We start from the raw sequence: 288,358 nt of genomic DNA on the forward strand, positions 1-288,358 counted from the left end.
ACAGGTTCCTGTTCAGTTTCAAAATTGTATACTTACTCTTTAATTCTATTTTATTGAATGCCATATAGATTAAAAAGGGAGGTTGAAAAACAAGTTTAGACTAAAATGGCAAAGGATGTCTTTGATACACTCACCTCATTTAGCTATTATGAAGCAAGAGAAAAATTGGAAATAAATCAGCTGTGCATAGAAAAGCACAGATTTCAGAGTCTGGGACCTTATTGTGCATTAGTATTACCGTGTTTCTGCAACACCAGGGTACTATGCTAAAAATAGATAGATGATAGATAGATAGATAGAGATATGAACTGAAGAATACAAAGAAGAATATTTCAAATTTCTACCCATTATCCCAAGAATGGAAATTTACTAAACTTTCAAGATACTCTATTAGCCAATTAATTAGCACATTAATTAAGTGTCAAACTACTCTCAGAATAATAGAGTTCCAAAATATATATCCAATCTATAAGTAATGGACCATGCTGTTTTATTACTGTTACATGTCAACTTCATGTGTTACTATGCTATTTCTCACTAAGCTTCAACAAATTACTGTCACCTCTACAGCATTAAGATAATTTCTTATTGATGATAAGTAGCAAGAGCAAAACTTCTTAGCACTTGACTAGTGCTTTACATAGATCAACCCTTCCTTGGCAAGTATTATCTTGTTCTCCTTTAACAATTAGGAAAATGGAAACAAAGAAAGATTAACTCCGGAGAGGAGAATTAGCAGGACTAGCTTAAAGAAGACATTTGCCTGGATAATCATCCCACTTTTGGAAGTACTTCCTAGGCCAAAATTAAATTAAACCATCAAACCAAACCAACCACTGAAATAAATAAACAAACAAAATAACTCATCTTTAATAAGGCTTTACAGATCTTTTTTTAACACTTGACCAAGAAAGACTGGAAAAAATGTTATTTATGAGATGCAGACTATTTTCATTTTCCAAGGAATGGAGCCTTGAACTTCCAGGGAGATGATCTCCTTAGTTGTGGGGAGGGGGTATATGGATAATCCACTACTAGACAGGACAAGTATCCATGCATTATTATTGGGAAGACTTTTCATGTGCAGTGTAGTAACCTTAATACTGATGCTTCAGATTGAGAAATTAAGGTTCTGGTTAGTATATAAACAAGATTAATTTTTTAGCAGATCTTTGTCATTCCAGATTATGTTAGTTTGCTTGATGCTCATATATTTTTCATGAATCCTGGCAGATGTGAAGGCTGTTATTCAAACTGTTGTTCACAGGAGATTAGGATAAGATCTCTAAAAGATTGTCTTGGCCCGGTCTTACATCATACTGGAGAATAGTCTTGATATGAAATTTTATTACTGCTGAATCTTATTGAAAGGATGGAAGTCTTAGAGATGGTGTCATTCAAGATTGAATAACTTAGACTTTGAGGATTACACTGATGCTGAATAAGCATGTGTGAGACATAGATTGATGAAAATTATAATAAATCATAGTTTTGTGTTGGAATCTTTCTTATGGTATCTTGACTTACAGCTATTTGTGTGCAGATCTCTTTACTTCCTCCCTCCCTCCCTTTCTTCCTCTCTCCCTCCCTTTTTTTCCCCTGCCTCCCTTCTTTCCTCTCTTCCTCATTTCCTTTCTTTTCCCCTCAAAACATCCCTTAGGAGCTGTACAAACTGTCTCAGGGTCACCCAGGGTTTGCTCCTCAGATCATTAACTCCTGGCACCTTTGGATCCTGCACAGGTGGGCATTGAGTATGGGAAGTGAGAGGCACACATGGGGGCCTGAAGCAAAGCACTGTCAGCTTGCCCCTGCAGGAAGCTGGTCAAAGTCAGCACAGAACCACTGCAGCAACTGAAATGAGAGATTGGTGAGGCCAAGAGATTTTGAAGTCATGCGCAAGAGACGCTGATACAGATGGTTTTGAAGAGATGAATAGGAGCTACCAAGCAGACAAGTCATGGCAGGTCGGGGGACTCCAAGTAGAGAGACGTACATATGGAAAGAAACCAGCGCGTGAAACAATGGGTTGTATTCAGAGACCTATAAGCAGTTCTCTTTTGACAGAACATAAAATGTAAGAAGGTAATGACAAGAGGGCTATAAGGAAATCCTTATAGCCCTTAACAGTATTGAAAACTAGTCTGTTATTTGTTTAATTTTATGAATACTAGAATTTATTGTTTGTTTAATTTTATGGGGCATTTTATGTCCAGTAAAGGCAAGCCTATGGCTGTCTCCTCCATCATAGTCCAGGGCATGGTAGGCATCTTGAATGAAGAAGGATGCAGGCCATCAAGGGCCTTGTATTCCATTTCAGGAATCTCCCAACCCTCTGTGATACTGGAGGACACGTGTCATATCTGCCTCATTCTCCTCAGTGCCTAGTGCAGAGCTCTTCACTAGTAGATACCTAGAGACTATTTACTGAAAGAATGCTGAATTACTTAATTACTGGATTACATTGATTTAATGGAAAGGTATGGAAAGCATATGTATGCTATGAGAGGCTGCTGTATTGTTAGAGAGATGTCAGGAAGCATGATTTGAACAATTTGAAGAAAAATTGAGGACGATTTTGACATCTAGCTATTTTCCAAACTACCTTGACTAGTCAAATCATTCATAACACTCAAACTAACTCATGCTATCAGATCTAGCCTCAGAGTTTCTTTTCTGGAGTCTAGCATATGAACTTCCCAAGATATCAGAAAAAAACACTTGCTAATTTTTTCTTTTGTGTGTTTTTTTCTTTTATTTTATTTTTTCCTGTAGTATAGTTGACTTACGATATTATTTTAGTTTCAGGTGTTCAATATAGTGATTCAATATTGAATAGTGATTCAATATTTTTATAGATTATATTCTATATAAAGTTATAAAATACTGGCTCTATTTCCTGTGCCGTACATTAGAGGTGAAGGGGATTCAGAGGTACAAATACTTGCTATTATTTTACATATATATTTAAAAACCAACAGTTATCAAAGTGATAAGATGTTATGTAGCTTTTGAATGTAATTGCATTTAAAGACATTAACTGGTCATTGACATCTGCTTTTAGGTATAGTATTGTCAATATAAGCATAGAAGTGAATGTGTCTGAGTTCCAACAAACTAATGATTCTTGCGTCAAAACCACAGGCCTTCTCCAGGTGCGTACCTATAGCTGTGACATCTCTGACAAAGAGTCAAAGAAAATGTGAGGCCTAAATAATGTAAAGGATACCATTTCATGTGTTTTATTTTTTCTTTTCAAAGTGTTAACATTCAGAATGAATGGATCTAGCCCAGAAAAAACACAAAAGCAAAGGAAACCATAAACAAGGCAAAAAGACAACCCTCAGAATGGGAGAAAATATTTGTAAACAAAGCAACTGACAAAGAATTAATCTCCAAAATATATAAGCAGCTCATGCAGCTCAATATCAAAACAAAACAAACAACCCAATCAAAAAATGGACAGAAGACCTAAATAGACATTTCTGCAAAGAAGATATACAGATTGCCAACAAACACATGAAAGGATGCTCAACCTCACTAATCATTAGAGAAATGCAAATCAAAACTACAATGAGGGGGCTTCCCTGGTGGCGCAGTGGTTGAGAATCTGCCTGCCAATGTAGGGGACACGGGTTCCAGCCCTGGTCTGGGAAGATCCCACATGCCACAGAGCAACTGGGCCCGTGAGTCACAATTACTGAGCCTGCGCATCTGGAGCCTGTGCTCCACAACAAGAGAGGCCGCGATAGTGAGAGGCCCGCGCACCACGATGAAGAGTGGCCCCCGCTTGCCGCAACTAGAGGAAGCCCTCGCAAAGAAATGAAGACCCAACACAGCCATAAATAAATAAATAAATAAAAATTAAAAAAAAAAAAAAAGATTGTGTTAAAAAGAAAAAAAAAAACTACAATGAGGTATCACCTCACACCAGTCAGAATGGCCATCATCAAAAAATCTACAAACAATAAATGCTGGAGAGCGTGTGGAGAAAAGGGAACCCTCCTGCACTGTTGGTGAGAATGTAAATTGATACAGCCACTGTGGAGAACAGTATGGAAGTTCCTTAAAAAACTAGAAATAGAACTTCCATACGACCCAGCAATCCCACTACTGGGCATATACCCTGAGAAAACCATAATTCAAAAAGAGACATGTACCACAATGTTCACTGCAGCACTATTTACAATAGCCAGGACATGGAAGCAACCTAAGTGTCCATCATTGGATGAATGGATAAAGAAGATGTGGCACATATATACAATGGAATATTACTCAGCCATAAAATAAATGAAACTGAGTTATTTGTAGTGAGGTGGATGGACCTAGAGTCTGTCATACAGAGTGAAGTAAGTCAGAAAGAGAAAAGCAAATACCATATGCTAACACATATATGTGGAATCTAAAAAAAAAATGGTTCTAGAGAACCTAGGAGCAGGAGAGGAATAAAGACACAGACGTAGAGAATGGACTTGAGGACACGGGGAGGGGGAAGGGTAAGCTGGGACGAAGTGAGAGAGTGTCATGGACATATATACACTACCAAATGTAAAATAGATAGGTAGTGGGAAGCAGCCGCATAGCACAGGGAGATCAGCTCGGTGCTTTGTCTCCACCTAGAGGGGTGGGATAGGGAGGGTGGGAGGGAGATATAAGAGGGAGGGGATATGAGGATATATGTATACATATAGCTGATTCACTTTGTTATACAGCAGAAACTAACACAACAATGTAAAGCAATTATACTCCAATAAAGATGTTAAAAAAATAGTAAAAAGAAAAAAAAAAAGAGACACAAAATGTTGAGATGAAAATCTGTGAATGACTCCATGGAGGTGCTTGAGATTAGGCAGGGTTTTTTACATGGTTAATTAAGCCTATCAGTTGTTCTCTGGAATATCTTCTCCTCCTCCTCCTCCTCATTCTTCTTCTTCATTAAAGCTTAAAATTTATCATTTACACGAAGGCTTAATAATTTGAGTAAGAGTAAGACAGTCAACATCTGGCAGAAAATATGGGAAAATTCTTGCTAACTAAATTATGTACTAGGCAACAGGATCAAAATCTCTCATTTCTCTAGGAACTGAGACCTATAGAATTAAATCTGACTTACAGATAGGTTTTCTTTGCTCTACACTTGTTTTTTACCCCTCCCCACCAAAATAAAATCTGAAGCCATTTAAAACTAAAGATGTTTCCCACAAATGTCTAGACTTGACACCTCTCTTCTTCGATGACAATACAGGCCTTTATCTCCACGTGGCACCATAACCTGGACCTGCCGTGGGCTTGTCCCTTTAGAGGAGGCTCACTCCTCCCCATCATTTTCCACTGACCTACTTAGAAGCTTTTAGGCTTCTGGCCTGGCCTGGGTAGGCGTTTGATCTTCTGATTCCTGTACTAGGTTAATGCTAAGGGGTATTTTTACTCTTGTATCTCGAATCCCTGGAGTTGAATAATATACGTTGTACTTTTATCTGGCTAACATGGGTAGTTTTTCTTCAGTATGGTATTATCTGACAATATAAATATTATAATTTGTTTAACATGTTACAGCTTTAATTAGGGATTTACTCCAATCTAATGAAATTTGCTTGTAGCAGTTTAATGTTATCTTCTTAGTACATATTGCAAATACCAAATTCTTTTAAAATATCTTTTCTTTTAACGTCAACTTTAACATGTGAGCAATGAACCAGGAAAAGCCCCATTCAACAATAATATATATATATAGTCTCACATTAGTTTTTATTCTGAGTGGTTTTCAAATTATAATACCGACTCGAATTAGGATTAATTTTTGAAAGGTAAAATAGTTGACAGTGAATCCTCTGTTATGTAATTGGAAATCTGATGCTCACTCATGATAAATGATTTGGCCTACTTTACTGAATATTTGTTTAGCAAATGCTTATCATATTTCAAAGTCTCTGCACAAAGGGCAATTAGGGAATATAAAGGTGAATGAGACATGGTCTCTGCCCTCCAAAGAACTTACGTTCTGGTCAGGAATACAATAAATAAATAGTTCAAGGCAGCTGGGCAAGGGGCATGCTAAAGGGCCCCCAGCGGAATAGCAGACTCAAGGTCAGAACTGGGGTAAAGGTGGGGGGAAGAGGGAAAGAAGCCAAGGTGCTGCTCCAGTCTTGTAACCCAGTGACCTGATGGGTGTTAGAGAGTCTGCCCAGGTTTGGGACAGGATTCCAGATCAAATGGATGCTGAATGCTACCCCAAAAGGCCCTGGTTTCAGGCTCCGATCTTATCAGTAAGATTTTTTTCTATCAGCTTAAATAGCTTCATAAAAATGCAACTTGAAAATGTTAAACGTTGGCCTCAAAAAAAATTAAAATACTAGGAAGAGAGATGAACTATAGTCTGCCTTTCCGCTTGGAGCTGCTTTGACTTGTTTTTTTCATAAGGATTGGTGTGGGCAATCCAGGCAGGTGTGGGTTTGGTGATGGCTGCAATATTTGCTAAGACGAAAGACAATAATCCTCTTAAACCAGGTCTTCACAGCAATGAAAAAACTGCCTGTTCTATAATGAGTTTACTCTGGAGGTAAAATCAGCCAGATTTACTGTTTGGTATCATAAATAAAAATAAAAAACAGTAACTGTTGTGCTAAAAATTTCCCTTTTCAACTTTTGCAGATTCTTCTATCTGTATAATCTGGTGACATTAGGAAATCTCACTTTAAATGATTGAGACTCATTTCGTATCTCAGAGGAAGGAGATAGGAATTCAAAGAAGTAGGGAGTGTCACTGATAAATGTGGTAGAATATAAGCTTTAAATTACAGAGCTACTGTAAAATGTCATTTCTGATTATACATTATTAGTGTGTTCTCAGTAGAACCAGCTGGCCAAACACGGACAGGAGAAAAGTGGACAACATTATCTCACAGTGATAACTTATAATTGTCTTGTACTTTTGTTTAGTACATCTTTTTCCATCTGCTTACGTGCCTCTATTGGGCCTAGGTACTTGATTATTTGTCTTTTGCCCACAGAGCTTAGGTCAACTCTTTCTTTTTTTCTTTTTTCTTTTTTTTTTAAATTTATTTACTTTATTTATTTATTTTTGGCTGCATTGGGTTTTCATTGCTGCCTCTGGCTTTCTCTAGTTGCGGCGAGCAGGGCTGCTCTTCTTTGCGGTGGGCGGGCTTCTCATTGTGGTGGCTTCTCTTGCTGCAGAGCATGGGCTCTAGGACAGTGGGTTTCAGTAGTTGTGACACATGGGCTCAATAGTTACGGCTTGAGGGCTCTAGAGCACAGGCTCAGGAGTTGTGGCGCACGGGCTTAGTTGCTCCGCAGTACGTGGGATCTTCCCGGACCAGGGATCAAACCTGTGCCCCCTGCGTTGGCAGGCAGATTCTTAACCACTGTGCCGCCAGAGAAGTCCCTCTATTTTTCTTTCTTCCTTTTTTTTCCTTTTTTTGTCATTTTTGGTCTTTTCTTAACACAATCAGTGAACTATCCCATCCATATTTATTTAGCATAATTAAGGCAAAGCACTAGAATAGATATACAGGACACAGTGACAGCAACACTCAGTCCCTGCCTGCAATATGTCTATAGTGTGGGAAGGAAAGGAGAGAGGAGGAAGGAGGAAAAGTAATTCTTGCCGAACCTGTAACTTCCAAGCACTGTTATCTTAAGTAAACCTCACAGAAGTCGTTAAACTTACCTGCATTATTTATAAATGCATTCACAGAGAGGTCAGGTTAGAAAATGATACGACCCCTCCCAAAGAGCCCTTAATCTAGTAGCTTTGTTTATCCCTTTCTTATTGCACTGGTAGATTTCTGCCTTCTAATATATTTAATTGTGTACATCTGTCACAGAGACTATGAAATACATGTTCATAACTACAGTTCCTGGCCTAGGGTCTGGCTCATGCTTGGTGAAATATTTATTGAATTAGTTGAATTCAGAAGCTCTGATTTAACGTCTGCTCACCACAGGGTTGGAGCACTTCCACAGAGGACACAAAACACCTTGCCATTAATCACTGAGCAATTTCCCAGGTCATCAGTTTTCCCCAAGAAAATACAAAAAGTGCAGGTTACTCTAGCTTCAGTTGCTGGTGGATGCTCTGAGTGTACGAGTGTACCTCCCTTTAGGAAAAGCTAATGTGGTAATGACTGAATGGAAAAGGCTTTTTAAAAATAGAAATTTTCCGAGTTGGATTTCTAGTGCATTATGAGTTGTCCACTAATTGTCCTGGCCATATGCATTGTGTTAGGCGTGCGGGACAGCAGGATAAGACAGAGGAGGTTGATGTGTGAACCCGTGTGCACTATGGCTACTTTCCTGGACACACAGCCTGGTCCCCGAGTATCAGCATCGGCATTCTGACTTCCCCATGTCACCTAAGCTCAGGATTTGACATACTCTGTTGACTAAGCACATCCTTACCACCATAAACTTAGGTGAAGTTGGCGTTGCCTCTCTGAAATCATGTGAAAAATGTATGTGTGCTTACGCTTTGTTTGGGAATCATGTTGAACTCAGCGTCCACATAACCTCCTCCTGCTGTCTTTCCGAAAATCTCCAGGCTCCTCTCTGCTCCTTTTCTTCTTCTGGACCCTTCAGTTCGTGATGTCCCAGCCCGCCCTGCAAAAAGGAGAAATGGTGCAGAAATGAAGCGGTTAAGATCGAGGTTATGTATCAGTTTTTGTGCTAACCAAGACATTCTCTCTTTCTCTGTATGTAAGTGTGTGTGTGTGTTTTCCCTCTTGGTAGTCTCTCTCTTTCTTCATTTTCAAGGCTACCAAAGTAAGACAGGCCTAGGATTACTCCCATTTCAGTGTTCCCTGTCCTACTGAGACTCTGGAGCTTCTACTAGGTCTGCCTAAGCAGCTTACCAAGGGCGGAGGTGAGAGTGAGCTGCCCCAGGTCCAGACAATAAGGTGTGAATCATCTGTAGTGATAAAAGTAATAATAAGAACAACTTTAAACCTGTTTATTATCACCACACTCCAGCAATTCTAAACAATGTCTATAATCAAATATTCCTCCTGAGCTGGTAGGGGCAGACTGACTGTTCCCTGAGCCCAGCCCCTGATATACCTCTGGTCAGCCCGGCTCTGGAACTTAGAGAGAAATTCCCTTCCTTGGCTTGCTTTTCTCACTTTTCCTCCTCATGGAGGAATGGTAAGCAGAGCGGATGTAAGGCAGCACAAAATGTGATCCTTTGACCACTGGTGGTCTCTAGTTATTTAGACCTATCAAGCTGGCAGTTTCAAAGGAAAAAGAGATGAAACAATATACTTTTCATATATTTGAAATAATTAGTTTTCCCAGGAATCATGTTACATCCTTCAAATTCCATTCCTAACCTCTACACAATGTGCTCTAAGAGCAAAGCTGGTTGTTCCTCTCAATCAACAGTGTGCAGTGTTTTTAAAAAAACCTATTTCCCCTTGTTTGCATGTTATTGATTTTGATAAAATTAATGGTGTTAATTATTTCTATTTCTTTGAAAACGGCTCAAAAGTGAGTCATTATAGCATTAAAACAGTCATTTAAAAGGGAATGTAAATACACCTGTAGTGAACCTGAAGGTGTGATGATTTTACACGAGTATCCGGAAAAAGGAAAATCCACACAGGAAGTAAAGAGGGAATATTTGAAAATCAAATATAACTGGAGAAGTGGTCCATTTGCTCCCTGTCCTGTTTTGTTGTCTATGAAACTGTCATTTAGTGGCTTGAAGCGATGAGATTTCACATCATTCTAAAACGGAACAACAGCCTCTCTAGTATACCAATCACAGTTTCTTGGAATGAGCACAAAATAATGGTTTGGAATAACAAGCCAATTGACTGATTTTGTTACTAAAATTGGATATGAGATAATATTACTCATGCATCTAAACTACTCAGGCATCAAAATAAGTAATTTTCATTACATATAGCAAAAAATAGGTATAAGTCACTCTATTTCCAAGAAGTATGTAAAACCAGAGGCAAAGTCATCAACAATATTTTATTTGGAGAGAAAACAGAATGAGTTCTTGGCAAGCTGATCAAATAGTACTTTTTAGACATTATACATTGTCAATGGCATATGATGTGATGGAGCAATCAGCATCCCATGGGCGTGCTAGGAGATGCCAGGCTTTACAGTGAGATGAAAACATTTTTTTTGAGGAGAGTGTAGATCAGCTTTTGGTATATGTACTTTAAATAAGAGAAGTACCCAATAGCTTCTTATTCTGATTATCCCTAAAAACACACTCTGCGGAAGAGAGATTTCTTATTTAGATAACACCTGATTTGTGAGCCATGCGGTAGACTGGAAATGGCACAATGGGATCAGAACTGAAGAGGCACCAGCTGTGTAGCAGCAAAGAAGGGCTTGACCATAAGGATAAAAGAGAGTGCTCCTGGGTGCCAATCCAAACACTAGTTTATTCACAGAGAACAGGTGGCTGTCAGTAACATACCTCCTGATCTTGATTTCATGTTGAAAGAAATAATGAAACCTATGACTGCAATTCAGCTGTACACCTTGATTTTATGTGTCTTCAACCTGCTATTTAAAGAAATAGGCAGCAAGTATGAGACTCTCTCCATATATAAGTTTGCCAATTGTTGAGGGGAAAGGTGCCTACAGTGAGTGGTTGACTAAGGTATAAAACATTTTTTTCATGGCATTGTTAAAATTAGCAAAGACTATCTCTGCAATTTTAAGTGACTTGCTTGAAACATTATATACAATAGCCTAATACCTTGAATCTATTATCCTAGAGATAAAATATAATTTTTAATGTTTAGGAAAATATATCACATTTATTAAAAAGACTGAATTATGATGAAGCCAGCTTTGCCATCGGGGATTTGGGTCTTTCTCAGAATTGACGGTTTTTTCCTCCCAGCAAAAAAAAAATTAATAATATATAATTGAGCATCTTTTAAAAACACATCCAAATGCCATAGCAGAAGACTATAAATACATTAAGAATTAAAGCAAGTAATAATTAACACTGCTGTATATTATATATGTAAATTGTTGAGAGTCAATCCTAAGAGTTCTCATCACAAGGAAAAAACTTTTTTCTCTTTCTTGAATGTCATATTTATATGAGATGATGGATGCTTACTAAATATACTGTGGTAGTTGTTTCATGATGTATGTAAGCTAAATCATTATGCTGTACACTTTAAACTTATACAGCATTGTATGTCAATTAAATCTCAATAAAACTGTAAGAAAGAATAGAATTAAAGCAACTGGAGAATGGATCATTAAGTTACTTCCTGCCATCGCCCAAGTTAAAACATCCAGCCTTCCAGTTTGGGACATAATATTCCAAGTTAGTACATGACAGAATGTTGAAAGTAACCTTCAATGAAATATCTCCCCATCTTGCTGGCTCTTCACTGATTTCAATACCCATAATTATCTGATAGAGTCACCAAACACTTGCTCCCATTTCTAATGACCTATAATTGTAAATTAGGACTTCTTATTTTCATTTTGTAAAAAAATTAAGAATACAAACCAAGTAGATGTGAAATGTGACCAGCAGCTCAAGGTATATTTATCATAGAGCCAGGTGTCCATGTACTCATACTTTGGTGAAGGATAGGAAACTATATTGCCCATTATACTGATATGAAACAATTATTATGAACTTTTAGTTATTATACTTTATGTACTATTTACCTTATTGAAAAGAAGCTTATAGAATGCTATGTATGCACCGATATCCATTAAAAGTTTGTTGATGCTAAGATGAAAAAGACACAGCTTCATTCTGCTTCAACTCTGGATAAACAAAATCACAAGGAATTACACTGAGGTTTGGAATAAAACAGTCCTGGTAATAAAACAGGTAACTTTGACCTCTGCCTGCAGATCCCTGGGGAACCTCTACAGAGAATGGGAAAGATGGGGGTGGGGCTATAAGAGGTTAGGGTTCAAGGATCCTGGGTTTCTGGCCGTTTCCCCTCCTCCATCATAATTTATTAGGATAATTTTAAATTTTGTTCATAAATATCAGTATTTTTTGAAAAAATTGTTATCTAAGGGAAGCTGTTGTAGCATTTATGCTAACTAAAAGTCTTTTTTACTCTCGTGTTTTAATATCTAATGTTATTGCTTATTGCAATTTAAATCATGACAATGCTTCTTACTCTCATTGTCCATTGAAAGTTGGAATTTCATAATCATGCAGTTAAATTCTCACAATGATAATAATTGTTATGCAACTGTATATTTCTGGGCAGAACATTCTTATTGCATATGTCTTCATTCCAGTAATGCAAGGGTAAGCATTTGCTTCCAATAGAGTTGCAAGCTGTTCTTAATGTAAACATCAGTATTCCATCAACCTTACAAATCCACAAGCAATAGCACTTCAGTAAGCATGAGCATTCTTATCTCTATTCCTCCAGGGAATACATTTTCTCTCTGGTAATTTTGCATGTATTTTTAGGATTAATCGTATGCTTCTCTCACATTGGAGTGAGGAGGGGCATGCTCATTTATCATTAAGCACGCAGTCTGTCTTCTAACATTTAAAAAAAAGAGAGGAGAAAAGGGGAAAAAAAAAAGAAAAAGAAAAAGAAAAGACCCTGCTGTCCAACTTCACTTCTTACAAGAAGTTTTCTAGCATTTTGGACCAACCCATGAGGAACAATTTCATCTCTGTCCATGGTAGCACATTCCAGACTGTCCTCTTTTAGGTGACAGAATGAAGAGTAGAGAAGAAAGATATTATTTCTCCTGTCAAGTGACCAATCTAGTCCTTGGTCCTGCCACTACTTTAGTATCTATAGTCCGCGTTAAGGTGTTAATTTCTAGAATAGGATGGGAATCAAAGGGATTGGCCAGGGAAGGTAGCAGCAGGTGTTAGAACAGAGCCACTTGCTTTCTTTTATTTTGTCTCTGTTTTAAACATTTGAGCCCAATGCTCTTGGGCTCTTTTGTGTGTGTGTGTGAGCCCAAGAGCTCAGCAAACCATGTTACTAACACTACCACTCCCTAATAGTAATTAATAATAATAAATATAATTTAATAAGAGCATACCATATGCAAACAGCTGTGCTAATTACTTCCATATATTACTTCATCTAAAACAGTGATAACCCCTATGAAGTAGGTGTTACTTCCTCTAATGTTCTGATAAGGTCATCAAGGATAGAGTTAAATAGCTTGCCTGAGACATACAGCAACTAAGTGTGGAACTGTCATCCCAATATGGGTCTTTGAGATTCAAAACCTTTAAGAAATGTAATGTGATAGACCAGTTTCCTAAGCCTTTATATTATTTGTTACACACACACACACACACACACACACACAATTTGTGAGTCCTTCAAGAAGAAAAGCTATATAATTTCCTTCAATCAACATTAACTAGATAAGTTATTTTATTAAGCTCTCTAGGGCATGCATATGTTAAGACATGGATCTGTTCCTCAAGCAACACAGGATCTAGATGTAGAGATTATACAGATGCAAAAGTAATCATAACCCAGCAAAAAGTAGTAAGTATCACAAAAGAAGTGCAGATGAGGCTTGTTTGGTAGAGAATTAACTTGCAGCTAGGGAGATGAGAGAATTTTTATAATATCGACCAGATATAGCCTGATATAGAAATGTAAAAGTGGAGTTACATATTGACAGGCAAACATGGATACCCCACACAACTGCACAGTTTAGAAGGTTCCCCCAGCCTCCATCATACACAGGGCTGGCAGATGCTGTGTGTCTTTGAAGAAATTATATTCTCTCTTTGATCTTTGTCCTTACCTATAAATTGAAGGGAATGGTCCATAGGACCAACACAAGGCCACATGCTATGGCTCTATATTCAGATGCTGAGTGGATTGGTTGCCAAAGGGAGAAGCAATCCAGGGGAGGGAGGAGAGATCTGTTATGTATTCTTGAACAACTATTGCAAAGGGAGGGCAAGGTGGACTTTGTAGAGCTGAGAGACTATGGACGCTCTCCAACAAGCCCAAAGAAAGGCCTGGTTCTGGGAAGAACCTGCCAATAGTCACAAAAGGATAATGTTTGATGTTCGTCTTGTCCCCACCCTTTGGGGAACTGTATTCTTGCCTTTCCTTTCACTTACATGGTTTACATGATAAAAGAAGTTACAGGGTAGCCTTTGAACTCAGGCTACTTCTTGGAGCTGGTTGGTTGGCTGCTTGGACTCAGATGACCTCCACCATTTCGATTTCTAGGGGGGATTGGGATGATACTAAAATTCAAGGAATATAAATGAAGCACCAAGCACAACACTGGTATGTAGTAGGTATCCAATGAATATCTACTGGAAATCAAGAAAGATGTGCTTGAAACAAGAGAAGGGCATTTTCCAAATGATCTATCACCTCTTTTTCTGGTGATAACAATTCAGAGATTTGAGACTTTCTCTCCCATCAGTCACCATTCTTTTCACATATTATTGGCAAAATTTACTCTATAATTTCCAAAGGGAACTATGCCATAAAAATAGACATTGAATCAATGGACAATTAAGCATCCATTAATAAAAATATGCAGACAATGTTCTTAGAAAAGTGCAAATGAAATAACATTAAGTGGAAAAGTCAAATAAAAGTTATTCTATACCCTCTATAATTACTATAATGGTTACACGTGGAAAGATTTAAAATAGGCCAAGGAATAATGTAAATGGTTAAGTAAAAAGAATTAAGATAGAATTCCTTATGAAACTGACAATATTAAATTCTTTTTCTAATGAAAATATTATTGTACTTTTTTTCTCATTGCTAAAAACCCGAACCATGCAGAGAATGTAAAAATCCCTGAATAATCTCACCCCCCAAAGGGGTAACCACTTTTAGCAGACAGCTGGAATGTGTTCAGATTTTTAATGCATATATAAGCTACTTAAACGTATTTCTCCATGAAGGGAACCATATTCTGCATTCTGTTTTATATGTTTTTTATTTTTAATATCAGTAGATTTTACGGTAGTAAAACAATATAAGCTTATAACGTCTTCAAACAATAAAAGGGAAATAATCAATTTTGATATAAATAATTCTAGAAGTGCAAACACAAATAACGAGGTGTAGTCTTTTCCTTAATTGGCATCAAGATTCCAATCAGGTGGAGCCCACAGTTCCTAAAGGCAGCAGCCTAGTAATAAGACTGTGTCCTCCAAGGTCAGGAGAGAGGGCAATAGAGGAATTCTGCCGGGGTGGGGAAAGGGGAGTGAGACTTTAGCCCCATCTGTCATTTTGTGTCTGACCTGTCAAGACAAGGTTCCACGGACTTCTCCACAATGAGGAAGGAAGGAGAAGTTGCCTCTTTTGTTAATTAAATAGATGTGGAGCCCAGGGAGTTCATAAGTGAACCGCAAAGAGGTAACTGGTGAAAAGCTGCCACATACGTGCCAGTGGAACCCACAGGTTCAGTTTTGATTTTCTGAGTTTACCCCTACTTTCCAAGGAGACCTGCAATCCATATGCTCCGGGTCTCGAGTCTGTGTGCCTTCTCTCCCGAGGGGTGTTTCTCAGCTAACAAAGGTTATTATTCATTATCCTCACGTCGTTCTCGCTAATAGGACTGAGGTTTTCCTGAGGTCACATGGCAGAGCTGCTCCATCTTTGAACCAGCAGGCTGGAAAAATGCCTTCTCCTTCTGTTCTGTAACTACGAGAGTAATGAAGTAACTTGAACTTATGCAGCTCAGCATACGACATTTCCTTGGAGAGCAGATTGCGGGAACAGAGGCCTAGGAAGTTAGTCTTTAGGTAAGACAACCTCACTGAAGCCTCCATGACACACTAGAACTGCTATTTTTAACACAGGCCTTGTGGGTTTGGGGACCTATGAATGCTCACTAGTGTAAGCATTTGCATTTTTTTTTTGAGGCAATAGTCTAATGCATGCATCAGACTCTTACAGTGATTTGTGATGCCCTAAAATGTACAACTCCAGCCCTTTTTTTAATAAATCCTAGACCTGCCATGCCAGACACTGTTGGTGCTCTGGCCACATTCCCTTGGATTCCTTCTACTGTTTCAGCACACTCTTCGCCTCAGTTCCATTGTGCTTTTGCTTCTAAAGAGTCCCACCTGTGACTCTTTTCAGACATACCTTGCTTACTCATGCAGAAAGCTGAATATCTATAGTTTACATCCCCCTGGGATGGCCCTTGGCCAATGCCAGGCTGGGGAAGAAGTATGAAAGCCAGCTCCCCTGCCCTCAGTGGGACAATCTGATATGTGTTACCCTCCAGTGTGCCTATGGAATCAGGCTGGGGTTGGACGTGGCCAGAAATTGCTTCGCTTCTTCAGCTTCCACGTCTGAATTCCCTCGCTACCTTGCTAGGTTCTCCTGGGATCACTGTCTTAGTAACTCATTTACACACACTCCCGGTCTCAGGGTCTCCTTCTGGGGAACCCACCCTAAGACAGCTGCATACAGAATGCCAGCAGATGGGGGTCAACAGTCTCTTTGCCCCTGAATCTCTTAAAAATCACAGCCTGGAAGTGAGATAAGGTGTCACTGACAAGTTACAGCCATAGTAAGAGGCAAAGAAAGACTATGGATAATCATAGCAATCACCTAGGGAACTTATTTAAACCAGACCAACCTCCTGAATCAGAATCTTTGAGAACTGGGCCCAAGAATCCTAATATTAACAAATGCTCAAGGGATCTTATGAAGCCAGCCTGGACCTGGTGCAGGTAGAAGCATTTGGGAACCAATGGAAGAGATGATCTCTGTGGTCTGCTCCAGCTCTCAAAATGTGATTTAAGAATTTAGTTTGGTGATTCCTATGTTAGTAATAATACAAATAGTCATATAAATAAAATCTTTATGTCAGAATATGCCAGCCCAGATTTTAAAGGGGGCAGTGGGTCAGGGTATCACTAACAATGTAAAGATTGTTTCTCTAACTCTACCCCTTTCTGCTATTGCAGATGCTCCATCCCCCTCTTTCCTGGTATTTTGGGGGTTCGCTGAGGCATACACTCATAAACATCCCATTTCAGTTGCAGTGTTTTTCTGCTCTGCTTCTCAGGTTCTAGCTCCCATGTGCGCTCCTCTTCCCTGGAGTGACGCATGTGTCATCTCTGAAACCCAAGGATTCCTCTAAGAACTATCACGGAGCTACTGTTCCCACTACAGCCTGCTGATGGCAATTATACTACGCTGTGCCAGAAGTGCTACCCTGAGTCAAAGCCACTAAGCCTGCTGTGAGTGCTGCTGAAAAGGACCAGAGACATCACTAAATTCCAAGTAGGTCAAATGGCCTTCCTTTCATCTGCTAATTCAGATCGATTGCGGTTGATAATTCTGAGGCTGCACCAGAGTTGGGGGAAATGCCATGACCAATCAATGATGTCTGTTACGGGTACAAGAAGGAAAAATGATGGTCTGCCATGGATTTACCATCCAGTCCAAATCCCCTCTTTTATTTTTGACTGTTTGTTTTGTTTTACAGATGAGAACCCTGAAGCCCAGAGAAAGACTTACCCAAATTTCTACAAGTACGACAGAGATTCTGATTCTCCCAGGCAGAATTTTGATTGGAGGCAGCTGGCCAGTGTCCAGAACTTGAGGCTTGTGGTATCCTTCTGTGTGTGTGTGTATGTGTGTGTGTGTGTGTCCCTTTAGGAACCCAGGCAATAATCCACATTACAATGCAATGCCTCAGTGCATAGTCTGTGTGGACTTTCCAGATATTTATCTATCCTTTCAAAGTTAAAAAAAAATCTCTATAAGGATTTATCCAGCAGCATAATCCCAGAACAACTACTTACTGCATTTACTAACAGTTGCTATTTCCCCTTTGATAAGGGGGCAGCTATAAAATAACACTTCCTTTGCAGAAAGTCTGTGCTGCTAGACAGATTAGGTAACTCAGGGGATTTGCAGCAGACGGTAGAGCCTTTAACCCCTGGATCACTCTTTCATCTCTCACGCGGATTAGGCCTGACAGCTGTTCAGGAGCCTCTTTGGAAGGGAATGCCCAGCTGCTTGTCTTCAGACAATCAGCCCCAAGTAATGGAACTTTTTTGAAAGTCTTAAAATACATTTTGTCATTTCTTTTACTCCATTTGTCTGTCGTTCCACAAATCAACAGAGATCTACAATGTCTGGATGAAGTTCAGTGGGCACAGAGCAAGGAGGCCCTGACCGCTAAAGCAGGTACTCATGTCTGGCCCCAAAGCTCTGTCCACGGACCACATGCAAAAAAGTTCACCACATATAATCCTGGGTCCATAGTAGGTGTTAGAAAAGCATCACTTCTTGAATTGAAGAAGAGGTTCCAAGAGAGAGCCTTCTTCCCCACTTCCCTGAGTGATGCCCAGTGCAGTTAGCTGCTCTACAACATGTGGGTTCAAGTTGTTCAATGTCTTGATTGAGTTTGACTCACTCAGAAATACGACAAAGAATTCACTTCAGAAAATATCAGTTTACATGGTGATTACTGTGATTGTTGACTTTATCATAGGAATGGAGACTTAAGTGGAAAAGAATATATCATAAATGGGATTTTTTTAATATTATGGACCTAGAGCAATAATTCACATCTTTTTATATTAAAGGACACTTCATATTCAGAAACCCCTCCACCCAGAGCTGTGGTCATGCTTTAGTATTCATGGAATAGCAAGATCTTTATATACTTACAGATCTCTGGAATCCGTGTCATAACCCTCAGTCTCCCCAGTTCTCCATCCACCTCCTCCAGACTTCTCACAGAGCAGGAGGCTCTGAGCAGGAGGATTTGCACATGTGCGCGTTTCTACAGGTTACAGTCTCTGTTCAATAGCTGGTGGAGTCTCTGTTCCTACAATTATGCTTTATTTTCATAAATGTACAGCAATCCTAAGAGTAGGGTGTAGAAAAAAAACAAATCAGTGACAATTTTGCAACCCATAACTGTTCATTTATATTTATGTACAACCCAAATCTTTCCACAGGAGACTTAAGACAGCTCAAATAATCCCCGTGAAATACTTGCTCTCTGATATTGCTGCTGCTGCTGTTGTTATTATTATTATTCCTTCTACTTTTATAAGTATCATTAATAAATTGTTGGGGATAATCATAGACTCTTAGACTCTTCTTTATTGAAGGAAGTATTTTGGAGAATTGTGGTATAATCGAGCAATCATTGGATTAATAGTAGAAGATCCATTCAGATTATTAGGCTGAGTATTTGGCCATGTGACTTAACCTCTCTAAGCCTCAATTCTGTCAACTATAAATTGAAAAATGTAATTCCTGTTGCTACCTCACAGTATAGTGGCAGAGCTCAAATATAATATATTAATGTACGTGAATGAACCTGCAAGCTATTCAAGTTTTTCTGTGTTGCTTATAATACATCTTTCGGATTATAAAAATAATGGTAGTTTATTATGGAAAATCTCAAAGCTGTAATAATGTATGAAGTAAATTAATGCAACTCATAGTCTCACAATTCAGAAACATTGCCTGTTAAAATTTTGACATGTAAACGTTCACATTATTTTTTCTCTGCATACATGTTTGTGTGTTTTAAAAATTGAAGTCATATTATAAACATGGTTTTATGATGTACTTTTTTCGCTTAAGATATTTTGGGTGTTATGGACTGAGATACGTTCCCTCAAAATTCAGATGTTGAAGCCCTAACCCACAACGTGACTATGCTTAGAGAAAGACCCTTTAAAGAGGTGATTAAGGTTAAATGAGGTCATAAGGGTGGAGCTCTAATGCATGCATGATGGTATCTTTTATAAAAAGAGGAAGAGACACCAGGGATGCACACACTGAGAAAAGGCCACATGAGGACCCAGGGGGAAGGCAGTTATATGCAAGCCAAGGCCAGAACTGTGAGAAATAAATATCTGTTGTTTTAGCCACTCAGTCTGTGGCATTCTGTATGGCAGCCCTAGCAAACTAATACACTGGGCATTTCCCGGTAAATATTCTTAAAGAATTTGATTTTTAATGGCTACAGATTCATTATTTTGATAACATTGTGTAATAACTTTTCTATTTTGTAATATTTAAATTTGATAACAATTTTTTTGTGATCATAAAGAAATCTTCTGATATCTGTGTACTTTGGCAAATCATTTTTTAGATGCAAAATACCCTCCAAAATGCTGTAGTATAAATTAATGGGAATAAACTATGGGAATTCTTTGTACTATTTTTACAACTTTTCTGAGTTAAAAGTTATTTTTAAATAAAAGTTAAGAAAAGAGAGAGGGGGAGACAGAGAGAGAGAGGGAGAGCACATAACAAGGCTAGAATAGCTCTAAATATTTATACAAGTATTATTCTGCAGCCAATATTATTTAGGTACAAGACCAGACAAGCTTTCTTGGAGATCAATATTCTGATTGCAAATGCATCAATCAAACAGTGATCCTAACATAAATACTTTCTGTTAGCAGGAATTTGACAATTTGGTACAGAAGTAGGGGTGGGGGAGGGGAGAAGGATGCTCTACAAGAAAAATCTCTCTAAACAGTATCGCTCCTGCACAGAGAAGAGCAAATATAGGAGTGGAGGTAAGGTCCCTGTCTTCGGTGATCTCTTCTTTGATTTTATAAGCAATGACATAGGCACCTGTCTCCCTATGTCCCCCATATTATGAAAAGATTTACCCTGTCTCTATAATCAGGGTGGTGTTTCCTGAGGTTTTCTGGAGTTGTGAAAATTCAATTAAAGTCAAATATTTACTAAGCACCTAACGTATGCAAAGTTTTGTTGGAAGTTACAGAAATTAATAAGGATGAGTTCCTACCCTCTAGGTGGACAAACTAGTGAGACAGAATAACAGAAAGGAAAACAAAGAGCTATCACAAAAACTGAAGGAAATAAGCCCACTGGTGGCTGGGAAAGTACTGAATAAACATTAAAGAGATCAGAGGATCAATTTTTCAACATCACTAATTTTTAGAGAAATGCAAATCGAAACAACATTCACACTGATTAGGATGGCTATCACCAAAAGTCTACAAAAAACAAATGTTGGAGATGGTGTGGAGAAAAGGGAACCCTCTTACACTGTGGGTAGGAATGTAGATTGGTGCAGACACTATGGAAAACAGTATGGAGATTCCTCAGAAAACTAAAAATAGACCTACCATATGATCCAGCAATCCCACTCTTGGGTATATATCCAGAAAAATACGAAAACACTATTTCAAAAAGATACATGCACCCCAATGTTCATAGCAGCATTATTTACAATAGCCAAGACACTGAAGCAACCAAAGTGCCCATCAGCAGATGATTGGATTAAGAAGACGTTGTATATATATACAATGGAATATTACTCAACCACAAAAAGAATGAAATTCTGCCATTTGCAGCAACATGGATGGATTTAGAGAATATTATGCTTAGTGAAATAGGTCAGACCCAGAAAGACAAATACTGTATATCACTTACATGTGCAGTCTATAAAATAATACAAATGAATGTGTATGTGAAACAGAAACAGACTCACAGATATAGGAAACAAACGTGTGGTTACCAAAGGGGAGAGGGAAGGGGAGGAGGGACAAATTAGGAGTATGGGATTAACAGCTACAAACTGCTATGTGTAAAATAGGTAAGCAACAGTGATATATTGTATAGCATAGGGAACTGTAGCCATTATCTTGTAATAACCTATAATGGAATATAATCTGAAAGAATACTGAATCACTCTACTGTATACCTAAAACTAATAAAATATTTTAAATAAATTATAATTCAATTTTTAAATTTTCAAAAAAGACATCAGAGCATCATTAATGGAGGAGGTGTCATTGAAGGATACATAGGGTATTTTGCTAAGCTGAGTCAGGAAAATTTGCTAAAAATACCTAACATCTGAAAAGGAATGTCCAGGGTCAGATGAGATAGGGTGCATGGGGTGCGTTGTGGGAGATGAACCCTGGTGTGGGAATCATATGGATTTGGGATTACTAGGAAGCCACCAAAAGTTTTTTATTCAGTTTGTATTTAAAGATTGCTGAAAAAACTGTAAGGGATAAAAAGAGTAGAAGAAAATATATCTTGCCTTGTTCAAGTGTGATAGAGGAGAAGGATTTGGTCCCTACTTCACTCCACCAAAACCCAGTTCAGGAGGATACTGTTGTACTGGGCAGAGCCAGAAAGTGAGAGTTATGTGCCCATCACATATTATAAGGCTGTGATATGAGATGATTAGACAAAAGAATCCACACGTTTCTGCTGAATGCTTGGCAGCTATGATTAATGTTTGTCAAGGCATGGAATAATAGTTCACTCTTCAATTGTGTTAATGTATAATGCATCTTCACTTGTTAGGTTTAATTCCTGCATCTGCCAAACACTCTGTGACTTTTTGAAAGTTACATACCCTCTCTGAACCTCGATTTTTTTTTCCCTGTCTAATATGGGTAATGGTACCTACCTCATAAAGATCTTGTAAGCATTAAATGAGTTAATGCATGTGAAAGTGTTTAACTGTAAAGCTAATACTATTGTTGTTGTAATAATTCTTCCTTTCTTTGTTCTTTTAGTGGAAAGAACAGAAAAAATATTCTGTACTATTTTACCAGAAGGTGGCAGTATGTTGTTTGCTAGGTATATCTTAACCCTAGGGGGGTATGTTTTTAGACACTTCTTCAGACGACCGTGAAAAACTCATGGGGAGGTATATGAGTTTGAGCCTTCCTTTTTGTCTTATTTTGGTTTGTTTTAGACTTATAGTCTAAATATATAATATATAGAATATATATAGAACTAATATATAGAAAAATCACAAGAAGCAAATTCTTCTTAGATGCTCAATTAAGGAGAAAGCATTTGTTCCCTGGACCCACCCCTGCAGGGTATGTGACATTCCAGGCCTCACATTTGTTTGTGGCTTTTTTGAATGCCATCGTCACTGCCTGGTATTGGAAGCATGGACTTGTCCTTTGGTTTTATGGATCTGATTAACACTTTTATCTGATTGCCTTGTTTCCTAACTGCTAATCCACATCAACATACGCAAACATGCGTCAACTGAACACTTTCTGGCTGCAGAAGTGATCTGCAGAGCATTGCAGAAGTGATCTGCAGAACCTTTCGAAAGTGATCGTATCCTTCAAGATCTTACAGTCAGTCTTGTTGGGAAGACCAAGTATAAAAGGTCTCGAAAACAGTTACAAAATAGCATAGCAACGTGAAGAAAGGAAGGTGCTACCTGCTGAATATTAGAGGCCTTGCAAATGCAGAAATGGTCAGAGTGAGAAAGGTGACGAGGCTTCTGGAAGAAACGTGGTCTACATATGATTTCAAATCAAAATTTCTTTGCGATGGTTCACAACCTATCCCACCCCACACATACCCCAAACAAACCCAACACACCCTGCACACCACCATTCCCCAAAATGCTCTATTTATGTACATGATGTATATTCTTAGAATAATGTTTTCTTTTGATGTTGTTAAAAAATATTATTTCTCATAATAATATAAGACAACTGTATGGATATATTGAAAAACTAAGGCTTCAGAGAACAGAGAACATCTGTCCAAATATCTCTGTAGTATGTCTAATAAAACAAAATAGCTTGGTGGCAAGTAGTTTTGTTGATAATGTAGAGATTTAATATATGTCAAACCTAGGAACAGCTTTAACCATCTTTTAAAAAAATTGCTTTCCAATTCTCAACTTGGATAACCAGTGTTCCCTAGCCTTAGATGTGCTTTCCATCCTGACAACAATGATAGTACAATATTGCTGGTGCTATAAAGAAATCCAAATTGACTATGTAGTATAATTTGATTGATGCTTTTTTTATTAATCAAACGTTGGAACAGTGAAAGATTTTTTTAATTTTAGGAATTATTTACCATGTGGCATGCAGCACATAGTCTTGTGCCTATGAGTCTAAAGTTGACAGTACATTAGATTTGGTTTCATCAGGGAAAGACATAGACCTCATTCATAGTTCAATCTAGGAAATATCCAAGTGTATAAAATTTTTCCTGCAGTACATGAAATGTGTCATTACCAGTGCCACTATTTTCATTTCCAAATTTGTTTAAAAATGTATCTGCTTTTTGCCTAAGATCCAGTTTAAGTGGCCTGATATTGCAAAATAAGGAGCAAAGATTTATTTAGCCAGGCATTTCTCTTGATTGTGAGATTAAACAAATAAGTAAACCATATTGAAAGAGCTAGTTCTAGACCACCTGAGACATTTGCTAATGCACAAATTGACTTGTAAAAGTAATTTCTTTTTCCTGAATCTCATTTTATCCATCTGTACATAAAGGAGATGGCATAGACTATCTCTGAGGTTCCTGCCAGCTCTGACCTTCTGTGATTTTGGGAGAAGTCAAGTTCTGGTACTTGACCTGGTTTCGGTATCGAGCCCCTGCAAGGAGCAATGAGAGCCTTTTCCATGCAATCCTTTTTGCTGTATGTATTTATATCAGCACCTGAATTAAGCTAGTTGACTGTTCATATTATCTGCAAATAATGACACTTAGTGTTCACTTTCCTTTTCCATAGTTAATACATTGGCTTGGCCCTTTATTTTGTCTTATGCCACTGGGTAAGATCTCTAGCACGGTGCTGAATAAGAGTGGACTGTGGTGTGTGTCTGGAACTTGTTTTGTATTTAACTGGGAATGTTTCTAATGTTATTATAACATTTATCTTTGTTTCCTGGCATATGGTCTTTTTCTAGCTTGGGAAGTTTTCTGGAAGTTTTTTGAAGTATTTTCCGATGGATTTTAATCAGGAATAGCTGTTGAATTTTATCATTATTTTTTTCTCTGAACTAGGTTATTGTCTGTTGAGATTTTCTTATGCTTTAACTTCTTTTCTGTTAATGCAGTGAATTACATGCATGTTGTCTCTGCTTATGCCATTTTGTACTCCTTCTATAGACTTATCAGTTGTAACCTTTTTTATGTTACTTTTTTTGCATGCCTGCCACACTCTTGTTCCCCCCAAACAACCTGAAGTGTCCTTGAAAACCATATCACTTTCTCATTGTGGATTCTCAATTAATGTTGAATTTTATAAATATCACCTTTATCATCATCTTTATACCAGAATAAATCATCTTTATAAAAAAAATCACATCTCTTTTGCCACCTAAGTGAGGAACACTGGAGCCAGTGCAGTTAGGTGTTATTCTTAAATTTTAAATATGTGTAAACCGAAGCTCAGGTTCAAGAACTAACACCAAGTTAGGACCAGAGCTAGGTCTCAAATTGAAGCTCTATCACTCTAGGGCAAATTTTTTTTTGCTGACCCATGGGTGATAGTTGCCCTAGCTTGGTGACATCTGTCATCAGAGGCAGCATTCTTTTTTTGTTTGTTTTTTTTTAATACTCATTACTTTTTCTTTTTTTTTTAAATTTTTAACATGTATTTTTATGTACACGAATACAAGTAAATGCCTAGCAAAAACTAATGTGGTTACCTCAGGGAAAGAGGCATAGGAAGGGATTCAGCTTTTTCTATTCCTAGAATTTTTTTTTAGCAATGTATATTTCTGTGTCACTTGCGAGAGGTATTAATACCAATGAGGAAAATAAGGGAAAAATGAGGGAGAGGAATTTCTTAGAGCAGCTCTTTGAAAGATGAGGAGGAAGTTTTCAACAGGTGGAGACAAGTGGCAAAGCGTTCCAGAACGGAGGAAAAGCCACGAGGAAAGGTGTGGGAGCACACACACAAAACAGCCAGAAGTTTTGCCAATTCCCAATTCATACTGCGCACATTTACAGTTTACAAAGCACATTTCACCCAGCGTCTCTTGTGAGTGGCACTCTAATGTAGAAAAACATCAGTTCTGCTATATTCAGTATCCTATGATAAACCATAATGAAAAAGAATATATATATGTATAAAGGAGTCACTTTGCTGCACAGCAGAAATTAACACAACGTTGTAAATCAACTATACTTCAATGAAATTTAAAAAAATAAGAAAAACATCTGTTCTGGATTTGGACCCCAACTCTGCCACTAGCTAGGTGTATGACCATGGGCAAGTTACCCAACCCCACTGAGTTTAAATTTTCTCATCTTTAAAGTTGGGCTAATAAATGTACCTGACTTATAGTGACATCCTAACTAGAAAGCCAAAACAGAGAGGAAAACTTGAAGCATAGCTGTGTCTTTTAGGGCATTCTACCTCTTTTAGGGCATTCTAACATTTTCTAGTCTTCTCCGAAATTTTGGATAATTTCTTCATCCATATGAAAACATCATATTTTCCAATTTTCTATTGTGGAAATCATTATTGTTTTTAATATGAATAATATCTTTACTGGCCTCTTTCCTTTAGATGCCATGTGATGAAATGGCAATGGACTAGCTGTGTTTTAGAATCTGCACTAGACAAACACACACTGCACTGAGCAGGGCTGTTCCTCTAATGAAGAGGAAACTGGTCACAGAAAATACTATACAGAAGATTCCACAGCATTTCTTTTCTCTCTGACTGTTATAGATCGAGACCGTTCTCTCCTCCATGAAAGAAATGGTGAAAAGGATACATGAGAATTTGTAAGGCAAGTCAGCTTCCAAAGAAAAAAAATCATTCCCAGATATGAAGGTAGACCTCCCCCAGCACAGCTGCAGGTGAGACAGAAGTCAGTCACCATGTTTAATATTTTAACAAGGACACAAGCATAAATAACATTATGACAAAATGTGATTCCATAAACCAGAGAGGCTGTACCTGTGAGTTTTTGCATGATTAGGCTTTGGGACAATGATGAAGAAAGGAGATAGAAATGCAGTCACAATTTGATTTTTATCATCTCAGAATTACAGGAAAGAAATGGAGAGCCAGTAGAGCATAAGAATTAGTGTTCAGTCTCCCAAAGGAATTCTTTATGTTTGGAAAAAAACCATACAGATTGTATACAATTAAGAAAGTACCTTCCATGAATTATGCATGTTGTAACTGAATCTTCCAAAAGCCAAATGGGAGATTCACTGATCTATAAGAACACAGGTTAAGTTCTGAGTCAGCATCAGTTTACTTTTCCCATTGCTGTTCTTATATATTCTGCCACATCCACTCCTAGGTTCAGGAAAAACTTCAGTGTTCTCTACAGCTCCTTTTTAACTTTAAAATCTCCTCAAGGGCCTATCTAGCCATTATATAGATAAGTTGATTAATTTTCAAAGATGTTAGCTAAGAATATTAAATGAGGAGCTGAACGAGTTTACTTTTCTGCTCAAAATCCCCCAAATACATACATCAGGTTGTTCTCTTTGACACTAAACCTTATTGTTAAAAATTTCATATCAAGCTCTTATGAAAAAAATAGCATATTATGCACTAGAGTAACAAAAGATCTGTATCTAATACTCTTAGTCAGTCCTTTCACACTTGTCCTGAAACTTTTTCTCTTTATTCCACTGCCTCTGCTTTCACAAGCCCGGGAGGTTCTCCAATAGCCTCGAGTTGCTCAGAGGGTACCAACCAGGTTCCAGGAGAGGCTGGAGAACTCTTTCAGCCTGTGTCTCATTAGCATCCCTGACTCCTGGCTTCATCCTGTCACAAGGCCCTCTGTGAGAATGCCAGGGCCAAAGCATGAAAGTCCCCCAGAGGCAACGGTTACATTATACATTACACTTAGTGACAAGCTAGTCATGCCATCATCATCAAAAGCATTTTTGAGAAGCTTTTGCCAGAGGCAGTATGTGATACAGAGTGCTTGCTATATTGACCTGTATATCAATGGCTGGCTTGGGAAATTTTTCTGGAGCAGTAGAGTCCTTAAAGGAGTTGTAGAGTTAGTAGATTGTCACAGGTCTGGGTATCACCAAGTTGACTGGTGTGATCAATTCTGAGTCCAGCCATAATGTGGAGTGGCTGATGTTCGATCTGTCCAAATCTAGAACTAATACGATAGTCAGGTTTGATCTTGTTGGAATCAGAGAAAAGTTCTACATAGACTCAGCCGTGCACAGTAACACTGGGTCCAGCTTGTCATTTACAGATGCCTCTTCTCGCTCACGATGGGGATAACTGAGAGTGTACGAGTGGCTTCGTGGAGTCTCCCGTCACTCCTGAAGACAGAAGCAAACAAACTCACAGCACGCACTCTACCAATAATAAGAAAGGAATACCGGGCTTGGAGAGAAAAAACATGCGCTTGAGTTTAGGTTTCATACTGACCTGCATATATCAGGGGCAAAACTATTAACCACAATGAATTTCAATTGCTTCAACTGTAAGATGAGAATAATGATAACTACCTACTTCACAAGGTTATCGGAAAGCTCAAGCTAGGTAATCATTGTGAAAATGCTTCTCATCAGATATAAAAAATTATACACGAATATTTGGAATTATTTGTGTTATATTAACATCTTTATTACTGGTGCTGATCAGCACACTTAATGTGTCTAAGAACCACCTGGAAAGCTTGTTAAAAAGCAGATTCTAATTCAGCAGGTCTGAAATGGGACCCAAGAGTCTGTATTTCTTTTTTTTTTTTAATATATATTTATTTATTTATTTTTTGGGTCTTCGTTGCTCCATGCGGGCTTTCTCCAGTTGCGGCGAGCGGGGGCTACTCTTTGTTGCTGTGTGTGGGCTTCTCATTTCGGTGGCTTCTCTTGTTGTGGATCACGGGCTCCAGGCATGTGGGCTTCAGGAGTTGTGGTTGTGGCTCGTCGGCTCTAGAGCGCAGGCTCAGCAGTTGTGGCACACGGGCTTAGTTGCTCCGCGGCATGTGGGATCTTCCCGGAGCAGGAATCGAACCCGTGTACCCTGCATTGGCAGGTGGATTCTTAACCACTGCACCACCAGGGAAGTCCTGTATTTTCAATAAGCTCCCGGGTGATGCCAATACTGCTGGTCTGGGGACCATACTTGACATTGCAAGGACTCAGGACAACTTAGGACCCTTAAAAATGATGCAAGTCTAAAAAGCTTCCACATACGACTCTAGGAATAAGGATCTGAACATCTTAGGTTATTTATTCTGTTTTGAACATAAAGGCAGTGTTTACTTGCACAGATTGCATGTGCTGAAGGTGCAGGAGTCTGACACATAACCTCAGTTGTGGACTGTTGGCTTGTATTACTATAACCATTAATGCAATAAACGGAATATTGATGAACAACTTCTATACATTTTTTTCCCGTTAGAGATTTTGCTTGGCCTAAATACTCAGCTACCCTTTAGAGAAAATTCAATTTGGCAACTCGCTCTTGGCAGTCCCAAGAAATTATTTCCAGTAGAGAAGAGCTATGACTGGATGGCCTGAGATGGACCTTTCCATTACACGCGTCCACCAGGCCCAGCAGCCTCTCAGCAGCTGTGCTCACTGTGAAATTCATCTTTGTCACAAATAGCAAATCACATGCCATGGAATATCACAATCTCATTATGGGATGTCATCTCACAGCACAAATACATTATTTTCACCAGATTTACAGACAGTGCGACCCATGTCACCGCCAGCCTGTGATGCATGGGCTTTCTCTGGACGTATCTGGATGCATGATTTACACATGGCAGGACCCTGACGGACGTGGACTGCAGCCAGCCCCAGAAGTGCTCTGGAGAAGGTTCCTCCTTCACGGTCTCTTAAAAACAAAACCTAGTGGTTGGAAAATGTTGTGGCACTGACGTTAAAGGAAAGAAATAGGGAGCACCTCAAAAGTCGTGCTGTAACACTTTCCTTTGCTTCTCATGTATTAGAATTTAGACCTCACAACAAGGGGACTTGGTGGAATTCACATGAGACCCCACTGGATGGGCCAGCAAAGAAACATCTGGTACTAAATTCCATTCTATAGGAAAACTGTTATTTAACAAGGCATCGCGTCTTACACGAGAAGAAGCCTGTGCTATAGCATTTTGGAATTTCTAAAGTGAGCAAGGAATCTTACCAAAGAAAAGACTTAAAGAATTACGTGTAATCTTTTACTTGTGGCTACTTTACCTATTTGGAAAGAGAGGACCAAATCTCGAAGATAAATGGAACAGTGTAAATCTCATGATGGAGAATTTCAGTAATAAATGCATCTAACACCCCTCGTATCTTCTATTCAGAGCTTTAATCTCTTCCCCACGTTATAGTTGGCTGAACTCTGCTTGAATACCTGGGGTCCTGGGCAGATCATCATCTCCAAAAATTTTTCTTTTTATTTCTGAAATACTTGGACTGTTAGAAAGTTCTTACACATTGTGAGTCTGTGTCTCCAATTCCCACCCGCCGGTCCTGGTACCAAGTCTGGGTGGCTCACAGAATAGGTTTACCTCATCATCTTCCCAGCCCTCACCTCTCAAGAGTCTGCCTTCCACCAATGAGAGCTCTAACAACTAATATCTCTAATGCTGTGTTGGTCCCTATGAAAAATTAATTTTATGAAGGAGTAGCATCATGTTCACATTGAATTTTAATTTTTTTTCAAAGTCAGTTGCATGTGCTTATCAGAAAGAGAGACAGAGACAGTGACAGAGACCGCAACAGAGAGAGCAAAACAGAATACCAAGCAAAAAGGATTTACCATCCTAAATAAAGCTAGTGATTGTCTGCCGTTTGCCCCAGTGAGTGCACACCCCGGGATAATTTGAGAATCAATTTTCTCTGTTGGCTCAGTTCCCAGGTATCTCCTGCAGCAGAGGCAGCTTACCACAGTGAGCATGCTTTAATTATTTAAGATGACTTGTTTTGGTATAACATGGCAGCTAAACATGAGCCAACTACTTCATCTGGCAAACTACTAATATTTGGCAGGCAAATAATAATTTTAAACTAAGTGTAATAGTTTTCTATTGCTGCTATAACAAATTACCATAAGTGTAATGACTTAACACAAATCTATTATTTTATAGTTCTAGAGGATCAGGAGTCTGAATATGGGTCTTATGAGCTAAAATCCATGTGTCAGCCGGACTTCGTTCATTCTGGAGGCTGTAGGGGGGGAATCATTCCTTGCTTTTTCCAGCTTCTAGCGGCCGTCTGCACTGCTTGGCTCACAGCTTCCTTTCAACAATGGTATCATTTCAGCCTCCACCTCCATGGTCACATCTCCTTCTCTGACTCTGCCTGTCCAGCCTCCCTCTTTTAAGGACTTCTGTGCTCACATTGGGCCTGACTGGAACATTCTAGACTCATCTCCTCATCTCAAAGTCCTTAACTTAATCACATCTGCAAGGTCCCTTTCATCATGTAAAATAACATATTCACAGGTTTTGAGGATTAGGATGTAGGCTTCTTTTGGGAGGCGAGGGACATTATTCAGCCTACTACACTAAGTTAAAGCAGAGGCAATTCTGCACTTTGTAATATGTGTGCATTTCCTGACCTATAAAGATGGTGGGGTGAGGAAATCACAGGTGCCCCAGATTCTGATCTTAACATCTCTCCTCCCACTGCCTAACTGTGTGCATGGGGGTAACTCACTTTCAGAGCCAGGAGTAGAGTGAGATGAGGTACCTAGGGAGCACAACGTTAGATGGGATTCACACCCAGGTGCCAACCTGTACTTGCACAACCCTGAGAATAAGGGTCTCCTTCAAGCTCTCGGTGCCTTGTTTGACTCATCATAGGCCCTGCAACCCTTTGTCTACCTATGGGGCCTACAACCCTTTATCTATCTATGCCTTGGTTTCCTCACCTGTAAAATTAGAGTATAAAGTTAACAGTCATTACTCTTTTCTATCTCGCTTTCTTTGTTTTGCTTTGTCTCTTAAGAAACAATTGAACTAGTGGGCATGAAAGCACTTTGTCAACAGTAAAATGCTATGCATATACTTGTGACAGCTAAGGTTTTTTGAAAGCACAAGGGTAGAATAAGTGATACTTCTTACTTTTCACCCAATTAATGTAAAAGTTAACTCATGCAAGCAAAAAGAATTAACACATATGTTTACAAAGATAAATCAGGAATGTCCAAAAGGAACTACATCAATTTAGAACAATGGTTCTTCAACCTTGGCTGCACACTGGAATCACCCAGGGAGCTTTACAAAGTGCTGATGCCTGGGTCTCATCCCCAGAGACTCCCATTTAACTTGTGTGGGGTGCAGCCCAGGCACTAGGATTTTTAAAGCTCCGCAGCTGACTCTAATGGGCAGCCAAGGCTGAGAGGCTCTGGTTAATGACTTCTTTAGAAGCCTCAGAAATGTGTTTTGAATTGATTTAAATTTTATGGAGAATAGAGAACATACTTTTTCTGTTTGCAGAATGTATTCCATAGAATCAACGTGACAAGCAAAATTCACAAAATCATATTCTGATTCATACACAAAATTTTTCTGTTAATATATAGGAGGCATCTAAACATCAAAATGTGAGCAAATGCTTATTTTTAACAAGAAAAAGTATTGTGGATAAGTTAAAAAACAAACAAACAAACAAAAAAAAAACCCAGCCTTCCACAGTGTCTCCTTTAGAGATTAAATCCTGTCTAATAATCAGTTCTTGATCTTGGCCCAGGCAGTAGTTCTAGATTTTGGTGGCACTTTAGAACCAACTAAGGAGGTTTTAAAACCTTAATGCCCTAGCTGCTCATTGGATCAGTTAAGTTAGAATCTCTGAGAGTGAGACCCAGGCATCAGATTTCTTCAAAAAATTTCTTCACATGACTCCCATATGCCAACAAAGCGAGAACTCCTAACCTAATTCACTTAAAATCAGAATCAGTATGACTAGCATTTATTGAGAACAGGCCATTTATTTATCAGGAACTGCACAGAGCTTGCTCCCTACCCTCAAGAGGCACCCAGTCTACTGAAGGAGAAAAACATGGCAACACATGGTCATTAAAGGTAAGAACAGATGCAGTGAGAGCATTGAGGAAGGCAAGTATGCCATTGTTTCTTTGACAAGACAGGGGAAAGAGGAATCAAACAGACCACTATGAGGTTCAGCAACGGATTTTGTGAAGGTGAAATCTGAACTGGGGCCAAGGTGAGAAGGGCACTTCTAGGAGATGATGTGGCCTGTGCAGAGGATCAGAAACCCTAAGGAAAGTAATTGACCATATCATATAGGATTCCTAATTTTCTCAGAGTTAGCAAAGAATTATCTAAACAATGTCTTCTTCTTGAATAGAGAGCATTTTAGCACTCATCAAATTATTTAAACACAATTCTTGAAATACTTCTCAGCAATAAAAAGGACACAACTACTGATAAACACACAGAAGGATAGATCTCAAGGGAATTATGTCAAGTGGAAAAAGTCAGTCTCAAAACACTCTATACCGTATGATACCATTTATATAACATGCTTGAAATGACAGAATTATAGAAATAGAGAACAGATTAGCAGTTTCCAGAGGTTAAAGATGGGCAGGAGGAGGGGGGGGGGTGGAGAGGAGAAAGGGGTGTGAATATAAAGGAGTAGAAAGATGGAGATCATTGTGGTGATGGATTAGTTCTGAATCTTGATTGCAGAAGTTATATATCAATCTCAAATGTGATAAAACAGCATAGAACTACACACTCACACAGTACCAATGTCGATGTTCTGGTTCTGATATTGTACTATAGTTATAAGATGGAACCATGGAGGAAACTGGTAAAGGATGCACTGAACATCTTCACACTATCTTTGCAACTTCTGGTGAATCTATAATTATTTCAAAATAAAAAGGTTTTTTTAAATGAACTAAGAAACCAAAATAGATTGTTGCAAAAGAAACCCCATAATTCTAATGTTACTATGATTCAGAAAGCAGTGTAGAGCCTTGAAAAGAGAAACAAAACATGTCTTGGTTTTCCTTTTATTCCTTTACTCTATTTCTCTGTCCCTCTTCTTTGTTTTCCTTTTTTTCTTCCTTCTGTTCTAATACTTTCTTTTCTTTTTTCCTCCTGTCCTAATCTCTTTCCCAAAATTACATCTTGAAAACTACATTCTAAGATTATTTCAAACAATAGAAAGAAGAGAAACAATAACAAAGGGCTTAAATGATAGAGAAAAGTTAGTGATGTTCCAATAAGTCTCAGTTGTTACTGGGCTACAAACCCATCCTGAAATTTTAGTTTATAGTTTACACAGCAGGACACTCATATGCTGCTTTATTAATATGCTAACTTTGGGCTAAAATAAGAACCAAATAACATCTCAGTTACAGTCACTTCAGCTTCTTTAATCTAATGGTGACCTATTAACAGCAAAGAACAAACTTTAGGGATGAGAATGAAAAATGCAGCTTAAATTGTAGAGTTTAGAATATTTATATATTTATAAAGGTAATTATAGATTGATATTTAGAACTATGTTTTGCTTAAAATTTGTTCATATAACAAAAATAAAATGGTTTTTTATGGCAAGAATTCCTATACTAACCCCACTAATATATCGAATAAAGATAGGCACCTCTGTTGCGGGTAAGTGCTCTTGAGAAACTACCTATAAAGCAAAGCACATTTTTCTTTTGATTTCCACATTAACAACAAAATATGTTTTTCTAGCAGTTCTTGCCAGTGGGAAGTGGGGTGATTAGAAGTTCCCCCGAGGATTGGAAGCGGGCTCAGGCCTCAGTCTGAACCCAAGCTCCAAGGTAAGGAGGCCCTGCTATTGACCTTAGACAGATGGTGAAACTCAGAAGTTTCGGCACCTTCTCCGTGAGATACCAGTGCTATCAGTAAATCATTCCTTGATCTTTAAATGTCATAGTTTATAGTTCTAAGTAAATAAGAAACATACACCTAAAATAATTCAAAGGGATAAGTGGCTCTTGTTCAAATAACAAAAAGGAAACAGAGCTTTTTCTTTTACAAAGGAAATCACATACTCCAGAAAGCCTACAAATATGTTTTAACTGAAATGCATCTGAATATTCCTTAAGGAAAAAGAAGTAGCTAATTATACTAAGAAATTTAATGAGATTATCACATACCTTAATGGTTCTGGAGTCACTGTAGACTTTTTTTTTAATTGTTAGAGAAATCCGTAACTTTGCTGACTTAAAGAAAATGGATAATGGCCCACTGGATTATTGGAAACCATTTTATTAAGTTCTTCCAACTCAAAGCGATCAAATGAAGTCAAGTCATGACAAATCTAGAAAAACAAGTTGTGAATTTAAAGAGGTACTGAGCCTTTCTGAAAGTGACATATAAAGCAGATGTGCCAAGAGCTACGTTCAAAAAATGAAACCGTGGACCAAGTTTCAAATGCTAGGATGCATGGGCAGCCCTTCGTGCCTGAGTCTCTTGCTGACAGCAGTTTAATGTGATGTGAGGGGGAGAGCCAACCTCAGAAGACCCAGAGGATCAATTCTATCACTGGAGATCTTCTGTAACCTGGCGGGGACTTTCCTTCCAGCCTTTTTCTTGTTATCTCCTGCCCAGCTCTCCTCACTCAATTACCCTGGATTCTCTCTGGTCCAGATCTCACCCAACGCTCCCTGTTTTCTGTGCCTTTCCCATAGCAGGTAATACCTCTGCTGGAAAGGCTTCCTCACTCCCTCAGCATCCATTTGTTGAGTATCTGCTATGTGCCCAAAGCAGAGAAAAAGATAGATAGGGTCCTTGCCTTGGTAGAGTTTAACTGTAAGTGGGGTATACAGGTAATAAACAAGTAAACAAAAAAACAAGATAATTTTGGATTCTGATAAGAGCTGTGAAGGAAATCAACAGAGCAATGTAATAGAGAGTAGCTGGTGCAGAGAGGCAGGGTTTCAGGGAAGGCATCTCTGAAAAGATGACACTAAACCGAGAATTGAAGAATTAAAAGGAGCTTGCAGTGCAAAGAACAGAAATAGAGCTTCCAGGCAGGAGGAGAGAAAATGTGATGGCTCTGTGGTGGGAGTGGAATTGGTAAATTTTGACAATTGAATTGAAACAAAATGGCCAAAATATAATAAGTGATTCCAAGTGAGGTCGAAGAAGTGGGATTGCATAGGGTCATGTGGGATCTACAAGGCCGTGAGAAGGAGGTTATGTTTTATTTTTAGTAAGATGAAAAGTGATTAAAGAATTTTAAACATAGGAATAATATGATCAAATTTATATGTTAAAAATATTATTTTGGCTGCAATATAGAGAAAACATTTGAATTGGGGGGGAAAAAATAAAAGCAGGAAGATGTTAGGAAATTAGTGCCATAGACCAGGGATCTGTTAGGAAATTAGTGCCATAGACCAGGTAAGAGATAATGTTGCCTTGCACCAAGGTGGTAATGGTGAAGATTGAAGAAAGTGAATGGATTCTAATAATAGTTTGAAGGCAGAACCAACAACACAGAGCATTTGGTCATGAAAGACAAGAAAAAATAAGCAATACAGGATGCCTTTTGGTTTAGAGACTTAAAAACTGAGATGATGGTGGCACCATCTAATGAAGTGGGGAAGACTGGGAAAGAGAAAGGGTTGGGGAGGAAAATGGAATCATATTTTGGGGATTGAAATACCTGTGGAACACCCACATGTAAATGTCAAGAAGCAGTTTTGATGACTATGAATCACAAAGCAGAGAGTGAGTTCCAGTCACCACTGGTGAAATCCCACCCATTCTGTTTTCTATCTACATTTAAATATTTGTACACTTGGAGCAAAATTTCCACTTCTGGGTGTCTCTCCTCCAGGAAATACTTACATAAATGTATAAAGAGGTATGTACTAAGATATTTATTGTAGCATTGTTTGTGATAGCAAAAACTGAGATCAACATAAATATTCACAAAAAAAAGGGAGTGCCTGATAAGCTACAGTATATCCATAACATAAAGTCTCTGACAGTAGTTGATAGAGAGTTCTAGTGTTGTGAAATGAGATCACAGTACTATACTTTCTAGTATAAAAAGAAGTCAAGGAACTTCCCTGGCAGTCCAGTGGTTAAGACTTCACCTTCCAACGTAGGGGGTGCGGGTTCGATCCCTGGTCAGGGAGCTAAGATCCCATATGCCTCGCAGCCAAAAAACCAAAACATACAACAAAAGCAATATTGTAACAAATTCAATAAAGACGTTAAAAATGGTCCACATCCAAAAAAATCTTTAATAAAACAGAAGTCAAGCTATAGAATTACATATAATATAATCTCATTTATGGGAAACAGTGGTATAGTACAAAGATGAATACATATGTAAACAAATCTATAAAAATAAACTTACATCTGGAGTGGAGAAGAGGGTGTGGGTGAGGAACAGGACTTGGGCTCTTTATTCTTCTCAAATATTGTTTGAATTTTTACCAAAAAATGTATAATGCATAATTTTAATATTTTAAATAATACTCAAGCCAGTAAGTCCTACCCACTGACTTCAAAAATAACAGAATCATACTCCTTTATTTTATAGAAGAGAGAAACAAGGACCAGAGAAGCTGAAGTATTTTATCAAAATTGCACAGCTGGTTGAGACTGAACTCAGGTTTCCTGATAGACTAGACTAGACTGCTTGGCTCTTACAGACGTTAACTGTGTCTCAGTCAGCTCAGGCTGTCAGGCTGCTATAACAGAATACCATAGAATAGGTGGCTTATAAACAACAAACATTTATTTCTCACAGTTCTGGAGTCTGGAAGTCCAATAGCAGGCTGCCAGCAATGTCAGTTTCTGTGGAAGCACATCTTCCCAGATGCAGACTGCCAATTTCTCATTCTATCCTCACACAGAGGAAAGAGGGTTAGGGAGTTCCCTGGGGTCTCTTTTATAAGGGCACTGATCCCATTCATGAAGGCTCTACTCTCATGACCTAATCAGCTCCCAAACACCCCACCTCATAATAACATCACATTGGGGGTTAGGACTTCAACGTATGAATTTGAGGGGGACAAACGTTCATCCATCACAACATGTTAGTATATTTTGTTAGCACATGTGCAGGTTTCGTTTCATTTATTAAGCATATATCTAGCTGTAAGCTGTGGATTTTGAGGATAAGATGTATGCAGGTATTCTATATACAAAGAATAGATGTGTATTGCTCTCTAGCTATAGGAGTAAGAAAGGAGGGATCCAAGGAATTTAAAGTGAGCCAGAGAGTTCTTGAATAAGTAGGAATTCCACTAAGAACAGGAAGGGCTGATCAGAACCTGGGATGACACATAACACCAGGTAGAAAGAGAATCTAACAGTTTGGGGTAAACTGATGGACTAGCCTCATACCCTAAGGAAATAATTGACTCTAAAGACCCACTTCCCTCTCCATCACGTCCTGAGAGATGATGCCTCGCATGATAACTGCTCATTAAATGAGGACTTGAAGGTATAATGAAGCAAATAGTAAACGGAGGCAGAATTTTCTTGGGACCTTGCTGGGGCATAACCACCTGTCTACCAAGAAGTGTTCCAAATCAGAAGAAAATCAGCATATGTTTTAGGGTTTATTGAACAAATGTCACTATAGAAATAAACATTCTGTTATTAGAAATTTGTATGCACTTAATGTAATTAAAATATTTTTATTGCAGTGAAAATAAATCTTACTGCCTGGATGGTTTTAAGTCTCAGAAATATATCAGCTCAACCACTGAGTCTTCCTTGCTGTCACCAGCAAGATATGCTTCCTCCTGCCTCAATTCCTAAAATGCATCCTTTGTATCGCTCAAGCCACTTGCCACAAACAGCCGTCTACGGCAGCAGCTGTGAATACGTCCTCTCTCCCATTTCTGGTGTTGTTAGCTTCTGCAGCCCAGGAACCTTATCTTATTCACGGCTGTGTGCTTCGCAGCATCTATTATAGAGACTCGAAATTTATAGATAGCAAGGAAATGCAATTTTAAAATGTTTAAAAGCAAGCAGGTCGTAAACCGAAAGGCTTAGAGCTGATGGCAAATCATACCATATACTTATCCTCTCCATAACCATTTAAGTACATATTTAAAAATCAATGGACAGCAAGGACAGTCTTGAAAAGGAGAAATTTCTAAAAAGCAGCCTTGGGCAGTTGAGAAAGGGAGAAAGAGGGAGGGACAGTGCGTCTTCATCCTATGTTATTTCATGTTTTTCACTATTTCTTAACCTTAATAACCCATATTTCTCCGTCTCTTACATCTACAAGCGTGATATAGAAACCCACACCCCCTACCAAGTCCTCCCCTCCCCATCACCATTCCCAAAAGGGTATCTCACGTGAACCCATAAACATTCCTATCAACGTAGTCCCCTGCCCACAAAGCTCCTTGATTGTCACGTGGTACCTCCCTCTGCCACAGCTGCCTTAGTCCTCGGCCAAGGCTCCTAAGCCCTTTCTCTTAGGACTCCCAAAGCTGCATTTTCAAGCTACCAGATGCATAAAGAGATAATGGGGTCCTCATAGACGCTGAGGAATCTGCCTCATTTCTCCACTACATTACTTGGATTCAAAGAAGGGATGCTTATATCCATTGGTCTCCTGCAGAACTTCAGAAAAGCGGTTCCTTCAGCTTCTACCTGGAGGCCTAACATTTCTCCTCATCCCTCCACCTGCTAGATGCCTGTGCAAACCTCTTCCTCATTTTCTTTCATAAGAAAGAATAATCCCTTATGAAAATTCATGCTTGGAGGACATGCTCTTACCTCAGCTATGCCCAAAAGCTCTTAAGACCTCTCCCTACATCAGCCATTCAGTGCTTCAGGCCTTGCCTTATCCTACCCTGATTGGCTAAAGAAGAAGCGCAGAGCCTCAAAATCCTCCGAGAAGTCATCCCAAATTAATCATACACTTCCTCCAGCTCTGACCCTAGGGGCTGAGAAACTTGCCCCTTCCGGTCCCTTCTCAGTGCTCATGTAGGCAATTCATCCAGCTCCATCCACAGTTCAGGCTCAGCCATGTGGAGTGGGACTTGAGGGGTGTGAGAGTATTGAGAGAACCCTGCATGGCTGCAAACTCCACGGTCCCTCGTTCTTGTTTCAATTGTGCTGGGAAAGTAAATAACTCCCTAGTAATGCTCCATGTTCCTTGACAGGCTTTCTGACAGGTCTAGGAGTAATTTTTTTCCCCTAGGCCATATCTTAAACGGCCAAACTCAGCCTTTTCATAGGAGTTCAGGAATTCAAGAAATATCATGGGTTGCCCACGTTCATCTTCTTTCCCCAGCACAATTATTCACACTTTCTTAAAACTTCTCTACGTATCATCCTACTTAGGGGAACACATTTCAGTGGAGGGAACTCATGACTTCTTCAGTCAATCCCTTTTGTTTTTGGATAGCTTCAATAGTCAGAAAGTTCTTAAGAAGCATGAGTCCAAGGGACTTCCCTGGTGATCCCCTGGTTAAGACTCCGTGCTTCCACTGAAGGGGCACGGGTTCAATCCCTGGTCGGGGAAATAAGACACCATGTGCTGCACGGCACAGTCAAAAAATAAAAATGAAAAAAATAAGCATGAGTCCAAAATCTGTCTTCCTACCTAGGTTCCGAAAGTTTACCTTAACTTCTAAACTCTTAGCCTACTTTGTCACATAGTGAATACTAGATAAATAGTAAGTCTGACATGGGTATCATTCTGAAGTAGTTCACTAAAGTATATTAAGATCATGGATGTTGAAGGCAGGAAGACCTGAGGTGAAGTGTAACCTGGGGTAAAGTATTCCCTATACCTCAATTTCTTCATCCATAAAATGTGGAAAATAATAGCTCTTACCTTACAGTGTTGAGAGGATTAAATGATATCGTGCAAGCCATGCACTTAGTACAGCGGCCAACAGTAAGCTCTCACAATATTTTGTTATTATTAATATTACCATCAATAATTTTTTTCTGGCAATCCTCTCTTTGATTGAAAAACTATCAGGCATATCCACTAAAACGAGATGGACAGAAATAATCCGTTGTGAGAATTAACAATAGAAAACCTCCAATTGTTGGCAGGGACTCTATCTTAGTCCAGCTCTTGATCTCTTGTGCATAACATAGTGCTTTTCTACATCCTTTGGGATCTTGGGCCTATTTCACTATTGCTTATGTAGATGGATATCACAATCTATCATTTCTACCAGTTAATGGTCATAGAGTTGGAAAGGTCTTGGTGACTAAGTCTCTCCTCTATAATTTACATAGATTGAAGCTAAGACTTATAGAGAGGGAATAATATGACCAAGGCCATCTGGGTTTTTATTAGAACTAGAACCAAAAAATAACTTCTGACTCCCAAGTTAGGATTCCTTAAGTATCAAGAAATATATAAATATTCAACATCTTTGGATTTCTGAGCTCTGTTCTGTGAGGGTGACTAAATGTGTAGCCTCCCTTTATTTCTGCTAGAGGCAATTAGAGAGATATTGGCTAACCTTTCCTCCCCCTTCCCCACCCCCCCGCAAGTTATTGCCATAGATTTTCTACTGATCACCCTCTTAAATCATATTACTTAACTGAATTGGGCCTCTTTAAATGCAGGTGAAAGAAAACCAATGCAAACTAATGAAGGCAAAGGAAAATTATTAGGAAGATTGGTAAAAGACTTCCAGAACTGAAGGAAGTGTTGACTTTGAATTTATTTATTTATTTATTTATTTATTTATTTATTTATTTATTTATTTATTTATGGTTGCATTGGGTCTTCGTTGCTGTGCATGGGCTTTCTCTAGCTGCGGCAAGCGGGGGCTGCTCTTCGTTGCGGTGCGCGGGCTTCTCACTGCGGTGGCTTCTCTTGTTGCAGAGCATGGGCTCTAGGTGAGCAGGCTTCGGTAGTTGTGGCATGTGGGCTCAGTAGTTGTGACTCGCGGGCTCTAGAGCACAAGCTCTGTAGTTGTGGCACACGAGCTTAGCTGCTCCGTGGCATGTGGGATCTTCCTGGACAAGGGCTCAAACCCGTGTCCCCTGCATTGGCAGGCAGATTCTTAACCACTGCGCCACCAGGGAAGTCCCAGGGAGTGTTGACTTTGGAAAGGAAAGAAACTTCTGGGGTTCATCGACCTTTTGCCCAGAGTACTGCCATTAATGCAATGTGATTCCAACGACAGCCAGCCTCTGTCTCTTTTGTTCTTAGCTTTAAATGAGACATTGAAAAAGAGACATACAGACAGAGAGGGAATAGATGGGTCCAGCTTGGATCCAGTGTCTACCCATGGACCACTTTGCTATTGTGAGAGTTGGAAGGTTACCCACATTGTGTAACTCCACTAGAGACCTCCTTCCCCTGGGCATGAGGGGCTCTAAATAAAAAGTATAGAATCATTGTGAGCAAAGCAGCTGCCCCAAGAAGTGTGTACTACATTCCACTATGTGTTTCCCCAAGCAGATTGTGAGTTTCTATTTGTCAGGGACTCTGTCAATTTCACCTTTATTCAGTATTTTCAAACACCTTCCTAGCCTGTGTGTAATAAGTATTCAATGAACATTCATGGAATTGAATGTATTAGATCTGCAGTTTTTCTTGATCCGGACATACCAGCCCAAGCTGAGAACACTATGGTCTCCAACTAACAAAAAAGAGGCTTCTGCGTGTTTTTGGTCCCTTGGAAAACATACATCATACCCAAGTACCCAACTAACGCCACCTGGCTCATACATAAGTAATACGTGCATCTTGGCTCTAAGGAAAACTGTCCTGATTGTGCTTCTCTCTCCAGCTTCCTGGAAGGATAGGGCACTTCTTCCTCAGACTACTTACCTCCTGGAAACGTCTCTTCCTGACAGCCTGGCACTTGCCCACAGTTCTGTCTTCTGTGGTGGAAATGGAGCCCTGCTGTGCTCGGGTCATTAGGATTCTCATCTTCCCTCCTCATATGACAGACATCGGAGGCCATGTTCTCTTCTCCTGAGAAAAAGTCCCAATTAAATATGCTCATTAAAGCCCTGTGAGTCTAGGCTTTCTTCAAATGCATAACAAAAATGAATCAATTTCTGCTGACCTGAAGCCTGGCCAGGGAGTGCTTGGCCCTGGCCGAGGTGTGGGCTGACTGCCAGAACCTTGTGGGATGTACTAGGCAGTTTTCACTGTCATATGCCAGACCTTCACTGCTGCCCCTCCAGCTGGTTATTAGATGCTGGCAGGCAACTGCATAAAGAACCCTGAACAGAATATCACAGTTTACCCAGAATCAAAAGATTGATAACAAATTAAGGTGAAATTGAGTGCAAATCTGCCCCTTCTAGCCCCTCACTGGCCACATCTACCATGCCTGGCAGTCTAAGTATAGGCTGTGATGCAGTGTGGTAGGGAGGAGACATAAGACAGGAGGTCAGGGCCCCCAGCTGGCCCACAAACCCCGTCACTAACAAGTTGTATAATCTTTCAGCTTCAGGTACCTCGTGTGAAAAGAAGATGTCGCTAAGACCTTGCAGTTCACAGGCTTCAACTTAAGGTATGGTCCCAACTGACTTTACTGCCATTGACACCACCACTAGTAGCTAATATATACAAAATATTTACTCTGTGTCAGACACTCTGTACTTAATTACTATGCATAAATTCATTTAATCCTTATAACAACCCTTTGAAGGAATTTAGTAATATTACTGTTCCTATTTTACAGATGAAGAAACTGAGATTTAGAGAGTGAAATAACTTGGCCAAAGTTACATCAGCTAGTCAATGACAGAGCTCCAGAACTCATGTTCTTCATACCTAGGGTACCTCAATAACGTCTCAGGTACCAAAACCACCATGGTCATGCTTAGCTTCCTTTTGGCGTCCTCTGCCTCAAACACTTGGTTTCTCGTCCTAAGTACATGATTTCATCTCCTGCAAATTGGTTCACTATTTTTGGACTCACTGACCATTTCTGGGGACTTTATTCCATTTAAAAATCAGCCCATCTTTGCCTTCTAAAAACCACCAAGGTATAGCTAGTCTGTATTTGCTCTGATCTCTATAAATTCACCCATGTATAATTCTCATTGGCAGTGAATGTGTTGCCTCATTAAGTCATTACTTTTATTATTATCATTTATCTCTTGGTCATCTTTTGCCATTTATGTCGTATCTTACCAATCAGATTGAATATCTTGAAGATGAGGACATGGATCATACTTCTTTGATCTACTCTTAGCCCCTGGCACAATGCCTTGTGCCAATCTTTAAATGTTAATTGGGTTTGCTGCAGCTTCTCTTCCAGCTTCAACTATACTCCTCATTAGGCAGTATCTGTATGGTTGTAGGAGCCCTCTTTGGAAACTATGGTAATAGAATTGTCAGCCAGAATCCTGGTGACTTTCATTGTGCAGGCAAGACTGGGAAAGGGCACCCTGACCTATGCTTATGCCAGCTGAGGTGTGTTACTTGTGCCAGAGCCTCACTATGTCCATATACCTCCGTGTGTCTGATGGGATCAGAGCAAGCATTTCTGGTGATGCCAGCCAAGAAAAAACAGCTGGCAAATGTAGAAAAGCTGGTACCAGGCACCTGGCCCACTTAGATCAGCTTTATGTGCCAGCTTCACATTTTGTATCAAGGCCTAAGTTGAGAGTAGGGAGTGACTATATCTTCTCTCCTCGCCAAAAGCTGATCTGTGGATGCCAGGTTCATAACGGTCATCTGTTGGGCTGTCTGTCCACAGCACCTGCAGCTAAAACAACCAAATCCAGAGGTTGCCAAGATCTTGGCACTCCCAGGGTATAATAACAATGCCAAGAGTTGAAGGGGTAATGAATGTCCAAATTATCTTGTCCCCTCCTCTTGGAGTTTCCAACACCCTAGTGCTGAAGGAAAGCTGAAAGTTTTTCCAGGTGCATTGTATTTTACAAACGTCATGTATTTCAGCAAACAGAAGATATACAAAATGATTTGGCAAATTGTGAAGAGCTCAATAATTATCAGGAGGGATGAAGTCCTTTTACTCCTTCTACAATACTGAGTTATAAACAACTCCCAATGTACTTTGAATAGTCAGCTGTTCCCCAGTTTCATTGACAAGGCAGGATAAGTCAACTCTGGCAACAGCAAGAAGAGAAAATTCTAGCCAAAGTTTTTAAATTCCACTCCTTCTAAGACTGCTTTAAGGAGGTGGTGAGAAGGGAGGGCTCTGAACAGGGGAAATGATAACACAAGGAGTTAATATAAAAACATTTCTATTACTATTTAAGCCTCTGTAAAGATAATTGACATTTTAAAACAAAAATAATAACAATAAACTGTGTGACCTATAACATATGTAGAAATTAAATGTATGACAACAATAGCACAAAGGCCAAGAGGGGAGAAATGGAAGTGTACTCTTAAAAGTTTCGAATACCTGATGTGAAATAGTATAATATCATTTGAAGATAGACTGGAAGAAGTTTAAGATAAATACCATAAACCCTAAAGAAGCCACTAAAATAAAACAAGAGTTATAGCCAATTTGGCAAAAAACATAAAATAAAATGGAATCTTAAAAATAAAATACTCGGGCTTCCCTGGTGGCGCAGTGTTTGAGAATCTGCCTGCCAATGCAGGGGACACGGGTTCGAGCCCTGGTCTGGGAGGATCCCACATGCCGCGGAGCAACTAGGCCCGTGAGCCACAGCTACTGAGCCTGCGCGTCTGGAGCCTGTGCTCCACAACAAAGGAGGCCACGATAGTGAGAGGCCCGCGCACCGCGATGAAGAGTGGCTCCCGCATGCCGCAACTAGAGGAAGCCCTCGCACAGAAACGAAGACCCAGCACAGCCAAAAATAAAAATTAAAAAATAATAAAAAAAAATAAAATAAAATAAAATAAAATACTCATGTAACCCAAAAGAAGGCAGAAAAAGAAGAAAAGAGGAATAAAGAACAGATGGGAACAAATAGAAGTGAAATAGCAAGGTAGATTTAAGGTAGCAAGGTAGATTTAAACCCAATCATGTCAATAATCATATTAAATGTAAATGGCCTAAACACCCTAATTAAAAGGCAGAAATTGTCATACTGGATTTAAAAAGCAAGACCCAATCATATGCTGCCTACAAGGAACAAGTGTAAATATAAATACATTAAAAGTAAAATCATGGAAAAGATAAACCACGCTAACATTAAATGCAAAAAAAAAAAAAAAAAAAAAAGATGGAGTGGCTTGATTAATAGCACACCAGGAAGATTTCAAAGCAAAGAATATTACCAGGGATAAAGAGGATCATTTCCCAATGATAAAGAGACCAACCTTTAGAAGAGCTAAAAAACTGTAGAACTGAAAGAAGAAATGGACAAGCCCATAATTATAGTTTAATCATGGAAAGTGTGTTCTTTGCCCACACTGTAATTAAATTAAAAATCAATAACATAAAATTCTGGAAAGTCTCTAAGTATTAGGAAACTAAATAACATGCACCAAGTTCTTTCTTGCCTTAGTGCCCTTGAACGTATAGTTTCCTCTGTCTCAGATAATTTACCTTTCACATAACTGACCTTTTCTTCTGTTTCAGGTCACCTCCTCAGAGAAGGCTTCCTAGACCCTTATAAAAAAGGTCACGTCCCCACTTCATCCTACTGCACCTCCGGTTACTGTCTATTACATACCTTGATTTTTCCTTTCCTAAAAGTTCATCAGAATCTGTAATTATCATTTTTTATTTGCTTATTTGCCTACTGTCTGTCTTTCTACAGCATATAAACTTTTTAAAAGTATATGAATATTAGATCAAAAATTTTTTTTAATTGTGGTAAAATATACGCAATACAAAAGTTACCACTTAACAGCATATAAACTTTTTGAGGGCAGGAACCTTATCAGATTTTTCTGTACCCCAGTGCCAAGTATAGTATGCGGCAGGTCCTAAGAACTCAAAATCTATTTGTTGAATTAATGAATAGAACATTAAAAGGAGGATAATTCCTACACCGCCTACTTCACAGAACTCTTATAAGAGACAAAAACGACTCTGAAACACTACCCGCTTAAAAATAGAAAGGCATTGATGTTTTTATTATTTTCAGTGGGTTGCAGCTCAGAGTTCAATGCTGATTAGATAACGAGCACTGTTGAAATTGGGCTGGACGAATCAGGACAGCTTCCTCATAGGGGCAGAGTCTAAATCGCTGCAAGGAATTGTACCTTGCCTGCCTGCACATGTCTGGATCTAACTTTGAGCTCTTTCCCCTCGTGGCTTCACAGGTAATAATTTCACTGCTATCTCTTATTAAGGATGTTCTTTCCCTTCCCCTCAGAAGAGCAGGCGGGGCTGGCATTTCTGACAGAGCAGCCAAGGAGCATAACTCTAGGCACACTGAGAGAATTCTAATGACTTTGTGTCTTTCCTCAAAGGGCTGGCAGTTTTCAGATCTTCTGTGCATTTAAGTAATAACAGCATTCAGTTATACATACATACATATTCTTTTTCAGATTCTTTTCCCTTATAGGTTATTACAAAATATTGAGTAGAGTTCTCTGTGCTATACAGTGGGTCCTTGTTGGTTATCTATTTTATATAGTAGTGTGTATCTGTTAAACCCAAACTCCTAATTTATCCCTCCCCCGCCCCTTTCCCCTTTGGTAAACATAAGTTTGTTTTCTATGTCTGTGGGTCTATTTCTGTACACCTAAAACTAACACAACATTGTAAATTAACTATACTTCAATTAAAAAATTAATTAAATTTTAAATTTAAAAAATTTTTTAAATTAAAAAAAATAAATAATGACAGTATTGAGGCCAAACTAGCAATGATCCTGTGGAAGGAGGAGCCCTCAGTGTTGCTGAGAATAAGGGATCTCGCTCACCGCCTTGCGTCCTTGAGGCTTGCCAGAGAAAACTGGCTTTCTCTTGAAACCTGAAGGCGAAACACCTTACCTAGGCAAATGCAACTTACGGAGATAGGAATATTGGGGGTGGGGTAGGAGGTTAAGTAAGAACCCTGGATTCGTAGGTGCAAAAGGCAGACTCAAACTGAAAAAAAAAAAAAGTAAACAAAATGATGTGCTAACCAACGCACAGTTTGAATGGTAAGAAAAATCCTGAAAAGGGTGTCAGAGAGACATGGGTCCCACCTCTGGACCTCACTGTGTGATTCTATACAAGTTATTTCCCATTATAACTGGGTTTGGCCTTCTGAAAAAATGAGAACTTTTTTTGGATGAAACTTGGATGAAATCATCTCTCAGTTCCTCTCTGGTTCTGCTATTCTTATGAAACCCATATTCTCCCTGTGAAAATCACAGAGCAAGAGTCATAGAGATCCTTTGACCACATTTGTTTAATCACCTTAACCACCTTGAGAACTTAAGACTTAGGACTCTTCCTGACCTTGTTTAATCCAGCTTTTCAATCAGAGTTCTTATTTGCAGAATTGGGGGTGGGGCATCACGTGACAGATTAAGTTAAAAAGGAGCTCATCGAAAAGCTAGTGAGCACAGAATCACGGGAAGCCTGAAGAAGCTGGAGGGGACGCCAGGCCTGGGGCCAGCCAGGGCTGCAGCCATCATGTAACCCATCTGGTGCCCTGAGGACCCTACACTCCTGCCATGAGCACTGGATGCCAAGTGGGCACCACTGTACCCTTCATGTTTGACATGGGAGATCACAGTGTCAGCCCTGGAAGCTCCAGCAGCTGCTGCCACCACCTGCTTCTGGATTGGACTCTTGGCCGCACCTGAACCAAGCCAAGTCACAAGCTCCCAACTGGGTCTTGGTGGCTGGGACAAATGGCCTTCGCTTCCATCATGTAACCTAGTTCTAGGCCCAGGAGAAATGGGAAAGTGAATATTTGGATTTTTCAACGTCTGCAGCGGAAGACAAGTTCCATCTCTCACCAAGATTTATGAGGTGGAAAATTCCACCACAGATGCGGAGGTTCAGATATGTTGCAGTCACAAAAAAAGATAAATATTTAAAACATCTGAAGTATTTATCAGTAGGAGAAGAATATGTCTCCATATAGTGCCCCATACCATTTAGAACTCCAACTTCTAAAATCTAGACCTGGAAAATAGACTACAAACCACTTCATCCAGCTCCTTTTGTTTTCCAGATGAGAAAGCAGGGCTTTAGACAGGGATGGTAACCAGCCCAAGTTCACAGCTGGACCAGAACTCAGGTTTCCTATTTGGGGGCCAATTGTCTTTCCAGTAGATCAGGCTGCCTTCCAAGACAAAAACCGGAATCCCTTCTTTGTCAGATTAGATTCAATGCCAAATGTTCACAAAACATATTTATTTTTGCACCTTAGCTTGATTTGACTTACTGCAAAGATTTTGAGATTAAACAGATGTAGCCATGATTCCTCCCCCTCAAGTTTCAGATTCAAGTCGTATTTATTAACCACCTATCACAAGGGCAGACATTGAGCTGGTGTTTTCCTTAATGTTGCAGGAAGTTCAGGGATCTGTTTGGGCCTGAGGAACACCTGGTGATGGGAACTAGAGCACTGCAGAGCTTCTCTTGCAATCTGTCACCTCTGCTTCTCTCTAATCATCATTTTATTCTTTTCGATAGATACCTCTGCATCTGGTCCTGTTGGCTGAAAACAAGATCTGCAACAGCTGTGAAGAGTTATGTTACAGCCATAAAAAGGAACGAAATTGAGTCATTTGTTGAGACGTGGATGGATCTAGAGACTGTCATACAGAGTGAAGTAAGTCAGAAAGAGAAAAACAAATACCGTATATTAACGCACGTATGTGGAACCTAGAAAAATGGTACAGATGAACCGGTTTGCAGGGCAGAAGTTGAGACACAGGTGTAGAGAACAAACGTATGGACACCAAGGGGGGAAAACCGTGGTGGGGTGGGGATGGTGGTGTGCTGAATTGGGCGATTGGGATTGACATGTATACACTGACGTGTATAAAATTGATGACTGATTAAAAAAAAAAAGTTGTATTGGTGTCTAAGGGCTTAGAATGCTCTGGAGACAGGTGAAGGGAAGTTAAATCCTGGATATTTGGTAATTTGAATACAGGATTCCCAGAAAAAAAAAAAAAGAGTTATGTTAAAGTGTCAGTAAATGGCCTGGTTCCCTTGGTCCCAGTACCATATTACCAAGGAAGAGACAATCGGCCCAGGTTGTCCATCCCTAGACCATCAACTGTAGCCAGGGGGTCAGAACCACATTGTACAACACAGCTGCTCCCAGAGTAACTAAAGGGACGTGGAGGACACTCCAGGAAAACCTGGGAAATGCTCAGACAAAATATTGACTTCGGGACATACATATGAATTAATTTAACACTCACACTAGCCCCATTCATTCACTTATTCATTAAATATTTACTGAATGCTGCTGCTTTCTAGGTCCTATTTTAGATAAGAGGGGTACAGCAGTGAGCAAAAGAAGCAAAGAAGACAGAAAAAAAGGATAAACAAGGAAATATACTGTACATCAGACAGGGGTAAGTGCCACATAAAAAATAAAACAGGGTAAGGAATAAAGATGGAGGTGGATGTATGTGCACACATACACTATTTTAAGAAGCATGGACAGAAAAGGCCTCATTTAGAAGAGGATATTTGAGGTGAATTTTGAAGGAAGAGAGAGAGCAAGTCATGAGGCTATGGGGTAAAATCATTCCTGGCAGAAAAACAAGTGCAAAACCCTCAGGCTGAAACGTGCCTTGTGTGGTCGAGAAATAGCCAAGAGGTTGAACTGGCTCTATCAGAGAGTGAGAGAAAGAGTGTCAGGAGATGACGTCCATGAGGTGAGAGGGACCAGATGATGCCTGGCCTTGGGCACTTTAAGGACTTTGGCTTTTATTCTGAGTGAAATGGAAAGTCATTCAAAGGTTTGAAGACTAGAAGTAACAGAATCTTGCATATGTCTATTGTGCTGAGAGGGTGCTAGCAAAACAGCATGGTAGTGAGAAGGCAGTCAGATTTTGGATTTATTTTGAAGGTGGAACTGACAAGATGTGCTAATTGACTGGATATGAGAGATGAGAAAAAGAGGAGATTTAACGATGAGCAACTAGAAAGGGAGAGTTGCCATGTACTATGATGGACAAGACTAGAGGAGAAGCAGGTCAGTGAGGTGAAGGAAACTAAGAGTCCAGCTGGGGGCATGTTAAGCCTGAGATGCTGCTTAGACATCCAGGTGGACCTTGAGGGGGCAGTTGGCTGAATGAATATTGAGTTCATGTGGGAGGTTCTGCTAGAGATACAGATTTTGGAATTGTCAGTACAGAGATGGTACTTAAAGCCTTGAAACAGAATGATATCGCCTTGAAAGTGAATATCAGTAGAGAAGAAATGAGGGCAGAGGAGTGATCCCCAGAGCAGTCCCCAGAGTAGGTCAAATCAGAGAGTGAAATGTGTATGAGATATTGAAATCAAGAGTTATGATTAGGAATAGGCATAAGTTAAATAAATTACCTCCGATCTGGTGAGTGGAGAAGCCAGTTTCCATTCCAGTCTATCTGATTGCAATGACTTGGCCATCATCCACCTTCTCCTGGTTGATGATGTTCATATCTTCTCTGCCTTCTGGCCTTCATTTTTCCTCCCATTACCGCTTTTCTCCTAACTTCCTCATCATAGAACACTTCCTACATTCATAACAGGAAGCTGAGGCTCAGAGAGGCTAAGAGACATCGTCTAACATCAGAAAACAGCTAGAAAGTGGAATCGTTTGCTACACAAGAGGTAGGATGAGAAACATGCCAAAGAGCCGAATGCCCGAATCAAGACGAAAATGCCTCCTGTGAAGGAAATAATAGCGGTGAAGGATTCAGACAGGCGAGAGCAAGGTTTTACGGCAGCCCAGATGTCTCCGAGCCCCTTTTGGTTTCCTCTCATTTATTCACTGAATATTGTGTGATGAGGGGTCGGCAAGGGTGGGAACCTTGAAAGATTTAATAACAGTTTTTTTAAAGGTCATTACAAAGTGCTTTACAATTGTTCATCTTTATCTTTTAATTCCTGATTTTGAGAAACAGGAAGAAAAATAAACAGGAAAAGTACATGAAAATCCCCGACAGGATCCCATTGAATAAAAATAGTGCTGACAGGAAACAAACATCTTAAAACTTTAAAGGGGACAGAGGACGATATGGATTGAGAAATCCTACAGGACTGATTACTTTTCACTGCTATAAAAGTAATCAGTTACTGTTAAATGGAACCGTGACTAACATTTCGGCAACCACTTATCACCTATTTGCACCCCTTTCTGCCATGTTAGACATTTCTCCCCAAACTGCTATCTGCCGATACCTGTAAAGGAAAGAGACTCAGACTTGGCAGGGCCTCTGTTCTGGTGGCCAAGTTATACCACCATATCTTGGCCTAGTAAGCAAGTGTCTAAAAATAATAGCTAACATTTATTGAGAGTTGCTGTGTGTGCTAGGCTATGGATTTTACATGTAAGATTTGAAAGGGGTTAGAAAAATTGCCATACCTGCAAAGTTTCTGCTTCATTCAAATTATTTCTACTTTATCAATTCTAAGCCTCGATGAGCTTTTAGTGCCTCAAATGTAAATTAATTAGATTACCCATAATTTATATGAACTTTTATAGGATGCTACTGTATACGGAGTGTCCAGATTATCACTGTGAACGCAGAGATGGGCAAGACAGAGCCCCCCAGGAACTGATAATCTGGTTAAATATTGCAGTTAGGATTTGTCAGACCTGTACTATATTGCTGTCTATCATGTGTTTCTTACTAAAAAGGACACTTGAATGGGAATCAGGAGACTGTATTCCTACTCCCTCTGCCATCGACTTAATCAACTGTGAAGACTACAGGTGAATTACTTCCCCTCTTTGGAACACAACTGCATCTCTTAAAAGGAATGCTTTGGCCCCTTGTCCCTATATTCTCCTCCAAAGCTGACAATTTGTGAGTCTAATGCTATTTTAGTTTTATTCATTCAACAAACATATATTTAGCACATGTGCCAGGCACTTCACAAGTATTAACCTACTTATTCCTCACAGCAATCCTATTATGTAGGTACTATTATTATCCCTAATCATATAGTTATATTAACCCTATAATAAAACTATTATCCCCTTTTACAGATGATGAAACTGAGGCATGGAGTCATTTTAAAATACTTAAGATATATTTTACTCTTAAGACACTTAGAATTTTTTACTTTTGCTTTGCTGAGGGATTTAAAAGAAATCTTTGAAATTTCATTCCAGGTACAATTAGGTTATCATTTCTGTTTCCTACTTGTAGAACAACTGCAGTTATCCAGCAGAGACCATGGAGCAATTAGGAGTCTGTGTCACAGACACAAACACACGGGAGCAACCAGTGGGGAGCCCCTTTTTGTCCTTTCTGTCCTCTAGCACCTACACTCTCTCCTTCCCTCTCTGGAATGAAAGAAAGAATGTGGAAGTGCCTAACAGAAACCAGCTCATTTTACACTAAAAAAAAAAACAAAACACCCTTGCCTCTTTCCTTTTCTCTCTCCTTCCCTCCCTCCCTCCATCTTTCCTTCCTCTCTCCTGCTCAGCCTTTCAATCCCACCACTTCTATAGTGATGTTCTTTTCTGCCTTTCTAACCATTTCCTACGCAAAAGTGATCGCTAATTTCCACCCTCAAACTATATACCTGAACCACGTGATTCTAACTTCCTCTCTGCTTCTCCTCCCACCTACTTTCAAAGTCTGTTTATCTACAGTACTACTGCTGTGATCACCCTGCCACTGGATCCTCCACCACAGCCCTGAAATCTGATTTCCAGGGGTCCCCTTTCCTGCTACCTTAGGCTCCCTCTCCCCACCTCCCTGTCCCAGCCATTCCATCTCTCTATGTTGCTTCTGTGCTTTGAAATTTTTACGTAAAAGGACCCTGTAAGTACCAGGCTTGATCTGATCTAAACCTTCTCAACCAATTTGACAGCACAGAGTAGAATTTTATCATTGTGGGTTCATTGATATATTATCAAATGGTGGTCAAAAGACAGCAGTTTTAGACACAGCAGCATGTGCAAAGCAACAGTTTTTTACAAGTCACTTGATACTAATAATATTTAAAGTACTGACATTTGCAACTTTTCAAAAATCAAAGAGGAGGCAAGATGATACTTACATGATTGTGACTCTCACTTGCATTATGACATCGTTCTTGAGCGGTAGGGATAGATGACGCTGTACCGCTCTCTCCAGCATTGTAGACAACCTGGCTATGCCCAAGGGAGAGCCTCATTCAGGTGAACATCGTCTATCAAACGTGTCAAGGTGGGTTTCAGACTACTGAGGAAGGGGAAGGAGCGTGGACTTCAAGTCAGAAGACTTGGGATTAGACCCAAGTCTAATCTTTTCATGTACGTATAGTTTAACTTTGGGCAACTCACTGCTTCCATTTAAATCTTGGTTTTTTCATCTGTAAAATGAAGATTATGGTATGTTAATCCCTGAGGTCCCTAATGCGTTGAAGTTCTAAGATTGCATGATTCTAAGTGTATTGTGAAAAATATCCAAGTATCCAATTTTGTCAAATTGTGTGTAACAGCAACAATTTCTAAACTCCCTACTAAGGGGCCCTCAGTGATGAGCGTCACTGCACTAGGTAGAGTCTGAGGATATGAAGAGAAATATAAAACATGGGTCCTGCCCTCCAGGTGTTTTGATCTGTGTGTGGAGAGAAAGATTGATAAGGATAACTAGCATGAATAAGTGGGAAATAAAAGTATTCTAACTGTAGTTAGACCTAATATTCAGAATCATAGTTGAGAACTGGAGTGATCATGATATTGGCTCTAAGCTGAACTTTACAGAGTGGGCAAATTTTCACTGGAGGACAAAAGAAAAGACTTGGGTGGAAGGAAAGCAAATAATGCATGTTTGAAAGGATGCATGGAAAATATGTTTGGATAGCAAGAGTTGGACTGTATTAAGAAGGGTTTAGAGAAAGCTAGGCCAAAAATTTCAGATTTGTTTCCATGAATGATTGGATGCCATTAAAGACTTTTTTGGGGCAGATAAGTAATATAATAAATGTACAAACCAAATAACAAGTAAAAATGACGAAAAATACACCTATCCTGGAAGTCTTAAATTTAGCAGTTTCCAGCTGCAAGGGCTTGTTAGAAAATTTTAAATATAATAAAAGAAAGAAAGAAAAGAAGGAGTGAAAACCTCCTGCCTCTCATTTTCTGGTGCTCTGATCTGAGATCCATAAGCTGGAGCATGGGGAGGGAAGTGATTGCTAAGGTGACCAGGTCCCAAGCCATATGGGGCATTGCATAGTCATTCCAACTCCTTGAGCTACCCTTAGAAATAAACAGACAGCCCTGTTAGGCTGGTCAATCCACAGCCGAGCATCTCCTCCCAACGTTCACCCAAAGGAAGGCAGGACCTTCATGTGTGCCAGCCGACACTTCTGGGTGGTTTTAAAAGAGAAGTTTGATGCTGAAATCTCATCAGGAGATGTGAAAAGATAAATGTGTCTCACTGAGCCTCAATCTCTTTGCTAAAACAAAATTAAGTTAAAATTTCAAACTAGGGCATCCGCGAAATTTTTCAGCAGAAATTTGTAGCCACAAGTGTTAGACCTGGAATTGCTCTTAGATGCCAACACTTTCATTTGTCAGATGGGGAAATCAGTCAAGTGGAGAAAGAAATTTTTCAAGGTCAAATTTTAATTAATGACCCACCTGGGATTAGACCCCAGTTTTCCCAGCTCCCAAGCAAAGTGTCTTTCCAGTTCATCAGATGGCCTGTCACATTGTTGCTTGTTGAATTAAAGAAGAAATTCCAGACAATCTTCGAGATCAGTGTGGCAGTTAGTAATAATGAAGGTGGGAGTGGGAGTGGAGCCTCTGGTTCCTCGAAGTTCCCATAACTGTAAGGTACTGTTTGTGAAAAAGACTCTCCAATTCTGCCAGTTCATTACCTATTACTACGAGGTTGAGGAAGACCTTAGTTTTGCTGATTATTCCTTGACAAATCAACCTCTAGACCTCTGGATATTGTGATAAAACCATCCTATTTAAAATCCAATTTTCAAGTTATCCCTCCTTGCTCTCTATCCTCCTTTTACACTGCTTCTTTTCCCCATAGGACTTAGGACTTTATAACTTACTGTGTGACTTTGTATTAAGGTTTTTGCATATTGCCTGACTCCTCACACTAGAATATAAGGATCCCCCAAGGATCTTTGTCTGCTTGGTTCACAATGTATCCCAAGGACCTGGAGTGCTCAATAAATATTTTGAACGAGTGACTGAATAACAACTGGATCTACCACTTACTTTGAATAATTAGCATACTGTTAAGTAGTGGTTTCTTATCTGTAAAATGGACAGAATAATTCCCACCTAACCAGGGTGTTATGAGGATCAGTAGGAGAAATATCTTGCACAGTACTAGACCCAAGGCCTAACTCTTTGACTGCTGGTTCTCTTCCACGAGATGTTTGAAATCACGGTCACCCATCTCTCAGCCATCTTACTCCCTCACCAAATCAAACCACACCAGGTACTGTACATCTTCCTGCTAGATGCCTTTACATTCTTCCTGTGGCTTTAGACAGCAGTATGGGGCTTGGTGGCATACTGGGTAGAGGCAGTACCGATACTGTGGGACCAAGGAGGAAGCACTGGCTTTAGAAACAGATCCAGTGTTGAGTCTTGCCTCTGCCACTTTTTAGCTATATGACTTGGAAAGTGATCTCACTTTTCTGAGCCCCAGTTTCCTCCTATGAAGAATGGGGATAATACTTCACAGCGTCAATGAGAATAGCAGAGCATATAATGTTTGTAAATTACCTCTATAATCATAGATGCTTCTGAAAAAAAAATAAATGCACCTATTAGTCCTGGAAAATAGATTGATTTATTAAAAAGTTATCTTTCAGAAAGATGATATAAATCAGCATATCTGAATTCCTCTGTAATTGTGTGTTGACATATATCTCATCAGGGATTATGTATTAAGGAATTATAGAATTTTACAGCCAGGTTTTCTACTTACATTTCTCATTTTGCAAATAATGAAACATTGCAGAGAATGCTCATTTGAAAAACTCTATTTACTGAGGATTTTTTTTTTAATTGAAGCAATTCATAGATGTGAAAATCCTTATAGTTTTCAAGGCACTTTGTAGTTTACAAAACACTTTCATATCCATTGTCTCAACCAATCATCTTTGCAACCCTGTACATAAGTTAGAACTCTGATTTTATGCCTTCTGCACCATCCTCCCTATTTTACTCACTATATGTCCTTATACTCCAAACATACTGGACTTCGCCCCGTTCTCAGATCATGATTTATACTTGGACTCTTTCTTGTTCCATACCTTTGCTCAAGCTGTTCCCTCTGATTGGAATGCCCTCTTTTTTCTAGTCCCCCAAATCTCTTCTTTAAAGTCCTATCCATTTATCAAGGCCTAACTTGAGCCCTTTCCCTTCCAAAATCCTCCCCAGTTCCTTTTAGCAAATGTCTACAGAGGACAGCTGTAGCTTTTGCCCTTCTTTCTTTCTTTCTTTCTTTCTTTCTTTCCTTCTTTCTTTCTTTCTTTCTTTGTTTCTTTCTTTCCTTTCTTTCTTTCTTCTTATGGTATCAATAAACCTTTGCAGAATGGTTTTAGTGGGAAAATAAAATGCAATGCCCACTTTTCCCTCTCTATGCCCTCCTAAGCTCTACATCACCACTACACACAAGCACCAAATTTGGACATGTGGTCCAAGCCAAGCAAAAAGGCTCTCTGCTGAGAATGTGAATTTGAATCATAGGGCAGAGAGCTGTTCAGTTGTGAGCTCTTGAGTCTCCTGTTATTCCAGTAGTAGAATCTTAAAGATATTCTATTTCTGTCTTTCCAAGACCTTGTCATTATCAACTCTTCCTTCCGTTCTGAGAACCATCCAGTTTCCCTCAATAAATTTTCCATCTTATTGATTAAAGTTTCTGTTGTAAGTTACCAAGGAAATGGAACTGGTATATTTTCTCAAATATTTCTAGAGTTCTTTCTTGGTCACCCTATTCTAACCCTCCCTTTTCTGCTGTAGATATAAGTTGTTGAGACATGCTCCTGCCTCTCCCATTGAATTATATGCTCCTCACTAGGGTCTGTATCTCCTTCAGTTCTTACTACTGTCACTTACACACTTGAGTCCTCAAAAAGTGTCAATTGAATTGAAGTTGAGAAAACGTATATTTTCTTTAGATTGGAAACTGATTCAAATCCTCCTATATTACTTAGTTCCAAAAGAGAAAATTTCTCAAATGCTTGTGTTAATTGAATCTTAGGACTGGGAGAGACCAGTAAGTTTGGTAGTTGTGATTTGATTATTTTAGTTTTTTTATTTTTAATAAAGTTTGCATTTCTTACTTTCTTTGACAAATATTTTATCATCATAGATAAGCAAGAAAAGTTTATGGAAAATTATATAGTACTTTACAGTATACAAAATGCTTTCATATACATTATTATATGTAATACATCTAACTTCTTACCATGTCAGATGATGGAAGGTCTTATGGGCATTATTTCACAGGTGTGAAAACTGATTATTCATAAAAGTTCACATACAAGGTCACATAGCCATTATGTTGTTAGGATCTGTCCTATAACTCGGGTCTTACAAATCCAAAGCCAGTGCTTTTTCCAGAAGGACCATGTCCTTCTTCCCCTCCAGCTATCATGCATCACAATAATTACCATGCTTATTGTTTTAACAACTAATCACATCTTTTACAGATGTACAGTCTTCTTGGTTTGTTTCACAAGTAGCATAACTATCTTCTCCCTACTTAAAAAATTAAAAGGAAAAAGACCTATGATTACAGCAGTAAGCAGAAAATTATTCAGGTAAGAATACTCATTAAATTAAACTGACTCTTTTTTCCAAGTAAGTTGCTCAAGATTTAAGCCTTTGGGGAAGTGTAAAGTTAAGTTTTTCCAAGAACTGTGAGGTATATTTCATACCTCACCTATTAGAATATTTTGAATATTACATCTTTCCCATTAATGTAGCAATATTAAAGAACTTAAGGGCTTCCCTGGTGGCGCAGTGGTTGAGAGTCTGCCTGCTAATTCAGGGGACACGGGTTCGAGCCCTGGTCTGGGAAGATCCCACGTGCCGCGGAGCAGCTGGGCCCGTGAGCCACAATTACTGAGCCTGCGCGTCTGGAGCCTGTGCTCCGCAACAGGAGAGGCCGCGATAGTGAGAGGCCCGCGCACCGCGATGAAGAGTGGCCCCCACTTACCGCAACTAGAGAAAGCCCTCGCACAGAAACGAAGACCCAACACAGCCATAAATAAATAAATAAACAAATACTTAAAAAAAAAAAAAAAGGCAGCTGTTGTACAACCCCAGCTAAAAAAGAAAAAAAAAAAAAGAACTTAAGAATCCATACTTTTTAATGTTTTAAGAAACCAATAATTCAGTATATTATAAACTATACCCACAAATAGTTTTATAGAAATCTTATTATTTTATATTGTTCTGGATGAACTACCTTGGCTTTCACTAAGAAATATTTCCTCAAACACAGTCCTTAATGGAAAACTAACCAAGTTGATTAAGTTTCTCATATATTGCTGGAGTCTAATATACATAGCTACGATTTGATTTTTATGTCCTTATCACCTCATCCATGTGAGGAATGAAGTACAAATAGATACCATTGGAATCATAATGGGCAAAGTGACAGTCATCCCACTCTGGGAGAATTACTCTTTCCCTCCTCCAGTGATCAAGGGCCAGACCAGAGGCAGGATTGGTATAGACAGGAGCAGGGAAGGAATAGAAGTTTTCAGTCCCTGGAAGAAGCAGGATAGACCAGAGAAAGTTGTGGAACTGGTAAAGGCACTACCAAGATTTTAACTTGCTTATAGGGTTTTCACTCTCACATACATTTAAAGATTGTTAAAATACATCTCAGCTGTGTGTGAGGGAAAATAAAGAGCAGGGCTAACAGCTTCAGATGGAGCCAAGAGTCTGGAGAACTGGATTCCCCAGAGAGGTCTCTACTCTTAATGGAGCCTGTCCAGCCTTTGCACCGGGGTAGAAAGCAGGTTGCATTTAATGTTTTAATGGGATTTCTCTGTCTTTTCTGCTTTTCTTTTCAACTTTATTTCATTTCAAGCTTCAATTATCATCAGATGGCATTTCTTTGTATTTTTCTTGGGTTCTCTGTTCTCTTGATATATAAAACCCCAGATGTAGCCAATATACATTTTTCAAACATTGCATTAAAACTTCATTATAACAGAAATAGATCCACAGACATAGAAAACAAACTTATGGTTACCAAAGGGGAAGCGGGGGGAGGGATAAATTAGGAGTTTGGGGTTAACATATACACACAACTATATATAAAATAGATAACCAACAAGGACCTACTATATAGCACAGGGAACTATATTCAATATTTTGTGATAACCTATATGGGAAAAGAATCTGAAAAAGAATATATATATATATATACATATATATATATATATATATGTCTGAATCACTTTGCTGTATACCTGAAACTAACACAACATTGTAAATCAACTATACTTCAATAAAAAAAGATAACATTTGACAACTAAAAAAAAAAATTATTAAATTTCATAAACTATGTCTCTCAATCTAATAAGTAAATCAATTTGTTAATTGGACTTGAAAATAATCCTTTATATGTAAAATAGATTAAGATATAAAGTGCATTTAATATTTTTAAAATAGGGGTATGCTGTTTTCTAATATATAAAATAGTAAATTTATCCTAAAGCATATCTGACATATGAAATGTAGGAAGGTAGAAAGGAAAGAAAGACAAGTGAAAAAAATCATATTTATTTAGTTTCTGATGTATGTGGTACATCTTTATTTTACAAATGGGGAACTGACCTGCTTTTTATAGGGTGGTTGAATGAAGCCAGCTAACATATGCTCTCTTACCCAATCATTTTTTTTTTTTTTTTTTGATGTGGACCATTTTTAAAGTCTTTATTGAATTTGTTACAATATTGCTTCTGCTTTATGTTTTGGTTTTTTGGCCCTGAGGCATGTGGGATCTTAGCTCCCCGACCAGGGATTGAACCTGCACCCCCTGCATTGGAAGGCGAAGTCTTAACCACTGGACCACTAGGGAAGTCCCCCAGTCACATTTTAATTGTTTGTTTGTTTGTTTATCAGAAAAATGCTCATGATCAGCCATGAAACAAGGGAGGGAAACTAACTCCAGGGCATTAATTCAGGAAATGACAACCAAAGGAAAGAAGCAAGTTTCTGGCACAGAATGGTGCAGCTTCTCACTCTGTCCCATTCCCACAAACCAAAAAAGACTGAGGAAGGATGCCAAGCCACAAATCCCTTCTGATTTGGAAGAAGCAGACTAAGAGGACGAGGATTCAGTCCTGGGAAAATTCATGGAAACATCTTGTAGAGTGCTCCATATACCTCCCATCGCCAGGGGCTCAATCTCTGCACAGGATGGGCTACTGAGGCTCGCAGCCAATCAGAAAGCCCAACATGTGCTGAGTTCCGGTTGTGAGGTGCGGGTTCACAGGGTAGGGCATGCCCCTGACTGGGTGGAGGGGACCCCACACCCCAATTAGGAAGAAATGAGGTCAGGAAGGAGAGACTTTCTTCTTTTTGCCACTGCCTGTAGGTATCCAAAACAATGAATAGAACCTCTAATTTTATTAATAAATTAATAGAACCTATGAGTTCATTAATAAATTATCATGTGGAATCATTTACAAAAGAAGGATCCAAATGGGGTTTCTTGTGTGTTTGATCAACAAGAGTTGATCAACAAGGGCAGTTTGTCTCTGCCCCCCAAGCCAAACTGCCCTTGTGTGAATGGATTGAGAAAGAAATTACCCACGGGTGTAGCTGAAGACCAGATGCAGGCAGAGGGGAGGCTGATCAGGACACCATAAATCTGTCTGGTGCACTGCCCATACACCCACAGTTAATCTACCAAATGCTAACAATTCAATCAAAAGTATGGGAATGTCTACTGCCCTTCATCACCCAACTAATACAATGTATTATCAAAAGTTTTGATCTTTGCCTTTTTCGTAGGTGAAATTTTATATATCATTGTGCTTTTAAACTGTATATCCTTATATAAGTACTAGGAAAAAACATGGTGAACTTATAGAAAAAATAATTTTGAGATGGGAAAGTTCTATTTTTTTTAAATTTTTATTTATTTATTTGTTTGTTTGTTTATTTATGGCTGTGTTGGGTCTTCGTTTCTGTGCGAGGGCTTTCTCTAGTTGCGGCGAGCGGGGGCCACTCTTCATCGCGGTGCGCGGGCCTCTCACTGTAGCGGCCTCTCTTGTTGAGGAGCACAGGCTCCAGACGCGCAGACTCAGCAATTGTGGCTCACGGGCCTAGTCGCTCCGTGGCATGTGGGATCCTCCCAGACCAGGGCTCGAACCCGTGTCCCCTGCATTGGCAGGCAGATTCTCAATCACTGCACCACCAGGGAAGCCCGGGAAAGTTCTTTTGAAGCATGAAATGAAACCCAGAATTATAAAAGAGTGACAAATTTAAGTACGTAAAAATTAAAATTTCTGATTGTGGAAAAATAGCATTAAGAAGGTCAAAAACAAATGACAAAGGAAAAATATTAGCAAAACACATAAAATACAAAAGACTAATTTTATTAATTTAAAGAAAGACTACATAGAAAAATGGGGAGAAGGGAATAAAAATATCTCTGAGTGCGAACTCTGTTTCTCCTCCTTTAACAGTCAAATAATTTCACACCATTCTTGGAATGAAAGTCAGAATCTTTGTGTGGCTTACCATCCCATGCGTGATCTGGCTCCCCTCCAGCTCTCTAATTTCATTTCTTATCATTCTTCCAGTCACTTCCCTGTTCCAGATAGACTGGCCTTCTTCCAGTTTCTTGATTTCTTCAAGCATTCTCTCCCCTTGGGACACACCCTCCTCCTTAAAAAGTAAAAATAAAATAAAATCTTTACCTTCACAGACATTCAAATCTTACCTTAAATGACACTTCCTTAAAGAAGGCTTTTCTGAACATTGCAACCCCCCCATCTCAAACTGGATGAAGTTCCCTGTTATTTGGTCTCACATTTCCCTACCCTTTCCCTTCATTGTACCTATTGTCCACTATCATATATCTGTGCTGATTCGTGTATATCTCCTCCACTAGATGGTAAGTTCTCCAAGGAGTTGATCACTCTATGCCCAGGACTTAGCATACTGCCTGGCACAAAAAGCAGTTAAACAAATACTTGTTAAATTAATGCTTGTTTTAATGTTCTTACTCCTCAGATCAGATTGTTAAACATTCTCTACACAGTTCCTTTCTGTATTATTGCATTATCTCCCACAGTGATCGTCAAAGTATGGTGAATCAGCAGCATCAGCATTACCTGGGAACTTGTTAGAAATGCACATTCTTGGACCTCTACTTAGACCTACTGAATCAGAAACTTTGGACTGGGGCCCAACAATCTGTGTCTTAATAAGCCCTCAGGTGATTCCAATATACCCCCAAGTCTGAGAATCACTGCTCTAGGGTGTCACCAGCTTCAGCAACCAACAAACTGAAATACCAAATGGCTTAATCTTTCTAAAAATTTATTTCTCACTTGTGTCACAGTCTAACGTGGGTGGTCCACAAAGTCATTCAGGGACCTAGGCCAACAGAGCTCTGCCAGATTCAACATGTGGCTTCCAGGATTGCCCAGGACATTGTCTCCAATGGAGGCAGAAAGAAAGAGAGCATGGAGATGGTGCACCAGCTTCTTAAGCACCACGGCCTGGAGGAGGTGAGGTTACCCTTCCATTTACACTCCACTGGCCACAACCAGTCACGTGGCCCCATTTCAAGGTAAGGGGGGCTGGGAAATGTAGTCCTCTACTGGGCAGCTGCTTTCAGCAACAGCTCTATACCATGGAGGAGAATACAAATGTCTGAAGGACAGTGGGCCATCTCCACCACAGTTATAGTATAAAGATGTCACTTTTAAAACTTACTTTTATATGACTAGAATTTTTGAAAGGCATATCAGTAACTCCCTGTCTCAGTGAAATCCTTGGAGGGCAGGCTCTAAGTCTCTCATTCTGGTTCTCATGGTGTGACTCACACATGCTAGTAAGAGCCAGGTCAGCCATTTCACCCATATGGTGGTATTTGCTCCATCTCACACAGGGTCCTGGCTATAGTTTCGGTTCCTGATGCACTTCTTGTCATCTGGCAACCTGGATTTTCCATAGCCACTCCCCCATTACATTATAGCCACCATCATGGCATAAAAGTAGGCTCCTCCAAGCCTCCAAATGTTCCCTTCCCCCAGGCGGAGGAAGAAAATGGCTCATGCTCGTCAAGAAGGAGCAACAAGCAGGACACAGATTTCCTTCCTCTTCGCTCTTCTCATCCAACTCTCCAATCATAGGCCACCAAACAGAGATGCATTTGATATTTAGGTTTATTGTTTTGAATTTTTGTTTATTTATTTATTGTTTTGTTAAGTAATTTCCAAAGTTCTGACATACATGCCCAAAACACTAGTTTGAAAGATAATCTCAATGACCCACCCTTCTTACTTTTAACTGTTTTCCTCTTATCAAGCTAGTGTAACTGTCCTCTCAGAACAGACTTGTTCCCTCTCAGGTGTCTTATCAGCAGCTGGCAGGGATGGGGAGGAGGGCAAGGGAAGGCCTGTTACCTACCTACCAGTGAGAACCAGACTTTGGTTCTGACCTGCTCAGTCTCTATCCCCATAAAGCTCATTAATCCCTCATTTAAAATTCTCCCATGGCATATATATGTACACAAAACCAAATCCCTGTGGTGAGATAGCCACATGCAAAAGAATAAAGTTGGAACCCCTACCTCACACCAACTACAAAAATTAACTAAAAATGGATTGACAACCTACATATAAGAGCTAAACCCATAAAACTCCTAGAAGAAAACATAGGAGAAGATCTTCAGGACCCTGGATTTGGCAATGGATTCTTAGATATGACACCAAAAGCAGCAAAAGAAAAAATTTTTAAACTGTAGTTCTTAAATTAAAAACTTTTTTGCATCAAAGGACATTGTCAAGACAATGAAGAGACACAGGACAGGATAAGATATTTACAAATCGGGGCTTCCCTGGTGGCGCAGTGGTTGAGAATCTGCCTGCTAATGCAGGGGACACGGGTTCGAGCCCTGGTCTGGGAAGATCCCACATGCCGCGGAGCGGCTGGGCCCGTGAGCCACAACTGCCGAGCCTGCGCGTCTGGAGCCTGTGCCCCGCAACGGGAGGGGCCGCGATAGTGAAAGGCCCGCGCACCGCGATGAGGAGCGGTCCCCGCACCGCGATGAAGAGTGGCCCCCACTTGCCGTAACTAGAGAAAGCCCTCGCACGAACCGAAGACCCAACACAGCGAAGAATAAATAAATAAATAAATAAAGTAGCTATAAAACTTTAAAAAAAAAAAAAAAGATATTTACAAATCATATATCTGATAAGGGTCTAGTATCCAGAATACATAAAGAATTCTTACAACTCAACAACAACAAGACAACCCAACAAAAAGATGGGCAAAGGATTTAAAAAGACATTTCTCAAAAGAAGATATACAAACAGTCAATAAGCACATGAAAAGGTTTGTAACATTATTAGTCAAATGAATTGCAAATCAAAACCACAATGAGATGCCATTTCATACCCACTAAGATGACTATAATTTACAAAAACGACAACAACAACAACAGAAAATAACAAGTGTTGGTGAAGATGCAAAGAAATTGAAACCCTCATACACTGCAGGTGGGAATGTAAAATGGTGTAGCTGCTATAGCAAACAGTTTGACAGTTCCTCAAAAAGTAAATATAGAATTGCCTTATGATCCAGCAATTCCATTCCTAGGTATATATCCAAAAGAACTGAAAACAGATGCTCAAACAAATACATGCATATTCATAGCAGTACTATTTACAATAGCTAAAAGGTGTAAACAACCCAAATGTCTAGCAACAGATAAATAGATAAACAGATTGTGGTATATACACCAATGGAATATTATTTAGCCATAAAAAGAAATGAAGCACACTGGAACATGCTACAATGTGAATGAACCTAAAAAACATTATGCTAAGTGGAAGAAGCAAGACACAAATGGTTACGTATTGTATGATTCTATTTATATGAAATATCCAGGGTAGGTAAATCCATAGAGACAAGAAACATATTGGTGGTTGCCAGGAGTTGGGACGAGGAGAGGATGGGGAGTAAGACCTCAGTGTGTACACAGTTTCATTTTGGGGTGATGGTCACACAACAATGTGAATGTACTAAATGCCAACGAATTGTTCCCTTTAAAATGGTTAATTTTATATTATATAAATTTCATCTCAATTAAAAATATATCTGGGGCCCTCATTCTTAAATCTCAACTACATTTTTATGAGGCCCTATTTAATCATTGGTTTATAAAAACTAACATTCAAACAAAAAAGCATGCCTCTTTTTAAACAAAATTGCTTGTTAGCTGGTGCTATGATCTGAGCTGTTGGAAATAAAAATTCTGGCCCTAAAGAGCTGTAAGAAATATTTTCAAACAAAAATAAATAAAAGTATATTAATAAATTTGGATTTTTTAAATCGCAGGTTAAAAAGTTTCCTTTCTTGGGACTTCCCTGGTGGCTTAGTGGTTAAGAATCCGGCTGCCAATGCAGGGGACATGGGTTCGAGCCCTGGTCCAGGAAGATCCCACGTGCTGAGGGGCAACTAAGCCCACGTGCCACAACTACTGAAGCCCGCGCGCCTAGAGCCTGTGCTCTGCAACAAGAGAAGACACCGTGATGAGAAGGCTGTGCAATGCAACGAAGAGTAGCCCCCGCTCGACGCGACTAGAGAAAGCCCATGCGCAGCAACAAAGATCCAACGCAGCCAAAAATTTTTAAAAATTAAAGTTTCCTTTCTTCTTAATACATGCTGTAAAAATGTTTTAAAATAAACTTACAACTTACTACAAGATACTGAGATAAGCTGAGACCTTATCTTAACCGTAAGAGATAAATTATTACAAAACTATGAAAAACCAAGAAAAATCTATGACGACAGTTGGTGCAGGGCTGTGTTTGGGTATCAGAGGTCTACTATGAGCACAGTGAGAGATCTGAATTAATAGAGGCCTTTTGGATGTCCTGGAAGTGTGTCTGAAGTATATCAAAATCAAAGTCTGTGTTACTGGGAGCAGTTCTGCAATGACTGGGCCCCTGAGCAAAATAACTGACAAATCTGATGCTTACATTGTGGTAGGTAACAGCTAGTCCTCAGCTACACCTGGACTTGTGATTGATCAGACATAATGATACCCACTGACTTGAACTTGAAAGGATGAAATTTACTGAAGATTGATATTTTTCCTCAAATCCTCACTGACTCTGTGGGGACGCAGTGTACTCGGCTTCATCAGAAGTGCTGATATATTATAACATTATCAGCAGCCGTTCTGCAGGACATCCTCGTATCCTCCATTTATTTCTGAGCTTAGACGGACAGAATCTTTTTCACGACCTTCATCCCTTGCCACTTTCTTCTTCCCCTTTCTCCTTCTTCTCCCTCTAGTTCAACAGATAGTTTTGTTGCCAAGGGTTGAAGAAGGATGTGTTCTAGTTGGTATCCATTGTTCACAAAATCAGACCCGAGCAGGGAGTCAGGACAGATCTTAAAACAATATGGGAATTTTTTTTTTCCCACCAAGTTTAAGCTAACTTTTATCCATCTATGATAATTGATGAAGATAATCTATGACAATGGGTAAAAGAAAACCCAAAAGTTACTACTAGAATTTATCTTGGGTTCTCATTTTGATGCACTCTTTCCCAAATATTAAAAGGGATGAATTTTAGAGTTTTCCTCCTTGCAGCATCTGAGAAATATAAATGAGGTGTGAAATGAAAAGGGAGAAAGGTGAGAGAAAAAAAAATAGCTTTGGTCTAACCACAGGTAGAATAATCAACTTCTGAAAGATTCAGCATGAATATTTTTGAGCTCCTATCTTAAGCCAAGCAGTGACCTAGACCCCTGGAATGGGTGGGAGAGGGGATGCTAAAATGAATAAAGATAAAGAAATCATGGTCACTACCTTCTAAGAGAATTTGAGCTGGGACTTAAAGTGCATGATTTTTGACAGTTGGCAAGGTAAAGCGTGGTACAGAAAAACAGTAGTAAGCATACAATACCTGGCATAATAGACTCTTAAAAATTTAAGTTTGACTCTGGCTCATTTAGAGGCTGAGTACCTAGTCTGTTTATAGTCTTTAGTCATCTTAGAATTTAAGCTTTTCTTTCACTGGGACAGATTTTCACCATTCCAGCTTTGCACATATTTTGGAAATTTTGTACGGTCTTAAGTACTTTGCTGATTACAGCTGAAACTGATTCTTCCAGGCAGAGTAATTCATTCCCTCTTCTGAGTTCCCACAGTGCTCTGTTCACACCTTTATGGAGCAGGGATTACACTGTATATTAATTATCTGTCTCCTTCACAAGAGTGAGAGCTCCTCATGGACTGTATTATATCTTGTTGAGACAGGGAAACATAGCAGTTAGGCATTTGGGTGCTAAGCTCGTTCTGCCCAAATTCAAATCTCTGCGCCTTTTCCTACCTTGCTGTATAACCTTGGACAAGGTATTAGTTAACCTCTTTAGGTTTCAATTTCTTGCTGCAAATCAAAATGAACCTACCTCATGAGGATGTGTTGTGAGCATTAGATTAGATACATAAGGTACTTTCTACAGTGCTTGGCACACAGGGGGGCAATCAATAAATACAGGCTCTTATCCTGTAACCCACAGTTTCCTGCATGCAGTAAGTACTGAATAAAGTTCGTAGAAATTTGAAATGAATAAATTATTTTCCAAGAGCTGCCTAGATTGGGAAATAGTTTTTAGCCTATTTTTCCTGCCCAATTTCCTTCAGGTGAAAAGAGAAATCTCCTTTCAGACTCCATGTTGCTGGGGTGAATCACTCATTTCCCTTTGGTTTGGTAGGGAAGTGTCAGTCTCTGTTTCTTCCTCATCCTGCCCAGAAACTGCTGGACTCAGCTGAGAACTGAAGAAGAGAGCAATGTCAGATGTACAGCTGAAATAAAAAACAAAAACAAAAGCGAAAACATCCGTGGCCTTTCAGTTCTCTGAGGGCTGCTTCTGATCATTCTCATGGAAGAACATAGTGTGGTCTGGTAAAGAGGTTCCGGATCTCTGCAAGAAGTTTCGCCCACAAGAAAAGTTGTTTCTATACATCTCGATTTTGTGAATAAATGTAGGTCACCACCTGCTCCCGAGATGAGTTAATGCTCCTCTTCTGTGCTCCCTTAATACCTAAAGCACGGCCATTACTAACCTCGATTGAGCCCATACTACATGCTAAGTGCTGTTCTAAACACTTCACATGTATTAACTCATTAAATCCACACACAAATCTATGAGGTTGGCATTACCCCCATTTTACAGGTGAGGAGACTATGATACAGCAAGGTGAAGTAACTTGCTCCAAATGACACAGCAATAAATGGCAGAGCTGGGACGTGAACTGAGGCTGCCAGAGTTTGATGCACACGAACAGTATATGAAACTGCCTCTGCACCTGCTCTGTCACTTATTCCCCTGTTGTGTAGAAATCCTTCAATGGCAGGTTTCCTTATCTGCCTCTATAACCCATGTGAGCCTCTTGAGGGCACAGCCCATATCCCCACTGATTCCCCGGCTCCCGTCACAGTGCGTGATGCACAGTAGGTGTTCAATACACACTGAGTAAATGAATGAACGATTAAGCACATTGAGGCAGCGTTTTAGGCAGAAGATAATTTGTTGGATTTGAGTAAAGGTTGGGAAGCAGAGGAATCATGCCTGCCTTGGGCTCCTGTAATATCCCTTCAGAAGAAGGTTGATATCCCTTCAGAAGAAGCCTTAACCCTTCCAGATCCAATGGCTCTGAGACGGTGAAACTGGAGCCCTCCTTTTCATACCCTCAGCAAAACATTTCATACAAATCAGTAGATAGGAATTATTTAACTGACCTTTCGCCACATTGGTTTCAGATCTCCATACGGAGCCTTCACTACAGTCTCTGAACGGTCCCTTGGCCTGTTCAGTGCCTCCTGGTTGGTTCCATTTCTCCATCTGCCATAGTAACTGAGATGCCAAACATCTGCCAAACTCTTTCAAGGGAAATAGTCCTCAGTGGCTGGAGATACAGTATGTCCAAGAATTTGGCTTCTGACAGTCTCTGAAGAAGGCTTCCTGCACAAGTCTACCTTCCTTCTTTTTATCCCAAGAATTGAGCTCCTTTTCCTGCCTTTGGTGGCTTCTCTCCACAGATGTCTAAGGGCAGAACTGGGCCCTTCTACTAAGCTACCCAGCTGGCTACAAATTTCATTAAGAATTTGATGAGGATTCAAGATCCCAAGGTATTTTGCTGAAGAATAAATCTTGACTTGTTGCCAGGAATCCAAGGATTTATAGCAGGCTTTTCGCGAACTGAAACCACATTTTCTCAACAACCTTCCTCATTTCCCTCTGGGAGATGGTGCCCCGCTCGGGTTGAAGTTTCATTTCTTTCCAAATTCCTATGACCATACAACTGTTAAACAGAACTCCTTTCCTCCAAACAACACACACACACACACACACACACACACACACACACACCATCATCTGTTCCAAAAACAGCTGCATCCCGGCCTGACTCAAGTGATTTTGATACACATGTAAGTAAAGTGAAGAAGCCTGGCACAACAAGCATCTTTGAGTAGCCATGGGAAACATTTCTAACATTAACCTGCATAAAATTGAGTTCATTTAATGCAACATTCTCAGAAATATCTCAGTGTTATTTAATTTGTAAAGAAAAAAGACAAATTACCAATTCACCTAAAAAAATTTTTTTTACCCTTCTCCTCCATGGTTTACTGACAGTAAAAAATGAAAATGACCCTTTCCGTTCACCTGGTATCATCAACCTTCTTTTGCTCATCAAATATTTACTGACCCTCAATATGCAAAGCACAGGATACTATAGTGGTTCTTACCCATTGTTCTGAATAGCCAACTTAGAGATAAAACTAAAGATGAGTTCATATTAATAATGGAAGATAACTAAAGTTCAGTGGAGAGGTGGTACCCTATCAGGAAAATTTAGAGAAACTCATGAGACCATCTATACCGGTGGTTTTTCTAAAATTTTCTTTAGCTCCAAAAACTCCTTACATAAAATTCTGTTTGGCAGTCTGCTACATCAAATAAAAGTCATTTCCTAATTGAGACAGCTGATGTCCAGAGAGGATTCAAGATTGGCCAGCACCTCCAGACAAGTTCATAGCATTCCATTAGGTCTAGTCCTCTTATCTGTAGTCATGAAAGGTTGTGCTTTCCTGTTGAATTGCAGGCTCCATTATTGCAATACGCTGAGTCTTACAATGCTGTTAATAGACTCTGGAGACTTTAAACTTGCATCCTGACTCCTGGATCTTGGCCTCAGTTGCCAATAAAATATCTAATTAGGTTGAGCACTATTCTTCTCAGAATTTAGCAAATGTATCTATGGTTCAGGAAATCTTCCGGATTTAGTGGAAAATATTTAGATCCTAAAGCATTTCAAATGAGACTGGAGTGGAATGGAGGTGAAAGAATGGATTGCTTAGATGGCAGTAGGAAAACTGGAATAGTAGTATTATATGAAGAAATATAAAACTGTAGCCCTACCTTATACCATATTCAAACACGGGCTTCAGGTAGATTAAGGACCTAAATGCTAAAGATAAAACTATAAAGCTGCCAAAAGAATATGTAGGATATTTTTGTGAAAGGTAAAGAAAATCTTCCAAAGGGACATCCCAAAGTACAAACCATAAAGCTAAAAGTTGATGAATTTGACTCCATCAAAATTAAGAATTTCAGCTCAGTAAAAGACACAATAGACTGAGGACAGACTGGAAGAATGTATTTGTGACATCTGTTAACAGTCAAGGGATGAATATCTAGACTATGTAAGGAACTCCTACAAATCAACAAAAAAAGAAACAGAAAAACAAATAGAAAAGTACTCAGAGGATATGAAACAGTAATTGGTAAAAACGAAAGACCTTAAGTAGGTCATTTAAGAATGAAAGGAAAAGATGTTAATAATCAGAAGAATGCAAACTATAGCAATGCAATTCCACTTTACACCCACCAAAATGGCAAAATAAGAAGGGAAGATACTAGCAAATGTTGACAAGGATTTGAGGAGATGGGAAAAATCAGGAATTGCTGGTTTTAGTGTAAAATGTATGGCCTTGTGGAAAGGAATCTGGCAATGCTTAGTCAAATTAAGAATGATGTATCCTATGACCCTATAATCCCACTAATGGGTGTACCCAGAGAATTTCTCCCATGAGTTCACTAAGGGATACATAAGAGGAGGTTAATTGTTGCATTGCTTGCAGTATCGAAAATAGAAGTTACCTACAATCCACAGAGGAGAATAGATAATTAAAATGTAGTTAATACTCTGGAATACTAGGCTATGGTCAGAGTTATTTAACCAAATAAATATATAGCCACATAGCCCAAAAGCATAATGTTGAATGAAGATTTATAGCTCAAAATAATTAAGTAAAATACATACATAATACAGTATTTGCGTAGCTAAGAAAATAACAAATACAGTAGAATGAGCATCTAAGGGAGAGAAAGGACTAGAAATGACAGCTGTGAATTGAAGGAGAAAATGTAAAAAAAAAGAGAGAGCCTTTGCATGGACTAATGATGATAGATAGTATTCTATGAACCAGTGACTATAAATTAAGTAAATTCTGCAAAACTAGGTTTAAAGAATAGAAAAGAAAACAGGGAGGGCTGTTGTTGGAGAGTTGATGATAGAGCCCACTAGTCCATCCTGTGGGCAGGACACCTGTGTTCCCATCCTGACTCAGCCTGTCACTTGTAGGTCACACGTGCCCACGATGCTCTTCTCTAGAGTTCCGTTTTCCCCATGGATGGAATAAAGATACTAGGCTAGAATTTCTAAGATCTTTTCCAGCTTCGTGCTTCAAGTACTCTGTTCTTCCCTTCCCATCAGTAACCTCCATAATGTCATAAGCAACAATAAAACCATATCACCCATTTCAGAACATTTTTATTAACATTGAAAAATAATCTAACATGAGAAATGTCTTTGGCTGAAGGTGTGTTTTTATACTCCTGGCTGACAGAGTGACTTCATTTCTTTGAATGTGCAGGAGTTATCTCCTTAAAGCAACAGTTTCCCTTTTCATGGATCAATGAACAAAGGAAGAAAGTAAAAAAATAATAATAAAAAAAAGACAAATAATATTCAGGAAGATTGGAGGTGCTATAGAACCAAAGAGTGATTTTTTTAATAACCTGAGCTTGGCGGATGATGTTGATGATACGACAGTGATACCAACAGTAATAATGACTATGAGAGCAACCTAGAAAATCATCAGTCCAGAAGAGTTTCGGCTTGTCTCTGGACACCTAGCCCATAGAGGCCACTAGGCCCCTCTAGCTGACTCTAGGTTCCTTTGGATCCTACTTTACTTTGAAACACACCCATGAGATGAGATTTGGAAAGTATTATAAAATGAAGGTCACTTTATAGAACTGTGGACTCCATTTGCAAAATAAAATAACAAAATGGAAAAATACAAACTATCAGAAAATCTATTCTGCATTGTGCTAGAAAAATCTTTTTGCCCTTTTAAGAGCTCATTAGAATGCAACAGTGTTCATTTCAACCAATTAATATTTTGGCTATGAATAGGAAAATATGTATGAATGGCCAGTCCAGTACAAACTAGAACATTTGCATAACATCAGCTCTTTCTTTGGTTGCATAATTAATCATTGCAGATTATCCATTTGTAAGCATAATTTTTCACTGTCAGGGGACATTATGTTTTACTTATTGAAACACTCTAAATCATAATTACAGCTATCATTTATTGAGCACCAACTAAGTTCCAGGTATTCTACATATATTAATTGTTATGCTTACCTCAATATTATAAAGTGAATATTATTATACTTGTTTTTAGGATTAGGAAGCTGAAGTTCAGAGAGGGTGATTAACTTGTCCAAGATGATAAGTACTTCAGAGCTAAGTCTGACTGTCCACAAAGCTCATGTTCTTTTTACCATGCTGTGCAACATGCTCTAAAGATTTATTTTCTGAAAATTGAGACCCTATATTAACAGCTAATGTTTATTGTGTGCTCACTATAGGGCCACTGCACACACAACTTTATATGCATTGCCTCATTCAGTTCACCAAACACCCCTATGAAACGTGGATACTCATATATGTATTTGAGGTAATGAGAAAACTGGGGTTTAAAGAAAGTACCTGGTCCAATATAGCACACCCAGAAAGCAATGGAATCTGGATTCAAGGTCTCAGTATCAGTTCACATTTTTCTTAATTTAATTTTTTTAACTAACATATAATGAAACTGACCTTCTTGGTGCACAGTTTCATGAATTCCAACACATGCATAGATTCATATAACCACTACCACAGTCAATCAGTATACAGAACAGTTCCATTGCCCTGAAAAACTCCCTCATGTTCGCAGCCGTACCCTCTTCCCACGCAGACCTCTGCACTTACTGATTTGGTCTCTGTCACTATAGGCTTATCTTTTTGAGAATGTGATATAAATGGAATCATGCATCCTAGAAACTTTCAAATGGGCATCTTTCACTCAGTATAATGCTTTTGAGCTTTATCCATGTTGTTGCTTCCCTGTCTGTTTCTTTTTACTGCTGAGTAGTTTTCCATTGTATGGATATATTGCATTTGTTTATCCATTCTTCTGTTGCAAGAAATTTAGATTATGTTCAGTTTGAGGTGGTTATGAATAGAGTTGTTATAAACATTTATGAACAGGTTTCCGTGTGAACGTAAGTTTTCATCTCCTTAGGGTAAACACCTAGGAGTGGGGTTGTTGAGTTACATGGTAAGCTTAATCTTATAAGAAACAGCCAAACTATTGTCCAGAATGGCTGCCTCATTTTTGCCTTCTCTCCAACAATGCAAGCGAGTTCCAGTTTTTCTACATCGTCATCAAGACTTGGTAGTGTTAGTTGTTTTTGTAAATTTAAAAAAATTTTAGCCATTCTAATAGGTGTGCAATGGTAAGCTCATGGCGATTTCATTTTCATTTTCCTATTGCATCCTTTTATATGCTTATTTGTCATCCATATTTCCTCTCTAGCAAAGTGTTCAAGTTTTTTGCCCATTTTTAAAATTAAGTTGTTTTCTTACATTTGAGTTTTAAGAGTTCTTTACTAGTCTACATAAAAGTATTTTGTCAGGGATAAGATTTACAAATATTTTCGTTCATTCACTTGTCTTTCATTATCTTAATAGTGTCTTTCACAAAGTATGAGTTTTTTATTTTGATGAAGTCCAATTTATTTATGTATTGATTTTTTTTATGGATCATGCGTTTGGTGTCATGTTGACAAATGAACTCTCTGACTGAAGGGGCAGGGGCAGAGAGAAAGAGAGAGATTGGAAGATGCTACAGTGCTGGCTTTGAGGATGGAGTAAGGGGGTCACAAGCCAAGGAATCTTCTAGAAGCTGTAAAAGGCATGGAAACAGTTTCTTCCCTAGAGCTTCCAGAAGCACTGCAACCCTGCTGACACCTTGATTTCAGCCCAGTGAAACCCAGATTTCGACCTCCAGAAACGTAAGATAACACATTTGTGTTATTTTTAACCACAATAAAAAGGACTCTACCTAACTCCAGGTCAAAAAAAATATCCTGACTTCTTCTAACGGTTTTATAGTTACGTGTTTTATATTTAGCTCTACGATTCATTTTGAGTTTTCTTTTGTATAAGGTATGAGGTTTAGGTCAAAGTTCATGTTTCTGCTTATGGATGTGCAATTCTTCCATCATCGTTTGTGGAAAAGACCATTCTTTCTTCACTGAATTGCCTTTGGAACTTTGTCAAAATCAATTGGCCATATTTGTATGGGTGTTTCTGGGCTCTCTGTTCTGTTCCATTGATGAATGTGCCTGTCCTATCACCAGTCTATACCACACTGTCTGAATCCCTATAGTTTTATAGTAAGTCTTTCTTTAAATCTGGAGCTGTGTGTGATTCTTCAGCCAGTTCCTATTCTGAGCCAACAAACTGCAAGGCACAGGTGGATCAGCCTTGGTGCCCTCCTTTTCTTTGCCGCCTGGAAGGTGTTAATAACATATTTTTTGGTGTACAAAGGGGTAGAAAAGCAATGTACCTGGCCTACTTTCCAGCTCAAGAGAGAGAAGAAAGGCTGTCATCTGCAGCTTTTCCTCTGCCTGAACCACCTGGAAATTCCTGCCAAACACACTTACTACGTATCATACATTCAGGCCATATATTTATCAAGTGTGCTGTGTTGGGCACCACTATAGGCTCTGAGGAAGAACAGGAGAACAGGACACACATGGTTCTCCCTCCTGTGAGGTTTATGCCAAATGGTAAATGAATAACAACACGAGAACAACACTGGATGGCTATTCTCCAAAGAACTGCAATTGGGCCATGTGTAAAAGAGTGACTCAGGTATCTTAGACCACATGGCAGGGGAATGCTTCTCTTGAGAGATCTGAATGACAAGAGGAAATCGAATGGGTGAACATCGAGGCAAAGAGTATTCTGGGCTCTTAGTCTGAAGAGCCTTAGGTGAAGACAAGCTTGATGCATTTAAGAAACAAAAAAATGACTGGTAGAGCTAGGAGGGGGTGAGCCAGGGAGAGAGGTGTAAAATAAGGACGGAGAGGTAACAGGAGCAGGTTGAGGAAAGGCTTTGTAACTGAGACAAGAAGTTGGGTTTAACTCTAAGTGCCTTGGGAAACCATTAGAGAGTTTAAACCAAGATGGGTCATGTGACCAAAGACAGACCTGGGCTCCCAGACAAACAAATGGGGAAAGGGAGTAGAATGAGTGTCCCCAGTCCCCATCCCCACAGAAACATGTTCCCTGCTCACATTAACCTGTTCTCTGTGCAATGGTGATGTGCATGAGATTCTAAAGAAGCCAAGTTCAGGGCTTCAATCCTCATAATTTGCATATCACCATTTCCTAGCCTAGACTGCAAGGGGACTGAGAGGGGAGAAGTCAGTCTCTCGTTGAACTGATGACTTGCCGAGGAACCTACTACCAAGGAGACTGGTCCCTGAGCTGGGGACAGGAGCCTGCTGTGTCACAGCCCTATGAAAAGTAGAAACAGAGACCCCTGTTCGCGGGTAGTTGTTTCATCACAGCAACTGCCTCATGGTTTCCAGTCTTCAGAAACAGTGAATTATAGGAAATTGGCTTAAAACTGCAGTATAAAAAAGAAAAGACCTGCATGGAAGGGTTTTCCAGCTATGAGGAGTTATAAGCACTGGATTGAATTTCTGAGCAGAGGTGTGTGCAGAGTCTCCAAGAGACTGTGTCCATTCTCTTTATTTAAACTCCACTTTGGATAAATAACCACCTCTGGGGAAACATAAACATAGCACCTCTTCCACATTATAGAGTCACAATTCCAACTCCATGTCATCCCTTCTACCATCAGGGGGTATATATAAATTTTTATAGAGTTATAATCCATGTGATGCTTTCTTCCTAGTGCGGTTTTTTGCTTACCATTGTTTCACATACATTTTTCCATATAGCGGCACCATCTAAATATGTGCCATTTTACAGAGCTACACAGTGATGCAGTAGATAGAAACAGCTCACACATACAAAGCAATTACTATAATGTCAGGCAGGGTTCTAAGCACTTTATCTATTTTTACTCATTTAATGTTTCCTCCTTTTAACCCTCCAAGGTGGGTACCATCTATCTTAGCCTGGCTTCAAAAGAAAGTAGAGCCTGAAGCCAAGGGTTCCATAGACTACTTTATTCAGGGTGCAATCCCAAGGAAGCAGGGGTGAGGGAAAAGCGAAATGAGGTAAGGAAGCGGGGAGAGTCCATTTGAAGGTGCGTTATCAAGCTGGTTACCATCGAGTGTGATCAATTGCTCCATCTAACAAGACAGTCTTCCCATAAGACCCTACTGCAAAAAGCTGCACAAATTGCATCTGAGATGGTCATACAGGGGGAGGAAGGAGGAACTGTTTATCCACCAGTTCCCATCTGTCCCATGAGACTTTTTATTGCCACACACTTTGGGGTTGGCACATGTCACACTTGAGTATCAGCAGGGAAGCCTTGGGGTAGGTGACAAGAGCCAGGCTTAATGCCTCTTGAGGCATTAAGGGCTTAAGGCTAGGTACTCTGAGGGCTTAAGGCTAGGTACTCTGTAGTTTGCCTGCACAGTCACGGAGTCAGTCAGAGCCTGCATAAACCTGGTGGGGCAGCAATGGTGGAATATATAAGGGATTCTCTTATTGCACTGGTTTGGCTGATGGAACACAGAGATTAAGTACCTGCCCTAAACCACTTAGCCAGTAACTGGTAGAGCCACGATTTGAACCCAGAAAGCCAGGCTCTTAACAATATGTTAAACTAGCTCTTTGATTTGGGGAGATCTGGGTTGTATTTAGCTTTTCACTGAAATGCCTCAGAGCATAACAGAAGGATTCTTGGACAGAAATCTTAGATTCCAACCCTGGCTCAGAACCTTGGATAATCATTTCTCTATGGGTCTCCATTTGCTCACATGTTTTTGAAAGATCTCAGACAGCATGATCTTAGAGGTCTCGAATTCTGAATCACACTTCTAAAAATCTTTGAACAAATAATGTTCATCTTTTAAAATTTACAAATCTTTAGGATGTAAGGATTACACTACTGGGTCACAGGTTAGGACCATTTTTATGACTCATGGTTTAAATTAGCAGATTGCCTTTGAAAAGAATCTTATCAATTTAACACATTTACTATATCTTCAGTGGATGAATGTGCCTCTTTCCTTGCCTGATCATCGAGATAAAATAAAATTATATATAAAATATTGAATTTTTGGTGACTCGATACATGTGAAGTAGTGTCACTAGATTGCTTTGCTTTCTATTTCTTTAGTGACTAATTAAGCCGAACATGTCTCCAAGTGTTTTTCAGGTCATTTCCTCTTGTGTTAATTTACTTTTAGCCAGTCATTTCCCCTCTTTGGGGGATCAGCTTTAACATCTCTCAAATGAAAAGGTCGACTGAGATCTTTAAGGTTGCTTTGAGAATTAAGTGAGACAACACCTACCAAAGTCCTACTTCAGTTCTCCAAATACATAAGGGAAGGCTTTTCCATCTTCAGTATTTGTACAAGTGTAGAAACCAGTAAGCATGTCCTTTGACCAGACTCTAAGACATGTCTTGGTCAACCAGATCTCTTCTTTCTGGGATGGTTCATATGTTAGTCCTTCCTAAAAGAAGGACAGATGAACTTAAATGACCAGCATGGTGTTTTTTTCCCCCAAATCCGAACAGTTTGTAATATTACTGTATGATGAGAACACATATCATATGCCTTTCCCAAGGTAGTGGTTATCTCCATTGGCTAGGACTTCTAGTTTTTCTCTAAGCCTAAAGCTTCTGAAACACTTGACACATTTGTTATGAACTTGTGGTGACCTACTTATTCTAAGTTTCATTCTTTCAGCAGCTGAGATTAAAATGGTCAAAGCAATGAAGTCATTGTCATTCTTTGGAGATTTAAAAGAAATAGGACAACACTCTCAGACACTAGGGGAGTTTGGGGCCTGGGGATTGGGAATCTGCGAGCAGATGACCATGTTTCTATTTTGGGACAGAATTAAAAGAAAAAAAAAAAAGCAGGGGCTGATTCTTGAAGAGCTCCAGCCTCCTTTTTCTAAGCCTCTTCCTCCACTCTGCCATGCTCCTCCTCTTCGCTTTTCTCTCCCGTGAAAATCTGTCTTCAGAACTAAATTAGGAGGCAGGAGAGATGGGTTCAAGCCCATTACTGCCACTTGATAGCACTGTGGATTTTAGTATATCCGTTCTCTCCACTGAGGGTCAGTTTCTTCATCTGTTCCCATGATTACAGTCTCTTTTTATTGATTATTCACGATCTCCCATCAATTAGTATGTAAGATTCTTGAGTTAGATGCAATACCTTGTTTATCTCTGTGCTACTGACAAAGGCCCACTATGGAATTTGTCATAGAAAGGTGCTCTCTCCTTGTTAGTACATTGAGTTTTTATAAATCTCTCCTTGACCCTGATGGTGATCACCATCATTCGCTCTAAGGTTTACCAGGTGGATTAGTTTCCTAGAGCTGCTGTAACAAATTACCACACAGTTGATGGCTTAAAACAACAGAAATTTATTCTCTCATGGTTCTAGGGGCTAGAAGTCCAAACTCAAGGTGTCCACAGAGCATAGCTCTCTGAAAGCTCTAGGGAAGGATCATTCCTTGCCTCTTCCTAGCTATTGATGGTTGCCAATAATCCTTGGTGTTCCTTGGCATGAAACAACATCACTTTAATCTCTACCTCCATTGTTACATGGCCTTCTTCCCTCTGTGTATCTGTCTTTTCATGTCTCCAAATCTCTCTTGTCCTTGTAAGGGCAACAGTCATTGGATTTAGGACCCCACCTAATCCAATATGACCTCATCTTAACTTAATTAGATCTGCAAAGGCCTTATTCCAAATAAGGTCACAATCATGGGTGCCAGGTGGATGTGAATTTTGGAGGAACACTATTCAACCCAGCACCTCAGGACATCTCTGTATCCTTACTCCTCCCATCCCATAGCTTTGGACCTTGTCTCCTGCCCTCATCATGAAGAATCCTTCCCCCAGAATGACCCCTCTTACTGGAGTCATGATGAGCATATTCGTTGTTCTCCTTGACAATCGGCTCTCCCTCCTTCGATCCGTTTCCACCGGAGCCTGCTGTCAGACTAACCTCATGAAAAGGACAGTTTGGTTGTCTTTGATTCCCAGCTCAAAACCTTTTTGATGGCCTCCATTACCTATAGCATAGAAGCTGCACTTCCTCGGAAAGACATTCACAGACTTTACCACCTGATGCCAACTCTCCTGTCCAGTCATAACATCACAACTCTCCCCCATGCACAACTCAGATTATCCTTTCGCTCTACCATCTGCCCTTTTCCTCCTCCATCATCATGTCTTTCTCTCCATCTAAAAGCCACTCTCTTGATCACAGGATGTATTATTCCCTTCACTCTTGACAATCTACCTCTTTTCCAAAGTCTACCAAGATCCCCACCCCCCACCCCCAGGCAGAATATCACTTCTGCTCCAAACCCCCATAATATTTTGTACGTCAATTGACACTTTTCATCCTTACATTATCTGTGATCATGCTATTTCTCTTTTGATTAAAACATGAGCTCTTCAGAGCAGAGTTCCTTTCTCATTCCCCAAGTTTCTGGTTCTTAGGAGAAGATTGTACATTTTGAAGAGAAGAAGGAAAGATTCTAAAGTAATAATTTTCAGAAGGTGCTTTAGGGGGTGTGCAAATATTTAGTATTTCATTAATAGTCAAGCTGATAAAAAATGAAAATGCCATCTTTACTCCTAATTTCAAATTTTCATATTTATAAAAACAGCTCATTTCTTTATACTAAGCAAATGCTACACATTTGGATTTACCATATAAATATACATTAACACAATGTGTTTCTACTTTATAAGTCGGTTCTGGATAAGGTTATTTTTGCACTTAAAAAATTATGAAAACCACTGTAGCCTTGGGGTCCTGTATTTCCCTTGGAAATTAAGCATTTGCATTTCCTCTTAGATGCTCTTAATCCCCAGAGCCATAATGATGCTTGAGATTTTTTAATCCTACATGTGAGATTAAAGAAGAAGGATGCTCTAAGGCCAGAGAAGAAACGTCATGGACTTTGGAGTCACAAAGACCGTGACAACTTTGCCATTTAGTAACTGTGTGATTTGTGGGAAATTACTTAACATCCCCAAACCTGGTTTTTTCCTGTTCACACAGAAATGAGCTCTGACTCATAGGGTTGTTGAGAGGATTAAATAATATACCTAAAATGAATAACATATGAGACACTCAATAAATGACATCTACCTTAATGACAAAGATTAGTTCTGGCGAGAGTTGTCTTTTGTTTGCTTGTTTGTTTTTTTGTTTTCTTTGCCTGGTGAAATGCTGCCGTAATTCTAACATCAGCTAAGAGAGTGGATGAGATGGGCCTCAACCTCTAAATTGCCCTAAGGGAGAGTTAGCTAATGAAAAGCCACAGGAGTGAATTATCTGCTGATTACACCCTTTTGCTGAGGTAAAAAATTACTTTTGTAGAGATATCCAGTTTGCTAATTATCTTTTAAAATCAAATGAGAGCTCTTTCTAAAGTCCTGGTAGTGACCAAGAAAATGTATTAAAGGAAAAGTATCGAATTTTACCCAAGAATCAAGAAGAACTCATTCTGAAATAAAATAAGGACTTGAATACTTAATGTTTGGACTGGCTCTGGAATAGATAAAATATTTTCTTGATGTGGTCCCCTCCTTTAAGATTTGGTTGGAAAAATTTGACAGATGACTCTGGGAAATAGAAAAACCCACTTCCTGAATTAATTTGGATCTTTAAGAGGAAATCAGTGACTGATTTCTTCTCTTACTAGCTGGGTTTCAGATCGTCTTTTTCTCCTTTCATGAGGCTGCCCTTCTCTATTCTTTTGTGGACATTGGTACCTGTGGATGTTGGAGCCAAGAGTCTGTGTAAGCATATGCTCTGCTCTTTCCTGTAAAGGTCTGTCTTCTTAGTCTCAGAGGCTCTTACCCACACAGCCAGCAACATCCATGTGCTTATGGATGTACTTTCACTTTTATGACCAGAGTATCTGGGAGAAGTATTCATGCCCTTATAGGGTTTTTCAGGAACCCTCCCCCTGCTACATGTTTTTTTCTCACAGTAAGTCCTCAGACCCAGGATCTTTTTCATCTTCATTGCCTTAGACCTCAAAGAACTACTGTCTCTCCCTTTCTAAAGGTTCCCACCACTTCCCACTCTATCCCTTGGACAAGCCACCAGAGCTCTGATTTTAAATGTTTCACTACCAAAAAAGAATAGGGAACAGATATTAGCTAAGAAAAATTATTCAGGAAAGATGGAAAGTTTCTGGCATCTTGCAAAGTACGTAGAGCTAGTGTCCAGAGTTAGTGTTGATTTCTAACACTTTGCTTTCTATCCTTTGCTTTCATTATTCCAATAAATCATGATCCAATTTCCACCCGCGGAAATTACCCTGCCACACTTACATTCACACACACACACACACACACACAGAAGCAATCAGACAAAATAGATGTTCCTGACTGCTATGAGTATACCTTTTGTGTCCGAAAACTCCAGATGGGGTGTCTCTAAATTTTCCTAGGATTGGTTGACACAGGGCACTCAGTGCTATGGAGGTGACAAGACTAAAATAACTAGGGGATCAGATTATTTAGAGGGACTTTATTCTGCTCATTCTTATACCCAGATCTCTTACCATCCTGCAAACCCCACCATCAAGTTTGATTTTGAATCAAGCCAGCCCCTCCCTGGTGGTTCTTAAGTTGCCTAGCTTGGTGTCTCTGAGAAGTTTGCTGCTTTTTTCCCACCTTCAAACTGCCAGAGGGTACTCAAATCACCAGCTGAACACGACATACCTTCCTGGTCCACAAATTCTACTCAAAGATAAGGAACTTAAAATTCTATCTTTAGATGAAAATAAACACATGTATGTTGTAAATAGAAAGTAAAATTCTTATATTGGACTTTATGCAATTGCCAATATTCAACCATTTTTGACCTATAAAAATGGCAACTGCATATGGTTTAACCTAACACATTTTAAAGGTAACAAATGTTTTCTTTGGGCTTTATCCTCAGGTCCAGGGATAAAACTTCTCTTTCCATTGATATTAGGGATATTTCAAATAAAAGTTTGAAAAGCAGCATTTTGCACAGCATAATTTATTCAATGATTTTTGGAATATTTAGGGATGGTTGGAATAATTGGCTCTAACTCAGAAATGGCTAACTGTCAAACTAATCAGCACTGGATTCTGAGAGCAAACGGGAAGTGATAGGTTTCACTTTTTGAATTCTCTGAGAAGCATCAGCTTCTTTAGAGTGCTTCCATCTCTCACCCCACACCAACATTTTCCCCTTTTCTCTTTCATGGGCCTTGTTCGTACAGATCTGTTCAGCTTCTCTCATTTTTTCCCCATTACCCAGAGCCTAAGAATTGATGAAACAAACAAATCCACATCACATCCGATGTGTCTCCAGGTGAATCTCTCTCTACACTTTCTCCTGGGAGTGAGGCAAACATAGTATTTTCTTAAAGGACTGAGAGGAGAAGCTATGTTGGAGAAAATAAAATGTCTTTATGAAATGTTGGTGGGGCAGACTGGAGGGTGTGCAGAAAACCTTCACTTATGATTCAACTCTGCTTCTCATTTGCATTAAAGTTTTAGTCATGTGATCAGGAATCTCTTTCTCCCCTCTCAACTGCTCTCTTTTTTGTGTGTGTAGAATGTAAGTATTTAACTGAATGAGATAACCCTTCTAGGTTTGGCATTCCAAGACTCTACAACCTAAGAGCATTCACACCTGTTAGTAAAGCCAAGAACAGTGTAAAAATATATCAGGTGGGCTCACCATCAACAGAGGACATCAGTTGTTGTCTTTGGGGTGGGGTCAACACATTCTTTTTCATATTCTACTGCATATTTGCTTTATGTGCCTAGGTTTCAAGCTGTTTTGCAAAGATTATTAATCCATAATATTCACTAAATGCAAAGGCAAGGAAGGTATTGAAAGTGCTAATAAGAAGAGGCACATGATAATTATGTAAATGAGGTAGAGTATATTTAAAATTTTTAAGTGGCATAATTCACGAGACTGCAGAACATTTTCTGAAGACAAAGAGCTATTCACAAAGCAGGTGCAAGGATCTGTGTCTACCTGGGCAATCAGCAAGCATCATTAAGAGCAACAGAAAGTGACTGATGAACAAAATACCACTTGAGCGTAGGACTCTAGTTTCAGTGGCAATGTGTTTATTCAGAACAGAGAAGGCCATGAGTTCGTAAAAGAATTTAAAGGGGAAGCAGGGTAAACTTGCTGATGAGATCTGTTACAAGCTATGAATAGTGTGTGGATGAAGGATCTCAGTGAAGAGGGAGGGAGTGTAGGCACAATAACTGCTGAAAGATTCCCCATACTTAGAGGGATTATCAAGGAAGGAGGTGGCCTGACTCAACAGATTTCCTTCATATGAGATAAATTGGTTATTTCTGGAAACAATGTTGGAGGAAAGGTAAGAAGAAGTGAATACTTGGCTTTAAATTTTGAAGATCACACTCATGATTGTATGTGGTAGAAATGAGGATGTGGACGATAAGTTTAAACCTCTTCTGTATTTGTTAAGGTGAGTTGCTAATTCCTGTTGGTTTAACACAATAAAGGTATATTTCTCACTCATGTAAGAATTCAATGTGGGTGATGCTTGTGGGATGACATTTCAGGTGCAGAGAGCCAGAAACTCTGTTTCTCATGACTAAGCTCTCCTTTAGATCCTAGAAGCCTCTCCATTCACTTAACAGATACAGACAGGGGCTCTGGAAAAGGCACGCCCGCCTCTTAACCATCCCACCCAGAAGAGACACACATCACTTCCTCACGCTTCCCATTGGCAAGAACTAACCAGATGCCTTCCACTCCAGACGCACAGGAGAAGGAGCAAGAAATATAATCCCAGGCTGGGCATCACTTCCTAGTGACAAACTTACACTATGAAGGAGTCTTTGGGGGTCAGTTATCTAGCTTTGCTACACCTACTGATTCAGTTATGAACAAAAGTATTTACAACTAACTTTCAGAACCCAACCTATCTATGTATAGAGAAATAGGAAACTTCTGTGGTAGGTACTCAAAAATAGGAGCTATGACTCACAGCATTGAATACCTATAAAATGAATGAATAAAAGTAATTTTTAAAGGAACAAACTACAGTTTAAAGAAAAGAGAGGTGCTCTATTTTAGACTGTAAATGTCTTCAAGTCAAGCTTGGGTGATACCCGTGTGTGTGTGTGTGTGCGTGTATGTGGGCACAGTATCTCTTCCTTTGAGAAACTACTCCACCCTCATTCTGTAAATATCTTACTCACTTCTTGCAGTTAAAGGAGGTGGGGGAAGGACTGACCAGAGTCACTTCCTTACCTCTGGTCTTTCATGTGACCCAGTCCTGGCCAATCAAGCAGCTTCATCCCTCTGGTCACAGTGAGTTTTTGGAGATAAGCATGTGACCTAAGCTGGACCAATCAGAGCTCACTTTGGTGCCTTTTCTGCAGAGGCTCTTTCTCTAGGGCCATAATCTCTAAAATCCATGTAAGCCTGGCAGACATTCTAATATTACATGGAGATAGACTAAGAATGAAGCCAATCGAGAGAGCTGATGACATTATTTGAATGCCTGGACAACCAAGACCAAAGTCCATTACTTGAACTTCCTGTTATATGAGCCAATAAATTTCTCTACTTATACTTTTTCTTACTTTGCTTAATTTGATTTGAGTTATTTCTGATAGTAAAGCCTTCAAAATTAAAAATGTCCTAACTATGACACTTGGTTGGGATTTTTCATATCTTTTCATCATATTACTATTCTAAACCTTTAATGGCCTCATTAATTGCCCACAAAGCCAAATTATATCTCCTCTGCTTCATTTTCAGAACCTTCCATAAAAAGTGTTCACCTTCCTAATCCAAGAACATAAACCTTAGAATGCCCAAGCACGTCTTTCTCATATTGATATCTGGTTTTGGTCAGGTGTTTTAACCTGTTTCAACCTCTAAAATTCCACTTGTTAGCACAGCTCCTGTGGAAATTATTACTGCTCTGACGTCAGGGACCAGGTCTCACAGACAATGGTAGTCAACATTGCCATCTACACCCTTACCGCTCGCAACAGTTCAATTCTTAGTGTGGTACAGAACCCATAAAACACTCAGCAAATACTTGTTGAACTACTTTTCCACAGTGATATTTATTTGGGATGCAGACATTAAAAGTTTGAACAGTCTACATTTTTTTTTTCTTTCTGAGAGGGAAATAACTATCTAAGTAGACAATTTGGGGAGTAAATTTACAGCTTGAAAAAGGTGCTGAATTGACTGAAGCCTTCTTGGAGGTTAGCATTAGGGTGACCTTTTTCTTTATTTCATTTTGAACACTGTTATAGCTCAGCAATTCAGAGAGGATTTCCCAGTAACTTATCTAAGCGGTCTTTTAAACATGAAAAAAGAAATCAAGTTCTTCACAGATCAGCTATCCTGAAGCTGTTAAATGCCTGTTCTTCATTATTCTTGTTGTGCCATATAGTATAGCGTATAGTATTTGTTGAATGAATAAATGATATCCTCCTTCCATTGGGTTTTTCCCCCCAAACCCAGATCTCATTAATTCCTGAAAAATATTAGAAAAGTGTAAAATTAAGCTGTAACAACAGTTCCTTACATCTTTAAGTATTTTTATAGTTTTGATTCACATCCTATCATTTTTACATGCCCTCTATAAAAACTTTGTAGCTAAGAGGGAAGAATAATATGCATTTTGCAGAGGAGGTAACTGAGGCTCAGAGGTCCTAAAGGTCATACAGCTGGCAAACAACAGACCCAAGGTGTCAGGCCTCCCGAGGCAGCTGTATCACTTCCCACCCAGTACCCTATCCACTAGGTCATCACATGTTTTGGGAGGCAACCAGGAAGGCAGCCCAGTGTGGTGGTCAAGACCATAGAGTTTTACTGAAGTAGATACAGGTGAAAGTCCAGGTGTGCTGCTTACACAATGTGGCCTTGGATGAGTTACATGATCAATTCAAACCTCAGTTTTCTACCCTGACAAATGGGAATAATCCAATAACCTTTTATGGAGATCGTGAGGCTTGAATGACATGCTGTCTGAGACTCAACAAGAGCTTGGAAATCACTAGCTATTAAGGACAAAGTTGTTGGGGAAATGAAGAGTCACGCAGGTACAGAGAGTGGTTACCACAGGTCTGAAAACTGGACTTCAATCTCCATTTGGATGAAATCAACTAGTTATTGTGTCTATTTAAGGCACTGTAAAGGACTGGACCGCTACTGTGGGAAATGCTCCCTCCTGGAGAACATCAAGAAGAAGTTGCTGGCATTCACCCTCCCCCTTCCATGACTTTATCATTGAATATTATCCCTCGGTGAATATGCAAGGGAACCCACCTGAACAAACTCAGAGTAAAGTCTCCCAAGGAGGGCAATGGCAGGATTAGAATCCTGGGGTGGAGGGGCTGCATCTCCGCTAACCCCATGCCACCTGAAACTCCTAAAGGAATTGCTTGCTAAAGCACTTGTTGCACTCTCCCCACGTGACAGCACTTCCTCCTTTAATGATCAGCTACATGGGCAGCTTTTCCCACCCAGCTTTGTGGTGTTCTCAAGTCCTGGAAGAAACAGATGCCTCCCCCAGCTGCCACACCCCTGCCCACTCCACAGATGGGAGCCTGACCCATCCGGAAGTGACTTTTGACTTTTCATACTCTTCTAGTTCCAATATCAAGCAAGTGAGGCTTCTTATTTTCTACCTACCTCAGCCCTGCCTTTTGTACTTTTCTGAGGCCCTCTACCCTGATGATTGTCTTTGAGAATGTACACTCTTTTCAGGGGATATTCTTCTCTCTATCTGAAGGGATGTGACCTTATCCTGAGACCAGAGTGAAAAACAATAAGCTAAACCTTGTTACAGTAGATTAATACCCACTCTTGAAGGAGAAATTTTATTTAACAAAGACCGTCAGTTAGTTCGTGTGATTACCATTTATCTTCACCAAGATGCTCCATGTCTATCTCTCCACACCAGCCCTTCTGAAATACACACAGGTACCTTCCTAGACACACAGCTAACCAGGTTGTTCACGTGCTGTGGAGGGTTGAACTCTGCCCTCCAAAATGTAATCCAATGGTCTGTGAGGCTATGGTGTGCCTGTCCTACAGGATTGCTGTGGAGATTAGCAATAATATGATATCGTACACAATAAATCTAAAGCATTGTGTAAATTTAAAGTAATGGGATTCTGAATCTTTAGACACTTTCTGATTCTCCCCACCCTTGGAAATAATAGGACCTCGTCACAAGACAAATGTCCAGCTATCCACTGAGGAAGTTGAACTTTGATCCCCCTTGAGCGGTCCACACATCTGTGAATATCCACTCCTTGGTGATGTCCATTTATCTAATACCTTTGATTAATAACCTCATTTCTCCCCAGCCTCCCTTTTACTAGCCTCTTTGATAGATTTAATTAAAGTAATGCACTTTATGGAGATATGAAACCAGACACTTGATGATGTCACTTCCTGATTTGGGTCCTCAGCTTCCCTTTCATAAAGAGGAAAGTAGGGGGGGCACAGGGGGAAGATAGGTCTACTTTGCTTCTGCTCAATTCACCGTGATATGAAACTGAGTAAAGACTTGCTTGGCAAATGTCTGGAATCCTCTAATTCCTATAATTCTCTTAATTTTTTAAAATGTTATACTAGTCTCAAAACCAGGCACATTGTTTTGAGTGCCATAAAACCATCAGTTTGGGGAGCAAACCCATGGCTGGTGAGGTCATTAGTAGAAAACATGAATTCCTAGGTTAACAAAAAGATGACTGACTTTAATGCAGGGATGGGGGAGGCTGGTAGAGGAGTAAGGCACAGGCAATATCTATTTCATAGTGACTTGCTAGACCAACAGCTATTCCTTGAAATAAGGGACGGGCTTGGGGCATGGAAACGTGATGGCTGAAAGGAACTGTAACAAGTGGAACATAAAAAGCACACCACTGTGAAATAACTGGAGTCCTGGGTGTCCCTCTCTGTAGAATATTAGAAAAGAATATTAATTAATTAGTTAATATTAATATTAGAATATTAATATTAGAATATTAATTAATTAATATTAGAATATTAATATTCTATTCTACTTGACTTTCTGGTGAACACGGTGGCTCCTATACGTATTTGCTTTCTGCATGCCGTTCCCCTGACCATGGCAATTTAATTATAGCACAAACCAAGAAATAACCTCGATTGAGTGCTAAAAGCAATAAGTTTTAATTTTATGATATATAAATCCCTGACCATCTTGTTCGGGCATCGATCCCTATATGCTCATTGAAAGCTAGGACCTAATAAATTTCTTCCACTTATCAAAGAATAACATGACTTTTTCAAAGATAAGTAAATTGAAATAACAAAGATAAAGCATAGTCTCCTTTCTTAGGGATGGTAAAAATCATTTTTGAAGAGTCAACTGTAGCTTCTGAAAGAAAATGGCACTGACTTGTATGTGAAAGTTTTCTGTGTGACTTTGGAGGAGCCTCTTGATCTCTCTGTTTCATCTGCAAATGTTTTAATATCTTTGGAATAAGTACTTGAACAAGTACTGGGTAATCACTAGCTAAATAAAAGAGGTTTTGATGAATGCTCTATATTTCCAGCCCAACTGAACCACTCCATGTTTCTATATACATCACATATTTTCCTGACTCTACACTTTTGCTTTTGCCATTTCTTTCACTAGGAAGTCACCCTCCTGTTTTCCTTGTTCTAATTTTACCCATTCTCTAAGGACAAGGTCAACTGTCTTTTGTGTTTTCAGCTTTTCCCAACTTCTTTAACTAAAAGTACTGTTTCTTTTTGCAGACCCTCAAAGTTAGCACTTGTCCTTTACCTCTCTTATAGATGTATAGAGCTTCATATTTTTATGTAAATGGTTTATGCCCTTCCTTCAGAGGGCAGGGACTGTGCATGATGTATGTCAGAGCTTGGAATGTGATCAGCACTTAATAGCTTTATAGGGTAGGTGTGTGATGGTTAGTGTTATGTGTCAGGTTGGCTGGGCCATAGTACCGAATTCTTTTATCAAACACTAATCTAGCTGTTGCTGAGAAAGTATTTTGTAGAAGTGGTTAATATCTATAATCAGTTGACTTTAAGTAAAGATTACCCTCAATAATGTGGATGGGCCTTATAGAATTAGTTGAAAGGTCTTAAGGACAAAAATGAGGTTTTCTAGAAGAAATTCTGCCTCAAGACTGCAGGATCAACTTTTGCTTGAGCTTCCAACCTGCCAGGCTGCCCTACAGATTTAGGACTTGCCTGCTGTACAGATTTTGAATTTGTTAGTCCTCACAATTGCATAAGCCAATTCCTTGAAATAAATCTCTTTATGTACATATACACTATTAGCTCCATTTCTCTAGAGAGCCCTGACTGATATAGATAAAGAGGTTACTTGCAGCACAATATATCCAGTTTATCATTTAAATTAAGTGACTTACAAAAAAATCTCATCTAGATCCGTATAGACCGTTATTCTCCAAGTAACGTTTTCTACTCAACCAGGAAAAAAAATTTAAGTGACTTCCATGAACTGTAAGCTCCAAGGGGACATGAATTTTTGCTTTGTCCAATGCTGTATTCCCAGTGCCTAGAACAGTGCCTGACACATAATAGAAGTTCAAGAAAAACTTGCTGAAAGAATGAAGGAATAAAAAAGACAGCTTTATGGAAAATACCACTTTTGGCTATGTAGTAGGTTTCAACTTGCCCTTACATACTTTGGCTCTTGTGCTGACATATATGGCAGACAAAATCTCAGTCCTGCCATTCGGTGTGTTCCTATAGGCAAGTCACATGCATTCTTTGTATCAATGCATCATCTTTTTTATCTGAATGATTCGGATCTTGATCTGGTAGAATTCTGAACTCCCTCTTACCCTTCTTTAATACCTGTGATTTGCATGCCTGGCTATAGTATCATTAATTTTGCATCTATTTTTGTTATCATACACATTTGAATATTATTTATTATGTGATGATTGCTATTTCTTTCATGGCTCATCATGCTATCATCAATTACTACCTGAGATTTAGAAATGTGCTCTTCTCCAAAGTACCTAAAGAAAACTTCAGCCTACATTTCTGGAACCAGACTTCTTTTATATCTTGGTTGTAAAGAAATAAAAAGGCTCCTTAAGGCTTTTTGCCAAAACCACAATTCCTTGTCTTCAAGCGCTTTATAAACCGGCTATAAAGGCCCATATATACATTCATCCTGCACCTGAGCTTCAGAACATCAAACCTTTGCTTCTAATTTTAGGGTCAGAAAATTATTTTATAACTGTTTTGCAGCCTCTTGTAAATACTTCCTGGGGTACTTTCTTTGGGTACCTTTATTTCCTCTCATCTTGAAGGGAAAATTTCTAGAGTCTGAACATACCTGCTGAGCCCTGGCTGGTCCCTCAGAGCCCAGAGGCCATCTCTCTGTGCCCCAGGGCCAAGCTGCCGAGTGAGTTTCCACAGCAGGCTTTGCTCTATCCCGCCCCCCAGCAGAGAATAAGAGGCTATTAGCCAAGACATGCCAAGGAGCGGTTCTCCATGCACTTACAAATTCTCCTCTCTTGATTTCAGGTTAATTCTTTTAAAGCTAGGAACCTCAACAAAATTCTTAGGACGTCCAACTATGGAGTGTCCAACTGTGCAGGGAAAGACTGGGGAAACATAAACAAACAAAATGTGCTAGAAATTGTACTGAGCACAAGATTGCTTTGCTTGTCTTTTCCTGTCAGAGTCACAGTCTCAGAACGTCACACCTGGATGACACCTTATTCTATTCATTTGCACTTGAGGAAAAGGAGTTTCAGAGAAGAGGAGAGGATTTTCCTCTGATAATGGAACTAACGGCAAAATCCAGATTCACATCTGTCTCCTGACTTCTGGCGCTTTGCTTTTATCTGAATGTATTTATCCATAATGTGTATCTATATGGCTCCACCACCCCCCGCAAAAATTCCGAGGCACAATAAGGTGCGCATAACTCACATTCACAGGGTAGTTTAAATAGACATGATTCATCAGAAATTAAATAGAGAAAGGGGGCTGTGGGGTTTTTTCTGTTCTTTTTTATATTTCTTTCCTTTTTTTCCCTGTTTTCTTTTGTTTTTCCACTAGATGATGTAGAAGCACTGGATAATCATTTAAGAGGTTTGAGGGGTTTTTTGGGGTTTTTTTTTTTTTTTTCTTCTGCTTAGAAACGACTAACAGGGAAATTAGAATGAGAAGACATGGTCCAGGAAGTGTATTTATGGTTGTGTGTGATAATGTTGTCAGAGCTGAAGGAGTGTCAGCATTTTCCTTAAATGCCCTCTCTCCAGGTTTTGCAACTTGGAATTTAAAATGAGCTTTGGACCACAGCTAAACATGCTGGGTCTCGGACAAGGGGAAACAACTCCTTCTGTTCATGTCCTGTGCTGGGCATAGTTGAAGGAAAAAAAAGCCAAGGTTTTCAAATAAACTTGTTACAGTGTAGGGCTTAGAGAATCATTTTCTGACAAGCTTTAGAAAACAAAACAGGCATCATTACCATTCCCTGCTCAATTTTACAGGTCCCCTCAGAGAGCCAGCTTCTATCATTATACAAAGTGTGTAAATAAATGTGTTCAAGGAAATCCCTTTCTTTTCTTTTTTACTGAGAGCTTCTCTGAATGTGAATTTGGGTGTGGAATTTGTGTTTGATGTGTGGGACAGGTGTCTATACCAACAGAATTGATTTGTAGGCAGTGGAATGAAATTGTCTGCTAGATTGGACAGTAGGAAAGCCAGACACAACAAAATCCACGGATATTTTAAGCCGAGAAAAAGAAGGACACAATCCTTTATTTGGGAACTTATGTGAAAACTGATATAAAACACCTTGTGTTCAGAGGGCAGAATATAGTTCTGTTTTGAGGTGGATCCTTACAGGAAACTAGTTCTCAGCTATTGCATTAACTGAAAAAGTATCACAGTCTTAGGTTCTCAGAGCTGAAAGGCACCTCAGGGGTCAAAGCCTATGCTCCTTACCAAGTCGGTAAACTCTTCTGGTGTAACCCTGACAGATGGGTACAGGGCTCTCTGAACACCACCCATGATGGGGAGTTTACTAATTCAGAAGGCAGCATATTCTGTGCAGAGTGGCTCACATGGATAGAAAATGCTTCTGTATCCTGAGCTGGAGCCTGCATTTCTGTAACTGCCACCCATCTCTCCTGGTTCCATCCTCTGTAGCCACCCAGATATAATATAAATTAATTTCCCCTGTGACACGCTTCATTTAATTGCTCACAGCAAGCCAAACCGAACATCTCCAGTCTTCACTGATAAGGTATTGTGCACCCTCCCCCCACCATCAGTACCTGACCCAGCACCCAAGGTACATACAAGACAGGATATGGATTGGCGTAGAGGACCCAGAGCCTGGCCTTTTGGCAAGTTCAAGGGCTAGATGGGGATGGTGCAGTGTCCAGGGGTTGCCAAGAGGGGTCCCACAGTTTCCCCAGAGCAGTGGATGAGGTTAAGTCATTTGTAAAGAAATAGGATTTCTAGGGCAATTATTCCATTTGCTTTTTCTTGCCTGATGTGTGGAGGTCAAGGAGGCTTAAGTTTCCCCAAAAGAAGGACATATTGAATATTTAGACTTAATTTTTTGTAAGTTATTTTGTCATAAAAGTTATTCAACAAAGGGTCTTCGCTCGGATTTTAAAAGACAGAGGAGAAAAGGTTTTGCTTGCCAGGATGGAACTTGAGCTTTGGGAGCCGATTGTGTATGTGAAATGCTAGATAAAGTGTAAAGCTCTCAAAAGCGTAAGAGATGGTTGATGTTTTTCTGGAGGCTCGGTGGTTGCTGATAACAGAGCCAGGGAGGTTTGATGGAAAGAACCTGGGTCGTAAATCAAAGACCTGAGTTTGGGGCCTGAGCCAGCCACATGGTTCATTCATTTACTTTCTCCTTTATCAAACTTGTATTGAACACTTACTGTGTGCCAGACACATTGGTGATCAAGAGAGACACAGTCTCTGCCCACATAGAACGTACACTTTTGTGAGGGAGACAGACAAGTTTTGAGGCAGCTACAACGAAGTGATAGAGTCAAAGGCAATGAGTCTATAAGGAGCCTCCAGGACCTACACGGGTGTGGGGAGGGGGTGGAAGAGGTTCAGGAAAAGCCCTTTGCAGGAGATGATGTCTAAATAGAGAGCTGACAGACAACAATTAGTCAGATGACTCCACAAACATCACCATCTCTCTGAGCCTCAGTTTCTTATCTCTAAAATTGGAATAATAATCACAATCCTGACCAACCTGCTTTATTCAGCAGGAGGTTGTGAGGATAAACAGGTTTATGTGATAAGTGTTTTGAACCGAAAAGTGTTCCATCATTGGAAGGAAGACAATTGTTAATAATTGTTATCAGATATTGTTATCTCCCATTCTAGAGTCCATTTTCTTCTTTCCACAGGTACACATTTGGCTTCCTGGGGCACAGCAGGAGCAGAGAATAGAAGGACAGATCTGGGTGATTTATATGCAGTTTCTGCACAGCTAGACCACCCAGGCCCCGGGGGGCTATTAGGGCACAGGGTTCAAGGAGAGGGTGAAACGAGCCCCCATGAACCATGTGAGTGTCAGAGGGGTGGGGCTTCACTCTGGGGTCACCTTGTTAGAACTGAAGAGACTAAGTCATGACTTATCCACCCTGCTCTGGGGACCTCACTAACAATTCACTGGCCTAATCTCACAAGAGGTAAAATTAGCAACTTGCCCCAGACGGGGTCATGTGCACCTGAACGACTTTGTGAGATACCCAGGAAATTCAGCTCTAGTCCTGATTACTACCTATTAGTGGCAAAAAGCTGTAGCTAAGTAATTCCAAACGTCAGCAATTCCTGATATATCGAAATTTAAACTTTCAAGATCAATGAGTCCATTTTGCCCAAGGGCCACTCTCCTCTTGTTTTTATTACGATTCTGGTCCAATTTCCTAGCATTTTCCACACCCCCTCTGGTGGTCTGGAAACACAAGAAATAGTTACTAAATTTGAAGTTAGTATGAGAAATAGAACAGCACTGCCTCTACCATGTAGGCAAGCCTCCTCTCCTTTTCTGTGTCCCAGTTCTCCTATCTCAGAGTGAAGGCGGTGGATGGAATTTATCCCCCAAGTCCCTTTTGCTGTCAACATTCCACGTGTCTGTGTTGTTTGCCTCTCTTTTTCCTGACTACATTTTCAAATCATAAGAAGCTCGGGCTACCTCCCCTGGTTAGACTTTTATTGAAAATGGAACTGCCCAAGGAGGCCAGATCTTGTAGCCTGGGCTGCTCTCAGAGCAGAGAATCTTTGTTTAGAATTAAATTTTGTTAATCCATCATGTGGGTGTGGAGCTTGCTATTTTTAATGCATGGGCTGCACAGCCCAGTTATTCATGGCTGAGAGTTTGCCACAGAACTTGAGAGCCATATTTAAAAACAAACAGCCCCAGAGAAGCAAGCAGTAGGCTTCTCTCACAAGCTCATACAATTTGGGTGCGGGAAAGTAAGGGGCCAAGTTCTGCCTCAAAGTGGGACAGCAGCTTGGAAAGGCAGTGAGTTTCTTTGGTCTGTTTGATGCCACACAAGCAAGTAAAGGAACGACCTACCTTAGTGCTTATTTAGATGGTACGCTCCATTGACCTTTCCTGAGTCATCTGTCAGAACTCTAGAAACCTGCACTTTTATTACAAGTCCGAGACACTCTTTAGCATCTTCTAATAATTTTCTCTTTCTCTTTCTCTTCACCTTCCTCTCCATTTCCCTTCCTTCTCTTAGGCCATATAACATACACAAGGAAAAATAAAAGGCACACAAATAGAAACATTTCATTCAACTTAAGCAGAAATACCTACATTTATAAGAACTCAAATGATGGTCGGGAAACCATAGATAGCTTGCATTGAGATATTTAATTGTAGCAAAAATCAACTAAATGTTGACTTCCTGGACTTTGAGAGATGGTATTAATTTGTTCATTCATTCATTCATTCAAACACATTAATTAAGGTCATACGATGAGCCAGGAAATGTATTAAATGTGGTGTTTACAGAGGTGAAGAGACAGCACTCCCCCTTGAGGAGTTCACAGTCTACTAAGACTCGGAGGTTAAAAAGTCTCCCAAAAGGGGAGTCTCACTATGAGAACCGTCCTGTGACTGGTCATCGGCCCTGTTACTACATTAATTTGGAAGGATGTTGGATGGAAGCTGGCCATGTAAAGTGGTCCGGACCTTCTGAGAGCTTTCATTCTGCTATACAGCCTAATGAGGGGAGGCTACCCAGTCAGTGATGGGTTTTTCTTACGGCTTAAGTAATTCCAATTTGGTGGATGAACCGGTCTTTGGCAAAACAAGATACTTCAAAAGAGATCTTTTCTTTTGGTTCTGTGGATTGTGAAGGACATCCCAATCTTTTAAAACTAATTATTTTAAATTAGAAGAGTAATACAAACACATGTAAAGAATTGTAGAAAGGGAGTAATACAAAATAACCAGTCACTCATAGGTGATCACTGTTGAAAGTTTCTCTCTTTAACTCTTATTGTAGTTACCATTACAACTTCTACCTATTGATTTATCAACTTTGGGTAACATCTATTGACTCCTCACTATGGGATATGAAGTATTAAGTGCAATTGCAATATCCTTCATGTCCCATCTTCCACAACATTCTCAGTTTTTGTTAGTTATATTTAATTATTACAAAGAATATCTTTGTAATTTTAATACCTCTACTTCTTGATTTACTGAAATTAGACTTCTATTTATTTCCTGCTATGTTTTGTTTTCCTGTTTCCTGTTTTGTTTTATGATTATGATGTTTTCAGTATTTAGTTTGTAATTTGATTTAAAAAATTTTAAAACCAAAAAAAAAAAAAGTCTCCCAAAAGACCAATTCAGGAAATTCCGGTCTGATCCTCTTTCCCTATTTTGCTAATTGGACAAGGGATAGTTATATCATCTTATCAGAGTTGTATAAGAGCATATAAAAGGTATTTAGTTTACTATTTAGGACATTCTCCAAATATATAGACTCACTGAAGGTCAATGATTCATAGAATTCGGATCTGGCTGATGGAAAGTAAACAGAAAATGTAGAAGAACAGAGAGACCATTTGTTGACTCCCTCATTCAAAACATCCAAAACCCAGGGCTGAGGCACAATAAGGCACAATTCCTGCTAACTACTTGTTTTATCTCTATGAATATAAGTATCACAAGGGAGAAGCATTGCCTCATTCACACTTTTGGAAATTAACAAAGAAAAAGTGTCTTGACTTTTTTGCCTGAATTCTTTCAAACTGTATTAGGTTGGAGGTTGTTGCTGGCATGGGTGAACTAGGATCATTCTGATCCATGAAATGACTGTGCCTCAGCCAGCTGTCTCACAGATGCCTACCATTGATCATGAGAGAAGCACTGACAGATGGGAGTGGATGGATTTGTGTTGGAGTTCCGACCACTTGCATAGCTTATCCCACTGCCCAGTTAATGGTAATACCCTCTCAGATGAGAAGTCAGGGCAGCACAGCAGACCTGCAAAAGCCAGAGTTTTAAGTAGCTCCCTCATCAGTGCACCAGCGTTCATGTGGACATGTATCCTCCCTCTTTAATATTGAGTAGGTAAGAAAGCTTGTTTCAAAGAGAAGGAAACCAAAAGCGAAAGAAATTAACTGGTTATGCCAAAGTTCTTCACTCATCACTTGGTTAAATAAACATTGAGTGCCTTCCTGCAGGGACAAATCTGAAGATGAGTAAGATGTAGTTCTTATCCTAGGGAAGCTCATAGTTTGAAACTTGCATTAACAATGATAAAGTAGGGCCAAAATTCATCAGAGGCATATGAAAGTTTCTGAAAGGGTGCAGTGGAGGTTCTAAGGAAGAAAATGTTGCCATCAGCTTGGGAGAGGGTCTTAGGGAAGGCTTTCGAAAAAGGCATGTTATGGAATTGGCTTTGGTATAAAGTTGGGAAGGGAGTAAAGAGGAGAAAAATCCAGGAGGATGTCAATACCCAGATCTGTGTTGTGTAAAAATCACCATGGCAACAATGTGGATAGGTTGGAAAGAGGAAAGAGTTAAGTTTATAACAACAACAATAGTAGCAGCTAACATTTAATTAAATGTTTATTATGTCAGGTATTGCACTTAGTGCTTGACCCACTTTATTTCATGTAATCCTTGAAACAACATATGAGACAGGAATTATCATCTCCATTTTATAGGGAAAGGCACCACAGAGCCTGGACGAACAAAAGAGAACCATGAGACTTGAGAACCCAGGTAAGAAAAAGCTTTTATCTCATATCAGGGACTGTGGGATACAGATGAGTTGGATTTTGGAGAATTAGGGAGGAAGATAACCTTTTTTTCTAAGAACAAATAGGCCTCCTTAGTGTCTGAGTCAAAAACCTCATAAACACTGAAAACAGCTCTGAGATCCTATTCTGTCTAAAGGACCATGACTTAGTAGAATCTGCCTTGTCAAGTGAGTATGACTCCAGCTCAGGAACCATGTCCTTTGGCTTATCCCTGTCCCCTGAGATTCTGGCACTCCGCCTGGCAAACAGTGGGTGCTCAAATTGTATTTGCTGTATGAGAGAATTTTCACCTGTCATTCAACATTCATTGGAACCTGGGGCAATTCATTGTTCTTCCCCCTCCCCCACACCTACCCTTGAGTTTTCCTATTTTTATATTGGAGGGGGCTGAACCGCATTAAGTCATTGTATGTTAAGTTTAATAGGCTGTTATCCATGAAAAATTAATTACCTCGGGCAAAGGTTGGGATACTTTATTGGCTAATGGGCGTGTCTCTACGGGACGGGGTGGGTACTGTCTCTTTCTTTTTTTGATATGCTTAATCATATCATATTTGGCAATCTGTGCAGAAACGGCAGAAGATTGGTTTATATTCCTTAAGGCAGGTTCCTTCACCACCTAAAGGCTTTGGAGTTCTAGAGATGGAAACGCTCCCATAGGGATGCCCTCGCCCAGGACACCGCCCTTAAAATCAGACAGAGGAAGGCTCCCTTCATGAACGCGCTTGGCAAGCCCTGCCCCCAAAAGGGGTGGAGGTAGAGAAAGAATACGTCTACACCTCTCTCGTCTGCCCGAGTACAGATTGGCAAGTGGCATAGGCGCGCAGACCTCTGTCATTTATTTATTTTTCTTTCCTCTGGGTGCGCTGTCCCTTTAAATGGGGGACGCTGGTGCTGGCTCCGTAACACCGGAGCCGGCAGCTTGTTGATTTCAGAGCTGGTGAATTTCACATTGTTTCCACTTCACTTTCCTCGCCCGGGGGAGGCTCGGGTTGGCTCTACAACCGCTACCGCAGTTGCCAGCTAGGTCCAGGGGAGGGCAGAGACCTGCAGCATCTGGGCCGGCGTGGGGCCGCAGGGAAGGGTGTCGGGGCCACACACGCACTCTCGCTGCAGTCCAGATCCTTCTGAAGCCCGGACGCCCGGAGCGCACCGAGCCGGAACCGCCCGCCTAGACGCCCGCCCGCCAGCCCGCCCACGGGCCGGGGTCACAGCCAGGGAGCCGGCGAGGGGAGGAGGCCCAGGGGGGCTGGGTGGGGGGGCGGGGGTGGGTGCTGCCGCCGCCGCGGAGCTGCTACTCGGCGCGTTTTGTATGAAGATGGCGGCTCCCACCGCCAGCAAGGCAGCCTCCCTGGGCTGTAACAACAAGCCTGCGTTCCCGGAGCTGGATTTCAGGTCGGGAGCTCGGGTGGAGGAATTGAACAAACTCATCCAAGAATTCACGAAGCACGACCAGCGGGAATATGACGACCAGAGAGCACTGGAGATTCACACAGCCAAGGATTTCATCTTTTCCATGCTGGGTAAGGAGGAAAAAGAGGGAGGGATGTGTGTGTGTGTGTGTATGTGTGTGTGTGAGATGGGAAGCGGGGTGAAGAACCCATTCCCCCTTCTCGCGCGCTCTTTCCTTCTTGATTTTCTTCCCGGAGCCGGGTGCCTGGGGTATAACCCATCTCTGTTCCGCCTCTTCCCTTCTTTCTCCGCGGCAACCTGAGCTGCCTTCCTTCCCCTCCCTACTATACTTTGTGCCGGGTCCCTTTTCCACCCGAGTTCGCTGGCTCTTTTGTTAATTTCTCACCGACGGGGGGCTGGAGCGCAGGTGAAGTGTTCGTGGTGAAACGTCTCACTGTTTGGGGGAAGCCCCTGGAAGCCGCGCGGTCCAGGTGAGAACCGGCTGCGCCTTTCAATTAAGGGATTTGTCTCCAGAGACACGGACCTGCTCCTTCCCAACGCCGAGTCTCGGGTCATCGCCAGAGCTCGGGGCGCGGAGACAGCCTGGGGCTCTGGCTCGGCGCCCGAGCGACAAGTTGCTCTCTAGTCTCGCTTGCGGCGCGGCGCTGTCAAGCCGGGCCCCCGGTGGCCAAACTTGTTGGGTGTTCCCTGGTAACCCGCTCAAGTAGGCTGGGCGCAGGGAGTTCCTGCAACTTTGATTTGCAAATAGATTTCCCATTGAAGCGGTCGGAAGCATTTCCGGTGCTTCTCCGGGCTTCTCGCTGAGCTCATAATTCCTAATTCCCAGCTCGAAGACGACCACGCTCAGAGCTCTGACCCCGAGGAGCGCCAGCCCCTTCCTCTTTGTGTGCTGTCTATGCACCGGCCGAGAGAGGTGTCCTGGGCTTCGAAACCCTGCGACGTCCGGGTTTAGAATAATGCCGCCCCTCCCACCCCCCAGCCTGGCACCTACAGGTCCTTAACAGATTGTTGAATGCTGTGTAAAGGAAAACAATTGAGTCAGGCCGGGGAGACCGAACCCCTCCCCAGGTGTCCTGTCGTTCGGATTAGTGCTGTGAGTGTCCGCTGCTGGGAGCCTCCCGCGTAGCTTGCGCTCCACCGGTGCAACTCTAGCTGCATGCAGTACGTGGCCTGGCGGTGAACACTCCGCAGAACTGAGACTCCAGTGTAACGCTGCCCTACCGCGTGTCTCTGTGCGCTCGACAAATACATTCTTAGGCAATTTTCCAGGTAGTGGGAAATTTAATTGAAAAAGGTCTTGGACCACAGAGGAAGACTGAGCTTTTGCCTTCCTCCTGCCGTCTACTTGGATTTCAGCCGGCTGTCTACTGTCCTTGCTGGTTCTATCATCGGGTATTACCTCTCGGTTGGCTTCCTCCCCACAGCCCAGGTTGGGGGTAATACAAATTGAACGTGTGCCGGCGGTGGGTAGTAACGCTTTGGGAAGTTGGATGAAGCATGTTAAAACTTGGGGCTGGATTTTACTTTTTGCTCCACACTCCCCAAGTGTATCCTAGGTTGTGTATGGGGTTGAAAAGCTCTCCGTTGAGAGATTCGACCATTCAGCTAATATTCAGATGAAGTGTGTGTGTGTGTGTGTGTGTGTGTGTTTAAATAACTCCCTAACCTTGCGGTGGGAAGCTTACAAAGCTTTCACATCTGAAAACCAGCACAGTGATTGTCAGAAGGATGGGGCTACACAGAGAAGGCTCAGGGCAGTTATTTAAGTTGCTTAATCATGGCCTTTCTCTTTGACGTATATAATGGAAGTCTGCCATTGTGTTGTTATAGCACCGGCCTCAATTCCGATGTCTCCTGCCCTAGGTCGTTCACTAGGAAAAGGTGCTGGGTCACCATCAGTCGGGATAGTCATGGAACAGAAAATGGGAGGCTGTGGGGAGGGGTAAGTTTAAGTGCCCAGCTCATGAGGAAATCCTGTGCTAACCCCACGGCTGATACACTGATTTCGCAAAGCCTTTACGAAGGGTGAATTATTGCAGGGTGCTTAATTTATTTTGTGTTTAATATCATGAGTGGCATGGTGTTGACAGGTAAACGAAATTCCCTTTTATTCCTTTTTACCCAGTTGATCTTGCAAGAGAAGTCTTTCTTGCCCCCTGGGAATTTGATGTTTCCACCTGCGGGAGAGAAAAGTCAGGAGCATGTCGTTTAAGCCTCTTGCCCCTCTGGACACTGGAAGGCAGATGGCGAAATGAGCTTGCCTGTCTGTGTGTGGTGCTGCATTCATTTGTGAGTTGCCTGCTTTCCTTTAATGAGGTGCTGGCGGCTCTAGACAAGTGAAGGTTTGGCGACAGCAAGGGTCCCTGTGTGGATTTACTTTTCCTAAAGCGGATTTTCGCTTGGCTTGAAAAAACAAAATCTCTTTTTGTGCACTTTGTTTCACTTGCCGCAGTCCACAGTCTTTCATGAATATGCGAATGATGTGTCTTAATGACCCTCAGCTTGTTAAGGTGTTCACAGGGGTGGCGCCAGGCCCTTATTTCTGGGAGTTTTTGGGGGGTGGGTGTGAGTCCTCTTGGCTTTGCTCTGCTTCTGTATGAGCGGCACCTGAGGATTGTCAGCAGCCTAAAAACATTATCCCCTCACACAGAACGAAATGGCAGAGGAGTTTGGTGCAAACCTCTTTAAGGGAGCTGTGGATAACGCTACCTCTGTTTTTAGGCAGCTGGCAGGGGCAACCACTTCTGTATGAGATTGTTAGCCTGGACTAAACGCCCCGCCCACCGGCTTCCCAGGTCCTTTTTGTTTTATCGAGATTGGAGGCAACTTTACGCAGAAGGGCAAAGTTGTGGTAGGCTATTGTCATAAACAATGACCTGTCGGCACCGGGAAACTCCACTGTCCTATCAAAGCAGGGGTCTGCATAGGCTGTGTAGTTGATCTGAGCCTGCTACCGGTCACCCAGCTGTCCATGGTCTGTCCTGACCTCCTCTGCTTGTCCGGAGATTCTGATTCCTTCAGAGGCAGGTATTTGCGGGAGTCATCTAGACTCACTGTTTATTTCTCTGCACCTTGGTCTTTTAGGAGAATGATTGCTGTTATTATCTAGTTAATATGTGAGAGCCCAGATTGTGGGAGAGACTGGCAGTGCATAATAAACACCATTTATCAAAATTCAGGGAAATTGCCAGAGTTCATTAATATTTTAATAATAATTGGTATTTGCATAATGTCTCTGCCAGCTCTTTTGTTATCTTCATTCCCTGGTGAGGTCAAATGAAGACTGGTTGTGTCCCCATTGAACAGATGCAGAACAGGGGTTATGAAGAAGCTAGAAGAGCCAGGAAGAAATAAGAAGTCGCTTCCCCTTCAGTCCAAATGGTTGGTACCATGGTGTGGTCATTATAGAGTAGTTATCACTTACTGACTGCCTTCTCCGTGCCAGGAACTTCACACAACCTTAGGAGTGGTATTGCTTTCCCATTACCCAGATGAGGATATTGAATTTTACTAGGGTTAAGAATCATCCAGGGTCCCATGGCTAATAAATGGAAGAGATGTTGCTAAAACTCTCTTGGCCCGATTCTAAGTCTTTTGCTATCAAGAATTGATGTATTAAGTCCAGAGGAGGGGCTTTGTTTAAAAAAAAAATATTGTCTCTTCTTTCAGAAATTTGTTTCTGATTTCAGCTGTATTAGGGTAATCCAGTCAGCATTTGACATGAGTTCTGGAGCAGTCTGAGTTGGAGTATTTTATTCCATAGATCATTTGTTTGAATTTCAGGTTAAGAAACTGATGGTCATTAGAATAAAATGTTAAAATCTATAGTTCCTGTCTCAGTCTGCCTCTTGCTGGCTAGGTGGTCTTAGTTTTTTCATCCAGTAAACACAGATAATAGTATTTTCATCTATTAAACATGGAATAATAGTAATGCACTGTTTCAGAATTATGTGTGTGAATATGAAGTTACTTTGTAAACTGAAAAGGAATGTATACATGATTTTATTATTTATTTAAAGAAATGGGCATTGTTAGAAAATCTAGTGAACTTACACTGGAATTTATTTCTGCAGCTTCCTATCAGAAAGACTATAGAGTATAATTAGAGGTGACCTAGGAGAATATAGGCTCTGGCTGGAGAGGGCATGATTAATTCCAACCCACATTGCCATTTGTTAAGTTCATACTGTATGCTGGCCCTTGTGCTAGCTACTTCGCATAAATATATTCATGTAATTTTCTTCCAGAAACTTTGTAAGGATAAATACCATCATGCCTGTTTTAGAGGTGAAGTAGGTGGTATTAATCCCCCTTTAAAGATGAAACACTGAGGCTCAAAGAGGTCAAGTACTTATGCCAAGATCATATGGAGTTTGAGTTTGAACCCAAGTATTCCTGACTCGAAAGCTCATGTTCCTTCCACTGTATGGGCAATCAGTTTCTATCGCTCTTGGGCCAGACAACCAAAAAGTCCCCACCCCGTGAGGAATGCTATACTTAGTACCCTGCTTAGCCTGCAGGAGCAGAGATGGTCTCTTTTGGCCTGTCTTTCTTACTTTCATGCGTTCAACAAATATTTACTGAATGTTGTACTGTTTGCCAAGCAGTATGCAGGGTCCTAAGGATAAAATAATGAGCAAAAACTTTAATTCATATGGGCCTGTGGAGACCCCCTCCCTCTTCTGCTTTGCCCATCAACTTTAAGAGAATAGTTAGCTGACTCTTGTCTCCTTTCAGGCCCATGGTTGTGGTGTTTCTGAGTGCTGTCGGAACTACCGTATTTTTAGGTACTTTCTAGATCTACAGAGTAGGCCATTTTGAAGCCCTGTCTTTCGAGTGTTTGAATGTCACTTTTCCTTAATGAATCTATCCAGCAATCTTTACTGAGGGAATTTATTGTGAATCTTTGCTTTGTGGGTCTCCAAGTCTTGGTACGTTCTTTACTGTTCTAGTCACTAATGTGCTGTGGTATCTGTATAATGGATGTCATCTCTGAAGTCTGTTCCAGCTCTGAAAACATTATGCATCTGGGGCAGGGAAGTCCCTCTGAACATTTTTTTTTGCTTCTGGTTTGAGTTGGTTTCAATTCTCCCTCCAGAGTTCTGGGCGTTTGCTGCCCTTCATGACAAAAGAGCCCTGGAACCATTGATGATCCCTGGTCTTCCTATGATGCCTTGTTGGGCCACCCATTGGATAATGCATTGCTTGTGATTAGACTGGGTCCCTTTTGTATTCACAGAAATAGTAGAGTCTCTCATGTCAAACTAGGAACTTGTCCTTGATCGTTAGCTCTTTAGATTCTCCTGGAGCTTTTTAACAATTTGGAATCTCTGGTCCCGTTTCAGACCTATTGAATCCGAATCCCTAGAGATCCCCAAACTGGCTGCTGAGCACTCTGACATTCTGTCCCGTGTTAGGCCTGATGTTGTTCACTCCCTGTCCAGTAGAGCTGCTTGTGCGTACAATGAGCTGATCCCAGTTGACTTTTGAGACTAGAACCGGGCTGCTGTGTCTAACGAGCAGATGTGTCTGCTGGCTTCTGGTAAAGCTGGAGTCCTTCCCCCTGGGACGGAGACAGGGAGGCATAGTGATTGAGATGATTATTAGAATGTTTCCTCTGTGTCAGAGGTTGTAATAGGGTTTCACATCATTGGATCATTTCCCAAGGACACCATAACCCTTTGAAGTAAAGAAGTATGGAGAACTCTAGGATTAGAAAAATTCAGGAATTTGTCCAAGTTTACTAGCGAGTAAGTGGTATAGCTGGGACTTAACCAAGGTCAGGCTGATGCAAAACCCTTGCTTTCAACAGTGATACTATTCTGCCTTCTAGAGGGGCAGGAGAACTGGGTTCTAGCCCCAACTCCTCCAGTTAACTTGCCCTGTGATTTTGGGCAAGTCACTTAACAGACTCTGAGTCTCAGAGTCTGAATATGTAAGTTGGGGCAAATAATTATACCTACCTCCTGTGTTCAGATGCATTCAGTTCTGAAGATGAAGGTACAAAAGAAGGACATTTCTGAGTTCTAGTAAAGCTCTGTTTTGTGCTGTGTGGAATGTGTGTTACCCTAAGTCACCTAACCTTTTTTGGGCTTCTTTTTTGCCCACTTTCCAATTGTAGAAAATGCAAAGAAGAAAGTAAAATCACCTCCAAATTCTAATTACTGTTAATATTTGATGTACATTTTTTCTGGACGTCTATGTTTATAAAACACGCTTATACCCACTCATACTTACATGCATACAGTTTTACATACATAATCCTATTGGATATGTGGGGTTTTTTTTTAGTAAATTTATCAATGTGCTGTCATCTACTACACTTTTGGAAAGGAGCTATAACCTGTGTTAAGATGTTTTCTTGCTTCTTTCATTCATCTTTTATTTCAAAAAAAGATACTGTTCTGGAACTTAGAGCACATTCTGTGGTTTAATGATTGGGGAATGAAAAACCTTCTTGTTGGTGACTTCTGAGGGTTTGGCCTGCCTTTCAATGCCATCTCCTATTTGTGTCTTTGCATGTTCTACATGGTCTCATAACATTACCCGAATTTCTCACTTTCTTCTTTTGCTTGGGCTGTTTTGTCTATCAGGATTTCTTAACCTGGGTCCATGGAAACAAAAACTTGGAATCTGTGAACTTGATTGGGGAAAAATTACCTCTTTATTTTTATTGATCGCTAACTGCAATATTGCATTTCCTTTCATTATAAAAGTAGGTAACAAACTATAGTAGTATTAACAGTACCTATGTTTTTTGCTTTTGTTGCCAATAGAAATCACAGATATTTTCACTTCACATTACAGATATTACAGACGTCTCAAAAAGCCATTCACTGCTGCTTTGAAATTATAGTAAATGTTAGACTTGCTGCTAGATTTTATTGACCTCATTAATAAAGAATCACATATGGTACTCTATCACAAATTTGTTTTTTAACTGCATTTTGTGTTTTAATACCAATTTTCTTTGAAGTCCTGTGTAATTTTATCATTCATTTAAATATACTTGTTTTTTTTGCAGAGGTCGCCAGGCTTTTCCAGCCTGTCAAGACATCTGTGTCACAGAAACAGTTAAAGAGTCTCAGCATTCTGACATCTTATCTCTGCTTTGTTTTCTTCTCCCAGCTCAAATGCGGCTTGACTCATGAAGCTTTCCTATATCTCTCCAAGGAGAAAAGAAGTTTCCCTTTCCTCTGTGTTCTCCTAACACCTGGTCCCCTTTCATAGCCCTTACCACATCTTTCCCCACGCTGTAGGCTAAATAATCCCTGCTCACTTACCTTTGCAGTGCCCAGTGGGCTTACGTAAACAGTAGGTGCCAACAGAGTGTTACGTGACTTGATGCATTTTTTTTTTTTTTTAAGGTGCTGTGCAGAGAGGTGGTTTTTATTTATTTATTTATTTTTTTAATGCTATTCTTGTCTGCTTACATTCTTTTTTTTTTTTTTATGTATGTATGTATATATGGCTGTGTTGGGTCTTCGTTTCTGTGCAAGGGCTTTCTCTAGTTGTGGCAAGCGGGGGCCACTCTTCATCGTGGTGCGCGGTCCTCTCACTATCGCGGCCTCTCTTGTTGCGGAGCACAGGCTCCAGACGCGCAGGCTCAGTAGCTGTGGCTCACGGGCCGAGTTGCTCCTCGGCATGTGGGATCTTCCCAGACCAGGGCTCGAACCCGCGTCCCCTGCATTGGCAGGCAGATTCTCAAACCACTGCGCCACCAGGGAAGCCCCACTTGATGCATTTTAAAAGAGCCTTTCCGTACACAGCTTCTTATTTCAGGCTCTATTTAAGGCATGAGCGCTTTCTGACATTGTCTCTTTATGGTTGCTCCCCTCATTAAGCCATATTCCGTCATCTTCTCTGGAGTCAAGAAAATCTTGATCTGATCTCCTCATGTGGTAGGGGAGTTTTTTCCTAGATTCCAATAATAACATCCTTAAGACTTATCATAGGGCAGTTTAAGAAATGTCCCAATTAATTGCTGTAGCTTGTTGACCAAGAGCGGCAAACCATGACTTGTGGGAAATACCCCTTTCTTGTAGACCCTGACTTTTCTTCCCTGGGCATCCGGGGTACTTGGGCGAACCTCCTGCACTCCCACACTTGGGGCTTTAAAGGATGCATAGAAAGCGTAAGTCATCTTTCTCATGAAGGTGTTCCTTACGCTTATCAGTCAACCTCCAGGTGTTTGGATGCCTATTCTGGAATCCTAATTGCAGCAATTATTTATGATTATAAGCTAACTTGCCATCAATACTTTATCTTTGAGCAGTGCTTTATAGATTACAATACATATTAGCATCTGATATGGTGTGGTATTATTCTTTGGACCAGCCTTTGAGAAAGGAACTAGTAACCCCCATTTACAGATGGGAATACTGAGACTCCGGGAGGTGATATGACTTAGTTGGAGGTTATAGAGTAGGTTGTAGAACAGGACTCAACCCAGGTCTCCGGTGTCTTCTGCTCCAGCACATAGCCTGCAAAGAACTTGTGGCTTTTCTACCCAGATATCTTTCATGGTTGCTGGGGTGAGTCTATGTTCCCAGACCAGGCAAGGGTAGCAGCTTTCATACCTCTCTGGCTTTTCTACTCTCCACTGGGCCAAGGGTACACAGTGGGTAAGGCTGGCTGAGGGCGGCATGGCTCAGTACATACCCTGTAGGCATGCATTCTCCATGTCTGTTTGTTAGCCTCGCATATCTGAGGGCCTGTGACAGCATTCACAATGGACTTGGGTGACTACTTGCCAGCTGAGTGATCTCTTTAAGGGCAGTTCATAATTATGCCATTATGTGAGGCCCTGTCTCCAGGAAACAGCTATCTGTTTTTCGTCCACTTAAGTGCCTTTTCATGAATTCCCTCTGCACGAGATAAAGAGATAGATTACTAGGGACAGTGCTGCTATGAATAAAGCTGGCACGGGGAGCTGTTGTTCAGTTTGTTTATTTTTTATATTTTTTTCCCTCAACACGGGAAGACATGATTAATACTTGTGAGTTAAGTCAGTAGTGGGAGTTGGTGTAAGGCTTGTTGAGGTTTTTGTTTCTTCTAATGAGTATTTGAATATCTACAGTGTGCATAGGATTAAGCATTCATTCATTAATTCATAAAATACATTCAACGTATGCTGGAGTGCCTACCATGAACTAGTGTAATTACTATGAAGTTACTGTATTGTAAGAGCACAGAGTGGTGAATTAGAGAAGCAAGGTCACTACCTCCATAGGACTTACGTTCTCTGGGGAATTCAACAAGATTTAAGCACATGAGTAAATAGGGATGTGTGCTTAAAAAAAAAAAAAAAGCACAGACCCTTATGATGGAAGGTCACTGGGTAGGATGGAGTGAAGAGTGATAGAGAAGGCCTCTCTGAAGCAGAGACATTTGAACTGGAAAGATAAGAAGGACCTGGCCACCTGAAGACTGACGGAAGTGTATTCAAGTAGGTAGAACAGCATGTGCAAAGGCCCTAGGGTAGGTCCATTTGAAAGCAGCTTTCAAGGCTGCTTAAATTATAGCAAGTCTGATTTGGTCTCTACAAGGAGGAATGGTCTATGTTTGGATTAGGCCCACGGTGGAGGGAATGGGCTGCCTGCCTTGGAATATAGTGAGTTTCCTGCAGGTGGAGGTTTTCCAAGTGGGGCCACCCTTTGGCTAGGCTCTTGTTGATAGCATTCAGGGACTGGAGGAGAGGGGGACAGTGTAGAAAGGCTGGGTTACAGGTCCTCAAAAGGCCCTTTGTAGCCATGTGATTCTCTGATTTCACCTGTGATAGCCCTAAGCTAACAACAGTGAATTCTGTATTAGATGGTTTATGTGTCAAACTGCAGTTTTCATGGGAAAATGATAAACCTGTATTTTTTCATCTGGACTTCCACAGTCTACAAAATACTTTCATAGGCATAATCTAGTTTTGACTTCTCACAACAACCATATAGAGTAGGTATTATTATTGGCTCTATTTTAACATAGGAAGAAACCCATGGTCAAGAGAAATAACTCACTCAAGGTCACTGAATGGTTGAGGTGGAATCAAATTGAAATCCTTTGAAGTTCACCCCAAATTCTTTGTACTAGGCTGATTCTAGAAACCTCCCTTATCCCACGCCACCTCAGGGTATGGAAGAAGGAGGATTTCTGGTCCAGAGAGAGGCGCTGAGGATCGGTAGGAAGAACCAAGCCAATAGACTGCAGGTCTGCACGTGCCCGTTGTCGGTATGCCAACTTGGAAGCACTTTTCTAGGCTGCTTCAGGATCACCCTTTTAGCAGCTGCAGCTGTTCCTAATAGCAGCTGCTTGTACGGATGGTGCTGTGATTAATAAAGAAATCTCAACTGTCTGTTCTCAACTGTGCCCTTGGTGTGCGCAGCCTGCTTTAACACAGGCTGTGTTTCTGATCTGGAACAACAGAATCCTGCTGGCATATGGTGCCCCAGGGACTCATAGCCCAGTTGTGAGAAGGGGCGGTCCCTCTAGATCCGAACCAGGGAGCCAAAGGCCCACCAGGGACTGGGTAGTAAGGAAAGTGCGTGCGGTGTGCCGCGTGGTAAATGCCAGCTGGTTCTTGGTGTCAGAGTCAGGGATGCTGGGCAGTAGGGGACTGCACTGGTGAAGGAGATCACCTCTCACCTCCCTTGTAGGTCAAACTGTGGCTGCCAGTTTATCACCTCTGATTTGGAATCTGAGGCCCCAGAGAGGGGCCATAGTTCATCCACTACTGTACAGCTAGTTTGGGGCAGAATCATGGTTAGAACCCAGGTTTCCCATCTACCTGCTGTGTGTGTTTGTGCGTATTGGTGTTACTTCTGGCATGCCATTTCCAAATAAATGTTCCCTTTGAATGAAAAACTATCTGTGTAACTGAAAATAATAATAACCACACTCAAATAATGTCTACCATGTTCCAAGAATAGTTCTAAGTGCTTTATACTTTATGTACATTATCTAAATTAATCCTAGCAACAACCCTATGAGGAAGGTATTATTCTTATTTACTGATGAGCAATCCAAAGCACAGAGAAATTAAGCAATTTGCCCAAAGTCACAAAGCTAGTGGTAGACTGGCAATTTGAACCCAGGAAACCGAGCTTCAGGCAGAAAATAGCAAATACCTATGGATCTTTTTTTACCTCATTAAGAAAAAAAACCTTTCCTCCTGCAAAGTGGAAATCATTGATGGAATACTACAATTTTTAAAAAAAATTTATTTATGTATTTATTTTTGGCTGCGTTGGGTCTTTGTTGCTGCACGTGGGCTTTCTCTAGTTGCAGCGAGTGGGGACTACTCTTCGTTGTGGTGTGTGGGCTTCTTATTGCAGTGGCTTCTCTTGTTGTGGAGCACGGGCTCTAGGCGCGCGGGCTTCGGTAGTTGTGGCACGTGGGCTCAGTAGTTGTGGCTCGTGGACTCTAGAGCACAGGCTCAGTAGTTGTGGCACACGGGCTTAGTTGCTCCGTGGCATGTGGGATCTTCCTGGACCAGGGATCGAACCCGTGTCCCCTGCATTGGCAGGCAGATTCTTAACCGCTGTGCCACCAGGGAAGTCCTGGAATACTACAATTTTAATGCTGTTAGGAAACTTGGAAGTTAGGTGGCCTGAGTTCCTCCCTCCTCCATTTTACAGAAGTGGAAACTGAGGCCCAGAAGGGAAAGGGGACTTGATCATCCTGAACACTGATTTTACTTTTGGGCAGAGTGGAGGTGAGTTAAATGTCTGGCAAGTGACTGCTTCCTGAGAAAGGTGTTTGCACCTAAGACTGTCCACTCAGTAGCACGTGCTCCCTGGGGAGCATCTGCCTGGGTTTAAAGTGAAGGGGAATCACCTTGAGAGGGCTGTGCTTCTAGATAGGGAACATTTCCCTGCTACAGAGCTGCCTTGTAGTTTGACGTTTTTTTAAGCTATTAGGTGAAGAATGCTGAATAAATAACCTGGTGGGCACAGTGTATTTCTGGTGTGTCATGTTTGCTTTTTGTCTTTTGATTGTTCCTTGTCTTTCTCTCTGGTTCCCCCTGCCACCCGCCCCGTGACGTGTGTCCTTTTCTCACATCTCTGCTGTCTACATGGCTTTGAGTATCACAATGAATATTTTTGTCTCTGAACAGTGTGTATCTACAGTAAGGAAGGGAGCTGGCTGAGTAGACTGTGGGACGCTGGGTCCAGCCTATGTTTGGGAGGAGTTGAAGCTCCATGGGCTAGTAAGATGCCTGGCAATGGACCTTCCCTCTCTGCTGCTGGTCTGAGAGCTCAGAGACTTAGGAGGATTTAGAGAGTTGTAATAGGATTCAAAGAATGATAGAGGAGTTAAGCTAGTGGGGATCTTCCTGAGATCAGTTCATCCACCCCGTCATGTCGCTGGTGGGGAAATTTAACCCCACAGTGGTGGACGGTAACTTGCTCAAGGTCAAGCTGACGGTGGTGATGACAATGACTGTATTGGGAAACTCTTCCCTGCTGTTTATCAGGCATTGTTCCAAGTGCTTTGTAATCAGTAACCCATTTAATCCTCACAACAATACTGCGATGGGGGTGCTGCTACCATCCCCCTGCTTTACCTGTAAAGCAATTACAGCAGTTAAGTCACTTGCTCAAGCTGGTGAGAGGCTGGATTCAAATCTAGGCAGTTGAGCTCTTAACCCCGTGTACCTTTCCATAACATGAGCGCTGTCACCATGCCAGGCCCTGTGCTCGTTGCTGGCATAAAACATGAGGTGATGCTGAACGTTGAGGGAGTGGATGGAAGTGAGGGAATAGTGGGCAGAGCGGAGAAGAGGTTGGTTTGATTGTCCGGCGAGCCAGTTGCTAATTTGATTCTTCTGGCTCCTGGTCCAGACTCTTTTCATTCTATCATTTGGCCTTTCTTGGCAGCCCTAAGGACAAACATTCTTTTGATGCTTGTGGTTTATGTTTATTGAAAGTCCTTTGTGTGAAATACCATCTTATCCATGCCGTCTCTTCATTTTGAAAGTAAGAAGGTGTGTCTCAGCTAATTGATTGATTTAAGGCTCTATAAAGGTCACCTGGGCCCTTGATGCTAAGTAAATTGGGGCAAGTCTTATGAAGGTACAGGCTCTGCCCCCCTCTTTCTCCCCATGTCATTCCAGATTTAGAACATTTAATTAGGACATAGTTAATGTAGTCTATCATTGTGGGGGGAATGGGAGCTCATCTTTTTTCAGTGAAAGGCAGATGCCAAACGTACTCTTAAGACAGTTACTGTGAAATCAAAATTTATAAATCGAATTGGGTTTTAAGTGAACTAAGGGATCTGACTCTTTAGTGCAGTAAGTGACTACTTTTGAAAAGGGAATAATTCTTTAAGTAAAAACTGGATCTAGTTGCCCTGCTTTGTAAGGGCAGATGTTTGTACGTTGACTTGACTTAAAACACTGAAGCACATTGGCTTCATGCTACAAAATCAGTCGTTGGGATGAAATCACTTCTTGAAAATCTGGTGCTCATGATGCAGAGGATTGGAACTGGAATCCTCAGAGAGGCCTCATCCCCAACCTACTTACTCATTTTTTCCTGGAATAAAATCTCAGGGGAATGGAGCATCCGGGATGGGCGAGCCCATCTGGACAGTGTAGAAACTCATGGGAGAGAATTTTATCATCTCTGGTTCTTGGGGAAGAGGATGGATGGGAAATGATCTTTCTGAGTATCTTTGTGTCATTCAGGACCAACCTACCTCTGTTCCCGTCTCCTGGGTCCCATCCTCTCTACCGGCCCAGCCTTCTTCCCTGGGGATTATTTCTGCCCCTTTTATCTGCAGTTTCTCCGTCATTACTGATTCCTTCTTAAACACTCACACGTGCCTTCTCCATATTCCTTCAACAGAGATCTTTGAGAATTTCTGTGCAACAAGCCCTCTGTGAACAGTAGGAGTACAGTGGGGAACAAACCTTCATATTGTTGGTTACAAGTCTTAGAAGGAGATGGACAGTGAAAAAAAATTGTAGGTTATGATTAATGCCCTGAAGGAAACACCAACCGGAACAGAACATGGTGCTGTGATTTGTCTTTCCTTCTCCAGCTTGACCTTGTTGACCATTCTCTCCTAAACTCTCTTCCCTTGGCTTCCATCCAGCATACTCTTGCTGGTTTTCTCCTTTTTCTCAATCTCCATGTAAGGGACAGATTTGTATTTCTTTGTCCAGCCCTTGGTGATCCTTCTGTCTTTTCTCCCCTCACACTTTCTCTGATCCTCTCGTAGTATCATTTTCCATCTCTCTTGCTGCCTTCCGAGTCTGTGCCCCAGCCCGGACTTGACTGCCTCTTGCACAAGTCTACTTGGTTGACCCAAAGGTGCCACGAATTGAGTGTCCAAAGTGAATCTGTCTGTGCTTCAAGCCTGGATCAGCCACACCACCTTTCACCAGAGTCATAAGACAGGAATTCGGGAATCATCCTGAGCCCCTCTCTCGTCCTCCTACCCCGAAGCTGAAAAGAAACCGAGGCCTGTCCATTCTGCCTCATCCTTTAGGCTCTGTTTTCTTCTCTCCATTCCCACTGTCACCACCTTAGTTAGGGTCACTACTGTCAGTTTCCTGGGTTACTGCGATCATCTCCCTGGGTTTTCTGCTTCCAATCCCTTAAATCCATTCTCCACGCTGAGTCACCTTTTAAATAGGCCTAAGCCCTCAGGGACAACCCATCATTCTTCACAGTAAAGTTAAACTCCTTAGCGTATTTTACAGTCTTTGGAGACCCAGCTCCTGCTCACATCCCTGGCTTCACCTCCTGCCACCCCTTCAGTTTCACTGTATGTTTCTTATACACCTGCTTTGAGATGGGCGCTCTGTGAGGTACTGACACTGCAATCTCTCTTGAAGTAAAAGCCTAAACATTCTGAACAGGATTAGAAGGACTCAGTGCTCTGTTTCCTAAGGCCTTTTCAAGCCCCATCTCAAACCTCAGATGTCCTCACTCTCTTGGTTTCAGCCACACTGGCCTTTCAGTTCTTTGGAAATACCATATCCCCACCACTGAGGCCCTTTGCTGGAATGCCCCATCCCTCCTCCCACACACCCATGCAACCAACGCCTTAACTTCTACTTCCCTAGATGATCTCAGCTCAATCCAAATGTCACTTCTCGAGGAGGCTTTTCAGGCTAGCCCAGGACAGGTCACATTCTCCTAAACCTGCATTCTATCTTCATAGGTGTCTTAGTTGCACTGATCCGTTATGAGTTTGCTGATGTCTGACGTTTCCCATTGTCATGAAGGCTCAATGATAGCTTATCTCGGACCTATTCTTGCTTGTCTTTTTCTACTTGCCTGAACCACAGTTGTTCAATAAACATTGCTAGTGTAGTTGGCTACTTTGCTTTTGTTCTTGAACTTGAACAGTTAGGTAGAACACAGTTCACAACAGGCATTGAGTTAGTCATTGTGTGCTGAGTTTTAAGGACATACCTTGGTGTGTTCAGGGGACTTCTCTTCCTAGACTCCCACCTCTCTGCAGCTTATAGCCATGGAATTATAAAAATGTACACTTCAGAAATTATCTAGTTCAGTCATTTCCAACCTTTTCTAAACATGAGGGTCTTTTTTTTTTCAATTAAAAAATGATGAGGATTCAAATGGTAGTGGTTATATTTTTACTATCAGTTTATTGGAGAAAAATGAGTAGTTATAGAAAGCTACTATGAATTTAGCTAACCATGTGAATTACTTTGAATTTTTTCATAATAGCATCTATATATACTTGAAAAATAGTAGTATGTAGGCTTGAGAGGTAGTGCTTGGTGGGCACGTGGATTTATAGCACCAATAACTCCATGCCCTTGTGGTCCCTTGGTTAGGAACTAGCCACTTGGTCTCGCCCTTTATTATGCAAATTTACATCAGATTTAGAACTGGTTACCTGTGGGTTTGGTTTCCCCTGTATGTGTTTGATTTGACCAACATGGTGTTTTTAAATATTTAGAGCAAACATTTAAAAGTTGGGAGATTTTTCACAAAACCAGATTTCCAGCTTGAAAAATGAGAAGGACTACCTTTATTTCCTGTATGGCCATAATCTCCTGGGACTGAATAGCAGCTGTGTCCTTTAGAGGCACCACACTTTCTCCAGTTTGTCAGAGTCCTCACTCTATCTCTGTCGCTGTATAGCAAGTTCATGGTAGAATGGCGACTAGAAACCCAGTGACTTCACCCGACGTGAGCGAGTGAGGCCATCTCCATCTCCACAGAGGCTTGTGGGCCGAGAGAGCCCTGGGCCCAGAGTCAGGAAACCTGAATCCTTGTCTCCTCGCTGTTACTGACTAGCTTGGTGACCTTGAAAAAGCTACGTAACTTCTCTGAACCTCAGTTTTGTCATTTGTCATTTTGTAGTAAATACCTCTTAAGGCTCACAGAGTTGTTGGATGTCTGGACGGAAAGTTGTTTAGTCTAATGGAACATGTTTGTTATTAACTCCCTCATCTTCTCTTTCCTTGTCTTTTTTTTTCCTCTCACTGTTATAGAGGAATCTACCATTTATTGTTGCACCTCGATGTTCATTTTAGAAATATGAGAAGGGAGCTATTGATTTCTCTCCCCAACCCTTTCTTATCCACATCATGTCTGGAGGCAGCTCTAATCCTTTAATCCCATGCTGTCTGCTCCTTCTGGGGGTCCCATGGCCATAAGCAAGCTCCTGCAGTGACTTCCAAGACACCCCAAAGTTGAACTCCAAGTATCAAAGAATTGGAGCCCACTGATTGCTTGTGGAGAGGCTCAATAACTAGCCAGCTCTGTCATTGCTCACATCTATGAAATACTAACAGGATACCAGGCTAACATGGAGGATTTCGTTTTTAGTGGCAATATCCTTGTAGCCAGATTTGTGGAACAAACAAATTTCATTGTTTCAGAGGAACCATACTGGTTATTTTTGTCCTTCTGGATCTGGAAGGGAGAGTAGGCATCAGTACCACAAAAGAGGAAATAAATAGGAGTGTCAGCCTCGGAGATTACAAGAAGCAGGGTGGATCCTGGAAAACAAAAATGGGGACTTTGGAGTCAGGCAGACCTGAGTCTGTTACTGCATAGCTGTGTGACCTTGACTAGCTTCTGTGACCTTGAGCTAGTCAAGGTCACACAAGCTAGTCAAGGTCAAGCTTTGTGACCTTGACTAGCTTGTGTGACCTTGAGCCAACTAGCCTTTTTGATGCTTTTCTTCATTCATAAAGCAGGGATAAAAGAATGTATTTCATCTTTTAATTTTATACTCAGTTTTAGTTTTTAAGGATGTTGAAGAGAATGCCAACTTCATTGGGTTGTTTTAAGGATGAAATTAGTGCATGTTTAATATGTTAAATGAGCAACACAGTACACGAAACTGCCCTTCTCTTCCAACTTTTGGCTGAAAATCCTTTTTTACTTCCTTTAAATAGGATTAATAGGTCAGCCTGTGAACAGGGAAGCAGAACATAAAGTTGCCTGAATAAAGGTCTAGTGTAATTCTTCGTGCAAACCTTTTGGTTTAACATTTTACGGAGCAGGTAGAGTGGAGCTCCTACTGATTTTTTTTTTTAAGTTTTGTAAATAAAAAGCTAGGTTTTCCAGGAAACTAAAAGAAATTTCTTCTGCCTTTATTAGTTTCCCAGACATTTCCAAAAGTGAGGATGCTTACTGTAGCCACCCTGTGAACCCAGCCCGAGGGGCCTTTGGAAGGGGAACAGAACACCTCTTGCTTGGCTGGATTAAAGTAATTGAAGTAGAGCTGAGCTTTTCAATCTGATGCTTATACGAATAATTTTCACTTAGAAGAGAGGGAGATAGTTTAGGGGAGACCTGACTTGGAGATGGTTGGGGTGTGTATTCAGCTGCGGGAGAATGTGAAACTCTCACTCAAAAGTCTGCATATGGAGTTTAAGGTTACACTAATCCTTTTGAGAATTTAGGGTGGTGCTGGAGATTGCGCACCTGCTGGTGAAATGAAGAAGGTGGGCACTGGACCAGAAGTAAGGTATTAAGAAAAGACATCCCCACCTACACGTCCCTTGAGAAGTGAGGGCCATGGCTAGATTCCCTAGCAGATCCCCCAGTCCCTCACCCCCCCCCCCAGTTCTCTTCATTTCCTGCATCTGTTGGAAATCCCTGTGACCAGCTGGCTGGGTGGAGTGGGTTGATGAAATTGGAGTTGATCATGAGTTGGATACCGAGAAGAATCTGTTTTTTTTTTTTACTTGAAGTATACTTGATTTATGATGTTGTGTCAGTTTCAGGTGTACAGCAAAAGTGATTCAGTTATACATATACATACATATATTTTTTTTTCAGACTCTTCTCCATTATAGGTTATTACAAGATACTGAATATAGTTCCCTGTGCTATACAGTAGATCCTTGTTGTTTATTTTATGTATATTAGTGTGTATCTGTTAATCCCAAACTCCTAATTTATTCCTCCCCGCCCCTTTCCCCTTTGATAACCATAAATTTGTTTTCTATGTCTGTGAGTCTGTTTTGTAAATAAGTTCATTTATATCGTTTTTTTTTTTTTAGATTCTACATATAAGTGATATGATATTGCCTTTCTTCGTCTGACTTACTTCACTTAGTATGATAATCTCTAGGTCCATCCATGTTGCTGCAAGAGGCATTATTTTACTCTTTTTTAAGGCTGAGTAGTATTCCATTGTATGTATATACCACATCTTCTTTATCCATTCATCTGTCGATGGACGCTTAGGCTGCTTCCATGTCTTGGCTATTGTTAGTAGTGCTGCTATGAACATTGGGGTGCATATATCTTTTCAAATTAGGGTTTTCATTTTTTCTGGATATATGCTCAGGAATGGGATTGCTGGGTCACATGGTAAGTCTATTTTTAGTTTTTTAAGGATACCAAGAAGAATCTTGAAGAGACTGAGAAGGGCTTGGGAATGTGCTCCGAGATTTCAGACAAAGAAGAGATTGCTTACCAATCCTTATCTTTCTTATTAGTCTTACCTTTTTGCATTGTGGTTGGATGAGAAGCCTAAGGGAGTCTTCCCCTTGAGGGAGAGCTGCCTCATGAAATGGGGGCATCTCTGGTCAGAATGCTTCCTCCTTTTGCTCAGGTGGGAGATGGAGGGGTGGGGTGCTGGGGGGGAGGAGAAGAGGGCTTCTTAAAGAACGGAGAGGTGGAGCTTCATCTCCAGTTTGAGGAATAGAAGGGGAAACTCTAACAATGTTCTCAGGAAAAAAATTAGACTGTACATTATGGACCATGGGCAACAAGTTTATAAGATTCTGGCAGCTTTTAAATGTTCTTGGGTTTGGTGTTCTATTTACCTGTTGTCTCTCTGTTGTGATGAGAGGTTGAGATCTTCCAGGATGAAAAAGGTCATGTATTTGTCTTCAGGGAAGCCGGGTAGAGGGTTGGTCAGAAAGCTGGGTGGCACTATGCTGTACTCCACAATCAGCTGGGGAGAGAAGATCCTGGGCTGGGCCCTGAGAGATGGTCAGCGAAGCCTGCCTCAACAAGGCTAAGGATTGTTAAGGACGTTTCCCAAGCATTGCAGGGAATGGAGTATGGTTTTATATGACCGGCGTTGGATACCTCATTCTGTTACTGTATGTCTTCATCTTCAGCAAAGCACTTCCTCTCTCCAACCCTGACTTTCCCCAACTGTCAAATGAAGAAATTGGGTTGTCCTAGTCTGTGATGCTAGGATTCCATAAGTAGAATCATCTCTCTCTTAACTGATACCAAAACTTGCATCAAATAGCTCTACTTTTGAATCCTGGGATAGACATGGAGATTTGCTGCAGTGGTTGGTTTGGGGGCAGTTATTTATTTTTCGAGGGAGTGTCTGGAGGGCAGTTTCTGTTCTCATTTGAGGCAGTCCTGGTGTCATGTCACAGGACACACGGGGAAGCCCAGATCCCCTCCTGTGGCTCTCAGAAGAGTCACTCATAGATTCCAGGGGAGTTTGGCCCCTGTCAGGGTTTGTTCACTTGGCCCCTTCTGCTGTCAGTGGTACGAAAGCTCAGGGCTTTCTCCTGAGCAGCCTGTGTCGTTGCTATGGAAGGCCCCAAGGAGGCAGTTTACACTGAAGGTGACAGCCAAATCTTTTTGTGCAAAGTAAGTAGGACACCAAATGGGAAATTCATCTTAATCTTCTTTAAATGCTTCCTGCTCATGTGCCAAGGTTCTAAGTAATACAATTTCAAAGGTTCAGAGGTGTCTAATATAATTTCCCCCCCTCTGTACATAATTCTGTGCCCATTGTGTAGCTCTATTAGAAGCATTAGGGTAATTATAGAGCAACTTTCTGCTTTTCAATTGCTGTAACTTTAGCCCCGAGTCTGCCCGGACTGGCCGTATTAATAAGCAATGACTGAAAATTAAAAAGAATTCAACAGAATTTTCTGAGGCTTTCTCCCTCAGAATGTGCTACTACAGGCAGGCAGTGTGGTCCATGGGGATGCACTTTGGGTGAGGAGTTCAGAGGCTCAGTTTCTAAATCTTCATCTGTAAAATGGAGACAGAAGTCTCTGAACTCCGAGTCACTGGTGGGTGTGAGGACCAGCGAGCCTGTTGGGTGTGAAGGTAGGTACTTTGGAAGCTCATGATGGATCATACACGTGATAAGCAGTGGGGGTTGTCTGAGCAACAAGGAGCTGCCACTTTCTCATGTGCTTCTTATGTGTGTATTTTGTGGAATAGAAATTTTATATTTCATATTTGGGCTAATAATTGTAATATTTGTTTGGCACGGAATAGTGTACAAAGTGCTTTTACCCCCAAACCCTGTGAGGTAAGTGGTTTTGTTTTTTCCCCTCCTACCAACCCAGCAATTAAGGCGTAGATGGGTTAAATAATATGCCTAAAATCAGATTAAACTATTGGAAAGTAATTTGTTAAAACTTCTGCCTTGTGTTCACAGCTTTTGGAGCTTTTCTTTTCTCATGTAGCGCATTTTTACTTTGGGAAGAGCTTCCCATCACCTCTGTAACAATAACAATAGCTGACATTTTCCCCATTTTACAGATGGGGAAGGTGAGGCACAGAGAGGTTAAGTAGCTTGCCAAAGGTGACACAGTTCATGTAGAAGACCAATTCGAGCTTTTTCTATACTATTACTACAACTACTAAAAACATTAACATTGACATTTCTTGTTAACTCCTGTCTTTGCCCCTCTCTCACAGTCAATTTGATTTTCAAAATCCCTCTTTTGCTTTTCTCTTACTGATTTGGAAACAGGAAAAGTCAGTGCTTTTCTGACTCTCCTATTAGATTTGTTATTCTAATCCAGATGTTATACGTCAGCTGTCTGCAGCCTGAATTTTGCTTGTAGACCTATTGTGTTTGGCCCTGATTGTATTAAAAACAAACACGCAGTTGAGTTAGATGACAGCATCTTCAGGCGACTGTTTAAAACAAATCTAGTAGCTAGTGGGAAGCAGCACAGGGAGGAGATCAGGTCGGTGCTTTGTGACCATGTAGAGGGGTGGGATAGGGAGGGTGGGAGGGAGACCCAAGAGAGAGGAGATATGGGGAGATATATGTATACATACAGCTGATTCACTTTGCTATAAAGCAGAAACTAACACACCATTGTAAAGCATTTATACTCCAATAAAGATGTTAAAAAAAAAATAAACAATATAAGGAGAATCCAGAATTCAAAGGTGTAAATTCAAGCATAGAGGTAAAATAAAGGGAGCGAATTGGATAAATTTATTGCTACTGCCTAAATGACCTGCCTTCTATTACCAAAGTCAAAGATTATGTAATAAATCTTTTGTGTAACTAAAAAAATAAATAAAACAAATCTAGATTTCTGGTTTCTCATGTAAAATTGTGGCAATATGGGATCTGCTTATCCACACACTACAAAGGGAGTAGCATCAAACTACTCTCTTTAGCCTGGAAATGATCTTCATTTTCTTCTCCCTATCTCCTTTCTCCATCCCCCACCTAACTACTAGACTGAGATCCCTAGGAGTATATACTTTATGTAAGAGAAAAAATAAGTAAATTTTGGCATAGAGATGAAATTCAGTAAGTGTATGTTGAGTTGAATTAAAGTGGGTGGCTTAAGAAATAGGCCTAGTTTGGTAACAGAACATTTGCTATTTGTGAGGTGACTTGTTCTTATGGTACTTTTTGCGCAGGTGGGCATATAGGGCTTAACCTGTTATGTAAGGGAATAAGGGCTCTATCCCTCTTCTTGAAGGTCTGTGACTCATCAAAAGGTGATATACTCAGACCTGTTTTTAATAAAAGTACTTGATTATACTGCCCAGTATTTTGGAAATATGAGGAAACTTTTCCTAAAAACAAACGGTAGAATTGATGAGTTAAATGAGATAACATATGTGAAAGCCCTTTCTATATTGTTGGGTATGAAGCCAATAAGGTATTGGAGATGTTTGGAGAGCATTATCCCCTTATTACCATTTCAAGCTCAAGATAGCCTTTGAAGTCTGCTCACTGCCACTTTGTCCCTGGCTCAACAAGCCACTTAACCTCTCTGAGCCATTTCCACAAATGTATGTAAATGTGGCTAATGCTATCTCCCTCCTGCCTTTGCCAGTGCCCGGCAAAGAGAAAGTGTTCAGTATAGATGCTGAATAAGTGAATGAATAAATAAATAAATATGGTGATTTTTGAGACCGAGCTAATGCACATAAAGCATCAAGCAGAGTGTCAGCGTATATTAGACAGCTTGCAGTTTTTAGTTTAGGTTGGTTTTTAAGCTCTTCTCCTGCACGCAGGCTTGAAAATGATCTAAATTCTTGGATGAAGGGAGCTGAGGGCTGGCGGGTATGCTGGCAGGCAGGTGACAGGAACCACAGAGCCCCAGCTACGTGAGAGACATTGGATAGAGAGAAGCAAACTCATACCAGTGCCAGAGCTGCCCTTGATGCTCTGATCCGTGTCTTTTCCCATCCAGAGCATGCTGCAGGCAAATAATTAGGCACGGGCAAGATGAGTTCAGACGCATGGAAATCTGGACCTGGAGATGAAGACTATTGGAAATAAAATGTCAGGTCTGGAAGGGCCCTTCACAGTCATCAGGCTGAACACTTTCTTTTTATGAAAGCTGTGTAGAGATGTGGAAAGAACAAAGAGCAAGGACTTTGGAGTTGGACAGTCCTTGGTCTAAATTTCTGTTTTGCCTTTTCCTATCTAAATGTTAGCATGAGTCTTAACTTCCATGACCCTCATGGCAATTCACTGGATGTTTGTGAGGTTGAATTAAGTATAAAACATTCTTAGCCCAACGCCTGATGTGTAGTTGGTACCTAAGAAAAATGGCCACCATCCTTGTTATGGAAAAGAAATGGAAGCCCAGAGAGATAGGACTCATTGGTCAAAGGTACCAGCCATGTGGGGTGGAGCTGGTGCTGACACTTCCTGATGTGGGAGTGTGGTGGGAAAGGACAGGGTGAAGGGGAGGGGGGAGGAGACGTGGACTTACTGTGACCAAGATTGAGTTGCCTCTTTTGGGGAGGGAGCTAAGACAGTAAGTTTAGTACCATCAAGGCAGGACCTTACTCGCCTGTTTGAAATAAAATGGCTCAGCCAATTAATTTGAGCAGGAAGCTTCCAGTGGAACTTTCTATGACTCAGAAGATGATGTGTGTTTTTTAGTCTAAATAAATCTTTTGTTTCATCTTCCCCTGAGTGGTCTTTTTCTTTGAGATAAGCTGTTAAGAAATGATGAGAAAATGACCTCTAAAAGTACAACTTTGAGCATGTCACCATCATTTTTCCTCCACTGAAGACAGTCTTTGAATTTTTATTACTAATATGTTAAAATCTCCATTCTTCCTCTCACCATTGCTCTGCCTGGATCTGATATTTCTGAGAGGCCTGCACATTCTATAACATAACCACCTGCCATGGGAGATGTGAGGGCGGCCGTTACGACTTCACGCCATGTTCTCATGTCATATATCGTTTTTGCTGAAATGCACTTGTTTCAGAGGTTTTTACAAGATAGCACAATCACTGAGCTTCATGGCTTTCAGAATTTATGATCCTATGCCGTCAGGAAGAGGCATGGTTTGCCAACTGTTAACTTTATAGGTAAGGTTTTTTCTTTAATCATTTCTTACAAAACAGACTTTTTCAATACTTAGAAAATTATCTAGCAGGAAGCTCAGGTTGTTTTCCTCCTTCATGTATTATAAGTACCCGTATTTCAAGGCCCAGCCTGAAAACCATCTTAATGGAGACCTCCTTAATCCTCTTGTCAGAAGGATTCCCTCTGCCTCCTCTGAACAGAATTATAGGATGTGAGTGTGTGAGGGGGGAGTGAATAAATTATATTTTAATTTTTCTGCTGGTGACTTTCCACTCGTCTGTTTGTTGAAGGCGGGGACGGTGTGGGTTTCTTCCATACCCTTCCTGTGGCTGGTTCCTTCTCTGCCTGTGTGAATGGTGAGGGAGGGGCGTATTCTGAGTCCTTCCGCTAGACTTTGGATCTCTTGGATCTGGAGTTCAAAGGGCAGAGAGCTAGTGCCTTTTGTGCAACATCATTCCCTGCTGAGAAAAGCAAGAATGAACCTTTTAGGAAAAATATTTGCAAAGAGGCGAGGGATTTAGAAGCTTGTAATTAGATTGCAAAAGACAATGAGTGAAGACAAAGCATTTTAAGTGAAATAATTCATATAAACTGCTCAGTGCTTGCCTGGCACTTAGCAAGCTCTCAGGGAGCTGTGAGATCATATGGTAATGGCTTAATCACATACCATACTGACTAAAGGAGGGAATCCTCCATTATAAATTATAATCCCTGCCCTCTGGGCATGCCTAGTCTAACAGATAATAGAATAGTCTCTGAGGACCAAAGACTTTGTCCTCAAGTTTACCTGATGACCATAAAACATTAGACAAACTAATTGGATTTTGTGGTAGGATTTTTACAGGTAGAAATTCTTTTCTTTTTTTGGTTCTTGAGAGATTGATGGTTGTTTAGGAACACGCACGCTTAAATGGATTTTTGTTTCTTTTATCAGATGGAATTTACTAGAGTTTCTAAGATATTTTGCTCTTTTAACCTCACGGCTTGTTAATGATTCCCAAGTCTTGCCTGGGCCTCTGAGCTTTGACTTCTAGACACGTTTCTTTGGTTTAGTCATTACTTAATAGATTTAAAAGCAGAAACCTATCAGGGCAGGACTTTTTCATTGTTATTTAATGAGTTTAGGTGTACAGGACTGGCCCTGAAAAAAACAAACTTGATTCCTGGGATTCTTCTGTTTTTGTCCTGTCCGTTTTGGTGGTTACCACTGGATGAGTAGTGGTGCCTGGTGCTGGGGTGCAAAGGAGTGGGGAGACCTTTCTCCAGAACAGGGCAGTAGTGTTGGTGCCCTTCTACTCCCCAGAGAAGCAATCTAAACAAAGCTTTGCTGACTTCTCCCCTTGCAAACGCTTGCTGCCTATAAGCCTTGCTACTCCAGGTGTGACCCTTGGACCGGCAGCATCACCTGGGAACTTGTTAGAAATGCAGAATTTCAGGCCCTACCCTGGTCCTGCTGAACAGAAACCACATTTTAACAAGTTCTCAAGGTGAACCACATGCACATGCATTCAACTTTGAGAAGCACTGTCCATTCTAGAACTACAACAGGTGAAAAAGGTCTCAGAACCATTAACATTTGAAAAATATGCTGCTTTTTATTTCTACTTAAAAGCAAAACTGGTTAAGCAAGTTGTGGGGGGGTTGTGGTTGGGCTAAACCCTTATTTAAATTTTCTTATTTTGGAGAACTTCAAAGATATAAAAGCAGGGAGACTAGTAAAATGAATCCCCATTTACCTATCACCTAGCTTCAGTTGTTATCAACTCGGCTGATTTTGTTTCATCAGTAACCCCCATCCTACCCTGGATTATTTTAAAGCAAATCCCAGACATATAATTCTCCCCTAAGGATTTCTTTTTCCTTTTTCAAAATTGGTGGTAAAATATATAGAAAATAAAATTCACTAACTTAACCATTCACAGTTCAGTGGTGTTCAGTACTGCATTCATATTTCTGTGCAACCAATCTCGAGAACTCTTTCCATCTTGCAAAACTGAAACTTTGTAAACATTAAGCAACATCTTTTGCCTTTTTAACATAGCCACAGTACCATCACACCTCAAAAGATGTTCCATTAATTCCTTAATAACATCAAATACCCCAGCAGTGTTCAGATTTCCCAGAGTGTAGTTTAGCTTAAAGAAATCAAAGGCATTCAGTTTGGCATCTTCTCTGCATGAAGCTGGTGGCCTAGTTTGTTCAGTGAAGAATCTCGAGACAATGGTGAGAGTGGAGGTTTTTCTCCTTTCCCAGCCTGAAGCTAGGTAGGATTTTGTGTGAAGACTTTGTAATTTCTAATCTTATTCTATTTTCAGGTATCAAGAATTTTGCAGTAAAAAGAGCATGGGACTTTTGAATAAGAAGAATTAAGTCAGAGTCAATCACTGCTTCGTAGAACTGGGCAAAATATTTACCCTGTTATCATTTCAGGCACAAGATGACTATGAAAGTCGAATTAAATTCTAATACTGTATAGCAATAAGAATGTATGAACTAGAGTCATATTTTCAACATAGGACAATGTCAAAATCATAAAGTTTAGAAGAGAAAGTTGCAGAACGGTTTGTACAACAACACTGTTTATTTAATGTTCAACAAAAAACAATACTATGCATTGTTTATGAGTACACATGGAGTAAAAGCACATGAACACATGCTTGAGAATGACACCTGCACATTTCAGGGTAGGAATCAGCACTCTAAATGGAATGGAATAATCGTATCTGTGTTCTCTATTCAAAAATCTGAAGGAAATGTGTCAAAGTATCAAGATTTGCCTGATGGATACATGGGTATTCATGGTATTACCTCTGTTACGTACGTTTGGAAATATTGTAAAAGAAAGACTTTTAAAAAGCTGGTCAATTTATATACACATATTTTGTAAACTCACGTACTCAAAAATGTTCGTGTGATTTATTGATGCACCCAGCTCATCACAAAAAATTGGATGCTGTGGACAAAAATTAGGAAAATGATTTAACTGGTGGGGTTCAAGACAAAAAAAGTGAAAAGGGACCACTGTGAAGTGTGGGAAATTTGTCTCAAATTTCCGCTGGTCTTCTGTGCCCTGCCCACCTTGTCTACGTAGATTCTGGTGACGTTCCAAAGAGTTATAATGGTGGGCCAGGGCCATTTTGATTTTATTGGAATTTATAGCTCTGCTGCGTCTGAGGAAGCTTTGAGGTGACAAAGTCCCAGCTCTGCCGTGGCCTTGAAAGCATTTTACATGCCCAGAACCTGCACATTGCTCTCACTTTCATCTGTTGCTGTCCCAGCCCTAGATAGCACTACTTCTGAGTCCTCTGAGACAGATGGTGTTTTTAAAGATCACTGAGAAAGGGGGCTTCTCGGAGGACTGTTTCATGTTTAATCACCTCTCCCTTCGGAATGGCCTTCCTCACATCCGGGTTTTCCTGCTGTGCGAGTGGAGACCACTGATCAGTGGTCTCATTATAATAATCCTTGCCCAGAGGATGTGATAAAGGTCACAAACTTGATATTTATTCATGAGCAGAGTATAGAACTGAAACTGATCATAGTGGATCTTCTTTCTGGCAAAAAGGAGGAGGATTTGGGCTTTTAAACCAAAATACGTTTGCTGGGGGTGGGAGCAGACATGTTGTTAATTGAGCCACGTTGACAAAAATGATAGAATATGTCTTCCCAAGAGTGTAAATACTGTGCTATTTCTGAGGTTGTCTAGCGGCAAGATCCCTTCGTTGTGGATGTTTTATTGTTAGTAATTAAATGGAGCTCACAACTGTAGTCACATTGGTATCTGAAGACAGCCCGAAGGTCTGCCTCTGGTCTAATGTAACCCTTGCTACTATGATTTTATTTGCCTCACAGAACCAATTTTTTCCTCTTAATCATATTTATTGCTCTTATCTCAACTCTCAAATATGTCTAATCTTCCAGAAACATATATAATTATCTTTTAAGGGTCTGAATCGTGCCAGACGTAGCAGAAGAATTGCTTCTCGGCTCTCGCGTGTCACTAAATCTTTCTGTACCAGGTTTTACCTCTTTGGAGTAGGAATGATACTCTGTCCTTTCCCATCTCGAAGTGATTCATGGATTTGTCCTCTTATTTAAGTATTCATCAGATGTTTTTTGAGCTCAGAAACGTTCATTTGTTCATTTATTTAATAATTATTGCATGTCAGTTTTGTGCCGAGAAGTAGGGTAGGCGCTAGAGACGTGTAACTGAATGAGGCAGATGATCCTTGCTCTCATGGACCTCAGAGGCTACTCCAATAACATCCTAAAAGGGAGGCAGGGAGTTCTTTTCAGGAATTAGAAGCAATGGGAATGATCTTTGTTGGCTCTCAGTCCCTTGAGGTCTCAGTGCTTACAAGGCTAGGATAAAGGGCAAATATCACAGAGAATGACAACCAGAGCTCAGTACATTTGGGGACAAGAGCAGATAACATTGATGTGACTTCTTTTTGTCCACATCACATTTATACCTTTCTAGTGATAAAATTCCGCAGGATCAAGGTTTTGTCATCTGACTCGGAGGGCTCTCACTGGCCGGTCCTGCCAAGTTTCTCCAGAGGCTTCCCTCTGTTTGCCTCCAGAGGTACAGATATGCTTATTAAGTTAACCAGTTTGTGACATAAACTTCAGCAATTTCTGTAGCAAAGACCTGCTGGAGAGCCTGCTTTTTCCCAGCAGGGTTTTGGTAACTGACAGCTCAGATTTCATGACTGTCAGTACAGTTTTCTTACAGCAAAGATATGCATTTATTTAGGGTATTTGGAGGGTTTGTCAGTTAAATTTAATTTTTCATTTCAAAAAATAGTGGGGTGGGGGAGTGGCTGACGTTTCTCTTAGAACCATAAAACACTGGCCTGAAAGGACCTGTAGAGATCTTCCAGCTTCCCCCTTCCCCAGCTAACAGGTGGGGAAACCAAGGTCCAGAGTGGCTGGAAATTAGCCTTTGTTCTCCTGGTGAGTCACTACTGGATCTAGGACTTTTCTCTAGTCTTGGGTTCCTTCGTCTATTATGGTGGTTCTCACTTGAATTTATGGGTGGGATATAGAAGTCCAGAAAGGATGCTTTTGTTTTGAGTTTGCATCTTTGTATCTGTTTACAAAGACAGATGCTTGCTACAGAAAATTCAATTAATACTGAAAGATATTAAGAAGAAAGCAAAAATCCTCTGAAATCCCAGCACCCAGAGATAATTATACTGAACATTTTGGAGATGTTCATATTGGGGAACATCCTTCCAGGCAATCCTCTATATAATTTTAAACATTTATATCTGTCTTAGTATACAGTTACAGATGTTTATAACTCTTTATAATTTTCAGTAAATGGGAAGAGCAACATTTTCTCGCAATTATTTTTCCTTTAATCTGAAAAATGATTATCAACTTATTTTAAGTACAGATGGAAATATTCTCCTATTGATTTGTATTTTACTCATATTAATATATCCCCAGTAATGTAAATTATATTCTTACTATTCTTAAATTTAATCATAAATATCAAGGCAGGTTATGTCTTTGAAGAGGTGGCTGTGAAGAGATGAGCCACTCAGGTCCCCTTTGAGGGAAGGGGGGGCTGACAGTTGCACAGAGCGTGGTCTGCAGACAGCCTTGTGCTAGCTGTCAGCTCTGTGAGGGTCCCCCTGGCTGGGCTGTGCAGAGAGCTGCTCACCCTAGGACATGTCTTCCTGGGGCCACCTGCATTGGGGTAATATCTGGTGACATCAGGCGATAAGGAAAGGCGTATGAAGGCTCCCGAGAAACCAGAACACCCCCTGATAGACTGAGGCTTTGGATGCTCTTTGCTGCCTCCTCTTCTGCCCAATCCTGCTTCCTCCTCCTCCCCTTACAAGGGTTGACCCCTAATTAACATCTTGAACCCCAAACTCCATCTCAGCTTCTGCTTCTGGAGAATCCAACTTACAACTGTGGATATTGTCCTCGTAGTAATCATTGATGCAGCAGGAATGCCTACTGCAGCCCCTCCTGGGAGCCAGTGGAATCCTAGGGAGCTCAGGAATCTCCTCATCCTTTCCTCCTCTCCGAGTGAGCTCACCCTCTCACCCCTACTCAGAGGTTTGGCATTTGAAGAATTTTGGCCTTGGGCAAGCTCACTGCTCTGTGGGTTTAAGGGAAAGCTTAAAGGCTTTCTTGCCATGAGGTATTCTCTGCAATAAAGATCTATTTTAATTGTTTATGACATTAGTCAGTTAAAGATTCATCTACTTTGGGGACTTCCCTGGCAGCCCAGTAGTTAGCACTCCCCCTTCCAATGCAGGGGGTGCGGGTTTGATCCCTGGTCGGGGAGCTAGGATCCCACATGCCTGGTGGCCAAAAAAAAAAAACACACATAAAACAGAAGCAATATTGTAACAAATTCAATAAAGACTTTTTTTTAAAAAAAAGATTCATCTGCTTTGGGAGAAATTTCTCTAGAACTGTTGAAAGCTCCTGCCTAAGAGTTGATTAAGAAGGGTTTGTTGTTGTTTTGCGGGTTTTTTTGCCTCCAGCAGATACCCCTTTGTTTAGCTCTCCCCCTTCTTCCAACCTGCTGCGCGGTGATCAGCTTCCTGTCTTGAGGTTTCCTATTTGCATAATCTTTCCGATCATTCTTTCATTTCCGGGAGAAATTAATAATCTCACTAAGCAGCTAGAAAGGGATACGGAGATGGAGGAAGCAGTGAATGCCGTTTCGAGGCCCGATGCGGGTCTGTTCCAGTCACTGCCTTTGCTCAAATGCTGTGTCTTCTTGGTTATTGTTGGGAGCATCCGTGGGCCCCGCCTCTCCATCTTCTTGAGGTCCCCTTGGAGACTTTAATTTCCAGGCTGTTTGTGCTGCCAGCCCTTGTGCTGGTGGCATCTGGCTTAAAAAGAGCCACATGTGCTCTGTGGTCCCTTGGAATCTCTCCTTTCTCTTTATTAAATACTCTGGGGGGCAGAGAGAGCCATTCTTGATCTCTCCCCTCCTAACCCCCAAGATGCAGTTTTTTTGGTGCTTTTAATCTTCAGCCTTAGCCAGCAACTGCTGTGTGTATTTTGGAATCTGTGCATTTTAGGGAGATAAGGAATGCTTGCTGAAGGTTTGGTCATTGCTTCTTTACTACCTGTTCTGTCTCTTTTTCCCCCGGGGGTGGGGGGCTGGGGCAGTGTCCTTTCGTATTTTGCTGACACAGTGATCCTGTTCTTCAGCACAAAGTGCCCACCACGTGATCAGCATGCGTGTAGCTTGGGCTGAAGAGTGGAATTGGGATTCTCACAGTAAGGTCTGCAAGACACAGTTCATATAAATGCAGACATTCAAAAGCCTCACTTGCTTAACGGATGTTTTTTAAGGCTATCAAAAAGTTAGTTTTTCATGAAAGGGCAAACTAGACCAGAAGATGCTGCTGAATAAGTCTTTATTCTATAGAAGGTAATAGGCAAAAATCTGGTTTCAAAGAAGTTGTTAAGCTTTTTATTTCTTGTCCAGTTTTCTCTATAGGGGGAGAAAGGTCTATAAAGGCACTCACCTGTGTCCACCTTTTTAATAACTTAGTCCTGCCCCTGAATTAGCCTGGGGGAAGAGAACTTATAAGTAGATGATGCACCATAGCGTCAAAAAGCCTTTTGAAGTCTTTTAGTTCACATTCACCATTTTGGATGTTGAGAGATGGGAAAAAGGGGATGGTAAACATTTGGTTGGGGGATAGACCCTACCTAATTCCAGGTTTTTTTCCTCCACCATCGTGCTGCCTGTCTGCGGTTTTATTCTTTTGCAACAGTTAGGTTTGTGTGAAAAGGACGTTATGATTTACTTGGGAACCCTGAATTCCCAACAACTGGTATCTTTGGTCCTTCCAAGTTCTGACAGCAAAAATGCCCATCAGAATTTTGACATGGAAACCCCTGGAGAGAAAGGTGTGTAAAACCTGTGCATCAGTCTGTAATACTTGCATATGAGTAACTTGGTGTCACTCAGTTGTCACTTACTCTTGTTAATAAAGATGCATTGGCTAGGAGTTTGAGCAAGTATTTGAATAACTACAGATAAATGTTGTAAACTATGTATGTATAGTATGTAACTACAAATAAACAGTGAATATATGAGTAATTTCAGATGAACCGTGTGGACCATCGGAAGATCTCTGTATGAAGCCTTGTGGGAGGACGGTGAGGTAAACTCTACCTTTATTCTCACTGACGTGGATGGTCGGGGAAGCCTTTGCGGATGAGTTGATATTTGAGATGGGCAGAGCTTGGAGTAGAGAACTGGGAATGGCACTGAAGAAAGGTTCAGATACTGAAAAAGTACATAACATCACCTGTTTGGTGGAGGGTACCTAGTTTGAAATGGTTCTGAACACTCAGAATAGTTGTCAGACTTCCTTACTTTGAAAGCTTAATTTCAGATTTAAAAAAAAAAAATTATGACCTAGATAGTTATGAGTGTTACTTTAAAGATGAGCTTGGAATCATCTGGAATGATTTGAGGGTAATACAGCTTGAGCACAAAATAATAGATGTAGTAATCTCTGAGAATTCATTCCATCTCCTAAGTTAGAACTCTGAGAAAATGTTAAGTGTGCAGCCAAGGCTTTTATGGAATCTGTGGGGTCCTGGCTAACATGGTACAGGGTCTTAGAGTTGCCTACAAATCAGTTGCTTTTCATCTCCTACTTCTTTCTTCTTTCTCCCTCTTTCTCTTTCATGCATTCATCCATAATCATTTTTAATTACTGTGGGCAGACATAGTTCTTGATTCTGGAAATAAGTGATGAGAAAGCCTCTGCCCTCGAGTTTCACTCAGAAAACAGCCTATTGTAATTCTGAATAATAAGCATAAGGTGCTACAAGAGCAGCATAGGGAGAGCACCTAACCCAGATTTGGAGCCCTAAGGAAGTTTATGGAGAAAGCTGGAGCCTTAGGGACCAGGAGTAGGAAGTAGCCAGACCAACATGTAGGAAAAATGTGGAAAGGAAGACCGTTCTAACCAGAGGGCGTGTTGTGTTCAGAGGCCATGAGCCCAAGGAAAACGTGGTCCCTGGGGGAGCCGCAAATAGCTTAGAATGACTGACAATGAAGGGACAGGAGGAAGGGGCCGGAAGTGAGGCTGGGAGTCAACAGGGGCTAGATAATGTAAAGCCTGTGAGCCGACCTCGAAATATAGGGCATTATCTTCAAGATATAGGGCAATTGAAGGGTTTTTTTTTAGCAGGGGCGTGAACTGCTCTTTAGGAAGACCACCGTGGCTACCATGTTGATAACAGATTGAATAGACTAACTGAAGAAGACCGGTTAGATGTGTGTTGCAATGGTCCAGGAGAGGGATCACGAGAGCCTGAGCTGGAGTAGGAGCAGCAATTATGGTGAAAACAGGAGAGAGGGTCAAGAGACTGTTAGGGGACTTCCTGGTGGCTCAGTGGTTAAGAATCTGCCTGTCAATGCAGGGGACATGGGTTCGAGCCGTGGTCCAGTAATATCCCACATGCCGCGGAGCAACTAAGCCTGGGCGCCACAACTACTGAGCCCTCGCTTTAGAGCCCGCGAGCCACAACTACTGAGCCTGCGTGCCACAACTACTGAAGTCTGCAAGCCTAGAGCCCGTGCTCCGCAACAAGAGAAGCCACCGCAATGAGAAGCCCGCGCACCACATCAACGAAGACCCCATGCAGCCAAAAATAAATAAGTAAATAAATTTATAAAAAAAAAAAAGGGAAGGTGAAACTGATCAGTTGAGGGGGTTTGATGTGGGTGGTAAAGGAGAGGCAGAAATCTAAGGTGATGGCCAGGTTGCTCTCTTGGGCACAAGAACACATGGTGGAGGCATTCACAGCAAAGAAAGACAGAGAGCAAAGGGGAGCAAGGTTTTGTGTGAGATAGAGAGGTTGGCATTGATCCTATTGAGTTGGCAGTGCCTCGGGAATGTCCTAGTAATTGTATTGACATTCCACCTTTGCCATCAGGTGTCCTAACACTCCAGGTAGTGAGCGTAGAATGTCAGAAGGATAGGGACTTCCAAGTTTGGCATGGATCCTCTGATTTTCCACGTGAGGGAAGTGGAGTCCAGAGTGGTAGAACGACTTGCTGAGGGTCGGTCACACAGCTACTTACTGTTTGATCTGGGCCTAGTGTCTAAGTCTCCAGCATCTGTGTAGAAGTATTTCCACTCTGACTGTAGCATCTGAAAAATGTATAGAAGTAAATAAATGCATATAACCATGTAGTCCCTCGCTTGGGAAGAACTGCTGGCAGTAAAAATGTGGGCCATAAATCCATGTGGGGACTATGCCCTGTTTGCATCTCATTTGCTTCCATCTGCCTTGACTTAACATGATTATGGCAACTTTGTTAGGCAAGTGGTTGCTTAACACAGTGGAAAGTCTTAATTCCTCTTTAATGCTATGTGTGGAGGGAAAGTCAACTTTAATGTTTAATCATTTGGCTGTCTCTTGACAAAGTTTATTTTAGTATCCCATTTGTGTACCCATAAAATATATAAATGCATATTTTTTTACATTTCCCTTCTCATTCCAGATTTCAGTGACACAAAAATATTTTCTTTTTAAAGTATTATTGCTATATAAACACTGCGACTTTAATGAAAAATTAAAAATTAAAAATCCACCCACAGTCTTTCCATAATAACAACAACAAAAAATCAAGCTTTATGTTCTTTTACTTCTTTTCTCTCTACATCCATATGGTAATTCTAATTCATATTCAGTTTTCTGACTTTTTTCTTCCATCAGATATTTTACCATATTGTTCGTTTGTCCATCCATTCATTCATTCATTCATTCATTCATCCATCTCTTTGGCAAGCATCTGAGTATCTTCTAAATGCCGGGTCCTCCGCATGGTATTAGGGGATACAGCAGCAGCAGTCCTCGCGAAGCTGACATTTGGAGAATAGGGGAATGGTTGGTGGGTAACATATTAATAAGTAACAAAATCTAATAGAAAAAAAACTTACAATTGAGTTACTAAACATGGTGCAGGCTGTTGTTTTCATGTTGTAGATGTAACATAACTACTTTCTTGTTGTTCAACATGGTATCAGTCAGTGTCTCAGGAGGAAACGGGTGGCACACCCAAATTAGGGAAAACAGAGGAGCGGTTCCTAGAGGGAAATTTACAAAGGTGTGGTCAGCGTGTAGGAAACCCCCAGGATGGTGCAGTACTCCAGGGCTGGGGACCATAAAGCACATGTTTGCCTGAAGGGGCCATAGGAGGAGACATTTTAAATGTAAACATTTAAAAAGCATCTTCCAGTATTGTGCCCAGTGCTGAAGAGAAGGGAGGAATGTTCTAGGGGAGTCTTCTGCTTCCAGGGAGTGGAGCTCACAGAGCAGGACAGCAGATCAGAGAGCGGTAAGGGAGGGATAACAGGGGAGAGGCACTAAGAGGCTGCTTGGTTTCTTCAGCTGTGAAATTGGTTGAATGGTGGGCGTGGGGGGATGGGAAGAGAAGGGAGGGAAGACTGGGTTGACCTCAGTGGTTCCTTCAGGCAGAGCTTTTCAGATTGGGGCAATGGACGGGTTATAGATGAGGAGGGGGAATGGGCATGGAGGCCTCCTGGGACTGGTGACTTCCGGTCCTGGAAGCCTCTTCCCCTTCACCCTGGTATCATACTCACTCTCTTCTGTGTGCTGTGACATGGTGAAGCTGGGAAATGTCCAGGGGCTCTTTGAGTTATTAAGTACTGTCATTCTAGAAATTCTCCCTGTGGTGTCTGAACTTACACCCTTGAGTGCTCGTAACCATTACTCAACTCTAATGGAATCATATCAATAGTTACTTCCTGTACAGTGGCTTTCCATTGTCAAGGTGGGGGGAGGCAGATGGTGCCAGGGGGAAGGGCTTCATTTTGGAGCAAAGCACATAAGCACTGCCCCCCACTCTTGGTGTATAGGACAGGGGTCGGGGGTTGCTTCCTTGGGGTTTGTGTCTTCTACACTGGTGAATTTCATGCTTGGTGCTTTGCTGAGCATTGCCCGTTTGGGGATCTGCTGGGCTTGGGGAGCTAATCACTTAGGCTGAGCCTCAAGGAAAAGGCAATAGAGGTCAGGATCCAATGGCATGTTTAATAGCTGTGCCCGTGTGTGTGTGTGTGTGTGTGTGTGTGTGTGTGTGTGTGTGTACGTGCACGCGTGTGTGTGTGTGTGTGTACGTGCGCGCGTACCTTTGTGTTTCTGAGAGGGAAACCTTGGCTGTGGCCTCTGTTTTCAAAGACATAGTGTGGGGTCTTTAATGTTATCAAGTTATTTATTCGTCCATTGTTTTGTTCTCTTTGGCTCTTCTGAAGGAGGGAGAGGGGTTTGTCCAGACATGAGCCTGAAAAGAACCTGGAAACTGATTCTGGGTCTTCATTTCAGCCATCCCTTGACCCACGATTCTTTTCTGTCTATTTAAATGTTTGGCCCTAAAGTCAGAGCTTTGCCCTTTTGATCCAGAGGCCTCCAGGGGTGGTGCAGAAGGTTAGCAGTGAGCTCCCCTTTACCTTGGGATACATTTTGGTTTTTTGGGCTCTCTTTATCTTTTTTTATTATTGCCTCAAATCCTTTTTGGAAACAGGTTGAGCAGTAAATGAGTAAATGTTCCTTTATCGAAATCTAAACAGCCAAAAAGCAAGGCAAGCATTATTTCCATACTTCAGTATTATGAGACACAAACTTGGATCATGATTATAAAAAAGTGGGTGAAATGTCTAGGATATGTCACAAGATTAGGTCAGCTCTTTGTTTTTCTTTATATCTCAGTACCTTATGATGTCTCTGTTTAGTACCCAAAGGTATTTCTAGTTAGTAACATGCCTTTTGAACCATCCAATAGAGTCTAACTAATTGCTCTCCCCATAGAGCTTTGCCCCCATCATGTCACTCGTCTACTTGAAACCTTCCATGGCTCCCATTATCATGAAATTGAAAGTCATCCCTGTCATCATGTCTTTAGGGACCTCCTGGCCTCTGCCCACTCCCCCAACCTCATCTCATGCCTCTAGCCTCTTCGTGCTCTCCACTCTGGGTTCCTTCAAGGTCCTTTAACCCGACTCACTTCCTCTTGACTTCAGACCTTGGAACATGCTGTCTCTGCCCTCTCTCTCTCTCTCCTATTCTTCAGGTCTTTCCCTGACCCCATAGATGAGGCTAGATTTTTCGGTTCTATTCCCACATCTGTACCTGTACTTGTCAGCTCTTCTCCATAGAAGATGCTCCCCATGAGGACAGGTTTTGTGTTGTTCTTGGCACCATTGTATGCCTAGCTTCCTGCACAGTGTCTTTTTGTTGAGAAAAAGGAGGCATGTTTTACACTAGTCAGGTTTTTTCTAACATTATTAATCCATGTTTAGTGGGTCCCATCACCTCCTAGATAACCATAATTTTTAATAAGTTAGTACCCTTCCTTTTCCAAAGAACCTGGATACCTTCAATCTACAAATAGTTGTAACTTTCCACGCTAGGCGACTGTCAGCATGGGTGGCATGGGCAGAAGGTGGATTGTGTATAGAAGTGACTGACCCATGAGCATGCTCGCCTTCCATGTGAATTAAAGCTTTAGAATTGGAAATTCTTATTTGTATAATATCCATTGGTGGCCTCATAATAACCTCTGAAAGTTCTTTATCCACATCTTACAACTAAGAGATGTTCCTGGTAACTGAGTAGTGTCTGGTTGAGCAGTCGCATTGGATATTTGCTCTGGGGATGGAGATGACCAATTAGGCCACGTTGATTAGAAAGAGAGCAGTATGGAGTTACAGAAGGAGACCATTCTCTTCGGAAGTAATATATTTTAACCTAAACAAGGCATGTGATAAGAAGCTATCTCTGGACCTGCCTGTTTCAATGTGGGTTTTGTATTTTTAAATATAAGGGTAGCATGGTCAAAACACCCAACTGATCTAGGGCACTCACTCATTGCCCTCACTGTGCTGTAAATGTTCTGGTTTATTTACCCATTTTACAGATAAGAAGTTGAGAGTCAGAGGATATCATTTCCCAGGGAGACTCAGTTGGGGGGATGGAGTTGAGGTTCAGATCCAGGTTTCCTGACTCATGCTGGGGAAATCCTCTCTGGGCACTTGAGAGTAAAGGGCAGCCCTGATCGCATGGTTTGGGGATCATTGTGTGCCTGAGCAGTTCTGGGCCAAGCTCATCAGATTTGGTTGTATTGATGTATTTCATGATGGTTGTTAATCGGCCTCCTCCAGAAAGTCATTCTGACAAATCTCAGGCCCTTGTTCTACTCGAGCATCATCCATCCAAGTACTATTGCTGTACAATTTATTTTCCTCTGGGAATTGCTTCGCATGCCTCTAATAGAACGTGAGTGCTGCAGCCGCCCTGTTTCTTGCCATTCAGTTCCCTTTCCTTGCTCAGTTCGGCAGTTGTAGACAGTGCTGTTTGCTGCCCAGAGAGCCGTGGTCTTTTCCATTATTCATGATGTTAGTGGCATGTCGCTTGCTTTGGCCTGTGCAGGCTGGAAGAGACTCATTGATGGCAGGGGGTGCAGCTACTGCTCTTTCCTGTGGAACTGGCCATCACCCCAAGTGCAAGCCGAGGTCTAGGGCTATTGGGGTGGGGTTTGCAGAGTGAAGCGTCTCATCTGGGTAATTGGCAGCCTTCACTCTCCTTTGGCACAGCCAGGAAACCCAACTGTGATTAGAGTCTGGGCAGTGTGAACCACGTACTACGTTGTGCTTGGGGTTTATTCTAGTGATGTGGGAAACAGGATTTGAGCATCAGACCTCAGCTGGAGCCGGCTTTCGGATTCTGGATCTCTTCCTTCACTGTGTCTGTCTCCTTCACCACCCAATCCAGCCACATTATTTTTCCTCCTCTTATCTCATTACTAAATACAGTACATTTATTTTAACAGCTAGTCTGTGGCCTGCTTAATCAGTTAGTGTTTATTAGATGGACACATTTTCAGTTAGTAACATGGTCCCCAAACTCTCTGTTTCATTGCCTCTGTCATTTCCCACTGTGCTTTCTATGGTAGTTTGCTTAGCTAGCCACTAATACCAGTCTGCTGGGTTACCTTCAGTTTTTCATGATTATATGAGGTAGTGAATAGCATGAAAGAGTTGCCCTCACAGAATCCCAGGGATGTTCTTCCTAGGATTATTCTTTCCTAAGAAAGAAAGAATTCTTCCTTCCCTCAACATAGCTCAGTCCAATCTTTCATTTTAAAGACCAGAAAGCGAGGCCCTGATGTGTTTTAAAATGTTGCCTGTATGTCTCCCCCTACTTCGTCCACCTCCAAGATGATGTCTTTCTCTGCTACTGATGCCTGATTGGCTAGGAATGGAAGAAAGCAAGGGCCAGCGATACCCCTTTCTCCATTAACTGGCAGTTAGGAATTTCAGCAGCAGCAAAGTGTCAGAAAACGCAACACAAAGTTGCCTAAGCAAAATGTGAATTTATTGACATGCATCACTGACAAGTCCAGGGGTAGGTTTGCTCTACCTGCCTCTTCTGTTTCAAGTTCATGGGGGGAACCTCTGCCTTATTTATGTCTCATTGGCTCTGAGTGAATCAGTTACCCACTCCTGAAGCAATCACTCAGAGGGATGACCAGGCTGAGGGGCAGAGATAGGGGGTGGGATTACCCCTGGAGCAATGGAAGGTGAATCCCTTCCTTTTATGTGGACTGAGAGTGGGGAAGGGGTGGTTCCTCAAATGAAAATCTTGTTCTTGGGCTATGGGGAGGATGGACGCAGACAGTGATGGTTCACCATAAACATGCACCCAACCCTTTCACCTTCCGGATTTGGCTGCCCTAGCGAGGATGGAGTAAGAAGTGGAGGACCACCAGGATGCATGAAGGTCACAGAATCAGAGTTGTTCGAGCTGGAAGGGCTTTTATAGGTCCCTGTTTCAGGTACTGATTGCTGCATGAAAAACTACCCTAAAACCTAGTAGCTTAAAGTAACGACTTTTGTATTAGACGAACCTGCGAGACAGGAATTCAGACAGTGTACATAGGGGATGGCTCATAATTGCTCTATGATTTCTGTACCTCCGTTGCAAACTGGCCAGACACCTCTCTCCCTTGCTCCTTCCAACCTCTCCCCCACCTCTAGTCTTTCTTTGTGACTAGTTTGGCTTATGTCATAGCATGACAGCCTCCAAGTCAGACTTCTTATGCGGAAGATGAAGGTTCCCAGAGAGAATGCTCCAAGAGGCTGAAAGTGGAAGCTGCTAGCTTCCTGAGGCCTGGGCCTGAAAGCCCGCAAAGCATTCTTCCATGGTATTCTGTTGATCAAGTGGTGGCAGAGTCAGCCTAGATTCCAGGGGAGCGGTCCTCTTCCATTCATAGATAAAATAAAAGCACCTGAAGCCCTAAAGGAAGCAGTGATTGACCTCATTTCTCAAGAGCCCTCTTTCCAGAAATAACATGGAAACAAACAACAACCAGGACCAAGTCCACACCCTCTCCAGCCAGAATGCCTGCCCTCACCACCTTTTGCTGCCTCTCCTTGTGCCATCTGTGAGCCATGGGGCCCAGAGCAGCGGAAGCCAGGGCGTAGGGTTTCCTCTCTGCAAATAAGATGCTGACAAGATGCCGCTTGTTGGTCTGGGGAGCCGCTTTGCATCAGCCTTAGGCCGCTTGGCTCTGCTGGGACTCCTTCCTCAGCCAACAGCCAGGAGCACGAGCCCGTGAGCCCGTTTGGGTTGTACTGCAGAGGATTCCTTGTTGCGTTTTTCCTCCCTGCAGGGGTTGTGGGCATCGGGTGTGAGGGACTGAGGGTTCCACAGCTTGGCTTATCTGAGCTGCCTTTTCCTCCTTTCACCCCAGCGCTGCTCCCACTAATTAGTGAGGCACTGACATTCCCGTCTGAAAGTTAGTCACTTCGTAACCTAATATTTCAATAGCTTCTGGGTTTATTGTCTCCCTCCGACCCCTGGCTTCACACCATCTTGTGTGTACGCGCTCGGGAGAGGAGATGAGGGGGAAGGGAAATGGGTTTCTCCAATCCCTCTCTGTTCTCCCTTCTCTTCCGGGAGGAGGGAAAATGTACAACCTTTCCGCCCACAGGGTGAGACATCTATTTCTAGGTATGTGGGGCTGGAGGAGAAAGATGGTCAGAAAACATGGTTGTGCTTAGTATTTGAGCAACTTCCCAGGAAACCAGTGGACTCCTCTAAAGATGAGAAGTATCTTCTCTCCTTCTGAATTATCTCATACCTAGTATGAGGACAGATTGGTTTTTTTATATCCTTATGTTTCATGCGATCACCCAAGTGCCTCAAAAGCAGGTGCTGCCTTCATGGAAATGCAAGACAATTAAGTTAGTTCAGAATTCATTTACAACCTGGGGCACCTGGAAAAGAATACATAACAATTCAGAATGATATGAGCATGTGTGTGTGTGCGTGTGTATATGTGCATGCGTGCATGTATGCGGAGATGCACTGTGTCTTTAACATTATAGATTAGGCAGAAATAAATCCCTGAAACACACATACTGGGCTACAGGATAGGATGAGGTAAGGAGATTAATTAAATGTAAACTTCATTTATTTCCTTGCATTAATTCCCTTTTTAATCAGAGAGACATCTTAAAACCAGAAGATGAGATCGAATTGATGTTCTTTTTGTTTTTTTAATCCTCATGAAGAGACAGCACCAGTAGTATTCTCAGTTCTTTCAGGAAGAATGTGATTCTGGTTTACACTTGTATGTTGCAGCTTTAGTCTGTATTTAAATTTTGCAGTTACTTTCTTAACTTGAGCATTTGGGAGAAATTCTGAGCCCTGGAAATGAACAATTAGCTTAATAGAGTGATACTTCAGGAAAAGTCCATGGGCACGAGAGTCAATGACTCTGTTCTCAGTTTCTGATGAGTTGATTTCCTCATTACCATTGGTATCAGCAACTTCAAGCAACCTCCCTTGCTTTTTAAAGGAGGCAGATATAGTCATATATTGGACACAGAAGTCACATATTGAACATAGGAGCATGGCAGGGGTGGCAGGTCAGGGAAGGGGTTAGAGGGGTCTGCTGGACCAGATCTCCCTGAGCTCTGTCGCAGCTACATGCATCCCACATCTTCAATTCCTACTTTACCCTCAACTCGTTTCTTAAGACACCCACATTCAGAATGTGGAGATGTAGTTATTTTGATGGTATGCATGAAATCTCTCTCACTTATAAGATGGAGGAAAGCAGGACTTGCTCTTTTTGCCCTTCCAGTAGACTCTTCGTGTAAGTTGAGTCGTTTCCGTTTACTCCTGCTGAACCATTTTCCCAGTATACCATCCTAGGAGTCCTTTTACATGCTTCAAAGGACAAATACACAGAGCTATGAAGGCAGGAGCACCCTGGGGTCAGGAGACCGAGGTCTAACCTTGGGGGAGCCTCCAACCTGCAGTTCACCTAACCCCTGGGCTACCTCTTAACCTCATAGATGCTACTCGGCTCCCATGGTTGTTATAAGAATAAAACCCAGTGACACGTGAGAGTGCTCTGCAGGGGGGGGAAGCTCTCTACACCAGAGGTTGTATAATTATGTTCTGAGAGGGCTCACAGCTGTCATGTGTGACACACTGACATCTTCTCATGCTCCTCCACTATTGAGAAGCAGCTGTTAGTTTCATTTCTGCTTCTCCCATCTCCATATGCCAGAGTGAGGAGAAATGAATGGATTCAGAATCTGGTGGGGGAAACCATCTGATGCGTCTAGCTTTTCATCCATGAGTATTTTAAGTGTTGACATCCCCATTAGAACTACAAGGTGGACATGTATATGTATGGCAGAGTTGCTTTGCTGTGCACCTGAAACTATCACAACATTGTTAATTGGCTATACTCCAATATAAAAGAAAAAGTTAAAAAAAATAAATAAAACCCTGAAAAAGAAAAAAAAAGAAAAAAGAACTACAAGGTGGTATATAACCAGCCATGGGGGAAGGAATCTAGCACTCCAGTTACTCTAAAATGAAACAATAAACATGACATAGTGTTCTGGGTGTGAGGGGGGGTAATTAAATAGGACTCTTAAAAATTGGAATCAGGGTTGTCCAAGCACTTGTGAGGTTTCCTAGACTATTTCCTGTACAGGTTAAGATGCTTCCCCATAGCTCTTATTTTTTGTCCCTTCTTAGGCCCTAATCTACCCATATCTGGAGGAGTTAGTCCAAGGCCTTTGTACTGGGCTGTCATGTCTAGAAAGCACTTCCTTATCTGGTTCACCTGGAGGACACCTACTTTTTAAAGATCTAGTGCAGATGTAACCTTTGCAAAAAGTCTTCCCTGCCGCCCACTGCCGCGGATGACATTCTACTCTTTTGCTTACCTCTGTGTTTATAAATGCCTCTGTTACAGCCCTATCACTGATGTAAAGGCATCTGTCAAGTTATGGTAGAAGGTGGATGGTGAGTTCTCTGAGGGTAGGAATCATGTCTCCTTATCCTGTGTCCTCAGGGCTTCGCAGAATTTTTGTCACATATTAAGCACTCAGTGAATGAGTTTTAAAAAAACCCAACTAAACCAGTTTCCTGCCATTCCTTCTGATTCGAAAATTAATGTTATTACTCCATCAAAATTCCCGCTTGGAAAACAACTTTCAGTTCCTAAGACATAGATAGAATGTCACCAGGTTCAGGGATTGCTACGTTTATCAATTCTGAAGGGCTTCAGTAACACATTGTCGCAAATTGGGTGGCTTCAAACAAATTTATTCCCTCACAGCTCTGGAGGCTAGAATTCTGACATCAAGGAGCTGGCAGGGCCGTGCTCCCTCTGAAGGCCCTAAGGAAAAATCTTTTCCTTGCCTCTTCCTAGTTTCTGGTGGTTGCTGGCCATCCTTAGAATTCCTTGTCTTGCAGCTGCATGATTTCAGTGTGTGCCTCCATCTTAACATGCCGTCTTCTCTGTGTGTGTCTGTGTCCAGCTTTCCCTCTGGTCATTGGATTTAGGGCTCATCCTAATTCATAAGGACCTCCTCTTCACTTGATTACATCTGCAATGACCCTATTTCCAAATAAGGGCATGCTCATAGATAAGGGAGTTGGGGGGTTAGGACCTGATCTTTTTTGCAGGACACAATTCATCCCAAATTGCACTTTGACCTCTTATGGAATCATGACTCCTTAACTCCTCAGCCTCTTTTCTCAATGGTTGTCCAGCCCCTGCTTCAGTGCCTCTAGCACTGGGGAGTGACTCTTCCAGAGGCAAATTTTCTATATTTGGGTGGCAGCTTTTGGGGAATTTCTTTCTCTAATGGGGGCCCACTCTCCCTCCCGCCATCTCCATCATTCAGCAATCAGGGTGAACATGGAGTAGTAAGCGTCCTCCTCTCGAGGGAGGAGGGAGGGCTTTCAGGCTTTGAAGATGGTGCTCCTGGCTTCCAAGGCTTCTCCTCTCTAAATCTTCCCAGTTTCTTCAAGTCTTCGTCCAGGTATAGTTTCATCACCAAGCTTCCTCCACACTAATGGAACTTCCTATTTGTCAGTGCGTTGGGTGAAATGAAATGAGAATCTTCCAGGTGTAGTGTGGGCACAAATCCAAGCAGACACATCTACTTCCAGAGAATCCACTTCTGTTCATGCAGCTTCAGTCACACAATCTTAGTGGTCATCACACCCCCTTGAAACGTTTGAATTATTCTCGGTTGCATGTGGTGCTGCTAAGCTCCGTTCTTCTCATTTAGCATTTTGGCCCCTAGAGCAGGGCCTGGCCCTAGTGTGATTATACTTTTCTCTGCTGCACTTGGCCTGTGGCCCCAGCCTATGAAAACAACTGTTATCACAGAGTTGTCATTGCATGTTGGATGATAATGTCGGATGATAACAGACTGTGATGGGGGAGGGTGATAGGAGGGGCTGTCACTAGAAATGGGTGTTTGTTAGAGGTCATGGTACTGCTTCTCTGTCCCCACACAGCTAATCAGAACAGAACCCAGATATGATTTGGGGCTTTAAGGAGCTTTTCACTGCTTCTCTGATTTGCTACTGAGGTGGAAAACACCTTTCATACCGTTAGGTGGGAGGTCTTCTCCCATACTTGGGTGCTATTTGAATGCAAGTAGACTCTGGTGGCCTCAACCCTTTCTATTTGAATGAATTTACACAGATGAATAAATGAGTGCCTTAGATGGTCAGAACCAGAAGGGGCTTGGAGATGATCACCTGAGGGCAGTATAGGGTTTGGATTAAGGACATGAGACTGGGAATCAGGCGGATTCGCAGTCCTGGCTCAGTTAGCAGACATTTGATCCTGTCCAAAATGCTCATAAGACATTTGGTCCATAAAACATTTGGTCCATGCCAAAAGGTTTTTGATATTCGGTCATATTTGGTCCTGTCCAAAATGTCCACGGAGATGGAGACAGTTGATCCACACCCAAAGGTTCTTGATATTTGTTCCTGTCCGAAACCACTTGGCATGGAACAAATATGCTCATGGACGTTTTGGATAGGACCAGCCTTTTTTTTTTTTTTATAACTATGTTTATTCTTTTAAAATTAAATTTATTTATTTAATTTATTTATTTATTTTTGGTTGCGTTGGGTCTTCGCTGCTGCGCGCGGGCTCTCTCCAGCTGCGGCGAGCGAGGGCCACTCCCCGTTGCAGTGCGCGGGCCTCTCACTGCTGTGGCCCCTCCTGTTGCAGAGCACGGGCTCTAGGCGTGCGGACTTCAGTAGTTGCGGCACGTGGGCTCAGCAGTTGTGGCTCACGGGCTCTAGAGCACAGGCTCAGTAGTTGTGGCGCAGGAGCCCAGCTGCTCTGCGGCATGTGGGATCCTCCCGGACCAGGGCCCGAACCCGCGTCCCCTGCATTGGCAGGCGGACTCCCAACCACTGCGCCACCAAGGAAGCCCAGGACCAGCTTTTAAGGACCTTTTGGCGTGGACCTAATGTCTTATGGATGTTTTGGACAGGACCAAATGTCCAGCGAGGCCCGGCTCTTCCTCTTGCCTGTGAGTTTTGGAAAAATTATTTTGTTAAATGGGGTTAATAATAGTATCAACTCAGAGGGTTGTTACAATTCAATGAACTAATAGTATCCATTTAATTCTCAGTAAGATGCAGTCAGGAAGGGAAGCTGAGGCCCAAGGAAGCCTAATGATTTGCCCAAGGTCACTTGGTGTGCGCTGCCCCAAAGCAGGAACGAAGTTTAACCTTTTGGTTTTTCGTTCAAGGCACTTTCCTCTAAACCACTCCAGCGCTTCAGAAATCATCAGCTTACGTTATTTATTTACCAATCTGCTTTTGTTTGCAGAATAAAGAAAGAGAAATAAAATTGGTATTTAAAACCTTCCTCACTAGAACATCGATTGTATCCCTCTGAGTGTCTATGGATTTATTTCAGATGTGTTTAGATTACTTGTGGGAAATGGCTGCCTTCTGAGTCAGGGACATAAGTGAAAAAGTGGCCGTAGACGTTGGTAATGTCGCCTGCTTGTCCTGGGTGGCTCTGGCGGTGCTGGCCCCTGGGGCGGGCAGGCAGACAGGGCACAGAGGCTGTCTGTGCCCACTCAGCAACTGCCTGCATCCTGAGGCCATGTTCTCTCCATTTAATATGCAATGTGGACTATATTTTCTCTCAATTTCCTGTGAATTGGAGAGGTACATTGTGCCAGCTTTCCTAAATTGCCACAATCAATATTCTACTGCCTTTATTTTTTATGCATGCTAATGACTTTTCTCCTTTTCGGATTTACTTGTTTCCCAAATCAGTCTTTGCAGCGTTAAAAAATATATAAATAAAATAACTAGAAAAGAAAAAAAAAAAAAAGCCCTTTGCATCCCCGTGAGTTTCTGCCCAGTTTTGTGGCATGAACCTGAAATGGGGGTGGAAAACAATGCAGGAGAGACCCTGGCTGGCCTTTCTGGGCTGGCCAAGGCAGAGTGAAGGGCGGGGCAGCGCTTTGGCTCAGGGAAACACTTGGCCTCGTGAACAACAGCTTGAAAGCCTGTGCTACATTCAGTGGCTTCAAGCATCATTCTCTCCCCCTACCCTCCCCACCTCCCCAGCTGAATTGCTTTTTAACAGGGTCTGTGTGAGACTGGGGCTACCAAAGTGGCCTCCTGAGATTGGGTGGTAGCCCTCCAGCTCTATTTATACAGAATTATGTGTATATACTGTCCCAGACATTTGGGGTTTCCTTGTACGGTATCTCTGCTTTAGTTTTCTTTAATCATCTTGCATTTAGGACAAGGAACCCCTCACTGGTGTGACACTGCTTCCTCCACCTGTAATGTCTACTCTGACACCTACTCATGTCAGCATCTGTGTTTTGGGGGTTTTTTTTTTTTTTCCTGAATACCATCCATCATTTCAGGATGAGGGCAAATGATGTCTTCTTCATGAAGCCTCTGATTTCTGCGTTTATTGATTGTTTTCAGTAAACATTTCATTGGGTGTCTAATACACACTTGGTGCTGTGGATGAAGCTCTGAGGAAAACGGACAGAGATCACTGCCCATGGCCCTTCCATCCTATGCAGGGGAGAGAGAGAAAAAATGTATGCATAGGGTGTCAGATGGTGGAGCAGGGATGGGGTTGTCCTTAGTCAAATGGTCCAGGAGAGAGGGCCTCACTGGGAAGGTGATACTTGAGTTGGGACATGAAGATGGAAATTCTGCCTTCTTCTCTGACTGACCTTCAGGCACTCTCTTAGCTCTGTTGTGGGCAAGGAATCCTTTTGGGGGGGGTGGAGGGAGGAGGGAGAAAGAAAGAAACACGAGAGAGCGTGTGTATGTGTCCGTGTATGCACACACTTGCCACACTGTCTAGCATTTTGTCTCTTGGTGCTTAATAAGTGACTTTGGAGTAAAGATTGATGGCCAGGCTTGTTTTACTGCTGTTCCCAGTGAGGTGAAGTGAGACCTATTCTGTATTGCGCAGTATTGTTCAGCGAGGGTCCATGGTCTTTGGTGGTGGTGCTGACATTGCTGTGTGAGCCCACTACCCAAGAGCCCCTTCCAAAAGCTTAGTTTTCTCAACCTTAAAATAATGGAGTTGAATAACTGACTTTTTAAGAGCTCTCCCAGATCCATAGTCCATCCATTTTGTGCTATGAAATCCTGGTTCAAGTGTCATCCTGTGTAGGATCCTTTGCGGGTGAGTCCAGCTCACAAATTTCTCCCCTGCCTATGCTGTGGTCTGTGTCCTGGAAGTAGCATCTGCAGGTGTATCGTCTTCAGCCCTGTGTGTCCTGAGAGCGTGTCTTCTCCAGCTAGATTGTGAGTACTTACGAGATAGGTCCAGGAACATATCTTGTCCCATTTATAACCTGCAATAGATGATACTAAATTGAGGGTTAGCTGATTCATAACTTTATCCATTGATCTCCTTTATTTATTGAGTGCCTGGAAAATCTGTCAGCCTCTGTGTTAGATCCTGGAAATACTCCTCCGTGAGTCCACTGGAAGTTCACAACATATGAGATGAATAATATTACTGTAAAGCACTTGGTTGTTTTCACAGTGGTTTCACGTCTCTTTTACCCTCTTGGTCTTCAGACATCGCTCTGATCGAGGCAGGACTTATAATATGATGTTATATTTTGTGCCCTTTAATTACAGAAGTGTAATAATACGACTTGGAAAAAAATAGAAAGAGGGCAAGCAATTTAAAGGGTGCTGATGACTTGGAGTCCCACCAGGAGGCAGTGTCCTCAGGGGCAGGAGATGGCAGAAGGAGACAGAAGTGTGCACTCTCCTTTGGCCTCAGGTCCCATGTGCTCTCATGGTATATGCATTAAAACATGTTGACCCTACCATCTGGGTGAGTGTAGGGATATCCAGGGCTGCTTTTTTTTTCAGTTTTAATATTTTTTTAGTTTTTTTTTTTAGATTTAATATTTTTTAAATTGAAGTATAGTTGATTTAAAATATTGTGTTAGTTTCTGCTATACAGCAAAGTGATTCAGTTATACATAATATATGTATATATTCTTTTTTAAATATTCTTTTCCATTATGGTTTATCATAGGATATTGAATATAGGTCTCTGTACTATACAGTAGGACCTTGTTATTTATCCATTCTGTATATAAAAGTTTGCATCTGCTAACTCCAACCTCCCACTCCATCCCTCCCCCAACCCCCTCTGCCTTGGCAACCACCAGTCTGTTCTCTATGTCTGTGATTCTGTTTCTGTTTCATAGATAGGTTCATTTGTGTCATATTTTAGATTCCACATATAAGTGATATCATATGGCAGTTGTCTTTCTCTTTCTGACTTACTTCACATAGTATGATAATCTTTAGTTGCATCCATGTTGCTGGAAATGGTATTATTTCGTTCCTTTTTATGGCTGAGTAGTATTCCATTGTATACGCCACATCTTCGTTATCCATCTGTCGATGGGCATTTAGGTTGTTTCTACGTCTTGGCTATTGTGAATAGCGCTGCTGTGAACACAGGGGTGTATGTATCTTTTTCAGTTATAGTTTTGTCTGTATACGTGCAGGGCTGCTTTTAACATATTTGATTTTTGCCCATTGACTTAGGAACCGATATCCTGATGTGATGTATTCCTCCCGCCTTCTCCCACCTCACAGGTGAGGAAACTGTCTCAGAGGGAGGACTTTCCCTCCTCTCTCTGCGTGAGGGGCAGAGTGAGAATTGATCTCATGCCCTCCTAACTGCAGCCGGGCTTTTTCCTCTTTAGCCACATTTCTGTAGTTCCTCAGCGATACTGGACATGTAGACTGGCAATGCCTATGGGAGGAAAGGAGCCCAGGAGCTGGGTAAGATGCACAGGCTGGATGGGTTCATCACAGAGTGGTTTTCCTTTGAGTCTTCAGCCAGCTCTGGGCTGCCTCGGGCTCCTCCTGGCCTGGGCTGGAGAGGCCTGTTCAGAAATCTGCGGCTGCTTCTCCTCTGGCGTCTAATGAATTCCAACTCACTTTGAATGCTCCCTCGGCTCAACTGCAGTTCTTTAAAGCCCGTCTTCCACGTGGAATTGGCAGGTTCATTTAATCGTATGGGAGCCAGATAAAAACGCTTTGTTCTTTGTTCCTAGGTTATGCCATTTCAGAATATTTCTTCTCCCACAAATTGCTGAGGCTGCTCAATTTGGGCTTTCAATCGGTTCTCTCTGAGCAGATCTTTCAATTTATATTCCAAGGCCTGTTCTTTTTGATTACACATTTTAGGATATCCGTTAGATTTCTTTATTTATTCATATTTCTTTTGGCCTTTCTCTTTTCTTCCTTTATATCTCTTCCATTGTGAAAAGTGTGCAGTCATGGTAGCTGTAACGAAATGCAAATACTTCTTTTTCCTGTTTGCCTGCTGTAGGATATTATTTTTTAATTTATTTTTGCTTAATTTTTTTTTCCTTATGTTTTAGGGTGGTGGTAATAATAATGATGATGACGAATATGCCGATGATGTCTTCATTATTTTTAGATATCACGTAGGCAGCAGGTTATTAGTGGACAAGAGATTCAGGCTTCAGAAAATGTGCCAAGTGCAGTGCCAGGGGCAGGGGTAGAGCTGTGAAAAAGGTAAACTGGATCTCTTTCCTTGTGGTGCTTAGGGCCTGGATTCCCTCATGTTTCCTCATTTCTCCTGTGAGATAGGCATTGCGATTCTCACTGAATCCGTGACGTAGCTGAGACGCAGAGTGCTGAAGTGGTCTGCACCAGCTCACAGTGTTAAAAAGTCTGGAAGCTGGGGGTTAAAGCCAAGTGCGGAGGCTCCAGGGCTTGTGCTAAAGGAAGGTATCCCACATCTCACCTCCTCAAACCTGCCCTCTGATAAGACGTGGTGGGGGCAGCCCCACCTGAGTACAGTCAGAAGCTCTTCTGATTTCCTTTATTCTGAGCATAGTTCTCTGGCGTTTTTGTCTTGCTTTACAACTTCTCCAAAGCTCCATTTTCTATCCCTTAAATGGTAGGCGGTGGGGAAGGGGGAGGGCACGAGGGAGAGGAGTTTAATGTTCAAGAGAATGAGTTCTGGAATCAACAGACCTCGCACAGAATCCTGGCACTGCTGCGTTTTGACTCTGATCTTAGAAGCTGGAACCCCAGTTTCCTTATTTGTAAAATGGAAATGATGGTACTTACCTGAGAGATCATTTGAGGATTTAATTAAAGCGCGCGCACACGCACACGCGCACACGCACACGCGCACACACACACACACACCCAGAAACGTAGTTGAAGCATTTAGTATAATGCCTGTCATTTAGCATAGTGCAAAATAAATGTCCGCAGACATCCTATTTCTGTTGGGGTCCCTTATTCATTGACATAGTCAGTGGGTATTTATTGAACGGCGCTCAGGTTGTAACCCCGATACTACTGTTGTAACCCCTGTGTTGGCCCATCATAGGTACTCAGTAAGGAATTGTAAATAAGACATGGTTACATTTGTGGTGAACTGAAACTTGGTGAGCATCAAATGATAAAACTCACATGGCATTAAATGCTACCTTAGTGTGAAAAACCACTTGGCACAGAAGTGCCCTGCAGAGAAAGGAGTGTTGAGTTCTGACAGGGTCATGATGGAATAGAACGGCTGTGGAATGGTGTGGAGGTGAGGAGTCAAGAGGCCTTAAGTGGGAGAGGAGCGGATGTGGGTGTGATTGGTCTAAAGGTCAGGCTGAGGACTTCAGGCTTCACTCATGTATGCACACATGTGTTCATTCATTTGCTTATTTGTTCATTTATTTATAAATATTGGGGTATGGGAAGATGGATCAAAGAGCTATACAGTAAGATAAACCAGGTCAATGGCGATTCAGATAGTCTCAGGGGGAGGGAGATGTTGAGGGCTGGATTCAGGGTGATAATGGGAAAGAAAAGTAGCTGAGAGAAATCAGAGACGATGAGACGGAAGCACTTTTAAGAATCTGGATTTCTGAGTGCTCTGGAAAATAGAAACAGGCAAACCCAGAGAAATTTGGAAATGGAATAAGATTGCTACAGGCAGAGAAAATGGGCATCTTGATGAAAGTGACCTGGAGAGACTGTCCAGAGAGTCTATGGTGAGGAGTTAATTCTGAAAATTCTAAGGCACAGCTTGAAGATTTGCTGGATGACTGGGCTTCACTTGTTTCTTTATCCATCTTCTAATTATGTCGGCCATATTGACACATTTTCTTTGTTCTAATTGTTTTAAATTTCCTATATGTAGAGCCTTTGGAGTCTGGAAAATGCAAGAAAGAACATTTCTTTTTTCTCTCCATCATAAAATAAAAACACTATTTTCCTTTTCTTATTTGAGACTATAGTGCATTTCCCCTTCCTCTGTTTTTTTCCTCCTTAAAAAATTTCTGTGGGGAAAATGACCTCTAGAACGTGTGTATGGGGAGGGTGGCAAGGATGGTTCAGCTGAGTGCTAGAATATATTTAAGAATTCTTCACTGCCCGCCGGTTCCAGAAAAGAAACTGTTGCTTTGAAATACGTGCCAGTTTGTTTCCTGTGCATTCTGTCCTTACCACCCTCCTTTCCAGTTCATTTATTTTTGTAGTCATTACATTGATTAAAGGGAGGCGGTATAAATAGGTCTGCATATTGAAAATTGAGGCTGGGCATGCTGATGGAGGACTCTGATTATGACCCCAACTGAAAGGATGAGATAGGCTCCCCCTCCGCACCCCCCTTTTTAATCCTGAACTGATGCATCCAAGTTCTGTTGTTTGATCATTTCCCCTGTTGGCACAACCTGCTTTGACCCTCAGCCTCAGTGAATGAGTGTGTGCTGGCCTGACTCCAAATGCCTGGGAGACCAAACTTGGCCCAAGTTGGCCAATCATTCCTTGTAGCTGCTCAGTTGTTCTAGTCTTTGTTGATGTTTCCTAGAAAATTTTGGCTCCGCATTTGTCATTGGTTACTTAGTTTATTTGATGTTTAGTTTGTCTTGCTTTTTGTTGGGGAGTTTGAGGGATACAGTGATAAGACTTGGGCATAGTTCTGGAGGCCATAGAGGAGGAAGAGGAGGGATAATGCCCTTTTTCTTTAAAGTGTGCAATTTAGTGGTTTTAGTCTACTTACAGCGTTGTACAGCGATCACCCCTCTCTAATTCGAGCACATTTTCATCACCTTGAAAAGAAAGCCCATACCCATGAGCAGTCATTTTCCTTTCCCTCCTCCATAGCAACCCCTGGCAACCACTAAATCTACTTTCTGAATATAGATTTGCCTATCCTAGACATTTCATATAAATGGTATCATATAACATGTGGCCTTTTGTGTCTGGCTTCTTTCATTTAGCAGGTTTTCAAGGTTCATCCATTTTGTAGCATGTATCAGAACTTCATTTCTTTTTATAGCCAAATAATATTCCATTGTGTAGATATACTCCGTTTCGTTTATGGGAGTAATATCTTGAGTATTTGCTTGGGGTGTCTCTATGTTCACTGTTCCATGAGCTTTGCCTTCTTAAATTTGTCTGTCCTCACACTTAACCTACGGTAGGTGCACTTGCAATCACCATTGTAAACCTAGTAATTGGCACAGCTAGTAACTGGCAGAGCAGGCTTGTTTTTAACTACAGTCTGTGCTCTTAACCCCCACCCGCATTACAAGTCAGAGGATATGAAGCATTTAAAAGTGATTATAAACATGGAAGAAGGTTACAAAAGTCTTAAACTGCTGTATGGGTCAGTAGCTCAGAGGCCGGGGTGGCTCGTGGTTTGAGGGTGGCTGATACAATGTGTGTTGTACTCTGAATCGTTCTTACGTGCGCTTTGGATGATGGTGCACTGTGGATTTAGGTCAGCAAAAGTGACCCAGGCCAATGGCTGACTCAGGCAATGGGCGGGGCTGAGCCTGAGGTTCCCAGACAGTCTGTGCACGTGGGTGGGGCTGGGGGCAGGCAGGGACAAGCAGCTCTTTCGGTGGCATGTAGAGGAGCACATGCAGGGCTGAGATTGGTGGCTGGTTCACCACACATGTGATGAGTGATGGAGTGAATGAGATACCACGCTGGGTGCCAGATTGGAGAGCCTTGAATTGAAACCTCGAATTGAAGAGTCCATGCAGTAGGGTGCCTTGGAAGGTGCTGAACCCTGCAGGGATGAGATGCTTGCTTTTTGGGCGGTGTATGTCTTGTCCAAGTCTGTCCATCTTTCTGTTACTCTGCTTGAGCTTTTGTCCAGCATCTGCCTGGGGTCCTTTCCAGGAGTCCTGTCCAAGTCCTTTCCTGTGGCATTGTAGAGTGAACGCCCTAGGAGATGGAATCTTCAGGCCTAGTCAGAGCCCCAGGGAGTCGTTCTGTCATAAAGCACTTCCGTCTCTGGCAGTTCAGTTATTCATTCAGCCAATATTTGAGGCCCTACTATGCATCAGGAAGTGTTCTAGGCACTTGAGACATACATCATTGAACAAACTGGGGAAGGACTCCCACTCTCTTGGAACTTAAACATTCCAGCAGGGGAAAACAGACAATAAACAATTGACATGATAATAAATTATCATTTTGTTTTTTATTTATTTAAAATTTTTATTAAAAAGTTTTTTGGCTGTGTTGGGTCTTCGTTGCTACATGCAGGCTATCTCTAGTTGCGGCGAGCGGGGGCTACTCTTCGTTGCGGTGCACGGGCTTCTCATTGCAGTGGCTTCTCTTGTTGTGGAGAATGGGCTCTAGGTGCGCGGCCTTCAGTAGTTGCAGCATGCGGGCTCAGTAGTTGTGGCTCTCAGGCTTAGTTGCTCCGCGGCATGTGGGATCTTCCCAGACCAGGGATCGAACCTGTGTCCCCTGCATTGGCAGGTGGGTTCTTAACCACTGTGCCACCAGGGAAGTCCCATTTTGTTTTTTATTGAATACAGTAAGTGTCATGAAAAAAAAAGGAAAAGTAGAGCAGGGTAAAAGGCAATGGGAAGAGGTTGCAATTTTGAATGAGTAAGATGGTGATACTAAAGCAAAAACTTGCAGACGGTTAGAGATGAGCTGTGAGAACATTGGAGAAGAGTCTTCCAGCCAGGGCAGAATTCTAAAGATGGTCAAGGAGCAGCAAGGGGGCAAGTGTAGCTGGTGTGAGCACAGCAGAGGAAAGTGGTGGGAAAGCAAGGCTTGTCACCCCTCTGGCCATTGGGAGGACTCCAGCCTTTCCTCTAAGTGGGATGGCATTTCAGCACTGAACAGGGGAGTGACACATTTGCACGTGTGCTTTAAAATGATCTCTCTGGCTGCAGCGTTGAGAATCTTATAATGGTATTGAATCTGTAATACGTTAAGTACACTTCTTTGTGTAGACAGATTAACTACTCAAGAAATAAAAAAATCATAACTGTGGTGGATCCAGAAGTTGGGGAATTCCAGAGTTCTCTGTTAGGCTCCCAGGGGCCCTCTGAATACGTTTGCTTTTCCTTGTCTGTGGTCAATCAGAGCCTCAAGGGGAAATAACACTTTCTATAGCAGAAGCTTATCCAATGCCATGGTCATGGGGATGGGTTTTCCTGCTGCTGGCTGTACGTGACCAGGCTTTGGATTTTATTCTAGGAAGATTTGGCAATTAGTACTGAATCATTTGTATACCTTAAGTGTATACTTTAAGAAATAGAGATGTGTGTGTGTGTGTGTGTGTGTGTGTGTGTGTATATATACATATATATATATGTATATATACACACACACACACACACATACACACAGTACGTAGCTCCTGGATGCTAGTGTATTAAACTGTTGTAGGTTGGTTTATTCCATTTTACAAGGTTTTGTTCAGGTTAGAAGTATGAACTCAGAAGTATACTTTTAGTCTGCAAAATAGTGGGTCTGTCACAATCTCAACTTACTTTGTTTGGAGTAGGAAGTGGGTCAGGAATTATCTCCTATATGAATGGACAGCCTCTTGTGGCATAAATGTATAATAATATTAAAGTACTGATGTCACTTTTAAAAGTCTGGCTTGATGTTGGGCCTTCTCTGGACCAGAATATTTTTGAAGACACCTCCAGTGTTTGAAATTCATGTATAATTGTTGTATTCCCTTCTCCCCTCCCCGTTAGGGATTTGTGGGATAACTCTTTGGCAAAATGTCAATGCAAACGTTTGTAGAGGTGGGTGAATGAATGAGAAAGCAGAGCAGGCATTTAACTGGCAGGTTGAAAGGAAAATGTCAGTTTTTGTGGGTTAAGCAGTATCTTTGCAGCATATTTGCACTTGACTTCTTCCAGATTTGTCTACATGAAATAACCTCTGTGTTTTCATATAGGAAATATTTGCATAACTTTAAAATATGTGTGTAATGCTGGGTATGTGACCAGATGGACGAGCATTTCTTGGCTGAGACATGTAAACAAGCTGCCGCTAATGTTAATGTCACAGCTGTAGACATAAATATATTTTGGTTGCTTATATTTTATTTTTGAGAGTGTACAGTACTTTGAAACTAAGCCCAAATGGAGTTTCTATTTGAATCTGGTTGATGGAATTTTCATTTTTGTTTATCAATTTTGCCTGCTCTGATTCAGCTAGAGTATTTCAACCCCATGTTAAATGGATGCAACTGTTTACATTTTTCAGATAGTGTCCAAATAATCATTTCCATCTCTAGATCCCTGGAAGACAGTGCTCTGCAAACAGCTTTAGGGTGTTGTAGTCAGTGAAAAGTAAGTTGTCGACTAGGTTGATGGGGTACTGAGTTTGTAAAAAGTCTGAGCAACTGATTTGCTGCTGTGTTGAATTGGGAATTGTTTGTCCTGCAAGAACTCTGATTTGGGGTGTTACGGTGTTCCATTGTTGTATAACCTGGGAATGAAGGAAGATGAAGTACCTACTATGTATCAAGAGACATCCTGTCATGTGCTATCTCATTTAATCCCAACTCTTCATGAAAATTGTTATTATTTCTATTTCATAATGAGGAAAATTACCCTTTGAGAGACACCATTCCCAAGATGCCTAACTACTAGTTAGTGGCAGAGCCAAGATTTAGAATCAGTTTTAATCTACTCAAAAGCCCCTCTTCTTTTTAGTGTCTTTGGTTGACTTTAGGGAGGGAGCAATCTGACGTTTGTCAAGCATGTCCCAAAAGATTGGGTCTGACAGGTCTAATGTTTCTTAATCTCTGGATAATTAAATGGAGAACCTATGCCTTTGCCTGATTGTGAGTTTATTTTCAACCCTTAATCAGCAAAGTAATATTGGGTCTCTGAGACCCAATCATCTGGATCTTGTTTTGACAAATAATTGTGCGATTGTCTTGGGGACTAATAAAGCCTTAGATTCCTTCCAACTCTGTGACCCTGAGACCGTGAAGACTCAGGAATGGCTTCTCCCAGGGGATTCCCGGAGACTCTGCTTCCATGTGGTTAGTCTTCCCTGGATCTGGGCTCTGGTTGCTACCTCCAAATAAAGGGGTTCAGGGAACCCTGAAATCAGGTCATCTGGGAGAGCTTAAATTAACTGGCATTTAACAAAAATGTTTGCAGGAATCAAGGTCCCATGCACACAGCTGCCTATACCAAAGTCTCACAGGCCATCGCCTGAGTTAGGGATGGTGTAATGTTCTTCCTGAGACTAGTAACGAATGAAGTGGTTGGAGTTGCTTTTTCCCTGGCTCTTAATTACATATGGAAAAAAACCCCTTACTCAGTAAATTATGTCATTTGAAGAAAGCGCCAGTCACCCTATAATCCTTCTTTTACAGTTCTTTAGGCTTCTCATCACTTAAGTCTGCAACTTCTGAGCTTCCCAAGGAAGTAGGACAATGAATACATGTGTTTCTTTTACTTTTGAATCCGATTTACTTAGCAGTCAAATCTTTGGTGAGTAGAGGATCGCTCTTGTTAAGAGGCTGTTAATAACCCATTGTAAAAGTTCCAAGTGAGAACTAAAGGGCCAGAGCTTTAATCTTGTCGCCCTCCCTCTGGAGGAAATGAGGGAAGACGTTGCCAACCGTCTGGCTGAGGGATGGGAGGCTTGGAGGTAGACTTTCTCCTGCAGATCAAAGAGGGGCTCTTTACTTATTCAGGCTTCTCTTTTTTAAGGCAAAACATGGGCCGTGTGTGAATGGTGTCCTTGTGAAGGAAGAGGCTGGAATGGGGCCCTGGGGGTTAACCTGGGGAAGGGGTCATGGGCAGGGAAGGGTGTTGAAGCATTTCATCTCCCTCTGGGGTCCCCAGCCTGTCGGAACGTGGGAGCTTTGTCACAGAGGCACTTAAACCTCCACCCCGTCTCCCTCAGGGGGTTTTGCTGGCTCCACTTGCCAGAGGAGAGAAATGACAGGGGAGAGATCTGCTGGGGAACAGAAGTGGGTGCTGCCATTTTGTTTACCTCATCACCTGTGTTTCTGGATTGCATGGGCGCTTTGGCATCATGTTAGCAGTGTGGTGTATCTGCCCATCAGTCTTTGAAAGGGCAGGAAAGGGCAAGGCGAGCAGCACCGTGGTGGGGAGAGGTGAATGGAGATTGCCAAAGGTTTTAGGGAAAAGGTGCTGATGTCTCTGAAGTAACCACATGATTGAGGGCATCCACTCACACCAAGGCAAGGAATGTAGAGGGAGTTAATCACATGAGCACTAACTAGCCTTCTGGGGTAACAAAAATTGTCTAAACCCATTCCTTCCAAGGGTAAAATAAACTTGAATGTCGATGTGCATTGTGTATCCAGGCCTGACCATCGCAGAGACTGGGACGGGGTAAAGTGTCTCCTGAGACTTGGCCGGTGGGGAGGACCCCATTCAGGTGGTTTCAGTGTAGGTTTCTGACCAAGGGAGGCACAACTAGAAGGAACACAACTGAGCAGAAATCAAAACCTGGACAACAGCAGCATATTTCATAATCAGCAATGGAGAGTGGTCGCTCCAGAGCTGGGAGGGCAAGAGCTCTGGCCCAAAGCTGGCAGTTTGGGACTCAGTCTGCAAAGGGGGAGTCCATTTCAGGAGGCTGCTTGTCCGACTCTGCTAGGAGGGTAGCTCTGGTTGCTTACATCCTGGGCTGGGCACTGCGTGAGCACCTCTCTCCCTCAGGCTTCTTGACATGTGGACAAAGAAGAGGGCATTTATTTCTGTTTAACGGATGAGGAAACCAAGGCTCAGGAAAGTGAAATAACCTGCAGGTTAGGCGGCTGGTAAGTCGCAGAGCCAGGATGGAAATACAGGCGTCCCCTTCCAACGTCTGGAGCTCTTTCTTCCCTGACCCAGCTATAGTTGTTTATATGTACGTACTGTACATGTGCCCTTTGGCAGATTTCACTGTTTCCCAAATAGAGAGATGCTTCTCTTTCTGTGACTTTATCAAGTCCAATTTTCAGGCGCAAACGTCCCTACCTCTATTGCTTTTGAGCCGAGTAGAATGCTTGGCATCTCTTCCGCCCCAATACGGCATGGTGTTAGCAGAGCTGTCCCGAAGTGGTGATGACAGTCCTGTGTCATCACAGCAGGAGGAGAAGCACGGTTCCTGAAGCTGGGTGCTTAGCACCTTCACTCCCTGGAAGGCTAATCGGCATTCTGCTAGGACATGTCAAACACCGGAAGGAGCTTGCTTTCAGTTCTTGTCTTTTGTAGCTCCCCTGAAAGGACAGCCTTAGTGACAGACGATCTTCGTTTAGCAAGCTACAGATGGGGCTGATGGAGCCCCTCCCTGTCTGGGGTTGAATCACGTTACTCCCTTTGTAAAAGCGTCCGTGTCTCCCCATTGCCTGAGAGATAAAGTTCACATTTCTCTTGGAATTCCAAGCCTCCCTGTGCACCTGGCCTCCCAGTCTTCTCCTTCTCAGGCCTCCCTAGAGCCAGCCTTCCAGCGTGCACCGTGGCCTCCCAGCCATCTCCTTCTCGGGCCTCCCTAGCGCCAGCCTTCCAACGTGCGCCATGGCCTTCCCAGACTTTCTGAATGGCCTCTGCCACCATCTCCCCGTTAGGACCCTAGCTGCACTCTGAATGTCACCTTCTCCAGTAAGTCTGCTCTCCCCTCGCCCGTGATAGTCAGCCTTCGGTTAGTCAGCTATGACCATCTTCTGCCTCCACGAAAGTGCCCCAATCCCTGCTTCCATTTGCTCACAGACTCATCTCTACCTCACAGGACCTGGCAGAGTGCTGGGTGTAGGGTAGATGCTCAAAGTGTGCTGAACTGGAGGGTTCCGGTTTTGCTTCCGGGTGGAAGTGAATGTCAGAGCACAGTGCGTTCCCTGGAGGCTCAGAGAATCTGCCTTCATCTTATTCTTGCTGACCACCATGGGGGTGGAAGGAAGCGAGAAGAGTGCTGGGCTGGGGGTTAGAGAAACCAGGATGTAGTCCCAGTCGACTCTCTAGGCTGCACGACCTGGGCCAGTAGCTTTAAGTCTCGCTTAAGTCTCTCTCAGCCTCAGTTTCCCTAGCTGTCAAAAGGGTGTGGGCCAGACGACCTCCCGCACATGGGCGCTAGCCTTGTAGGTCTGGGAAGGGATGGCCACGTGTGCTCTTCCCACCATGTGTGGCACGCTGCTGTCTCTCCTCCAGGCCCTCGGAGACTCTGTGAGTCAAAGACAGTCAGCCAAAGGGTGGGGCCCCTTTGTCAGCCGTCCTGCTGTAATTTCACCAGAATGGCCCTCACCGCTCTCAACATTAGCAGCAACTTCGGCAGCCTCTGAGTAATTGGATAGTGTCACTTCCCAGAGAACCCCAGGGATCCCACAGTGTAAATGTTGTCTGAATCTCCATTGGCATTTTGGTGATTTTTCTCCTGTTACATAGATGACTGGGCGAGATTGATAGTACTAATATTGTTTCTTAGGGCTTTCCTCCTCCGACCTATCGCTGGCGTGAAGGATTGTTTTTGAATTTTCTGAGTGTCACTTACACAGTGTCCTCTTTTATTAGTATTTGACATTATTAAGGATAACAGTGTAATTTGGAGTCCATTCTTGCAGTCGAGGTGATTTAAGAGGAAACAAAGCTTACACATTCACTCTAATTTTGTGTCTAAATCATCTCTGATATTTATGGCATTAATTTCGTAGTGCAATGTGTCGTATGCCAGAACAGCATGTTATATGAATGACTGAAGGATGTGTCCCGTGGTAGTCGTGTCCTCAGGCATGTAACTGACTCTGCACACAGATTAAATGACCAAGTGGAGATTCAGACACCTCAGGCTCTGGCAGACGGCCATGCTCGACATGGTGGACCATGTTCATGATGTATCTCACATTCATTTCTTCTCTCCATTCTTAACTTCAGCTGCACTCTAGATCAGCTCCTTATTTCCTCCCCTGGGGCATTACGGAAGACTCCCGCTTGACTTCCTTGCCTCTGGTTTTGTGTAGCTAATGCATCTTCTACTACATGCCCACCAGTGGGAACTCTCAGCCCTAGTTACTGCGTAGGCATCTCCTTACTCAAGGATCTGTACTCACCCTCCACGGTCTGAATTAGAAGTGGCAGATGCCCTGGCTGGCGTCCTGTCTCTCTCCGCACCGCCCGTTGAACCTGTGTGATGCTTTCCTGCCTCTCTGCCTCGTTCACTCATGTCTGCAACCCAGTGCTGCTCCCTCACCTGTCAAACTCATCCTTCCGTCCAAACTTACTTCTTTGACAAACAACTCCCAGCCTTCAGGTATTTCTTCCTCTTCCAAACCTTGCAACTTTCATTGTAACTTACTGCGTTAGTGATTTATTGCGGTGTAACAGGTTCCTCCACAACTTAAAACAACAAACATCTGTTATCTCCCACAATTTCAGAGGGTCAAGCATCTGGGAGTGGCTTAGGTAGGTGCGTGGCTCTGGCTCAGGGTTTCTCAACCAGGGCTGTGGTCATTTGAAGGCTTGACTGAGGTTGGAGGATCCATTTCTAAGCTCAATTATGAGGCTTTTGGCCAGAGACCTGAGTTCTTCTCCACTTGGTCCTCTCCAGAGGGCTGTGCGATGATATGACAGCTGGCTTTCCCAAAGTGAGTGATCAGAGAGAGAGAGAGAGAGAGAGAGAGGAACACCAACTTAGATGGAAGCTGAAATGCCTTTTTGTTACCTAATCTTGGAAGTGAAAACTATCACTTCTGTTGGTCACATTGACCCGCCTTGGTACATTGTGAGAGGTGACCACTCAAAGATGTGACTACCAGAAGGTGAGATCATTAGGGGCCACCCTGGAGGCTGGTTACTGTACCTGCCTTGTCTTTTGCATTCATATACTCTGTTTTTCCAGCTAGCCTGGGAACTGTGGAAGATCAGAAGCTGGTGTCATTCACTGTTGTGGCGTCATTACTTCATTCAAAGTACTTTTTCGTGGAGATGCTTATTTTGTCTTCACAATAAACTGTTGGCTTTAAAAAAAAAGCGGGGGGTGGGGGGAAGGAAATGCAAGAAACTAAGGCCCAGGGGGTTTAGCTATGTAAATCAAATCAATCAGCTACTATGAGGCAGAGCTTGTGAATTCAGCCCTAGGTCCTTCAGATCTAAAACCTGTTTTCTTTCCATTATACATGTGGTTTGCTGATTCTGATTTCTGTAAAATATTTTCTACAACCTGCTTCCTGTCTGTAAGCTCTGGTGAAAATTAAGAGACAACTCAGCAGCACCCAGTGATTGCAGGAAATATTTGTATGTAACAATCCCAAATTGTATATGAAAGTTTCTAAGAGGTTGTGCTAATCAACTGAAACCTGGTCTTCTAGGCCTTCATTTATTCAGCAATTGCTTCATCAAAGCCTCTGATATCTGGCTGTTCTACTGGACAAGGTCGCTTGACAGGCCCTTACCAGTGCTGTCTTTCAGCAGGATTTTTCTTACTTGGTCATCTGGGGAGATCCAGCCTGTCACCTCCCACCACAAGAAACTTCCTACCGCAAAACCTTGCTCATCTGTTTCAAACAACGAAGGCTTTTGAGAACAAACTCTAGATTTTTTAGGTTTGGTAGGATTGGGCTATAATTTAAATGGGAATAACTCCTGATCAATTGCCCCAGATACTGTGACTTAACTTCACAGGGAGGGTGGAGGGTTTGTGGGGAGGGAAGAAAAGCAAAAAAGCAAAAAGGAAAAGTCCTTGCTGTACCCTCAAGCACAAAGTTATGGTGGTTGAATTAAAAGAGCTTTGATTTTCTTTTTCATTTCGAACAAACTCTGTCCCCCTTAGTTGACTTTGAAATTGTGGGATGAGTATAAGCGTTTCTAATTTCAGCCCTTCTCCCTTTATTCTCTGCAAAAAGGGGAGCGCGGCAGGTGGCTTTCTAAAACTTGAACACCTCCAGTTTTTGTGTTCCCTCTCATGATCGCCTTTTATGTCTGCAGGGGACCTTTACACTTATTCTTGTAATGCTCCTTGAATTTTTGACTTATTAACTAAAGATACATTAAAAAAAATACTTTTGATTTAGGTATGTCCTCCAGGCCTCAGTGCTTGGAAGAGTTTTGAGTATTGTTTTTCAAGCTCTTCTTTTATCTCTGCGTGGGTATGCTTTTTGTTTTTTATTTTTTTCAAGGCCACGGGGTGGTTTAATATTACATGCCTTACCACAGTGATTTTCCCCCAAACGGTGGAATTTCTTGGATCTCTTTAAAGAGTCAGAAAACCCTGGGGAGGAAGAGAAAGAGATTTGAAAAAGAATTGGGAATGAGCTTTCTCAGATGCGTTCCTACACCTCAGTGGTTATAAGTTTATTTTCTGTGTAGATTGACGTTTCCTTTGGCAGCCGTGCTCTGAATCAGATTCTTCAGAGCTCCAAGGAAGTTCCCATTCTGATTACAGTAGAATTCTGTCTCACTATTTTGTTTTATTTTTGCATATAGCAGGTTTAGATAAATAATACTTAAATATGTATATGTAGACATACCCACAAGCACAAAATATTTCTAGTTGTGTCCATATTTATTTGCAGTTCTTCTCACTCTCGCCTTCAATATGAATGGGCATTTACAAATTCAGGGGCACAGTTGTAACTCCTTGAGAGGCGTTACCTGATCAGGTAGCGTTAAGCAGTTTAGATACATTTTGCAGGGCCGGTGCAGACATAATTGCTAGGAACAGCACAGGTAGGAGGTGTCCGCCAGAAAGAATTGAGAGCAGGGAGATGAGTTTCCCTGTGGGTGGGATTTCCTTAGAGAGTGCCAAGGGGCTGCTTTGCACCTAGAAGGAAGGTATACAGATCCAGAGAGGGCCTTGCAAAAGGAATTAAGGTGACCTGGGTATATTGGCCTCATCACCTTCTGGTGTGCATACCTTTGCTTATAATAAACATGCTAGTAATCATAATGATTAATATGTCTAGCACTTTGCTGTTTGTCCCGCACTGTCATGGATTTTATCTTCTTTGCCTTTGTAGAGTCTCTGCCCCTTCACCACTATTGAGTAATAAATAATTTTCATTTTGTAAAGAAAGAGGGTAGTAGCTCAGTGGCTAAGTGAGGTACAGAGCTAAAGCTGGGCAAGTCGGGTCTCACACCCAAGTCTTTTTGCCTTCTAATTTATTACATTTATGTGCCTCTGCCCCTAACCTAACAGACTGTTCGCTAGCTTGACTTCATAAAAGGAGAATAATGTATTGGGTACCCTGGTCCTTTCTTCTACCCCTGCTCCCAGATTCCATGAGGGCAGCGTCAAGACCAGAGATGCTTCTGTATTTCTAATTTCTATTCCATTCTCAGAGTATGACATATATTGGAAATTGTAGTGGTGTAAAATATGTCCACAAATTCTTTGATACTTCCTTTAAAAGATGAGGCCTCGGGACTTCCCTGGTGGCGCAGTGGTTAAGAATCTGCCTGCCAATGTGGGGGACACGGGTTCGAGCCCTGGCCCGGGAAGATCCCACATGCTGCGGAGCAGCTAAGCCCCTGCGCCACAACTGCTGAGCAACCCCCACTCGCCACAACTAGAGAAAGCCCGCACACAGCAACGAAGACCCAATGCAGCCAAAAATAAAAATAAATAAAAATAAATTTATTAAAAAAAAAAAAAAGATGAGGCCTATTCTCCATGAATGTGAGTTGGACTTAGTGACTCATTTCTAATGAATAGAAAAAAGTGAAAGTGATAATGTGTAACTTCAGGGACTGGGTCATGAAAGGCACTGTGGCTTCCTCCTTTCTCTCTCTGTTGGATTACTTGCTCCTAGGGGAGGTATCTGCCGTGTCATGAGGACACATAGGATGTCTTATGTAGAAGCCTAGGTGGGGAGGAACTAAGGCCTCTGCCAGCAGTCAGTGAGAAACTGAGGCCTCAGTTTGGAAGTGGATTATTTGGCCTCAGTCAAGCCTTCAGATGACTGCAGCCCCAGCCAGTGACTTAATGGCAACCTCGTGAAAACCCTTGAGCCAGAAATACCCAGCCCCACCACACCTGAATTCCCAACTTACAGAAACTGAAAGATAAGAAATGTTTGTTGTTACAAGTCACTAAGTTTTGGGATGTTCTGTTATCTAACAGTTGGTAAGCTAATATAGAAATAGATGGATGGTACCTCAAAGAACTCCAAGATTATGATGTTTGTGATAGTTAGTGATAATGACTCAATGATATAAACTATGATTTGTAGACACCAGCTACTTCTCAGTTGTTTTCTTTCAACTCTGAAAAGTGTAGAGCGGTTTTGAGTATTTCCCAAATTTTATACTCACCCAAGGATCACCTAAAAATACACAGTCCAGAGCCCCACCCTAGACCCGTGAAATAGCACAGCCTAAGGATGAGGTTTTGAAGTTTATATTTTTTAAAAAAACCAAACCCTTTTGAGATGATTCAGATGCAGACAGCCCTGAACATGTCCATTTAGGAACCAGTGAACTAGAACCTTTCCCTTTTTCCTTAAGCCAGTTTTGATAATCAAGGTTTGCTATGGATAATTTCATCTGAGTTCTCTTTCAGGGCCTCCGTCTTCTGTGGTGGGGGAACATGCAGCTAGGTCCCCCCTGGAGCCTCATCTCAGGTTTGGCATGGAGCCCATGTCAGCCCAGGGACCCGGGGACTGCCTGGTCAGGTCTTGTGTGTGACCAGGAGTGGAGAATGGAGATGGGTTCCAGTGCAAATGTTGAGTCTCATGCCTGGTATTAGTCTCAAAAACAGTCATGCTTATGTTTGAGTGTCTCTCCCTGTACACAGACTTCAGGAGGCTCCTTTGGGAAAGAATAGAGCACAAAGGAAAGTCAGTAGCTAAGGTGAGCACTCCCTGGAGGAAAGTTGTTAGCCTTCTAGAGTAGAAGTCCTAATACCTCCTGGATGCTGACAGAGTTCTGGGTAAAACAGGGCATGTTTTAAACATGCGTTTTCAGTTCATTGAAATACCATAATTTATAATTGGTCACTCAAGCATATTATGACTGTACACTGGGTATGAGTTTTTTGATGCATATGTTTCAGTGTTTTATTGTATGACATGGATTGTTTTTAAGGAAAAAGTCCAGGCTGTTGAATATACCTATTTCCCTCTATAAGCTCTGTTCTAGTGTCTCTTCAGGCACTAAGTACCTGTGTGACCTTGGGAAAGTTACTTTCCTGCTTTAGAACTGAAGTCTTTTCATTGGAGAAAGGAGAGATATAGACAAGAAGATCCAAGTTCTTATCTAAACAGGTGAATCAGTTCAGCATTGTATTAGTTGACAAGGGCTGCTGTAACAAAATACCACAGACTGGGTGGCTTAAACAACAGACATTTATTTTCTCACAGTTCTGGAGGCTGGAAGTCCAAGATCAAGTGGTCAGCAGATTTGGTTTCTCCTGAGACCCCTCTTCTTGGCTTCTCAATGTGTCCTCACATGGCCTTTCCTCTGGGTCTCTTTGTGTCCAGTCTCCTGTTCCTATAAGGACATCAGTCTGCTGGGATTAGGGTCAAAAAGAGTCACATTTGGAGGTACTGGGGGGTTAGAGCTTCAAAATATGAATTTGAGGGGAGCACACTTCAGCCCATAACAAGCGTCCAGATTACCTTTGGGTGTTAGAGGTCCACTGTGAAGCAGTGGCCAGGGTTAGGTGCAGAGCACCCGTGGGCATCTATAGCAGAGGCAGAACAGACAGTAAACCCCCCTCTAGATATCTGGTCCATTCTCTGCTTTCCCAGAAACAAGCTCTGAGGTTTTCTCTCTGTGTTAGTAGGGTCAAAGTTAGAGTCACAGGATGCTAGTGATAACCGGGACCTTTGAGTAATGCCCTTTATTTAATAATAGAAGAAGCTGAGGTCCAGGGAAGAATGGTGCTATGTTTATAATTAGGTCTCTTGATTTATGCCCCAAGTCTATTCACTCAAAGCCAAATCAGAGCATATAACCACACTCTCTGACATCACTGTTGCCTCACTCCAACACCTCTGAGATACCCCAGCTTAGGAGAGGTAGGACATTTTTTTCAAGCTCCAAGGAGGGGAAGATATAATGGTTTTTCATAGGGAATGTGCTAAGAACATTCCAAAAATAGTGACATCCTGTAATCAAAGCTTTTTGTCCAAGGGAGGGCTTTTCTCACCACTTTGTTCTTGGTCTTCCAAAGGAGGGCAGGTTTTTCACCATGAGTTGTAGGATCAAGGCTAGTAAACCTTCAAACTGACAAGAGTTTTGTTATATTTAAACAGGTGAAGAAGAGAGAGAAACAGAAGTGAGCCATTTACTTCTTTAGTTTAATTCCAGAGTTAGAACTGGAAACGATTTTTGATATCTAATGAAACTGTTTTAGACCCAACAGATTGTCAAAATATTCTAAGCAATTACATCAAATTGTCATATTTCTTTCTGGAATCTGTAAGTGACTTGGGGATCAGAGATGTGACCTGGCCCTTTCTCTGGGTTAAGTGGAAAAAAATTGCAAATATTGCTACATGCTTTTAAGAAACTTTTTAAAGATGCAGGGGCAAATTGAATTAGAATAATCCTCTCAAATATCCATACCTGTTGTAGAAAGCAGTTGTCTACATAATCCAGATATTTCAGTCTCTCCTGGGAAAGAAATTCTGTGAGCATCACACTGCTGGTCCCAGTTTGTCTTAACCTCATGCTAAAATAACTAGCATTTCATTGTGAACCCATTGAAAGAAGAAGGCTGCCCAGGTTTTTCCCAGATTCTGAAACAGGGACATCCGAGTTTAAGCATCAGTTACATGTTATCTGTAAAGTGAATTATCTGAACGCAAAAATAGAGATATCTTTTAATATTGTACAGGAAGGGTGAGTTGCTTTGGTTGTATCTCTGCTATTCATGAGACAGAATATTTGTACGACTGACCCACTCCTTATTTTTGGAGAGTTTTTAAATGATTTATTCATTCAACAAATAATTAGTCGAGTGAGGCTTCCTGCACTAGGGATATAGCAGTGAGCGGCAGCAACAAATACATGTTTCTACTCTCAGGGAGTTTAGTGAGAAAGCTGGACCTTCATAAAATAGTTCCACTTTTTTTTTTTTTTTTAAAGTTATTTATTTTATTTATTTTTGGCTGCGTTGGGTCTTCGCTGCACGCGGGCTTTCTCTAATTGCAGCGAGCAGGGGCTGCTCTTCATGGTGCGCGGGCTTCTCATTGCGGTGGCTTCTCTTGCTACAGCGCACAGGCTCTAAGCGCCTGGGCTTCAGTAGTTGCAGCACGTGGGCTCAGTAGTTGTGGCACACCGGCTTAGTTGCTCCCCGGCATGTGGGATCTTCCTGGACCAGGGCTCGAACCCGTGTCCCCTGCACTGGCAGGCGGATTCTTAACCACTGCGCCACCAGGGAAGCCCAGTAGTTTCACTTTTGAAAGTATAATTGCGGGCTGGGATACATTCTCACAGGAAAGAAGCATGATTCGAGGAGGTATGGGAGCAGATAATGAAGGAGCCTGCCCCAGGCTGGAAGGTTTCTCCCTGAGGACCTGACTCTGGGTTGAGAGATGATGGATGAGGGAGAGACTAACTAAATTGGAAGGTCCAAGAAGTGGTGGCAGAAGACAGGGGTCTGGCAAATAGGTCAAAGGTCGTGTAACAGGTCAAGTAAAGGAGAATCAGTGGGTTGGGAATGAGAAAATTTGGATTTTTGTCTGTCTTGTTTCCTTTTTTTGGTGTAACTCTGGGAAAGATGGGTTCTTTGGGCCTAATGTCCTTATTTGCATAATGACTGAATTTGAATCAGAGAATCTGAGGGACCTCAGAGTCCCTGAACTAGATTCTTTCATTCATACAAATTGACCAAGCACCTGATGTGTACCAGGTAATCTGATTGGTCCTGCAGTTCAAAGAGGAATTAACTGGGATCACTGACCTCAAGCAACTTGGTCCAGCAGCAGAGACAAATAGATAAGGCAATCCATTGTGTTGTCATGTTGTGAGTGTCATGGGAAGACAGATGAGAATGGGATTAACCCTGATGGGAGGAGAGGGGCAGTTGGGAAGACTTCACAGAGTAGAGGATCTTTGACTGAAAAAACAGGGTGAAGTCAGCTTGGATAGCCAGATGGTATGAGGAAATTCGTGGAGATTGGAAATATTCATTGGAACATCAATGAGTTAACACTACTCCATACTCTATATCGATAACTTAGTCACGTCCTTTTGAGCCTTTAAGTGCACCTCAGACTCCAAGGTTGATTATGAAAATTCTTGCCCTGAGTCTCCTTGCTCCATAAGGCTGGGGAAGAGTAGAAGCAATTTCCATGTTCTGTCTTGGTATCCCATCTGTCAGAAAATGCCCTTTACACAGCAGGGTTGTAGTGACTTAATTATTTTTTGGAGATATTTAGACATTCAGGTCAAGGATGAAATTCTGTTGCAAAACTGAAAGCACATGAGTAAGATGTTGGAAAATGAAGTGGAAGATTTTTTTGTGTGTTTTGTTCTTATAGAGAAAGATTTTAATGGCCTGACTCTGCTGCCATAGTTGGGTCAGATTGTCAGAAAATTATGTTATGCACCAGAGAAAACAAGAAGAGGCTTTTGAGGAGATGCTCTAAAATTATTTTCTGTTTATTTGCATAAGTATTTGGCTTGAATAGGAAATCGACATTCCTTGCCAAGATGGGGTTAACATTCCTATGATGTTTTAAAAGCTGGCCAAGGGATTGGCACGAGAGGAGACAACCCACGTAACTCAGCGAAGAGCTGCTAGAAATTGCGTTGTGGTCATTTAGTCTAAACGTGATCAGAAACAGAACAAAACAAAACAGTATTCATTTTAAAATCTGTTTCTTGCCTACTTCCAAAAAGACGTGAGTATTAAGAAAAAACACATGACTATAACATGACCATTAAAATACACAACAAACTCAAAACCTCCCAAGAAGCTTTGTGCAGCAGCAACTATGTTTTTGACCAAAAATATTAATTATTTTTAATGTTACTATCTTTTGGGGGGCATGGATTTTAGGTGAAAGATTCCTGGCAGTCTAAGCAAAAAAGGAAAATATGGTTGCTTAGCAACTCTTATTGACTGATGAAAAAGGAAACAGGTCACAAACTACTATGTATAAAATAAATAAGTGACAAGGATATATTGTACAGCGCAGGGAATATAGATAATATTTTATAATTATAAATGGAGTTTAACCTTTAAAAATTGTGAATCACTATGTTGTACACCTGAAACTTATATAATATTGTACGTCAGCTATACCTCAATTTTTAAAAAAGGAAACAGATCAGCCTATTAGGAGATACATTCTTTAATATATCTCCCCTAATATTATGCAGATTTTTATACTATAAGCATTGAATAGTATAATTTTCCATGACTTCAGTAAGTTTTCTAGTGATGGCAAATTCCTTTGTAAGACAGTTTGTTTGTGTTTTTTTACATTGACCTTCAGTAAAATCTTATACCAGATCGAGGGCCTTTTTTATATGGGGACATAGCTAAGGCAATCCAGACTTATACTTTCCTATTATGTTTGATGCAAGGAAAAATATTAATAAGGGATGGATATTATATTGTTTTGATCAGTGTTTTAAATCTTGTGTGTTCATAAGAACTGCCTGGGGCCCTTGGTAAAATATAGATTCCAACACTCACTCCAGATTTACTGAATCAAAGTCTCTAGCAAGGGGCCTGGGTGTATATTTAACAAATGCACTAAGTCATTTCTTATGCTCCAGCAAGTTTAGGGAGCACTGCCATAGATGGTTTTCCTTAACTATTTTCCCCTCTCAGTTGGGCTTTGTGGCAGTCATTTTGAGCATAAATTGTGATAGGAGCCCGAGGCAAGAGCATTAAAAGTGAAATGATGAAGCCCAGCAGAGCCAGTTTAATTAGCTGGTCTGGAACCATAGTGTCACTTCCCTTTCTCAAGCAGTGGTGCTTCCGAATGCTGCCCATCACTTCCCGCCTTCTCATCTGTTGTGCCATTGATCCTTTTACCATCTCCATGTGGCAGGCAGAACAAACATCATACTGTATTTCATCAATTTTAAGATGCACATCTTCCTACAATTTTACATCTCTAAAATTTGTATGCATTTGAGGACCTAAGATGTACTAATTTGATGACATCTTTTTTTCCTGTCTTAGTGATATATAAAGTCATGGTGCATCTGTATATTCAAAGGGGTTGAAGATTGGATGAACTGTGGTTGTTCCTTTTGTAGATGAGGCATCTGAGGCACTAAGAAGATGATGTGAGAGTGGAAAACCACTCCTAGTAGGGGGAGCCCAGTCTCAGACCCAGCTTTCTGTCCTTGTACTAGTTATTTGTCACTGAATAAGCAATACTGCAAAATTCAGTGGCTTAAAACAGCATTAAACATTGATTCGCTCACACGATCTCTTGGGATCAGGCATTTGGGAGTGGCTTAGTTGGGTGTTCCTGGCTTGGGGTCTCTCATGAAGTAGCAGGTAAGGCGTTGACTGGATCTGCAGTCACCTGAAAGCTTGGCTGGACCTGGAGGTTCCACCGACAAGCTGGCTTGTTCACGTGACTGGCAGTTGGTGCTGGGAGGCCCCAATTTATCCCCATGTGGGCCTCTCCACCAGGTCTTGAAAGAGCCCCCCACATAGTGATGGGCTTTCCACCCCGCTCCCCTCCCCACCCCACCCCAGCAAGTGATCCAAAGGACCAAGCCAGGAAAATGTTGCGGTGCCTGTTATGACCTTGCCCCGGAAGTCTCGTGCTCTCACTTCTACACATTCGATTTGCCACACAGACCAACCCTGACTCCGTGTTCGCGGGAACTACACAAGGGCATGAATATCAGGAGGTAAGGGTCTTTGGGGCTGGCTGTTTCTTTCACACCACATTGCCTTTCCAACATAGTTTTGTCCCGATCTGCTTGGCCATCTTATATGCTTAGGTCAGGCTCTCGGAAAACTCTCTGGGGTTTATATCCCATTCTAGCACTCCTGAAACTTTAATGTGCCTACACATACTTGGGGTCCCCTGATTCAGTAGGTCTAGAGTCTGGCCTGAGATTCTGCATTCTAATGAACATTCTAATATAATGCCCGTGCTCCTGGTCCATGAACCACGCTCTTAGTAAGAAAGTGAGCTGAGCCAGGCAGGCCTCCAGTGGCCCTCTGCAGGGCTGCCCTACAACCGGAACTCCTCTCTCCTCAAGGGGTACTTGCCCCTCCTCTTATTTTGGCCGAGAGACTAATGGTTTGGGGGAAGGAACTAGGGAGACCAACCCACTTCACTAAGTTGGTTAAGGGAACGAGACGCATGAAGCCGATAAGAACCCAGGCATTACTAGGTAGACAGCTTGCTGCAGCTGTGAGCCTCTTCACAGTGAAGGTCAGGTTTCAGACAGCAACAGCTGGGTGCTCAAAACAGCAAGGCAATTAGCTTGCAGGGGGGTGGGGTGGGTGGGATGGAACACAAACAGTGCTTCAAATGAAACGTGTTGATGCATTATTCAGAGCTCAGATGCCCATCAGTGGAATCCCCATCCTCCTTTCTTGCCTCTCTCCTCTCTCCCTCTTTAACACACACGTGCGTGCGCACACACACACACACACATTAGCATTCAGGAAACCTTTAGACCTACAGTATATTTCCCTGAATAAAATGGAAGTTAGAGCTGCAGCAATCCCATAAATGCTGCCACACTTTAAGCTGCTTGGCTGAGATCTAGAATGCTGGCCCTGGCACTCTGCCTTTTTCCTTGCCCACGGCAAAACTTCTGTCCTGTGTCTTTCTACACATCAGTTAAAAGGAACACATTAGACCCTAAGCTCAACAAGAGAGGAACTCTTTCTTTTGTTCATTTCTCTCTCTCTCTCGCTGTATGTACATATTTAATACATACACGTATACACACGTGTATACGTTATAAATAAGGAGAAGAATAAATACACCAACATAATACGTGGAGAGAGGGAACTCTTGAACCGTTTGAATCTCTCAGGAAAACATGGTGAGGTCTGTGCAGTGGAACACAGGGCACTCCGTTTTCACATTCTAGTTGTTGTTGGGGACTTTTGGAAGGGGGTCAAGTTTATCACCTACCATTTCTTTATCAGCCATGCCAGTCTATAACTGTAGAAGCTAAAAATTGCTATTTACCGGGCACTTACTGTGGGTTGAGCACACATAATTATATCATTTAATCTTCCGACAACCTGCGCAGAAGGTAATGATCACCTCCAGTTTGCAGAAGAGGAAATCAAGCCTGTGAGAGGTGAAAGTATTTACCTTACACAGCTAGTAGGTGGTAGTTCTGCAGGCCGTCCCAGACCGATTTCAGCCTAAAGCCAGTGTTTACTCTCCACTGTCACAGAACAAGGTGTCCAGAGAAGGGAAAAAAAGAGAATGATAGCACTATCGGAGCCGGAAGGGCTCCCGACACTGAGTCCGTGCACTTACTTTGCATCTGTCCTTGGTGCTGTGAAGGCTACTGAGATGCATTTTAGGGGACCTCTGCTCTGGAAGAGTCGATATATTCATGGGACATTGATAGGAATCGCAGTCATTATCTGAGGCTACCCATTAAATAGCAACCAGTCCGCATACATGGCTGGTGGGAACGCACAATGGCACAGCCACTTTGGAAAACAGTGAGACACTTTATAAGAAAGTTAAACACACACCCCACACTTAACAAATGGCACAGCTATCATACAGCTAAGTATTTACCTAAGAGAAATGGAATTTATGTTAACACAGAGGCATACAATTTTATTCATATTAGCAAAAAACTAGACACAATCCAACTGTGCATCACCTGGTGAGTAGATAAACAAAGTGCATCATATCCATACAGGGAAATACTGCTCAACAATAAGAAGAAGCCAGCTATTGATTTGATGAATTCAACAACATGAATGAATATTTAAAGTTCCATGCTAAGTAAAAGAAGCCAGCCATGAAAGGCTATATACTTTGTCACCTATGTGCCCTTCAGGAAATGGTAAAACTACAGGGATAGAAATCAGATCTGAGATTGCCTGGGGCTTGGAAAGGAGATTGACTGCAAAAGGGCATGAGGACATTTTGGGGGGTGATGGAAGTCTTCTGTGTCTCAATTGTGGCTATAGTTATCAAACTGTATACCTGTGTCAGACTCATCAAACTGTATCTGTCAGAGGGGTGAGTTTTATTGTAGATAAGTTATACCTCAATAGACTTGACTTTAAAAAATACATCAGTCGGTCCAAACCCACCATTTTCCAGATGGGGAAACAGGCCCCAGATGAGGGGAATGACTTGCTACAGTTGTGAGTTGGGAATACAGGTTTCTTGGCCCCAGTCCTGAGGCAGAAGCAAGCTGGAACCTTGGCCTCCTGTCTGGGTCCATGGCACATTCCAGGGAGGACTGGAGCACTGACCCTCAGCTCTGAATGCAGCTCCATGGGTGGCTTTTTAAAAACTCACACTCCACTGTGCCGCTCATCAGGCTGTTGACCTGCAATTTGGCTAGAGGTCTCCTCATTAGAGAATAAAGTAAATTAGCATTCAGCCAGAACGAAAGCACATAAAGCTCCGATGATGAACTTCTGTGTACATATTCCATTGACTCTGTTGGGAAGAAAGGGCCTCAGTGTAGTACCATTAATTTATTCGGAAGAGTGCCTTGCAAGGCTTTGTCATCCAGTCTAGAAAGAACAAAATATCCCAGAGATTCACACCAACATCTTGTTGCAGAAAGCTGGTGAGATTTGGAGTGAGCCAGACCTGGTTTTAGTTCCTAAATTTCTTACTTCCTCACTTCATGCCCTTGAGTAACCACTTCTCTGTCTGCAAAATAGTAATCCTAATACCTACCTCTTATAGTTTCTTCAAGGTTTAGGTAGGAGATTGGGAAATTAAGCACCTAGCCCGGCTATGATAGACTTCAGCGTGGCCAGCCGTGGGCTTGTGCTTGACACACATTAACTATCGTCCCGCCCATTGTGGAAATGATCAAGCCCAGGGTAAGTAATCTGTCAGCCATTGTACCACCTGGCCAGAACCACTAGGCTATGTGTAGACTTCAGTAAATGATTATGGATCTGAGTCAAGTCCTATTTATAAAATAATTGATTACAGTGTTTGGAAAGGAGTGGAATTCTGCTTCTTAATTTGAGAGAAAGCCTTACTTTAACTTTTTTGCTTTTTAAGAAAGAATGGGAAACCATTGAAAACAAAATTAGGGCCCTGAGTGAGTGCCAAACTCCCAGTTGAAGGGAGGGTATTTTTCCCACTCGGACTCCTCTATCTTTGCCCAGAAAAAAAAATACCCCAACCACACAAGAGACCTTGAGCTATTCAGGGCCCAGGGAGACTTCCCTCCCACCCCTCAGCAGGGCAGCTCTCTGGGGACGTTCTCTGTAATCACAAATCATTTTGCCTTCTAAGATTGAGTCTGGTTTAACACTAACGGAAATAGGGTCAACTAGGCTTAGGGTTGACTTTTCTTAAACTTAATTGTGTTTCCTCTTTTACAATTGTAATAATATACCAAGTAAGTTTTTCATCTTCACTTGAAAATATGTCTCATTCTGTCACACAGCCAGATTTACAAAACACCAACTAGTTTTAATAATCCAAGACAACTGGCAAAATACCAACTGGCAAACTTACCAAAGACAGTAGAATTAGTTTCTTTTTTTTTTTTTTTTTTTAATTTTTATTTTAGTAGAGTTGATTTACACTGTTGTGTTTCAGGTGTGCAGCAAAGTGAATCAGTTATACACATACATGTATCCACTCTTTTTTAGATTCTTTTCCCATAGAGGTCATTACAGAGTATTGAGTAGAGTTCCCTGTGTTATACAGCAGGTTCTTATACGCTATGTCTGTTTAAATCTCTCCATTATATGCTTCATGTGTGTGGACTCAATTTTCCTTTCCTGACTACTGTCTTCCAGTATGAAGTGGTCAGTTACAGATTCTAGTGCATTCTCTGAAGCACAGTAACTACAATGGTTTAGGTGCCAGAGATTTCTCTGCTGCTCAGGGCAGAATTATCCTCTTAGGTAGTTAGGAGCCTGAGGACTAGAAAAACTGAAGTCAAGGCTAGTGGTCAAAGTGGGACGGTCTCCCAACACCAGCTCAGAGCTGTTTCCACTAGCCCACACCACATTCCCTTTGTGTAGGTTATTTAATAAATTCATTTCACAACCCATAGAGCACAGTAGGAAACAATGCAATTACTGAACCATAGGAACACAGCTGCCAACATCTTGTTGATTCAGAATTGTCCAAACACTTCCATGTGTGGGCGGGACTGATGCAATTTGCTGGTTCAACAGTTGACATTGATAAATTGAAGTTTCGTTTCCTCAGCCTTCTGTTGGAGGTGCTAATGAGCATGAAAAGCTGGAGAAACACAGGCGGGAGAGGAAGAGAGGATCTTGCCTGATCTACATACTAAGTAATTGAGCCTGGATGATGTAGACTTGACACTGCCAGGTAATAGATGGACACTTTTGAAGGCACTAATAGAAGCCAGATAAAATTAGCACTGTGAACATTTTAATTAAGTTCTGCTTGCAGATTGTGTGGGCTGGTATCTTCCTTCATTAGAGAGAATGTTTGCTTTTCCTAATATTCTTTCATATGTTTTCTGAAATATTCTTTTATAGTTCATGCAGCACTAAGCCAAGATTACTTGGCTTCTGGAAAATGAGGAGGTTGGGCCAGATGATCTCTGAGGTCTTTTCTACATGCCATGTTTTTACTTGCTTGGCAAGAGAATTTGTCTGAAATGAATTGCATTACCCACACACACATTCGTCCAGGCCTCTGTTCTCCCCATTCATTGTTTCCATTCATTCAATAAGCACTTGGATGCTTTCTCTGTGCCGGTTACTGTGCTAGGCGCTAGAAGTAAAGAAGGGAATAGGCCAGAAGGCCACCAGGCCCCTACACCCAGGAGATGACATTCTAATTGGGAGCTAGGTAAGTAAGTAGAGTGTATCAGGGATATGCCTGGGGCAACACATGGCAGCAACTAGGCAGAATCAAGGACTGCTGCTCAGAGGATGTAATATTTTAAGTTGCTCCTTGAAATAAGGTGGAGACTTGGGCGGGGGGGGGGGGGGGGAAGAGTGTTTGGATGGACTTTCCTCTGTGTACCTCCCAGGACTTTTTGCCCTAAAGATCATTTGGCTCTCTGCGGGATGTCCTTCCAGTAGAAGTATTTCTGTTAATGCTTCGGCATAGGAGTCAATGATTACTTCCATGACTTTTATATTTTCTCAACCTCTTAATCTTAATTTTATTCAGAAAAAAATTGATTGGAATAAAATGGGTTGGCAAAAGTACTGAACTTTTGAAATGAACCTTTTACGTATACATATGTGAAGTCCAAACCAGCCATGAGTAATCTTTTTCCTATCCTTTCAGCTCTCAGCCAGGAGAGTACACTTATCTTGGAGAGATGCATTTTGTTAAGCCGTGATCACAACCCAGTTAGGAATCCTCCAGCTACGAGTCATTTTAGAGATTATCAGACATTTATTGACTCAATGTTTTTAAAGCAAATTGGATTCATTTTTGTATGGCATTAGTCAAAATTAAATCTGTTCTAAACAGAATTTCTTTGCAGGTAATCCTGATTTTTAAAAAAATGTTAAATGTGTTTGGTTAAAGTTACCTATAAATAGAGAACTCAGGATATTCAGTGTGAAAATAATGTTTTAAAAAGTGCCAATTTAACTTTGAACGAATATTATAGTAGCTTCTAAATGTGTCACAAACAACTTCTATCATATTATTATATTCTATCATAGCTGTTTGGTAGAAACCAGAGAAATCAAATGTTAACTGATTATTGGCATTAGTGCGATGGCCGGACTGTCCTGTAAAGGATTTAGGTTTGTATATTTATAGCCCATCTCAGCAACTCTGTGTGGTCATACTTGACTGTTATACCAGAGTGTCAGTGCTGATGCAAGAATTAGGAGACCTTGACCCACTCCAGGCTCTGACACTCACTAGCTTTGTGGGTTTTAAGTACTTGCAGCCCTGCTTTGGCGTTCTTGTCCGTAAGTGTTCTCATCCCTCCAATGAAGTGGTGAGACTAGATTCTCTAAGGACCCTGGCACTTTTGAGATGGATGAATGTGAGTGATGAATGCTTCCCTCCCATTTGCACGCAGAGAAGCAAAGCCATGAAACAGAAAATGATCCACTCGTGGCTGTGGGGAGCGTCACTGGCTCAATAAGAATAGGTCAGGCTCTCACCTTTTTTGGTCCTCTCCGTCCCTTTGGATCTCATGCTCCCTCCTAATCACCCTGATAACACTTACTTGATATTGGATTTTATGGTTCACAAAGCCCAGTGATTTGCATTTGCTCTTATGTTTGTGGGATAACTTCTAGGTGGATATTTAAAGGGCATGAGAGTAATAAAGTTAGTTGGCAAGATCTTGTTTTAATAGTGAATTCTATCCCACCATGCCTATCAAAATGGGTGTCTGAAATGAACTAATATTACTTTTTTTTATTGAATCTTATTTCGAGGAGAAATGAATAATTAAAGAGTAAGAGTTACTCTCCAGGGTATCACAGGTTCTCCTCTTCAACCACATTTAGAAACAACTTCCTGTAGGAGTGAAGAATTGAAGCAGATTTCCCCACTCCCCATTGCCTTTGGATTGATTCTGTTAAGCTTGTTTGTGCTCGTGTAATTAGCTTCTGTATGACTTGCTGTGAATAATGTCTCTTGGTAGCCTCACATTTAGAAATATGGTGAATATATATTTGTTTGTTTGGAATCAGATCACATATTTCCATGTAAAAACACCCCAAATAATGCCTGGGTTCATCGGTGCCATTTTAACTCAGTCATCAGCTGAGCCCTAATACTTGTCTTCTTAGCGTGGGTTGGGGGTAGGAGTCTGTGTAGTAGGAAGGAAGAGCAGTTTTGAAACCGACACCTCATTTCCTTGGCCCGGCCTCTGGAGGCCTCCCTGTCTCTGACGTCTGTCCTCAGGGCCTTCCAGCACAAATCACAATCCACTGAATCAAATCTCCCATCCCAGCCAGGCAGGTGGTCTCCACTGTGGTGAGAATGCCTCACTTCGATTGAACACATTTATCCTAAGGAGTAAATGGTAATTAGCACCTTAACTTCCAAGAAGCGATTTCCATTTTCTCTTTTTAATTGTGAAAATGAACCTAATGGGTAGAATTTCAGGCAAGAGGAGAGGGAAAAGACCGAAAATCCAGGCCTGAAAATCTGTCTCCAGGTTCAATTCTCCCTAGATTTCCCAGCTTCTTTCATTTCTGGACCCCTAGTATTTGAAGGCTTTAGTCCCTTTGCCATCTCCATGGAGCTGTGAGAAGGAGCAGCTTATATATATATTGGTGACACTGCTTGGCATGCAGGAATCCCAATTCCCTGACCAGGGATCAGACCCGTGTCCCCCGCCTGCAGTGGAAGAGCAGAGTCCTAACCACTGAGCCGCCAGGGAACTCCCAAGTTAATTGTCTTCTGAATCAGACACCTGGGTTCAAAGGTCAGATCCACAGACTTTGGGTAATTATTTAACCTAAGAATCTCCCTTTCTTCATACCACTCAGAGGCAGCGTAAAGATGAACAGTAATACATTAAAAAAATCCTTGGCTCAAAGTAGATGCTCAATAAATGAGCTATGTTATTAAGAGGCTAGGAGTGGTTGGATGATGGCATTAGCAATACCTGGAAGACAGCAGCATCAAGGAGAATTTTCAAATCAGTGACATGGACATTGTTATTTGAAGGAGGCATAATGTCAGACTCTTCTGTGTGTGTGTTTGAGATAGATTTCTGGGAATGGAAAACAGGTGGTGAGGCTGCAGTGTAGGTACCCCAGGGGTGGTACCTCCAGATGTGTGCAGGTGAGGCCAGCTGAGCTGCTCCCACAGGGAGGGGGAGGGGCCTTTGCAGTGAGAGCCCGGGGAGGGGGTGTGCGGGGGCCAGGATGCTGGAGAAGCTTTCAGACACAGGCTGAGCAGTCACCGAGGCATGCGTGCTTTCATCTGCAATCACTTGTTGTCTGTCTGAGGCGAGAATCAATACCAGAAGGAGATGGTGACGAATCATTCATTGCCCAGAGACTGGCTGTAGATCCAGCGCCCGTTGTTTTCTTTCTAACCACTTTAAAGAAACTTCCCTGCACGTCCTTTCCCTGAAACGTGGAGCCTCACCGCTGGACGCCGAGAGGTCCTTGGAAAGATCTGAAACGACCTTTTGTGTTGTTAGGCATTATTCTCTTGTGGGGGAATTAAAGATATATGTATTCTGTCCCATTCTGCTTCAGTTGTATCAGCACTCATCATATTTCGCTTTCTTTTTTCACATCTGTTCCTTACTAGTCATGAAGTTTAGAGAAACAACCCATCCGAAAGGTCTGTATTTGCCTCTGCGTGTGTCTGTGGGGCATGTGCTTTACACCCATTGCACCCACTACACGCATTTGCTTGCTATAAACTCACTGTTAAAACATCTCCCCCTCCTTCCCTCAGCTCAGAAACACACTCTTTTCAGTCAGGAAGAATGTTAAAGAGCGTCTTGTCCAACCAGCTCTCTTGGCGGTAAGGAGCCCGCCTTCCTTAGGAAGCACCAGGATTGGCCCTGGGGGTCCTGCTCGGGTTCGGATCCACCTTCTCCCTAGGGCGTTAGCTGGAGGGTCTGCCCTCCAGGCTCCTGCACCTCTGCCAGCCCCCAACCTGCCTTGCAGTGTCTGGAAAGGGATAGAGAGAGTCTACCCCTCTGAGGGGTAGCGAGTAAAGTGGGCATGAGCGAGTAAAGTGGGCATAAAGTGAAGTCTTTTTAGAGCTTTGGAATGATTAGAGCAGGGAATTTGGGGGACCTACCCCCCCAGTCCCACAACAACATTCTGTATAGAGTAGATCTTTTGTAAGCAACTGATTTATTTTTCTGCTGAAGGCCAGCCTCAGGCAGAATTGGGAAATAGCCAGCTTGATAGGATGCAGTGATTTTCAACCCTTTTTATTCCTCCCTTTTAAAACTGTAGGACTCTTACTTCTGATAGAAGTATCAGAGGAAGTCCAATATGTAAAAGAGATAAAAGTGGTTCTAGCGGGGGCAGGAGGCCCAGGGGCTGCCCATCTGGCGCAGGCGCAGTCTCCCTGACCCTTCACACGCCCTCACCCTCCACTCGCTACAGGACCTGAGAGGAGCGCTCGGCCCTTGGCACTCAGTTTGGAAGCCACCATAGCAGTGAGAAGCCCACTTGTGGGGCTCGGGCAACCCTGTGTGAGTCACCACAGCAAAACCCTTAACCACTGAGTCTGACTCTTTTCTTGTAAATTGAGGGTAGAATGTCAGACTGAAAGATTTTGCATATAAGTAGTGAGATATAACATATAATATACTTGGTTCGTAGCAGACACTCAGAAAACAACAGGGCTTGTGGGGAAAACAGGGTTAGGAGCAGATCACTCCAAACCTATTTGACCTTGTAACCAGGAAATTAACAAAAGCAGTAGCAGTACTGAACAAATAAAGACAGAATACTCTAATACAGGAGTTTACCGTTGAAAAAAGGTTGAAAGTGGCTTTATGAAAAGGGTTTTAGGGGGGACAAAAAGGGGGTAAAGTTGTTGAATTGTGGAGACAAAGATGAAATGCACTAAAGTCATACAAAAGCATTTCCATGACAGATCACATGCCAATTTGAGTCTCGAAGAATTTGAGCGTCATTCGTTCTGTGGATTGATGCATTCTGCTGTGTTTGAGCATGTTTTGTTTGATGGCTATTCCTTGGTTGTACAAAATATTAACATTCTTGGAAAATTGCGTATGAACTAACACTACTTTTATTGTGCTGACATAATTTCGGTATTTGCAGTCCAAGCTAGTTCATGTTATAAGGACATATTCTGTATCAGGATGGACCGTTGCTAGATCTCAGTAGCCTAACCCCCAGGACTCAGGGGGACACTGGTGAGTCCGCAAAAAACTTATCTTGTGTGAGACTTGGGAATGAATTCAGATAGCTGTAATACAAGTCACCTCATAAATCTCATAAAATATCAGGTTAATCAAAGAGATTGTACGAAGAAAGAAAGGAAATAACGTGTGAACGTGGGGGGTTAGGAGGCAGAAGCTTTTAGATGGAGTTGGCCTGATTTCAACAGGCAAGGATGGAGGGTCAAAAGGAGAGAATGAGTAAAGGCTTGGGAGCTGGAAAGCAAGGACATAGTTAGGGGACCAGTAGAGTTTGGGGGATCCACTTTGGGGCTGGAGCCACTGAGGAAGATAAGGGAGCAGTAAGACCCATGTTGAAATGGAAGTTGGCCTCAGAATGTGGGAGGCTTGTTTGTTTGTTTGTTTATTATTTATTTATTTATTTATTTATTTATTTATTTATTTATGGCTGTGCTGGGTCTTCGTTTCTGTGTGAGGGCTTTCTCTAGTTGCGGCAAGTGGGGGCCACTCTACATCGCGGTGCGCGGGCCTCTCACTGTCGCGGCCTCTCTTGTTGCGGAGCACAGGCTCCAGACGCGCAGGCTCAGTAATTGTGGCTCACAGACCCAGTTGCTCCGCGGCATATGGGATCTTCCCAGACCAGGGCTCGAACCCGTGTCCCCTGCATTGGCAGGCAGATTCTCAACCACTGCGCCACCAGGGAAGCCCCCTTTTTTAAAAAAATTAATTATTTTTATCAATATTTTTTGGCTGTGCCTCATGTCATGTGGGATCTTAGTTCCCTGACCAGGGATCGAACCCGTGCCCCCTGCAGTGGAAGCACCAAGTCTTAACCACTGGACTGCCAGGGAAGTCCCCTGGGAGGCCTTGGCTACAGGGATGGTGGCCACCCTATAGGATTTGGAGCAGGTGAGTGATGTGATCAGATCCGACCTTGAAGGAGCTCCTTTTGGCAGCTTATGCTGGGTGTTGGTGAAGGGGAGTGGAGTCCAATTAAGAGGGGCTGCAGTTGTCCTTGTGAGAGACATGAGGGCTTAAGCTCAACTGTGACAGTGACATACGGTGGCAATAGGATGTATGGGGAGGGCATGACACAGCAGACATTTTAGAGACAGAATCTCAAGCATTTGTTAACTGAATGGATGGTGTAGGGCTCTGGTGATCTAATGATGACAAATGTACTGTTTCAGTAATGATAGCCAATACGGAGCTTGGTTTTGGAATGCTTGAGAGCTCAGGCTGAGGGCTGGCAGGGCTATGGCACACCTGGGTTCTGGGACTGGTCTACACTGAAGTGTGGGCCAAGGTTGTGGCCCTTAGGTTACTGCTGGGTGATCCATGCAGACAGAATAAAAGAACTTGCCCTCAGCTCTGGGAGGGGAGATGGTGTTCTCTAGATTGAGACCTGCCCGAGCCCCAATCACTGCTCACGTTCTGACCCTAGGACCATAGCATTTTTACATTTGAAAGACCTTAGGGATCATCTTTTCTCTAAACCTCTTGCTAGATGGAAAACTATGACCCATAAGGGTCAAGTGTGTGTCCAGGGTAAGTCAGAGGCAGAACCAGACTAGAACCCAGGACTGTCACTTTCCAGTCTTTTAAGGAAATCTTTTAATGGCTGTGTATTAGAGTTCTCCAAAGAAACAGAACCAGCAGGATATAAAAGGAGATTTATTATGAAGAATCAACTCATGCAATTATGGAGGCTGAGAATTCTCACTATCTGCCGATTGCAAGCTGGAGACCAGGGAAGTTGGTGCTGTAATTCAGTCTGAGTCCGAAGGCCTGGAACCAGGGGAGCCAATGGTGTAAATTCCAGTCTGAGGATGGGAGGAGGCGAGAGGAGATGTGCCAGCTCAAGCAGTGAGGAAGGAAAAAGAGGGTGAATCCTTCCTTCCTGCACCTTTTTGTTCTGTTCAGGCCCTTGACAGATCAGATGATGCCCACCCACATTGGGGAGGGCCATCTACCTTACTGAGTCTACCAATTCAAATGCTAACCTCATCTGGAAACACCCTGCAGACACACCCCCAGATCTGCACATCCTCTGATGTAGTCAAGTTGGCATCTCAGATGAACTCTCATAGGCTGTTAGAATTGTTGATCCGTTACTTTGTTCCTCCAGAGTAGTTTCTAATTTTTCAAAGTTTTAATTTACCCATTTCTTCTTTTGACCCTCATTTGATCTCATCAGTAGAGAGACATTGTTCCTCTTTCCAGGTAAGCAAATTGGGCATGACAGGTAATGAACCTTCCTCACCACACAGTGAATTCATGGAAGATCAGGATTAGAGCCTAGATTCCTTAAACTGATTGCATTTTCTTTCCTGTAGTTGGATTGTAAATTTTGTGACGGTGCTAAACCAGTTCTAACCAGCATCAGCATCAACCGGGAACTTGTTAGAAATGCACATTCCCAGGTCTTCCACCAGAACCACTGAATCAACAGCTCTGGTGGCCAAGGCCCAACAATCTGTGTTTTAATAATTTCTCCAGATGATTATTCTGCATGCTCATTAGAGAACCACTGTAGTTACAAGACAGAATCTATTCAGTATCAAGGCTTTCACTACATTTTGTTCATATACCAAATTCATAGAGAACAAAAAAGATGGTATTAAGCTAAAACTGACCATAAAAATCAGTGCATCTGTCTTTTCCTGTTCCTCCCGTTTCCCTCTCTGCAGCACTCCTACCAACCAGGTACTTTGTGCTGACTTTTCATTAAAAATGCTTTTCTGTCCCCTACAAAGATGGCAGAGTTGTCATGAGCTTTGATTCATTCAACCCACATTACTTGACAAACGTGGGGAAACTAAAATCAAAAGAAAAAAACAAGAAGGGAGGGACGGAGATGATTGAACAGATAGGCAAATACTGGAACATTTCCTTAAAAACAAAAAATCACATGCCCAAACATCAAGGTAAAAGCCAGTAATATTAATTGACCCAGAGAAGTGTGAACAGAATGCTATTTTAAAAAGAAAAGTACAGTTTCTCAGCATCTGCAAAGTTCCGGAAATTGTATTGGGAGCTTTATGTAACTGTTTCAGGCAAGTCTCATAATAGCCTTGTGAAAGAGGTAGTATTATCCTCATTTTTTTTTTTTTTTTAAATGGGGAAACTAAAGTTTCAAAAAGTTCAGTACACTTACCCAAATGTCACGAAGGTAATAAATCATGAAGCTAGGGTTCACATTCAAGCTTTTCTATATCCTAAAATTATGATCTCTCCATCACATCATCCACATTATCTCTTAGGGTATCTTCCTTTTCCATATGCCTTCTTTACCTTAAAGCTGTGGAAATTTATCAGTTAATGTATGACATCCATCCCACTATTTCAGAAGAATTGCTGCCAGCAGCACGTGGACACTGGGGGTTCACCGGTAAGAAACACTGTATCTGAAACCCAAATCCATTTCGGACTCACTTAGAAAGCATATCAGTAAAATCAGGTATGAATTTTAAAAATTTATATCCAACCTTCAGGCCTTTCTCCAGTCCTTTGGCTTGGAGCCTGTCCGAAACCTTAAAGAAAAAGGAAGGCACGACCTCTAGTGGAAACATGGAAAATGTCCTATGGTTTTGCTCGAGGGTTTCTCCCCAAACCACCCTTCCCCCCTTTTAAAATGAATTTATGGAATTTTTCATTTGAAAGGTACTCTCATGACAAGACTTGGGTCAGTGCACAAATGTCATTTTTGTAACGACCTTAAAATGAGATTTCTACATCTCACAGTCACATCACACTTGGGTTTGAGTCCTTTAATGACCTCTCTCAAGCTGGCACTACTTTTTAAAAGAATGCTTGTCATTTAGTCTTTTTCCCGCTTCACTATAAAACCTAATCTCACTGGATTTTTGGAAGGGACACAGTATGCATATGAGTGTCTGTATTAAATCCACCGTGTCTAAATTCACCTCCTGGGCAGTTGATAGCTTTGGAGATTGTACACTTCTGTCTAAACGGTGTGATCTTTGATTTCAAGGACTGAGCTGTGATTGTGCCCATGGCCACAGGTGTATGGCTGGGCTGCCAAGTCAGCCCCACAGTGGATACCCCCCCACCCACATACTGCTCCCGAGCGAGGGTGGTTCTTGGGCAAAGTACCCTTAAGGATTTCGGTTGATTCCACAGTTGCTTTGTCCAAGCTTAAGATTGAACAGAAGACAAAAATCAGCCACTGTCTGATGGGTAGAGGGAGTTAGAGGGGTTGAAAAAATAATTGGCAGGAATCTAACAAAAATATCTTTTTCATTCAAAGCAAACTGAATAACTTGGAGGTTGGAGATGTAAATGAGCTCCCCAGGTGTGAGGCATGAGAGATGTCTCGTCTTTCCTGAATCTCAATTACTGGCATGTTTCCCAAAGTCCCACCAATCTCTCCTGATTTGAAGGGTGGTTAATCTCAGCTCTTGAAGATTTTAGAGAATCACTGGTCCAGTGAACCCCTTCCTCTACCCAGACAGCTCTGCCTTTTCTTGAGTCCATGTAACAAAACTTCCTGCTTTGAAATTGAGGGAGGGAGCAGGCAGTCTCCATTTTTAAAAGCATTTAAAATTTTGCTAGTTTAAAACACATATGTCTCCTTAGAGATTATGCTTCAGTCCTTCTGGGGTGGGATGCGGGGACCCATATTTTCCCACTGTTTGGTTAGTGACCCCGGCATGGAGTGGAGAGAGCCCTTGCCTGAGGGTCAGGACTTTGCGTTTGCTTCTCAGTACCTGTGCCAGGTGCTGTGCTGTGTCACCCTTGCCCTTTGGGCCTTAGCAACATGTTCTGTCCCATGACAGTTGGAGTACAGAACTTTGGAATTCATTTCTGTCCCCAATAATCTATGATTCATTCCCATTCTTTGTGCAGGGTACACACAAGTTCAGTTTTATCCCCTGGAGTCCAAGAGTTACCAAATTGGCAACTGATTCAAACAACATCCTTCAACAGTATAAAGCTTAAAAAAAAAAAAAAATCCAAACCCTTTTGTATCTTTCTTAGCCGCCATTGTAGTTTACAGTCTCTGGCTAGAATATTGATTTTCCCTTTTCATCCTCATACCACTGACTCTTGCTCTAGTTTTGGATGGTTGGAGGAAAAGTAGGCGAAAGAAGCCATTTTCAAAGTATCACTTGCAGTTGTCAGCATGAAGAGACTCCCTTTTTGACTTTCTCTTCGGCTTTTTTTTTTTTTATTGTGCCAGCCTGGATTTAAAAACACTGCAACAATTTGACCCTCTTTCAAATGATCTACTCATGCTCTTAAACTGCAAATGTCAACCTCCTGCACAGAGCTTTTTGACTACTTGTTTTTTAAGTCTGACTTCTTTTGATGTGAACATTTTCAAGCTCAAACAATAAAGTATGGTTTTATCCAGTCATTGAAAGTAATTATCAGGTAGACAGTTGTGGCTCAGAAGTAGATTCTGCTCTTTATTAGTGTGTCAGGCTGTCAGTACTTTTTTCCAGGTCTGTTTTCCTTGGAAATATTTATTTGATCCCCTCGTCCCTCCTTAAATTTTAGGTACGGGTGTAATTGTACTAATCTGAACTTTTGTATGGAATGTTCCAGCTTTATACAGTGGAAAAACTTTTAAGACTTGTTAACTGAGATTCTATTTTTTGAAGTAGCAGATTTTTAGGTTGTTACTACTTTGTTGTTTGGAAACTTGATTGAGGGTATTAGTACAATGAAATAACATTTTTTTTTTCAAATTAAATGAAGATGAAGACAATATAGACAAGGGGGTCATGGCTAATATAGGTGTTATAACAATATGTGGAAAATTAATTACTAATTTTAGGTATCTCATTATTTGAAACTTAAAGACGAATTATTTTCTAGGAATGATGTGTGTTTGTTTAGCAGGTGTAGTTAAGGAAAGAGGGGCATTTTGTCAGTAACCCAGTCAGTCTAGGCGTAACTCAGACCTCTAGGTTTATCATCCATAGATTGCCTCTGGCAGAGCAAGCTTTACATTTTCAGCCCTTTCTTTCTCCTGCTCACTCTGTAAGAAACAAATTGATAACCTGGTAAAGAACCCAGATAACACCCCCTTCCTTCTTTCAAAATAATTGTATGTGATCAGACTAGTTTTTAATCTTGTTCAGGCCAAAGAACTCTGTGGATATTTTGTACACTTATCTTGGCTAGTCACTTAGCTGTCAAGAGCCAGCTTCCATGCCTGTACAATGAGAACTCTAGTGTTCTTCACAGCATTATTGCTGGGAACAAATGAGGAAGGGATCTGGGAACTGCAAAGCATCACACAAAGTAAGGCAGTGTTTATTTGGATTATTTATTAATTGAAGCCAGGTTTAAAAAAATCGATTCCATCTTGGCTCCTGAAATCTTTGAGTGTGTTATTTGTAGTCAGAATGAAACAGCTTTGCAGAAAGAGCGGTGCCTTAAACCTCATACCATCAAAAACTGTTTACTCTGCCTTCTGTCTCCCTTATTCCTGGCACCTGAAGCTGTATTCGTGGTTTTTTTGTTTTGTTTTCATCTCAGCTGCAACCGATGAGAGCTGAAACTGTACTTTGCAACAAGGTCTTCAATATACTCTTAAGAATCGTTTGCCAACCGTGTTGCCTGCCCAGTCAAAGCATCTTTCAGCCTGGGCTCCACCTAGATGGAGCACATCAGCTCCCGAATAACCAGATTTCCTCTGGGAGACCAAAAGACAAGGTTTTGAGTCGCTGAGGGCAAATAGGCCCCGAAGTGGTGCTTTAATATAGTCTTATCAAGTCTTAGCCCTTTGCTAATAAGCCTGTTTCCCTAGAGCTTTCTTTGGAGGATTTTATGACTTCGGTTCCAAAAACTCTTAGTAAATGAATGGAGTGTGGGCGCCACCTCCTGGCAGTTATTGGGAATTGCTTTATAAGAGGGAATCCGTTTATTTACCTGGTCTGTTCTTGGGCATCAAAGGAAAAATGCACTGTTATAATCTTTTTTAAAAATCAGGTATTAGACTATGATCTTAGCTCACACTGTAATTATATAGTAGCTTTTTAAAAATCTCTGGCTAAGGTTGTTGGCTGCAAATTGGTGCTTTGGAAAATGTCCTAGAGTTAAGTTATTCTCAGAGGACAAGAGGAGATGCCTTTAGGTAGTTACCATGTAGTTTATAGTCAGCTTATTAACAGGCTCCTAGTTTCTCCCTTCCATCTCTTCTGAGTAAGTAATAAGAGTCCCTTGGTTGCAGATATAGTGGCTCTGGGATCTCTCATCATGTCAGGAAATAACAGTGTCAGACTGACATTGTCAATCCAAGTGTATCACTGAAAATTTTCACCCTTGAAGATTCCAGTAAACTCTTGATGTGATAGCTCACTTGGGAGGTGATTGTGAGAAGCACGAGGGAGGGAGTAGAGCAGTTGAGACGGAGAAGGGAGAAAAACCAATTAAGGGACTGTTCATGAGCAGATTCATCTTTTGGGACCCTCTGGGAAGTTGTGTAGAACTCAGAATTGTCCCACCAGAGTCTGGGGAAGCGGGGCACTTGTCTGCTGATTCCTGCCCTCCCCTTCTGCTGGATTAAAGTAAGTTCTCCTGCATGAACTCCCCTGCACTTCCCAGTGGTGCCAGAGCAGAGATAACCCTCAGGCCAAGGAGCAGAATCATTGGCCTTAAGGAGGGAAGTTGCCATCTCACGGGAAACTGCCTACCAATGGCTGCAGGTACAGGGCATCAACAGCCTGTCCTACACATACACACTCATATATTCACGCATATTAGGAAAAAAGGTAAAATCAGTGAAGTCAATAATAGTAATAATAAGTAATCATTTAAAATCTTCTTTAGATATGAAAATGGTGTTTACAGTTTTTAAAAAATTAATTAATTTATTTATTTATCTATTTTTGGCTGTGTTGGGCCTTCGTTGCTGTGCGAGGGCTTTCTCCAGTTGCGGCGAGCGGGGGCCACTCTTCATCGCTGTGCGCGGGCCTCTCACTGTCGCGGCCTCTCTTGTTTTGGAGCGCAGGCTCCAGACGCGCAGGCTCAGTAGTTGTGGTTCACGGGCCCAATTGCTCCGCGGCATGTGGGATCTTCCCGGACCAGGGCTCGAACCCACATCCCCTGCATCGGCAGGCAGACTCTCAACCACTGCGCCACCAGGGAAGCCCGTGGTTACAGTTTTAAAAGGTTTTGTCAGACAAATATTTTGATGTGTTTTATGGGTGAAATGGTATAATATCTGGGCTTTGCTTTAAAGAACTACAGCCAAAAATTTGTGAATAAATGAAACAAGAATGGCAAGCATAATTGTTGAAGCTGAGTAGTGGGTACATGGTGATTCATTATACTATTATCTCTACATTTCTGTATGAACATTTCCGAAGTAAACTAATTTTAAGGCAGGACTTTTGCTAGCCAATGAAGTTTTAAAATCCTTTAGCTGGGTCTTTATATAAATTGCAACCATTTTTGAGCTAATGTAGTAACTCTGCGTGTGTCATGTAGACCACAGCTACACTACTCTACACTGTGGAGTCCCTTTTTAATCAACAGTGACATAGTTTCTCAGGCTGCTGAGTCACAAGGGGCATATCTCTTATTGAGACTCAGGATAACAGTTAGGTTGTTTAGGTTTGATTTGGGTTTGGGTTGGTGTTTTTTTTTTTTGTTTTTTTTGTTTTTTTTGTTTTTTTTGTTTTTTTTTAAGAGAAGGCACAGAATTCATGTTTCTCTCCCCGTGGCTCAGTGTGCCTGAGCTGAGTTTTGCACAGAGGAAAAAAGTGACGGTGGTAGATACTGCTGTGTCCACAAATGAAAAAGATTAAGAACTCAGTAACAGCTTCTGGCTTTGTGGTTAGTATTTCCCTTGGTAACGATGTTCTCGGCCACTCTCTGTCCCCCCCAGTCTAGTAGTAAAAACTTAGGGGATAGGACTTTAAAATTTAGGCTTGGGCCTCCCTGGTGGCGCAGTGGTTGAGAGTCTGCCTGCCAATGCAGGGGACACGGGTTCGAGCCCTGGTCTGGGAAGATCCCACGTGCCGCGGAGCGACTGGGCCCGTGAGCCACAGCTACTGAGCCTGCGCGTCTGGAGCCTGTGCTCCGCAACAAGAGAGGCCGCGATAGTGAGAGGCCCGCGCACCGCGATGAAGAGTGGCCCCCGCTTGCCACAACTGGAGAAGGCCCTCGCACAGAAACGAAGACCCAACACAGCCATAAATTTAAAAAAAAAAAAAAAAAAATTTAGGCTTTGCTGTTGGATAAAGTAAGCAAATTAAACTACGCATCTGAATATATAGGAACATTTTCAGAGTTTGTCTTGGGGGCCTGAAAGGATTCCAAGGATGCCCTTGGAATTAAAATACTTGTGGAATGCTCTTTCAGAATTGTCTGAGTTAAGTATGCAGCACACACACGTGCATGCACACATGGCTGTGTGTCACAGCACTAGATACTCACTTTTTTTTTTTTTTAAAGTAATTTCTAATCTTGTCTTTCCTATAATCCTTGACCCATTTTGCTTATAATACTTCATGTCCCAAGGATGGCTAAAATGAGCTTTTAATCTGCTTTAAAAATCATTTTACTCCAAAATAGAATTTGTTTTATTTTTGGGCAGAGAAATAAGCTTCCACTAACTGTTTCTTACAGTGTTTCATGTGGCAATTTTAAAGGTCCACAGATATTAAATTATTTATCCTCTCTGGAGAGCCCATTTAATGCTGGAAAGCATCACTGGGATAGTGAAGAGAGTATGGAATGAACCTGAATTTTCATCCCATTTCAGTTTTTATGGCCATGAACAATTTACTCGACTGTTACTTATCTTGATTTCCTCATCCGTAAAATGGGGACAGGATGACCTACTTCGAAGTGCCAAGAGGATAGAAGGAAATGACGTAGGTGAGACATTCCGCCTATGCCTTAATGCATAGTAGAGCCAATCAATGTTTGTGCCCTTCTCAGAGAGCCCTTGACATGAGATGTACATACTTTGAAAGTGTGCTTTGTAAAGTCAGTCCTTCTTTTGTTCTGATGTGTGTTTTTGCTACTACTGTGATCTCTTCTTGTAAAATCAGCGGAGTTGATTGGAGGATTGTGATAGCAGCTGGATTGCAGATTAGAAATGACAGAGTGAAACAGATGAGAGGGAAGAGCAGCCTCCTCCACTGGAACATAATAAATGCTCCCCTGGATTTCTTCCTGCACCTGTTATGGGGCCCACATTGCACGGCCGTCGGTGGCTACAGCAGTCTATGTGGTACCTTCAGCAGGAGGAGGCTTTGGTGACGGGCAGCCACCTTGAAGGACACCTATACTCAGACTCCATCGCATGTTAGTATTTTTAGTCGTCACCCCTGCTGAAAATGCTGATTGGTCATTTCTTGGGACAGGAAATGTACTCCCTCCACAGGCAGCCTTGCTAGAAGATTCTACTAGATAGACGAGCCTTTCATTTACAGATTAGACTGATTTTTTTTTTCTCTCTATACACCTTCTACTTATTGGAATCCTAAAGTCCGTTTCTCCTTTACCAGGATAACTCATCACATATTTGAAGATGGAGCTCATGGTCTTCTTGAATTTTTCATCCTCCAGGCGAAACAATTTGCAGTCCTCCTCATCCTCTTCTATGTTTCGGCTAGGACCTTTATTCACTTCCTTCAGAGTTATTATCTCAGCTTATAATTATATGCTCATTAGTGTGTGCTTATTTGATTAGTGTGGGAGTTGTTCATGCCGCTTATCAAATATTTCTGGCTCTCTGCTTTCCCAGCATGAGGTAGAACTGCAGTTTCTTCCCTGGGGTTTGGTGGGACTAGTTTTGGCCAGTGATGTGTGAATGAAAATGACATATGTCCTTCACAGGCCAAGGCATTTAGCTGCCGAAAAGAGATCCCCCAGGGCTTCCTTTTCCTCCAGTAGAGGGCCTGTGAGTTTCTAGATGAGGGGTACTGTAGCCACCTGGGTCCTGGATGAAGGAAAGAAGAGCCCTAGCCAGCAACCTCTGATGGTCACGTTGCCTGAATGAAAAATAAGACTTTGTTGTTTGAAGTCACTGAGGTTTTAGGTTTGTTACTCAGCATAATCACATCTCTCCTGATTGATTCAAATGTAACTGGCTTTCTCGCTCCACATAAGGACCATGCAGTGGGGACAGTGTGTTTCTTTTCACTGTTGTGTCTTCAGTATCTGGCATAGTACTGGCTCAGAGGAGGCACTGATACTTATGGGTCACATGCATGAATAAATCAAACCCAAGTTTTGAATCCCACCACCATCCTTGCAATTTCCCAGACTTGGCCTCCTTCATTATTCCTCTTCTAAAATCTAGAGCCTCCCCCCGCCACCCATCAAACCCAGCCTTCCAGTTTCAGAGTAATTAAGTAGTTGGCATATACATCCCCAAATGAGAAAGGAATACAAACCAGACTCAGCTGGGTCACAGGCTGAAGGAGGGTACATTTGACTTAATGCTGAACATCTCCATTAGAAGCTTCTTGCTGCTTCTGAAGATCAGGAGAGAGGTAATCTGGTCATCACTGGTATATTTCTGTATCCTTAGGTAGCCTTATGATACCCTATTGGCATCACTCTTACTTTTTACTTGCTACTGTTTTTATCTTTCAAGAGTGAGCCTTCTAAAATGATCACTCGTTTGTAAACTAACAACCTATCTTTCATGCCCTGTTGTAGCTGTAGGCGGCTGCTAGGTGGGGCTAATGAGACACTCCTTTGAGTCTTGCCAATAAGTCTTGATTGGCAGAAACCATGAGTTTTTAAACTATGCTAAGAACTAAAAGGAGGAAAAGGGCAAGACTTATTGTATGGGAAAAATATTTTGCTAATGTGAGCACATGCCCAGAACCCTCTGTTTATTGACTGCCAAGTGAGTACCAGACCACACACTAAGTAATTTGCTGTGCATTTTCTTGTTTTATCCCCATGGCCACCCAGCAAACTTTTAATTGTTATTCCCCAATGTCATTTAAGGAAACCTAGGCCCACAATGTTTAATTAGGTTGGTCCTGGATGAATCAGACTTGAGTCCAGGTCTAACTCATGTTCATTCTGTTCAAAATAGCTTAGTAAACTTTGCCAAAGCCGACCAATTTTTAGAACTTGAGTTTTAATTTTTAAGAAAGAAAATAATGAAAGATTCGAGAGGCTTTTTTTTTTCCAACCTGACTTTTGAATGATTTTATAGAGATATGCTGATAGTATTTTCTATTACATTATACGGCAAATCTCATGATTCCCAATTTGTGATTGATGATGTAGTCAAGTTGACTGAGCCAAATGATGCACCCAACCCACAGTTGCTGTCTAATCCCAAAGTCTGTATTAGCCCCTGCAGTAGTAAAACCTTGACTGCAGGAGCTCATAGACTATTGACTGTGAGAGCATCTTTCATTTACTGATGCTCTTTGCCAATTACTGTGCCAAATGCTTTATGTTGTTATCTCATTAAGGAGCGACAATAAGCCACGAATACAACCCACTATGATTATAGGTGTAGAAAGTGCTAGGGTAAGAATTCAGATCAAGGTCCTTCACAGGGGTGTATAGGTTGTTCCTTTTGCAGGGCACTTGTTCTGAGGGAACACGAAAGGGCTGGAATCCAGCCCGCCTTCTACTGGCCAGGCTGTGCACCATGCTACCCAATGGCAGCCGCCAGAGGAGGCATCCCTGGGCTAGCTTCAGTCTGGGTGCGGCTGGAGGAGAGGATGCGCCATTCGTTTCCCTTCATCTAACGTGTTCTGTAGGCCTTACACATGCTTAGAGGCTTTAGATAGATTATCAACTCTGTGGAATAGGAGTTGTTTGGCCAAACCAGTGTTATAGGTGGTGGAGAAAGGGAAGACTATATGGGGAAAATGAACTAAATATCTGCAGTGTGCTTAGACATTTCATATCAACCCTAGAAGTGCAGTTTTATGGTTTTATTTGTTCATTTTGAATAGATGAGGAATTGGAAGCTCAGAGAGGTTAAATAACTTGTCAGGCTTACTTAAGTAGTAAATGACTAAACCAGGATTCAAACCCAAGCCTGTCTTGCTCTGACTCCAGTGTTCTTGCAGACATTATTAGTGTCAAGATGGGAAAAGATCAAGGAAGACTTCTTTGAGGAGGCATCTTTTGAATCAGTCCTATTACTATATATATTTGGTCAATAGGTTATTACCATACGTGAATTAATCAGGTCTCTAAAAAGTTTAAATAAAATTACCTGCAGTTGTCTCAGAAGTTATGCCAAATAAAACAGACTCTTTGACTTATAAAACATACTATAAAATTGTTAATATTAATGATCACTCAGCAGATAATTGAAAAGCTAGGAAGCTCCACTGGTGTCTTACTTCTGTATTTCCTGTGTCTTATAGTGTATTTATTTGGGAATAGGGGTAGCTTCTCGTAGACAGATCAGGTGCATTCTTCCTTCTGATAAATGTGCATGATGGGGCATGTTCTGCTGACGGTCCAAGGTCACACGAAAGCTTTGACCAACAAAAGTGCAAAGCTGGCACTTTGCCTTGAGACCTCTGCTACTTTCCTTCCCAGCCATTCTACATTCATGTCAAGTCGGGTCATTGTCATAGGGAGAAGCGTATGCATTTGCCACTCTGACCTTCACAACAAATGTGGGAATTAAAGGCAATGCTGTTAATCTGTCCCCAGGGCTGTGTGACCTTGAATGAGTTATTTCTCCTCTCTGAACTCAGTTTTTCACCTATAAAGTGAGGGACTTCATGCAGATGATTTCTGGCTGTGAATAAAGAAAATGAAAAAACTTTCCCCAATTTGAAGTCATTAAAAATCTCATAGATTGGTGACTTTTTTAGAAGAAGATGGCCATGCCTACTTTTTAGAATGTTGCTCAGAATATCAAATAAGTTTGACAGAAATATTTGAAACATAGATTATAATATTTTTACAGGAAGGTTTATATTGTTTATTAACAGCTAAGGAGACTGCTACCCTAAGGGAATGTATCAAAATCACAGAAGGACTTTGCAAAATCATCCCATTCTGTACCCTTCCTACTATTAAGGATCAGTGCCATAAAGGCACTGTTACTGGTGTTTCACATGAGTTGAGGTGAAAAAGGTAATACTTTTTTTATGAAACAATGAATATTATTGAGCTATTCAGGTCTTTTTTATCTACATAGAAATCTTTTTTATATATACATAGTCAAAGATATAGAGAGAGATAAAATGTATTCTGTAGTTTTAATGACAAGATGTAAAAGTTTTATCTCTTTGATAGATCTTTATCTCTTCAACATAGTTAAGAATTCTTTCTTTTAAAGGAATCTATATAAGTACAAATTTCACTTATCTATTTACTAATTGAGTTCTCATAGATGTACTCGAGGGAAGCTGTGAAGATGGGAGAAGACAAATGATACTTAGTTCTTGTGCTCTGGTGTCAACCAGCTGGCATTATATGTTTGAGTGATGGGAATTAGTAATCTGAATTCAACAGAATGTGATAAAGTTTTTTTCACTGGAATACAAGGGAGTCCAGGACAGACTTCAGTTTTTCACTTGATATTCTAAAGGCAGTCAGCAAAGAACTAAGTGGATGATAGGGAACTCATTCCTTAAACTTGGGGCCCCAGAACCTAAAACAGTAGTTTTAAGGTCTTCACAAGCAGATACTATGAAATAAACTGAAATCAAGGAATCAATTACAGGAAGGGAGGCTGGGAGGCACTTTTGCTTTGTGTTTTTAAGAGCAAACATATGCCAGTGCTTCCCTGAAAAGAAGAGACCCACCCAGGGGAATAAGCTACTTCTCCATCTCTGCTTTTCTCTGCTGCTAACAAGCTCAGTGGTGTGTGTTCAGCCTTTCTTTTGTTCCCACTCACGGTTTCCGGTAATTTACTAATAGCTAAACAGCCAGAGGCACCTGATATCACAAAAATCTCCTGTAATTACACAAAAAACCTTGGATCAGTTCAGTGATGGCACTTGTTGGAACTAATGCCTACAGCCAAAGTGTACAGCAGAATTTTTTTCCCCTCTCAGACCCTGCCTGTGTTTTAGTTGCCTGGCAACCCATCTGGGATGATAGCTAATGTCAGCTGATTTTTACTTAAACTTAGCCCAGGAAAGTTTTCAAGGAGGGCCTTTGAGTTTGTGTAGTTCTGGGGAAGGCTCCAATTTGTGCTACCAGATAATCTGTAAAACTGCAGACTAATGGGCTCAGGCAGGCTAAATGTAAATGTGGAGGTCTCAGGAGATCAGCTTCCGGAACAGTGTGGCCTTAGGGATTTTGTTTCTAACTCCTAGGAGCTTAGCAAATGAGCTTCAGCTATATTCTCACTACTACTCAAGTTCTGTCTGCCCTTTTTAAAGGAATAAGAAATGTCCAACATTATCCTAACCCCTGAATATTAGAATTTAGCCAAATACTTTATACGGCTCTTTTGAAAGAAGGGCCAACATTTTAGGTGCATGAGCAGCAATTGGGAGGAAAGAGGAATATTCTAACAAGTGAAAATATGTTAAAACTTCTTCTTTAATCCAGTAGAGGGCAGAAAGGAATTTTAGCTTTTTTCTCACCCATAATTATCCGAACAAAACTGGCAATCCAAGGCAAAGTTCAGTGACACGTTTGTAAACAAGTTATCCCCAGCCCATTACTACACATGTTATTCTGGTTGTGTAGACAGGTTCTGGCTAGCGTGCTCAGAGCCAGTTGGATCCTGTCTAGGACAAAAAGATGTATATAATTTTGAGTTATTTATGCCTAAGAGGGGACAATAATGTAGTGTCCATATAACAATACTACTAATCAATTCAGATCTTATTTACTACTTACAACCCAGCATGTCACGGTTTTCCCCATGTATGTTTGGGACGCTCCAGATGGTGGAATGAAACAATATATGAAATAATGAGTAAATTATTTCAAGATCAAATGTTTCCTTTTGAAAGTATCTGTACCTCCATGTGAGCCTGTAAAATAGTAGAAGTGATTTTCACCACCTACTCGGGATTCTGAAAGTTCCACCTTATCCTTTTAGAGCTACAGCCAAAACTTGTAGTGGTAGTTGCTATTACTTTGTAAAGATGAGGTTAATACTGAAACATGATGATAACTGAGCAATGAATCTTTTTCTCGGTGTTACAGTTTCCACACTGGTTGCTGTCTGGCTTTTAAAAACCACTTTTAAAAGGAAAATAAATTGTTCACTGCTGATTTGTAGTGAAGGCTGCTTGGGTTAGTCTGTAGTGTTTTAGATTGGGTTCCTCAGGAAGCAGCCTCTGAGATGGAGTGAGGATATTTACAAAGGAGCACCCTTGGGATCTGCACCTGTGCAGGGGAGGGGGCGGAAGCAGGATCGGGGGGGGCGGGGAGGGGGGGAGAAGTGTGGTGTCCTTCTCAGCGGGCCCCAGTGGGAACTCTGGACGCCGGGGACTCGTCAGAGTACCCTGAACTGGGGCTCTTCCACACCGATTGGTTACGGGATGTTTACCTCCTACCCTAACCCTAACCACAGCCCACGGTCTTGGTTGAGGTGGCTCTTTACGGTCAGACCATCCTTAAGGGACAGCACTGACAGCCTCAGCAGCTGAGACAAGAAGTCTTTATTGAAGAGGGATCTGGGTGCCACATCACAGCGCAGGGAGTGTGAGAAACAGCACCACCTCCCCCCCCCCCCAAAAAAAATCAGGTACACGGAATTCTCTTTCTGATGAATTGTTGACTCTTTAATGCTGGATAACTTATTGATTGCTTTAAAAAGAAAGTGATCGTTCGCTATTTGTTGTTTGGAAAATAGGATTTTAAAGAATGAAAAAGCACATTTTTCTAAAAGAGTGTCAGATTCTGAAATATAGTGGTAGCATAGACACATATACCTGGTTTATTTATTTGCATTGGTATTGCCTTATGAATAAAAACTATGCTGATTAAAAGTAACTACAATGGGCTTCCCTGGTGGCGCAGTGGTTGAGAATCTGCCTGCCGATGCAGGGGACACGGGTTCGAGCCCTGGTCTGGGAAGATCCCACATGCCACGGAGCGACTAGGCCCGTGAGCCACAACTGCTGAGCCTGCGCGTCCGGAGCCTGTGCTCCGCAACGGGAGAGGCCGCGACAGTGAGAGGCCCGCGCACCGCGATGAAGAGTGGCCCCCGCTCGCCGCAACTGGAGAAAGCCCTCGCACAGAAACGAAGACCCAACGCAGCCATAAATAAATAAATAAATAAAATTTTAAAAAAATTAAAAAAAAAAAGTAACTACAATGACTAATGGAATCATAGTTTGTGTCATTCTTTTCGATCTTTCAGGAAAAGTTGTTAAATAAGTCACGGAGTGATGCTGGTAGTTTGTCAGATAATGAAGCACAGGTAGATCCGTAATAAAAAGACAGGAAGCAGGGAAGGTAAATTTGTATGTTGGTCCTGGAACAGTCATTTCCGTCTCGACTTTATGTATTTCATATTTAAGCCTATTAATTTCATCTATTTGTTCCTTTGTCATTCAGTCATAGCTTCAATTGTGTGCCTGCTGGGAGCAGACCCCTGTGGCTGCTTCATACATCTTTGAGACATGGTTCTCACTCTCAAAGAGCTCATAATATCATCCCTAAAATTCACATTTGTTCTATCACCACCAATCTCATTAGAAAAGTATACAATTTGGGAAGATGTTAAGTTTATGGTGCAGGAGATAAGTTTTCTAAAATAATGGTTTTTTTCCTGAAAGGTCTGATATTTTCATTGGCAATAAATATTTCAGTTGTTTTTGTGAAATCAATCTTAATTTGTTCAGTTTTGAAGAAAATGTCTATTACATACTGAAGTCTAAATACCCATAGTTTATATGTAATTCTTTAAATTAAAAATGGTGTTCCATGAAGAAAGCAGCTCATTCAGCCTCCAACTCAAACATGAGTGCTTTTCTTGAAGACAGAGTTTGTATTTCAGTATGCAGCGGAAGTGCTTTATGGTTACTTCCTATTTTGTCACATAAAAAGGAGGTTTGAAAGTTGGGGTTCAACAAAATTAATCCAGTTTTCTTTTCCATTAAGGATTTTAAGTGAAACTGGATTATTACAAATTTTTAAATGCTAGTGCATGCCAATAAAAAAGAATCAAATGACTGTTAGTACGGTTGGTGCCACTGTCTTGACTAATGCTAAGGCACCAGCGATTTTGCCCTCCTTTACTTTTGTACCATTAAATGTCAGCTCAAGTGTCAGCACAGTGAAAAAGGCAAATAATGTATTAGTATTATGAAAGGAGTCATGACCTCACTGTCCTCTGAAAGTGTCTTACTTTCAGTGTCCACAGCCCACATTGAGAATCATCGGAACAGAGGAAAGTTTAAGCAGGGGGAGGGTGTGGGGGAGGGAGACAGCTTTGGCAAGAGATGGAAGAGCCAGGCGTTATATGATGGCAGCAGAGATGGAGAACAGGGAAGGAACAAGAAATGTTGCAGCGGTTATATAGATAAGATTTGGCAGTAGAAAGGCAAGTAAGACTTGAAACTTACTAAGGTTTTTCAGCCTGGGTGACTGAGTGGATGGCGGTGCCATTAACCGAGGTGATGACTGGGGGAAGAGGAGCCCTGGTTTATGATTGAAAACGATACTGCTTTCACCATGAGAGAAGAATCTGCATAATTCTCCCATTTGGAAAAGGATGGATTCTAGCACTGATGAAAATGAACAATGTACTGTTGGCTGGGTCCGTGCAGCAGCCTAAGATCTGGTTTTGTACTGATAACGAATAGTGGCTCTTGGAAGCTCAGCACATTCTCGATTGATGCATAAGACTCTTATATCTGTGCTTCCTGTAATAGTGTTTTCTCCTTCTGTTTCTAGGAATGGTGCAAAAGCTGGACCAAAAACTTCCAGTGGCCAATGAGTATCTATTGCTTTCTGGAGGAGTCCGGGAAGGCGTGGTAGACCTGGACTTAGATGAGCTTAATGTCTATGCCCGAGGGACCGACTATGATATGGACTTCACTCTTCTGGTGCCAGCCCTGAAGCTTCATGACCGTAATCAGCCTGTGACACTGGATATGCGCCATTCAGCCTTGTGCCACTCTTGGCTGAGCCTTCGGCTCTTTGACGAGGGGACGATCAGTAAGTGGAAAGACTGTTGCACCATCGTAGATCACATCAATGGTGCCACCAACTACTTCTTCTCCCCAACCAAAGTGGCTGACTGGTTCTATGACTCCATCAGCATTGTCCTATCAGAGATACAGAAGAAACCCCAGCGAGGGATGCCAAAGGTGGAAAAGGTAGAAAAGAATGGGACCATCATCTCCATCATTCTGGGTGTGGGGAGCAGTCGCATGTTGTACGATATTGTCCCGGTGGTCTCTTTCAAGGGTTGGCCGGCGGTGGCCCAGAGCTGGCTCATGGAGAACCACTTTTGGGATGGGAAGATCACTGAGGAAGAAGTCATCAGTGGGTTTTACCTGGTGCCTGCTTGCTCCTACAAGGGAAAGAAGGACAACGAGTGGCGGCTGTCCTTTGCCAGGAGTGAGGTGCAGTTGAAGAAGTGCATCTCCAGCAGCCTCATGCAGGCCTACCAGGCCTGCAAAGCCATCATCATTAAACTCCTGTCCCGGCCCAAGGCTATCAGCCCCTATCACCTGCGGAGCATGATGCTCTGGGCCTGCGACAGACTTCCTGCCAACTATTTGGCCCAAGAAGACTATGCAGCCCACTTTTTGCTGGGCCTCATCGATGACCTGCAACACTGTCTGGTCAACAAGATGTGTCCCAATTACTTCATCCCGCAGTGCAACATGCTGGAGCACCTGTCCGAGGAGACGGTCATGCTCCACGCGCGGAAGCTCTCCTCCGTCCGCTCAGACCCGGCGGAGCACTTGCGCACCGCCATCGAGCACGTCAAGGCAGCCAACCGGCTGACACTGGAGCTCCAGAGACGAGGGAGCACCACTAGCATCCCCTCCCCGCAGTCCGACGGAGGGGACCCCAACCAGCCCGATGACCGTCTGGCCAAAAAACTGCAGCAACTAGTGACTGAGAACCCGGGGAAGTCGATCTCCGTCTTCATTAACCCTGATGATGTGACAAGGCCCCATTTCAGAATTGATGATAAATTTTTCTGAGCGTTTTTGCTGCCTTTTTTTCCCCTCGGGTTCTAAAACTCTCATAATAGGTAGTGTGGTTTGTGATGCCGTCTTTCCGTTTTTTACATATCCAGCCTAGATTGGATCTGTTAAGAACACATTTTAAGTTTCCTGGTTCTGCAGGATGGTGCAGGCTCTGAAACAGTATATTACTATTTCATATTCTGCCTCTGATTTTGTTGTTTACTTTTTGTAGTTATTACACATTGTTTTGGTGTTTGGTTTTGTTTTTGTTTTTTTAAGGAGAACTTGAGCCATAGATGAAAATACCCATGAATTCTCTCACTTTTTTCTGTTTCATACTTTGTGCTTTCATACTTTTGTTCATGGGAGTGAGGAAACAAATCTCTTTCTCATGCTTCAGGATTCTCTTATTTTTTTGCTTTCCTTTTTTTGTCTTTATTTTTTTTAACGAGCGTTCATCACCACAGGTATTTGAAAATCATCTGAACCTGGGAACTACCTGGTACGTTAGTTGGATTTATTTCTTTCGACCAGTGGCCAGGGTATTTTCTCCCTCTCTGCCAAACAACGTAGACTTTGAAAGTGATAATGCTACAAATTGTGTTTGGAGCAACTTCATTGAATGTAATTGTCTTTAAATCAGAACTTTGGATGGTTTGGAAGGGTGTCTTTGACAACTTTCCAGATAGAATTAAGGTTTCCAAATGGTAGTTTTAGTGTGTGTAATTATTTGAAGCCTTATTTAAATCCTATTAAAGAATATACCATTATAATTGTTATTTGCACTAATGAGATTTTTGCCATTGTCGGAGTTCCAATGCGTGTATTTCAATATAAATTGACATCCACTGTTGAAATGCTATCATTTCTTCATTTAGCCCATTTGTCTTAATCAATAGAATGATTCTTTGTTTAGTTCTTTAATTGTGGGGTCCTGTTTTGCCCTCCTTGATATTCCTGGTTCCTATCTTACTGAGAAATTTTTAAAGCTTTATATCTGCTAAGTGACTTTATCTGAAGCTGGGGAAAGTACATACTTGATAAAGTAGTTGTCTTTGTATGTACAGTTGATCCTTGAACAACACGGCTTTAAACTGCATGGGTTCACTTATACACGGATTTTTTCCACTAAATGTGTTAGTTGAATATATGGATTTGGACCCGTGAATAGAAGGTCAACTGTAAAGTTATATATGTATATTCGACCTCACAGGGGTTGGTGCCGCTGACCCCCGCATTATTCATGGGTCAACTGTATTTCTTTTGACATTATAGAGGTAGGCTTTTTTGTAAAGTCTCTTCTACTGAGAGTTTTGAGGAAAACTGGAAGGAAAAATTAATATCAGTCCCCAAATAGAAGATACCATGCCTGTTCAAAAGCAGGTTTTTCTATAGAACAGGAACCAGGAGATAACTGTGGGTGGCAGCCATGGTGTAGAGGTGTCCTGTCTTCATGAATGAAATTACTTGCCAGGTTTAGGTGCTGCAAGGCATCGATCGGCTCCCTGTTTTGTTATGAACTCATGGCAAACTGTAGTGTTTGGGAGGTCAGGGGCCTGCCGATCTCTCAAAGGATGACCGTGATGTCTACTACTGGAAAGGTCAAGCAACATTTTGATTTTGATCTTGAATGTCCAGTCTCACGGGTTAGATTTTGGCCGATTGAAATTAGGCATATACGGTCTTGGTTTTTGCATGGGAATTATTGTAATGCTTATAAATGAAAATGAAATCATTCAACCATCTTAAGTCAAAACAAAAATAATAATAATAAAACAAACATACTGGCCTTGGAATCTTGTTGTTGTTTGTTAGTTTGTAATCTGGAAACTATTTTCTTATTAGTAATCCCAACAGTAATTTTCAGTAGATATAGCCCTGGGCTTGCTGTTGTCTTTCAGGCCAGATGTCTATGTAGCGAACAACCAGTATTCATTCTTCCCTTTCTCCAGTTTTCCTACTAGTATCTACCTATCCTCCATATAATCTGTGTCCTTCTTGGGAAATGACTTCATCCCCAGCTTCAGACATGCACCCTGATTGGTGTAGGCCAATCAAAATAACCATTTTCCTGGCCACAATCATTAGTTAGGCATTGGGCATACAATGTCAGCTGCTTCATTCAGGGACATGCTCAGGATTCTAGCTTGGGACGCTGGGGCAGCAGCATGCACCCTGGATATGGAAGAGGAAGTACTTGGGTTTGCTATCAGTACCGTAGACCTAGGGCTGGTAAGTCAGACATTGTTGAAGGTGAGTAGAAATGAGATGTAGTCTGATACCTTTTCTTGTCTGAAACATAAGCAAATCATTGACCTGCTAACCCTCTGTCCTTTTGAAGCCCAGAAGATTGGTTAAAATAATGTTTCAAGTACAATATAAAATGCCTCAAGGCAGCAGTCATCATTTTAATGTTACTTACATATACTTCTTTGGGTTGTGGGAATTCATAAGCTATAACTCAACAGGATTCTGGTGCTCTGATGGGACATGTTTTTACATATTTCAAGAGTAGATTATTCTGGACTGTATGGCTTTCTCATCTGGAATGGAAGATCCAAAGATGCAAGGAAAGGTTGGTTTCAGAGCGGATGGAGCCAAACGGGACCAGACATTTTCAAAATAAGAATGTCCCTGAAATTACTGTGCAAAGTTATTTCAGAGAACATGAGAGGCAGGTATATGTGGCTAATTTAACTTCCAGGTGGAGATGTGAGCAAACAGGGAGGAGGCTTTGGGGGCTCGTTGAAGAGCCCCTAGTGACTTCTTCACCAACCCCTTATAAACATACACACACACACACACACACACACTTGCTTTCACATCATGAATTGGAGGTTTCGTTAGGGTGTTTTGTTAACACTTCCTGGAAGGATTAAGCCCATTGGCTGGTTACAGCTAAGTGCTGATTATTTTGGATCAGATCATTACCTTGCTGAGAACAATTTCCTAACCTGGAGTTCAGCCTTGGACAGTATGGCCGGGAAGGAAAAGGAAGGCTGTGCTTAGCAGCAGCTGCTGGGTCAGGGAGCTTCCTGCTGCGCCATACCTCAGCGGTGGTCTTCGGGGAAGGGACTGAACTCCATCCTTATAAGCTCTCTCCAGAACCTCTTCCTTTGAGTCGCCCAAGGGACTGCTTGTGTGGCTATTCCACTTCCTATCTGGTCATTACTGGGGGTCAAGGAAAGACTCCCCATATTCTTATCTGCAGGTGAACCTTTTTACCATGAAATGGAGCACTAACTACTACCTATACTAAAGGAAGGGGATGGACATTATTTCCTGTTCCTGTTATTTTATTAATATCAGGTAAATATGTATATAGTTTTAAACTGATTGAATCGATGTAGTTAATGCCCCTCTCTGAGAAAAATAGCCAGTTTTGAAAATGTACCTCTTATGCTGTAATTTTCATTAGGTAAACAAAAAATGTATGATCTAAACCTTGTTTAGAATAAATATTCGCCAATGGAGAATTATTTGCAATATGTCTAAAGTTCTCTAAAGTTCTACCTTCTGTTAATTAACTGGAAAAATCTCTTTTTTTCGTTTTTTAAGAAAATACACATTATACATGGTAGAAATCAAGCTATAAAAATTTTAACTAATTCTGTTTCTTTCTCTATGCCCATTTTATAATGCTACCCTATTAGCAGTAAGTTCAAAAGCAGCATGTTTAATAAACTGGGGCATTTACCATATGGCACTGAACTCATACTAATGTAGTGTGACCCTGGCTTTCTAAGTGTGGGCTGGCAGTTTTCAATCCGCACTTGGGTCCTGACATTCATCAAACTTCAGGGAGTCCATATGCCTGGGTCTGTGTGGTTTAGGGTAATGAAGAAATTTCAGAAAACTCAAATATTAATCTCCCATATAAAAGCATTGATTTTCAAAGATCTTTAAAGACACATTTAGCCTTCATTTGGCATGGCAGCTGAGATGAAAATATTTGCATTTCTAGACCACATTCCCTCTCTTTTCAGGACGAATGGATTCTTAATGTGGCTTGGGAAGGGAAGGCACATTTTTCATCTGCCATCTTCTGTTCCACCAATTTATCACAGATGCTTAAGGGGGGTCTAAGTGTGGGTAGAAGCAAAACCTTGTTTCTTTGACTTTACATTCTTATCTGTAAAATGCAGAATTGAGGCTGTTCCCTGCCTTTCTGGCTTTCACAATCTAAGATTAATTACCTCTGTTTCCAAAATAATCTCAATTTTAGATTTATAAATCCATCTATTTACACACATAGAGTATTCATTTCTGCAGAATGTCATTTAAAAAAATCTTATTTATTGCACTGGCATATGTGGGGAGCCCAGCAAACATTTATTGAATACTTGCTGGTGCAGATCTTCTTGCTAGATGCTTTTACTCATGAACCTGTTTACGCCTCACAATAACTCTAAACATTTAAGGAAACCACAATTCAGACATTAGATAACTTGTTCAAAGTTCCAAAGACAATTAAGTGGTAGGGCAGGGCCAACATTTGAAACCATTTGTCAGTTTCCAAAATTAAGAACTTTTTGCTATGCCACTCTGCCTCTGATATTAGTATCTATTCTTATTATTTAGATTCAATTCTGTGCTTTATACAGGATCTTCATTTAGTTAAAAGGTAAACCATAAATAACAGAACCTGGCATAAACTTTTCTTCAGAGCTTTTCATCAGCAGAGTAGATGGATCATTTAGAGAAAGTTAATTTTCTGTCACTGACAGATCCTGGGAGAAGAGAGATGACCACTGTGGGAAAGTTTCCGGCTGGGATAGGAAATGGACCAAATATGAAGTAGCAGTATCACCTATGAAGTATTCTTGCCAGTAGTGAGTTTATTCAAATTTTTGTTACACCTTCTACTTCATACAGAATTCAGAAACTAGACAAACAACTAGCACCACAAGGAAATAAACAAATCTAGGAGGCAGGTCATCTTGTAGACAACTGGTCTGGACTTTTCAACAATTAATACCATGGTACAAAAAGAGTGGGGAGGAGGTGTTTTAGAGTTACATAATGAGCAAATGCTATCCATGATCCTTCAGAGGATACTTATTTGAACAAACCAGCTATAAAAAAATTTTTTGGAGCAATTTGGGATTTTTTTTTTTTTAAACCATTCCTAATGAGCTTTTTTTTTTAATTTAATTTTTGGCTGTGTTGGGTCTTCGTTTCTGTGCGAGGGCTTTCTCCAGGTGCGGTGAGCGGGGGCCACTTTTCATCGCGATGCGCGGGCCTTTCACTATCGCGGCCTCTTTTGTTGCGGAGCACAGGCTCCAGACGCGCAAGCTCAGTGATTGTGGCTCACGGGTCCAGCTGCTCCGCGGCATGTGGGATCTTCCCAGACCAGGACTTGAACCTGTGTCCCCTGCATCGGCAGGGAGACTCTCAACCACTGCGCCACCAGGGAAGCCCCAATTTGGGATTTTTGAGTATGGTATTAAAGAATTACTAATAAGTTTTGTCAGGTATGATAATGGTATTGTGATTATATAAGAAAATATCCTTATTTAAAGACGCATGCTGAAGTATTAGGAAGTGAAATATGTCTGTAACTTATGTTAAAATATTTCAACAAAAAATTAAAGCAAATACGGCAAAATGCTAAAGAAATTTATTTTAATCCCTGAGCTCAAAGGAATGGGCAGTAGGAGAACTACTACTATTAGCAAAACACTACTCATTTTTCAAGATGTGGGGAGAGAGGTATTGTCTTTGAAAGAAAAAAAATGTGCAGTTGGGAACTTAGTTACATTTAAAAATTAACTACTAATGATAGGTAACCAACAACTGTAATAGATCTTTCAGAGGCATTGATGTAAAAGTGAAATACATGTAAATAGAACAGCTTGTATTTTTAGAACTGTATTTTTTTAATTTAGGTTTTTTTGTAATGTGATGGTATTTAAAAAATTTTCTGGTCATTGGTTAAAACTTTGACTAAACCTCTATAAAATCTTACCATTTACATTTTATAAACCTATACATTTATTAGTTACATTCATAAATCTTTTCATAGAAATCACACTCTTAAACCAGGTTTTGTAAAACCAGCTATCAGTAAATTAAAGACATGATTTTAGTGATGACTTAAGGGCTGGCCCCAAGGGGCAAGATGGCATTTCTTGATTTTGACTGTCAAAGCTATCTTGAAATAAACAGGTTCGTTTGTGATCCTTGCTTCTTCCAGCCTCAACACAGGCTGTGCTTGGAAGACTGAAGCAAATATCTGTCATCATGAGCCAAGCTCTTCCTTATTTATGGGAATGAATAAATGCAAAGAAGCTTTCCATTTCATGTAATAATAAGAATTCTTAAAAACAAAATAAAACACTTGGTTCACAACCAGGGCAACTTCGCGAGTGAAATCTGAAATTCGCCCCTGTACACAGAGGGCAAGAGGCTGAAGAAAGGGCCAGACGACTCCAGGTTGGTAGGTGGCAGACTTAATAAGCAAGAGAACTTATATTTGAGGGTAGGCTTGTCTTGGGTGGCTGCAGGAGGAGTAGATCTCCGTACCTGCCCCCCAGAATCTTTAAGTTTCCATTGAGGCCTTCACAGGGTTCAGTCAGTATCCAGTCCAGATGGTCTCAGCAACACTTTACTCTCTCAAGGCTGCATCCTTGCTCCTAGTGTGGGAATGGTGGGCGGAGCATACATTACCTGGACGAGAGGAGGGGTGAAGAGCCTCCGACTGCCAGGGTCCAGCTCTTGGGTCAGCTGGAGGATTCATCCTCTTGATAATCTCCTCCAGAAAACACACCAGATCTTCTACGGTGATTGGCAGGTACTTTCTATAATGCTTATTGAAATTCACCAAATGACTGTCCTCTTCCCTTTTCTAGGTCTTGTTTGCTCTTGTCATTTATAAATTGAGGAGTGAGATTTGTGACCTCTAAGGACCCCTCCATGAAGAGTTGTTGGCTGTAGAGGGAGAATAAACACAAAGATAGGAGCTGGACCCGAGGGAAGATTAATTGATGACACTTTATGACAGGTAGATGGAATTTGCAGACCCCGGCGGGCACTCCAAATGAACTGAGGTGGATGGACATTTGGGGCAGTGCTCCGATAGGCTAGGTTAATGAGAAGACATCGCTTTTGCTTATCCCATCCTTCCCCTCCTCCCCTTCCCCCTCCCCTCCCCCTTGTTTTAAAAATTTCACTCCAGGGTGGCATCATTGTTCTGAAAGTTCCCCAAGGCCAGTCTCGTGCTCATAGGTACAAATCTCTCTGTGCCCTCCACACAGCTGTGTTTGTGACATTTTATAAAGCTATTGCTTACAAAAGGATTTTACTGGAAAGTTGAAACTGTTTTTGCTCTCAAGTTGCTAAATATAGCATTGACCCTGGCTAACTCACACATCAGTTTTGTTCGGCTTCTTTATACAAGAATTCTAAGAGGAAAAAAGCCGTTTGGGGGTTTGTGTGACATGAAGGTAGATTGTGTGTATAATCCACTTAAATGTGATCTCTGACTACTATGTGTTCACCTCATGGTAGAAACCTTTGGGGCAATGTCTTCCATCATAATCCTGCGACTCTGACAAGATCACAGCATGACTCCAGCCTCATACTGACCTTCCAGTCATTTTGTGTTTTTCTATGCTGATAGTGTGGGAAAGAATCATAACAGAAGTATAGCAGAGAGCCCAGGAATGGTTTCCTTATCTTCACAGTAAAGGTCCTGGCCTACATCTCTGGCCTTTGGCATTGGCCGCTTCATTTTCCAAACGTTCGATGCCCAGACTCAATCCTCTTTCGATTGTTTTTAACACCAGCTACGTAGAACGTTGAAAGGTCCCAGGTCATTACATGAAATTCCCTGTGTTCTACCTCCCACTTTTAAATATCCTGCAGTCTTCTGATAAACACAAAACCTCATACTGCAACCTCTCCTTGTGAGATTCTCTTAGACATCCCTTTTCTACTTTCCTATTATTTGTTAGAGAATCACTACCTTCTAAGTATTCCCACCCGCCAGCCAAAAATATTTTGACAAGCTTTCTGAGGTATGTATTACAAAAATTATAGGTATTAGGGGGGGTTAAAACTAAATTTACAGGCTATGCTTTTTCAGACTACACATTCTCCTAATTCCAAAATCCCAGTATGCAACAACACTCCCCCCCATTAAGAATCATTTATTTACATAGAAGGGCAAGTGGGTGTTAAAGGACTTTAAAAATTTTTTTCCTGTCTAAATTGATCTCACAGAAGTACCTGTCTCACTAGAAAGAAGGATTCATAATGAAATGTCTCTATAGCTAGTTGATCCACAGATTTTGTTCGTCTTGAATTTCCATGGTGGCGAGGGGCCTCATGGAGTTTTTAGGAGGTGAATGTGGTAGTGGGGGGAATCAGCCCTAGTTGCTCAGATATAAACACACACACATATATTAGCATAGTATAATATTAGGTTAGTTCAACATAATAGGAACCTTTGTTCTGCACCTGTCTTTCAGGGTGTTTAATGAATGAACACAGCTTCAGTTAGTGATCTACCACTATCTAGCCTTCTGACTTTATTCTAGTTACTTTCACTTTCTACTTCAGTTTTCCTGATTGTTATTTGAGTGTAATTTGAGTGGGTTGGTTCTCAATGTCCACCTTAGGGATGGACTGGCCGTTGGGCTCTGGATCCCTCACCTTGACTCAATGGAGCATCTCTATTTTTATCTGCCTTCCATGTTAGAATTTCCCATAGGAAGTTATTTGAAGAAAAGTTGCCACTGTCTTGAATATTAAAAAGCACATGATGCACTTATCTCTGAAGGTCCTTCTAGATTGTTGAAGGGTCAGTCGTTCTAGAAAGCAAGTGTTAAACAAATGTGTTGGGAAGAATGGATAATATTTCAATACTTCATTATCCATTTAACACTTACTGAGCACCTCAAAGAGGGGGGCCAGTTTCCAGCCTCATGAACGTATTAGTCTAGTGAAGTGGGGGTGAATGGGAGGGGAGAACATCAGCCCTAGATTCGCAGATATAAAAAATAAGTCAGATGAAAATGTCATAATTTAGAAGATGAAAACAAATACTGAGAACTATTTTTATATATCTCAGCCCACATTGGCACAGAAAATTACAGTTTCTCAACCTTGGTACTATTGACATTTTGAGCCAGATAATTCTTTGTTGTGGACGGCTGCCCTGTGCATTGCAGGGTGCCTAACAGCATCCTTGGGTTCTATTCACTCTATGCCGATAGCATCCTGCACCTCCTAGTTGCCACAAACAAAAATGTCTTCAGGTAGTGCTAAGTGTCCCCTGGGGAGCAAAACTTCCTCTAGCTGAGAGCCACTGCAGGAAATAAGTCTACCTTACCTTTTATTTTCTGGGAGTAGAGACAATTTCAGGTTTATTTCTATGACTAGCCAAAAGTAAATAAATACCTAGGAAATGTTAATTCAATTAAATTTGTAAGAGCAAAGTGTGGATGAGTCTTTCCATAGTCCTTCATTTATTACTTTTGTGTTTGCAACTAAAAATACCTGCTCAAGCAGTTATTCAACCAACATTTTCCAGTGTTTCAAGTATGCCAGCAGGGGCTGTGGATTGTACTCTAAGATGTAACTTTTTCCCTCAAGAAATGTACAGCGTATATGGGGAGATATTGATTGTGTAGGTGGATATATACTAAGCAAGAAAACATCAATACACAAAGGGTCAAATGAAAGACCAGATAATAGTTATTACAGGAGTTGAGCTTAGGGAGAAATCTTGGGCTGGGATGTTTAGGGAAGCCTTTGAAGGTTAAGAGGATTTATAAAATTCTGAGGATGGTTGGGAAAGTGTTGTAGAGGGAGAATTACTTGAGTTGTATGAGCTGTTTGTATATTTTGGAAATTACGCCCTTGTCAGTTAAAGCCGGAGGTATGGCGGGGCCACATATGGGAATAAAAGATAAGAAACACAGATAGTTCCATTCTTTCACACACTGAGGTCTGGAAAATACTCCTGGAACTGTAGTTTGAACTTGGGAAATATATCTGCTGCAAATTTGTGTGGAAATGGCATTTCATTTCTTGTTTTATCTTTGGCCAACATGGGAAGTGTATAAAGCAGTTTGAATGTACTTGAGATTCAAATATTAGTTGTCAATGAAATGACTTTAGTATTGAATAAGTTTCACACATTAGCACTGTTTTGCCCTGTTATTTTTGGTTGAATTCATTAGGAAACATTATCAAATTTGTAGTAACAGCTTATTTCCAAAGCCATTAAAAGTTTAACAATAGCCAATGAGGGCAGTTCTTATTCAAAAAAATTTCAATCTCAGCCCTGTGCCCATAAAAGTCACCAAAAAAGTTTACTAGTGTCAGGTTGTTAACGTTCTATATGGTTGGGTAATTAAAGCTATTCAACTATTTCTGAACAAAAATTATCAGAATTGCCAGTGATTAAGTCTATAAGAGCACATAAAGTTCACCATTGATGCCACTGTGTTCATAACACACGATCGATTCAAATGTCATCCTCAAAGTCCCTGTTGATGAATCGTACAATGAACAATAAAGGGTTTAAACATTACATTTTTCACAAGTTTTGCAAATTTGTCAATCTAAGCTTTTGTTCTGCTCCACATGTATTTATGCCACCATCAGTTGTAATACATGTTGGCAGATTCCACACTTCAGGTTGTACAGAATTAGTGTTTTTCTTAACTTTGAAAATGTTCTCACCTGTAATTCTTCAGTCACATCAAACTCTGCATTGATTCCTCAAACAAACAACAACTCAGCAGTATTGATAAACCTATGAACACATCAAGAGCCAAGGAAAACCACTCAAAATCCTTTTCTTATTTTTGACTGTTGGCTTTGCTCCCAATGTCATTTTCTCTTCTGTTATGATTATCCCTCCCATGTTTTTTTTTTAAATTTTCTCTAACATTGAAATTCCACATTAGAATAGGTTTTGGTTTGACCACTCTGAGAAATATTTACCAGTTCCCTGGAGTTTTACTTCAGCTTATATATTCAATACTTTTTTTTTTTAATTTTAGAAAACTTTCTTAAGATATAGTTTTAAATATTTATTTTTGTTTTGATTTTTCTTCTTCTGATATTCATTAGTATCCATATTCCATTTCCCTGTTGGTCTTCCATATCTGTCATTGTCTTAAAATCTTTTTGTTTCTAATTTTTAAAATTTAATTTCTTAACCATTTTTCATTTTCTTTGCTCTGCTTTCTGTGTCTATCTATTCTTATCTTCCTTCTAATTTACTCTTTTCTTTTTTTGAAACAATGTCAAATTTACAGAAAATTTGAAAGTACAACACAAAGACATTTTCCCTTGAAACTTTTGAGAGTAAAATGTAGATATGATGCCCCATCACCACCAAATGCTTATGTGCATTTCCTACTAACAAGGAAATTTTTCCACATAACTACAACTGTCAAATTTAGAGAATTGACATTGATATATTGTTACTATTTAATATTCAGCCTCAATTCAAGTTGGACCAATATCTCTAGCAATGTCCTTTACAGCAAAGAGGATCCAGCTCAGATTCTTACATTGCATTTAATTGTCACATTTCTTTAGTCTTCTTAGCTATCTACAACCATTTCTCAGTCTTTTCTTAGTTTTTAGGGCCTTGATGCTTTTGAAGATTACAAGGTAGTTAATTTAGACAAGTCAGTTTAGACTTGTCAGTTTTTCCTACATGTTTATAATTCATTTTTGCATCATTGACTGTAAAAGCAAACTCTGTGCTGTTGTGTATCTATATATCTATATATCTATATCTATATCTATATCTATCTATATATATATATATCACGTGTTCTTTATCCATTCATCTGTTGATGGACACATAGGTTGCTTCCATGTCTTGGCTATTGTAAACAGTGTTACTATGAACATTGGGGTACATGTATCTTTTCAAATTAGAGTTTTCATCTTTTCCACATATATGCCCAGGAGTGGGATTGCTGTATCCTTTTTTTAGTTTTTTAAGGAACCTACCTACTGTTTTTCATAGTAGCTGCACAAGTTTACATTCCCACAGTGTAGGAGGGTTCCCTTTTCTCCACACCCTCTCCAGCATTTATTATTTGTAGATTTTTTGATGATAGCCATTCTGACTGGTGTGAGATGATACCTCATTTTGGTTTTGGTTTGCATTTCTCTAATAATTAGCGATGTTGAACATGTTTTCATGTGCCTGTTGGCCATCTGTATGTCTTCTTTGGAGAAAAGGCGTATTTAGGTCTTTTGCCAATTTTTTGATTTTTTTTTTTCAATTGAGTTGTACGAGCTATTTGTATATTTTGGAAATTAAGCCCTTGTCAGTTGCATCATTTGCAAATATTTTCTCCCATTCCATATGTTGTCTTTTTGTTTTGTTTATGGTTTCCTTTGCTGTTACACTGAGTTCGCAATGCATCCCATTACATGGTATATTATTTAGATTTTCCTATTACTGGTAATGTTAACTTGGCTACTTGATTACAATGTTGTCTTCCAGGTTCCTCTACTAATTTTTTCTCAAAAGTATTTTGTAAAGAGTTACTTTCAAACTATGTAAATATTCTATTCCTCAACATGTTATTACTTAGTTCATTTATTTAAATTAGGATGGACTTGTGGATTTTTAAGGTCTTATAATCCATTATTATCATTGTTTATTGTAATGTTCAAATTGTCCCAGATTTGGCTAGTGGGAATCCCTTAAAGATGGCTTCTGTGTCCTCTTGAATTGACCCTATTACTTCTTTATTTTCATGCACAACAAGATATTCCAGACTTATTTTGTACTTTCCCTGCCCTAGGCCTGGAATTATTCATTTTTCCAAGGAACTCTGGTTTCTTTTAGTAGAAAATGGTATTTAAAAACCAAGATCTGGGTTCTGAGTGTGGTAATTGCTACTGGTATGTCACTTCTCCCAGGCCCTCCCAGTGGGGACATGAAGCAAGAACCAAGAGATCTCTGGGAATAATTAAGAAAGAAAAAAAAAACCCTCCTTTTAAACAATTTGGTTCAAAACTATTAGATGAAGCCAAACATGGTAGAGATTCACATGACGTATGTGTGTTTGTGTGTGTGTGGTGCATATTAGCTTGAAGAACTAATTTCTGAGATTCTCTATTTCTGATTTGTGCTTTTCTCTCAAAGGTGCAATAATTTTCTTAATGTGTTTTAGTTCATTTTGTAATCTCAGTTTTCATCTGCTTTGTCAGCCATTTTTCTGTGTTCTCATAGTCAGAATATTATGAGGTTCATTTTAATATTTTTTCTTATAATTTGTAATTTATGGGGTTAAATTGTATACTTTGTGTTACCCATGTTTAAATAAGGTGTTTTTCTGGGCTATTAGGAGTTTCCTGCTGAATGGGAAGGATGGAGTCGGATATATTTCCTAGCTGCTCTGTTACTACCATAGAAAACTTAAAATATGGCCTCTCTTTGTAGTCTGGTTGGATTCAGTAACATCGGATTCAAGAGCCAAGTTGGATTCAATAACATTTTCTGCCTCTAGCCCTGTGTGCTCCAGCTTCCACCCTACAGGCCTTGCTGCCAGGTTGGTGCTCTCCGCTTTAGACTGTGTTTTGCTGTTGCACTACTTTCTGGGATCTGCTTCCTCAGTGCCTTTTTTCTTTTAGTCTTTGTTGTCCTTGCTCTGCTCAATTTGGTATCTTTACAATATTTTCTCTCAAGATAGAGCTTTGTCCTTCTGGAAAATAATTCTTGGTGGTTATTTCTGAGATTCTCAAAGGCCCAGACAGCCTTAGCACTTTTTCATCCATATGACTTTTGCTGCTGCTGCTGCTGCTGCTGCTGTTGTTGTAGTTACCAAAACTTGGACCTCATGAAAGTCTTTCCCTTTTGCTGTTTATCAAGTCCATACTGGTTTTCCATCAGGATGGTGTTTCCCTTCTTGTGGATGAGCACTTATTGGTAATTTTTTAGTTTTGATATCTTTTAGGATACAGTAGTGAACTTCCACCACACAACAGTTATTTCATGCAGATCCTACTGCTATTGATGGTTTGGCCACAGATGCTTTTGGGGGGATCTTGCTGAAAATGTTGTCCATGTCTTTTCCTCTCCTATACTGGTGGATGTATTTTCTTTCCAGGAAATTTTGGTAAAATTAAAAACTACACATGTGGTGCCAACCCACAGCAAGTGCCTTGGATTCTGAATGAGGTAAATTCTTCCTTGGCTAGTTATCTGCAACAGGAGGATAGTGTGGAAAACCCAGGAATTCTCTCTAACTCAGAATGAAGCTCATGTGAAACAGGGGCTGTGGTTATAAGGGGTTAAGTCCTGTTCATTTTGGCTGAGAAAGATTAGCAACTGCAGAGCTTCTTGCTCATCAAAATTCTTTCCAACCCTGGCACATGGTAGCAGATGTGGCATGTTGGAAGCTTCTTTTCTTCTGTCTCTTTCCTCATTTGTCCTTACTTCCTTTGCCTCTCTGTGATATTAAAGGGGATTCAACGAGGCTCTCAGATGCTGCTTCCTCATCTGCAAACAAAAGTTCGTTGATTTTGTCCTCTTTCATGTCCCTCATATTTTAGAATCAGCTGCTTCCACTTGCGCTCTGTAGTGAGCATGCTCCCTCCACATTCTCCCTTCCCTGGTCCAATTTTCACCATTCCTGGCAGGAATTCTTCAAATATATGTGACTAGGGGCATGGGTGTTTCCTAGTTTTATCTCAGAAAGGATTTTTTTTTCCCACTTCAATTGTTGCTTTCAATTGATTGCTTAAAAAAGTTAGCAAGGGGCTTCCCTGGTGGCGCAGTGGTTGAGAATCTGCCTGCTAATGCAGGGGACACGGGTTCGAGCCCTGGTCGGGGAAGATCCCACATGCCGCGGAGCAACTAGGCCCGTGAGCCACAACTACTGAGCCTGTGTGTCTGGAGCCTGTGCTCCGCAACAAGAGAGGCCGCGATAGTGAGAGGCCCGCGCACCGTGATGAGGAGTGGCCCCCGCTCACTGCAACTAGAGAAAGCCCTCGCACAGAAACGAAGACCCAACACAGCCAAAATAAATAAATTAATTAATTAAAAATAAATAAATAAATAAATAGCACCACAAAATTAAATTTATAAAAAAAAAAGCAAAGATATCTTTACTACACCATTTTACAGCTCTTTAGCTGTTATTTATTGTCTTTTCATACACAGAAGTATTGAGTTTTTCTTTACTAAAACCTACCAATGTTTTCATTTATGATTACTGAAGTTATTTTTAGAAAGGCCTTTAATTATTAAGAATGCTCATGTATATTTTCTTTTCGTGTTTTATTTTGTATATTTTTAGAGATTTAATTCCCTAATCCTACTGGAGTTTATTTTTGTATAAGGTTATTGTAAACGTTTAATTTACTTATTTTTTAAAATAAAATTTTTTATTTTTGGCTGAGTTGCGTCTCTGTTGCTGTGCGCGGGCTTTCTCTAGTTGCAGCGAGTGGGGGCTACTCTTCGTTGCAGTGCGCGGGCTCTTCCTTGCAGTGGCTCCTTTTGTTGTAAGGCACAGGCTCTAGGTGCGCAGGCTTCAGTAGTTGTGGAGCATGGGCTTAGTTGCTCCTCTGCATGTGGGATCTTCCTAGACCAGGGCTCAAACCCGTGTCCCCTGCATTGGCAGGTGGATTCTTAACCACTGTGCCACCAGGGAAGCCCTAAATTACTTATTTTTATGAATGGTTAGTCTGTTTACCTCCTAGCATTTGTTTATATCTGTCCTTTCCCCACTGTTACGTAATGCCACAAAATGTATTAAATTCTGATGTAGACTTTCTGGAGCTCAATGTGCTATTTAACCCAATCATCTGTCATTCTGTTTCTGTTTCAGATCCACAGTGTCTTAATTATTGTATCTTGAATATGTGGTTTATTATATGAAAGAGTAAGTCTATCTCTTTTTTTCCCCCCAAAATTTGTCCTAGCTATTCCAGCTATTTTTGAGGCATTTTGTTAAATTGATTAATTGATATTTTGCACCCTTGAAGTCCCTTTCAGAAATATGGAATTTATTTCCATTATGTCAGTATATCAGTAAAGTTTTCTGATTTTCTTCACAGATCCCATTCCTGCCAATGTGATTTCCACTCTTATTCCATTATGCAGTTTCTTAATAGTGACTACAGTAATAGAGACAAATTTAATATCAAGTTGAGACTGGACCTGTGAAATTCATTGGAAAGATTGCCATTAAAAGTCCATTTATAGTGTTTAAATATTAAGAATGGTCTATTCCTTGAATATTTAAAGAAATTCCATTAAAACCAGCTAGGACTGATGCCATGCTGTGGGAGGGCTACATTTGCATTTTTTTAAGTTTTTAATAGATTTAATGGCATAAGAGAGACAAAACCATCCACTTAATTCAGTCATTTAATAAACATCACATGCCAGGCATTGTGCAGTGTTGGGGATATTAAAGTAAGACATGTTTTTTGCTTCCTAGTTTCTCAAGAATTTATTTTAACTGAATAAAGTGGCAAATATTCAGATATTAAATAATGATTAAACTGGCAAAATAATCTGAGTTAAAGTTCTTTTGACAAGTCCTTCTTTTGAGGTTATCACTTCTTAAAGTAATTCTGGAAGGTTGACTGCTATAATCTTCAAATGAGTCATTGATTAGCTTTCTATCTGAGCTCCCACTATAACTTCTAGAGCAGCAGTTGTCAATCTTATCTCTATCCCAACCGGCACACCCAAGGGATATTATGCAATACTACTGATGCCAGTGATTCATTGGGTTAGTTTGAATTGTTTGAAGAAACCCCATGCTGATTTCCCACCACGCACTCCACACATGTGAAATCACCTTTTTAGAGCTTACAAAACTCACATGTGTTTATCCTTTTGTTACATATAAAATGAATTCACAATTATTTTTTCATTTCCTTCTCAGTACATTCTATGGGGTAGTTAGGGTAAAGATTATTTCCTTCATTTTTCAATTGACAAAACTGAGGCTTAAACAGAATGATTTTTCCTAGGCTACACAGCTAGTGAGAGATGGCTAAAAGGCATGTTGGAAGAGGTCATTAAAAGCAAGTAACCACTAGTTGACCAGCGAGCTTGACCCAGGTATTCGGAGGCTCCTTACTCCCTCCCCTGCCCTTGAAATATATGTCTACCCACCATTCCCACAGTGGGAGTCATTTTCAAGGACGCAGCCCTGAGGGAGTAATGTGGCGTTGAGACCATCTGGACTGAATACATGACAACCCTATTAAGACCTCTGTATAAACTTTTAAGATTCTGGTGGTCGGGGTATAGATGTACTCATCTTGACAAGCCTCGTAAGTTAAAACTGCCACCCAGTCTGCTGTGGTCTTCCCCTTTCTCCTGTCTCTCCCTGCCTTCTTTGTATGGGGGCCACTCTGTGAACCAACAGGCATAGATCCAGACTCCTCACTGCAAATGTCTGTGAAGAAAGTAGTTTTTAACTTACATAGTTTCTACTACAGACAGTGATGACTGTTTGGATCTAAATTCTGTAGTGACTAAATTTCCTTTTGAATTATCTTGTAACTGGATAACTGGATAGTTCTTCCTCTGTGCCTGGCAACGGCCCCTACCCTTTCTTTTATTTGGACACACCGCTTGGCATGCAGGATCTTAGTTCCCCGACCAGGGATTGAACCCATACCCGCTGCAGTGGAAGCACGTAGTCTTAACCACTGCACTGCCAAGGAAGTCCCAGCTTCTACCCTTCCTTTTTAACAAGGAGCTGAAAAGCTCCATTGTGTCAGCCTTCTAACTTGGCATGTGGGTCCTGACTAAATTATAGGAGTTGCTTCTTCATGAAGACAACTTTTTTTTATCTTGCTAACCTTCCAGCTTTGTCCAATTTTATTGCAATTTGTTATCTGTAATTTTTTTTTCCTGAGAGAAAAACAGGCTGTGTAATGAGACTAGTAGGGAGATATAATTTTATTGAAATATAATTTTCTGTCCTGTTTTGTATTTCATAATGAAAGAAGAACCTTAAAATTATTTCCTACCTTTGGGATTAGAGTCTTTAAGTGAGTGAGATAATATTTCCAAGAGTAAGCATGTAATTATAAACAGATAATGAAAAAAGTTTTTTTCACACCTTTTTTTGTGAAATGTAATATCGTTCAGAAAAAGGCATAAAATGTAAATACACAACTTAACTTTAACAAATTTTTAGAAAACTGAACACCCATTTAACCACCACCCAGATCAAGAAATAGAACATCGCCAGCCCCCTGGAAATCTACCTGTGCTTCTTCCCAATTACAACCCCCTTTTGCCCTAACAAATGTAACTTTGTTAAACTTTATAATAATCTCTTCTTTGCCTTTCTTTGTAGCCTTTCTGTATGCCGCTGCAGCTTTAGATGATGTAGTTTAGTTTGTGTTTTTGAATTTTGTATAAATGGAATCATTCTTTTGTGTCTGATTTCCTCCACTTACTTTTATGTTTGAGATTTGTCCATGTAATTTTAGGAAGTTGTAGTTTGTTAATTTCCAATGCTATCCGATATTCCATTACAGAAATACACCACTATTTATTTCACTATATATTGTTGGTGAATATGAAACCATAGGTAATCATTAGTTAAATCATTATACCTGTAACCTGCCCTCGCTAATCAAAGTCGTTTTAATGGTTGCTACAAAAAAACTTGCAGGTCCTCCGAGCGGCAAGAACCCTAAACAAGATGTTCGCCGGAGCTGTTTTCCAGGAACCTGGAGTCAGATGAGTCTAGTTCCAGCTGAGCTGGTTAAGACTAGATAGGACCAACTAACACAACATTGTAAATAAAATATACTCCAATAAAAAAATTAATTAAAAAAAAAAGCTTGGATAGGACCATTGACCCTCCAACTGGGCATGCGCAAATGTCCTCCTGGCTTTTTGAGGCCTATAGCTTAGTTACGTCTGCGCAGAATGACTACTGTCGCACCTTTTCCCAATCACCTGTCCTCACGCCCTCCACGCCCCCCACTCCCCCCCCACGCCCCCCACGCCCCTCACGCCCCTCACGCCCCCCACGCCCCCCACACCCCTCACGCCCTCCACGCCCCACACGCTCCTCACGCTCCTCACGCCCCCCACGCCCCACACGCCCCTCACGCCCCTCACGCCCCTCACGCCCTCTACGCCCCTCACGCCCCTCACGCCCCTCACGCCCCTCACGCCCTCCACGCCCCACACGCTCCTCACGCTCCTCACGCCCCCCACGCCCCCAACGACCCCACGCCCCTCACGCCCTCCACGCTCCCCACACCCTCCACGCCCTCCACGCTCCTCACGCCCCCCACGCCTCCCATGCCCCACACGCCCTCCACGCTCCCCACGCCCCTCACGCCCCACGCGCCCCACGTGCCCCTCACGCCCCCCACGCCCCCCACGCCCCTCACGCCCCTCACGCCTCTGCGCACCCTGCTTCTTTATCCCATAAATACCCGAGTTGCTCGCTTTCCTTTAAAGGATGTGGGTCTGAGGTTTGTTTATTTGCTTGGCTGCTTGGTGAATAAACCCTCTCTTTGCTGCAGACCTCGGCGTCTTCTCGTCTTGGCTGGCTGCGCATCAGGTAAAATGAACTTGTTTCGGTAACAAATATTTGACTTCTTTCTGACTTTTTAGTTATTATAAATAATACTGTTACAAACATTCTTATCCATGTCTCCTCGTATTCATATGCACACCTTTTTTTTGCACATAAATCCTGGAATAGAATAGTTTTAAATATTTCCAGTATCTTCTCCCACTCTGTGACTTGTGTTTTCATCCACTTAGTGATATCTTTTGATAAGTAGTTCTTAATTTTATAGTAAAATAAAATTTATCAATCGTTTCATCCTGTTTAGAAATTTCTTTGACCTGATGGTCGAAGCCATTTTCCTATATTCTAAAGGGTTTATAGTTTTTCATTTCAAATTTATGTTTACAATCCACCTGGTAACATTAGGGTTGTTTCCAAATTTTGCCTATTCTTAACAACTTTTAATGATTAGGAATAAAACTCCTATGTATATTTTGTACATGTCTTTTTATTGAACATATGTACTTGTTCCTCTTGGGTATATATACTGTATAGGAGTAGAATTTCTGAGTTAGGTGATGGTAGATAATTCCAAACAGATATTTAAAGTGTTGGCCAATTTATACCTCCACAGCAATATATGAGATTTCCAGTTTTTTCACATCTTTGCCAGCACATGATATTGCCAAGGCTTTTTATTTGTGGTCATTTTGGTGGGTGTATACTGGTATCTCATTGGCATTCTAATTTGTATGTTCTAATATTAATGATGTTGAATAATTTGTCTTACGCTGATATCTTCTTTGGTAAACTGCCTGTTTTAAGTTATTTGCCCATTTTTGCCATTGTTTTGTTTTTTGGTTTTTCCTTATTAATATATGAATTCTGTATATATTTCAGAAACAAGTGCTTTACCATGTAAATGTAAACTTTTCTCGCTACATATCTTTTTTTTAAATATAAATTTATTTATTTTTATTTCTGGTTGCTTTGGGTCTTCGTTGCTGTGCGCAGGCTTTTTCTGGTTGCGGCGAGCGGGGGCCACTCTTCATTGCGGTGCGCAGACTTCTCACCGCAGTGGCCTCTCTTATTGTGGAGCACAGGCTCCAGGGGTGCGGGCTTCAGTAGTTGTGACACGCGGGCCCAGGAGTTGTGGCTCGCGAGCTCTAGAGCGCAGGCTCAGTAGTTGTGGTGCACAGGCCTAGTTGCGCCGTGGCATGTGGGATCCTCCCAGGCCAGGGCTCGAACCCATGTCCCCTGCACTGGCAGGCAGATTCCCAACCACTACGCCACCAGGGAAGCCCCTCACTATGTATCTTTTCACTCTCCTAATAATGTCTTTGATAAATAGAAGCTTAATTGTAACAAACTCCAATTTCTCTAGTTCTTTTCTTTTATGATTATTATTTGTGTTCTGTTAAAAAAAAATCTTTGCCTACCCCACGTGTCATAGAGATATTCTCAATTGTTTCTTTTAGAAGTTTTGTTTCATCTTTGCCACTTAGATTTATAATGTATCTCAAATTAAAATTTACATGTGAGGTGGGGGTCAAGGTTTATTTTTTCCCTGTGACTATCCAACTGACCCAGTGCCGTTCTATTAAAAGCTCATCCTATCTCCTGTGAATTGCAAAGATACTTTTGTTGAAAATCGAGTGACTATACAGACACACACATATTTCTGGATACTTTATTCTGTTTTATGGTTGATTTCTCTATCCTGTGGCCAGTGCTGTTACCTACCCTTTGTTCGGTTCTTTCTCTACCTGGTTATTGTTCTTATCAATAAGGCAAAATTACTTTTTGTAGCAGCAAACAGAAACCTTATTCATTGGCCAAGGAATGGAGAAGAGAGAGCTCATCCTCTGGAAGCACCTTCTCCCTGATTACAAGTGAGAACAAGCTTTTTATAGACAAGGGTTTAGGAGGTTGTGGGGGGCAAGGGTGTATTGTCATCCTGATTAGTTGAAATGGGTGGCGATTTCCCATAGTGCAGTTCTCACTTCTTTTCTGCCCTTGTATGGTCCTCTGGTATCTGGGTTAGAAGCAGGTCCAACAACCTTGGTGCAGGCGGTGGAGATCTTATTATTACAATGAACTGTAAAAATGTAAGGAACTGTAGAGCTGTAAGGAACTGTAGAGCAACCTTTGTCCCAGTTTTGAAGTTCAGCCAACTTATGCCAGTTTCTTGTGGTTAAGGCCTCTTGTTTCCTGTCATGTAAACACAGCTAGAAGATACAGTCAGCTTTGGTTTTCTGCAGGTCTGCCTGGAGGGAGGTTTTTATTAGAAATGGGGAATGGCGTTTCTCGCCTCTTTGCCTCAAGACAGGTGCACTTGTATACTACTATACAGAGAGAGTTTAGGTACGGATTAAGGACCCTGCGGTTCCCCCGGGTGACAGTGCCACACTGTGTGAATTACTGTGGCTTTAAAGTAAGTCCTGAAATCTGGAGATGTAAAACTTTTAAATTTGTTCTTCTTCAAAGCCTATTCTAGGTTTTATGCATTTCCATATAAATTTGAGAATCCTTTGTCAGTTTTCACACACACACAAAGCTTGCTGGGATTGATTGGGATGGTGTTGAATCTACAAATTAATTTGTGGAGAAGGACACTTAATAATTTAGGGAGAAGTTACAATTTAAAATATTGCATCTTTCAATCTATAAATATGGTTTAACTCTGCATTTATAAGGTTGTCTTTAATTTCTTTCAATCATATTTGATAGTTTTAATTAGAGATCTTGTACATTCTATTAGATTTATTCCTAGATATTAGACTTTTTTGATGTTATTGTAAAAGGTATTGTTTTTTTAAATGTAGTTGTCCAGTTATGATTTTCTTATTATGTTTTCAGTTAAATCTAATCCTTTGGACACCTGTAATATGATGTTACTTTGAGAAGATTGTGTCTTTTCTAATCTTTCCTAGCTTCAGTTCACTTTTGTTTCACAGTTTCACTGTTTCTTTGTTTACTTCCATTCTGGGTTTTTTAATTTCTGAATTGAAATGCCCTTTCATATCTGCAAATTCTTGTTTAATTGTTTTGAACTCAGAGCATTTAGGTACAGTTTTCTTTGTGATTGTTGTTTTGTGGACAGTTATCATTAGCTAATTATTTTCATTCTTAAATCCTGTTTTATTCTTGTAATCGCTTTTGCATGCAAAATTTTATTGGGGAGTACTCTCATTAAAAACACTTGTGGGAACCAACAAGGACTCTCAGTGCTGTACTTGGAGAGAAGTTAAAATGGACAATCACTTAGAATGTTTAGAGAACTCAGAGGAAATAAGCGTTTGAATGAATCATTGACCCAAATAAGAAAAGCTTCTATATTATTTTAAATGCATCAGAAACCCTAAAATAATTAGTAGGAAATATGAGTACAGTGGAACAAGCCTAGATCTTTGCTCCAGGAGCAAAATGGTGAATCATCCTTCTGGGGCCCATCTAAAATTAACATTCTTCAAGACTCCCTTCATAGCATTTACTGTAGGTATGTTTCACTTCATCAGAGAAGAGTATGCATAAACTGGTGTTAAAATACGCAATCTAGCCCGAAAAAAATTATTCCTTACAATTTTCTGTTTTTCTATAAAATGCCACTTTTTGATATCACTATCCAAACAACTCCACTAAAAAAATAATGAAAATTAAAATGCTAATTGGCTATTGTCTCTAGTCTGTCCATAATAATATATCTGCTTGAAAGATCTATTTTTACACTTCTTCTTGAAATTAGTAATATCTGTGAATACCAAAAAAAAATTGTATTTCCTGATCTGGATAGTGGTTACAGAAGTGTCTTCACTTAAAAAAAAAATCGTGAATTTAAGTATGTTTTGTGTGTATGTTATACTTCAATAAAAAATTTAAAAAAAACAAAAACAAAACACTTGTGGGAACCAACAAGGACCTACTGTGTAGCACAGGGAACTCTACTCAATATTCTGTAATAACCTATATGGGAAAAGAATCTGAAAAAGAATGAATACATGAATATGTATAACTGAATCACTGCCGTACACCTGAAACCAACACGACATTGCAAGTCAACCATACTCCAATAAAATCAAAATTAAGAAAAAAAAACGAAAAACACTTGTGGGAGGAAAAGAAGGAAGCAGGTTTGGGCAGAAGGAGAAGATGGTGCAGTCGTAACAAGCCCTCAACCTACCCTTTAGGGAGCCCTGAAGTTGAGATGGCCCATTAGAGTTACCCCATTTGGAGTGAAGAGGTTATGCCTTGATTCCCCGTAACAACCAGTCACTGGATGCAGGCTTCCCTGGGAAGGGAGTATTACTCTAAGCTAGGCAGCTCTCTTTAGCCAACAACTTTCCCAGAAGCTGAAGGAATAAGTCCTTTGGTGCTGAAGGGGAATCTGAGTGATACAACACCCCATCCCAACAGTAGCCTTCACCAAGATTGGCCCGCCAAATTCTGTTCATTTTTAAGTGTCTTAGGTTTTCCTACCCCAGCCATGGCAAGTGTTTCTGTGAAGGAGGTGTATGAGGGTTTTCGTTCTTGCTGTGTTACTTGCGTATGTTTCTTTCAAGTGTACTTTTGTGTCAGTTCAGTGACGTATAGTTTTATTAATAGATGATCTTTGTGGGGGGCAAGAGATGCATTATTATGACTTATGATTTTGTGATATTCTCATTTTAATTAAAAAACCTATAATCTTGGATTTGACCAATGATTTCAGAATGTCTTTACCTATATCTCTTTCTTCAGTGACTGCTACCTATACTAATTCAAAATTTAGATAACATCAAATTTAAAGGTAAAAAATTTTCTCAGTTCTAGACCTTTAAACACTACAAAAATCTATTCAACTTATTCCTTTGCAGGCTTTATTGTGAAACTCTAGTAAAATGTAAATGTCACCACTCTTATCTATATTCAGTTCCTTGGTTGCTGTTCTTTCTGTGATGGTTATTGGAATGCATTTACTTAAAGCTTCTAGTCCCCTTTATGGTAATATAGAAAACATTTTGCATTTCTGTACAGTGGTTACTTTCATTAGAGACTTTCAGAGCACTTTATTCACATTGAATGGTGGATAATTTTATTAGAAAGGATACCCAACAATTTAGATTCTTTCTACGTAACTTTATTGTGCTTTTCTTTTGGCTAATAGGAATAGAAGAAGAAACTGAAGTCTTAGGAAGGCTGAGAGACTGATCCTAGTGTTTTATGATTTATGCTTCTTCTGGGATCAAACATTTTGAAAGTGTTGAAGATTAACCAGAAAGAAAATATCCATATAGTGAGGAAGCCCAACTGACACCAATTTATCTCAATACCATCTTCAGAGTCTGAGATGCTAAGAGAATAGCTCCATATTATGGAAGACAGTTTCAACCCCGAGGCTTAATTACTATTCTATCTATTGCTTGCAATTGTTCACAGAGATAAACATTTTTTCTCATAGGTCCATCAATAGCTTGGATGCTTCCCTTCATGAAGTTCATTTCATCACCAGTAGAACAAAGCCTCTCTCTGATGGCCAAGGTCCCCTAGGGGCAGCAGAGTAGCAGGTGCCATCTACTTGGCAGTTACTGGAGGAGTCTGGAGGAGTCCTGGGACTGTGGGGAAGCCCCAGTCTGAGAGAAAGACCAGAAGACAAGAGCAGAAAAGTGTCAGGACGTCAGGATCAAGAAAATACATACAAGTGTGCCCTGGGGGCAGAACTGTAACTGAGCTAGAAATGAGAGCTGGGTTTGTGGCAGTTAAATAGAGAAGGTAATGTGTACATTTTCAGCCAGTGTTTCCTGAGTACTTGACCTGGGACAGGCCCTTAAGGAGTGTAATAAGGAGTTCTCTGCTCAGTGTGGTACTAAGACCCATAAGCAAGTAATTAAAGTACAATGCGTTAAGTGCCTCAAAGAAATGCAAAAGTGCTGTAGGATTTGAAGAAGGTGATTACTGGGGTGGTGGTGTGGCGGTGAGGAGGGGCTTCAAGGGTGGGTGACATTGATACCAAGTCTTAGAGAATAAGTAGTAAGAGAACAGGGAGAGGTTAAAGTACGTACTGCATATCTGGGCAGTGGTGAGCCTTTGGTTGAGCTGCAGCATAATGTCCACATGAGGAAGTGGGAAGATGAGCCGGTCAACTTTGCCATCTGTGCAACTGCCCTCGAAAGCATATCATCTCTGTTAATATACTCTGAAGATAAGGTCCAGGAACCCCATTCATCAATATTTCATGGATCTTTGGGGTTCTTAAGAGAATGAAGACTAACTTGGTTTGTGGGAAGTTGGGAGGATTTATTATTTGGTCAAAGCCTGAAAGCCCCAAGGAAAATAAGCACCTGTGAGCCCTTCCTCAGCTACAATGTTGCGAGCCTAGGACATGGGGGTGGGGAGGAGGGACTTTACCAACAAAGATAAAATAGGTCAACTCATCACACAACCTTTGTTCATTATTCCCCTTGAAGCTTCTCTTCCTGAGATCTAGACATGAAATTCTAGGGCTTAAGTATTAAAGGATCCAGGTTTTTAAGATGTCTTGACAGTTGGGTGCTTCCCCTCGCTTAGTATTGATATATGACATCCAGAAAAATATAGGTCTTGAAAATCAACTAGTGGAGGGAATTCCCTGGCGGTCCAGTGGTTAGGACTCTGAGTTTTCACTGCCAAGGGCCCAGGTTCGATTCCTGGTAGGGGAACTAAGATTCCACAAGCTGAGCAGTGCGGTTAAAAAAAAAATAAAAATCAACTAGTGGAGAGGTAACATACATCCTGTGAAAAGTGAGTGTGGGTAATCACTGGTTAGCTTGTTTGATGTTTGATGTGATGTGGGATGTGGTAGTACCGTTGCTTTGTCTGGAGTTAAGATTCCAGACTCCCAGTGCCTAAGTAAAGGCTCCCAGAACGTCTGCTCAATTCTATTTGCAACAATATTTAGACTAACATTAGTGCCAGTACAGAATAAGCACTTGGTCAGTAGTTGTCAAATAGATGGATGAAGTCATCAATCAATCAGCTGAACTGTATGAAAACAAAGATATTTGTGAGAGTTCCTAGTCCTGAATTTGCTGCTCTCTAGCTCTTGCCTAAGAAAATTCGAGAACATTGAAACCTGTGAAAGAAAGTCGTAGAGACATGCTAATTTTTCTCTGAAGCAGAGCTTCCCAACCAGCGTACTGGGGATGGTTTAATGCATGAGCAGTGAGAAACTGATCACCTTATAGCTGATGAGGTTCTCCCACAGCTAAGGCCCTTATGCTAGTTCCTCAGGACATATACAGCCTCATCTGAGGGTCCTCAGAGGGTAGCATGATTGGAGAAGAATTTGAGGGTATGCCCCATGGTGCCCACAAACTCAATGAAAGTTGACGTTCTCTGCTTGGTGACCAGAGACCCGAGTGTCCAGGAGGTGCTCTTCCACCTAGATTTCTATCTCAGCTGCCAAGTACAGAGTGTGGCTGACCATTTTGGAAAAGAGATGTGCGATGATATAGGAGTTCCTGTTCCAGTTGACCAGAAAGCATTGCCGATGTAGCTCAAGGTGCAGCTGGTAAGGGTTGGCGGAGGGCTGAGTGTGGGCTCCTGGTGATGCACTTTTCAAATCTGTCTTTACTAATAGGGGATACTTTTGTCACTTTTGTGACCGATGTACCCTTTAAGTGGAGTCTGAACTAGCCCCAGGGGGACTGTTCTAACAATGCATGTACCATCTGCAAGTTAAAGCATTATCACTATTTTGAAATATTTGATATTGAAAATTTTTATTGCAGTCAAACCCCACTTAAAAGTCACATGAAAATTCACCATTGATTCTGTTAATAAAAGTTAAGGAAAAGTTGTTAGATTCTTTAAATGTTATTTCAAAAGTTTTAAATATTTAGATGGTTGTAAAAAAAAAAAGTGGCTTTAAATTTTTTATCATTTACTTTTGCGAATGGTTTCTCATCACCAATGACTGGAGAATTTGAAAAGTTCACTAAGAAACTTTGTCAGGAATAGCCATTTCAAGTATAAAACCTGAATTAAAACTTACATTGACAAATTTTGTCGTTGACAAAATTTCAACTTTCTCTTCAAATTTTGGAAAATATTTTATTCATAAGTTTTATCAAATTTAATATTTCCCATAATATATGATTTTATTTATCTTATATATTAAAAAGAAAATCTAACAATTTTTTTAAACCAAACCCTCTAGAGAGTCTCCAGAACAACTCAGTTTTCTTCAGTGTGCCATACAAATACTATCACTTACTGTGAGAACCAAGATGTGCACAGACACCCCTCCACGAACACACAAAAGGGAGAAAACACGATCTAAGTCTCTGAGACTGGGTAGGACACTTATCTTGACTTTTTTTTTTTTTTTTTTGGTCCCCTTGAGAACTGCCTTTAGGTCTTATGATTTAATTCTCTATGCTTGGCTTATGTCAAAGATCAGAAAATTGCTGCATTTTTAGTGTTTTGGATATTGCTTATCAAAATACCCAGATTGCATGTGACAGGAATCTTTTTGAATGTCTTTTTCTCCTAATGGACTGGTATGATCTGATGTGGATTTGTTTTATCCTCCATTGAGAACTGAGCAACCTATTGGATTTCCTTTTTCCATGGCTTCCAGTACAGTAATTCCCAACTGCAGCAACAGTTATTGTTAAGACATAATAAAACTATTGCAGTTTGATATTAAAATAGAATAAATTATTCAGACAAATAGGCAAGAGTTATAATCCCCTTTCATTGCAAAACACTTGATGTTGTCTGAAGATAAAAAGCTTAATCACCCAATTTTTTTTTTTGTTATAGATTAATCACCCAAATTGATCTATATAACAGATTTTCCTTTTATTTTCCTCTGTTTTTTTCCTCCCAACATTTAAAATAATATCTTTGCTGATGCCTACACATCATTCTTTTTATTTTTAATTTTTTTAAGGTTGTCTTGCCTCCTCTCTTATTTATTTATTTATTTATTTATTTATTATTATACAGCAGGTTCTTATTAGTTATCTATTTTATACATATTAGTGTACACATGTCAATCCCAATCTTCCAGTTCATCTCACCACGCCTCTCCCCTCCCCCCCCACCCTGGCTTCCCGCCTTGGTGTCCATTACCTTTGTTCTCTGTATCTGTGTCTCTGTTTCTGCTTTGCAAACCAGTTTATCTGTACCATTTTTCTAGATTCCACATATATGCGTTAATATATGATATTTGTTTTTCTCTTTCTGACTTACTTCACTCTGTATGACAGTCTCTAGGTCCATCCTCATCTCTACAAATAACCCAATTTTGTTCCTTTTTATGGCTGAGTAATATTCCATTGTATGTATGTATGTACCACATCTTCTTTATCCATTCATCTGTCGATGGGCATTTAGGTTGCTTCCATGACCTGGCTGTTGTAAATAGTGCTGCAAGGAGCATTGGGGTGCATGTGTCTTTTTGAATTATGGTTTTCTCTGGGTATATGCCCAGTAGTGGGATCGCTGGATCCTATGGTAATTCTATTTTTAGTTTTTTAAGGAATCTCCATACTGTTCTCCATAGTGGTGGTATCAATTTACATTCCCACCAACAGTGCAAGAGGGTTCCCTTTTCTCCACACCCTCTCCAGCATTTGTTGTTTGTAGATTTTCTGATGATGCCCATTCTGACTGGTGGGAGGTGATACCTCATCGTAGTTTTGATTTACATTTCTCTAATAATTAGTGATGTTGAGCAGCTTATCATGTGCTTCTTGGCCATTGGTATATCTTCTTTGGAGAAACGTCTATTTAGGTCTGCTACACATTTTTTGATTGGGTTGTTTGTTTTTTTGATATGGAGCTGCACGAGCTGTTTATGTATTTTGGAGATTAATCCTTTGTCCGTTGATTCATTTGCAAATATTTTCTCCCATTCTGAGGGTTGTCTTTTTGTCTTGTTTATAGTTTCCTTTGCTGTGCAAAAGCTTTTAAGTTTCATTAGGTCCCATTTGTTTGCTTTTGTTTTAATTTCCATTGCTCTAGGAGGTGGGTCAAAAAAGATCTTGTTGTGATTTATGTCAGAGAGTGTTCTTCCTAGGTTTTCCTCTAAGAGTTTTATAGTTTCCAGTCTTACATTTAGATCTTTAATCCATTTTGAGTTTATTTTTGTGTATGGTGTTAGGGAGTGTTCTAATTTCATTCTTTTACATGTAGCTGCCCAGTTTTCCCAGCATCACTTATTGAAGAGACTGTCTTTTCTCCATTGTATAACCTTGCCTCCTTTGTCATAGATTAGTTGACCATAGGTGCATGGGTTTATCTCTGGGCTTTCTGTCCTGTTCCATTGATCTATATTTCTATTTTTGTGCCAGTATCATATTGCCTTGATTATTGTAGCTTTGTAGTATAGTCTGAAGTCAGGGAGTCTGATTCCTCCAGCTCCGTTTTTTTCCCTCAGGATTGCTTTGGCTCTGATATAATTCTTTTTTTTTTTTAAATTTATTTAAATTTATTTATTTTTGGCTGCATTGGGTCTTCATTGCTGTGCATGGGCTTTCTCTAGTTGCGGCAAGTGGGGGCTGCTCTTTGTTGTGGTGCACGGGTTTCTCATTGCAGTGGCTTCTCTTTTGCAGAGCACGGGCTCTAGGTGTGTGGGCTTCAGTAGTTGTGGCTCATGGGCTCTAGAGCACAGGCTCAGTAGTTGTGGTGCACAGGCTTAGTTGCTCCGTAGCATGTGGGCTCCTCATGGACCAGGGCTCGGACCCATGTCCCCTGCATTGGCAGGCGGATTCTTAACCACTGTGCCTCCAGGGAAGTCCCTGGCCCTGATATAATTCTTGATAACAATACATACCACTCCCCTGCCCTCAATGTATATAAAAGTCAGGCAACTTAGGATCTGTCCAGCCAAGCTGCTGATTATGACCTATGAGGGCTGAAATATTGTAATCTCCTTTAGCATCATTTCTTCTCTAGGAAGGAATAAGATCAAGCCCTGGGAAGTAAAGACGTCAAAAGTCACGTCTCCTGCTGCACGTCAGAAAGCATTTTTAAATGATTTTATAAATGTGGGTCAAATTACATATCTGAGATGTGCTAAAGGTATCATATCGTCACGTCGTTTCTTCCACAGTGCCTTTTATTATACGACCATCACAATATTTTCTAATACCTATGAACCAGCTTTGTCTTTTCTAGGTTGTTCTCAGAACCATTGGTTCTTCGTGTCTTTCCCCTTCTTCTAAATTGTGTCCAGTATATCTGTCCTTTTCTCTGTGTGGTATTTAGTAAAAGAGTTCTCAACTTTTGAGGAAGGATAGAAATCAGTAGGGGCTCTTATATAAGTATATATTTTTCAGGATTATATTTGTTTTAGATAAGTACACCACTGTTTCCTTCTGTTAATCTAAATTATTAGAAATAAACTGCATTTTATTTTATCTTTCACATGTATCTACCTGAGCTCTTCTGTCAGATTACATTCTCTTTGAGGACAGAACTTACATCTTTTAAAAATCTAGCAACCAATGTATCTAGTATATTTTGACTAAAACAATAGTTGCCTCTCCCACTCAGCACTGTTTTGCCTAAAGAAACATTACTTTAAAGAAGTCTGGGCAGGTCAAGCCTCCCTGGTCTGGGAATCAGGAGAGCCCTGAATCCCCGAGTCTAACTGGTGCTAATTTGCTCTGATTTTTGGCAGAGTTTTCCATTTTCCAGTATTGTTTTCTTTATCTGTAAAATTCAAGGATTTGGGTTAGATGTTCTCTAAAATTTCTGTCATTCAGCAGTTCTGATGAAATTCTATAGTTCTGTGGAAATACATTATTATAGATCTTAAAATATATTTGAGTTAGCCTGGATTAAAATGAAATTTGAAGTCTGAGGCTGTACGTTATTTTTTTTTCAAAGCAGGAAACTTGAGGGCCTGATAAGCTGTTGACACAAGTGCTTTTCAAAAGGGAAGATGGAGTAATTATTAGCTTATGCTTAAATAGACAAAGGAAAAGGTTGGTAAATGTTTACATATCATCATTTATCACAAAATTAAAGTAAATCTGTACTTACCTGTGTCTAGTCATTAAAGAAAAACAACGGAGTCTATATCTCAATTTACTAAAAGGGAGAGAGAAACTTTCCTACAACGTTAAAATTTTTTATAGTTCCAAAGGCAGTTGGCTTATACATTTGAGATTATATTTGTTATAATTGTATTTGATAAAATTATTTGTAGAAAATTATATTTATTTGAAATCATGAACTGTTTATCAGGGGAGATTGTGCATGCTCAAAAACTCTGATAATTAACCTGCGATGACCTCACCAATTTTCCTTAATTCACTCAACCAGTACCAAAAGCATATTCTTAGAATGAGAACACACCTGAGGTGCTATTCCCAATAAATAGTCATCTTGCAAGTAAAATAAATGTCTCTAACAGATGAATTTTAAAACATAAGATAGAATATAGTTACAGTTGTTACTAAGGAATCTAATAATCATCTCAACCCATTGTTGAAAATGGAATAAGCTTATGCTCTTCTTTTTATTAAAAGTTGCACATTTGATCTCATATGATGTGGAGCATCTTTCCATATGCTTATTTGTCATTTGTATATCTTCTTTGGTGGTGTCTGTTAAGGTCTTTAGCCCATTTTTAGTCATTTTACTTGTTTCCTTATTGTTGAGTTTTAAAGTTCTTTGTATAGTTCAGATTAACAGTCTTTATCAGATATGACTTTTGCAAATATGTTCTCCCAGTCTGTGGCTTTTCTCTTTATTCTCTTGACTGTCTTTCACAAAGCAGACAATTTTTTTTTTAAATATTAATTAATTAATTTATTTATTTTGGCTGTGTTGGGTCTTCGTTTCTGTGCAAGGGCTTTCTCTAGTTGTGGCAAGCGGGGGCCACTCTTCATTGCGGTGCGCGGGCCTCTCACTATCGCAGCCTCTCGTGTTGCGGAGCACAGGCTCCAGACGCGCAGGCTCAGTAGCTGTGGCTCACGGGCCCAGCCGCTCCGCGGCATGTGGGATCCTCCCAGACCAGGGCTCGAACCCGTGTCCCCTGCCTTGGCAGGCAGATTCTCAACCACTGCGCCACCAGGGAAGCCCCAGCAGACAATTTTAATTTTAATGAAGTCCAGCTCATCAATTCTTTCTTTCATGGATAATGCTTTTGGTGTCATACTTAAAAAGTCATCATCAAACTCAAGTCCATCTAGATTTTCTTCTATGTATTCATCTGGGATTGGTATAGTTTTGCTTTTAACATTTAGGTCTGTGATCCATTTTTTCTTTTAATAAATTTATTTATTTTATTTATTTGTGTTTGGCTGTGTTGGGTCTTTGTTGCTGCGTGCGGGCTTTCTCTAGTTGCGGCGAGTGGGGGCTACTCTTGTTGCAGAGCGCGGGCTCTAGGCACGTGGGCTTCAGTAGTTGTGGCTCGTGGGCTCTAGAGTGCAGGCTCAGTAGTTGTGGTGCACGGGCTTAGTTGCTCCACGGCATGTGGGATCTTCCCGGACCAGGGCTCGAACCCATGTCCCCTGCATTGGCAGGTGGATTCTTAACCACTGTGCCACCAGGGAAGTCCCTGTGATCCACTTTGAGTTACTTTTTGTGAAGACTGTAATGTCTGTGTCTAGATTCATTTCTTGCATGTGGATGTCCAATTGTTCCAACACCCATTTGTTGAAAGACTGTCTTTTCTCCATCGTATTGCCTTTACTCTTTTGTCAAAGATTAGTTGACTATATTTTTGTAGGTCTATTTCCGGACTCTCTATTCTGTGCCATTGATCTTTTTTTCTAACGCAAATTAAAACAACAATGAGATACCACTATACACCTATTAGAATGCCCAAAATCCAGAACACTGACCACACCAAAAGCTGGCAAAGATATAGAGCAACAGGAATTCTCATTCACTGCTGGTGGGAATGTAAAATGGTACCTCTGTTTTGTAAGATGGTTAGGTGGCTTCTTGGTATTTACTCAAAGGCGCTTAAAACGTATATTCACACAAAACCTGCACATGGATGTTTGTAGTAGCTTTATTCGTAAATTTTTTATACCAAAATTTGGAAGCAACCAAGATGTCTTTCAGTAGGTGAATAGATAAATAAACTGTGGTACATCCAGATAATGGAATATTATTCAGTGCTAAAAAGAAATGTGCTATCAAGCCATAAACAGACATGGAGGAAACTTAAATGCATATTACTAAGTGAAAGAAAGCAATCTGAAAGGGCTACATGTTGTATAATTCCAGCTGTAAGACATTCTGGAAAAGGCAAAACTATGGCGATAGTAAAAACTATGGAGGCAGTGGTTGCCAGGGTTTGGTGGGGAGGGAGGAATGAATAAGCAGAGCACAGGGGATTTTTATGGTAGTGTGGATACTATAATGGTGGATATGTGTTGTTTATACATTTATTCAAACCTGTAGAAGGTACAGTACTGAGAGTGAACCCTATTGTTAACTCTGGACTTCGGGTGAAAATAGTGTCTCTATGTAGATTCAGTAATTGTAACAAATGTACCACTGTGGTGGGGGAAGTTGATAGTGGGGGAGGCTACGTGTGTGTTGAGGGGGGCAGGGAATATATGGATATCTCTGTACCTTTTTCTAAGTTTTACTGTGAACTAAAAGCTATCCTAAAATTTTTAGAAAAAGAAATCCCACACCCAGAATATCTTTAATGAATTTATTGCATTTCCCAAAAAGTAAAAGAAATCTCATGTTTAGTTTATGGTAATTCAAAACAACTGTTAAAGATTCATGCAAGGGGGCTTCCCTGGTGGCGCACTGGTTGAGAATCTGCCTGCCAATGCAGGGGACACGGGTTTGAGCCCTGGTCTGGGAGGATCCCACATGCCGCAGAGCAACTAGGCCCGTGAGCCACAACTACTGAGCCTGCGCGTCTGGAGCCTGTGCTCCGCAACAAGAGAGGCCGCGATAGTGAGGGACCCGCGCACCGTGATGAAGAGTGGCCCCCGCTTGCCACAACTAGAGAAAGCCCTTGCACAGAAACGAAGACCCAACACAGCCATAAATAAAAATAAATAAATAAATTTAAATAGCACTTGGCAAAACAAAGAGAGGGAAGAAAAATATAGTTTAAAAAAAAAAAGATTCATGCAAACCTCCTTCCTCCTCACTCAGCTCCTGGAGAACAATATAGATATGACTCTTGGCACAAGGGAAGTAGTGCTGGTCTCCTCGTCCCCTCTTCACGCTATCTTGGATGCTGGTTGGTAGCTTCTCCGACCCCCGCAACTCAGGAGAAGGGTTAAGTATTACTGGACAGCATGGATGCTCGGGTTCCAGGAACAGCACATGCCCCCCTGTTGTCGTTGGCTGGTCTTTTAAGTCCAGCTGGGTAGTGGGTAAGAAGTTGAAAAAGTAAGAGAAAGCTTAGGAAAACTCTGAGGGAGTATGTGAAATATATAGTTAGTAATGACATTTTCTAGAATAATCATTTTGAAATACCAACCTTGTACTCTTGGAACCCAGAACTTGATTTTTGGAGTGGAAACCTAGGGATGGTCTCCTAAGGACTCCTTTCTGTAACCTCCCTTTCTCTCATCAACTTGCTTATTGAGAGAATCACTGCATTAATGCCGCATGACCCTAACCACTGACCCCAGTTGTTTGGCTCAGGAGTGGGTATACATAGCGCAAGCCTGGTCAGAGACTTCTCTCTGAGATTTTTTGATCTTCGGGCTAAGGGTAAGGTCAGTGTCTTTCTATGGGCTAAAAGGTTAGCATGTAAAATGTCATTGGTGTTGGCAGATGTGTTTCCTAAAGTGTGGGGACGGGTGATCTATTGCAAGAGAATAATGAAGCCATTTTTAGAGAGAAGCAGTGAAGAGAGGGGGAGGGCATCCTGAGGTGTCTCATGTCCCTGACTCCAGGTGTGCCTGAAGCCAGTTATGGCTTTGCTGTTCAGTTATTTTATGAGCTACTTATCTATTCTTCCAATACATTGCCATTTTGCTTCAACCTGCTGGCATTTTGTCACTTATGCCAAATAGAATCTAACTAACACAGCTTCTTTTTATTGCCCTGTGTTCTGATTATCAACAGTATCTCAGGGAACTAGACTGAAATTCCATGTTCCTAGAAAATTATATAAAATCCATGGTCTTTTCAGAATGGGGTTGAGTTTGAAGCTGAAAATTATGAAAACTGGTCTACCAATAATTCTCTATTCATAATTTTGAATATCAAGTGAACTTGGAATAGTGGATATGAATACTCAAGCATAAGAAGAAATATAGATATGGATGTGAGTATATGTTTCATATAGTTGCATATTCCTTTGTGGGTGAGAAAAATGAAGAAAAAATACCTTCGAGGTGGAAGTTCTCTTAGAGGTCATCTAATGCATTCTTCCCATCTTTTTCAGATGGGTAAACTGAGGTAAGAATGGGGAATTGATTAATAGTACTTAACAATGTGACTGCATTTTTAAACTTCTAGATCAGTGTTCTCTATAGAATTATCTGTAGATAGAAGAGTACAAACTTGCTGTATAACCTTTTCTTTCTTGGTCTCAGTTTGTGTTTTATAAACTGAGTGGTTTATATCAGATAATCACTAAGATTCACTCTGGCTCCAATATTCTAGGATTCAATGACTTTATGATGTATAAAATCATTATACAATGTTTATAAAATGTCAGAGGATTTTGATTTTGTTTGAAAATCTGGATTGAAATTCTGCTCTAAAAGAGAAAGAAAAGACAGAGAGAAGAGAAGAGCTAGGCCAGAGGACAAAAAATCCCGGAAGTGACACAAACTAAGATCAAAATTTAATTGATTGATTTGTTGGCAATTTACAAGTTAAATCTATATAGGCTTTTAGGAATCATCTTGTGTTTTACATTTGGCTTACAAACATTTTGCCATTGACTTTTTTGCATTTAGTCTGAGCACAGTGTTTTTCATTTAAAAATACATCAGAATCAGGTTCAGGGAATAATTCAGTAGAGAACACTTACAGTTTCAGCCTTGAGGCTGAAATGTGTTATTTTAAAAGGCTTAGCTAAAATGATACTATTGAATTAGTCATATCTTAAAGCAACTTATAGGGAGGCTACTAACAATAATGTGTTTCTGGGTAATGTAGAAATTTCCATGATATCTTAAGAAAGACATTCGAACATACTCATTTCATTGAGAGACTTTGGTTTGAATCTAGGTTCTATCACTTATTATCTGTGTCCTTGGGCAAGTTACCCAACACTTTTCTAAGACTCAACTTCCTCTTGTAAATGGAGATATTACTTATACCTCACTCAAAGGATTGTTGTCTGTATTAAATGAGATAATGTGGGTAAAGAGCTTAGCATGGTGCTTGGCATGTGGTGGGTTTTTAGAACTGCTCCCAGAAGTAGGCTGTATTGAAGTATGACGTTTAAGCTGTAGATAACTTGGATAAAAGGGAAAATCGTCAAACAAGGTAGACTCTGTGTTTCTATTTGTATTCCCATAAATAAGTAACCTTATTAAATTAGGCACATGAGTCTTTAACAATTAATAGGAAGGTTTCAGTCCAAACGTATATTTAAGATCATTGAAAAATTGTACTTTATAGAGTTGTTTGTGGTTTCCAATACTTATAAAAGTGTGTGTGTATAATTTTGAATTTTTTCTGTCCACTAAATAACCATATAGTTATTTTCACTCTTTAGATGAAGAAGCTGATTTAGAGAGATGATGTTTACGTAGATAGTTGGGGTTGGTACTGGCACTTGGAATCAGATCTTCTGACTACTTCTGGCCCAGGGCTCTAATTAATGAATGTTTTTTAAGCATTTATTAGGAACAAAGCACCATGATGAGCACTAAGAGATATATTGGAGGGTGTGCCCGTTGTTTTGCTTACTCAGCATTGCTCCCTCCATCTGTCCTTTATAGGAACTTCTCGATTTTCTGAGAACTGTGGCTACCCATCAATCTCTAACCATAGGGTGACTGACAGCTTCCGTGTCAACCTCACCCCAGCCCTAGTAACCAGCCAAAGAAACCACCTGATACAAAAATGTGAGATTCAGAAATGCTTTAATAGACTCTGCGTCATAGTTATAGAAGAGAGAGAGAAAGAATGAATATGTGTATTAAGTATGTTGTGTGTGTTTATCTTAGGGAGAGTGGAACCTGATGCCTTCCGGGCCAATTCAGATCATCTCCTTGAGAATTTCGACTTCTAGAAGAGAAAGTTATCTGGGTGTATATGGATTAAAAAAATGCAGCACTTTGGAAATGATGGCAGTTACATCCTGCCACTGAGGAGAGGAAGAAGCCTATCTGATGTGAGACAGGAAAACCAAGTAGATATTCAGAAGCCAGTCATGATGTGAGACAGAAAGAGTTCTAACTTTCTCGTTGTTCTCGAGCCCAACTGCATACTTTCTTGCTGTTTCATGATCCACTCCAGTGTCCTTACAATAAATCCTCCCTTTTTGGTTAAATTAGTTAGAATTATATTTTCGTTACATGCAGAAAAGGTTTAGAATTAATACCAACATCAGGATTAAAGACATGAGCTGTCTGCTCCTGTGAGTAAGAAACCAACATTAGTATTTCCCAAATGACTAATATTAGGCTAACTGCTTAGGAAGTACTGGAGAACCTTGTTAAAATGCAGATTCTAAGGCACACTTTACAAGTTCCAGTTCAGGATGTCTGCAATTTAGCCTGGAAATCTATATTTTTAACAAGATTTTCAAGTGATTCTGGTCACAGCCAGAATGGGAAATCTCTGGAAGAAATACTTTTGTAAATGTTTGAGGGACATGGCAGTATAACTCAAAGATGGTGTAGGTCATGTCAATTATAATACATCAGCTATATTGCAGTTTGAGTACTGATTAGAGGGTAAAATTAAGCTTTTCCTCTTATAGGGTTACTATCCCTTTAATGTGTTAGGGTAAGGAGAAGAGAAAAGGCAGTGCGGTCAGACCTGGGGACAAAGGGTTTGGTAGAAAAGAGGGAAGAACTGAACATCAGAATGGAAGACCTTACTTAGGAAAGGAGGAAGAAGTGATGGGTGGGCAGAGGAAGTGGTCACTTGTCTGCCTGACTCTTAAGGGCAATAATCACAGCATTAGGCATCTCTGGCCAGAAGCAAGGGGAAAAGCAAAGCAGAACAGAAAACTCTTTGGGTGGAAGAAGTCATTTCCATGTCTTTGTGTCTCCTTCCTTGACCTGGCCTCTGCTGGGAACGTAGTTCATAGATGTAGAGTGTATTTCCCTGATGTTTACTTCCTCACCTCATGGGCTTTTGCCAGATGGGCATCTTGGGTACTTCCTACCCGCAAATTGACCCTGCTGTAATTTACATTTATCCTAGCATCTTTCAGAAATGCTGGTCATCAGCAATATATGGAGCAGCTCTAACCACAATCAAACTTACAAGGACACTCATGAGACATTTTTCATTTGAGCAACACAAACAACTCTATCGATCTTACTAACACCCTAGAGGTAAGTGTGAGAACAATCAAAGTGGTCTTGGGTTTGGAGTGAGGAGAAGGGATGCCATAACGATTCTTGAGTTGTTCGCTGACTTTACCAAAAAGCATTGCTGGAAAATGGAAACTGGGTGTGGGTAAATTCTCAGTAGTATCTTAGAATGTCATTGCAGGAAGGGAACTTAGAGATTATCCAGTCCACAACTCTCTGAGCCCCAGAGAAAGGAAGTGACCTGTCTAGATTCACAAATCTAGTTGGTGGCAGAGCCAAGTCTAAAATTTTAGATCTTCTAACACCGAGTTCAGTGTTCAATAAATGCCCTACAGATAGTAAAGCCTTGTACTATGTACCCCAAACAAACTTACTATGAGTAAAACTCATGACTGTGTATAAGGCATGAGAAGATAGTCAGTATGAGAAGCAGAATTATAACAATGATTGTATTAGTTAATCTAGGCTGCCATAGCAAAATACCACAGTCTGGGTGGCTTAAACAACAGAAATTTATTCCTCACAGTTCTAGAGGCTGGGAAGTCCAAGATCAAGGTTCTAGTGAATCCAGGTCCTGGTGAGGACTTTCTTCCTGGCTGCTAGGCAGGCAGCCCCCTTCCTGCTGTGTCCTAACATGGCTGGGGATGGGGTGGGGGCAGGGTGGAGAGAGGTGAGCACAAGTGAGAGAGCTCTGGTGTCTGTTCTAACAAGGACATTAATCCCATTGGATTAGGGCCCTACCCCTTATAACCTCATCTCACCTAATTACCTCCTGATTGACTGTATCTCCATACAGTTGCATTAGGGGTTAGGGCTTCAACATACAAATTTTGGAGGGACGTAATTCAGTCTATAGCGGAATCATCTTCAGACTAGCCCTCAGCCTCTGTCTTTCTGTTTATCCCATGGCCGCACTGATAATTTAGATGAAGGCAGGTACTTGCTCTCACTGCCACCAACAAAGATGCTGCTTTTGAAAGGAAAGAGGAGGCAAAATAATGACACCTTACCTTATGTCTATTTTATTTTCTGTGGTGTTTCCTTATGAAGAGAGAAAAGGTCCACAGGAAAAATCAACCCAGTACAAGACCACTAACACTGACTCTCTTAGAGAGACAGACAGAAACATCAATGTTGGTTGACTTGAACTGAGTAGTTGTACAAACTGAGAAATTGTGCAGATCCACATCCCTTATCTGCAATTCCAAAATCCAGAAAGCTCTGACATCTGATTGCTTTTTTGTAAATGTGCAGCAAACTCACTTTGTGGCAGACCCTGGCCTGTCATGATGCAAGGCTGTTTATAGTCCTTCCTTTGCCCACTTATTGAGAACATTCAAATATTTTGTCAACGAAATAGTAAAGCATTTGATTATGGGATCCCTGCTGGGATATTTGTAGTATATAAAGAAAAGTACTGAACTGTCTTTCTAAAATCCAAATAAATATGAATTCTTGAAACACATGTGGCCCCAAAGGTTTTGGATAGGGAAATTAGAGTTTGTACTAAAGTGAATCTTCTGTTCCAAGAGCTGAAATTACATGGGATATCGTGGGGGGAGGGGGGAGGGAGAAGCAAGCTTAAGCAAAGATGATTGTTTGCCCAGAGCTCTCAGGAAATGAGCTTTTGCCAACGTCATCAGAACAGGCATGGGTGAGAAGGTGACTAAGTTGTGTAGAATTGGCAGTCCTACATCTCCTTGACTCCAGTTACTGTGAGTGGGGTCATGGGATTCTTCAAATGAAATGTTTAGGTCAAAACACATGCATCTGTATTGTGCAGGCTTCTGGGGAGGAGAGCCATGGTGATTTGAAGCAGCAAAAGAATGTAGTTGTTTCAGGAATTTTGGTGATGCTGTCTCATCTGGCAGGTTGACCTGCAGGGAGAAGCTGACTTTCTGCTCTTTCCTTCTTATTCATCTCTTCTTGTTGGAACTTTGCCAATCAGTTGATCTCTGTGCCTCCTTTTTAAATTTAAGTGTAGATGGTGTGAATAGCTTCCCTTAACCATGTTCTGAATCAACACATAAAGTCTTTTCAAGTGATACTTTAAGTTCCACACAGGCCTTGTTTGGAAGGTTACTTGATAGCACAGCCATTGGTTCTAGTACAGTGACCTCTGGGTTGGGGGTTGGGAGTCATGACTTTAGTTTCATCCTTGATATTTCCAGTGTGACCTTGAGCATGTCACTTCCCCTTTCTCTAGACTTGTTTCCTCATCTAGAAAACAAGAGGCTTGGAACTGATGATCTTTGAGGTCTCTTTTATGGTTAATACTGAACCTGTAAATAACAAGATGAGTAATGATAATTATAACAGGACCCCAGTTTGTTTAGCAATTTATAGCTTATAGACAACTTTCATATCCATTAAACCATTGGATACTTAAGACAAACCTGTTATATGCTGGGCAACTAGATATTATTATTCTCTTCTAAAGAAATTCAGAGAGAAGGGAAGTTACTTGACCAAGGTAACAGCAAACTAGTGTCTGTAAAGAAAGGACCAGACCAGGTCTTCTGACTACCTAACTGCCTAGCCTGTGTCCTTTCAACTCTGCCTCACTCCTTCGCTGGTTTCAGAGTTGCCTTGCTCAACAGCATCATGAAAGTGTACGCACACTTGTGTGTTCACAAGAAAGGATCATTACGTATGGCCAGTTGTAGGCAGACAAATTACTTATACCTTGTTTTGGACTGCAGGAGTTGCTGGCGCCAGGCTCGGAGCAGGGGCTTGGGTTGTTACAGGAGATGTGAAGCAGCGAGTGCGACAGGGCCAATGAAGTGCTTAACCCAAGCACACTGGGAGAAGCAGAAGGAGGCGAGAAAGCTCAGCATGGGATGAGGCACCATGGTCAAGTGCAGATAGCTGGAGGGTTCCCGGAGAAAACACACTTGTGACTTGCCTCATGTCCAAAAATTTTCTAAAGTCTAATGTGTGGGCCTACATTGAATAGTATTTTCTACCTTTCTTTTTCTTTTTTTAAAATTTTTATTGGAGTATAGTTAATTTACAATGTTGTGTTAGTTTCTGCTGTACAGCAAAGTCAGTCCATTATACACATATATATATCCACTCTTTTTTAGATTCTGTTCCCATATAGGTCATTACAGAGTATTGAGTAGAGTTCCCTGTGCTATACAGTAGGTCCTTATTAGTTATCTGTTTTATATATAGTAGTGTGTATAAGTCCACCCCAGTCTCCCAATTTATCCCTCCCCCCCCTACCTCCTGGTAACCATAAGTTTGTTTTCTACATCTGTAACTCTATTTCTCTTTTGTAGATAAGTTCATTTGTACCCTTATTTTATATTCCACATATAAGCAATGTCATAATGATATTTGTCTTTCGGGTGTTTGGGGAGAAAATAACCACGAAGTGTTTTAGCTTTTATTAGTCAAGACATTGGTTTTCCTTGTTAGTTGAGAAGGTATGGGCAGATGCAGTTTCAGAAATGTATGAGAGAAAAGGACAAAAAGAGGACAGTCAGATCTCTCTGGGCCTTGGTTTTTTCATCTGTAAATGAATCTGGCATTCAAGGCCCTCTGCCATCTGGCTCCACCCTTCTATAACACCACTTCTCTGTATACAGATGTTCTTTGGTATATTCAGGGGATTGGTTCCAGGACCCCCTGCGATACCAAAATTGCTTATGCTCAAGTCCCTTATATAAAATGGTGCAATATTTGCATATAACCTGTGAACATCCTCCTGTATACTTTCAGTCATCCCTGGGTTACTTGTAATACCTAATACAATGTAAATACTATGTAAATAGTTGCCAGTGTGGCAAATTCGAATTTTGCTTTTGGAACTTTCTGGAATTTTAAAATCTTTTAGTTCTGTCATTGGTTGGATGTGGAACCTGTGGGTATGGTGGCCAACTGTACTCTACTCCAGAAATCCCAACTTCTCTCCCTTGCCCACGAGGCAACCCGACTCTTCTTTTGCTTCTCTAAGCCACTCTCTCCTTGATTTGTTCTCACTGTTGTAATTCTCCCTGTTTTTAATGCCATGAAGCTTTCCCTGAATGTCTGAACTGGAAGCTGGCACTCCTTCCTAACCTACCAGTCACTTGTTTGGCTTGCAGGTGCTGCTTGTCAATTTCCACCTTGTTTGTTTCATATCCTGTGCTGTTGCTCACCTGGGATCCTTGATGACAAACGTCACTCACTGTGTCCTGTCCCCTCCCCAGCGCTGTGTATTTACTTCATAGTGACATAGGAACTTAATAAATACCTGAATGGATACATGAGATCTGAGGTCTCTTCTAACCCCAATTCTCTTATGATTTAAAAGCAACATAATATGTGTTCTGAAGCAAGGTTAACAAGAATCCATTTTACGAGTAGGACACTTTTTACAGTGTTATTGTTGAGACTTGTCCAGTCAAAAACTAAACTGCTTTGGCTGAATTATTCTTGTTTCTTTAAAAAGAAATCCATTCAAAGGTAGGTTCCATGTGGTAGAGGAAGTACTGCCTGGGGAAAGTTAATGTTGAGATCCTGTTTTGTTTCTTACTAGCAGGTGTGACAAATCATGTCTCCCTTCTGAGCCCAATTTCTTCAACCTGACAATGATGAGATCTGTTCTACAGGGTTGTTGGGAGGGGTTAATGTGATAATCATGTGAAAGTGCTTTGCAAACTGTAAAGAACTCCACATAAAAGGGGTTATTGTTATCATTATTATTATTTTAGAAGTCATTTCCATGGAATGTAAATGCAGTCTCTAGAGCTCCTTTGGGCCTCTGAGTGTGCAGACTGTATTTAGAAGTTTATATCATACCCAATATGGGGTTGAACAACAGCCAACTAATGCTAACAGCCCTGGGTCCTTATTTACAGAGTGCCTTTCCTCTGAGCTCAAGAGCTGTTAAAAGCTGGATCCATCGTTCCGCAATCAATTTCCATTCAGTCATTCACTCAACGAATGTTTACTTTATGTGTCAGGAAGTATTTTTGATGGTGGGTGTGTTGCTGATATCGTTCATGTCCTGCTACATTAGGGGAAACTGCAGATCCATAGAGGAGAGGGGACTTCTACAAGCCACACGCACAGACAGGATGCAGCTCAAGAGTTTAGGGGAGGTAGTGGCCAACACTGTGCTAAGAATAACCGTTTCAGGAACTGAAGCTGGGCACCTTTGGTTGGAGTCATATGTATTCATCTACAGCAAACTGTGCCTTTGCCTTATTTGCCCATAATAAGAAATGATGTCAGTGGCTGAAAGGCACATTGTGTGACCCAAGTCACAGGGGTTAGGATTCTGAATTGCTTTGGTCAGCTCAGTTTCAGACACTTTGTAGAGAAAAGGTTCAAAGTAGCTTATTGATGGAGAGAGCTGTGAGTCTGTCCCAGAGCTGACTCCTGCAGAGTCCCGCACCTGGCTGAGGCACATTGCACACCGTTGCAATTTCACTTTTATCCTCCAGAGAGAACAGGCTCTTTCTTCCAAGTGGAGGGTTTTTAAGATGCTGGGATAAAAGCTCCCTTTTCATGTGTGGGTGACTCAGAGAGCAGGGAGTCAGCAAGATGTGGTCTTCCAGCCCAAGGTGCTACAAAGGAGCATGAGGCATGTTTCTCATTTTCAGCCTTGTAGGCTCTCAGAGACACTTCCTACCAAGGGTTCTGAGTGAGCTTCCACAGCTTTAGCCAGAAGAGGGAACTAACAGATCATTTGTACCATTTTCAATGGTATGATTGTTAACTGTGAATTGACACAGTTGCTGAGGGATTACGGACCTAGAGAAAGACACAGAGATGACAAGACCTCCTTCTGAAAGCTCACTATGGGGTGATTAAGAACATACAGAAATAATCAGAAGGGGCCACTTATTCAACAAATAGCTCTTGACAGAATTTGTTTACCTGGATCATAACTCTTCAAAGAGTAAAAAGAATTTGGTGGACCAGGGAAGTTTTTCTGTTTTGTTTTATTTGTAGAACATGGTATTTGGGATAGTTTTGTAGGTAACTGAGAAGAATTTGGGCAAAGAAAGATTGTTCCAATTTGATATAAAGTTTCAGTTATGAAAGATGAATAACTTCTAGAGATCTACTGTACAACACAGTGTCTATAGTATGTAAGGTGTAGTATAGTAACAATGTTACGTTCTGCGGCTAAACATTTGTTAAGAAGGTAGATCTCATGTTAAGTGTTCTTTCCATGTGTATGTGCACACACACAAAGACAAAACAACCACCACCAACAACAATGAAAATAAAGGGACACAGGGAATTCCCTGGTGGTCCAGTGGTTAGCAGGCCTGGGTTTGATTCCTGGTCGGGAACTAAGATTCTGTAAGCTGTGTGGCACAGCCAAAAAAAAAAAAAAAAAAAAAAAAAATCAAGGGACACAAAGAAACTTTTGGCGGTAATGGATATATTTATTACCTTGATTGTGGTGATGCTTTCAAGGGTGTATGCATAGGTCCAAACTCATCAAATAATATACATTAAATATGTGACTTTCTTTTTTTTGTGTATCAATTATACCTCAATAAAGTTGTTAAAAAATTGAATAGGAAGGGTGCATTCCAGAGGTGAACAATGTCCTAGAGACAGGGGAATCAGAAGCCGTTCCTGGGTACCTAGAGTGGTCCTATTAGGACAGAGTGAAGGGTACAATAGTCAAGTGCTGTGGGAGAAGGTTCTTTTGGGTCACCTTGACAGCAAGCTTAACTTCTGCCTAACTGGATGCACAATACTGTGAAAGTGCAATTTGGAAGAATTCAATGATTGCCCATGTACAACCTAAATCTTTGGTCTGTAGTTACTATTTTACGATTCACCCAGCCTCTTGTGTGCTATAGATTGCTCTGCGCAACTGGAAATCTGGCTTCTTCTCAAATAATAAATGATATTGAAATTTCTGATAAATGAGGGCTCATAAAGATCTATCACAATGGCTTTTCTGACCACTACTTTGGTTGGGATTTGGTGTGAATACCACAGATACTTTGCTTGCTTTTGGCAAAATGGCTCTAGAAATTCAATAACCATAATAGGTCATTAGTTTTATTTTGATAAATAATATTTTGGCTTGGATGAGACAAAAAAAAAGAAACTTCTCCTACCTTCATTTTGACTGTATTCATTTGAATTACAGAATCACCTTTCTCCTTGGTTTAAATATAGGTAAATATATAGATATAGATTTTTGGAAGTAGTTTCTTCTTGTTCTTAATTGTTAAGATTACAATAGATTGCAGTGTTGTCAGTGATTTAGCAATCGGTATATTTATCTGGTTTTCTAGTTTTTGTCAAACTAATGTATTCTCTTTAAGTATTTCTGTTTCAAATTCCTTAAGTTTATCAAATGAATACATATGAGTGTGTTTCTGTAGCTTCACTCTTTCTGAAGTACCCAGAGGCCCAAACTAGTGATAGAGCGGTGTAGAATAGTGGATTGGACCTGGCCCCAGGATGCAGGTGGAGTGAATTCTACGGGGACTCTGCCACTTACCAGCTCTGTGATGTTGGGCAAATCACATACCTGCTGTGGGCGTTGATTCTTTTCCTTCAGGAAAATCCCCTTTCCTGCCTTCAACTAATATTTATTGGTGTCTGTTAAATGTGATGCACTGTGCTAGATATTGTATGTATGATTCTGTGGTGTTTTCCCTCTTAAAGCTTAAACTCTGAAAGGGGAGACCTAAGGTCACCGTGCAGTTTAAGGCATGGAGGAGGAATGTATGGGGTCCTATGAGAGCCCAGGGTGAGGAGCATTGAATTACACTGGAGGGCATGAGGAAGCTTCCTGGAGGGGCTGTCGCTTCTGCTGAATTTTGAGTGAGCTAGAAAGAAAAGGGGGCCTGGAGTGTTCACAGGCAGGGAGGGCAGCACAGATGAATGCACAGAAGCAGGACACAGTATAATGCACTTGGGGGGAACAGCAGGAGGCACATGGTTGGAGAGAAGGATAAGCATGGGGAGAGTTCGAACATGAGCTGGAAGTGTAGTGGTGAAGGCTCTTTTAGGCTAAGCTGAGAATAAATAATAATAGTAATAGTATGTAATAATAAAAGAAAAATCTGCTAATAATAACTACCTTTTGTTGGCAGAATTGAAAATAGAAGTTAAGTATATCTGTAGATTTTAAAGATTGGCAAAATTAGTATTGCAGAGTGCCTAGCTTTGTACCAAATAGTCATTTCATATACATGTCACACCATTTCACGAATGTAAACAAGTTCATTTAAATATTCACCAGAGTGCTTTGATAAACTAGTACAAATATTAGCATATTCTTGAGAATAATAAGAGTTCAACTACTCAGTAGTATTTATCCTAGTTTAGTTCTGAGCATGTCTATTCAGGGTATTTTTCACTTCTCGGCATAATTTTATGAGCATTCAAATTAGAACAATTTCTCATGTTTATTGTAGCAGTAACATATTAAACACTAAACAGGAAAAGGTTAAAGTTAGAAGTTGCAGTGGGAGAGAAGTGCTGAAATCCAGTTCACCAGTGATTACTGATTTCAACCACCTGTGAGGTCTAGCCGCTCTAGCCAGCTTTAGTGACTTATCGCCTTGTGAGCCGTAGGAAAAATCATTCACAAACTTGAAGAATTGTAAGCATTGGAAATAATATATACAAAGCTCATAGGACTTGGAGTAAGTAGCTAATAAATTGTGCTGTCCCTTTTCAGGCCCTGTGCCAAGTGTCCTCTTCATCCCCTGGCCCGGGGAAGGGCAGATGGGAGAGGTGAGCCAGTGGGACTTCTGTGGGAGCAGACGCCCTGGGAGATGTAGCTGTGGAAGGGCTGCTGTCCTCAAGGTTGTTCTAGAACTCAGAGTTAAGGAAGAGAGGGAAAACACAGCTGAAAGTATCATGCTGATGAGGGAGGTAAGGTAAATGCAATTCAGCTGCAAAGCTGGTGGTCAAAGAGAGAGAGAATCCCAGGTCAAATTGCTGAGGGGGTGAGGTCAAAGGATGAAGATCTAAATTTACACGTGGCCCAGATTTCTTTCATGCAGTCTCAACAACTTGGAAAATCAAGGCGGGACCCTCAAAGGAGCCGTGCAGGAAAGGGTAGGTCTGGAGGAAGACTCGTGCGAGATTCAGTCTTTGCAATCAAAGAGCTAATTTGCTAGGACAAATAAACTTGAAAACAGTCAAGGGAGAGCATGCCCAAGGCTTTAGTAGAGGTAAATAAGTACCCAGGAAGGCACTTCCATGCAGGCAACTCCACTGATCCAACACTGTAACAACTACCTGAAATGGCCAAAGCCGTTAGAGCAGGAACTAAAATTGGCCCCTCAGATATGGTAATGGCCGTTTCCCTAATGGGAATCCTGGGAGTGTTAAGGTCTCTTTCTCAATTCAGCACCTTTTTCCTCTTTATCCCCTCACCACTCCAGGAGCATCAGACTATTTGCTTCACCTCAAATCCACCCTACACTCCCTCTCCACTTAAGAGTTTAATGCTGAAACTTCTGTTAGAAATGGCTTTCGCTTCTTCACTGGAAAGGTGTTTTCATCTTTCAAGGTTCCTTGCCCCTTCTCAGACTGGTAAAGAAATGCACTGTCTTTCTTGGGCTCCTATAGCACTAGTGGTGGAAGATGTCTTATCTACCAAGTATATGTCTTTGAGTCATGTGCAAAGCCCAAAGATTTAAATTCTGGAAGTGACTGGTTGGATTTCTAACTCTACAGCTCACTCTCTGTGTATTTTGGGCAAATAATATACCTTCTTGGAGTCTCAGTTTCTTATCAGTGTTTTTATGGGGATTTAATAAGATAGTGGATACAAAGCACCCAGAATGATGTCAGACAAAAATTAAGATAAAACAAAAAAAAAAATTAAGATGTTAAAATTCAATGTATGGAATTCACAATATACATGAATATAAATATAAGCTAGTCAAGTACCTTATCTTGGGTTTTAGGGGCTTGAGAAAGTTGTTTGATTTCGTACATTATCACACTGTCCTTTTGAAAAATCCTCTGATGCTACACAAGAACAAGTCATTCTCTTCTCTTGATTTTACTAGTGATAAACTGGTGATGTTTTAATCTTATTAGATATATAACCCACAAAGAAAGATGCTTAAGTTAATTTCATAAACTTAGATTTTTTATGTTGATTTCTCTTCTGAATTCTGATTTTCAGTCAATAAGATGGATGAACTATTCCTTTTTTTTTTTTTTTTCTTTTGGCTGCACTGCCTGGCTTGTGAAATCTTAGTTCCCTGAGCAGGGATTGAACCTGGGCCCTTGGCAGTGAAAGCACACAGTCCTAATGACTGGACCACCAGGGAATTCCTCCATTTCCTGTTCTTTTTCATTTCCTTTCAGCTTGATTGCATTCAGACTCCCGTGGTCCTCCGTTTAGAGCCTGGGTGACACCTGTTACGTGATCTCCATTCTTTAAAATAATTAAAAAACAAAACTAAAGTGTAACAAGGCACCATTCCATTAGCGATTCTCCCATCTCCATCTGTGCTGCCCAAAAATGTCTGCTTTCTGTACTTAAAAGACATTAATCTTTTGGCACTATTATCCAGAGCAAATAATGCTGGATGTAATAATAGCAAATGATTTGGCATGTGCATCAATGTGGAAATAGTGTTTACAAATGCACATTAATGTATTCTGCAAGAATACATCATGTTTTAAAATGTGCTTCTTGAGCATACATATGTCAAATTGAGAAACACCACATCCATTATTAGAAAGGTAAAGTGGCTTTTTGTATTCAGGGAGGATTCTTTTTTTTTTTTTTAATTTTTATTTTATATTGGAGTCTAGTTGATTAACAATGTTGTGTTAGTGTCAGGTGTACAGCGAAATGATTCAGTTATACATGTATCTATTCTTTTTCAAATTCTTTTCCCATTTAGGTTATTACAGAATATTGAACAGAGTTCCCTGTGCTATACAGTAGGTCCTTGTTGGTTATCCATTTTTTTTTTTTTTTTGGCCACACCATGCGGCCTGTGGAACTTCCCCCACCAGGGATCGAACCTGCACCCTCTGCAGTTGAAGCACTGAGTCTTAACCACTGGACCACCTGGGAAGTCCTGGTGATCTATTTTAAATATAGCAGTGTGTACATGTCAGTCCCAGACTCCCAATGTATCCCTCCCCACCACCCGTTCCCGCTGGTAGCCATAAGTTCGTTCTCTGAGAGTCTGTTTCTGTTTTGTAAAAAAGTTGATTTGTATTTTTTTTTTTTTAGATTCCACATATAGGCAATATCATATGATATTTGTCTTTCTCTGTCTGACTTACTTCACTTAGTATGATAATCTCCAGGTTGTTGTTTCTTAATCAGAGCAAACTTTGAGAGATGTTCGTACAAGGATTTTTCCACATTTCAAATTATTTCTTACAATTGAAATTATTGAAATTACTGGGTGTGAACATGTTTTAGAGTTCTCGATACATATTTCCAAATTGTTCTCCAGAAAGGTTCTATTAATTTATAACCTCAACAGTATGTAGTAATGCTTACTTCAGCTCAGGTTTGGGCAGCACTGCATAGTAGTGTTTACAGTTTTTTTCTAATTTAATTGGCAGCAAATAGTTTCTCTGATTTCGTACATGTTTAAAGATACTTGTATTTTTTCTTTTTTATTGATATATGGTTGTTTTTTTTTAACATCTTTAGTGGAGTATAATTGCTTTACAATGTTGTTAGTTTCTGCTGTATAACAAAGTGAATCAGCTATATGTATACATATATCCCCATATCTCCTCCCTCTTGCACCTCCCTCCCTCTCCCCTTATCCCACCCCTCTAGGTGGTCACAAAGCACTGAGCTGATCTCCCTGTGCTATTCAGCTGTTTCCCACTAGCTATCTGTTTTACATTTGGTAGTGTATATATGTCCATATGTACACTACCACTCTCTCACTTTGTCCCAGCTTATGCTTCCCCCTCCCCGTGTCCTCAAGTCCATTCTCTAGTAGGTCTGCGTCTTTATTCCCGTCTTGCCCTTAGGTTCTTCATGACCTTTTTTTTTTTTTTTAAGATTCCATATATATGTGTTAGCATACTGTATTTGTTTTTCTCTTTCTGACTTACCTCACTCTGTATGACAGACTCTAGGTCCATCCACCTCACTACAAATAACTTAATTTCGTCTCTTTTTATGGCTGAGTAATATTCCATTGTATATATGTGCCACATCTTCTTTATCCATTCATCTGTCGATGGACAGTTAAGTTGCTTCCATGTCCTGGCTATTGTAAATAGAGCTGCAATGAACATTGTGGTACATGAATCTTTTTGAATTATGGTTTTCTCGGGGTATATGCCCAGTAGTGGGATTGCTGGGTCATATGGTAGTTCTTTTCTTAGTTTTTTGAGGAACCTTCATACTGTTCTCCGTAGTGGCTGTATCACTTTACATTCCCACCAACAGTGAAAGAGGGTTCCCTTTTCTCCACAGCCTCTCCAGCATTTATTGTTTGTAGATTTTTTGATGATGGCCATTGTGACTGGTGTGAGGTGATACCTCGTTGTAGTTTTGATTTGCATTTCTCTAATGATTAGTGATGTTGAGCATCCTTTCATGTGTTTGTTGGCAAACTTTATATCTTTGGAGAAATGTCTATTTAGGTCTAGTGCCCAATTTTTGATTGGGTTGTTTGTTTTTTTGATACTGAGCTGCATGAGCTGCCTGTATATTTTGGAGATTAATCCTTTGTCAGTTGCTTCGTTTGCAAATATTTTCTCCCATTCTGAGGGTTGTCTTTTCGTCTTGTTTATGGTTTCCTTTGCTGTGCAAAAGCTTTTAAGTCTCATTAGGTCCCATTTGTTTATTTTTGTTCTTATTTCCATTTCTCTAGGAGGTGGGTCAAAAAGGATCTTCTGTGATTTATGTGATAGAGTGTTCTGCTTATGTTTTCCTCTAAGAGTTTTGTAGTGTCTGGCCTTACATTTAGGTCTTTAATCCATTTTGAGTTTATTTTTGTGTATGGTGTTAGGGAGTGTTCTAATTTCATTCTTTTACATGTAGCTGTGCAGTTTTCCCAGCACCACTTATTGAAGAGACTGTCTTTTCTCCATTGTATATTCTTGCCTCCCTTATCAAAGATAAGGTGACCATATGTGCCTGGGTTTATCTCTGGGCTTTCTATCCTGTTCCATTGATCTATATTTCTGTTTTTGTGCCGGTACCATACTATCTTGACTACTGTAGCTTTGTAGTATAGCCTGAAGTCAGGGAGCCTGATTGCTCCAGCTCCGTTTTTCTTTCTCAAGCCTGCTTTGGCTATTCGGGGTCTTTTGTGTTTTCATACAAATTGTAAAATTTTTTCTTCTAGTTTTGTGAAAAATGCCATTGGTAGTTTGATAGAGATTGCATTGAATCTATAGATTGCTTTGGGTATTATGGTCATTTTCACAGTGTTGATACTTCCAATCCAAGAACATGGTATATCTCTCCATCTGTTTGTATCATCTTTAATTTCTTTCATCAGTGTCTTATAGTTTTCTGCATACAGGTCTTCTGTCTCCTTTGGTAGGTTTATTCCTAGGTATTTTATTCTTTTTGTTGCGGTGGTAAATGGGAGTGTTTCCCTAATTTCTCTTTCAGATATTTTGTCACTAGTGTAGAGGAATGCAAGAGAATTCTGTGCATTAATTTTGTATCCTGCTACTTTACCAAATTCATTGATTAGTTCTAGTAGTTTTCTGGTAGCATCTTTAGGATTCTCTACGTATACTATCATGTCATTTGAAAACAGTGACCGTTTTACTTCTTTTCTGATTTGGACTCCTTTTATTTCTTTTTCTTCTCTGATTGCTGTGGCTAAAACTTCCAAAACTATGTTGAATAATAGTGGTGAGAGTGGGCAACGTTGTCTTGTTCCTGATCTTAGAGGAAATGGTTTCAGTTTTTCACCATTGAGAACGATGTTGGCTGTGGGTTTGTCATATATGGCCTTTATTATGTTGAGGTAGGTTCCCTCTGTGACTACTTTCTGCAGAGTTTTTATCATAAATGGGTGTTGAATTTTGTCAAAAGCTTTTTCTGCATCTATTGAGATGATCATATGGTTTTTATCCTTCAATTTGTTAATATGGCTTATCACATTGATTGATTTGCATATATTGAAGAATCCTTGTATTCCTGGGATAAATCCCACTTGATCATGGTGTATGATCCTTTTAATGTGTTGTTGGATTCTGTTTGCTAGTATTTTGTTGAGGATTTTTGCATCTATGTTCATTAGTGATATTGGCCTTTAGTTTTCTTTTTGTGTGACATCTTTGGTTTTGGTATCAGGGTGATGGTGGCCTCATAGAATGTGTTTGGGAGTGTTCCTCCCTCTGCTATATTTTGGAAGAGTTTGAGAAGGGTAGGTGTTAGCTCTTCTCTAAATGTTGAATTCACCTGTGAAGCCATCTGTCCCTGGGCTTTTGTTTGTGGGAAGATTTTTTTTATCACAGTTTCAGTTTCAGTGCTTGTGATGGTCTGTTCGTATTTTCTATATCTTCCTGGTTCAGTCTTGGAAGGTTGTGCTTTTCTAAGAATTTGTCCATTTCTTCCATGTTGTCCATTTTATTGGCATATAGTTTTTGTAGTAATCTCTCATGAGCCTTTGTATTTCAGCATGGCAGTTGTTACTTCTTTTTCATTTCTTATTCTATTGATTTGAGTCTTCTCCTTTTTTTTCTTGATGAGTCTGGCTAATGGTTTATCAATTTTGTTTATCTTCTCAAAGAACCAGCTTTTAGTTTTATTGATCTTTGCTGTTGTTTCCTTTATTTCTTTTACATTTATTTCTGATCTGATCTTTATGATTTTCTTCCATCTGCTAACTTCGGGGTTTTTTTGTTCTTCTTTCTCTAATTGCTTTAGGTGTAAGGTTAGGTTGTTAATTTGAGATGTTTCTTGTTTCTTGAGGTAGGATTGTATTGCCATAAACTTCCCTCTTAGAACTGCTTTTGCTGCATCCCATAGGTTTTGGATCGTCATGTCTTCATTGTCATTTGTTTCTAGGTATTTTTTATTTCCTCTTTGATTTCTTCAGTGATCTCTTGGTTATTAAGTAGTGTATTGTTTAGCCTCTATGATTTGTATTTTTTACAGATTTTTTCCTGTAATTGATATCTAGTCTCATAGCGTTGTGGTCTGAAAAGATACTTGATACGATTTTGCTTTTCTTAAATTTGCCACAGCCTGATTTGTGACCCAAGATGTGATCTATCCTGGAGAATGTTCCATGCACACTTGAGAAGAAAGTGTAATCTGCTGTTTTTGGATGGAATGTCCTATAGATATCAATTAAATCTATCTGGTCTATTGTGTCATTTAAAACTTCTGTTTCCTTATTTATTTTCATTTTGGATGATCGGTCCATTGGTGTAGGTGAGGTGTTAACGTCCCCCACTATTATTGTGTTACTGTCGATTTCCTCTTTTATAGCTGTTAGTAGTTGCTTTATGTATTGAGGTGCTCCTATTTTGGGTACATATATAATTGTTATATCTTCTTCTTGGATTGATCCCTTGATCATTATGTAGTGTCCTTCCTTGCCTCTTGTAACATTCTTTATTTTAAAGTCTATTTTATCTGATATGAGTATTGCTACTCCAGCTTTCTTTTGATTTCCATTTGCATGGAATATCTTTTTCCATCCTCTCACTTTCAGTCTGTATGTGTCCCTATGTCTGAAGTGGGTGTCTTGTAGACAGCATATATATGGGTCTTTTTTTTGTATCCATTCAGCAAGCCTGTGTCTTTTGGTTGGAGCATTTAATCCATTCACTTTTAAGGTAATTATCGATATGTATGTTTCTATTACGATTTTCTTAATTGTTTTGGGTTTGTTTTTGTAGGTCCTTTTCTTCTCTTGTATTTCCCACTTAGAGAAGTTCCTTTAGCATTTGTTGTAGAGCTGGTTTGGTGGTGTTAAATTCTCTTAGCTTTTGCTTGTCTGTAAAGCTTTTGATTTCTCCATGGAATCTGAATGAGATCCTTGACAGGTAGAGTAATCTTGGTTGTAGATTTTTCCCTTTCATCATTTTAAGTACATCGTGCCACTCCCTTCTGGCTTGTAGAGTTTCTGCTGAGAAATCAGCTGTTAACCTTATGGGAGTTCCCTTGTATGTTATTTGTCATTTTTCCCTTGCTGCTTTCAATAATTTTTCTTTGTCTTTAATTTTTGCCAATTTGATTACTATGTGTCTCGGTGTATTTCTCCTTGGGTTTATCCTGTATGGGACTCGCTGTGCTTCCTGGACTTGGGTGGCTATTTCTTTTCCCATGTTTAGGGAAGTTTTTGACTATAATCTCTTCAAGTATTTTCTCTGGTCCTTTCTCTCTCTCTTCTCCTTCTGGGACCCCTATAATGCGAATATTGTTGCATTTAATGTTGTTCCAGAGGTCTCTTAGGCTGTCTTCATTTCTTTTCATTCTTTTTTCTGTTCTGCAGCAGTGAATTCCACCATTCTGTCTTCCAGGTCACTTATCCATTCTTCTGCCTCAGTTATTCTGCTATTGATTCCTTCTAGTGTAGTTTTCATTTCATTTATTGTATTGTTCATCTCTGTTTGTTTGTTCTTTAATTCTTCTAGGTCTTTGTTAAACATTTCTTGCATCTTCTCGATCTTTGCCTCCGTTCTTATTCCGAGGTCCTGGATCATCTTCACTATCATTATTCTGAATTCTTTTTCTGGATGATTGCCTATCTCCATTTCATTTAGTTGTTTTTCTGGGGTTTTATCTTGTTCCTTCATCTGGTACATAGCCCTCTGCCTTTTCATCTTGTCTATCTTTCTGTGTTGTTCCACAGCCTTGTTCCACAGGCTGCAGGATTGTAGTTCTTCTTGCTTCTGCTGTCTGCCCTCTGGTGGATGAGGCTATCTGAGAGGCTTATGCAAGCTTCCTTATGGGAGGGACTGGTGGTGGGTAGAACTGACTGTTGCCCTGGTGGGCAGAGCTCAGTAAAACTTTAATCTGCTTGACTGCTAATGGGTGGGGCTGGGTTCCCTCCCTGTTGGTTGTTTGGCCTGAGGCAACCCAACATTGGAGCCTACCCTGGCTCTTTGGTGGGGCTAATGGCAGACTCCGGAGGGCTCAAGCCAAGGAGTACTTCCCAGAACTTCTGCTGCCGGTGGCCTTGTCCCCATGGTGAGCCACAGCCACCCTCCGCCTCTGCAGGAGACCCTCCAACACTAGCAGGTTGGTCTGGTTCAGTCTCCTATGGGGTCACTACTCCTTCCCCTGGATTCCAACGTGCACACTACTTTGTGTGTGCCCTCCAAGAGTGGAGTCTCCATTTCCCCCAGTCCTGTCGAAATCCTGCAATCAAATCCCTCTAGCCTTCAAAGTCCGAATCTCTAGGAATTCCTCCTCCTATTGCTGGACCCCCAGGTTGGGAAGCCTGACGTGGGGCTCAGAACCTTCACTCCAGTGGGTGGACTTCTGTGGTATAAGTGTTCTCCAATCTGTGAGTCACCCACCCAGCAGTTATGGGATTTGATTTTACTGTGATTGCGTCCTTCCTACCATGTCTCATTGCGGCTTCTCCTTTGTCTTTGGATGTTGGATATCTTTTTTTGGTGAGTTCCAGTGTCTTCCTGTTGATGATTGTACAGCAGCTAGTTGTGATTCTGGTGTTCTCACAAGAGGGAGTGAGAGCATGTCCTTTTACTCCGCCATCTTGGTTCAGGGCCTATCACTTGCCATTTTCTTCTTAGGGAGACTGTCGTTTTACCTTCACCCAAGGAAGAGAATGAAAACTTCCACACATAGTAGATAAGCAAGTTATGTTTGCTCTTTGAGGGACAGTTCCCAGTCTCTACAGCATTGTCATTTTTATATATGGCTTTCTCACATTGACTCATCATCTCTTTGTCCTTCAAAATTTTTGTCATTTACTTTATTCTTCCTTCCTGTATAACTAATTTCTTCCAGCCTCCTAGACTCTTTGTGAAGGCATGGCCCTACTCTTAGCCTGCCTAAGAGGTTCGTGAATCTGTGCCTTATTATTTATGGTCTTTGTCCAAGAGCAAATAGTGAGCACATTCATTAACTGCTTGTGATCATCTTTCTGCTCTTGCAGGTCACTTATGATCCTGTTTATGCCATTAGGATTGCTGACTGATGCCTCCCATTTGCCAAATGAACTGGCTTTGTGGCTGTGGATAAAGCTTTATTTCATCAAACTCTCATTTACTCATCAAGTATAAAATAAAACCTTCTAAGTTCCACACACTGTTCTAGATGCTGGAGATACAATAGTGAACACATGGACATGGTTTTTGTCCTTGTGGAGCTCACACTTGGGTGACAGTTTAGACTGATCCCCTCAATAGAGACTTTCAGCTGTTCCATCTTACAGTGAATATTCATTTGTAGTCATGAGTTGATCTTATTATCATCACCAAAATGAGTTCTAAATGATCAACTGTAATTTAAAAAAATTTTTAAGGCAGATCTTCAGTTATAAAAGATGAATAGTAGGAAAATAATTGGATGAAAAGAAAAGGTCACAAATTCCTCCTAGTCTATATTCAGCACTTCCAGAAGAGCATAGTAAATATGTGGGGAAAAAAATCTCTGTGGACTGGTAATTGATTTGACATATTAGCAAGGCTCTTTGAATTGTTAATTATAATTTAATAAGCTGATGTTAATTAATTCCAGTAATGTATATTGTTTCTGTACATTCTAGAAGAGAATAGAAAAGCTAGAGATTCTGAATATGCCCACATAACCAATCAGTTACATGGGTTAACCAGAATTAGGCTGGCACGTCAGTGTTGGTGGTGCTAGTCTCATTCAATTTTGTAATATAAATACTATGCCTGTATGATTTATTGTTCAAACTAGGGCAGTTTTTGATGGTGAAAGGAGGTACCCCGAGTACAAGGGATCTAGGCCCACCTAATTCTTGGCATGTTGAAATAACAAATTACCAGGCTGCTAGACTATTTTCCCTTTTCCAAATTCATCATCAAGCAAGTTCATCATAACCAGGTGAATGATTTCTTATTAACACTTTTATGAAGAAATTGTGCCCTTAAATCCTCTCCCATTTGTGGGGTGAATAGACCCTTTTCTTTTTTTAAAAAAATGGGGAAGACCTTAAAGGTTTCCAGCCTCTAATTCCTAAAACCTACAGGCTGGCTAACTGCCCAACTTTTGTGCTCCCACTCTACCTATGACAATCTCTATCTTATACCTTACCATGTATTTTAAAATCATTTATGTTTCTATCACCTTTAATAAGCTTTATGTTTCTCTAGGGCAGAGATTGTATTTTATTCATACTTTAACTTCTCTGTGTCTCTGATTGCTCATCTTTAAAATACAGATAACAGTACTAAAGTCACAAAGTTTTATGAAGATAAAATTAATTAAAACATTTGGAAACCTTATAATAGTGCCTGGCACATAGTAAGTTCTTAGTAGTGTCAGCTCAATATTATTATCCTCACTATTTGTTATCACAGTGCAAGTAGTCAATGTCATGTACACAAAACAGGTATACTAAATATTAATTCATCAAACATTTATTAGTGTTTTCTATATTCAAGTCAATCTATACAAAGATGAATCAGGAGCCTAGTTTTAAGTAAGGATGGGGAACAGGAATGAGATATGCACATAAAGATAATACAAAATAGAAAGTAACAGGTGATGTAGGAGAGGTAAATATATAGCAACATTGCTCTTACTATTAGAGAATATTTTCAGACTGAAAGGATCGGGGAGGACTGTAGGAGTGAAAAGAATTTTAGCTGAATCTTGAGAAAAAAATAAGATTTAGATACATAGACATCTGTGTTAGTGGTGTAAGGAGGTGAAGATATTCCAAAAATGACTATGTAAGTAAAGGTACACAAAAGGAGAATCTTGAAGTCTGCTTAGGATAATGGCAAGTATTGTCTAGGGATTAAGCTTGGAGAAGACCTGAAAGGTAGTTTGGATCCAGATAATAGAATGGTCTTGAATGTCACACCACAGATTTTGCATTAAATTTGATTTATTTTTCTATTTAATAAAGCATCTGGGTTTTAAAAGTTATGAATAAAAATAATGAAAATTCATGAACTTGGAGGTTCTCCCTGTTCCCCTTCACTATAGATAATGGGGAGGTGGTAGTATGAGAAATCATCTTGGAGTCCACGCCAGGACCCTTAGGTTGTGAGCCTGGTTCTGCTCCACTGTGTGACTCTTATCAAGTCAAGTGCCCTGCTTGCCTCTCCATTTGTAAAATAATATATATTAAGGGTTTACATAGAGGACTCTAAAGGTAACTCCTTTTCTAAAACTTTTGAGAGGAAAAGAACATGTAATGGGTGCAGTGTTAGGAGCAGAAGTTATTTATCCCAATGATATAGGCTATTATTCTTCAGGGTCTTCTCTCACTCTTAGCCTACTTCCAGAAACTATCAAAATTTAAAGAAACACTGAGTTTTGTGATTCCCCCCAATATATATTTTTAATTAATTAATTAATTTTTGGCTGCATTGGGTCTTTGTTGCTGCACGCGGGCTTTCTCTAGTTGCGGTGAGCAGGGGCTACCCTTTTTGCGGTGCATGGGCTTCTCATTGCGGTGGCTTCTCTTGTTGCAGAGCATGGGCTCTAGGCGCTCATGGGCTTCCGTAGTTGTGGCATATGGGCTCAGTAGTTGTGGCTCACAGGCTCTAGAGCGCAGGCTCAGTAGTTGTGGCACACGGACTTAGTTGCTCCGCGGCACGTGGGATCTTCCCAGACCAGGGCTCGAACCCGTGTCCCCTGCATTGGCAGGCGGATTCTTAACCCCTGCACCACCAGGGAAATCCTCCTCCAACTATTTACTTGTGCATGTGATAGGAGAGCCGAAAGGTTGGTAGACCCTAGGCTGTGGCCTCTGTAATCCCATTCTCAAGCATTTTGATTCCTCAGTGCTGAACGGAGGCAGGATTTGCTGAGCCACAGCAGTTGATCAGCAGGAGTCCTCCACCAATAGATGTCCATGTCTGGCTGAGCCATAATGATTAATATTTGTAATCATAGCCCTAAGGCATTGGAGAAATCCCAAGATGTCTTCTGACTCACCAGAGGAAGATGGTATTATAGTCCGCCTCAGGTTTCTTGTTGGGAGTACATTTTATTGTATTTCAATATTTTGAAAATTGGGATTAGACGTCTACTGTGGAGGGATCTTTGTGTAACCTGGGGTGTTTGATTAATTGGCACAGCTCTTCCATTAGCCATTCCAGATATTAGTTTTCTAGATTTGTTTTTATGCCTGAGAATAAGACTGTTTTTCTCAAGGAGAGACTGACTGTTCTCTCAGGACAATTTGTTCTATTAAAAAAAAAAAAAGGAAGTAAATACACTCTTGCCCTATTAAATATGTTGCAGATAAACTAAGTATAGTGTGGGCTCTTAAAATGTTCTGATATGGGGGCTTCCCTGGTGGCGCAGTGGTTGAGGATCTGCCTGCTAATGCAGGGGACACGGGTTCGAGCCCTGGTCTGGGAAGATCCCACATGCCACGGAGCAACTAGGCCCGTGAGCCACAACTACTGAGCCTGCGCGTCTGGAGCCTGTGCCCCACAACAAGAGAGGCCGCGATAGTGAGAGGCCCGCGCACCGCGATGAAGAGTGGCCCCCGCTCACCGCAACTAGAGAAAGCCCTCGCACAGAAACGAAGGCCCAACACAGCCAAAAATAAATAAATAAACAAATGTGGGGTTTAAAATGTTCTAATATGAAAAGAGTACTTTAAGGGATTTTTGGCTTTGAGACCTTCCCTAGAACCTTATACAAGAAAAACACTCTTCCTCTGCATCTTTATAAAAATGATTATTTATACAGCTTTAAAGCAGTTTTTATCAATAAAGGGCCTCCCCACCTGTGGGGACTCTGCTTCTTGGTAGACTGTTGGAAAGAAGCTAAAGCACCACAGAATGTCCTCGGTGTCTTTGTTCAGAAAAATTTAGAAGCCCTGGAGCCTGTTCATGGAACAGTTTTGAGGTGGAGGCCAAAGGGATCTCGGGGAGGTAAGAAAACTCAGTCGGAGTAGCAACGAAGTGGGAGAGTATTAATCTTTGGTAGCTCCAGGGCTACTCCCACTCTATCCCTGAGGAAAAAAGCAAAACAAATATGGGAATGCAAAGAGAAACGTAAAGTCAGTGGGGGAAGTGGGTAGAAGAGGAGGAAGCGTTCACCTGAAAAGTTACTGCAGCAACTAGGAAGAGAACCCCAAATTGTGACCATTAAATGGGATTTGTAAATACACTCCTCTTTTCTCCTTTCTGCTGAATAAAACCATACCCAGCTCGGAGACCCCAGTTTCCTCCAAGGCTTCAGTAATCCATCCTGGAAAATCGTATTGGATTGATAACACAATCCCAATCCAATCCATTTTCTAGTTTGCAAAGGAAAATCCGGTCCGGCGTTTAGTTTTAGCAGCGCTCCCTGTGACCGAAAGCTACAGCTCTTCAGCGGGGATAACTGAGGACCGTATTGGGGAGAGAAGCGAAGAAGGGCGGGGGAGCGGGAGGCGGCCGAAAGGGACGCCCTGCGCATGCGTGCCAGCGCCCATGCAAATCTGCTGTACATCCAGAGAGCAAAGTGGGATGATCTGTCACTACACCTGCAGCACCACGTTCGGAGGACAGCTCCTGCTTGCAGCTTCCAGACCCAGGTAAAAAAAACAAACTGAGCGGGCACCGTGCATGCATATCAATACCAGGTCTCAACCTATCCCCTGAAGAGGCAATCTGCTGCTGCTGCTAAGGGTCCTTTGGTGGCTGATTGCAGCTTCAAGGTTTAAGAAATCCCATCTTTCAGGAAGCCTGAGGGGAAGAAAGGAAGTACGGGCGAAATCATCACATTGGCTTCCTGGATTTGGTAATCTGAAGCGGGCCCACATCTTCCGGCCAACTTCCATTGAACTTCCCAGCACTCGAAAGGGACCGAAATGGAGAGCAAAGGTATGAGGCTGTCCCCATCGGGGGACTTCCCGCTGCATGTGCCTGTGGCCAGGGCAGCCCTCGGCGAGGGGACTGCAGTGCTTGGGGAGTGAGCATCATACTAGGTCGATAGGAGGAGATGCTATGTCCGTTGCAGCACCAGGGAAGTGTGGCAGAAAGGCGACTTCTTTTTAACTCCCACAGCTTGGAAGACAGTGTTTAATACTCCATCAGTTGCGTAGTGAAGTGTGATTTTTTTTCTTTTTTTTTTTCGTTTTAGGTAGGGGGGTGGGAAGAGTCTTTAGATGGTGGGGGTGGTGAGATGTGTTGATAAAACAGTTTGTTTTCTGTAGAATGGATGGGTTCAAATAAATATATTTCATTTGCTGTAGGATTGCTGACAGGCATGTTTGTATCTGATATCCAATAATGCATTGCTATAGAAAAAATGTTTGGATTTCTCCACCCCCACCCCACGAAGATGGTATTTCTGGGTGTGTTATGACCACATCCTACTGCATTTTGAAAATATATCAGCAGAGAAATTGGGTCTATTTGGAACAGTGTGCGTTAGAACTGACCTCTAAGAAGAACAGTGCATCGGAGTACTGCTTGGCTCCAGGCATGATGCATATACGAGTTCTGGATATGTGTATATTAATATTCTCCTCATAGCAGATCTGCATAATATACACATACTAACTGGTAAATGAACTGTAAAAATCAACTTCTGATGGCATATTTAACTCAGAAACAAAATGACTATTAAAATTGTAAGATTGGATAGCCTTTGGGTTTAACTCCATCTATGCAGGTCTCCTCCTCCTCCTCTTTAAAACGCCCACCAGCTTGCAAGAGTCTTGAGTAATGTGGTCAGATATCCAGTAGGAATACTGGATGTATTTAATTGTGGTGAAATCAGAAGAAATGATGTCAACTTTTATGAAACTATATTCATTACCCAGAACTCGAGAAGCTATATTTGAAACAAGGTTTTATTTTTAAACCAAGAATGTCAGTCATTGTGGTAGTGTGCTCAGGATCAGGGAGTGGTGGTGGGTTACCTATTTCTGGGCTGATTAATAAAACTGAAGCGTCAAATGATAGCAGGTACCTGTTCAATAAAGTATCTAATTAGAGGAGTTAAGTATTTCAACCTAGGTAAGCATTTTCAGTATGAAAATAACTGAGTCAACATGGATTCAGACAAGCTGGCAAATTTTAATTGAGATAATTTTATTCTGATGGTTTGCTGATGGGCATTTCCTTGATTAACAATGATGTACATATATGAGAGATCCCGTGTCAATAAATATACATGAGGCATATATTTATTAACTGTATTGTAGAATCCATTTTAAAATGAGAAGCCAAGTCTTAACTCATAGAGGTCTGTAATATTCCAGCTGATTAAGTATTTCTGGAACATGAGATTAAACAAAAGACAGAGTATCATTTTACTAAGAAGCATTTTTTTTGGTATTTAGAGGACACCTGCTGTTTGATTATTAAACTTGGTTATTTGGCAGAGGTTCTTGGTAACATTTTTGCCTCCAATTTATACACTAGTTCCTGGCCCATCATAAAAAGAGGATGTATCTCTTAGTAATAATTTTTTATTTCTCCTCGTTTCCCATAAAATACGCTACATGTTATGCAGAGTTCCAGGTGGTTTATATCTCATGCTGATAACAGTAGCATTCTAGCTGTTCTGCCAGTCTTGGGATTTTGGAAAGGAGAAAGAATCTCAGAAGTTTATCTGGGAAGAATCAGGCCAGAAGTTCTATAGAAATCCAGATAGCAGTGATACAGGCGTGAATCACAGCACTGACCCAAAGGCAGTTAATAATTTTGCCCCAAACCAATACTGTGGTCATTTTGCAGAGGTACCATAATTGCTTCGGGCAAGAGACATGGTGAAAGTCCTTATACATGTTAGTTCTCAGACTTCCTTTGCAAAACTGAATTAGCCAGGTACTGATCATATGAAGAATGGCTAATTATTTACACATTGGTCTCACTTTCTGAGTTGATGCAAATGGCACAGCTGAAAATGGTAGCTAACTTGAAATTTTGTTACAGAAGAAAAAAATGTGTATTAAGAAGAATGTATCCGTACCCCATTTGAATTGGTGCATCTTAAGTACTTTATGCTGCCATGTACAAACGTCTTCCCTCAACAGATTTCAAATTTAATTCCAGGAAGACATTTTCAAATGTAAGCATATATATTTTTTTCTACTAGAAACTCTTTCAATACTCAGAGTATTATTACATGATTCAGTTGAAAGTTCAAGAGTTCTCCATCCCAGAAAAAAGGCTAATGGCCCAATTAGTCTTGACTCTTGTTGCCAGCATTTGACAACCTTCACATTACCTCCAGCATTTGAAAATCTTTCTTAGAGCGCTTGTCCAGAGTCTCCAGCAAGTTGAGCATCAGTTATTTACAAATAAGGTCAATTTTTTTTGCTTCCTTACTTATTGCTTTGCATCACTTCCTGTTATCAGGGTAAAGAGGAGAGGAAAATAAATCAATTGACCTAGCAATCAGTTTACGGTGTAATTTCAGTGATCCTTATGTACCATGGTAATTAATATTGCCTCAGAGATTTGGGTTGGTGCACAGTCTGAACAGCTTTGACAGAATTTGTGCCTTGCAGTGGTTCACAAACTTTGATGCACATTAGAATCATCTGGCATGCTTTTAGACCTCCTCATGCCTGGTCAAACCCTTTCTTAGTTATGTCAGAATGTTAGGGTAGGAGAGAGGCATAGGTGTTTTTTTTGAAGATCTCAGGTGTAACTGTGTTCGGGAATAACTCATTTAGACTCTTGATAATCAAAATGTGGTTTGATTTAGAATTGCAGAACCTTGATCTTTACTCCAGGCTTGCTGTATCAGAATCTGATTTTTAACGAAATCCCCAGGTTATTTGTATGCACATTAGTTTGAGAAGCATTGATTTACAGTGAGGAAAGAACTTTCCCTCTCCAAATCTCTCGTTCTCTCTCTCTCTCTCGCTCCCGATCTTCTCTTTTTTTTTTTTTCCCTCTCCTGTACCACATCTTATCTTTGTCCAGCTAGGTTCTCAGTCTTAGGCTGGTCTATTAGAAATACCTGTGGAGCTTTTGAAGCATAAAGATGCTTAGGCCACACGTCGACATTCTGGTTTAATGGGTTCTGGAGTAGAACCTGGGCATAGGTATTTTTAAAAAGCTCCCCAAGTGATGCAAATTGATAGTCAAAGTTAAACATTGGTCTAGGATCTCGCTACTCAAGGTGTAATCCATAGACAAGCAGTATTAACATCACCTGGAAACTTGTTAGAAATTCAGAATCTCAGGCCCTACTCCAGACATACTGAACCAAATCTGCATTTCAACAGCATCTGCTTGTCATTTGTATGCATACTAAAGTTTAAGAAGCACTGGTTTAGACCTTAGGGGACTGATTGTATCTACGAATGAACCACTCTGGGCACCTCAGTGTAGAAGATTTGAAATTAACTAATCAATATGGAAGCTTCTGCATATGTGATCATGTTATAAGTTTTTGGTTGCTTTGGGAAAGAATGGAAATGATATGCAGAAGAAATTGCTTGCCTCACGGTTATATCAGAAAATGGACTCATTTAAAATACCCTCTCTGTTCTTTCTGCAGCCGTTTAATTTCAACCCCTTGATTATCTTTTTTTAAAAATAAATTTATTTATTTATTTATTTATTTTTAAATTTTTGGCTGTGTTGGGTCATTGTTGCTGTGCGCGGGCTTTCTTTAGTTGAGGAGCACAGGCTCTAGGCGCACAGGCTTCAGTAGTTGTGGCGCGTGGGCTCAGTAGTTGTGGCTTGTGGGCTCTAGAGCGCAGGCTCAGTAGTTGTGGTGCACCGGCTTAGTTGCTCCGTGGCATGTGGGATCTTACCGGGCCAGGGCTCGAACCTGTTTCCCTGCATTGGCAGGCAGATTCTTAACCACTGCGCCACCAGGGAAGCCCCCCCCTGATTATCTTTAAATGCTTATTCTATAGGTTTATTTTGAGTTCCTTAAAATGTCCTGGTATTTACCCATGGTAGTGTGATATTAGACTGCTTAAATTGAGGCCCATCTTAGAGTGAATATAACATTACCTTCTTCTCATTGTCATGTGCCTCTGTTCAGTTCTTTTGAGTTCATTTGCCATCCCCCTTGCTGTGTAAGATCTTCCCTGACCTCCCTTACATCTAATTAATATTTACTAGTATACTTTATATGACCTAAAGTCCTTGTTTGTCCCTCACATACTGCATTTCTTACAATCAACATTATAATTTTTGTGTTCTTTATTTAAACAAACATTTATTGAGCATCTGCTATGTTCCCAATGTGCTTAGTTCTGAGAATGTAAAGGAAAACTGAGATGCAGTCTCTGATCTTAAACATCTCACTCTCAAATCTCCATTCATAAATAACTTTTTTTGTGGGCATAATATGAATCTCTAATATTCATGTAGCTACTCAGGTGCCTGCATCAGATAAAACATTTTCATTTACATAGTAGGGACTCAGATTATATATGTTGAATTGGATAGCCTTCATTAGTTAATCATGCCATGTTCATGCATCCAGGAGATTGTAAATTGGGAGAGGTGAAAGAAGTTTGGCTACCAGAAACATCAGTTAGATTCCAGAACATAGAAGGCAGTAACATGACCTGCTTTCTTTATAGAGAACTACACATGTGTTCCCAGTGAAGATTCAACTGTGTTCTGAGTTTCACACCAGCATTAGAGGCAAGCCAGGGGCATGAACCAACGTAGGTAAGGTACAGAGTACTCATTTCTCTGAAATCAGAATGGTTCACCCTGCAGGAGACAAAGGAAATGTCTATGCAGTACCTAGTTTATCAGAGCTGGGAAGTGATTTTTAGAAAAGCTACTTTGTGGTTAAAAAACAAACAACCAAATCTCCGAGACCACTGTAGGATAAGTAAAATATAACACGGTACAAAACGTAACAGAATACACATTGGGCATAGGAGATCACTGTTCTTATCCCAGCTCTAATGGTGTAACATTGGACAAATCACTTTTCCTGTCTGAGTCTTAAAGATTCTTAAATATCAAAGGGAGTTCATTTCATTTAATTCAAAATATTTAATGAGTTGCCACATTATTCCAGGCACATTGTTAAATGTAGGGGATGGTGATATGAATAGTGCATTGGGTTGCCTTCCAGGAGCTTATAGTCTGGGGCTACATCGACAGGCTCAAGAGCTGCCGATTTCTAACATCATATGTCTCTTCTCCATTCATCTTTCAGACTTCTAGTAGGTTACCCAGAAGGCTAGAATCTAAAGTCATAGTGATTAATGACCTCTGTGGAGGCACGTAACATTCCACAACAATAATGCCTGCCTTTTGTTCCACTTTTGGTTTCTTTAAACAGAATTTTTGTGTGGGAGAACATTTGAACTCTTGCTAAGTACCTACTCTAAAAGCTGTTCCAACTGACTAGCTACCTGGCTAGTAACCTATTGTCTGAGTCAGGTGGTTATTATGAGGCTTGTTAGTATTAGTAATGAGTCTGGAGGTGGCCAGTTAGTTTTCTCCGTCATTCCCTTATCCCTGTTCTTTTATGCCTTTAAGCTTTTGACCCTATTAGGTGTGGTGTTTTGTGCTTACTGAATGACTAATAATTATGTTATACTGGATTTGTTAATATTGGGTTTCCTAATTTGTCACATTCATGAGACACTCTATTTTTTTAAAGGGCTTTTAATATATGTCATCGCCCTTAAAACCTTGTGATTAGATATTTTAACTTCATTTTGTAGATAAAACAGTGGCTGAGAAAGACGAAGTGACTTAGGCAATCCATCTTCTCTTTATTTCTCTGTAAAACAAGAATTATTGTGCCTACCTTAAGCCCCATACCCCCTATATCATGATTATGAAATTAAACTCGTACCAATAAACCATTTAGAGTTTAGAATCATAGTCTTTCATTATTATTAGCTGTGTTTGTCTTTTCATTAGGATCTCATCCTAGAGGGGAGAAATTAATCCTTTGCCATTTTTGTAGTTTTAGCAGCAAGCATACTGCATACACACTCAACAAGTTATCTCCTTTGACTTCTGCAAAGGCTTTAATTTACCAAAAGGGATTTCATTTGTTCTTATTCTATGTATTTTTTTTTGCAGTAACTCCTCAAAAACGTGAATTTATCTCTATGTTGCTCAGATGTAGTTTCAAGGCAGTTATATAACACCTTGTGGGTTTGGGGATGGAGATGCATTGGGCCAAGCATTATACCTTGGTTGGGTTTAAAACATAGACTGTGTAAAATCTGGCCGCTAACAGGATTTTCAATCAGGGGTGCACATCTGAATCACGGGGCACCCCATGGTACATGGGACTTGGATCTTTAAGAAGCACCTCACGTGATTAGGATGTGCACTCTCAATTAGGAATCAGTAGATAAGCTACAGGGTGATTAATATGAAACGTTAACAGGTACGTGTGTCCTTTGTCAGAAACACTACAGGACTCCTGCTGCCTGGACCTTGATTTTTATTATTGCCTTCTTTAGTGTTAAGAGAGCGAACATGTAGAAGAGAGAAACTAATTCTTGTCCTACAGGCTTGGGTTAGAAAATAGACATGTAAATAGATGGTGTGTGTCTGAGACCAAGAAGACCCATGACTTCCCCCAATGTCTTCATCCTCTTTGGCATCCCTGCATGCAGAATATGGTGGATTTTGTTCCAGGATCGATATCTATAGTTCTAATTTTAGTTTGCTGTTCTCTCCAGTTACTTTTTGAAACAGTCTCTGTCTCCCTGTCTTTGGGAACATGGGACTCCCACCCAGGGAGGCCATGGTATTTTGCTGCTGTGATGCACTGATGGTACGTTGGCAGGTATCCCAGGGGACACCTGTTGCCTCTCCACAGAGCTTTTCTTTTTCATTTTTTTAAGCATATACTCTGCCTGGCTTTTTACCTGAAACAAATCCCACCACCAGTGATTCAGAGAGCACAGATAATTGAAAGTGGGCTGTAAACACTGTAGAAGAAAAAAAAGGAATGGTAAGCTGCTATTCTGAGGTCAGGGTTTTGTTTCTCTACTAATTGTGGACTGGCCATTAGCCTGAGAAGCAGTCCAAAGGGACTAGACCGCAGGAAAAAATCTGGAAGCTTTCAGAGGCCATTCAGAAGGTAACTAAACACATGAAAGATTCCCTTAACTAGCAGGCAGGAGGAAGCAGCAAGCCAGTCTGCCAATAGCAGTCTCTCTCTCTACCCCATTCGTTCCTACAGATATCGCCCATGTGAAACAATCGGGTTTTTCTCAGTTCCTCAAATACTGATACCAAACATGTGGAGCAAACCTCATCCCAAGACAAATTGGAAATTCTTTTTTAACTTTTTGCAAACAAAAAATCTAGATGATTCTGACTTCAAAAAAACAATGTTGAGGTGCTTTTGCCCTTAGTCTCATTCACCTACTAAATTGGGTTTAGATGTTCTACGAATTAGAGAATTTCACAAGACTTATTACATGATCATTCTAATTGTTAAAAATCTGGAAAGTTTAAAATTAGATTATTTAAGCAGGTTTTCCAAAGGTACTTCTTTCATTTCAAGATATTTTTAACATTTCGAGCACTACTTAAAATTGAATTTGGTTTACTTTTTTTTCTCTTCCAGGATTTAAAAGAGAAATATTTGCTATATGTCAAGAGAAAGGTTGTCATATAAATCATGCTTTATTTGCAAGCCTACAAATAATTCAAAATGAGATGACATGGACTTTGCATCAGCATAAAAAGCAAACTGATAATGCAAGTATAGCAATACCCTCAATAATACTGAGGTGAGGGAGACAACCAAAGCAATTTTAAAACAAGATGATTGGTTGATTTATTTAATAAGAATTATTTATTGAGTGCCTACTATGTGTTAGATTCTCTAAGGGTAAGGTTTTTAAACTGGAGTCAACATACTGGTGGGATTATGAGATTGTGTACTAGGGTGATTCGCTGAGGCATGGAAAACATGGTGCGTGTTCTGATGAAATAAAACTAATATTAGACTAGATGCTAGAAAACCTGGGTTCTGGTTCTACTTCTGCTCGCACTATTCAGTGGAGGAACTTTGGGAAAAATCTTTATTCTCCTCTCTCGAGCTCAGTGTCCTAAGCCTTTTTTTAAAAAGAAATATATATAACTCTATTTGCCTATTGATTTCTACTTTCTTATTACAAAGAAACTGCCTTTTCAGCTTGTTTGCATTCTTCCTTTACTTGATCCTTTTTAGACTTGATGTCTACAGAAAATAAAACAGGGTGGTCCTAATTACCACATTAAGTTTTAAGGCGCCCCTGTAGGTTTGAGCTAGCTTTTTCATGCTGTGAGTTGTGTGACTGAATTTGTTCGGTCTATAACTGGTTTGAGCAATTGAACTGGGTTGAGCAATTAACTTGGTTCCATGTGAGAAAGCACTAAGACTGGGGGAAAATGGCTACTTGGCCGGAGTTTGTAGATTGCATGATAGTGACCACATATAGACCCAGGTATGTCTCAACCAGTGGGTGGTTGCAGTGGCCTTGAGGAAAAAATCTTGACTTGAGAGTCTGGAGACTTGGATTTGAATCCTGATTTCTGCCCCAACTCCTTGTATGAGTTTGAGCTGGTCACTTCCTTTCTCTGTCCATATTTCTTCTTCTGTGAAACAAGGGTGGATCAGAGGCAAGTTTCTTTTCATCTTTGGGATTGTAAGAACCAGCATTTGTGAGGTGTTTATGTAGGGACTACAGTGATTATGTTTTGTTTAAGGATTTATGGTTGGTGCCTTGGTCTCTACTATTTCTTTAGTGAACTCAGTGGCATTTTTGCTCATCAGATTGTACATTATGTTTCTGTAATATTTTTTTTCCCACTTATGTGTCTTTACAAATAAGATTAGTTTAGTTATACATCAGTCATATGTGAAGTTGATTTGGTGGGTATGGTTTTCTCCTCTCTCCCAACCCTAATCAGCACATATTCCCTAATAAAAATAAAAAAAAAGAATAATGCCAAGGAGTCCAAGTGCTGAGTGTTTTACTCACATTATAGAAAGAGATTTGATTTTCTTTTAGTTCTCAATCATTAGTAACATACTATTCAAAAATAATTGCACTCAGTCCTTCATTGTCTTCAATTTAAAAACCTTTTCTGTCTTCTGATGTTTGATTGGCTACTGATCATTTTGGATAGAAGAAGCCTTTTTTATTTCCAGATAAAAGTTATCTAAAGTCTAAGGGTTTCATGATTAATAAGATGAATTTCTTGATTGTGCAGAGAATAAAATTTAGTGATGGGATGGATTATTTAACAGCCATTAACATGTTTATAAACATGAGTTATAATCAGAAATACTTGTGATATGATGGTAACTGTAAAAAGCAGTGATGTGGATATATGTACTGATTACAATAATGTGAAAGTTGTATGTCCGTGGACAAAGAATAATAGATGGTAGTGTGTAAAAAGAGGCAATATTTGGGTAATGATGATTGGATTGTGGATTGGACATTGAAAGGACATTTGAGGAGATAACAGTCTTTTGAAATTGTGCTTATATATATTTTTTACTATGTATAGGGCACTGTGCTTTACATATAGTGACTCTAATCCTCATAACAATTCAGTGAGGCAAGCGGTATTGTTATCCCTATTTTAGGGAGTAGAAAACCCCAGCATAGAGACGTTAAGTAATTTGACCAAGTCACATAGCTAGTACATAGCAGACAAGCTTCAGAGTCTGTGAGCTTAACTACAACTGAACATCTGAGGCATTACTTTGCTCTGGTCTGGTACTTCCTTTGCTGAAAACTAGGCCAGCTGTGTACACACACATATGATGTTTACAGTTTATTAGCCTTCAGGATGGTGATCTCTGCAGGCTCAGGCTCACTGAAACCGTGGGCCAATCAGAGCCAGACTTGGGGAAGCATGAGGAGTGTTCCTGCCTGCTGTCAGGTGGCTATGAGAGAGCACCCGCTGCTCATATGCCTGAGGTGGCTTCCAACCCCAGGGGCTTAAGTAAGCGTGGGGTTGCACCTTCCTTCTCTCACATCACCTGCAATAGCTGTCCTGCTTACCTGGGAAGCTCAGTGGTATTGTAGAAAGATTGCAAGACTTGAAATCAGACACACAGCTAGCAACTTGTTAGTCCCTGTGACTTGGGCAAGATACCTCTCTGTGCCTTCGCTTCCTTATTTGTACAATGGCTCTTTCAAGATGAATGAGACAAATAATATATATTAATGTGTAGTAATATATAATAAATATATAATATATAACAAATATAATAAATATATATTTTATATTTATGTAATGAACCAAGCGTAAAATCAGTACTCAGTATTAACAGCTGCTGCTGTTGCGATTATCCTCTGACCCTTAGGCTTACTATTAATACTTCCTGTCTTCCTGTATGGGGCTGGATTCCTGCCTTAAACTCCTCACTATCACGTTAGCCCCTTGCATGGAGCCAGACGCAACTTTCAGTATCCTTCAGTCCATCTCATGTGAACATTCCTGATGCAAGATGAGATTCCTACCTGACGCTGATGCTGGCCGCTGCCACCATTCTTACTCTCATAGAACCATACTCTTTTCTTCCCCTGGTATCGCCCACCCTCCCTACTTTGATACCAGCTGTGATTGGTCTAGATTGGTTCATACTTTTCTTTAGACTGCTGACCCTTGCTGCTTCGCTAGTTTTCCCTTCATTCTGTCTAGTTCTAGTTCACTCATTTTTTTCCCCTTAGGTTGGAACAAGCAGAATGCCATGCAGCTGTGGTATATGGCTTAAAATGATAGTTTTTAAGACCTACTGGTCTAAGTCGTGCTAAAAAATTAAAGAATAGTGACAAAAATGAAAGAAATCCACTAATCTTTTTGATCAGAATTTTACTTATTCCCATTGTCTGGCCTAAGATGAAGTTGAGTTTCCTCAGAAGAGAGAACTTGGCCGTTGTGATAGGAATGTTGACATTGTTGCTTAGGTCCAGGCACCATTCCATTGTTCAGGGAAGAATAGTGAGAACAGCTTTCTGCCCAGTTGTACCTGGTCAGTGGTTTTCAACTGTAAGTATGGATTATAATAACTTGTAGGCTTGTTAAAACATATTTCTCGGTCTCCTGTAGTCTCTGACTCAGTGGGTCTGGGGTCGGCCTGAGAGTTTACATTTTCTAACAGGTTCCCAGGGGATGCTGATGCTGCTAGTTAGGGGATCACACTTTGAGAACCCCTGGTGTAAACAATGTAGTCTATGATTCTCTTGTATTTGGGTATTGTATCTAGAAATAAATGTACATTTGGCTGATCATTGATGAATATCAGAATAAGGGATCATGGGGTAGCATTCTCATGATAGAACTCCATAGCTTAAAAGAGTAAATAAGATCACATCTACAAAATCACCCCAGTATTACCCATACCCACACACTGGTTAATTAGTACAAAGATGTTATTAATGGTGTATACAAATAATACATGTTTTCATTTATAAAATGAATACATGTATTTATTTATCTGTGCCAGGAACATTGCTTATCATCAAGATTAGAAATGAAAAGAGACACAGTTTCTGACTTCACAGATTTGGTTTTGAAGATAGACGCAAACAGAAGCCTAGGAAGAGCTGACAGTGGGGTATGCATGTGAAAATTTAGATTAAATTTAAAATTTACTCTTAATATCATATCTTCTATGTGGATTACTCTGCCTAGGTGTTATAGACCAGGAACCAATGAATAATACAAGATTTATACCCTCTGCTGTTACACCAGATACAGAACTATAATCTGTGGGAATACAGAGAAGGGAGTTGGCATTTGAGCTTGGTCTTGCAGAAGGGATGGAATTGAAACATTGGAAAAATATTCCAGGCTGATGCAATAGTATGAGCAAAGGTATAGCATCATTAATATACATGTAGCAACTAGGAAAGATTAAGTGATTGGTTAATTCATTAATCTGGCAAATATTTGATAAGCTGGGCACTGTTTTAGGTGCTGAATATAGTAGTGAGAAGACAAAGTCCCTGCCCCCATGAAGCAGGTAGGGTTAGGGACAGGATACAGTGAATGATGAATCCTGATGATGAAATGAAAGATTAGAAGAAAATTGTGGTGGCCTGTTACAAATTACATAATATAGATAATGATAACTTATACTTCAAAAATATTAATATCAATTGTCTTTTTTAAAAATTAGAGTCCAGGGCTTTTAGAGTATAATTCCATTTGCAAAGCTTTAATTATTCCCTAGATTTTCAAGAAAATATCCATCGCACAAAGCAAGGTATACCTGTAAGCACAGTTCCACGGCCAGAGGAAATGCTGTGATCCAGTATTGCACTCTGTGACTTTTGCCAACCTCTGCTGCTGACATACTTCCCTTGCTTAATGGAACAGTGAGTTTCATTTCTGTTCACTTTTGGCTCTCAATCCCCTGAAATTTTTGCGTTGAAACTTACAGATTGGTATTTTAGGTGGAAAATCCAAAAAATATTTTTGAAATGTGTCAGGCTCAAAAATTGCTCTTCAGTGATCTATAAGTTATTATCAACTCTCAGAATTACAATAACAGGACAAACACTATACAGGTACTAATATGCATGCATTTTGCAACTATGCTATATGAAGTTCTTCAAATTCTCCTTAAGTATATGAAGATTCATGTAAGATATATGTTCTTTTTCAACCTACCATCACTCTTTCAATGGTGTATTTTGATATTTTGGCTGTCTTTCTTTAGAGAAGATGAAGAAATTAGAGCAGTTTTTAACCCAATTCTGGTTTTGATTTTTGTCTGTCTACTTCCTAGCAGAAGATATTGGGCAAGGTTCCTAATCTTCCTAACTCTAGATTTTCTCACTTATATGTTAGAGATAATAATAGTATTTATTCTCAGAGTTGTTTTGAGGATTAAATGAGATAGTATATAGTATATGAAAGTGTTTGCCACACTGCCTGGCAAATAGTAAGCACTCAACAAAATGTAGCTATCATTAAGTATCTCAAAACTGCCTCATTATAACTTGTGGTACAAAATCATAGCCATGGCTTTTGCTGAGTCTGATGGATTCAGTTTGCTTAAAGGTTTAAATGAATTCCAAGCATAATACTGCCAGTCTGAGCCTTTAGTTGTAACTCAACATAGAGCTGTTTTGGATCAAAGTCTTAAAACTGTTTCAGGAAGACACTTCCTGCCAGACTGGACAGCCGTAATCAATGGTTGAAATCTAGAATACCACCTTGTATAGAGAAGGTCTCATCCTGGCTGGTGAAAGATGTATGAACAAGATTTTGAAAATGAAGGTCAGCAGATGATTTTCGTCAAATAACCATAAGGAGCGGTTAGACAGATGGCAAGGACAGCCTTGTCTTTTCTCTACACAACCTCTTTTGATCTCTACTCCCCATTGAATCATGCAGGTCTTAGTAAAGGTGTGAGGGTGCTGGGGAACACACTGCAGCCTCGGATGCTACTCATTCCTTCAGAAATGCTTCTAGAGCAAGAGAGGTGTAATGATGATCCCTCATGAATAACATTTGAGGTGATGTCTTCCTTTTCTTTTTTGTGCACTTGCCATTTTTGTCACAGTTATGGAAAGTGTATTATCAAAGAAAGCACTTCCTTGTCCCTCCCTCCCACTTCCTTGTCCCCTCCCTCAAATTTTTTCCTCTCCAGAGACATCACTCTCAATTCTTTTTGCTATTTACCTCTGTGTTCTAAATGACATTCTCTTCTTACCTCCTTTCAATTTCTCAGCTCTATTTTTGATGTCCCGTTGTAGAAATGAAGTTTTCATCTCTCTCTCATCATCACACTCTCACAACAGGCATTCCTCCTGTCCTACCATCTTCCCAGGGCTGTTACATTATTGTTTTGGTTAGCTCAGTATTTATTAGTTACACTTTTATGACTATGTAAATGCTTTTCATGACTGTGATTACTCTTCCTTTCTCTTATGATTTTGTTTTTTTCTGTGGTTGATAGTTGTTTTGTTTTTTGTTTGTTCAGCTTTCTATACATACTTTTCACTATTTAACTCCAAGCCTCTGCCAGCGTTCTGAATTTCAGCTCCAGCCATTCTTATGCACAGATACCTTATCAAGTTCATCTTCTTGAAGTAATCTCTCTTGGAACCTTCTGACTTGGTTCTATATGTGCGCTTTTCCTTTTATGCCCTATGCACTGGTTTGATCCTGGAATCTCCCTTTCCATCACCCTGGAAAATCTCTGCAGGTCTCTTTGCTTGGTTCTCTTGTTTTCTTGTATCCTCTGTATTCTTCTTTCTTAATTCACTTCCTTATTTTGGTAGAATCAATTTTCCAGCAGCTTCCTGAAAAAAAGGATACACAGTTAAATTTTCTGGACCTTTGCATATCTGAAAATATATTCCTTCTTTCCTCATATTTGGACAATAACTTGGCTAGGTAGAAGATAATTTTCCTTCAGAATTTAAATAGCACCACTATAATGTCTTCTGCCTTCAGTTTTGTTGTTCTTGTCTGATGACTTTCTGATTCATCATTTTTTGAATATGACTTATTTTTTTCTCTTTGAAAAACTTTTTTCCCAGAGTTCTGAAAATTTATGAAGATTTGCCTTCTTATGGTTTTATTTTCACCCATTATACTGGGTACTTAGTTGGCTTCTTTAATGTGGAAACTTATATTCTTTGCATCTAGAAAATTTTCCTTAATTTTTTTCTTGATGATTTCCTATTCTCTGTTTCTTTTTTGTTGTTACTGTTGTTTGGCTCCAGCTTTTTTGAAATCTTGTTACTTAGACACTGATATCCTGAAATTTTTTTTTTAATAGATTTTTTGACATGGACCATTTTTAAAGTCTTCATTGAATTTGTTACAATATTGCTTCTGTTTTATGTTTTGGTTTTTTGGCCCTGCTTCATTGAATTTGTTACAATATTGCTTCTGTTTTATGTTTTGGTTTTTTGGCCCCGAGGCATGTGGGATCTTAGCTCCCCCACCAGGGTTCGAACCCAAACTCCCTGCATTGGAAGGTGAAGTTTTAACCACTGGACTGCCAGGGAAGTCCCTGATATCCTGAATTTTAAAACATTTTTATTATTAATATGTTTTTTTTCCTGTTTTCACCTCTGCATTTTTTCACCTGTTTTCTAGGTGATAGGCTCATTTTTATCTTCTACTCTTTCTGTTAGGTTTTATTCTTAATTTCTGATATCAGACTTTTAGTTTCCAAGATTCTTACTTGTTTTTCTTTGAATGTTTGATTTTATATTATGCTATCTTTTATGACTGAGGCAATATTTCTAATACCTTGTTAGGAATATTAATAATATAGTTTTTAGAAGTTTTCATCTCCTTCCATAGCCTTTGTTTCCAGTTAGCTTTTATTTAATTACTTGTTTTGATTTCTGTCTTTCATGTTAGAGACTTTGTACAGATATTTTTATATTTGTTGCCTGTTCATGTTTAAGAGTGGGCTAGAGGGGCGACTGGAAGCTCTGTACACGTGGGTGGGGCTTATTGGTAATTATCTTAGTTATAGGGTCACCTTCGTGGGCTTTTCACTGTGGAACTCCTGATATCAGTATCTTTAGGTCTTGCTTCTTACTGTTTATAAGTTCCTCAGAGAAGACTCCTTCTCCTGCCTGTATGATAAAGACGTGGCTGCCAGGATTCTGTGGGTCTCAGCGATCAGCATGTAAATTCACTTAATCTCTTAGCTTTCAATGTGGTACTTGGCCCACTGCACAGAGAGCCTCTCTTCTGTCCTCTACAAAGAACACATCTGCAGTCTTCTGCTGAGATTGGGGAGGGCAGTTGTCTAGATGTTCAACGTTTAGGAGAGGGTTTGAGGTTATAATACCTTCTTGAGAACAAACTGTCCACCAGTTCTGTGTATTTTCTCCTTTTCCCCTTTACCCTACTTCTAGACAAGCTTGGTGCTACCGCTGTCTAAACTTTTGAAGATTCTGCAGTCCAAGTTAGATTGCTTATTGTCTTTTCCCACTACTGACTTAGAATTCAGTTTTCTCAGGTCTGCTAAATCCTTTATATCTTCACCAGCTGGCTTCCTATTTCTAGAATTTGACAGTTGTTGTCTTCTCTCCCTTTTGCTGCATCTATATGGATTTATCACACATACACACACACACCTTTATTGTACTTTTAATGGTGTTTCAGGTAGGAATGAAAGTAAAAGCCTGTGTTCAACTTTCCCATCTTTACTTAGAAGTCTTTACTTTCAAAAGATACTGAATAATCTTGTGGAAAGATAATCTCAGCTCAGAGGTCCTGGAGATAGCATTTTGTGGAATTCTGAGCAGTGTCCTGGCTGGTTTCCTCTGTTTATCCAGCATAGTTAGGGTGTCAGACATCAGGGTCATTAAAGTAGTCTTCCCATGAGGAAACACCATGTAAATACCTTAAAAGAGTTACAGGGTTAAGAGAACTACCAAGATCATGTCCAGACAATTTTTTAAAATTGCCCTGACATACTAATTTATTAATTCTTCCACTACTTGGGCATCCATTGGACGCTTACCCTTCGTCATGCATTGTTGGGCATTGGCAAACATTGAACAAGACACAGCTCTGACCTCATGAACCTTCCACGCTAGCGTGGAAGACAGACAGCACTGCTCAAGATGCAATATGGTAAATGCCATAATGGAGATGTTAACAAGTGCTAGAGGCTCTATGGGATGGGAGTGATTAAGTCTGCCTTCAAATTCATGATGGGAAATGTGTCTTAGCTCTCACAGTTCAAGCAATAATTTCCCAGAAAAATCGCTTTGCCAATTCATAACTGGCAAAGTTACTAGCTTCCCAGCACTGTGATAGCATCTTTATGGTCGGAAGAGATTTTAGAAGTCATTTTTATGTTTGTCATTTTACCTGGAAAAACTGAGGCCCGGGGAAAAAGGGGGCTCAATCCCGGTAAAGTAAAGAATGAAAACCAGTTTCTTGAATCCCATACTACTTTCTATCTATTAAATCATATTAAGTACCCACCCTAAAGCCCAATTATCTATAAATATGATTAAAAATTTTAATCAGTGCCTCTGAGTCTCAGAGATCTGGAAGTACCAGTTTTGAAACCCCTGAGGATTTCTTTAAAAACAGTAATTCGAATGAAAGAGCTTTGCTTTGGACATAGGTACAGGACTTGAAACTTATGCAATGTCAGAAAGAGAAAATGGCTTAGAGTTCTCATTACTTATTTTGAAAGCAGGGCCAGTTCTTAAACTGGAAGAATAGGACTCTCTTTATTTGCACAGGTTAATATTGATTGAATTTCAGTTCACGCAGCAAATTCAGGGGAGAGCTTCCCAAATGCAGCTTTGGTTTTACTATTTTACAATATATTTTTCAGATTTTCCCATGTTTGCATTGTCTTGAAAACACACAACAGATGTAAAAACGTAGAATTTAAACATTTTGGAGAGGCAGAGAATGTTGTCTTCAGTGAACATTTAAGAATGTAATGTGTTCTGTTAAATTTATGGTTTCATGACTTAATTAACTATTAGCAAATGGTATATTATGGGGAAGCTAGGAACTATAAATAACATATTATTCAATAGTCAGTTCTTCATCAGTAATAAAATACTAGCAATCATTACGTTGTTCATTAAAAGCAAAACACAACTTGAAATCTCATAATATCTTCCCCAAGTACATTAACTTTTTATATCCACAAATAATGAGATTATAATTTTCTTACTAAAGATTTTCTTGGTCCTTCTCTGCTGAGAAAAGTCTTTCTGTCCTCTGGCCCTTTGAACCCTCCTGCCATGTTGATTTCTTTCTTCACTATAGTACAAGGGTCCCCAGCCCCCCGGGCTGCGGACCGGTATGGCTCTGCGGCGTGTTAGGACCCGGGCCTCACAGCAGGAGGTGAGCAGTAAGCAAGCGAAGTTTCATCTGCTGCTCCCCGTCGCTCCCCATCGCTCCCCATCGCTCGCATTACCGCCTGAACCCTCCTGTCCCCAACCCCCCCACCCCCCGCCCCCGTCCGTGGAAAAATTGTCTTCCATGAAAGTGGTCCCTGCTACCAAAAGGTTGGGGACCGCTGCTATAGTATACATGGTTCCTTGGTTGCATGTCAGGCTTGTCTTCTAGGCTATGAGCATCAAGAAGGCAAAGACTATGTCTTCTTTGTAATCCCAGTAACTTGGCCATATTAAGGGCATTTCAGTTAACAAAAGAAAGTTAATTGAGTGAATAAAATATAAGGTACTTGATGTATAGTAATATTTACTTGTTTGGTTTTCGTAGCACTTTTCATTACATCCTTGGGTATAAAGTAGCTGAAGACTCGCGGTTGACACACATGTAGTACACAGCCTCCACTTCCCTTTCCTTCTTGTTTGAACAGCACTCAGATCTCACCCTGAGCTCAGATATAGCTCTCTAAATAATGGATCGTATTCACTGTGACTTAACTTCTTGTTGCCCATGGAAGAGAACTATTGATCTTCCTCCCTATGAAATCTGGCTAGGCGTGAAAACTTCCTCCTCCTCCTTGTTAGAAGCAGTTTCTCTCCTGTTTCTGAAAATGAGAAACAAAACAGTCTCTTCTGTGTTGTTCTCATCCTGTCCCATGGGGAGTGGCATGATCCTTCATCATCCTCTGTGCATGTGCCTTGTCCCCAGTCTCCTGGTCCTCTTCCCTCCCATCAGAGCCTGGATGCTCCACTCCCTGTCCACTCACGGGAAGACTGCTCTGCACGCCTCACATGCTAATTCTTGTCTTTAGATACATCTCTGACCCCAGCGACTCTGGGGAACAGACTGTACTGCTCAGGACCTTTGGTGAGTGCCAACAAAAAGACTGCTGTATCAGTGCAAAGGGGTGGCATTTCCAGAGTCACGACTATCATAACTTTTGTTCTTCAAGAAACCCTGGGATTTCTACATTTTAGGGTTGGGAGATAGAGGTGTTTTAGTTCCCTCAGCTCAAAAGTGGGGGCTGAAATAAGCAGATAATGAAGACCTTTCTTGTCGTTGATGTCTAAATCAATTTGCTGGACCTGCATTTTGGTGGCTGTCCTGCTCTTTTTCTCAGTTCATCTGTTACTTTTGCATAGTTTATGCATCTGGTTAAAGTTCTTTCAAAATCAGCCTTTCTACTTATAAACCCTTCACAAAGTTAGTGGGGCAGGCCCCTTAGAATCTTGGCTTAACAGGATGCAAATGAGGGTTATGGTGGAAGAATTTTTTTCTTTGTATCTCTGAAAGAGAGGTTGCTGTGGATTTATGTACACAGACTTAAACTCATGGTGAGAAAGTCTGGGTTCAAATTTGGCTCTGTGACCTTGGATATATCACTTTACCTTTCTAGGCCTTAGTTTATTGTAAATGGAGGTAAATTGTCTGCTCTCTGGGGTTTTGGGAAGGAATCAAGGAGAGAGTATATGGAAAGTGCTTTGTAAACTATATGGTACTATATAAAAGCAAGTTGTTATTAATAGAGGTCTGACTATTCCCAGTTGTTTCTGCTTGGTCAGTTAGTTCTGGATGAATATATCGGAGAGGACAGGCAGGAAGGAAACAGCACTGGGCTAGGAGTCGGGTGATCTGGAGTCTATCCTGGTGCTGCTCAGCACTCACTCACTGACTTGATGTGACCTTGGCAAAGTCACTTTACCTCATGCGCTTCTGTTGCGTCATTGGTAATATGAGGTGGGCTAAAGAAATGATGATATAGAGATTCTCTTCCACTTAAAAAAAACTAATGTTTTTTGAGTCTAGCTGACAAGAGATTATTATTTATTTAAGGGTGTCATTATGTTTAGATTACTGAATCAGAAGTCTTACCAATTATGCGCCCAAATAATATATATATATATTTTTTGATTTTGTTTTTTTTTTTTTTTTTGATTTTATGTTTTATTTTTTTTTCTTGATGGAAATTTATGTTCTTCATACGAAAGTTTAAAGTTATAGGGAAAATTGCAGCATACACTTAAAGACAATCACTCCTAATATTGCTTCCGAATTCCTTCACATCCATGTAGCTTTGATTTCTTATAACGTGCATTTTTTCATTAACATTAGTCCAATCATACTCTATATATTTGATTTAAAAAAATTTTATTTTTATACAATTTTTAAAGGTTACCTTCCGTGTACAGTTATTACAAAATATTGGCTATATTCCTCGTGTTATACAGTACATCCTTGAGCCTAGTTTGTACCTCCCACTCCCCCACTCCTGATACTACCCCTCCCCCAAATAAGACATTTTGAATACATGATTTTAAGGAATTATTTTAAAGAAGACGCCAAGGCTTAATCCTTCAAGCACTGAAAAGGAACTAATGGACTCTGCTATCCACTGAATTTTTCTATTTTCTCTGGGAGGAATGTGTATATTTAAAAAGGAGGCTAAGTACTAACAACAGATGAAATTCTGTATAAGAAATTATGGCTATGACACCTAAAGCACATTTTGTAATATATTCTCTAGTAACTTTAATTCTTTTTTTCGTCTAAAAATTATTGAGTATTTGTTACAAATCTCACACTATGCTAAGCCCTATAGATGCTCAAGTGAGTAAGATAATTCCTATTAGAAGGGATGGTTGATCTAGTGTAGAAAAGAGCATAGATTAAAAATTTATAAGAGAGGTGAAACAAAGTTCTAATAGTACAGGATAAGGAGAGATTAATTTTGCTGAGGAGATGGAAGGAAGGTAAAAAATACAGCATCTTTAAAATGCTTTATAGATTGTAAATGTTTTCCCATACACTATCCTGTTTAAATATAGCACAGACTCTGACAGGTATAGAGCAAGATACTGTCTTTTGGAAATCAGTTTGAAATCCCTGAAACCCCTGAGGCGCAAGCAATGTAGAGAAAATACCAATAAGACATACTGTTATTTTAAAAACTAAGGTGGGTGCCTATAATCAACTCGCAAATTTCTGAAAGTTTTGCCCAAGGTGACATGGACTATTTTTTATATTTGAGCCTGCATATCATCCTATTAACTATCCCTTTTTTAAATGAGAAGGCTATAAGAAATGCCCCAACTTACATAATGCGTTTAATTCCATGTATAGTTTTAAGGTGAATTTATCTAATACTTATAGCACATTGGTTTATGATCACAAAGCTAGAAGAAACCTGAATTCAATTACCTAACTTGTTAGATAATGAATACAATATGCCCTTTTTCCACACACACACACAAAAAAGTTATCTCACAGAAGAAGTGTCCTGCCCAAGTACAAAATCAAGACTATAATCGTGGTCTCCTGGACCAGGTTTTCACCACCACATCACAGCCCAGAGTCTGTTAAAGATTGCAGCAAGTATATGTTCATTTGATATTAAAGATTCCTAAAGCGGCCTCCATCTCCTTTTTGCCGTTCACACAGTATTTTTCCATGAACGTCTTTTAAAATAATTAATGCTGTATCCAAAATTGTTAGAACTGTGCAATGCTGATATTTGAAGAAACGTGACTCTTGTGACACTAAATGCTTTTAATAATGTATCTACTTGAATATGGTAAGTGACTTCCACTCATAAAACAAGGAAATACGGTGCTGAGAAGTCATTGCTTCATCGCTGCCTCATTTTCAGTGACAAATCTTTTGAAAGAGGAAATGTATCTTTTTATTATGATGCTGCAGGGCTTTATTTAGGTTTTTTTCATTGCAAAATAAAATTCTAATTTTATCTGAGCACATTAAATATAGCAAATCTTAAATTTCAGTAACTGTGGCTACAATTTATTTAAAGACACATAATTTTCTGGGTATGTGAATGTGATCTTTGGTTATAGCCTATATTATTCAGATGTTTTTAAAGCTTTGTGTCCATTTTCAGACTCTGCAGTTTAGAAGAACCTAGTAAAAATAGAGTATGCCTGTAAAATGAGCACTTTAGTGATAGGCTAAGGAATTAAAGTTGCTTAACCTGAAGAAGGGAGAGCTCAGGAAATGAGCTAATTACCACCCTCAGGCTTCTAAGTGATGTTATGAGGAGCACTGTAGTTTCCCCTTCCAGCACAGAGAGGTTTTGGTCTTTGTTAGTGGTGACGGAGCATAGCAGGAATTCAGCAAGGAGGGACTCATGCTGAGTCTTAGCTCACCTTTTAAGACAAGAATAGATGACCATCGGGGTTTTAAGTGATCTCTTCTTGTTTCTGAATAAAATGATCTCACAAGTTATTTTTAAGTTCTGTTGTTACCTTTGGGGCAGAGAGATTCAAACAAGTTTCTTTTGCAATGAAAATGATTAGGTACAATGAAATGACTGACTCAGAAGACCTGGGAATTGTCTCACCAACGCCTCATCCTACAGCTGAGGAACCAGAAGCTCAGAGAGAGCAGTGCAGAGAGACCTTGCAGGAAGGGCTATTGACGCTTTTCCATCCCTCTGCCCTGCTTCTTGAGTACCTGACTTCGTGAACTAATGTGCAGTGGATTTGATTGGTCACTACACAAAATTAAAGTAATGATTGGGGTGGAAGGTCAAGCTCAGTATAAACTGGGAAATGTACCTCTTTCCAAGTATTGCAGGTAATGGCTTATTCTGTTAGATCTGTGGCTTTCTGCCAGTGTGGCCAAGGACAAATAGATTTGTTGATTATAGATGATTAGCAGTTAGAAATTATGAAATTTTTGTGTTCTAGATCATTGTGCTCTTCTCTCAAGAGCTGGAAATAAATGTGTAGGAGTGGGTATCTTGCACCCCACCACAACTGAACGGTTATTACTTGGAATTTTTCATACCCAGCAGTAATGTTAGTGTCCCAGCAGGTATTGCTTTCTGAGATACATGACTTACCACTGACTTACTCCTTTTCCGTGACTTCAAATTGTGTAGGAAAGGCAAGGGCAGAGAGGTCCAAACAGATTTCCTTGTTGTGGAAAACACTAAGTACAGCAAAATACTAGAGTTGGAAAAGGCATGGATGCTGTTTTGCCCAACCTCTCATCTGACAGATGTAAAACCTGAATCCAGAAAAAAAGATGTGGCTGGTATTTGGTGAGATTTGGAACCAGAAATGAGAAGAAAAAAGCATTTGAAAGCTACCTAGTGTGTTATGTGTCCTCCTTGGAAAATGGTGATGGCAGCTTTTTAAGGACTTAAGACAAAGTTATCATACACATGTTTAGACAGGATGAGGGAAGACATCTCATCACACGTAATTCTCTTAATAGCATTAACGTAAAAGAGTTTTTCTGAAGGGGACAAAGGAGTTAATATTTAAAAAGGAGAAGAACAGTCTGATGAGCACTTGGAGAGGCTGAGGGGCCGTTGACAACTAGGTCTTCTCACCAGGGTTGTGTGGTTTCTCTTTGAAAAATAGGAGTGATCATCACCTTTTGGGAGAAGATAAAAAAAATAGTAAGCTCTCTGTTGCTATTTGATCATCTTTGGCAAGTATCTAACCCTTTCAAATCTCCAGAGAACCAAAGGTCAATTATAGAGCTGGCAGGAATATCAGAATTCATCGTTCCTGCTCAATGTAGGAATCTAATCTATCTTTTGGATTAATATTTAAATTTTCATTAAATTTTTGTCTTTTCTCTTCTTGCTCTTGGTAGTAAGTAAGCTATATTGAACCCAAAATCTATGTTTGGCCACCTTTATAGCCTTCGAGCCTCAAGGATAGTGTCCTATACACAGTTAATACTCAGTAAATCTTTTTGTTGTTATTGCTGTGTATGAAACCCTGCTACTCTTACTTTTAGTATTATATCAGGTTGGTGTTTGGAAGAGACTTAAGAATCTGGTGTAATTCCTACATTTTACGGTAGAGACTGAGACTAGGAGAGGGGCCTATATGAATTTATATAGCTACATAGCCGCAGACCATAAACAGAATTTAGATATACCAGCTTTTTTTTTTTTTTTGATCTCCCAGTCCGGAACAGTAAAATTTTTTTTTTTTTCTGACATGTTTAATTTTATTAGGAAGAGATTTACAGAACTGGAGGAGAGGAGGTAAGGGACTTAATTCATGATCGAGTACATAGAAAACTAGAAAACCAATCAACTGACCAACCAATAACAAAAAGCTAACACTAGGGAAACAAAAAGTTGTGCAAGAAAAGAAAAATGGAAATAGAAACCACAATATACCACATAACTCTGCTATGAATATTTACATAGTCATAAAAAAGTGAACATAGAATGTTAATTTAACCAAAATTATGATACAGCTATATTGAGTATCAACTCAATATGGATGGGAAG

The 288,358-nt window shown here is 40.8% G+C and overlaps 2 protein-coding genes and 3 long non-coding RNA genes across 7 annotated transcripts in view; all 5 read left to right on the top strand.

The window, feature by feature from the left end:
• Positions 1-46,386: 46,386 nt before the first annotated feature.
• LOC309629404 lies at positions 46,387-55,980 on the top strand. The gene is made up of 2 exons (XR_014245058.1): positions 46,387-46,844; positions 49,161-55,980. It is a non-coding gene; the product is annotated as an uncharacterized lncRNA (long non-coding RNA).
• Positions 55,981-99,660: 43,680 nt separating this feature from the next.
• Positions 99,661-212,865, top strand: MB21D2 (Mab-21 domain containing 2). Of its 2 annotated transcripts, XM_082393031.1 has the most exons (3): positions 100,214-100,325; positions 176,682-176,807; positions 201,076-212,865. In XM_082393031.1, exon 3 carries the CDS (start codon positions 201,078-201,080, stop codon positions 202,338-202,340), a length of 1,263 nt encoding a protein of 420 aa, XP_082249157.1. In that variant the 5' UTR covers positions 100,214-100,325; positions 176,682-176,807; positions 201,076-201,077; the 3' UTR covers positions 202,341-212,865. The 2 variants fall into 2 exon arrangements, with proteins under 2 accessions (XP_082249156.1, XP_082249157.1); XM_082393030.1 differs by lacking the exon at positions 176,682-176,807 and having other exon boundaries at positions 99,661-100,325.
• LOC309629243 lies at positions 145,654-146,954 on the top strand. The gene is made up of 2 exons (XR_014244949.1): positions 145,654-145,845; positions 145,906-146,954. It is a non-coding gene; the product is annotated as an uncharacterized lncRNA (long non-coding RNA).
• On the top strand, positions 190,963-198,902 carry LOC309629242. The gene is made up of 2 exons (XR_014244948.1): positions 190,963-191,181; positions 191,480-198,902. It is a non-coding gene; the product is annotated as an uncharacterized lncRNA (long non-coding RNA).
• A 50,824-nt stretch (positions 212,866-263,689) lies between the features above and the next one.
• FGF12 (fibroblast growth factor 12) overlaps positions 263,690-288,358 on the top strand; it is a 543,244-nt gene continuing 518,575 nt past the window's right edge. Inside the window, exons 1-3 of one of the 2 annotated variants that reach the window (XM_082393377.1) lie at positions 263,690-263,843; positions 263,990-264,132; positions 276,410-276,554. Coding sequence is in view for 1 of the 2 variants with exons in the window: in XM_082393376.1 (XP_082249502.1) it covers positions 264,120-264,132 (13 nt within the window). In the remaining variant the exon portion in view is untranslated. The remainder of the gene's footprint in view (positions 263,844-263,989; positions 264,133-276,409; positions 276,555-288,358) is intronic. The other variant, XM_082393376.1, reaches the window with a different exon arrangement.

The sequence above is a fragment of the Balaenoptera borealis genome (genome assembly GCF_965194805.1).
Source record: "Balaenoptera borealis genome assembly, chromosome: 5".
Taxonomy (NCBI): domain Eukaryota; kingdom Metazoa; phylum Chordata; class Mammalia; order Artiodactyla; family Balaenopteridae; genus Balaenoptera; species Balaenoptera borealis.

What these genes read in the sequence shown, in the direction of transcription:
- MB21D2 (XM_082393030.1), top strand. Translation starts at nt 100,115, where the DNA reads ATGAAGATGGCGGCTCCCACCGCCAGCAAGGCAGCCTCCCTGGGCTGT. An exon ending in TTTCATCTTTTCCATGCTGG is followed by an intron (nt 100,326 to 201,075) that starts GTAAGGAGGAAA and finishes TTCTGTTTCTAG; the next exon opens with GAATGGTGCAAAAGCTGGAC.